The following is a 277,242-nucleotide window of genomic DNA, read 5'->3' on the forward strand; positions in this document are numbered from 1 at the left end:
TTTGTAATTTTTCTTTGTAATTCAATGGAGATGATACACTGAAGTATATGTAAGTATGGCTCTATAACTATCTTGAAATGAACATGTATGTATATTTAATTTAGTCAAATATTTCATTTTAAGAGTTATTGTACCAAAGTATATTGGCATGACAGATGAATTTATACATATTTAGGTATACTTTTCAAAAACCTGATATTATTATTTTAATTGATGCTGTGACGGTGTAAATATTCTATCATTTTAAAAGAAAATCCTCCAGAGCTTTTAAGTTAATGTTGAGGAGAAAGAGGTTTTCGTTTCATTCCTATATTGAAAGTCACTTTGTAACAATGGAATGCTTGTGATTAACCTGTATGATATCTTAAGTAATTTGTATTATATACCACACAGATGTGAAATGCAGTTTATTTTATTCTTTGGTTCTACTGTAGCTAATTTAAATTTATATTAAAAAGGTGTTATTCAATGGTGTGGCGTTCGTACAATCTTCGAGATTGCAGGTGGTAGACGCTGCTGGTGGACATCAGTCCTCGAGGTTTGGCGTAACGTGCATGTCACGTTTAAATTAATTCTAATCGTGGAACGGATCCGAGTATACAATAACGTCCTTGTAAAATCGTGAGATATGAAATTTACGAAATGTACTGAATTAAGAAGCTCGTGCACCTCCCCATTCCCGTTCTTTCGGTTACTTTTGATTTATATTTATTTTCTTTAATTAAAAAATTAAAATGGTGTTTTTCGCTTTTGATTAAAGAGTTATTTAAAAGCGAAACGAAATGTATTAATTACAAATAAGAATAGCTATTCTGTTTACGAATATTTCGCAACCTCTATGTGATATGTAATTTGACTATATGTGTATCTATTGTTTTATATAGATTAAATTAGTGCAGTAAGGAACATAACTTTATGATGTTTATTAGTATAGTTCCTGTCTTATATATCAGTAATTAACTATCAAAGCAAACTTTAACGGAAAGTACTTTAATGCATTTTTCTCTACTTTATCATCCTGCTTATTGATTTGATTAACGCTTTGTTTGATTTATATACAATTGTCTATCCTTTTGACATTGCTCATTCCTTGTGACCTGTCTTTGACAAGAAATCTTGCTATCATGCGGACACGTTTTACGGAGCTATTATCATGTAAACTGTTTACATCAAACTTACCACAAAACAACAGTGTCTTATGTCTTCTATAACATCCCTTCAACATCACATGTCATCTTTGTCAGGTAGTATTTGGCACGAGAGAATTAGTTACATTGAACCAAGCTAGCTAAGGAGGGGGATGGAGGATTTTGACTGAATCATGAGCAATGCCAAGTGTTTAACAATTGATGGATTTATATTTTATATGAAATATTATGGTCAAATTTCTTTTGCGAAAATAACAAAATTGTATTGTTATGTTATATATATCTATACATATATCATATTTAGAGTTAGTTAGGATCCTTCCTAGTTAATGCATTTTTACTACATCAACATCAGACATAAGTTATTTGATTGAATATCATATCTGCAGTGATAATATCAGATAGCTGTTTTTTTCTCATAAACGCTATTCACCTAGGTGAAGGAAATGGAAATGTATGAAGTATCGTCATTGTACATGGTTCTAGTCATCAATTCCATATAAATCCGAAATAACATTTTAGTGTGTACTATTCGGCTTAACACAAAGTGAACATTTCTAGTCTTTTCATTTGTGTATCTTTGAGATAGCAGGTGGTAGACACCGCTGGTGAAATTTTAGTCCTCGAGGTTTGTCGTACTTTGCATGTCATTTCAATTTATTCGAACAGTAGCACCGTTTAGAATATACACTTATACCTTGACGTACGTTTAATATTAACATAAACATCTCCATAAATTCATCTCCCAATATTTATTCTTACATTTTGTTTCGATAACATTTGGATTTCCTCAGTCGCTCCCAGTTAAATTCAATATTATTATTGATAAGGAATTGTGTTGACAGATGCTATTCAAATGATGTGTATTTTGTACATTGTTATAGAAAAGCTTTGCACCGAATACATTATTATAAAGTAAATACTTTGTAATACACTCTCTAGAAGTATTTGGTACAACAATTTTGTTTTTGCAAACTTGATATTAGGACTTGCGAACTCAAATAATCACGTTTTTACCATCTGGCATGACCATGGTTTTATTCCAGAGGAAGTTATATTAACTTTTTGTTCAGATTAGTAAATCCCTTGGAAGTTAAGTATATCAAATAGATATGCAGTCAATGTCAACACCTGTGTAGGAATGTTAGGAGAGAGAAAAAGAATAGGAGGGTGAGGGTTTAGGCATAGAAAACCTCTACCAGAATAACAAATGTTTACACATGACGCAATTATTAATGCATGTGACTTACAAAGTTTAAAACTTTATGATATTTTTCAAAGAATAGGTTCAATACGAATTAATTACGAAAGACTTGAAAGATTAAGTCAGGTGCATGTACCACTTTTATCTACATGTTCAAATACCTCTCTCGCAAGCATTGCGTTGATATCCGAAAACTTTCTATGCTGGCATCAGCTCAAAAGGAATAATATTGTGGTCAATTAATTATATTTTGTATTTATTTTTTAGGAGTTCACAATATCAATTCTACGGACGAATTCAGAGTGCCTCTGCTTGAGTCTTAATAGCGCTATTAGATATTTCAGCTTAATAAGCGATCAAGAGTTCAGGACAGCTCTACATCTTTTTAAAGTTCTTGTAGATAAATATTAACACATTATCAATATTGATTTTCAAAAGTAGAGATTTAGCTGACGTTTTCGGTGTCTTTTGAAGCAAAACATTTTAACAACAAATATTAGTTTATAGTAAGAAAACATTCCTAAAATTTATTAATTTGCATTCAAGGAAGTTCTATACTACATTGGTCTTACATTTTCATTAAGAATGGATTTGATATTTGTTTTGGTGCATATTCGAAAACACATTCATATGTGATACAACGTATACTGAATAGGTCATCGTCATTTTTATGAAATGTTACAAACCTATTTTTTCTTTAAATAAATGAAACAACAGAATGATTATCGCCTAAGCATTTCCCTGTAGATAAATCTAGAAATTGGTGATTGCTTAATCAATAATGAAGGAATTCACGCCAAAGCGATCCAATGTAGTTTTGTGTTCGTTGTATGATATGTACGCTAGCGTTTTACCTGTACATTAATTGTCTTCCTTTTCACTCAATGTATAAGAACTATGGATATATAAGGATTAATATTTTCCCTTGCTGGGGATATATTTCCTATCTGGAGGTTAATTGGATAGTCAAAGGTACGTAATGAATTATTGATATACATTTATCTTCCAACTGTACTCTGCAGTAGATTATGGTGTAACAAATCCGTGCATCGTTCTATAAATCTTTTGGATTGGCATAAACATATCCTTAACAAAGTTAAGTATCGTTGCAAATCTGTGAAAAACTCAAAATTATTTATGAAAATATAAGTCTAATTAATCTACACAAAGGCAAGTTTTAATGTAAACATTGCATACATGAATTATGTAAACATACTACAAAGACATGCATATGTCCTTCAGATGATAGACAAACAAAGAAAAAGTGACAGGAATGAACAATATTCGTTTGGTAAGCATTGCAATACATCGCAAAGATCAGGTATAGAATTAGAATATTAATCTATTTCGATAAAATATAAGCATACATTTTTATTTTCTTATTCAGTAAACGTATAAATGTTTAAAAAAACTGCTAGTTGATTAATATACATTTATGTAAGTTCAAATATGATTTTATCAGTTTCCACTGAGGAAATAGCATTAAACCTATACTTATGATATGCATCTCCTCAAATGAAATTATATTAAATGATATCTTATTAACACAATACTCCTTAAATTTTCAATTTTTGCATGGAATATGCATAACATCAAACTAGTATAATTAAAAAACGATTTATCTATAAAGCTGATGTCTCGAAAAGAAGGAAGCAAAATATTCGGTAGGTACGTAAGGATCTGCTAAAAAAACAAACATATAGGTAGAGAAATCGGTAACGATGTCAGATAATTATCTATGTTTTCGACACCCATTATTACGAATGATATTAATTGTAGTACTTGTGATGTTATCAATCGTAATGCGTCTTACATCCACTGCAGCAGTCTACCTTAAACACATAAATGCGTGTTGTGGTATTAGCATATATTGTAGATTAAAATTTCTCATTCGGTAAAATCAGATGTTATCTATCAATCTTTTCCTGACGAGGAGGACAATTATAACATGTAGTCGTTTTCGGACAATACAAGCGTAAATCAAAGCCCAAAAAGTTTGAATATTAACACCCTAAAGAAACAGAAGCAAATATGATAAATTTTATAGTTCATGAATCAGAAACGAATTTCTTTAATGCCGAGCAGTCGTTATATATTATATAACCAGAACAATATCTGTAATGTAGCAGTTTCATACACAACGTACCTGTAAGTATATTTACAATCACTTTCATGGTATTATGTCATTATGGTAATTCTATCCAGATTTAGGTTTAAAGTAAATCCATGTTCATCTATTCACCTTACAGAAAAAAAATTGATAGTGTATTACCATATATGGTGTCATAATAGTAGTCTATATCTATGATTTCGGTTCCAGTTTTTAGTAAATCAATTTGCTTCTGATATATTGTATTAAAGTACCAAAGTTAGTTGACGGTCAGGTAAAATTCGGAGATGCTAGCAGTTAAACTGTTGTATTATGAAATAAAAAAAAAACCAGATGTTATTTTACAGGTGAATTCCCTATTCGTTTACGTAAGATATGACACGGCTAATTAGAGTTAAAATGAATAACATTATATGTTTCATTACTTAGTTTTTTACGTTGATCAACCCCGATGAGTAATATTACAATAATAACTTATTATCCAAAGTTCTGAATTCCTCTAATCAACATAAAAGTTATCACATAGTGTATATACTATTTTACAATGCCCTTGTTTTCTTCATCAAATTTATTCACTTGAATATGATGATCTACATTTTGTATCGTTAATGATATATTTCTAAATGATGACACATTGTATCTCTGTTCAGATGCAAATATTATCTGATACATATCCTATGAAAAAAGTTGATATACATCTTTAATTGTATGGAAACAAAATATCTTCCGGAATCTGTCAACAGATGTTTCCTAATCTATACGTCAATTGTTTTTATTAGCATTAACGAAGTTGTTCTACATAACCAACTCGTGTCATTAATGCGAATTTAAATCAATAATATAACATACTGCTACATCTGTCATAGATAATTGACTAAATCAAAAGTATATCGGTCCTTTTAAAACGAGAACATATCTGATGGTGCATAGTGTAAAATCAATATGAAAAGGAAGTCCTGACCAAATGAAATGTCCTGAGAGAATGGGAAAAGTCAATTCTACTTACTATTCAAGAATTTTCAACAATACATACATGCAAACAAAACAATTTCCTGATGATGGTAATTTGGTATTTGTGTTGTGGAATATTTGAATAATATCTAACCACAAACACGTTTCATCTGTAAAAAGTAAGTAATCAAAACTTAAACAATATTTTGTTCGTAAACGTAATCAGTATAAGATCCTTTTCAGAGTCGAAAGAATCAAAACAAGTTATTTCTAGAAAAGATTTCGTTTTCAAAATAGTGTTAGGTGTAAAACACACTTTATATCATCATATTAGTCTGAAATTGTTTATGAAACATCGGATATGATCTCACAGGGTACGAAAACGTCCGTCATTTTGACTCCTCGAGAAAACACAGGCCTTCTAGTTGTGAAGTTTCTGCCATTTCTTTGACAGGGCTGTGGTATATGAGTTGATCAAAAAACACAGCTGGTAAATTTCATATTAGGTTAAGGTTGTCGCTTGATATTCATATTCGTTGAAACTCATAGTAGTCTAAGCGTGTTTTTTCATCTAGTGATACGTAAGTTTTAACGTTTATAAGTTTCCTACAGCGAATCACGAACACTGTAATAAATTGTGGGTATGAAATTCTACCCCATTTTATCATGCTTAGATATAACTTATTTGAATGGAATAGATTGTATATCGTAAATAACTGAATGGTAAAAACATTGCAATTATATAAATGCATGTTTATATTTTAATAACAAATCATAATCTCGTAAATGTGGATTAACAAGAAGTCTACACATAGTTTGGTAACAATTATATTTGTAGTAACAAAAATCAGTATAAAGAATGAAAATTTGAATTAGTTTATTCCTTAAGATACGCATTTAAATAGCTCAGCATGGGTTTACTACATCCTTTCCTAATTTCAATTCATCGTTTGACTCCAAATAAAATTTGTAATCCCGTTTTTTGAAAAATGATACAAAGAAGTAAACAGAAATGAAATCCGGTTAAGTAATTAATACAACACAGATACAGTATTTCGTAGTGTCTTGATGAAAAGTATATTTGTTTTTTTACATTACTCAATTATGTTCGAACTGTTTTTCTTTTGTACCTATAATTACCTGACTAACTGAAAAAAGATGGATATTAAAAGACCTGTCTTCTCTATTTCATGTACCTTCTTGCATTAACGCTTAATAAGAGTTAAAGGAAAGGCAAGAAATGTGCTAGAAACTTAATACTGATTTTTGTATTTAAATGTGAATCTGTTCCATTTTTGAAACAGACCAATTATGAAAGACTAGGTTCCTCGCTGATGTATTATAAAAAATAACCAGTGATATTTTCGTTGCCACCAAGCGGTTTAAGTTTTACTTTGGACGTAGTCTGAAACCGGTCAACATTTATATATTGACTGTGAGAGTCAATAACACGTTTGTATCCACATTCCATGGCAAGGTACTGTATGGTATCAATCGAGTGTACAATGAATGGGTCCTAAATTATATATCATTATCCATACATCCTTGCAAAACTGAAAAGAGGGTTCATGATTTACGGAATAATAAGTATTGATCTTGTTTGTTATATATAATATTTATCATCAGATAAACTGAATTAACATGAATAATAAAATCTCTCCACGGAAAATATGTATTATAGAAAATGGAAAAATGCTAATGTTAAATAGTATATGTATTTTTATCATCATTATTTCAGAACCGAAGTACATTATTTTTACAAAATATTTGCTTTGATTAATTGCACATGCCTAATGCCTATATATATATATGATATAATGAATACACTTACATACAAATAAAAAAAAAAAAAAAAAAAAAAAAAAACAGAAAAACTCCAACAATTTAAAAAAAACACTACGTGTCAAATAACATATACCTAGTATTGGTTTAATTCATCAGTAAAACTTAGGTCATTGAAATATCATTTTTGTATTATGTATATTGGAGATATCAAAATAAAGTTAATTCCAGATGAAACGGTCTAATATTTTTATTCCCTGAAAAAAATAAAAACATTCGGGCACTGTAACATTAATTCACCTATATTGACATTTATCTCATGGAAATCATACACACGTTCAATACATAAAGGCCATTCTATAAACAAGTATAGAACAATCATAATGTTAGAGATGAAATCAAATATACATAGAACATTTTGTCTCCATTGGAATATATTTTTGAGTCTTTGATAAACAGAAGAAACATTTCGATGAATTGGTATTTATCTTTTGTTTTTCTTTGTTGTGCTTGTTATATTGATTTTGAGTTTGGATTAGAACTATGCTGACATATTGGTATTTTTTTTAAGGTTTCACGTCATGAATTACGTTTTAGTGATTTCAGTATCAGACATGATGTCATTCAATGATAGTCCTATATTAGAAATTTACAAAATTTCTTCTTCAACTTATTTTTAAAGACAAAATTTAAACGTCATATATGAAATTATGGAATCAGTGAGTTGATTTGTTTCATGTTGAAGATTACATCATTGTCTTTGTTTCTCGAATCTCCTTTCTTACGGACATTTTTGTTGTACCGGAGACAGTAGCAGTTGTAGATGCGTCTTGTCTAACTTCTTATCTCTTGTTTTTTAACAACATAGTATTCGTTACATTAACAACCAGCCATATCGCCAATCTCTTTAGCCGAAAGTGTTAAAAAACAGATTATAAATTTATCTTGGTATAAATAAGCATATGTTCGAAACTCCCTTTAACAGCTGACAAGGCAGTATTTGGTTTATTATCTACCGCTAATTGTGTAATATATCACTTTTTTAAAGTTCTTACTTCAATTTACTTTCAATGTACAAAACGGGCGTTATACATTGGGTTAGGTGCGACATCATAAGTCAAAGTTGGTTATCTGTTCTATCTGTCTATCCATTCAGTTCTCTTTCCACGGTGGTCTCAGATTTAACATTAGAGAAAAACCATCACACTTTTCAGAATGATTTACTCGGAATTCACTGTTATCCTGGACTAGAGAGGAGATTTATTCCCTCGGTTATTACACAGCAATTCTCATGTGATTTCTTCTGAGGGATCGTTGACTTTGTTGTGTAACTCGGAACCATGGTACAATTACGTTTTGTATATATATCTTGTGCTTAGTATATCTAAAATAAGGTGACAACATAAACAACACATTTACCATATATGTTTTATTACATATTTCTTGTGTTTAAAAACATTCCATAAATTTTCTTAGCGAACAACTTTAGCAATGTCATTAAATGATTTCTCCACTTTTGATTTAACGAAGATAAGGAGAAAACATGATCATTACAACATTTGTCGTGTGATTAGTTTTCTCCAAATTAAGCTTAGGTAACAAATATTAATTGATAGTGGTTCATTAATTAAATATCATATCATCTCAGGCACAGATATCTCGTGAATATTGACGGTAAAAAGCGATAAATCTCAACCACGACACCGATATAAATCTACAGATATTATATTAACACAATAGAAACTAAAGGTTTCACCGTATCATAAGATAGGATGTGAATGTTTCCTCAATAAAATCAATTTAATATATCAAAACGTGTAAAATATACATTTTACTCATTTAATATTCTAAAATTTGACATTAATCTGAGTCCGAGTATGAATGGAAAATCAAACAAAAAAGTACATATAATACGTATGATGATAAAAACATGACACATAAATATCATTTTACTTTAACACGGGTTAATGATTTCTGACAATGACATGAAAAATCCAAAAATAAGTATTCAAATGTACCTGTGTATAAATTCGTGTATGCAGATAATCTTTTGCTGACAGGCACTTGGTCAAACAAGTTTGTAATTTTTCATCTTGTGTTGTGGTACTCCTTTGTGATACACACGGAAAATGATATACCTCCTCAGACGCAAATCCATAATAACGGTTCCTTTCTTGCACAGTTTAAATTCGAGACAATTTGATGTGGTAAAGGTGTAGATGATTATATACAACGGTCACATTTCCCCTTTGTCACGCTAGTCCTCACAAAGAGTCACTCTGGCTAATTCTCAAAGAGCGAAGAGAAACTTTCATTATTGCTACATTTGTTGTCCCCTGTTTTGTGGATATCACGCAGACTTTTTATAATCACACGCGATGACATATGTAATAAAATTGAAATAAAATCGTCCTTTAATGCCTGAGCTTCTCTTGAACAAGAAAAATATTAAATTAACCAATGTTAATTTCCACGAAAGCTATGATACTATTTATTATTTTTATATATTCAATCATTGAAAATCTGCACTATGCCTTCCTGCGGACTTGTTAATGAATGGATTGAGAAATATCCGTACTCTACGCAAAGAAACAAAATGGGTATGTGCGATTATTAAGAATGAACACTAGTTATACCAGTTCCCCACATAAACATGAATTGGACGTTAAACCATGGTTGCTTCGACGCCCAGAAAGGTACAAGGATGCGCCCTATGGAAATTTTATTTCAAATTACTGTTGTTTTATGTCTTAATCTTACAACATCTCCGTTGACTTAATTGACCGTACAAAATATGTTGTTTACAAATGACTGCTAACCCTGATGTAGTGTCGTAACCTTTATTGGGTGATAGTAGGTATTTGAAATTTTATCTATTATTTGTCTCTACCAACTTTAAGCGTAGCCTGAGGGAAAGAGGTATTCGACTTTCTTATTAGTGTAATTTTACAGGAAAATTATGTGAATTTTACAACGGGCTGCACCGTAAAAGTCTTCCTACCGGTCCGGGTATGACGAGTAAACGCGGTATGATAAACCGATATTACATATTCTTCATGTGGCTATCAATGTCAGTATTTGCAATAAAAGACAGATTTTGGATGGTTTGTAAAATGAAAATAAAATGCCATATTACAAAGCACCTCAGCCCATCATGCATCGTTTTCATTATAATACTGAGGTATAAACTCTCTCATCTGACATTTTGAAGGATTAAATGTTTTCCTTACAGTGAAAACAAAAGTATGCTTTAGGAGCAAACGGACCCAAGTGTTACCGATACTTTTATTGAGAAATATCTATGTCTCTGTCAGCACCTCTAGTTTATTTTATATCATTTTGGATTTATGTACAGTATATAATAGTAAAAAATAAATATTTCGATATAATGGCCCGTCAGGATAGATATGCTACACCAAAACTGTAGGGAATATCTATCCCAGTGGGTGAAGATTAAAATTTACCATAAAACGTTAATCTGTATGTTCTTATTTACCGCTTTTAAACAGGAGAGAATTAAGACCGTTGTGATACCAGTTGGTGCTCTTCATCGGTCCCGGCTCAGTGACGAAACAGAATTGGATCAACAACGAGAGGGAGGTACGACCTGCGCAGTGATACACTACTGCTGAAGCGAAATAGCATAAGTGACCAATTTTCTCCTTTCTTAAAATTCTGCATACGCGGAGTGTAATTAATATGAAAATAATGTAATTCCTGGTATATTCATATGGTATGACACGATCGCTTATTATTGGGTTTTAATATTCATAAATGGGTGATAAAATCATAAATAGAAAGAGGAGCACAAGGTCGATACATATCATCGATAGTATTTGAAATTGTTGTTTATACGGTAACTAAGAGAAAGTTCCCATTGCAATTAACTCCCTACCAGGCCATAAATCTATGTTAGAAAGGACAAGCCCAAAGAAAGGCCGTCACTGAGGATACTTCCCGTTTCTTCCTTTGGGTAATACAGATTCAGCTCTGAGAAATTTCATTTTGAAGGTTGTCAATTGACTTCCATTCACCTTGTATCATCCACCTTGCGCTGAATATCACTTCTCTAGGAAAGCATACAGAGAACTCTAGCAGCGTCTGGAACATCATCTACTCTCATATCGACGGTCCCATCGTCATCACTGAGCAAGGTAAGAGTCTGCGATAGAACGCTCTATTAAGTTTATATGATTATTCTCTTATATATACACTATATTGTCTTGATGTATGATATTTGGCAGGTATCGCTATTCCTGTAGCTAAGCATGACATACTTTTCCAGGTTTTATGGTGACTTTTATTTCTTTGACTGTTTTTTTGTATCAGCAAATAACATTCATTTGACTACAACTTTGCAATCAAAATTTGATGTCGGCCATAAGACATAGGAAAGACTCTGTTTATACATCGTCTCAACTTAACCAAGTTATGTGTAAGAAAGCCAGCATTCGGGGTACTCAAGTCCATATAAAATTGTCATTAAAATGGAGTCCCCGCATTTAACTGGAGGGGAGCTTACAAGGGACAAGCATTAGCTCAAGCTGCTCCCTATGGGACGGGCTTTATGGTAAGGGACTATTACTGTAGGGGCAGGGCTAAAACTATACAAACACCTAAAGTGAAACAACTATCAATTTTCAAGACATTACCGAGGTTAAGGCCCAGAATCTTATGTACACTTAACGATTATTTTATATGCTTTCATTTAAAAATAGAAATATAAAATGGTAAAACCAACAATTTATTTTCAGTAACTTTTATCAAGACTCACAGAGGAAATGATTGGCATGTGTGGTAAAAAAGCTGTAAAATGAAGGGGAGACCGTTTTCCTAATATTACCTCTGAACACACGGTGTTGGTGAAAATGCACTAAAACTTCTTTGCGGGATTCCACATATTTTTGGTAGACGAAAAAAACACTTATGAATAATAAGAGAAGGCTCCTATAGGTTACCACGCAGTAAATTAGTCTTAATGCATATGGCTTTAAACCGTCAATCAGACTGAAATTGAGAGCGAACGGATGTTGAAATGATATATATATAGTGCATTCATATAGATTCAATGGTCGTTTTTCCCTAATCATAGTATAAAACTATTGTTTTTACCACGATGAAATCCGTTTAAAATAGTATCATAAAATTATAAATCAGAGCATATGATGTGTTTAAATAATTTATTTGTGGTATGACGCAAAGGAAGGTATATGAGAAGAATTTTGGAGTTTTATAACATAACCCTATTGTAATGTTTGTTATGCTATATAGTCTAAAGTTATACTGAAGATCAACTATATAAATTGTTATATTAATGTCGGATAAGCCATATTAGAAAAAATGCAAGTTGAAATTATAGTTGTATGATATATTATTAGCTTACATAGTATTTATGTTTTGTGTGCTGCATTGTAGACACACACACACAAAAACACACAAATATATTCATATTTGAAATGTGTACATTGCATATATTCCCTCGTATGTTATATTAAAACAAAACGAGTAGTTTATATTTAATGCATATATAAAAAATACATAATTTGCAACAATTGTGAAATAATCATTACAAAGTAGGTCATGTTCTTAGTTTCATAAAATATTCCCCAGCTATACTGAATAAATTCTTAAAATGCATTTTTTTTTTATTTCAGTAGAGTTATGTAAAATATGTCTTATATCAAGTAATGCAAAATGATTTAATGGAATAAATAAAACAATTTCATCATAGTTGATTTTGTACTGAATATCTTTTAAGTTATTTGTTATTCAGATTTATCATCACTTTCTCTGAATAACGGTGTATTGGAAAATATTTATTCATTTGTAAATAACTGTATAAAATATCTTAGATTCGATAAATATTCTCAATTGAATGTGACTTGAATGTAATTATTATATAGTGTTGAAATTCGATAATATCGTATAAGTACATATATTTATTTTAGACGCACTGAGTACATTTGATTCTCTATTAATAATAACTCTTTCATAAATACATGGATGCCATTGAATTTATGGGTCCATGTCCGTTTACATGTTGCATCAATAGATTACTTGTTTCACGTTTCTATGCTAACATAACCAAAACAAAACATTATACATTCTGCGAAGTTAAATCTGTTACAGTCTCTGTTGAAAAGAATAATTACACCTAAAAATAATGAGAAGGAAGCCACAGTTAGAATTTCACATTTTATGTATTTAACATTATAGATAATATGAAGTAAACGGAATGTATTGTCATTTATAGTTTCTTTTGACGTTTCAATACCAGGGCGATATGTTGGTACTGGTATACAATATATTGCTGTCTTAAATGGAATAGAAAAATAGAAAAACCAACATGTGTTAAACATCATACATATGTCTGATACACTAATATACTGATATACTAATAAAGATATGAATATGTTTTACTTATTATGTATGATATTCAAGAAAATGGTGCACATGATTTCACTCAGACATTGTATGTAAATATACATAAACATTACAATTGCATGATTATGTACATATGATAACATATAATTACATAAAACGTTGATACCATCTAATTGAAATTGAAATTAAACACTGAAATTGATTTATTATTGCTAACAAACCGAGCATCACATCAAGCACAATTACGTCGGAGTAGAACAAACAAACTCAGTATAATGGTATTCCCGTTTTCCTTTCAAGTCAATCTTATCATAATGAATAAGACTATACACACTTCATGGAAACATTTTGATGACACGATAATTTAAACAGAATTTCTGTTATTAGTTGAGATTACAGCAAAATGTCATATGCACCATTTGCCTTTCCAGTGAAATTGATTTTTTAATGTTGAATTCTAATTTTCATTCGTGCTTTCTTACTTGAAAGGCATAACGGGTAATATCAGTCCTCATCTTGGAAGATGTTATACAATCATTGTTAACTTAAACATTATGTTTAAAAACATAACGCGTATTCTAATCTTAACACCGTTTCCTTTCCTATATATATACATATATATATATATATATATGAATGAACCGATTTAATATCGGTCGAGTGTTTGTTTTTCGCCATTATACTTCAGTTTAAGTCAAGTTAAAATAGGAGATAATGTGCAAACAAAATTATCAGCTGAAACAACGTTAAGTTAAAAAACATAAAATCCTATTATTAGATCTAGAAGCACGTAAGTGATTCAGTTATCTACCTTACTTTACAAGTAAATACAAACAAACTAGATACGACTTTAATCTGATAATCCTCCTGTTTATAGTTCAGCTTTCAATGAATGTACTTAAAATAAGAGACCGACAGCGCATCGTCTACTAAGAACAAAATGAGATATAAGTAGGAGACTTGTGAGATGCTGAACATGTTTTGTATACATTTGGGACAAGAAACAGTCATTTCAGAGAGTACATATCTAAAGAAATTACATTAGATATTGTTTTTTGAAAGAAAAACACATAGTGTAATACGAAGGTAAAAGGGTAGTATATAAGTTCTGAGATACTATGCATTTTAGGACGAACATTTATAAGTAATACCATATATGGATACCATAATGAAAACCATTTAGTTAGATAACACGTTCTCGATATATCACAAGGTACTATTCATATTCGTAACTGTTAAAACATAATTGATATCAGAATGGTAATGATTTTCTTTGCACTGAAGTTTATGTATCAAGCTGTTCAATATTTCACGTTTAAATCAATCCTGTTGATTTGTTACTTCTCAATTATACTGTATCAGTAGCATACTTATACTATGTGTTTTATGATTAATTGCGTCTGTTCTAATGAAATCGCAGTCAGGCAACTATTTTCAGTACAATACGTTTCATAAAAGCATATATATCTTGCCACATTTTGCCACTGTGTAGCTCCAAAAGGATTTCTCCTGTCTGGGACTAGGTTTAAAATGTGTGTGGCTCTCTCTTGTCTTCAATCTTCCTGTGCGAGTTTTTCCTTACAAATGATTTAGGGGCCTTTTACACACCATTTTCGAGAGATAGAACCTATTACGACTGTTCCGCGTTTGTATATGGATGTTCGACGTTATAGGTAAAGCCTAATGGGTAGAAATGTAATAATTGCTTTTCAGATCGTAAACAACGACACACTTCCACTGGCTAGCATCTGCGACGCTGATTATCAGTGATAACATTCTGGCAGAAGAATTAAATGTACGATAGCATAGTGAAATTAAATTGAAACAAGCCTTCAAAGAATACAGTCCAACTTAACTGTTTTTCACACACATGCCTACTCTGCACGTGTACTATATATCTGACCTCTGTTAATCGTTATAAAAATGTTTCCTTTGGAGTCATGAATATTCATATAGAATGAAAGGGAATTATGGATAGTATTTGTCAACACCTGTGTCCGAATAAATCTTTTATTAATATGTCCGTTTAACATAACGATGGTGGCGACAAAGCGCAGATCATATCAAGCGAGAAATGGTGATGATAACATTGTACATGAAAAGTTGTTGATGGTGTTCAAGTATCGATAGATAGAACAAATACACAAATATAGGTTTATGAAATGAATTTTAATAAACTCATGCCGAATCCGTTATGTCCCCTAACCAGTATTGATGTGTTGATAAACAGATAATTCTGACTAATATATATATATAAATACGGTGGCGTTGTTTAAAAGGGTTTTCTATCGTTTGATAAAACTTGGCATTCTGTTTAAAGTAAAAAAACAATAGAACAATGCTCTAGATTCATTCATTAAAAACAATATTGAAATGACGGAGTATATCAATTTATCACATTTTTCACAATGAAACATAAGATACAACGGGGGAAATATATGTGGTATCTATATAGTACTTGTTGCAGTAAATTCTGTGAGTATAACATGTTTTGTTCTCATTTTGGTAGCCGTTAGAAAGGATAACTTTGGTAGAGCTTGTGAACATATACCTTGTAAAATGGAAAGAGACATCGACGTAGTGTATTGCTCCTATATAGCCTAAATTAAAGCGTAGCATGTTTGTTTCAGTTTCTTTATTGATATATTTTATCTCGTTGGGTTGAATCTCTGATAGTTTTCACCAGAGTGCAGCACGGGTGCAAAATAGCAAAGTCTGTTCCCCATGGAGTGCGCAAACATCTCAAAGATTCAAAGATTCCACTCTAAGCGATGAAATATAACTGTTTATTCACCAAGAAACGAAAAGCATTCCTCTATATTACCAGGACACTTATCAGATAAAAAAATCAAATCTTTAATGAATATATAAGTTTTACCTGGCATCCTGGGTCCGTTATCAGGACAAAATAGAATGTGGAGCAGAGTCGGATAGCAAACCTTTTAGATGATCTGCTGACCTACACATTTCTATTGTCAGTCAATAGCACTCTTTGTCAAATACCCAATGGGACATGAACAAAAATGTTTATATTTTACTCTAAAAATTTCGAAATAACCGCGTCAAAACTGAAATCGAGCTTGAAATGTCTTCGTCTGTCATTAGCTTCTTCTTTATATGATGTGATTAGGAACCTTTTAGAATCTGTACTTTCAATTATACCATGTGACCGTTCTTGGTCAGTGATTAAACTGCATTTCCGACTATAAATGATCAGAAAGATATCATCGAATCCCATTCTATTAACCACAACAGCCGTCGCATCTCAAAACTGCATTTGTATTAAAGTGCACGTTATATTGCGCAATAATAATCACCTTAGATGTCAAAAATGCATATTATCACCTGAGAACACGTGGAAACAGTATTGCGCAGACACATATATTTATGCATTACGATAATACAGCAAAGTCAAATGAATACAGGGCAAAAGCGCCCGGTTAATGATGCATCAATAGATATTTTATTCAGAATTTCATTTTCGCATGTGTCAGATTGGAGTCGATGTCGCCATACTAAAGGTTTATTAATCGCCTAGTTATGCAGTTGGTGCAAGATGTCTGTAGGTACAATAAAACAGTCACCCAAGCTTTCCATCAGTGCTAATTATACTTTTACATTTCTAACAAATTATGTATTTGTTTTCCCATTTTTTGTATGAATAATGCCAGGCTGAATTTCTCGAGTGTCATCATTATGTCTATGTATTAATGTGTTTGTAAAATACATCAAATGTCACCATACGGTGACCATATTCATTCACGTCATTCGTTTGGTTGTTTAAGTGACAAGATGGAGGATGCATAAAAATTCTTAAATTTTACAAGCTGTTCATATGAAGTGTTTCTATCGCACGTTCCGTTGTTGCAGTATATCTTTCCAGGCATTCCAATTTTCTTAAATAATTTTTGATTTTCTTTCACTCGACCTGAAAACACTGTAAACGATGACATCCTGATACTGTTATTGCTGTGATTTTTGTATATCGTAAATAAAAACGTTAAAACACGTTGCAATGCAAACGTGAATTGTGTCTCCAACATCAAATTGTAAAGTTTAAAATGTTTTGGGAGACAGAATATGCTACATCTATAGAAATGATTTCTTTCTTTATTCATCGTTGGATACAAAGTACCTGACATCTTGTTCCGGTAAACTGTATAACGCGTCCTCATCAGTTCTCGGATACACGGTCGTAATCTAACGATATGAGGGGCCGTCAACGGTCAGTAATACGTGATGTGATTACAATTCATACAAAAACACAAAACCAAACAATTTCTAAAGTTGATGCCATTTTATCATGATCACTTTTCTTAAATAGCTGCTAGTGTTTATGAATATGGCATATGTATGACTTATGTTGACTAACTAATGGTGTTTCGTTTTACCAATAAACTATAGAACTCTGATACCATCTAGTAAAAAGTGCATGCCCTGACAGTATTTTTGAATGAACCTGTATTCACAATAAAACTTAGTAGTCAGGAAGCATGCTTATTGATATTCCAAAATTTTGCCGTATCGAATGTACTTGATCATTCCCCCTTTAAGGTTTCAATGTCAAACATATCTTTTTATTATATGATGTTTTCAAACTGTATATCAATATAATAATGGAGAAACATAAGCTTTTCCTTGATTGTGTTGTAAATAAACCGTGATGATTTTAATTCCTTACTTCTTAGAACAAAAGGTGAAATATTTCCCTTTTTTAAGTTTACTTTCACTATGCTATGATCGCGGATGGTTGCGTGATTGGTCGTTAAAAAACTGTGTTGACATGTCGGTAATTTCTCGTTTTTGTGTTTTGAAATTACTATGATATTATTAAATGAATGTCGGGTTTTGTCCTAGTATTCTACACCAAACGATTGATCGCGATGTGCATAGCGGATGTCGTCCATGCAGCAGAAAGGTAAACCCTCAGTGGTCTATTTTCTCTATGTAGCTTGATCTTCGTTTAAATCGTCCCTTTACTCATTTTTGAGGGTTTTTTCATCGAGTTTGAGTTTGAATCAAAAAGCTGGTTCTTCAAGTGGAGCATGTCCTTTTCCAGCTTTGATGAGTTATGGTGATTTCAATGAACAATTTGAACTATTGCTATGACTTGTATGTACTGTGTTCTTATTGTCTGCTATCAAGATACAGCTTGATTGCAATGAATATAAAAGTACCATGACGAGATAAGTATGCACATTTAAAATGACAGGAATAAATATATAATAACACGGAAATGTAAGATAAAATGACGATATCGGTCTACAATTGGGAGGAAATACATAACATTTCTGTGAGGAATTTAAGAAACAGGTGACATTAACAAAATATAGAGAAAAATCAAATAGAAAGGGAGATAATTCTCTTTCGTTTTAAGAAATGCACTTGATATTAGATATTGATTTAACAAATTAGGCACTTAACATCACTGGCGTTCCTTAGAAGGACAAAAATGATGTATGATAAAATTTGATTTATGTTTTGGCTATACTGTAAATTCAACCATAACATGCTAGGAATACCATATTCACTTAAGTGAATTTGTGCAGTCAATTGAAAAAGATGCATCAGGGAAAATGAAAACTTAAATCCTCTTTTGTTAGTTACTGATTTGGTCAAATAAAATTCCGAGAATTTCCAAGTTACTGCTAGTTACTGATGTGGTCATATATGTTTCCGAGTACTTTCCAAGTCACCGCACTAGTAGACCTCTTACAGCTTACAAGCAAGAAAAAAAGTTTGATATCTGATTACAATTTCCTATAATGATAGATTTAAAGACAAAAATGTGGATAGATAAATATTGTATCATAAAACAAAATGAAGAACGCATGCTTTGTGCGCAACAAAGAAATTGCATTAGTGAGCCTTTCAATTCCCTTTTTCGCAAAGGGACTGTTCAAACTACACATACTATAGAATTACAGCGATGAGGAGACATTTTGACAAAACAAAAATGCAACATACAACTACCAATATAAGCATTATCTTATAATAGAATCTTACAGAACACAGTACGAGTGCTTAACAACAAGCAAAATTATCAATATGCTGAGCGAACGATAATATGACATCTCCTTAACTTCGACCAGCAATATGAAATGAATTAAAACCAAATAAAAACTTTTGATCTGTCATGATATATGTTTATCGCTTCTCGTATTTGTTGTTCATGCTTATATACACGTGGTTCCGAATGTGTATTGAAGTAATTTTTATTTTGGATTTTTTTTTTCTATCTGAAACATAAACACCAACATCTTGAAACAATAATGTTATCTTGAAATAAGCATTTACTTTGAGTGAAATTTATGACAATTTATTAATATAGTTTAGTTCTACTTGTTTCAAACCGCAATAAAGTCACATTCTGGAAAATTTTGACGAAACTTTTAAATGTTTTCAAAATCTTTTAATGCATCGTCTTTTTAATAATGCTTACTTTCAATCAGTTATTTATTTACTTTTTCCAAATGTTTTTACTCCGAATTGTCTGAAACATGTTTAGTATCCGTCGTTCTGCATTTGACTTCGTAGATTATGTGACCAAGTTGCAAATACAATCAAAGAAAAACAGAAGAAGGCTTATATGTAATATCCAATTCCATGTGTGTTTGGTTAGCGACCGTAGGAACTCCTGTTCGCAAAAAGGTTTTATGACGCAAATACGGTGGTCTCGAAACTAAGGGAGGTAACTCGGCTTATCTCACACTTCAGATTTCGCCTTTGAGAAGCAAAGGATTGGGTCTTAATTTTATGATCATCCTTGCAATAAAAAAGTCATCCTAACTCCGAGTTCATTAAAGTTGCCTGGAAACGTAATTATACCGGTTTGATCGCCAAAACTAGGAAGGAAACTTGATGAAAAAAATCCTAGTCTATTCCATTTCTTCTGTCTTGAATTACATACGAAACGGAGAGAAAAATCTTTCATTAAGCAAATGAAGATGGTAAATAAAATGAAATTATCAGTAATTACACGAAATTAAATACACCAAACTACATTTATGATTATTAGTATAACGGTAGACAAAGGGTAAAGAAGATATAAAACAATAGTTTTACTAATTACAAGATAATGCTATTGCAAAATAGCTATCCAAATAGGTTGTTAAACGGAAATGACGTAACATTTTATCGACAGTTTAATTGAATTTAAACTGACCTAAATATTCTGAAATAGTCCTTGGTTAGTATGAGAACTGAAATTACTTAATTCCAATTAGGAAAAAAGTAGTAAAAAGTTCCATAAAACAGACTTGAATCTATTATTATCATGTCATTAATGGGATGTACGACGTAAGCTTTGGGTCTCTATAGTGACAGTATGGGACTTAATTACATATTCTTCTCCGCGCCTTTTCAAATGTTTGTAATTTGTAATAACAAAGGACTGATATATCAACCATTTTAGTAAAAGATATCGTTCAATCAAATATGTCTTCGTGCATCTTAGATCTTAAGCCTTAAGTGGTACCGTAAGTTTTTTTGTGTCCCGCATTCACAATGTTATTCAGGAATTCAAATCTAGTTTTAACAAATATAAGGCTTACCCGTATTATTATCCTTCTTTTTTATTTGATAGAGAAGTTTCATGACACACAATGAGGAGACAGCGAGTCAAGATCAAAGTTGTCTTAATCAATAGAATATATCTGTCGTTTGAGGGTGCCGTTTCTTCATCTATAATGCATATATATTTATATCAAACTGGGTTATATTTATGAAATATTCAAATAAACAGCTATATGGCCAACATGAAGTTAATCTGCTTGGCTATATGTCATAAAATGATATCAATATATCCGAAAAATGGGGAGTTTATCTATTATCATGAGATATCTTGGTTTTTACAAGGACAAAATCTACAGATAAAAAGAAATGTAAATCCAATCCTATTTGATATACAAGGAATATATCTAACTTTAAATATTATCCAAATACTTATTTATATCATGTTTCGAATGCTTAACTTACATCATGGACTATCTTATAAGGTTTCACTACGGATAATTTTATATAGTTTGCAGTTCAAAGTGAATACAGAATAAAGTGATATGTTTTGTACAGCATGAATCGTTCTATCAGGTCGCCATGGTTTTTATGTACCAAGACCTTGTTTTTATTAGGCTGGATTTCGCTGGACCGGATATCACACTACTAACGGTTTCCATTGAACATCTTGTAACTTAAAGATATATGTGACGGAAGGCAAACCATGTCTGAGTAATGCAGAATATTTAGGGAAAGATGAAAGGGGATCACAAGCGTTTCGTTAGGCAAGGGGTCTACGTTATAGAAACTCTTGTGTAATTTATCGTTACGCTTTGCAAAAAATTCAGTCTTGCATGGCAATTTCTTAATCCGAACGCGCACGCGCTCTTATTCTTTCTCCTTGTTTGCAGCATGCGCATTCATTTGATGCGGCTAGGTCTTTGATATACTAGCTACCACATGCAGCATGTAACACACGTGATGATTACGTGCAGACCACCATATCATCAGAGTTTGAGGATCAGGAGGGAACCTCTTTGATACCACTGTTGATTCATAAACAAATAGCAAGAAAACAAAGCGTTTGTTTTCCGTCGATTGACAACTATTAATATAAAAAAGATAATGATAATAGCTTATATTTATAAAACAAACAAATATCATAGCAGTATTATCCTTATATACCACAATACCTGGTCAGGATTGTGTGAAAACGCAACAATTATTATATTGTACTTACTGAATTTAGTTAAACGGGAAGATAATGCCAACTATGATGCTATAAAATAAGACAAATTTATCATTCTTATTAAAGCAAGCATGGTTTTTTAACGTCACCTCGCTTTCCCGTTAATGCAAAGTCTTTCCCATAGCCACTGGAATATAGATTTTTGATCATTGTCACTTCAACGTTTGATATACTATTTGTTGTCTATAATTTTAGTTCTTGACTTTGTGAAAAATGACGCTAAGATGTGGTGCTACACGTTTAACATAAAAAGGGATTCGTACTGTGATTACTTTTAAAAGTATATTAGAAATAAATAAACAAAATGCAATAATAATGTATTTTATTTTCATTAAAAAGTACATAAAAATGTAATAGTCTAATTTGACATAGAGTACACCAGCATTGATATGTACTTTTCACTTAAAATGGTTCAAAAGTCAGTATTTTGCGTAAGTGTATCCATCATTATATAATTATGTGCATGCTGTGATTTTTTAAAAATATCATTTTACACATTTAAATTTAAAAAAAAAGATTTGTTCATATGTTTCCGACTATCAACGTGTAAAAGGTCGCATCTAGTATGGCTAATGGTAGCTAGGGTCTAGGCGAGTTCTTTGTCTGAAAACATACGACTCCCCAGTGTAAAGTGTACCTCTGTGGTGGATTTCCATTTTATAGGTATAAAATTACACAGAGAAGTATATATCTATTTTCTAGCTTTGATTTATGCGAGTTGTGATTTGTATCTTGACTATGTCATAGCGGTACTGTACCACCCGGATATCAGTTAAAAATCCGACAAATAACAAAAATTTGAAAAAAAAATGTACTTGGTCGATGTACTGAAATCACCACAAAGGATCGCCTGTAGTTCTTTGTCACCTATTTTGAAAATAAAATCGGATATCAGAGAAATTTTCATGTTCGTACTTTTTGTTAAATGTAACATTTATCATCGATAGTTTTATCGGTATTTATGTCAATTGTTTACGAAGAGAAGAAAAATTACTTTGCGTAAAAACGATAAACGATCGTAACATTTTCAAACAATGACTTTACTTTTGTCATATCCATACACAACGAGTCCAGAAAGTTGTGTTAACGGGTAACACTTACAAAAATTTATGGTTTATTATGTCAATTTTATAATCACTGCTTCTTATATTTTGTTGACAGATTCAGACCTCGGAAAGAGCCATTGAATGCAAACAAGAAAAAGGTAATTGGTATTTCTTATCGTAGTTTGTTTTAATTTGTAGATTTTATATTTTGGTGTATGTAATCTCTATTAACCTGTGTTGCTTGTTTGTGATTCTGTATAAACATATCAAAGAATCACTGTCACGATATGTATGTAAGATAGCGTTACAGGGATCTTAACGTGCAATACCATTGTTTTCAGAGGGAATATATGAATCCATATCACTTCTAGCCTCATCCCCAACCCAACCACCCGCTTCACCTGCTGTCAAAATATGTAACAGCCAAACGGCTCGATACAGAAAATAACTAGTTTTATTTTTCAAAATTACAATTATCAAGTGAAAAATCGGATTCGTAGCACTAACGTGATGTCAATTCCAATTCCTGCTCCGTGAATGCAAATCTAAACTTCGGTCTTATTCAATCTTTTTATTAAAACAACTAGTGTTGTTTAAATAATCTTAGCATACTGAGTGAATAAGATTAGTATTCCTTTGAAGATATAAATATAGATGTAATATATACCTACAACGACACATAATTACATACAATCATCGTATGATACTTACGATATAAACAGTATGACGTAAGTGGTATACAACTAAGGCGTGGTAGTAATAGTAATAGTATTAAGACCAACTTTGAAATGTTATAAACATTTGTTCCCATTAAAAAGTTCTGTATAAATAAGCGAATATATAGACCAATACAGTACACGTAAGATATTGTTGACTGGATGAAGGTATTTTTTTATTCTCACACAGCATTCTCAGATCATGCTACTGCAGTACTGTATTCAAGTGCAATATCCGGTATAGGCTTTGAAATTGTTTTGAACTTAGATCCCGTTGTTTAAAAGTCCTGTAAACGGAGCATCGGATCAGAAACGATAAGTAAACGTTAATTGTTATGATGTCCACCATACATATACTACAATCTTACTCTGTTGAATCTATGTTTGAAATTTCAAAATGGTCAAAAAGCAATATATGTAATTTTTCGGAGATATATTCAAGGCATCTTTTGTAGATGAACAGGTTGTCTAGCATGTGTGGCATCATCTATTTAGGTTATAACTTTTTTGAATTTCATTCAAATCGAAGCCAATAACAAGACTTGCATAAAAAAATACCGACATGTTGACAGAGCATTTATTTATACAAACAACATGGAATCTCTGAAAAGTCAAACAGCCCGGAAGGGTAAGCGTTTTCTGCTTCACGTTAAACAAACATGCTGTTATTTTACGATTATACATACAATAGTTCACTTGATGTAATAACTAGATGCCAAGGCATGTGTTAATTCGCACAAGGGTGTGATAAACTTCCATATTTATCAGTGAATACACCATATCCTAGTCTTTTTAATTCATGTAGTATGACAACGTTATAAGATTAAAATGAACTGACGTCAGTAGTTTTCAGATCATATCTTACTGTCATTATAAAAGTCTCAAATTGAAGAAATAATTTGAAATAAACCTGTATTCCACAGCATTTTTTGAATAGATATGAGCATTTGATATAAAAAAAACTGAATTTTTATCTGATACTGCATTTATAAAACGCGACGAAGAAGATCGTTAACTCATCAAACTTTTTTCATTCTAAATACGAAAATAAAGTAAATCTGATTTGTTAGCTGACAATGATTTACATACACAGAAACCTACCTGAGTAAGCAAAATTTGTGTGCTGTCATGGATATTGTAATTGTACTCTTCTTAAATTAAATCGTTTCAATCGGTACCACATTCCGTCCAAAGTTATTGAAGTACTTGGACAACAGAAAAAATAACCCGAAGAATCTTGAACAACTGCGGATTGCAAAGTTGCTTATATATCTGCATGTCTTACTGAAATCGACTCTAATACTTTATAAAGAATTTAATGATAAAACACATGTTATTTCTGATAGATTTGCGTAATTTTCTTAATTCAGCAATCTGTCTAAACATGCGTGATATAGTCAATCCTCCACCTCCCCCCTCCTCCTTATGCGGAATTGTAAGGCCTTGATATATAAAATAATTGCACGCGAATATATCTGACAAATGCAGAAAGTGTACAAAAATTGTGCATACGTCCGTACGGCATTGTTTTCTTTGCGCTTAATTTATTGTTAACTGAATGTATCGGCTTTTTGTAACAACTTCTACATGTTGTACTGTCATCTTTCCTGAACAGAATACAAAATGCATTCCAATCATGCAGTTGCATGCATTCCTGGTTATGCTCAAATACATAAGCGGCCAGACCGCCCAATTCATAATGATATAATCGACCTTGCTTTTCTAAATATAGAGACTGGGTGTTTAACAAACACTTCTTCTCTGTTTGCCTAGATGGAAAGTGTGTGTTGCTAAGTGGATATGAATTCGACCGACTTTAAAACAGATTGCCTTTCCTTTCAGCCACACATTTTCACGGCCTTCATACATATTACACTGATCCAGGCTTTAATCATCAAAGAAGCCAATTGCACATCCTTGTTTTCAAACGAAAGACTGAGTCATTGACTAATGATACTGTAAAAGTACACAATAGTGGAAGGCTGGAAGAATTTATTAGATGAATTTTATTTGTTTGCACGGAAACATTTCAGATTTGTCAGCAAGCAGAGATACACGTTGTCAAAACTTCCTATATATGCATTAAATGCAATTGTAACGTTCGAGGAAAAAAAAACTTTAAACTAGTTTGATAATACTAAATTGCATATATGATATGAAAAACATCAAGAAAATATCAACAAGACAAAATAATAATAAAAAATATTGAATATTAGACGACAATACATTTGTATTTTACATAAGTTAGTAAATATCTTGCATACAAGTATATAATTATTCATTCCAAGACAAAGGCATGCATCATTACACTCCTTGAATAACACTTTTTGATTATTATGAATGTCAGTTATTAACAGCTAAATTGTTATAAGCGATGTCTACCATCCGATAAAGAAGAAACCCCGTAGACCGAATGATAATCAGACACGCTGATGTCATTTGGCGGTATGATGAAGGAGATTTCTTTCACATAAATATGTAATATATTGGTAAGCCTAAAGATACCGCTATAACGGGGGTATATCTACATAAATGTTACTACATTGTCACGAGGCGGTATGACGGAAGAGTTGTTGGCCGTGTAAATGATGTATGACATTGCTTCCCGCGGAATATTGTCTGAACAGACATTGTTGATTAGTAACAAGCCAGTGATATCCGTCAGGGGACGAGACTCTTTATCTCATTAGTGACCGGTTCCTGTAGCCGACCATCTCAGATGACCATGGTCACGATATAAACACGACCAGACCAATGCTACAGACAGAATTCGTGTGCATCTGCGATTTGGCCACTTAGCCTACTTTTGTATCAATGCGCGATTTATCACTGTTTTGGGAACCAATGATATCGTATCACTTTAACGAAAACTGAAGTCAGCAAATTATTTCTGATAGGTGATAATAGAATTATATATGGCTGAATGTAGAATTGAAGGATGAAGTTTACCAGCCCCTGTTTTTTCTCAAAGAACTGTTCAAGAGCACTTTCGATACACTCCTGAACCGCTTCCTATTTCACTATTTATACTACACCTTGTCATTGATTTGGAAGGTCTGATACCATCCCTCGTGCTTCATGGGAACTGTCCACTTCAGATGTCCCTGGCAGTAAACAAGCCATATACGCTTTCGAGAATATCGATTTCTTGTCTTCGTATCATTGAATGTCCAGCGCTATTGAGTTTACTGTGTTGTATCTGCCTTGTGAAGCAGTGTGCATTTCACAGTAGTTCCCATACATGTTTGATAACAACTTCGTTAGATTATCGTTTATCGTGTGTTGTATAAAGGACAATGATCGTGTAGATGAATCCACAAGAAAACTTTTGACAAAGTTACGAAGGTCAGATGAAACTGATGTTATTTGTGTAATACAATATGTGATAAAAGTACAGAGATAGAAAAATACAATTTGTGAATTATTGAATGCAGAGTGATATTTAGGACTGCGAGCAATTGAAAGGGGAGATAACTAAAATCAAAAGAATAACCTGTGATATAAAGGGAGGGAAGTAAAACTAGGATAGTTTTGATAATGCTGAGAAACATGCTAGCTATTTGACAACTGCACCACAATCGGTAAAATATCTTATTTGATAACAGTTGTGAACATTAAGTGTCAAAATTAAGTATATATCAATTATTTAAATCTAAGACAGGCGGCGTTTTGTGATGAATCATGTCTTATCTACATAATGGAACACAGGTTCGAAGGACATGGTGGTCTGTCATTACATAACAGGTATTAGATGGACACCAGAATCAGATTAAGAGTTATGATATTGTAAGTAAGAATATAAAGACGCACTCAAAGTGTGATATATTAAATTTTACAGGTATACGGTGCCTTAGTAATCCATAGAAACATACCAGAGAAAATCAGGATTATCTCTACAAAAACATTTTCGACAAAACGAGATGTTATAAAAGTAAAAAAAAAAGTTTAGCGAATGTTCTGTCTTTTCATCAATGTTTTAACTTAAGATACTGTTTTGAGGAAACACAAACGAAAATACGTTAACTGTCTGACATCTGACATCGATTTTTCTCCTAAAGAAACGGTTGCTCTCTATTGCTGCTCTTTCAGTTGAGAAAAAATATAAGTATTTGAAATAATAGTAGACTGCTTACTACATTTCTATATTAATTAACAGATCAAGGATGTATGTGATTCCCCCCTCCCTCCCCACTCCCGCCCCTCCTTTCTTTTAAATCCAACCGTTACGGAAATGATTAAAGCCATAGTTAGAGAAACTGTAATGTATATATGTATGTGTAGCTTTCAGATTCACTTCAATATTTCAATATTAAAAGTAACGCACATAATACTATAAGAATGAAGCATCCACTAGTCAACGCACTTTTAATAGCTGAAACAAAGCCAATGATACACATAAGTGTCGTTTTGTTGGTGGAAAATTACACACCTTTTCCGGTACTAACGATGGAATCTGTCAATAATTACATTATATCACCTCAGATATTCCACCCCTGTGAGTAGTCAACATTCCTTGTAATCAGTGAATTGAAATCTCTTATAAATTAAAATTATTAGCACTATAATTGAAATGTCAATTAGTCCAGTTACATCAATGAGTACACTTAAAAGTACAATATAAGGGGGGAAAGATGGAATTCTTAATCTAATAGCTAGTTAATAGGTGTAGTATAATACAAATGTCTTTCATAAAGAAAAAACCAAACAAAATAAAAAAAAAAAAAAAAAAACTACCAAAATACAGTAAATAAATATCAGCATTTGTTTGGAAACAAAAATGTAATCAGTTATAGATTTTGATACGTTAATCACAGCTAACATCCATATATTTATCTAAAACTTGAATAACTTGATTGGATTTTCACTTTGGTCTCTTACTAGACGATAAAACGGCAAATGACTTTGTGGTAAATTAAGATACCACTTCCATATTAAGGTTTTCTGACAACATGGTAGACAATAAATAGGCCAATGACTTTGTGGTAGATTGACATACCACTTCCATATTAAGGTTTTCTGACAACATGGTAGACAATACATAGGCCAATGACTTTGTGGTAGATTTATTATGGTTGGGTGAAATTGTTCCATACCGATGTAACATCTGTAGAATTGACATATTTCATATGACACAATTATTTCGACTCCCCCTCCTGTCTGTAATAAATTAGACCTTACCATATCCCATCAATCTTTCACTACCTGTCTGTTGATTCTGTAAAAATATTTTCACAATTAAACCTTAGAGGTACACCTAGTATTTTTTATTGTATCAGGAGCCACGCGCATCGAAGAGAACAAGAAAATGATTTTTATTGTATTTTTTAAAATTCTAAATATTTCCAATCAAATAACAACGATGGCCGACAAAATCAGATTCATTCCCATCATTATAAAAAGTAAGAAAAAGTGACAATTTTTGCAGGAATGATAATGACAAACATGTATAACAAAGTGTCATGTGATTGTGTTTATCGCAGTAGTAGTGTAAGCGACAATGTAAATTAGCAATTTACTTTTTCTTTAGAAATGATTTTATTTAGTGTAATCATACTATATTTATGTAGTAATATTTACCAGCACAGTCTTTAATTTACTGAAAAAGCACAGCAAAACTGCTACTAAAGCATTTAAAAATTGTACAAAAGAAAAGCGAGTGAACATCACATTTAAAAACTTATGTTGAATAAACAAAATAAAACAATTTTGAAACCTAGGAGATGACTGAAGAAAATAAAAACTGATCGAAGAAAATAACAAAATGTCTGCCGTTGTAATTGATTAAACAAAATACAAAGGAGTATGGGTATTTATAAATGACATATATATACTATGGTGAGTTGAATGAAATGCTTAATTGTATAGCTGATATTAAATGAGATAAACTAACTGAATAAAGAAATATCGTTGATATCAAATTTCCGTTTATCAGTGTAGGGTTTGTGTTACCCATTAAGAAACGTACAGAATTAGTGGATGCTGATCAATGGGAAAGATTGAGGATTTATTTCACTAGCTGAATATTAAATCGAAATACATACTAGATCATTTCGATAAAATGATTCGATCACTGACGTAATTAGTATTATCACAACCACCGCGATCCATTCAATTCCTAAATCATAGTTGAAATGACAAAAACGTAAAAATGCCTATATCGAAATGAGCTTTATGTATAATTTTATTTGCGTTACAGGGTGTAAATCAAGAAAAACACGAGTTTTAAAATCTATTTTGATTTCATTTTGACATGAAATGTGTTATTTATACTTTAAAATTTGATTCATATCAAATATTGTCATCGCATTGTTGTTATCGCAATTAATATCATAGCAGGAAGATCTATCGTTCAACCAAAATATTTTTTTTTTTTACTCAAAAACTATTATTCACAATTAGGTAATGTCTGCCTGCTAATATTGAGCAACGAATGTAATTATTCTACAAATATAGTGTTCAGTAAGTACCATCACACCTCAAACATATCTAATAACCTAAAGTGTATTAGATATGATTACATACTTTACTCTAACTGTTTATCAGATTTACTACAGATCTACTGTGTGTGACCTCTGTCATAACTCTAGATTTTTACACACAGAAAACGCTGAAGGCCTAAGGACTTACGGTTTACGATCCAACTACTATTAAGTGGACCAGACCTACATATTTCGATAATGCTAATCTTACGAGACTTGGAGATGCCACCGAGTTATAAGCTATAAACTTTGACCTCGGGGTAAAAAGATATGTAGTTCCTAGATTGTGCAAAAGCATGGACGACTGTACGCGAAGTCATCGGAAATACCGTCTACCGAAGGCCCCATATATCACTCGTTCTCGTACATATCTACCTTTAAAGAACTAATGGGTGGTCGAATGTTATAATCCTGCCTACTAAATCGACACAACTCCCGACAAAACTGCTACAACAGATATACATCGAAATACATTGTGTGTTATGAACTCAGGCTAGGAATGGTCTGATCTATATATGCACTGATAAACATACATGCAGACAGTGGAAAAAATAGTGCGCCCAGTATACGAGCTTTTTACCAATCAAATCCCTAATTTCACATTTTTGAACATAATAAATGCGCCCGACCCCCCTATTTAATATTACATGTCTGTTTATGCGATACTGGGAAAATTAAGGCATAATAGTAAACACGCTCTTCCCATTTAATCCTGGTTTCGTCAACTGATGTATTTCAAACAATAGGCCTTTGCTGTTTACTACATGGAGTCGGAGGCAGCTTAAGGGGACGGAAGACAAAGACTAGGCGTATCTCAAACGCACAACACATACTTACATAAAACGTTCCATTGTTCGGACTTATGCAAAAAACGCTACCTATGGATAACCATATATACCAGAAGAGGTAAGTTAATTTATCAATTACTGAAATTGCATCATTAGAGATAATATCATTAAATTATGTATAGATATCCATAAATTTGAATCAACATTACGTTAGGGTCAGATTCCTTCAGTGATAGCAGCACATCAACGTAAGGAGAATTACCGTTAAATTAGCATATAATTAAAAAGGATACATCCGAAAATTGAATTAATAGTATGAAAAAGGTGTTGCAGAACTGACTGCATTATCCATAAAATGACAGATAATCAAAATTAAACTAATTAAATTTTTATTATTAGATAAAATAAAATAGGATTAATACATGTAAATAACGGATATTGACAATGACATATGAAATTATACAAAATATTAATTTTCCCTGCAATAGTTGTTTACAATAAACAACTAGTATACTAGATAAATTATTTGGCAGATAAACCATATTTCCTTTCATGTGTTGCTTTATGTGACATGGAATACGATAGATATACTAGATTTATTAAAGAATAAAAGTAATTCAAATGTCAGATATTTATACACAAATGTCTGTTGTGTATAAGTCATTTATTTGGGAATAACAAGTCTAACCGAAGGGCGAACTAATCAAAACACTTAGAGTTATATTCACCTATCATGTCTTACGTACAGCAGAGAATAAATATTACATTTCAAGACTGTATATATTAGAACGACACATTTATACGTTTTCACATTAAAAAGATGTTGTATTGTATCAGCTACGTTTTGGCAAAGTAATGATCTCACACTGGTATAAACCATTATTTATATTCTCCACGTGAACATAGCCTTGCCTTACAGGTTTACTCGTATGGTTTGATATATTTTGGAGAGAAACCTTCGACAATCAGCCTTAAAGGTTAAGTTTAAAATAAAAAACAATTGAGATACTAATCATAAAATCAAGTAATTCACACGGAATTATAATGGACAGCTGGTTTTAATTATTTTAAACACTATGGATGGAAGCATGTGTATCAGTGTTAAAAATGTCTCTGATACGGTGGATAAATTTGTTGTAAATTCACTGTATATTTTCAAAAAAGAAAAAAGCACGAAAACAAATGTAAAATTGTGTTTTCGACTAAGAATTAAGGAAATCATTTCTAGCACATTAGTGATTAATGCATTAATTTCTAGAAAGACAAAATAAAAATATTGAAAAGAAATGCTTTTAAATACAATGATATAGGGTGAGATAAAGTGTCAAAAAGGAAAAGAAATAAAGATAAATGGACAAAAATTTAAGATAAAGATAGATTTCTTCTATTTGACACCGCATATCTAAAAAGCAATGTCTATATGCTCATACAGTAAATAACACGTGGGTAGGTTTTCTTCAATAATTTGATTTCATTAGATGTTTGAAGCTGTTGGAAATGTGCACGTAAAAGGAAAGATATGTTAGTGTACATTCTACCACTTATCACGACACATGTAACACATATACACACGTTTGAATCGGCCAATTACCAATCATTGCCATCTAATTGTGACCACCATCAATGTTGTGAATGTTTTTATAGAATTTAACTTCGCTTTCGTGGAGAGTTTAAAAATCTTGTTACATTAGTACTTAATAAAGATATTGTTAAGGAAGGTAATATATGAAATTTTTGTCCCCCTTTTTTATAAGATTATTTTATTTAAGTAACGGAGGATTAGTTTTCGGATTTTTATTCTCTGTTCGTTTTGTTCTTAGTAACCTTCATGTTTGATGGGGTCCGCTGGACGTTTGTCTGTACCTGTTTTACCTCATCAGTCTTAGTGAAAGACATAAATGTCAATTTATATCCAGCTTGACGTAAGGAAGGGTACGGCTGATTGTCACCTTGAATTCTGTACGCTGAAATCATACTCCTCCAAATTGCTAGATAATTACCCAAGGATCTGTTTTATCCGATACCTTCCAAAGCCAAAACCATTTACCAAACAGCTAAGGGTAGGTTACATTACATATAACCCCCCAAAAACCACACCAATACATCTTAAAAGTGTGAAGGGAAAATTGGTCATTTTGTTATCCAGAGGGGAAAAAAAGAGGAAATTTCCTAGGAAATTTCGAAGAAATATATGTCAGAATGATAACTAATGTTACTATCAGTTTCACTTTTACAGTAGACGTATTCATTACATTGTAATTAATGTCTTAAAGGTACTTCTCAGGTATTTCTTACCAGTTTGGCTTTTACATTTCAAGAATTTATATTTTTGTATTTCATTGTTTACATTTCAACATATCAGTGAAAAATTGATATATAGATGAAATGAAATTATTTAATAGATAAACAATTCAACAAAGCATACAAAACATTTTACTCTTTATTAAAAGATCAAATATTTGAAATTGAAACAAAATTGGTTCATTTTTTCATATCTTTTAAATAAAACAATATGTTTGATATGAATTTCTGATATGATGAAAATTCAGTTTCCTTGATGTTAAATTTGTAAAATTTAGGTTTACTCTCACTCATAAACATAAAAACTAAAGATACTAACGAACTTCCATTATAGCAAATACCAAACAAATGAACAGGATATCACAATATGATAGAATTTCAAATGCACAAATATTTACAGTTTAAAGGTTGTATAAGGTATATGACAAGTTTTGATTGCTGCCTTCACGGGACAAAATTTTAAACAAATGTAACTTTTCAGACGAGAAACTGGAATGAATTTATAGACAAGAAACATAGAACATTAGCAAGACACGTGGAACCTGTCTGTTATGATATTCGTGTATATTTTGACAGAATTACGCTTTAAGTTCCAAAAATACACATCATTCGACACTTAGTGTGTGTCACAGAATGAACTATCCTATGGCAGGTTTTAAAATAACAAAATAACAATCATTTAAGTGCAATTCGATGCGATCAAGCAACATAAATATCGATTAACAATTGTGCAAATTTTATCTAACTCGTGATACACTAAGCAGGAAGAATTACTTAAATATATTTACTTTCAAAAATTCATAAATTAAATGTCAGTTATATACGTCGGCAAAATCACTGTTTGTACAACAAATCACATCTTCAGAAATCATCATTGTTAATGGTTGGTGTTCTTCAGCCCTATCTTCAAGTCAGCGATCAAAAGGCTAGGGGAGACAACTGGTATTCATATGGTTAAGTAAACGCTTGCATTTGTCACTGAAAGTGCGTCCTTGTGATAGGAAGTGTATATACGTCTGTTACATCCCAAATGGATAAAACAGTATGATGCCATATTCACCAGAAAATGTGAGTGTTTCGTATTATCCAAATACGTTGAGAATATTTTAATATTGTTACAATATATTGTAACAATTCACGCCTTAGATGTGTTTTCATAGATGTAACATCGAAATGGAAATATCAGGTTCGTGTTCAGCGGTAATATTTTATAAATTGAAATAATGTAAATAGTTTCTTTTCGTCAAAATTAATTTATTATGGATGAATTTATGATAAAACTTTTCCCATGGATTTATCAGCGAAGATGAAAATTTACAAACACACACTTCACTGTGTTTGACTTATAGTATGATTATTTTGTGATTGTTCAAAATATTGAGGTAGACGTCCAATTTGTCCACTTTCACCAAGTTAAACTGCCCACTTACGTCGCTTTACTGATAATGGTGTCGCTTTCATCCTCCCATTCCGGTGAAATTTGTTCTGATTACGGAAAGCATTAAACAACACTTGAGTCCAATTGAGGTTTTATTATCTCGCCTACTTGACTGGACAATTGTCGGACATCGATGACCACCTGAGTGCGAGTTTGTAGCCCTGTAAGCTTAAGTCAACTTGACTCTGAATATAGTCACAGAATTGAGTACATAAAATAATGATGTACGATAGGGTGTTTGTCTGTCACATTTTCGTGGCATTCCATAAAAAAATAAAAAGCATTTGTTGAGAATGCATATGACAAATGATGGTGAATGTTGTTACGATTTCAAATATTAACAATACTCCTGTATGCTGAAACCGTCACCTAGTGTCAATTTCATCGTAATGTCTAGTACTGTTGACCACAGTTTGTGTTATTATACGAGTATGCTACCAGCTCTATTTGAAATATAGTTTATAAATAGTATGGAAGCTTTGAAAGCGTTATAAAACTGGAACAAAGATGTTGTATGTTATTGAAACCAGTCTTCAATACAATCACTAGCATGTGTACTCTACTTAAACATTTTATAAATACTATAATTTTCATACCATATTTTGCATATATTATCTACTCTTTCAACTGAATATAAGTGACATGTATGTACAAAAAACTGTAATAATAATCTCCATTTCAATTGTCTTATATCACAATGTTATAATAAAAGCTGTCGATATATCTATCTAACATGAATTAAAGAGATTCGTCTGAAAAAAAATACTTGGAAGACTTTGAGATTCATTCATGTTGGACTCGGACTAAATCAATCTATTATATATAAATCATGAATCCCATTAATTAGATTAATGAACTTTCATATCGTATTTACAAATTAAATGATCAATAATATTGATGAAGAAATTATAATTTACTATTATCAAATCTATAGCATCTCATTTTACATGTTTGTTATATGCGTTGGAATATGTTATTCATTATATATATTAGTTCAAGGCTACTGCTTAATTAAACGGTAATATTTTACCAGCAATATATACTTACCATAATACTCATGAAATCAGAAAAAAACTAAAATGTCGGGGATATCCAGAAGTCAAGTGTTACATAATCGCCTTAATTCCTCCAAACTGTATTTTATTTCATGATCTTAAAGTAATTTAATGATGTACAATCCCAGGTCAGACAAAAAATTACACATCTCTGTTGGTTTATTGTTCCCAGCGTATTTGTCGGTGTTGTTTTACAACTGTACACTATAAAACATGATATAATGTATTATTTTCTCTCTTGGTAATTTTATGAGTTTCCCCCCTCTAGCGGCGTCTTTCAAGCCCCATTCCTTTAGACCTTCAACAGAGTTTCAACACCAAAACCCTATACTTACTCTTTATAGAAAATAGATGCTAGTTGTTAACTAATTTGTACAAAGACTGTATTTGACTCGAAAACATATTTTTTCTTGTGTAATATATGAGGCTTGATTGTCTTAAATCCCCCAAATACTGGCGAACAAGACCACACATTACGATCAGAAATCTTGGTTGGATAGGCACCATTATAAATATCCTACTTTAACACTAGTATTGAGACGGCCGTGTTTCTGATTTACGACGTTGTACTACCTGGGCTTGCTGAAAAACGTTAGCTCACAAAGCTGTGACCACAATGATTTAGTTTATTTGTAAGTTCACAGGTGTCAGACCTACCTGTAAAGTCCTAAATCAGAAACATGAAATAGGTTAAAACAATCCTTTCTTCTCGTGACAATCGAGATAAATTAGCCGGATATTTCCTTCGTTTGTCGATTTGAATTTCATTAAAACATATTATTTTACAAGGAATTTCCATTCAATAATAGCATGCAAATATCGGGGTGGTGAATACGAAAAAGATAATTCACTAATGATAGAAATAACATCAATAAATACACTGTAAATCCCAACATGACATCGAACCAATGATGGAAAATACAAAACAAACAGAAATATATGGGCGTATTTGCTTAACCAGTTTCACCACTCCCTGTAATTAATTGAGCTGTTTTCATTCTGTTCGAAGTTTATATATATATATCTAATTTCTATCAATTCATTTACTTATTTCAAAAAAGAGGTTTTGTGTTGCTTACATTCCTATCACAATGCGATATCAGTTTAGTAAAGTCTAAATGAAAAAGTGTAGGCAGCGGATTAACAGAGTACATGAAATAAAACACAATAATTGGAGTAGTCAACATAAATTTCTATTAAACCGATATATCACTCATTATTAAGACCTCCAGATTTCATTATTTTATGATATATACACAGGCTGAATTACCTTTAACAGAATAATTTACAATAAAGTAAGCAAAATATTTTAAAACTGTAACCATTTTTGGTTAGGCACATTCAAAACGTACATATTACACAACTGATATGAATTAATTCCATTATAGCTACTCTGTTTTGCAGATGGACATCTTTATATTTGCGTAAAATATAGTTTCTAAGTCTGTATGAAAGACAGTCGAAAGTTTGTTTTGTTTCATTTTTAACAGTTTTAATCACGATATCTTCTCTGTGTGTTTGTTTCCTTCGTATTTTTTGGGTTCCTCTAGTTTAGTTCTTTTGTAGTTTTCATGTCCTGCAGATGAGGATTACATTATTTCCTTTTTGTGGCATACCTTGCCACATAGCTTTGTATTTATTTCCCGTAATCTGAATAAATAACAACCATATTTCATTTTAACGAATTTTCTAATTTATTGTTTATCATGTGCTTGGAACTATTACACGGGATCTAAGACTCAGTGTTTAGATTGATTAAATGACATAAAATGTTGTTTGTACAAAACATAAACAATAAATACAAAACTATAACACTTTAACTCTAAATAAAAACATATGAAAATGCAGCCAAGGATTAAAAAAAACAAGGCGACAACATATATTGTCTGAAATTGGAAGAGAAAAATATAGCAAGAAATATTCATAGCAAACAAAGTCGAAATGATTTAGACTTAACTGAGAGAATGTATGCTTTCCTGGTCGAAAAGGATAGCAAGAAATATTGTCATTTGACAAAATCCCAGTGTTTCCCACAGACCAAAAAAGCCGAACACTGTTGGGTTAGCTGACTCCACATCCAATAGGGGAAAGAAGCTGTCTCTGGTTGGCGTCCTGGATTCACCAACATCTATTTCATCGGTCATAAAATATGAGATGCATGTCATAGTATGCTTAATATAATCTAATCTCGCCTCAATCTCAAACCTTTGCTCTCCGGGCAGGCCCGACTGTGCTAGATTTGTTCATGTCCCATATCCGTATATCAGAGGGGTATATCGACACAAGACAAGACTTTGGCCACGATACGTTACGCGTACAGTCATAAACCTGTTTGTTGAGTCCAACTGATACCTTTTTTCTAGATTTAAATATATATTATTGTGACAACCGTATTGATTTGATGAATAAAGATAATTTTCTGTAGAGATGAAGTATTTATTTTTGTAAAATAGTATTATATTGAAGTTTTATACACAGAGAATGAGAATTTCAAACAAATATCTCAAAATTTGTTCATTATCTTTTCATATTATAAATTCGTCATCGACAACGCAAAATGCTAGTGATGTTCCTCAAACTATTAATTCACAATCCTAAACAAATACCATTTTCCGCCTTGTAGAGTTTTGGAACAAGCTATCTTACTACTTTGGTTTGTTGGGTAGTTTAATACTATACGTAAAATTAAACTAAAATCAGGCAAAGCAATTTGGGAAGGAGAACGAAAACTAATTTGCGTTCATTGGCCCCATCAAAACATTGTGTTCATAATTAAGAAGGGTGCTTGCGTCCACAGACATATTGTTGAAAAAGAGGAAACAGGGTTCAAAGCAGATCCCATATTAATACAAGCATGTCTGGGCTCTATTCCAAGGCCATCATGGGTTTCCAAAGACCTCAAAACCAGACCAAGACGCCATTATGCTCCAGGCTTCAAACGAAATAGGCTGCAGCATGCATAAGAAGTGAAATAATTACATGTTTAAATACAAGCACAGACAACATAAAAAGGGTACATGTGCAACTCGGGTAGAGTAGGTGTAGCTTTAAATTTTAAACGCAGTTTAATGTCCAACACTGGGGAATTAGTGCAGCGTGTATATTTCATATAAGATATAAATAGGTTAAAAAACACTTACACCGAAGGAACAATTACTTATTTGCAACCTCATTATGATCAAGTACTATTTTCAGAATATTTGTTAAATTTTCTAGCTGGTTTTGCTGGCTAAAATGCTTTGCCTTCAATGATAAAGTTCTTCGTTGATATATATGCATGCCTTATAAAAAGAGGTGACATACCAATAATCATTCATTTGATACAAGTTCCCACGTTTCCGGATCTTATTGTTGAGGTTTATTGCATACATGAAAGCGAATGCGCCATAAAACAATTATTGTCCAACTTTATTGCTGCACATCCCTATCGATCCGCGCCTGCGCAGTTATACATTACGAGATTGTCATGAAGCTCCCTGAATTAGGAAATTGTGTGGATCTTTGTAGGTCGTCTGTCGGGAAGTATCAACCAATTGACGGCAACGTGAGCTAGATTGATAAGTTGTGAATTATTGATGTTAAGATTTTACAATAGAAGTTAAATTACGAGAAACCTGACACTCGTAGATTTGTAGATACAAGGATGGATGTATTTGAATATATCGCAATCGGCCCTAGGATATTCGTTTTGCTATTTCTTTGATTTTTACAGTATAAATAAAATATGCAAATATCTCATTTTTACACTGACATTGGGAATCAACCAATTGAAATGCTGATGTACTTGAAAATCATAGGTAGTTGATACCGTCATAATCATATCCGTACACGAGAGGATGCTTGCGTGATTTACAGCCGACGATGACAGCTCCTTTCACACAAGTTTGAAATTTATATGCAGTGATAAATAACTATAAATATTTATAGAAGTAGGGTGCACTTTTCGCTGTTACTTTGATCTAAATACGACAAAAGTGAAGGAAAATAGCTATTGAAATTGCTAAGTTAGGTGTCAATACTTCACCGCAATTTGTGTCCAAGGGTTTTCCCGCCTCTTCCCGAGCTTAAATACACATGTTTTTTGTACAACATGAAGGAACAACCGGTTTTGAAATTAAGTCGTTTTGTTCCACCACTCATTTTATTTACCCGGACTGGTAAAAGCAAATAAAATTACACAGTGGCAACACCTTTGATTTTTGATTAAATCACTGTTACTTGTAACCTTACTTGCTGATATGTATCTAAATATCTGAATGTTGATATTGATGGTGAACATGACTAATTTTTCCATTCTTTCTTAAGCTTACTTTATAGTTAGGGGATTAAACTTTTGTAAGCGTTGTATGAAGGAAATGATGTGTTGATTTTATGTAATGTAAAAGTTTGATGATGTTTACTGTATAAATAACATTGCAATATCAAACACATAACACAAGTACATCAAACATAAAGTCCATGCTGGAAGACTGAAAGACATTATCCATCAAATCTAATATACACCAAAGCTAAAAAAATCTGCAAATTTCCAATTGCTGTGGTACAACATTATTCTGAACTAAATCATACTTGAAGCATTTCGCTGCACTTGAGCAACAAGATAAAACGACGTATTTGCTAGAGATAGTATTATGTCCAACCATCTGTGACCGTCATGTCGTAATATAACATATTTAGTCTTTGTTTATTAAAATCCGATTAACATTCTATCAAAATTCAAATCTGGTCCAGAATAATTATTTTCTGAGGTAATGTTATGTCGTCTACAATACATTAAATGCTATTTTGTGTCAAGGACAATGTAACCTTTATATTTGCAATCTAAAACTCAAGCAAAGCCTTTTGAAGGAGAATAATGGGAATTTCGCATGCATGCTTAAAAAGGCATGTTTACTTTTCTATGCAGATGCTATTTATGTTTTGAAAATCACACAGGGGATATTTTCAACCTCTCAGAACTATCTATGCAACAAATAAAGGCATGACTAACGTAAAGCTAAAACAGTGAAATATCGACTTTTCAACTGAAGGTTAAGTACAAATTTTGGAATCATTAAAATCAATCACGATTATTTTCTAATGGATGGATGACGCTACGTAGATTAAACCACGATATGGAAAATGTGTTGAACTAATCAGACGGATGATGAGAATTCCGGTTATTGGGACACGGTAGGCTTGTTTAATCAAGACACTGTACATCATTCCTTGTTAAATCTGTTTAGATTGCAAAAGATTTTAGGTCGGTCCGGATGGGAAATCCCTTAAAACTCGTAGTAGGCAATGCGGGACAAAAAGTTGACACAAAACCAACCATAATTTGGTAATTAAGAAAACGACAAAAATGCAGTCTGATGTCTTTTCCATTGTTATTCAACCTTGACATTACTCACATCTCATGGATAACCTTGTTAAGGAATTAGGCCAAATTGACTTATATGGCTGTGGTGATGACTTTTAAGTCGCACGCTTGACACTGTCGAGTTAGAAATGTTGACAGATTAACTGCTGGTCAGTGCTGACATCTGCTACCCTGACCATCACCAGAATTTGGAGAAGCCCTCCGTCTGGTAATCCTGTCAGGATTTATAGACAGTCAGGATGAAAATTTCATGGGTAAGTGAAGAAGATAGACCCTCTAATCTGTATCCCAGGCCCAAGGTCCATTAATTAAGGGTTGCATTCTTGCACCCATATCAGCGCCACCTGATTCAAAGCATCAACCTGACGTGGTTTATATCCCGTTTACTCTAAGCTTATCTCCTCAAATTGCAAAACGTAAAGGGGATAGGAGATACAATTCGATGTAGGCGTTGCCTTGCTTAATCCAACAACAAAACAATTTTCCAAAACCGGTTCTAGGAAAAAACAAAGAGAGAGATAATTTTCAGAGGCCGTGCTGTGTTAATACTTTGGACAATTCTTGCATGTTGATATGTAATGTTCATTCATATCAAATGCATCTGTTGCATATTTCAACACATCATAGCAAATTGCATCTGATGTATGGTATTGGGCTAAAAATACCACTTCTACCTTAGCAGTGATACAGTTGTATTTGATTAAATAACAGAGAACGAAGAATTCTAACCAATTTTACAAGCTTTTAAAACCGACTTATTGATGAAAAATTATAAACCATCTACAGAAATAAAAACTGAATGATAACATTTTCTCAATCATAAATAGAGTAAGCTTATTTCTTCGATTATCAAGGAGACCAATTCCTTTTTTCTATAGTTCTGAAACATGGCACATGATAACACATGGTTACCTCGCGTGACATGGTCAAGACACGTGATAATGTTTGTAATATCGCGTGATTTAGCGTGATTGGTTACAGATAGTGATGTTGCAAACGAAAATCGTAAGGAGCATTCCTGTCTGTCGTATTTCCAATCAAGGAATATGTATCTTTCTTTGTTTTGTGCTGATGTTTTATCTGAAGTGGAAAATAAATATTGAATGGGCTAATGAACAAAATATTTTTATATTGACCATGATCACATGAATGAAGTAGAATGTCCTATCTTCTTTTGTTTCGACATCTTAATTTTAATATCAAAACTGAATAGCAAACCATGGAATCAATAGCATAATAGAATTGATTTCTTACTTATCCCAAAAAAATGGACAACCTGTATTTTTATGCCTGGCAATATTTAGTTGTACATTTTCCACAAGAATGACACAAGAAGTGACGACTTTGTCAAATACAATATAAGTTCACTGAATTTTTATTTTCATTTTATTTATGTGTATTTTAAAATTTTTGCCTACCTTAAACCTAATATAATGTTGATGAATTAAACTAATTTCTTCTATCAAAGAAATGATTGATATCGTTATTATCTGATCTTCATATTTTTGATAATAATCTTATCTGTAAGGACAACTGTGTTTTAATATCCACGTCTATGTTAAATATTAATATATAAAGATGCGATCAATAATTGGTAATTAAAAACCGATTAAATATGTTTTTCCCTTTAGAACAATGTTAGTTTAAATCTGATACGAAAAACGGCACGCCTTCCAGTAGCATTGATGCATTGCTAAAGAAACAGTGTTTATAACATTTTAATGCTACTTTTGTATATAGGAACATTATTGGCTTCGCAGTTGGGCGGAAACTAACACATATATTGACAAAACGCCGTCCCTCCCAAGTATCTAGGCCTGGTGGCAGTTGAAAACTCTACCGAATTCCAAGCGTTAAAGGAACATATGGTGATGGGAATCAAAAACTGTGTAACGGTATAAAGTTTACCGAGAGTTTTTTGTCAAAGGAAATAGACCCTTGACTGGTATCCTATCTACCCCCTCTATCCCCTTACCTCCATAGTAGACATGTGTTACGTGAGGGAAGCTTCCTATGTGTGTTTAAAGACCAGTCGACTTGTATTTGTGTAAAGTCCAAACAAACAATTCAGATCAACGAATAAATTATTTCATGAATAAAATTTTTTTGGTTAAGTATATATAAGGTGGTCATATCAATATTCTAACATAGAAATCTTCGTTCTCCGTTATTGTTTTATTTAGGTAATATTTTTGAAAATAGCTTGATACCTAATATATTCTAACCCTTACTACATAATACACAGAAATCCAATGAAGTTTACTAATGACGGTTTTCATATCCTTCGAGTTAAACTGAAACAAAAAAAGGTTGGGTAATACGACGTTTGGAATAGCCAAATATACAACAATTGTTTATACACTTTTGAGATATGTAACTATAAAACGAAATACAGTACCAAGCATTATTTCCTCTAACTATATCATGCAGATTGCTGACTTGAAAAAACGTAGTTAACTGGAATAAAATCTTACTTATTATCAGCAAAAGTTATTTCATATCGTAATAACGCTATCGCTCGGATTTCCAACCTACATAGTAATATAATCCATTGTGACGTCATAAGGAACAAAACAATGACGTCACAAATTAACCTCAAAGCGAATATCAGCGGCGCACTACTTTGACTTTGCTGTCCAAATAGTTTATAAATCATACATTTCTATTTGCGTGTTGATGATAAGTAAAGAACCACGGAATCCGATGATATCAAATGCATTCTTACATCATCGGAGTAGAATGTGATTGGAATTTATATAATGTAAACGGGATATAAAACATCACACAGAAAGACATGGAAGTTGACAGAGCATTTAGACTCATACTAGACATGCTATATTTATTGCCAAGGACGTTGCTAATAGCTTTCTTTGTGTTTATGTGAATTCGGGATTGGGTGAATTGGTATTAATTTGCTGCACTTCATTCATGAAATAAAGAAATGGACTAATTTGATACTACTACCATGCAATCGCAAAGAATATTACGAAACGGAACATGCTTCAAGTGAGATATACGTCCTTTGAAATGTTAATTACATCTTGAGTCACATAAGGCATGTGTGTGTAATGTGGAGGCAGAACGGTCTTGCCTAGGAATAAATATTTCAAGGATTTATATCATATAATGATATTTCTTCATATTAAAAAAAGCAGACCGTCATGATAAAGAAAATTTAACATGAAACATTTTAACTATATTGAATTTGCAAGATGTTTTCTTCAAAGTCATTGTATTCTTCCCTTCATCGTACCTCCCTATTGCGCAACTGTGTAGACCTACATGGACGTTAGGGGTTGTAGATCAAGCATATACACAGAGAGTTATGGAGATGAAGGTCGCGTTAATTAGGGAGATTCTACTAGACATTGCTAGTAACAACTGGATACACTTAAGATAAACATCGGGACAAACGAACTGATTCCGTTTACCAGGGAACGGATGAACATGCGATAGCCACGATAACGATAATGAGGAATAAAAACCAAAATCTATTCAGGAAATTAATGAGATATCCGATACAGTGAAAATCGTCAGAGAAATGAATGTAGAATGTGGCATTTAGTACAAACACTGACGAGTTGAACGTGACATGGTGCTACATAATGTGTTAAAGGATTAGGATATTTGATAAATATGCATGAATATTGATTTATGAAGTGTGAGAAATATGTTGATTCTATTATTCTGAATGCAATAGTGAATTATAGCTTTGCTATCATGATAAAGTTTATGGTTACGTTTGGGTTCATAAAGCGATACCTGATATGGTATGGGCTGCTGTGTAAATACGGAGCTTTTCAAAACATAATTAATAAAATCCAATACTTATTGTATTTTGTCCTTAACGTTAGATTTTTGTTACAACAGAGTGTCCTGCAGTAGATCACAGGTTAGAGTGATATTTTGCAAAATAAAATAAACGTGTCATCTATTGAATACATCAGTTGTGCACATCTAGTTTAGACTTAGTTTAGACAAGTTACACTAACCTACACATATTCTTAGTATAAAATAATGCTAAAAGTCGTTTTTAACATATTTATGTAGCAGTATTCAAATGTTAATATACAGCAGGTTTCTAACAGTATTTGATATTTATATTATAGCAAATTGTCCGAAATGTAACATCACCACGTAGTTAAAAAATAACGACGTCTTGGCCCTGTGATGTCACGGTTGAAACATTGACAACCTATTAAGTTGGGCATTGATATCCCAGTTATTGTTATAGACATAATGATATAGTGTTCATGTAATAGATCATCACACCGTGATTCTTTACAAACGTGCTGGGATACTTACCAACATCGTTTTGTTATGCATTCATATCGCCCCTAATTCATAAACGTCTTGTTATATAAGACAATCTATCTTATGCCATGTCTAAAACCATGTACTACAACTCTCTATACGCCGCATCGCTGCCATTTTAAACATATTCACGATACCTTTTTTTCTGAGTATGAATAGATATAGTTATTTATTTATAGGTACTATACTATGCAATAATTCTTAATGTTTTGCACTAAGTTGAACAAATAGAACACTGGTGTTGAAGAAACACTTATCGGCAATGCATCCAAGTAGGTAATCTGCGTTTATTATTGCTCCAATCTAACCTTGCTCTGAGGAATTGGGAACATATGTCTCCAAGGGTAACAGTTGGTACTATGCCTTGATGATTGAGAGATACCTAATCATACTCAGGTCTGTATAGATGTGCGTGTTAGTATCTTCTATATATATATGTGTGTGTATTATCTATATCAGTGATTAGCTGTTTACTGGTATATAACGGTCAGGTCAACCAGCCAAGATTATCACTGAGCTATAAAAATATGTTATTGTAAAGATACTAAAGCATCTGTTTTCTTACAACGGTTTTTAATGACAGGTCGTGGGAAGACACTGGATATATTAAGCCTATATGTGCTTGAGGCATTACATAACAGCGAAAAAATGTCTTAATCTAACGGAGGAAATATTACCGGAAACATTTTCATGCATTCATCGACGTCATAAAACGTGTACTTGTTAATTAGTGCAGCAGTGTATATACATATAGTTAAATGATACACATAACCATTTAAAACCTTTGTGGTGGGAAAATATTATCAGTTATACATTAAGTTATTTCAGAAGAAACTTTGATATCTTGAACTGTTTATGCACAAATGAAAGAAGAGGGTTACAGCATAACAATATACGTGCAGTCTCTTATCAATAATTGCTTAATGATAATTCACTTTGTTGATATCTATTCAAAGCTATATGAATTTTGCAAAAATAGAAAAGTTCCCATAGAATAGTGTGTGTAATGGGGATATAGACGAAACCTACATGTCGGCGACTCATTCAACATTGTCTGCGTGTACAATAACATAAAACAACACATGACGGAATCGTGTATCTTTTGAGATAAAGATCACAAGATTGAGAGAAGTTGCTTTGCTGACAATCCCTTGAGGAACTTATCTGTAGTATAGGAATGATTCTTGTTCATACGATCGCAATAGCTGCATTTAAATAACACACCATTTTTATAAAGAAAACCAGAAAACAATGAAAATCATATAATCCAATTTATCACCATGCGATGCACCATATAGGTAGACGGACTGGTTATTTCATTAGATAAGAACACAAATACACATATAGATCTAGGTTAAAAAAACTGCACGGTAAGCTATATGTGGCAAAAACCATTGGCTAAAATGGAATCAATTTGGACAGTTGATGATCTTGACATCTTAATTATCAAAAACATGTCTTTTAACTTGTAATAAATTATCTTGGGAAATGTAATATGACACTGAAATAAGTAACTGTGTTGTTATCTTAATACTATTTGCGTTGAAAAGTGACAAATAATGAAAATCAATAATAATGGTTGTATGCGTTTGGGACACTAAATCAATGTGGCACCATCTTTATACTTAGAATTACGACGGAAATCCCAATTTTCTATTTAAATTGCTGACGTCATAAGAACAGTGACGGAAATATTCCCTGACAACCAAAACTATGATACTATCTTTACCTTCTGATTGTCATTCCTGTATTGCCGTTTGCATTTCTTGGTATCTTTTGTAAGTACATAACAAATTTGGAATCGGAAAAAAAATCAATGATTGAAATTCCATACAATGACACTCCTCCGTGCATTAAGCAGATGTCGACATTTCGTTGGCAGTAATAATCCGTACTTTAATTGTTGGATAACTGAAGGTTAGCCTTTCAACAAGGAATCAGCCATAATTGTCAAAAATTAAAAACATTACAAACCATGAAATATATCTGAACACTATACAAATTATGTTCTGTATTAATTCAATGCGTTCCTGCCAGGTTTGCTATTTTGGATTACTTGGTGAATGGGTGTTTTTAATGCATGTATGGAATGTTAAATTTAGCATTTCATATTTGATATAAGAAAGACGTACCAGGAATACTGTTGCAACAAACATTTCAAATAGAAAATATGAACTCAACCATTACACATTGCAAAGATACTGGGCCTCCATATATTCAAACTATTCTTTAATGTATAAAGAAAAAGACTGTCCAATGACTTGTAATTGTAAAAGCAATTAGAAGAAAATTGTATTATTATACAATACAAGGCTATTATATGCACACACACTATTACTGAGTCTGAAGGAATGTTTCTATTTCCGAATATTATATTAGGATGCACGAACAGCTTGTATTTATGTCATTGCATATCATATTTGTGTTGTGATGGTGATAATTACCTAACGCCTGCCCGTTTTAAACAGACGCTGACAGAGGGTGTGCCGCTCATTCATGAACAGACAAATATAGTCATACATCGACTTATTTTATAGTTGGGAATGTCTAGAATCGCCAGAAATGAAACCGACCGAGGAAATGTAAAGAAATGATATTGAAAGCAGTCAACTAACTTATTTGGTTGTTGAGTGTGAATCTAGAACTGCAAGGAGAACGGTGTTTTTATTTGTTTTTTTGGTTGATTTAATACAAAGTATTTTGCACAATTTCACTGAAAGATAATATTTTATTGATTACATCGAAACACTAACTTCAAAGCGATTCGAAATATATTTAGTAAAAATGTGGTATTTATCGCTATTTTTCATATAGGCATACTTTATTGAAATATTATTTGTAATAAACTAGAACCACTTTGCGTCCATAGAGCCATGCACTAATATAAAAAACCAACATGTCAACACCCAAACTCAAATTCGATACAACATGGGCAAAACATAAACAAAAGAAAGATTAACTCAGATACTCCTGATAAAGGACGAGACCAAGTGTTCCGTAAATGGTTCTGCTTCGTCGATGACATCAGCTATGTAAATCTTGGATTTTGTGACATAAATACAAACACACATACATAATGCAGAGAAACTTAATCTGTTGTGATGTTCATATACGAAACATGATGATGATAACCATGACTGTGTCTTTGTTGATTAATGTGTCTTATAAGAGCTTTTGTTTGCGGCCTTGGATTTCTAGGCCATGTTTTTTTTATTTGATTTTATGATACCCTCTTATACGGAGATGTCGGTGCTAGCCATGTTTACTGTTTAAAGGTATTTCAATTGACTAAGTACATATATATTTGTGTCACATGAGAGAGTAAGGACCTTTCTTTTATTGAATATCTACTTCTATGCGGGTTCATGACGTTTTCTCCTGTTTTGGTGTCCATTTGCTCGTGTTGGATAGGACTGTAACAACATTTACCTCAAATGTCTCCCTCAGTATCAGTGTTGAAGACGTTGCCTTCTTTCCGATTACTGTTCTCTGGAGTATCGTCGGCATACTCATTGTCCTTGGTCCTTGTAGGAACTCCTTTTGCATACTTAATTTCATTTTGAATGGCTGATCAACAAAGATTTACGTATGCCATGTTGGAGATTATAGTTAAGCCGAAGACGAGAAGAAAGTGTTATATTAGCCACCACGATCTATTTGGTCAGCAGAAAGACATAAGTAAATAGAATATTCCAATGGAAACTCCAAACATGGAAGAAAAATAGGTAGAACACATTGACCTAATTACTCTTTCTAGGACTCATCAATAATGCTGATGGCCTAAAGTGTTGATACCTAAGAGGCGACTGAGGAAACACTCGAAAGATCTGAAGAAATATAAGTTCTTTTCTCTTTTGCGATACAAAGTCAAATGATGGTATTTGAAAACACGGCACTTCTTCAATTCCATTATTTGGATCGACCAAATTTTCGATGACATGGAATAACGACGCCGACCCTAACGAACCGAACCTCTTTGTCGCATCCTTGTACATTTTCCTTACACAGAATCTGAGTTTTTACCAAAAAAGTTTGTTTTCATGTCAATATATTATCTTTTTTTGACAAAGTCGTTGTTGGACAACATAAGAAGTAATGAATAATTTTCCCCATACAGTCTCCATATATAGTATTAGACATAGGCATTACGTCAACATTATTTCCGAATTCAAGTATATTCAAGAGAAATCTTGAAATTCTTCAGAAAATACATTTTAACACAACACAAACTACGGCAAACAATTAATATACCATTTTCATTCAATAGATGTTATTGTAATCGATGAAATTATATTTCAGGTACACTCAGCAATCATATCTAACACGTAAAATATGACTTTTCAAAACAAGACAATAAATACTAATGAATATGCGATCGTCACAGAAACACAAAATAGTTTAACCCTACATAGGTCCAACCGTTGAGTGGTTGATTAAAATATTGCCTTGTCTATTTCATAACGGATTTTGCTCAAGTTTAATTAACTTCATATCATATCGGCACGAGGATAAGATTCTACTTATCATAACACCACTGTATTTCAGAAAAATAACTGAAAACCCTCAATGTTATTTCCCTATAAGACAGACTCATTTGGTTGCGGATGGTACATTTTATCACTACAGAGAAAATCATATCATCTCATCAAGACTTGACTTATTTATTATGTCACAGTATCATCATTTCATATATATCGTACGATATGTATGACGTGCCCGTATGGCAAGAAACAACAGGCCAACAATGTGATAAAGTGACGTTAAACATAGGGCAAAGAGTCAAATGGACATACAGTTCCTTGTACAGGATGACCACTGATGAATATAAAACTATTAACTTACAAGTGAAAACGTCATGTTTCTGAAGAGAAAACGCTGCATTACATCCTGTAATAAAATTACAAAAACCAAGAGTTTCAGAAAGGTAAACGGTTCTTTTCTATTTTCGCCACAATATTCTAGGGATTTACGTTAGAGTATGTTTTGAATCATGGTAAACACATTTATCCGTAGCAGACCATAAAACCATGATGGCAACAGAATTTCTTCAATATCAAGCGCTGTAAACACACGTGTTTTCGGAACTTATACGATATCGTGTTTAAAATCAAACCGAAAATAAGTAAAACGCTCGCATCCTTCTATTCGTTTATTAAAATGATTTCAATTACTCCATTGAAGAATTCACACTAAGTTTCGATTTTTTTCCCCCAACACACTTGCGTATAATAACTTGTGAAATTCCCCGGCCTGAATTGTATGTGACTTTTTTTCCGACCCTGGGATTGATATTTCTTGCATGGACTTTCAAATTCCCCAGACCTATTAACGCAGCATGAAACGTAAATGTACCCGACTAAGTTTCACTCGAATCCGGACCCGTTTATCGAAGGATATGCGAGAGCAATATGTGTCTAACTCTGCACATCTGGTCTCTATTGCAAGAAGCATGGTTAGTGTACCACCTTGTTTGAAAATACCTGTGAGGTCTGCAATGGGTGTTCCGGAACACTGTTTGCCAATGTGCATGCTCTTTTGTAAAATATAAAGTAAACAATAGTTAAATACATGTAATAGGCATATAATTTTTAAATGGTGTTTAAGAGATCTAGAAATTAGTGATGTTATTATGATGAAATGCTAACCAAGGCCTAGAATAAGACCTATTAATTGCCAATAGTTGGTTATGCGAAGAAAGACAGTGGATTCAAGCCAAGAGTTTTGATTGATATGCACTTTACAGTGGTATAACATATACAAGCGAAAACGCTAAAGGAATTTCGTTAAAGGTTTAGAGACATATCACAATTCAGCGCATTAGGTATGAATCTCTTTGATGTAATATAAACTGAAGATAACGCTACATTTCAGATTGTTTTCAGGAAAATGATGTATGGTGAAAACTAAAACTTCCGTGATACATCATTCCTTTCAATAAATATCAAAATATTCATAACATCTGTTACTGAAAGTGAGATTTTCTTGACTTTGTAGAGAAACATTTCTTACGTGTCATTCAATGCATTCACGTGGAAAGATTTACCACGTTTTGAAAATATTATCTAACATTTGGGCGCAAATTAAAGAAGTGTGTTCAGTTTTGCTGTTTCCTTTGATATTTGATTTATATATATATAAACAAAAAGCATACATGGTAAATATCTTATCACGTGAAATCATTATTGAGAAACATTCAGTAAACTTTTATCTGTTGACTTGAAATATTCTTAAAAAGGAAAACTGTGTCGATTCTATGGTTGGTTTTACTCGTGTAGAGGACTTCGTCAGTGGTGTCAAACCCCTAGGGGAATAACGATTACATCGTTGCTATAGGTACTGGTCAATTTTTACGATTGCTGAGACCTTTGAGGGATTAAGCCATTAAACTTGGTATTTACGTGCCGCCTGTATATGTAGAAATAGTTATTGATTGAAATGATAAATTATGTATCTGGTCATCCCGCCCTTCATATTAAACATTCATAATTAGAACCATTTAAGGGGTCGAATGTACTCTCGTATTGAACATTTTAATAATATGTGTCTAGTGCTGAAACGTATATAATAGGAAATTCATCACATAAATGTCAATACAACAATTTCTATACAACATGAATTTGTTTAGTTTTCTTGTGGTAGAAAGCACAGATGTCAACTATAATGAATATTGGAAATACTAGTGAATATATTATATAAATACTGCGATTGTTGTTTGATGTGAATAATATAACCACGTTAAATATTCCATAGTTCTATTAACTGTGCGTTATGACACTGGGTTTTGTGCTGTTTGAAGTTATGTTTGTTCAATGCGCAATAGTATGCGTGTTGGTTTAGTTACTACATACCTGGTTCCATATTGAGAACGTGACATTACGTACTTCAATTAGCCAAGTTCACATTTGAGCATCATCTACAACACAGAAGACACTCACACTTTCCGTGAATCTGATCTTAGTCTCCTTGTATTTTTCCGTGAGCTGTCTGAAAATATTTCTTTTCTATATGCATTGCTTAAATTGTATTAATTTTGAATATGGATAAAGGCTTGATTACTTTTTTTCATGTACCCATGTTCAATATTCATGTTGGTTCAAAGTACCAGCGATGTAAACATTCAACGTGACAAACCCTGACTTCTTAACGACATCAAATGTAGCTAAATATGGAATGGTTTGTGACCGATATATTTTTTTTCAAGTTCAACTTTGGTGGAAACTGAAATATTTTCTATATCTATAACGTCATCATTGCATATCAATACCATTATACCCATTAGAAATACGTCACCAGCAGCTTTTCATATTCTTTGAATAATATCAAATATTAAACAAAATTCGTGTGACTACTGACTTATCAACCCTTGCTTGCAATAGAAACAGTCAGGATGACACCGCTTGTTTGAAGCTATCTAAAACAGTTTCTGATGATTGAGCATCTTCCCTTCATCTTAACTTGTTCCTGTTAAATGTATTTATTTGATGATTGTTGTTTTAGCCTGTGAATGTTAAATACAAAGATAAAAAGAACCCCCATGTGTGTTAGATTTGAACATATTCAAACAATCAATCCTTCAGCTAGCTGCCAAAGAACCTCTAATCTGTGTTACCAAATGTAATTCAGATTAATAATGAAACATACGATACAGATACTAAAAACGGATTCATCAATTCTTTAGACATGCTACATCTCACCAACCAAATTCCATTCCATAAGCTTATATCTATTAAGCAATTTTAATGTTCTACTGAATTGAAGTTACTGCATTTGCAATTTTGACTGACCAAACGAGTTATTTTCTAACGACTTGGCTAGCTATTCTTTTGAAATGTGACTACTGTAGTTTTAAGAGACCATATCTTTTTTTTCTGTCTCTTATTCTTTGCTTTCATCTTCCAGATTTTGGAATAAAACCGTGCAGAGCTCGGAAGTTATATGTAAGTACTATTAATGTTTTTTTTTTTTTTTTTTTTGTCAACGAATCTAATCGAGTACACAATTAAATATTCAGTGTATCGCGTTCCACTTCTACATACTATATGTAATGTATAGGTACATAAACTGTATATAACCCAAAACTACATAGGAAATTCACCATTGCTCTTTGCTTGACGTGTTTATGTTATGACATTCCAGTGTGATAACACTATAAACTTGTCCAATTATTCTTGGACTTGCCCCACGTATAGCCGTTGTCAATACAGGAAATAAAGCATTAAACATGCATGACTGATATATTGATCTTAGAAAATAAATTATGATCAAAGTTAAAATTTCTTTGTTATACTCTATGTAGTTCTAGCATTAGCAATAGCAATAGTTATGTCTTTATCAAAATAGACATAGTCACCAACGTTTCTTTTCAAAAATAAACATTTCACAGAAACATTGAATTCTGTAACTGATCCGTTCATTTGATTCAATTATATATCATCAGGGCAATCTGTGTTTATTGAAATACCACATGGGTGTACATCACATAAATATGTTTCTAATTGACATTTCTGTAAGCAATGAACTATTGCAATCAATTCGTTTTTTTTATTGCAATATATACAAAATCAGACAGGAATCAGGTCTTAAGGAGCTCCGTCTTCCCTATATTCCAGTGTCACAGTCATATTTGTTAGAAATCCACCGAGAAAAGTTCTGGGAGTTCGTATAAGGGATTTAGTGTGCAAAACTAGCACACGGTCAACAGCAATCTCAATACGTTGGCAGCAATGTTTCAGATAAAAACGCAGAAATAAAAAAAATCAGAAACGGTGAATTAATCATAATTTATCATGATGATTAAATAAGAGCTTTTATTCTTCAAGAATTATGTTTTATACTATAGTGTTTAAAATGAATGTCACATATGCGCTGTATGATGAAATACCAAAGGACATTATGAACATCTGACTGTGTTTCATTCATGAGCATTGACGATTATCAGAGATGACGTGTATCCCGTCGTATGTGTAGGGTGTAATATTAGAGACCTCATCATATATTAACTACAATGCTTTGTACAACCTATAACCATGACTGCCAAATTGTTTCTCGAGCTACAGCAACGTAATCCCCATAAGCCAAGGGTTCTAGGGGAATGAAAGCTCGACTACATCCATAAAATGTGTCGCAGCTTGCTATGTTGCCTGACGACTCCAAATTACGTTAGTGTAGCAGAATGCTTAACAGTTAAGGAAAATATTTTAATAAACCTGCGTTCTATACGGTACCACATGTCAAAGAACTAAGATCTGTTTGAAGATTTGAAAACATTCATGTGTTTGAGAAAGTAAGATGTGTTTATGGATCACCCTTTTTGATTTGTCGATCAAAACGTGTTGGACTTTTAATTAAAACATTAATGGTGTTAGGTGGTACTCACAAACTCGTTAAAACCGTCATACTTTTAGATAGCGGTCTATCCGCCAGGTTAAGGCTATGCTTCTTATGTTTCGGTCCTTTGTGATTTGGGATAACAGATTATGATAGAGGAAAACTAGTACACGTTGTGATTTGTCAACTAACCCATTATCATGTGTATACATACGATGTTCTATTAGCATCTACCAGGATTTGGCGGACACAAGAATGTTGTGTTATTTCACATATCTATGTTATATATAGTTATGTGAGTAGTGTGTTCACGCCATCGTAAGAACTCTTTATGTTAAACACCACCCCGGGCACACAATCCGTACCACACACGAATCAGTGACGTCATCAACTAACCCTTAGATACAGAGGCACACCAATTCTAAAAGATTATCCTTAGTAACACACTTCTTATACTTGTCTTTGATTCTGAGATGTTCTGGAGAGGAATGTCTTTGACTGTTGAATATTTTGAAGAACTTTGTTTATTATGGTAAACAAACTATACTTATGATTGGGGCTTAAATCCTCACAGGCGATTTTCGCAATGTGTGATCTGGCTGGATCGCCCAAAACCAAAAGCAATTTTGAGTATCATATCGCCTAATAGAAATGCGTTATCATTTTCATAAATGGGTCCTCTCGGTCGCAAGTGAGTGGGTTTTTGACAGTGAGGGGTGAGTTACGAGAGTTTGGGGTGGGCTGCTATGCTGGAATAACCCGAAGCAGACATAGATTGTACTATAGCGCCGTAAGTTTGTAATGGAAAAGGTACGTTGTATGGCGGTAATAAAGAAGTACGAGCTACACACTGCTCTGTCGTGGAGTGCTCCAGCATGACTCCCTGGTTACCGAACCCTGGACCCAGTCGTTTGGGGGTCTGTCTCGGTTCATATTCAATGCTAATTCTACTTCTATAACGTATACAGTGTAATGAATACAAACTAATGTATTCACACGAATATTACAAATCATTCATGTGATCTGAACAAATATTTCAGAAGTCAAACATAATGAAATGAGTCATTTTAAGTAAAACTCCCTTTTAGACAGTATAATGATACATGCCACTGAAACGTTCACTTTGACGAATGTACATGACATCGGAATCATGTTCTGGCATTAGTAGATTGCATGATCGTGCCTTGATGCATTGCTCTTATTCATTCGGTGGAATGTCATTGTTACCTTTCAGAGTGGTGTTTGTCTAATACCTCTTGAAACTTGCAAAATAAACGAAATATTTTTCTGTGGTCCTACAAATCTTAATCTTTCTTAAATATTGCTATAATGGTAAGTTAAAGATTAAAGTAACGAATCGTTCCATAGATATGTATTCCATCGAGTTATTTATGAACTAGATAACCAATAATATATAATATTTTGTATATAGGACACTGCACGCTGTAACTCTCCAAAGAGATGAGACTTGTCTAGAAACGTCTATCGTCAAAAGTCGTGATGTTACAACATACGATATGAACGCACGCCTTACATTTTGTGTGCTATATAAATCAAGGTCGAGATACATCAGTTTATTTCGGTTTAATTCTGTAGGTTGTAGTTGTAACTGATGCATCTGATAAAGTAGTAGTTTTAAAGACTTCCACTAGTTCACCCACTTCTGTCAGAGTAACCCGGTACGAGGTATCGCCTATTGAATCAGTGATTTACTTTTCAACAATACAATTATCACAAGCTACATTTTGAATCTGATCCTGTCTATACATATACTGGCATGAATGCAGTCTTGTCGTCATACTTTTCCTTTTTGTCTGAAACAATTGGCTCTGCTTTATAAATATAAGGGGTACTGTTTTGCGCCAACATAGCGGGGAGATATATAGATGTGTTTATTGCCGGGCATTATTTTAAGACAACACTTATCAAGTCATCACTAAGCGATATAAGAAAGGAAAGTTTGTCTCTCCACAATCCCATGGATCCGTCTGTGAGACAGGAACCGTCTTCTTGCACAAGGCACTCATTGCACTGCATAAATATGTGTACTGATCTGATGCAAGTTTGGCGGGAAACATTTGTTCTTGCATTTTCGCTTTTCGTTACGTCGCCAGTTCTGACTTCTAAAACATTTCATATCGAATTTCAAAGAGTGAAAAAATGGAAATGATCCTTTTAAAAACAAAAAGGTCAGGCTTTATTCAGACTTCTTAAACAAGCCTACATCCAAAACTATGTTTGACGGATAATCAGATATTTGGACGCCTAGCCAGTGTTACGTCAGAGCAGACATAGTTTATACCTATTACCTATAAATGTACCAGGCATTAGGCACCATATATCCCTTGATATATTTATATGTTAACATGGTACACGGAGATGTATCTATGTTCACGGTACCGCCAATCTGCACCCGAAATATGGATCTCGTTATTACAAGGTAAGTAATAACACTGGCGTGCTAGGTGCATAGAGTCAAAATAATTTATTGCTAAATGAAATAATCTTCAGCATACAATGTCTAAAGGAGCCATAATATTAACTTATATTGAGGTAAATACCGTAATGGTTTATCTAGGATTTATGTATCCAAGACGACTTGACTCTATATGCATTTAGTACATGAAGAAATATGCTGATTGCATCATTATTTCCAATAATACTGCTGATGCTGTATTTACATAGTTAGTGACTATCACTTCACTGTTATTGAACTTTTTTGAACAGACGATACTGAAACATAATCCACACGAAACATCGCGGTCTATATCAAATAGCAATTTTTCCGTATGCGAGGTACTGGCGACTGATCATGTAGCTAGATCTTGTCTCACGTGGTTTTCTGCCTATCTGGTCCATGTGGTCACAAAGTTCACAATTAAAATACTCCAACATCGAAAACAATGTTTTAGATAAATTACGCAGGAAGTGAAAAAAATTGTTTTTAAAATGTATTTTATATTCAAGATTAGCCATTAGTTCACTATTTGTTATGTGAAGGTTATGTGAGTTTATTTATTCACCAGTGATACAAATCCTTGTAAACGTTAAGCGTGATGTCAGAGACGTCATGTAGCGTAAACTATAGTTAGTTATGTTAACATAATGAGCAGTTACTTATGTTAAGTTATTGTCGCTGAGTAGTTTTATTGTTCTATAATGTATAATTAGCAAAACTGTAAATGCATTTAACATTCAAACTTTGAACAACCTCATGTTGTTGTTACCAGAGATTAAGCAATGCTTATATAAAAGGGTGCTGTAAAAACAGACAATTAAACAATATTCATTGCTAAGTACTGAGGCAAACATTAAAACACATCTCTTGAAAGAGAATAACAATACTATTCAGTATTGAGATTTTTGGTAGGTATCATGCAGTGCATTGCTGGACATATCTATTGATTATTCATACATTTTAAGCCAAATGAAAAGCTGCGTGTGAGTTTATCATCAACAGTATGTAAACAAGTTGTTTCTGTTCTTTTTCCTAAGCACACGTTTTTATGTGTTGTGTAGATGAAGCAATAGAAACATTTCAATAGAAAGGCAATGCAAAGCGGTGCCAAAGTGGGAAGCAGAAACCGTTCCGTTTATTGGATAACAAATTAAATATGTCATTAGCATTCACACGCATATTGATGTTGTCTTAATTAAAGAACTTGAAATGAAATTAGAATTAGATATATCTACAGAAATATTTTCCCGTGCCAAACACTAGTATTCTTTAAACCGAGCAAAGTGTTCAGCTTTACATAGCAAGGGCCTATAGCTCAAAGTATTTTGATAAAATGCTATATTTCAGTTAAAAAATATGCATGTATTTACAAATGAATTCAGGGCAAAGGACATATCTTCCTTTCTTTCAAATTATTTTCGCAATGAATTTTAACATAAAATCCCAGTGGAGAGTAATCCCCTCTCATGTGTCCATTCTACACCCTCACAATATGTCCGTAATTAGTGATTATTGTCCGTCGGATGGTCACTTCAAAACCTGTCGGACACTTGCCGGTTTAGCGGTCAGCGATGTCCACTGTTTGTGCAAGCCATAATAACACTTTTATGACCTTTTCAATCCACAAGTATGAGCAGCTTTGATCAGCGATCGACAGGTTTGGAACTTGGCCGTAGTAATGAAGTCTTTGTCCGTGATTTTTATGGCGTTTCATGCTTATTATCTTTACTACTTCGACGACATAGGAATAGGTTATTTGAACTGCAAACGACTCCGATTTAGTACGGTTTTACAGTTATTTTAGTATTTCAGAATTAATAAATCTGTGCAGAAGGGAATCTAAGATTTCCAAATCTTACTTTTCCAGATAGCATGCGTGTGAAGCGATCTGAAACAGAGAGTTAGCACAAATACGAAAAAGGGCATGGACATCGTGCCGGAATCAACAGTATCATAAAATGAATATAAAGTTCTCGAGATGTACAAATTGGATTTCATTAAAGCTTTCAATACCCTCTAATTTGAATTTTTCGAACAGTGAGAAGAAAATTAATGATAATTCGGATTTCGCGCTTCATGGTCTATTCGGGTGTAGAGAGGTTTGGTTTTGCATGCTAAAGTGAGCGGTGTGAACAAAGTTGAGGAACAGAGGAGGTGATACAAAAGGGCATCAGTATGGTCTCTTTATCCCTAAACCGTGATATTAATTTGTATTTAAAGTTTGTCCTTCTTTTTTGTAATGAATAGAATACAATAGGTGATGCATATTAATAAATAAAAATATTTCCTCGAGCAAAAGCAAGATCAAATACTTTAATTCGGTAAATGATATGTAAGATGGAAAAACAAATACATTGTTTCTTTTTTACAATATTAATGTATTGAAATATTTATAGTTAAAATAGAAAGGAGGCTGCAGTTTGAAATGGCTAGAAACTTAATGTACTTGCTATGCGTGTAAAAAACGAACAATAATAATAATAATAAAAAAGATTGGAATGTCTTATTATAAGAAAAATCCTTTGTGATCTAAACATGCATTCATATATTAAATTGCAAAAGTTGTAAAAAAGGACTTTTTAGACATTGATACAATCATAGTTGTTCGGAAAATTGCATAGATAAGTGTTTGTAAAGCGTTCGGCTACGTTCTTGTCAGTAATGGAATAAAAAAATACCTTTAATCATGTGAATCGTGAAAGATCCGGACATATTTATGGGCATGTACTCTTAGGTGTTTGTCATCAAAGTTTTGAATATTATTGCATCGAGTAATTTTTCTCTGAGCAACAACGATATTGCAAAACATCAACTCCACGACAATAACGGCCATGCTAAGAAGATTGCATACTAACCTTAAAAGAGTTATTATGATAAAACTATCATCACAGTATGCTGTTGGAGGGATGACACAGATTTAATATTTAGAATACACCACTCCTTCTTGATTAGTGTTTATTGATTTACGGAGAATAGAAGTACTACATATTGATAGTGATATTTAATTTATATATAAGACGTTCAAATACTAATAAAGAAATTTAAATTGATTCAAAAAAAAAAAAAAAAAAAAAATCGATCAGTGTATTTGACGAACAATGAATAAGTGGGCATGTTACGTCCATAAAATTTTATCAATAAGCATGTCACTTCTAAATATATATCTGGTATTTTCTTAAGTAATGATATTATTATTTCGTCGCTAAAATTAAAAAAAAATATATATATATTTACATCCATGTCGTAAATTGGTCATGTCTGATAAAATCAACATACTAAATCAAATCCACACATGCAATAAACATCTTAATGACACACGGAAAATGAGATGTGATCAATAATATTTGTTATTTCATATAGCTTACGATCAATTTATCATTATTTACATAATTTATTTTTTCATGGACATTGTTTGTGAGTGCCTATTAACTGAAAGATGTAATAGTTATTAATGATATATCATTTGTAGAAGACGTAAAAACGAAATATATCCGCATTCAATCAAAATCCAATTAAGTGGACGACGTACTGAAGTGTTCAGCTCATTTTCATATCTGCTCCGATGAACTAAAAATAATATTACAATATTCACATAAGAATCCAAATGAAAGACATTCTTTCTTACCTCTCATACGCTCACAAATTATTTATATGATATTCTATGAAATTATTCCAAACATGTAAATATATAATAAAAACAATATCAAAACGTTCCAAAAAACTAAATGTCATGTCAATATGACATTTATTGTGATAGAGAATATTTTTTCGATACCAGAGTTAAAAGTAAAAAAAAAAAAAAAAAAAGGGTATAAATCGTAGCTACTAATACATATATGTACGTTATCTTGGGGAAAGTTTGCGAAGTTTGTTATGTATATTGTGAGACACTGGACCTGGTTCACATGGAAAATTTTAATATATTATTGATCAGCTTGAGCAATAACTATGTCCTGGTGGTTTACATAATACAATAAAACTCGCACCAATGGTATAAAATTGTATATTCAACTGAAAGAGCTAATGGTCCTGATAATGTATATATTTAACATGATATATTATGATGGACTTAATGTGAAATAAAATTATGCTTAGACATGCTATTAAAGCATATCAATGCTAATTTAGCTTACAACAATATTAATGCGCTGGCTGTACTTCACGGTTTTAAAACGTAATTCTCTCTGTATGATGACAAGTAATAGTCGTTATTTCACACCTTTCGTGATGTTTATACATTTTATGATCGATCTTACTCATAATTGTCCCGCTATAGTGGTACATCAGTCAATCATTCGATAGTTTCTTCTATGAAATAATAAAACTCCTGCTGATTTTATATGAAGTTGAATAAAATGCTTTCAGATGGAATTCCTATATTCGCTCTAATATTTCAAATTTACATATTACAACAACACACACATATATATAATTTCCCATTTCGACAGGTGGATCAGAATGAATATAATTTAAGATTTAATAGGTTAGTCAATAATAGCATTTGTTTAGTATTGGTATCCGCTATGTTTTGTTTAATTAAAATGTCCTTGTCCATGTTTACATTTCTTAGTATCGTTCTTCGTGCAATACAAACTAATATATCTGTTTCAATTGAAATCTCATTAATTACATTTCTATTAAGGTGTACATGTGGACTTGCACAGTGTTATGCTAACTGTTGACTTTTGCTAATGAGATAAGGAAGATTTTCTGGCGATAAAAGGACTTGGAATACGTGTTTATATGCCTCCGTTTATGGTTCATTTAAAACCGGGATACCTTATGGTCAGTGCAAGAGTCTGGCATGGGGAGTTCACGGAGTTTGAGAAGGTGGAACCCGAGTAAACACATGAAACATGTTTGTTCTCCTCATCAACACTATCAGCTTACACTGTTTGGTATGCTAACTACTAATCCGATCTAGACGAAAAGACAGTGTTCGTAGAAAACAACCACCGAATAAAAAAAACAAAACGAAAAAAACATAAATTTCATAATACAATCAAGCTCAAACGAATCTGTGATGTGGTCATATGTTTTATAATAGGTAACTGCGTCATCGCTGCTTTTTAATATTATATATATATATGTATACATATATGTCTTTGAAATGCGTGACTTTAAAAAAAGGAAAAATTCAATTTTTGTTTTTGTTTGGGATTTTTTTAATCACGATTATTATTATTTCTTATTTTCTAATGCTCGTAAAACGGCATGTCGGCGGCTTGCTATATATACTGAAGTATAGTATTTATAATATATATGAAAGTGATTTTAGTTTTCGGGCGTGTAGTGTGATCTATTACAGTGTTAATAACCTCACTTGTAAAGACCTGTGCTGGTTTCTTTACTGTTTTAGTACCATATGTAATAACTTGCATTAATGATATCGTAAAAACGTGGAATGAAAGATTTTACAATGGTGCCTTGCATTTCTAAAAATGTTTTGTTTATAAAACTTATCCAGTTTTAACGTTCCTGTAATATCACGGTAGTGTGTTGAGTTTTCATTAAAATATGTTATCTTGGAGTTGGCATATAGCCTATGTTACACAAAATATATCATCTTTCTATGATACACTCGGCACAGATTTCCTTCAACTCCTATCACCACTTATATAATAAGCTTGAGGTCAGAGTTGAGCGACGGTAACATGGTTTTGAGATCACAAACGTCAACATAAGAAGACAATTTGTGATAGTTTCTCAGCACACTTGAAATAAATATCATAAATAGAATTAAATCTACATGTAGCTGAAAGGAGTATCAAAAAGACGTGCGATGAATTTATTTGCAATAATGTAATGCTCTAATTTAAATATTTATAGAACGACAACTCATACAGGGAAAAATATAAAAACAATTACTCACATTAATCATCAATAAAATATAGATATGTGTTTGATGAGGAAAATCTTCAAAGATAGAAATGAAATTTGAATGGATATGATAGATTCTGATGTACGCTATGACAAAAATATTATTTCCGTGAAAGCGCAGACATATTTTTTTTTTCTTGTTTCAACGGGTTAAGGAAACGGATACAATCTTATATAGCTTGATGATGAGAAAAAGGATTGGACATCAATTTTCATCAATAATCAAATTAAATATATCTATAAATTTTGCAGTTTTATCTTATATTTTTGCAATTAATAAATTCCTCCTTCTAATACAAAAATACCTTGTTATATTCATAGTAGGCAGTATTATGTTCACCATGCTTACAATGGTTGCTATTTATCTAAGGTTAAATTGTGAAAGGTTTGATTTATTGATCAATAGGAATTTATTGGAAAATCAACTATTTTATGCAAGGTATAAACAGTGTGGTATAAGGTTATAAATATGTTTTTTTCATTTTCATATATGAAGTCAGTTTACATATTCTGAAAATTACGAACAATATAACATTGGGATTTATTTGCTTTTTGAAATGTTTCTATTAAAAATTAGTTGGGTTTCTTTTTACGTTTTTTGTAAACATGGTGAAATTCATATGAAAATAAATTCTAGTATAAGTATTGCCAGAGGGAGATTGAATTTATATAACAATAGAATCGTTTGCCACGGAACGTTTATACAAACTCAAAGAAAGCACAAGCAGGTACAAAATGACTTACGACCTGGTTAAGCGTGATAAATTTGCCTCCAAATGACACTTGTATAACCACACTTTACTATATAGATTCCGAACTATCCATGTTATCACATTTAATTGTAGTTGTTTTTAAAAATGAAGTTTGTTGGTAACAACATATTTGCTAAAAACATTATCAGTATAAATCTAGTGTAATTATTAAAAAAAAATTCACCAGGTTTAAAATGAAATAAATGTGCTGTTTTAGTACTATGAACGAAATATTACAACATAATACAAAATGGTATTTATAAGATATAATTAGATATTAACAATGACAACAGATACTATAGATTAATCTGACAAAGTTCTTCAGCAAAGTAATTTTGGTTCGGAAATCCCTATAAATAACCTACCTTCTTTTTCCCACCATGGTGAAACATTTTTATTTCTCATTTAACCCGATAATGATAGCCCTCCTCCTGGTTTTGTGTGCTTTAACGACATAACATCGGACCATTGCTACGGTAAAGAAATGACAAAAGTGGTAACAGGTTTAAGTTCAAATATACTCATTGTTCAAACCTCAACCTAGTGATTTCGTCCTGAAAAAAAGCTTAAATAGAAAATTATACACTATAGACCAAGTATTAAAATGTTTCGGTACTGCAGAGGATTAAACGGCGGTATGTAACCCATCTGGGGCTTCAGGATGCAGGTGCAGTGAGAGATGAGCAAAACGGGTATGTTTCCTCCCTATATCAACTAAATAGCACGAGTGATCAACCCTCGCATGAATACATTAGCTGCATCAAGGGATCTATTTCTTGAGGCGGATGGTGAGGTTTTTTCACTCACTCATCCTCTTCCTGTCGATATACCGTTTCCCTACGATACAATACAGCGATATGCGTAAAAATATCATTTACTCTCACATATTTCCTTTATGTCTGGTTTATCTAAGTAGACAAAATGTATGGATATAAATGGAAAAAGGGTATACTAATATGGCACCGATTTGTAAAAGTTCTCGATCACAAATAAATAACATTAAAATTCAAAGGGGAGGTAGAGCCGTGAGCAGACACACACAGGCCGACTGTTCCTCGTAAATCACATCTGCAATCCTTGCTATATCGGAGGAAACGTTCCGAGGATGTCAGTTAACACACAGACATAGTGATGACCGATACACAGGATTTAAAGATTGGCCACTCCATGCACTGACCTAATCCAGGTATGTTTTCTAATCACTGAATTTGTAATTAATTATAAAACATGATACGCCGTACTAATAGCAGCTTAGAATATGTATCCCGTCTTTCTTGCCATCGGTTTTTCGAGAACACATAGTTGATATATAAAGTTCCTGGAACTTCGTTTGGAATTGTGGCCACGTCTCGTGTGTAGAGGAGAGAAAATGAGATTGAACAATGCATTAAAAAGCAGTAGTTTACGGTAGAGACATTTTATGTATTTTGTACCCTTCAAAATTACTGTAGGCCCATTAAAGAAGAGAGGGCGGGCTTAGGTTTACGACGCAAGATGGAGCGTAGTTATAAAATGTTAAAACGACCCCAGGTCACCAGGCAGTACAGATTTAAAACAATTTGACATGTATCATCTGATTTTTCGTTTATGGGACTAGATATGACCATTTAATGTTCGATATTATCCAAGCCAGACATCACATCAAATCGGTCGCCATTACACCGACTATAAGCAAATTGCATGTGTGTGTGTTGTGCACGAGTTCATTGTTTATATTCACCTGTATCCAGTTTAAAAATCATCTTTTAATTATTTTTCTTCTTCTTTTGTTGTATTTTTTTCATTTTCAACTAAAGATGTGGATATTAAAGTATCTGTAATTTTATTGAAATGTATTCATGGCAATTTTGATTTCTGTTTTGTTGAAATGTGTTGACTTGGGTTAGATTTCATTTTGAAAAATTCCAATTGGTATTAAACCAGACAAAATAAATATTAGATAAATATATATTTTAAGTCTACGATAATCTATTGATTTCTATAAATAGTTTTTAATTCGATTTTAATTTGAAAAGTAAAATTAGCTATCTATATTTTCCAACATTTAAAAATTTATGTATTAAATTACGTTATTCCAAAAGCCTCATAACAGTAAATTAATTTTAATTTTCAAGAAAAACAAGCAAGTTTAATTTAAGAAAAAGACGATAAAGCAAATGTCCAACGGTTCTCTGAAAACTCAACAGATGCAATTAGACTAGAATCGAAATTATTCCATATTCATAAAATTCTAAATTAAAATTTCTACCATAGATTTTGAACGGTAATGAACATTAAATCCCTAACATTGATGCTGAAATAAATAGAATATCATGTTCTTCAATTTCTAAACAATGCGTTTGTTGTTTTGAATGTTTGTATGTGTGTATTTTGTGAGACCTACAACAGGTGACGACTTCCATAGCACCATTACTATTCAGTATCTCTGCCTAGGGCAACACAAGTGTAAATGTCTTTTCTAATGGAATTTACGAGCACCATAGGTGGCAAAAGAACCGGCGGGCTGGAAAGAAAGTCAACGAATCAAAGAAAATAAATTCAACTGAAGACTGAAAACTGAAAAACACTACCTCCCAACTATTTACATACATTCATTACAATACGTGTGGTCACGGCTCTGATTTTAAATCACCTGATGTTAATATAAACACATGAAATTGTAAATATTCTTTAAGAATTGAATCGCAATCCAAAATTAGATTAATCAAACAACTATTTTAAGACATTTAAGAACTTAGAAAAAGAAAAGAAAACAGGAAAAATGAAAAAAATACACAAATCCATAACATATTCTAAAGTATATATAAAATAAAATACAGAAGGTACTAAAATGATAATATCATCGGAAATTTTCGATTCTAATAACAATTATAAAAGCAGTTAAAACATTTATTTAAAAGCAGTTTTAATTTTATCAAAATCTTTTAAAACGTGATTTATGAATTAACAGAAATATGTTCAGAGCTGATCAGGGAATTTAATATATCAGCAGCAGATATAATTTCAAGTAACAATGCATTTTAAAGAATCATATATTCTTTGTTCACATAAAATCAAAATATAGATAAAAACGAAAATATTCGTGATAACAAAAGTTAAATTAAATTCATGTAAACAGGTAAACATATTAACAGAAGGAATTCTACATTATGATACATATTTTGTTTTTCTTATTTCGTTTATGAATTACAGGCGGGCAAGTATTTCCAGTCCAATATCGATTTATCACAAATTGATACATAAAGGGTATGTCCCAATAAATTGTTCTGTGATATCCGAGAACTTCTTGGTATCCAGCTTGCAGAGAACTTTAAAGTCAGAGTACTATCAATGGAGAACATCTAAGAAAAACATGATGGCATTGCTACTTAATGGTGATGTTGAGGATTATCATGGAAGCTCTATATAGTACATATCAATTTTATAAATTTCTTTAAAGAAGATCAAAAATGAAAATTACCAATAATTTATTATATGTTTTTTGCTTTTTTAATGACAAATAAATTCATCTGTTTTTTCATGTTTGATAATTATCCGCTGTTTCATATAATATCAACATTTCAGCAAAATATGATAACATGAAGTATACAAGCAAAGCAAAACATCATTTGATAATTTAAGGAGGAATTTCATTAAAGCCACGACATTAACAACATAAAATCATATTAACAGTTTCTGAAAGACACAAACAGTCTACTAAAGCCAGATATTTTACTGGAAATCAAAAGATTTTCAGACCTCGAGATATCTGGTTCTCTTTGTAAATCACAGCATATCACTCATGCGCAGTGGAGTGAAACGTAAACATCGATGGAGAATTCAAATGTACTATATATAGATTAAAATACATTCTAAAGTTAGAAGAAGGGTAAGGGTTATGAAGTATGCATGCATGAAAGCTAAGATAGTACTTTCGATATCACGTCTTCTTTTTACACAAGCCTAAAACACATGTTATAGATTTTGCTATTCTCACAATACGAAATAAAATCAAGCATGCTTTCAAAATACACAGATAAACATTTTTGTTAATTCAAATAGGACCGTTACCTCGTAATGTTATTTAAGATAATTCATACTAATCAATTATGTCATTCTGAATTATTTTGATATTCATGGATGGTCTGTTATACAAGTATATCTACGTGTGAATCTTTTTTTAAACCGAAGATTGACATACCACGGTAAAAACGAAATACATAGAAAGATAATTTGAAGTTTGTTTACATACAGAGAAAAAAAGAAATCAAACAACCCTGACATATTTGCGATGTAAATTTAGAAAGGTATCAAAAAGATTGACAAATTATACCATGACATTTGATTCCGAATTATAACATGTATTAGTCATTCTAGCACCTACTTAATCACAGCAAACCGTGTATCAAACACATGCATAGTGCATCTTATTAAACTCTATAATATCAGAATGTATCATTTTAAAATCTAAAGAAGATTTTATTTTACTTTCTTTCTTTTTATAAAAACACGAACAAATAATAGCAAATATGTAAAGTGGTTAGGCGTTTTCCTATTTTCTTGTTTATTTTTCTGTCGATAAGATATTCATGAAACAATTCAGCTGTTAAAAGATGATAGTCTCTCTCTCTCTCTCTCCCTCTCCCCCCTCTCTCTCTCTTATTTACAAATATGTATCCCAAGCTAGTATTTATTACTCTACATTTAAAACTAAAGATGAAACGTTGTTTTCGTATTGAACAATATGATAATTGAACAAGGTTTTATATCGAATACTCTTCTGATTCTAAAGGCAATAAAAAACAGTACATCTTAATGTGTTTGGCTATACTACCGCCATCGGTATGGAAGTAAATCAATAAACGCTCATAAATATGAAAGGTACATATATATTGCGTTTTCTTACTTTATAGGAAAACGCATAGGAAATATGAAAACAATCACTGGTCAAACCCTTCTCATACATCTATATTTTTGTATCATTTTTTGTTAAAAAACGTTTTGTAAATAATGAAGTTGAAGCTTTCATTTTACATAACGCAATGCAACAGCTTGAATCATTTTCTAAAATGGCATGAGTAATGCTGTTTTAGTTAAGTATTACATTCGGAATTTGGTTGAATTCGTAGTATGTTAACAAGTAAAGCATTTTCTGAAAATAAATAAGAACTATGATAATCATATGTATATGTTCTTCATGTTCTGTAGACTTCAGGTGAGCCAATTCTTCTAATGCAACATCATGGAAACCACCATTTTATAACTGTACTATTTGAAGTAATTAAAAATAATCAAACACAAACAAATAATCTCAAATTACAAAAAGATACCATCTTGAAGAATTATTTCAAATAAAGACGCGATGCTAGTAATTCTGCATAATTTCTAATGGTTTGCACAATAATAATGAACCAAATAACATTTGCCACAAAATTTGATCATCCAAGTGCCCATATACTAAGAGTTGTTTGTTTACAAAAATGCCCACACGCTGTGCAATACCACTCACCAGCATAGAGACATTCATCTCTTTTAATGATATGTTACTGTAGCATTTAACGCTTGTGCCGTATTGATCTTGGTAATGTGATAACTGCAAAGGTCAGAAGCATGCTGTTTATTTAATTAAGGCAAATTTCCATAACACTTTCAAACACAAAAGTAAACACATAATACTTAATACGTCTTTTAAAAGGAACAGTAGAATGGTATTCTTGAGTTAAAGTTCCAACTATTGTTCAGTATAGAGAACCACATTGATTCGATGATTCTAAGCACTGTGCTATTGATATCATAACGACATTGGAATTTACCGTTAAATCACATCTCAGGTCTGCTCTGTGTATTGTCAAAATAAATGTGATTTTTTTGTTGTTTTTTTTTAATTTTTGTTTTTGCTTTTTTATTGTCTCTATTCATACTCAAACTCCCATCAATCTTTATATTGCCTCATGTCTAATATTTATTTGTGTTATATAAAATATATAGACAAATGTCCATTTAGTACCACAAAAAAACCCCATCTTTATGATCATAATGCATAAATATTTACATTATGATACATAGCATATATCTAAGTCAAAATTTTTCGATGTATTTTGGGTGTAAAAATGTTCACTTTTGTCATCGGTAAACGAGTTTCGCACAATAATGTCATATTCTGGATTTATTCATGGCATATCTCCAAAATCACAAAAAGAAAATTATTAAAAAAAAACCCAGACGGTTGAAGATAACATTTTTTTTTATAAAAATCATTGTTCTTTGCGTCCGTTTGCTCTGGACTGGACTAAGTATTTACATTTACCATATTCATAATTTTGAAAAAAGTACATGTACAACCCAAATAATACAAATATTAAAAAGGCACTACTCTACATATTTTGATATAAAAAAGGATTATTTAACCATTACTACTGTGATAACCATAAGGTATGAAAATCTTTATTTATACAATTGGGTTGTCAAGCACATATATAGGATATATGTACAAGAAGTCACACAACTCTACATACCTGAATAAACACTAGATAATGGTTCACGTCGTGTATTATATATAATAAAGATAAGTTTTCCCACAATTTGACATTACGATTGATAGCTTTTACATTGTATTTTCACAAAAAGCAAACAAAAATGAATAGATTATGCAAATGATTGTTTTGTGCATTAGAAGGAATATATCATTGGTGCTGTATGGGAAACAAAAGATTAACTAATATCAAGGTCACATGAATATTTGTGCAACACTCACATGTCACTTTTTTATATTCATTACAACTTTAATCAACCTGAATTTGTTTCTTTTAATTGCAATGAAGTATATTTAATTCCTTTAATTAAAATCTCAATGGCAATTTATTACTAATGATGATCTAAAGGGAAAAAATAGAAAAAAAAAAATATATATATATATATATATATATGTGTGTGTGTGTGTAGTTAAAATTGTCGCGCATTCTTCATTGGTTTTTGTTAGAAGTATATCTGCTGTGAATTTCAGAAATCTATGAAAACAAGTAATAAACGAAAATAAATGGTAAATTGTAATAAAAGCACAACACAATCAGCTTGGGTAGTCCTCTAGCTATACCCACAAAGAATGGTTCATTTTGTGTATAAGGAGATTGGAAAGCATTACCTGAATCATACACTTGATAGCATAAATCATTTCTTTGTGTCAATGATGCAGGGTGGTTGGAGCCTCACCTGTGTTAAAATGGGATTATTTTGATTGCAAGTTTCTTTTTTTTCAGCTGTAAAACTTAGTCTGCCGTTATGTGATTCCTCGTTATTGATTCTTTACACATTTTATCAACCTTGCATAGAGCGTTTAAGCGATTTATCACAGCGTGAGCTTTCCGTAGGAAGTCATTGTTTCTTTATATTGTATATATAAGCAGATATGGTAGCTAGGTTAGTTCTAAAAATCGATTTTATTTTTGAATATTCGAGGAAGAAACTGTTTGTAGAAAAATTAAACACACCGTCAACTTACATTACAATTGGTATTTCAAATATGCGTATGTTACATTTATATCATGTTATTATTTAAACGTTGTTCGCCCTTTAAAACAACGCCTCTCTTTAAATATAGTTACCACGTTTCTGCAATAATTAAAGGATTCAAAATAACTTAAAAGTTTAGAGATGTTGGGGACAAATTTTAACAGCATTGTCCTAGTGAAAAAAACGAAACATACACCTGAACTCAGTACTTATACGAGACACCTTTCAGTATGTAACTGTGAATATAAATGTACCTGTGCTCTGACAAAGGACCCCACATGGGGGTATGGAAGTACAATGTCATAAACAACACTGTCTCTTGGCGGTCTGATACAATCATTCCAAATAGTGAAAGGTAGCTTCTCGATGGCGGGACTGTTCTAAAAAACACAGCTATACACAGTAAACGAAAATAATAATAATCAACTAGAAATCGATTTGCATCAATACACATTCAGAATAAATGGATTGATTATCATTAATCAAAACAATCATGGTTATAAGTCTTTCAATTCCTGTACTTATTTGTGAAAAAAACGACTTTTGTGAGAATGTGAATTTGAAATTGCCGCCTTGATTGTTCGTTAGATTTCATTTCTGTATTACTAAAGTGGTATTAGCCTTCCATCAGTTAACTAACAATCAATTGCAAAAATAACCGGAGCTGTGTAATTTAGTTCATCTAACGTCTCCAGGGATATGGAATAAAAAACTAAATATATTGGATATGTGTCTTTAGATAGGGGGATCAGATTCCAGGACATATCGAGTAGCGGTGTAGTATCAAACAGATTTCCAGTCCAATATAATCTCTTATCACAAACTTCGATCCAATTTGCCTATATATGAAACGCTAAGTTATACATTGAATGTATGAAGGAAAATATCGCGTTATATTCAACCTTTGATACACACAGTCGCATTTTGTATGAATAATCAGATATCATTTTTGTCATTTAAATTATATCTCTGGCTATATTGATTCGAGGTGGAATAGAGAGAAAAAACGCGATTTGTTCTCTTAGCCTATAGTATTGCCCAGTGTACCACTACTGACTCATGGTATAATCGATAGTCCTACCGAGGCACTGGTGCATGACGAGTTTTTCATCTAATAAAATCAAAGTGGAGTTCACAGTAACGTTGACAGGGCTCCAAACGTTCAAATCCACCATAAGGAGATTCTCCCTATAGGCTTGTGGGGTAAATTTTACCACGTGGGTGGGTCAATTGACAGAATGTATTTGTAGTTATATGAAACCTCTCAGAAAGCCCTGTCCATGGCTTTGGTCACTATATCTTTGACCAAACAATGAAATCAAGTCCCCAAGGACTATCGGCTTTGAGAGGATATATGAATTGTGATACCACTATAGTAATTATTTTGCCAATATCATCTAATTTTGATCAGCAAAAGCCTATAAACAATAATGAAAATCAAGAATCTGCTATTGATTTTTTTCTTTTAATTGACTGTAATGGCAATCGGTCAACTAGCATTTATAAATTGATATATATATATATATTCTTGCGCGTTATCTTGTGATTAAAAATCACGGATAAAAATGTCATTTGCAGCTTGGTATCTACGGAAGATTATGTAGTCTGTCAACACAATTCTTTATCGAAGCCAACGACATTTAACAACATTATCCAATCATGTGTAAACGATTTGCACGCTACGCTAACCCAAACATGGTTTAAATGTTTGACGCATATGCTATTTTCTACGCTTGATTAGTTGAATAAAACTGGAACGAAACTCTATATCGTTTAACATATTCGGTATTTTCTTAACTATCACCTTAGGATGAACCTAAGATTTATTATGTTCAATACCGTGGTATTATGAATGTACAAACACAATAGCACATCGTACACAACCACAGTTTTGACGGAGGTTAAATGAGAGATGCTATCGGGTACATATGGTGTTCGTTTTATTTTACCGACCTGTAATTTATACTAACCCATACAAAAAGGTGTAGCAACACAAATTGTGGAGTGCTACAAGGCAAGGAAATATGCCTAGCATTTTTCTGGAACTGGGATAGGGAGGGAAGAACACTCCATCAATTTGAAGTCAGACGATACTCTTATGGTGGGGTCGACAGGCAGAAAAGGATACACAAAATTCATAGTCGTGATAGGCCTGAAGTGGCGACCCCCTTTCTATACCCATATGGTTATCGTTAGAAGCAAAATGATATATTTCACTTCTTAAAATGTGTTTTCGTTTCAAATCGGCATCAACTTCCCTTGTGGTTTTTTGTGTTCATTTTTTCAACCAAAACGTCATGTAACAAAACTCAAGACATTTATTTAAAGCGTGATAAATCATACATATTTAAATGAAGGAAGGTCAATTTGTGAGTCCGTACACCCAAGAGCCTATAACACTTAGTGGGACATTAGTCAAAGTAGTTATAATGACAAATTGTGATTTAATTGTTTGCCTTTACTATGACTGAATCCAAATACAGCGGTATAAGTACAGCAGAATATGTTACAAGGAGACAGTATCACCCACTCAATACAATAACTAATATCAGTTTAAGAAATAAAGAAATAATTTATAGCATTATCAAGTTTGCAATCATTAAGTATTTTCACTTCAAAAAAAAAATCAAAACAAACACAACCCCCAAAATAAAAACAAATACAAAAAAAAAAAAAAAAAAAAAAAAAACAGAAAAAAAAAAAAAAAAAAACAAACAAACAAACAAAACAAAAACAAAAAAATCACATACATTTCAGAAAAAAAATTGCAGCTAAATATAGAAACAAAAGACAAAACTACACAAAATTATTTTTCTGACATGAACTAGAAGACGCTTACCCCTTCGGAACACATGATCTTATTTTTCTTGCACAAGGCGTCGTCATGTAAATCCTTTAAATCTCTTTTTCATATTTTGTCCTATTTCCATCGAATTGGAGATTTTGTTGACATGTTGGTATTTTCTTTGTTGTATTGTTCTAATTCCAAATACATTCAAAATAGTTTATGGTTCAAATTATGTTGACATCACCAAAAAAAATGTGTCATTAAATCATATTGCAGTGTTCAGATTAACTGGAACCGTCATAGGGAATACGTTACATTTATTAAGGTCATAGGATCACCAAAATAGTGTGTAATCAGTTTTTCATTATGACAGTATATCTATACATCACTCTCTCAATACTATCCAGTTTCCTCCAAACCTTTGTGATACTGAGGATACAAACCACTTCGGCAGAACAATCGGAGTAAGTATCTCTCAACTGTATGACAAATAAAACAACACTGTAACAGATATGTCTTATATCATAATATGCGTGTAGTGATAGGGTGACAAGGCCAAAGTAAAGAACACAAATTATAATGGGATTTCTTTTCTTATTCAAATTTTGTTCCCTGATGCCAAAAATTTGACCTTCATAATTTTCACAAATATCCTTTAAATAATATTCATGAACGATAACTCTTTCTTATCACTGTTTTAGAATCAACAGTAGTGTTTTGGTCGTGATAAATTATCTTAATATCAAATTACAAAATTAAGTCCACTGTTGAAAAAGGGACGGCCCTGTGTAAGCAAGACAGAGCAGCATGCCACTAATGTTACACGTAATTATTGGCCGCCTCGCCATTCTATCCCCGACTTCACACGTTCGCTGAATGAACTAATGCCTTACTCGAGCTGAGTAAAAGATGGCCACCCAGATAAGAGCTGTTCGCAGTGTCGTAAATATCGAGTATTGCAAAGCGTTTGTGCGAGAAACAAAATGACAGAAACGGATGTAGGACAGGTATGCTGATGTATGTGTCAATTAACCAAGACTTCCGTTGGTTTGTGTTTACACATTTTCTAATGCACGTTTGTGACGTGAACGTGGCTGACACGCGCCTAGAAGTCATGCCAAACTAATAAGTTGAGTACTGAATTGTTGGAAATTAACCCTAATGATTATCACTATTTATTTCTTCATTATTGGTATGCTCTATCCCACTTCAATGAGAAGGAGGTCTTCACTTTGATTACATATTACAGATTTATACATATATAACTGATCCCAGCATGATTCACGCGATCTTATTCACTGACCTTTTGCAGATGACATTCTCTATTTTCAGCATGATCATAGATATAAGATTAATGTAATCTTGGTTATCGCTTATCATGTCTTCAGTATAACGTTAATTCCGTAGCAACAAAATAAAAACCCGCTTAATTAAGGTAAATTATAACATCATTGATTTAATCATCATTAAGATTTCTTTTTTGTAGAATACACATATTTTTAGATACTGAACAGTTTCAGATGACACTCTCACATGAAACAGATCAACTCTTCATGAAGGATAAGCGAGCTGAGCTTCGATAAAATGTAACTAGAAGTGGGTTCTCGTATTGGGTACGACCATTAACTGAATCTCCGTTACTGCGTTTCACGAGTATGGCAACGTATTTATTGTTGCTTGTTATAGACCATAGGGTCAGCATCAATATAAACAATAAGCTGAATCCATTTTTGTTGGAAATATGAATTTTCTAAATATCAAAGTTAGTGATAAATGCGACATTCGTTTTACCTCCTCTGTTAATATAGACATTTGTAATACGGATTAGTATCCAACAAATGCTCCCGTAAAAGACTAAACATGGACACGGCCAGTCGGTCAGCAAGTCAGTGTGTTTCTCATAGCCTGACCTCATATAATCTCCCATCAATATAGCATGGAATAGAAAAGTGGCGTATACTCAAAATAGATAAAAAAAAACATAAATAAATACATTAAAAATCATTAAAAAATGTATAGTAGTATTCTGCGTTGCATCATTCACCACTTATACTCCACATACCTTGCCACACAATCTTGTTATCCCCCACATACAGAGTTAGGTCCCCTCGTTCATGTTATATCAGTATATAGATGTAATCCAGAATGTGACGTAATATCAATTGTGAACAATATATTGCGTTGTTTGGATAAGAAAGTCTATTAGAATATTTCAGTTATCAACATGAAATTACCAATCATCATAAAAGATATCACGTTATCGAAAGCAATAACTTCTGCAAAGATAAAATGTGTTCGAAACATGTGAAAGTTTTCGTTCTATCAGTCTTCTATCGAGCGCTCTCTCCCCGTTCCCAACACCGGTAGGAACTGAAATAAGATAAAAAGTAAGTTGTACCTTAGTAGAAAACCTACCAATAGAAAGAACAAATATCTGGTCAGTTTTTAAACCTGCCGGGGTAAATAATTTACTTGATGATATTGCTATGGGCAAAATCTTTGTATTTTCTTTGCTCTTCTGAATCAGCAATTTCTGTTTCAACAACCAGACAAACATCACAACACAATGAACGCATGCGATGTGGAGAAAACCAAATAAATGTTACATTTAAGTTATTATTCGAGTGGAACCGGGTATTATCACCATTCCTTTCTCTGGGAGTCGATTTTTACCTAATGAATGACAGGTAGAGCGTACCCGAGTGGCTTTATCTGACTATAGCACGGCACAGGTGGGTCTTCCCAAGCTTATCCTATCTATGCTGTGGAATGTCACAACGTTCTCAGCGACCTTGTACAGTAACTGTAAAAAAATGTAAGCAGATACAATCAAATTAAATTTGAATATCTCAATAATTATTGATGAAATCAAGAATTAGAATGCAATGAAGCTTGTGAAATAAACCTCAGGTGTTAAATAAACCAGTTGTAATACAAACAAGGAGAGTCAGTGCTGATAACTGTAAGACAGAACCAAATCTCCTGATACCAGTGATGTAGTGTATATGGATGTATGTCCCGTTTTCAAAGACTTGTCAGGCAGAGGAAATAAACACTTTGTAAAGAACTTCCGCATGTTAATATTTTTAAAGTTGTTTCACAGAAAAGTTTTCAGAACTTAACATCAGACACCCTTTAATTCCTATACATTTAGTTCTTACAAAATTTTCCAACGGTGTCGATGTAATTTGGCCCCTAATTTTGTGCACGTTTAGATTTTACCTAACATACTTTGCAACAGAGTATGAATCCCTTTACAAATCATTGATACAGTGACCACGCTGTTGTGTATTCCTGTAACATGCTGCAATGAATGAATGCAATACTGTTCTTAAGAATGTGGTTGATAAGGTATTCTCTCAAGGCCTATTTTGAGACTGTTTATTATAAAGAACCATTGCGGAAATAAGTAATGATCTTACTTATCACAAAGGTATTACATGCAGAATTGGACTTGCTATGAAAAAGATATTCAGATCGTTTTAAACAATTGACAAATATGTCTTCACGTTCGATTTTACTCCATTGTAAAGTACACTTTGATAGTCACTTTACATTCTGCCAACATTTCATCATTGACGATATAACCATTTACTTGTACACTATTTTTTTCAATTTTCTTTTTCTACCCTCTTCATAATTGAAGGCGGCAAAACAGGTGTGTCTAGAATAACGTCTCGAAGAGACTTTCCTCGTAAATGTCATGGCACCAGTAACCTGAAACCCGACAATGTGACCTAGCTTAGCCCTAAAAGCTATACTCATCCGATTTTAAAATTATTTTGGCCGAGATAGACTGCAAATGACGTGTAATCTTTCCTCCATAGCCTTGTGTTACATCGTCGAGTCAGACGATCGCTTTTATCTCTAGCTTCGTCCTCCTCGCCCCGACGATGCCGGGTGTGATTAATTGTACATATATATTTTTTTCTTTTTCTCTCTTTGAAACCTTGTCCATGTATACCCAAAACATTTTTATATCATAGTAAATTGTATTTCGTTTTATTTTCTTATAATTCAATCACCTAATTTAGCAGAACGTAAAGGAATATTTTATAAATGATGATATATGGTATGTATAATATAGGAATGAACTAACAATACTTGGAATCTAGCATTCTGATGTAAAACTGTTAATATTTACCCTGCCAACTGGCATTTACAACTTCACTCAAAACATGGCCGACAGCATTCCATATTTTGACGTTTTCGTTGAATTATGTATTTTGAATATCAAGCGGTGTTTTATTCGACTTTTACATGACATAGCGATTTGTTGTGTTCGAAACAATGCCATAAACCTTATTTAATTATTTATTGTTTCAAATAAATCAAAACAGCGCCGTAGTTTAACGTCGGGCTGTTTTGCGATACAGCCTGTACAATATTTACGACCGTATTGAGTATATGCACTTTAAAATACATTTTCAGCTGTATGTTGGATAAGCCAGTTTATGCGTTATCAATCTGCAACCAAAATGGATATAAAGATGATAATATTTTGTATGTATTCATTAAATTATACACTGTCAATTATATCATTTAAATTGTCTTTCCCCCGGCACCGCTATCGCGCACGCGTGTCGTTTCTGTGCGTGTGTAAAAGATCCTCGTGTGCGCTGTATGTAAGTGAAGCTAAATGCGTATTGCATTACGCAACAGACAATGGGAAGATAAAATGAAAGTAGAAAGGCTGAAGCAGTTGTTTCCCCTTAGTCGTAATTTGCCATGGTAACATATTCTGTGTACACAGGATATTATCAAATTTACTGAGCGTGGATATAGACCCAAGCTTTTTTTCTGCTACCTGAGATATAAAAACGAATAAATATATAAAAAATAAAAATAACAAACAAACAAAATTGATAATTTATAAGTGTCTTTTGAAATATTGATATACTTGTATTTGGTGTTAGAATATATATTCTCCTATGATCAATGTTGTTATATCTTAAAAGTGAAATAAGAATCTATTTTATATACAATAACTGCGAAAAAAAATGTTGAAAGACGTATGTTTGTTATTCTTAAGTGTCTACAGCATCATTTTCTTCTAGATGAAGAAATGTAAAGTTGTGATCAATTGGTAGGAAACATGAATGTTTAACGTAGCCATTATTAATCTCATCTTAATCAATGTGATCTGTTTTAAGAAATGGAATTCGGCAACCTGATATCGTTTGCTTCCTCGTTGGACAATCTTACGTTACATTTCCGCCATCATCGAAAATCAAAAACCGTTCCTTCCCAGAAATCAAAGTAAGCAGGCTCCGAGACGTGTTTTTTTTTCTTTGTACATTTTTATTGCATTGCCATCTTAACAATAATCGAGATCGTGTACACGGCGAAAAAAAAAATTCTTATAATTTGTATAATCAATGACATTACATGAAGCCCACTGAGGCGGGGCTACCGGTTTAGTGTGACAGAATAACGCTGGCAATCTTTGTCAGAGTTACAAAAACAGGAAGGCTTATAAAGGGCAGTTTCCAGCTGATTACTTCCCTTGATTAATGCGGACCAGAGAAGTTCATGTGTTAATCATTCCAGTCCTCCTTCTGTCAACGACGGATCATTACACGAAACTGGCTCGTTCTGGGAAGCAATACTGTTACAATAATACCAAAAATATCCTCTGTCTCTCATATCTAATTCATTATCATTGTACTGCGATATTTGTGTTTGGTTTACTCAAACAGATCGATGAGAAAGAGCAACGTCATTTTCCATAATATTTTCCATAATTGTTCAAAGAACGATTGAATGATTAAATCTGAAATGTATCAAAATCTCTCGTAAGCTTCCTGTGCTCCAAACAATCAGTTCTCTAAATTCAATGTGCATTGTCCTTCGTGAACATTTACAGAAACCAAAAGTTTTATAGTTATATTCTTAATACTTTATTCAAATGACTGCAGGAGACTGTAATTACAGATCAGAGCGAATATGTATATGAAAAAAGGAGCTATTTCATCGGATTACTAGACTCTCGATTCTAACCAAAACGTGACGATAAAACGGACTTTTTGTATTATGCACAGCCGTAAAAGCTTTATCTAGCGATGACAGTTCGATAACAAGGTTTAAACCCATTTATTATTCGTGAACGATAAAGGCTGTAAAAAAGCTTAATTTTAGACGTAATAATGCCAATTTATAAGTTCCAAAAGTGCACGAAATAGCATCAACGAAACCGCATCCTCGTCGCTGAATCATTTGATTATTTGAGAGAGAATACCAGCTCACAATACGGTATCGTTCGTATTTCCCTACTTCAAAACAGAGTTTGCTGCCGTGTAATATTTTTTAAATAAACACTATAAAATCTGTGCGTACTTAGCGGATATATTTACCAATGAAACATATCATTCATCAGAATATATCAATATATCTAGAGCATATCTATCTATCCATATTGATAGCGAAAAGCATCTTCCCCCCCCCCCCCCCCCCTTTTTCTTGTTAATTAACACAGCTCAAGCAAAACTATACATATCAGGCTGGTATACATGTATAAGTAGTATCACTAACACAGTATCCTTACATCAGTAACATTACTTCATGATAAAATACATTATTTCACAACAATTTTTCTCCTTGAATCTTGATAAGGCCTAATTGAATTTCTCTGCGATAAATACATATGATAACATATTTTCATTTTATTGTCGTTTGAAACAAGGTCCAAGATATAGCCTTACCTTCATCGGTGATTTTCTATAACAAAGATCTATGAGATTTTTTTTACACTAGCTGAACAAAATATCCATTCAAATCAGATTTGTCTTTCGTAGAAATTCGAACTGCTTTGCAGAAAACATTTGTTTACTTATTTTTTCTCTAAACAAATGTACGGCGGATGTGTATTTCTCCATTCATTATCAATACAACTGGAAAATACAACTGCGAGACTTATAAATTATCTGCCATTCTATGGGTGTAAGGGATATCGTGCACTAGAGTCAAACCTTGAAGCATGTGAATCAGTTTGACATTGTAAATACATTAACATTTACTTTGTTTTGTGTAATTTTTTCACTCCACAAAGATCAATACATGAGGTTTGCGCCTAGGTGAATGTAAGGATTATAATTATTTTGCTTGATATAGGTTTGAAACTAGGCATGAATGTAGAAGATTACAACCATCAATCCTAATACATTTATTTTAAATAAAAGTGTACCAGTTATAATTGTAATATAATTATGATATAATTTTGGGCGCTTTCGGTGTTATTTATAATAGCAAAGAAAAGCATATTTATAATCCATTTTTCTGGTTATTACCAATGTGATGACAGGAATCCATACCAAGCCAATACCCGGAGGAATTCATACACAATATGAACGCTAATCTTATAATTAGTAACATAAAATTATCTTAATTTACAGCTATTCGAGATGGTATATATGGTAAAACTGTTGTATAAATGTGCTTGTTTTATGTCGATACGATGTTTAGAATGTAGAACATTATAACAGATATATTCCTCTAGAGTCTCAGACACAACCTTGTGTGTTTATTTTAAAATGAGAAAGATAAGAAATTCTTCCATTGACTGTGTTTGCTGTTTTGGAGAAAACAATGATATGGACGAAATCCTGTAAAGTAAATCATTATATTATATCCAGTTATGATCATTTATCAACATTTTGACTTCATGCCTACACACATGAATATCACGGAAAGAGGTCAGTGAAGAGAAATGTGTACAATTCGAGCTAGGAGTGTTTAGTTTGAAGTCATACAGTGCATAGACACCCGTGGGTAAAATACTTTGATCTCTCCCGACCTATGGAGATGTTCAGCTCATAAAAATATGCAGGTGACCAGTCCGTAGTTAGACTGACCTCTGCTGACCGACTGACTGTTTGTATCGAGATTCAGTATAGGGACCACCTTATAGTTAGATAAATAGTCTTGATAATTGTATTTCAAATGAAACGAAAATTACCATTTTATTACTGGCAGTACGAATGAAGTAACACCAGCGGGGCACCTCAGGGTAAATTGTACACATGGCTCTAGCAGATGGTTTCAGACATTTACAGCGTTTTATATAGTGTAACTTCTTTCTTATTTATATTTCTGCAGTAAATACGTTAGAGTTTGACCATGGAATATTCTACAGTGTAAATTGATATACTAACCAAGGTAAATTTCTCATTACCAATTACATCCCACCTTATTATTACCAATCATATCGATATGTTGAAATTTAATTTAAACCGTATGTTTATATTCCATTTACTTTGTAACTAAAACAAATAGCACTCTTATATTCGATTTTCAAGATAATTTAAACAATGTATTCATATTATAATTGTCAATACACCAATAGAATGTAAATGAATCTCTCCATATAAAATTCTATATCTGACTCAATTCAATCTTTATTGTCATAACGTTATATAATACTAATGATTATTGAATGATGGTAGAGAATTAGTATTTTGTATAAAATGGTTACTAACAAATAGAAGTTTCCCTAATCAGCTTGCTACATTGCTGACGTAACTAAATCAGATCCTGGTTGTCCTAAATGCATAAGCATCATATCATTACCTTGCAGGTAAACCAACCAATGACAAAATTGTTTAATAAATTTAAGACTTTTCTTCCTTCTCTCCTTTCTTCCCTCCTTTGTTCCTTCCTTCCCTTCTTTATTTCTTTACTTTCTTTCTTTCGTTCCGTGATCAAATCAAATGATTCTGATAATATTGGATTCGATTTTTAATTTTGATATTTTTTTTTTTTTTTTCATTTTTAAAATTTTGTTTTTATTTTATACTCCAGAACCTAAAAATATATTCATTCAAATGTAGCAACATATATATGTAAACCTAGAGCGCCATTGCATGTATTCCATAGATACCTGCATTCATCATAATCGATTTTTGGAAATAGGTAACGTATCTGTATAAATGGCAGAACTAAAAACAGTAGTGAAATTTGATAGGGAAAAAAAGAAAATATATTGATGTGATGCCAAACGGTACAAAAACAGTATATGAAGTTTAAACAGAATCCATTTGTCTTAGAGCTTCTGCCTTGGTAATTTTAGGCAATAAATTTTCAATTGTTTCCTGCCACGAGATTTTTTCTACGAGAAAAATGCATTGCTGGAATCTGTTCAGTAATGCATGCACTGCCATTCATCAAATTGATGATATCGAAATAATTTTGAAATGTTATGGAAATTAATATTTTGCACAATATATAGATATGCAGTTTTGATCACTAAAAATGTGCATTTTATTTTCTCTACTATCTTGTGGCTGATAATGCCATGCCATAACTCTGTACTAATTAATATTTTGAAATAATTAATTGAATATTCATCCAGAAACAGTGCTGATAAGTCATTCATAAAAAATGCCATAAATAATATTGACGCTTAAGAAAACAAAACAAAACGATCTGAATTATTGGAAAAAAGAAGACTGCAAAGTAAGCGAGAGATAAGTGTACGGCTACAGAGGTAAGAGATATGACCAGAGAATTACACGTTCTGACAATGGCAAGTTGGTCTAGTGAAATTCTACAGATAACAGTAATTGTTCTTCTTATTTGCATGTCGAAAAATACTTCTTAAAAAATCTAACTTAATTTAGATTTAAAACATTTATATTCCCGAAGTTAAGAGGAGAAGTAGACACATGTTATATCAACATAATTTGTTATTGTAGTTATTGTTGTTGTTTTTGATGATGATGATGATGATGATGATGATGATGATGATGATGATGATGATGATGATGATGATGATGATGATGATGGTAGTGGTGATGATGATGATGATGATGATGATGATGATGATGGTAGTGGTGATGATGATAATGATGATGTGAAGTGATCTATCAATTTCTCTGTTGCATTTATTTCAATATCTGTTACAAATGACTGAGTATTGTTTGATACGACACACGTGTTCCTACAAGCTGAAAAAATAACTAGTCGAATTACAGATAATTACATATTTATAAACACCCACCCCACACATTAAGGGGAAGCCTTGTCTATTTCGATATTGTTTCTGCCAACAGTAGTATCGGCGTAGTGATCTACATGTGTACAATGCTACTAAATATTGAATTATTCCGCGATAACGGTACGCAATCATGGCAACAATACAAATGAATATCAAATGACAGTTCATTCAATAACTAAAGCATGAATCCCCATATCTTCACAGTTAGCTAATTATACATTAATTACTATGAAACAACGCCAATTACTTAGCCATATAGCCAAGGGATGATTATACATGTAACTTAATACTTTGGTTTACTTTTTTCTTACTCGTTCTTGTAATAACATGTTAATTAAAATAAATTATGGTTAAGACATCGCAATATGTTTCGTTTGCTTCGTTTAAAACGCTCGATAGTAAGAAAGGTACAGTAGGTTGTCTAGCTCATGCCCTACTTTAAGATATGTTTACAACATATCATTGAACCAAAACCCAATATTCTGCTCCAAATATAGAAATAGTGTAGTCCCTTTAAAAACAATGAATTTGCATATTTACCAGTTGAGTAAATACCCAAGAAATGAAAACATGAGGAGCTACAACTGTAAGAAAAGCCCGGCTTGGTTTGATATTTGATGTTGATACCAATAAGATATTGCAGGCTCCTATACCATGCATTACTTAAAGACATGATTTTACCAAATCGTGAAACAAATACTGCTCAAAAATAGGATAAGCATAACAAGTTTGAAGAAAAGAATGTGTATATAGAAGCTTTTGAAGTAATACTTAAGAAATGAAAAAGGCAGCAACATATGTTTGAAAAATTCCGGTTGTTTTGATGTTTTGCTCGTTGCATTAACTGCATGCACGGAGACCAACAACAATGCATGATGCACATGGTATCTTAACATTGTGCACTAGTTGAACTTTCAAATGGATGTACGGTTTCAAAGCAGCTAATGAGTGCAGTGGGAAAGTTTCCTGTTTACGACCAAATGTGTCAAGAGTTTTCGTCTTTAAGGCCAGCACCTGGCCACGAAACCGCACACGAAAACTCGCACAGGCAACCATACTATTATCTAACATGTTGACTCCTACATTCAGAACCGAAAATCTTAAAATAGGTACGATAGGAAAGATAAGTTTCAGAAATATATCTTGTACTGCAAAAGTATGCAGTCTCCCTATTTTTCAGTTTTGTAAACCTATCCAATATATGCTAGAGTTTTTTGTCCCGAAATTATGTTGAAATTTTATCATAAAAGAGTCACATTGGTCTTGTTTTTAAACACTCTTCACTTACTTTCTGTTCTGTTTATGTTATTTCAAAAGAACATCCAGGAACACTTGCATTTGTTGTTCATTTACCATTAAAAGAAACAGGAGATGCGGAATCAAATTGTCTTTATTTCATAACAGAATTCTCCTCGTAACATTATATTTTTGTCAAGCTTGAACTTTATTTCAACAATTTTTGCCATTTAGGACATTATTTAGTTTAAACAGCCGCAGTATATACCTCAGGAGTTTCCATGATTGACAGTTGTGGGGACATGATATAAGGGTCAAACAAGAAATATGTGGGGTCTATCTCTCCATTGGGATTCCTCAAATTAGCAAGCACTGTGATACATTAATCAATTTATCTGCGGAAAACGAGGTTTACTTGACATAAGAACATATTCGGTGATGTCTGGCAGGTTCTCTGCTGTAATTACATATATCAGTATTCTGTGGTGTAACACGAGTAATTATGACGTATTAAAGGTGTCTAGTGTGACCCACCGGTCCGTCCGCCCCAGGGGAAGAGGAGAATTAGTACCCGCTTGTAGTCTCCAGTGATACCATCTTGTCCGAACTGCTGATTATTCAAGCTTTTGTGGCATAGGCATTGTATATCAACGTTTTCAAAAAGCCGTCGACAGTTTGCTTGGAGGCGCATGTAGCTCTTCTAATCGGCCATACTGTTTCCGGTGATTTGTGTCTTGCGCAGTGATACATTTTACCTGTTTAAAGTTTTATTGTCCCTCTGTAGCTTTGATCTTCGCAACTGTTACATTTTTATGATATTTGAAATTGCTCCTGTGTCCATTGTTTTGTATGAGTTAAAAGGTTATCCACACAATACGTGGGTCAATCACAAGCGCTGGCCATAAAAACACGCAAAGAAAAGAAAGGTTTAGTCACTTTCAACTAAATCCGGGTATATGCCATAATATATACCACTAGTGTCTATAAAACGTAGGAAAGGTACTAAAGGAAAGATTTGTCGGCTTTTCAAAGTTTTTCGTGAACTTTTATGAGCATTTGGTTTCATTTCTTTTGTTTGAACAATATAAACACAGCACCAGAAGACAGTACAGCCGTAAATTACAATAAAACGTCCAGACGTATTGCATCATAAACACATACTAGTTCAAATATGAATGAATCTTGTTTGGTTGTATCAGTCATGTAGGGATCTTAAGAAACAGTCCTTGTGAGACAAAACGTCAAACTGCTTTGATTTGAATTTTCTACCATTGTCTTAATTTACATTCTGACTGAAAATAGCTATATATTGTTAATATACATATACATATATATATATATATAATTCATTTTTAACCGATATGAATTTTATTACTTAGATAAGTGGGAGGTCGTTTGCATGGTGGGCATTAAGCGTTTATTTTATGGAGGACTAAGCTCGTTCCCAACTGTATTTGCCCGTGGAAGTTTATGCCCCGACATAGTTTACGTATAAATAAATACCAAAGATCTACCCCTAACTTTGTGATTGAAGTAACATATCTGTGTTAAACTTTAAAGCTTCATAATAATCTACAAAAAATGCATTACGAAATGAAGTATACTTATTTGATATTTTTGACTTCATCTTATATATCTGTAAAAGAGAGCGTACAAACACAATTAACAGTAAATACCACACTACGGCATTTTAGTACCTAATCACTTTTGCGACCTCACCTATCTAGTAATTTTCTTGATTTGTTAAAGCCTGAAGAAAAACTCAAAAGAGCACGGGAATAAACTTCAATTAAAATGAACTAAATACATTACATTTTCATATCGAAATGGAAAAGTAACCTTTATATTTTTTTCTGACTATTGAGACGCCATCACTATCAGACGATTTTTTTTCATCTTAAAGTACATACTGATTTTTATTTTGAATTGCTATAAACAGTATTGGAATTGAAGGATCAGAGGTATTTATCAGCTCATCTGACTAAAAATAGATAACATAGCATTCATTCCTTTTTGGTGTTAGGTCTGTGGTTGAGGGTAGTCTTGACTGTCACAACTAGTAATGATACACTGAAAGCAACGCTATGTAGTAAATGCAACTATCGTGATAGTAATAAAGTAGAGCAGGTAAATGCTTCAAGGTTTTGTGACAAAATAATATCGAATAATCTGGAAAGGGGATACGACAGTTCTGTAGAAAACGTCTAAAAGCATTAATGTAGTGATTCACGACAATTTCTATCAATTTATTTCAGAAGACCGCTCTGTCATACCGCAAAAACGTAGCAATTTCACCTTTGGACAGAAATAACAAGTAAATATCTTCGGTCCATTTCTTGTGACAATTTCGTAAGATCATTGCTTCTTATTGCTTTATAATAGTCCTTGGGAAATGTTTCTAGGGGAAACCCACACTGGCATGTCTCGTAGGTATGCTGTGCGGAGGGGTCAATCACAGCGCCCTCTACAGACGGGGAATAACCCTGTTGCTTCTGAACTCCGAGTTACTCTCACGGCACGAGATGGCGCGCTTCGCCTGCAGCCGTATCAGGTTGTCACGTGACCAGTATCATTTATGACGTTTTATGAAGCGATTGGGTCATATAAGAACAATAAACCGCGTTTTTATGTCTAGTTTTACAAGAAAATGTTCAATAGTGGCTATTTATTAGCCATTTATTCACAATTTCAGCAAGTTGTCTTGTTAAACTTGGCATGTTGCTCTTCCCCCTATGTCCGTCCTTCGTCGTAAAAAAGCAAGTCTGAGCAAACCTCTGTAACAGGCACTTAGCGGTATTACATACTTACCGGGCACCGAGAGATGGTAACGCTGTCATACAAAACTCGTGTCAAACGGCCTGTGAACCTACCTGATAGAAGGCTTTCGTTGTAACCACGGATTTACTGCAGCCCAGAGAGGGTTACAGCGTGGTCCATTGTGAAACAAATGGAAGCCGTTCAACTTTCTGTACAAGAAACGTCGTAACAATACCATTGCATGACTCGGCAATAGCTTTTTTTCTCGAAAGTGTTTGGAAGAATATTCGGTTATTCTTGAGAATAACAATCATTTTTACGAAAACATCATCATGATTAAATTGTTCTCTAAGTGTCCTGGATTCGAACGCTGTCATTCAGTGTACATCAACAAAGTGTACGTAATATGTTTATCAAACGCTTTGGCAAATTGTTTCCGCTGTCTTGTTATTTACTTATTTTGGAATGGTTTGTGGTATTCAGCGATACATCTTTCAAATGTTGTGTGGTGTTTCTTGGAGTGGAATGGTTCTACATTTTACATTTTCTATAATCATCTTAGGTGAATTTTTGAAAAAGTATTTTGCTGTATTCATTACAAGTTGCAGCATGTTGTTCAATTGATCTTTAATAATTTATGACGTATTATTTGCAATATTCTGTTTTGATTTTCTGAATATTCTTTTATTTTTGATCTGTTGTATCCTTTGACTTAGTAGAGTTTGGATTGTCATCTTAAGGAACGCATGCAAATTGGCTTGGTATGCATAATATCATAACATACGGTAATTCTGAGCGGAATTTGTGAAGTTGATGTCACTTAGCATCAACACAGTAAATTTGTCAAATCCCATTACAGATTACAAAATGCTTCACATATTTCTTGCAATTAGTGACATATTTGCGGTTGATCTGCCATGCATATATGTGTGTTTGTTTTTAGTAACCATACATTATCAATCTTAACAAATATCCTCAAACAATGTGTCTTCGTAAGATATTCAGTTGTAAGAAATGAAATCGAAATTACACAGTACCAATTTGACAATTTGACAAAACGATGGTCAAAATGACGGTGAATATAGTCATCTCTGTTTCAACAAACAACAACTAATTATAAAATAAATATAATTGTTTTATTTTGAACGAAATATAGAATTATTTCATTGTGATTTTATGAACACTGGAAGTGTGTTTGGTTTTGAGATTGCATTAAGGATTTGTTCCTATATAATTTTTGTTTTTATTTTCAGTTTTTTGTTTTTGTTTGTTTGGTTTTTTTTCTTTATAAAAGTATAAAAAAAAACACACACACATTTTGTAGTGTTATTAGAAAGTTGTCCCATTTGCCTTTGAAAGATAACTTTGACTTTTTAAGTACCTCGTCTCAGACGTCTCAGAGTGACTCTTTCCGTCTTTTTCTATTCCTGAGAAGCGATGTATGGAAGACAAAATTATGTCATGTTATACTGATATAAAGTGTGTTTACCATATCGAAATGTAGAAAATAATCACAGCATAGAAATTCCTAGCAATGAAGTTATTATCGTGAGAAAGCCAGTTTACATCATCTGGTTGATATAGCGCCTCTGTAAATGTTTAATTTCAGATCAAGTATTGTTATATATGAAGACTCTTATTTCAGTTGGAATCTAATTAATCATTAAATTCATTCAAATAAATTAATATTTTCGAGAGAACAAAAATAATGCGTCAGTTTTTTTTATCTTTTATAACGGCGCTCTAAATTTACAGGATATGTGCGTGATGTATATAACGATCATAATATATATCTACATACCTAGGTTTTCAGTTCGTCCCAATGACAAAATGACAGTCTTGAATTGATGCACTTTATTTCAAGGTTAATCCAGATCCTCATGAAAGACATTTGGAATATATACGGTTCATTATGTAGACTATCGTTTGAACTCATTTCTGTCACGTAAATTCACGTTATATAAATATGTATTCCATCGCACAAGTCACACACTGATCACGCAAATTTATCTACAATTCAATCAACTATCTGGGTTAGAAATTAGCTAGTAAATATATTAAAAGTTTACTGAACCATGAAAAGAACCTTTGATTTGATGATATTTCAACGCAGCAACTGCATTGCTAATCACCAAATATCAATTTATGTTGATAGATATTATGTCGATAAATACAAAGGAATGCTACGTATCTTCGGGTGATTTATATATTAAATAGCGAGGCTAATGTGTCATAGACTGCATATAAATATAAAATGGGTTTTCTGACCACAATCCTAAACATTTGATTTTTGTTTCTTTTTTCTTTTTTTTTTCATTTCCATTTTTTTAAAGAAATTGATTTTACATATGTACATCCGAACTCAAATCTAAAATGAGTTATTAATTTATGAGTTTTAAGATCGATTTTTGAGGAAAATGCTCCATGTAATTAAATGTATAATTTGAATCATTGATGAATTTGCTGTTCATGTTTCTGTGTTGACATTTCACTCAGATCATTAGGATATTTTTTTCTTAATGAATAAAACAAAACAAAGCGTGTTAGTACTAAAATTTATTGAAGCAAAACATGCTATACAATTTAATATGAATGAGAAAGGAGTACATCTTAATTAAACCACGTTGTGTTATTGTTCTTAAATTGAAAAATAAACAATTTACATGTAATGCAGCAAATTAACTAGGAAGGGACAGAGTTGACAATAATTAACGCACTTTGTTCATCGGGAAAAAGATATTACTTTTACACAATTAGAAACAACTATTTTTTTTTCGAAACTGAAAATAAATTATATATATATATATATATATATATATATATATATATATAAAACGTTATTGAAAATATTCAGTTATATGATCAGTGCGTTAACCCTTTCATTAGTCAAATGGTTAGCAGTGTCCCAAATCTTATGTCTAGTCTTTGGTTATTAATGTTCAGCTTTCTGCATTTTCTCCTCGACTATAAATGTTAACAATCCTAATGTTTTAGAATTTCGAATATTTTCCTAATCCCATACTTTCTGTAACTGACAATGTCTATTTCTAGATTCTGTCCACTCAGCTGGCGAGTGTAGAATTTTAGAAAACTCTCAAGTATTGAAATAAAACTGCGGATACTGTGGAGACATCGCAGTAATTATAAGCGTTATATGAACCATGGAGAATTTTCCCAGCTTGTCTGGTCAGGAGTGACCTGTTCCGCCATGAGTGACCAGTAATATCTCTATCAATCCCATTGTCCAGACCTAAGCCTCTTCTTCACATACTCTGTTATCCAACAAAGTCAAACGATTAGTACTTTGTAATTTGGATAAAGAAACATTTCCTTGTCAATGACCAGTACGTTAACGGCCATGGAGAGATAATGATGACTTGTTCGGCCACCACGAGTGGTCAACAGGCACTGGACACGCGGGCGATCAAAGAAATTGATACCTTTCTGATTTAGTACGGAATTGGTCGGTTGTCTTTTTAATTGAAGGATAATAACGGTTTTAGTGTCTTAATGGTCACATTTCGTCCCCGTTGGTCAGTTTATAATGGACAATATGTGTCTGTGATGGCCAGTTGGAGGGTCTGAGATCCAAGGATGACCGCGCGAGACACACGGATGTCCGAAATACCTGTGAAAGTAGTCAACGATTTGGTAAAGTCTTATAAATACCGAAATAAAACCCGCCTTGTTCCTTGGAAATTGTATTCTTTTAAGGTCTGGAAATAAAATCGAGCTCTAAGATGTCTTGTTATTTATTCACGATGATTACACAGAGAACAAATTCTGACGAAGAAGTTTGATCAAGGAACTTGTAAAGTAGCTTTGATAATTTCTTGTACTGGTGTGAAATTTTCGTTAAAATCTTGACCATGTGGATGGGGGAGTTCCGTAATTTCATGACTATATAAATACCCCCAAACTAATAGTGTCCGTACACATTGCGTCCTGGGTCTACAACTGTTTAATTCTCAATTCGCCTGGGAACTATCATACCGAATTTATTAGCTATAAAAGGTAAGTTTTATCAAGTTATTGCCAGCAATATATTTTTTCATGAAAAACAAATACTTCTTAATCAAATGGGGATTTTAAAACTATTACGCCTTTGACACTTCAAGTAATGGATTTCATAACATATTTCATTATTTAAAATAAAATAAATATTTATTAAATTTGTATAGTTGTCCTATAGCTTTAACAAATTACGTGATATTCAATTTATAGTGTTTTATCACTTAATGTGATCTAATTGAGAAAGTGATGAATATGCCAATAGCGTTTTGCATGATTGTTATCTTTTGGTTAATATTTAATTCAAAGATAATAGAGAAACGGAGATGATAAGCCAAAAAAATATATGTAAATCAGATATTGGCGAATGAATGTGTATTTTAAAGGTACTGCGCACTTTATCACAATTAAATGATAAATACATATTTTTTACTTCATTATGGGTGTGATAAACGTTTCGCTAAAACATGTATCATAATATAAATACTATTCTGATTAGGTCAAAAGGGCATTCTGCCAAAGGGTCTCTGGAATATCTCGTATGCAAATGTATATGTCTTTTGTTTTCTGTCGTGTGTATTCAATGAAAATCAAGCAGGAGTATGGCATTTGTGTGCTTATCTACCTATAAGCAAAGCTTTTATCTATATCGGTACGCCGGTTCAGCATAGACAAGGAGAAACACTTAGAGTGACGTCACGCTTGGAGATCACAGCCACCGCCGTCCAGCTTTAATTGGTACTAGCGCAAATTTATCCATTAGCCACTGAATCATAATGAACAGATCCAACTTCCCGTTCAGTTCGATAAACCTAATTTATTGATAATAGTATCGTGCTTCTCTCAAGATATTTCCAATATACTTTATTGTACCGCGTCAGGCTAGGGGAAATTTATATAGTATATACGGAGGGAAAACCGACCATTGTGTCCTTATTTTCTGTATGTGTTGAATTATAAAGCGAAACATTTGTCTATCGTTATAATTAAACAGGTATATTTTCAAGATATATTTTATTCAGGTATAGTAATATTGATTTTCCCTCTTTTGTTGTTCTGATACACTTAATATGTTGGTGATATACTCAAAAAGAAAAACATCTTTAAAAATATTTGGAATTTGTATTTCTAAAAATAATTAACAGGTTTTTATTATCAATGAAAAAGTAACAGTATTTGATGTCTTTGTAGGAAGTGATAATGACAGGTATACAACGCGGCGACATACAAAGACATCTTGTTGTCAACAATTATTGTTTATCTGAGTCAAAGTCGTAAATAAAACACATGTTTTACAATACCGTACACAGGTAAAAAAAGATGTCTATCTAAATATATCAGTTGATAGCATAATCATCATAAATATAAGACCCCTTTCAATAAATACATCTGTTTGGTTTATATTGAAAGAGATCATAGGATCGAGGATTAGGGATCTGTCAACAATCTCGGTGTTGTACCTTTGTCTGTCCGCGGTAAACATTTATTGGACCTCCTAATCACAACACTTTACTTGCACACGTCCCTCTCGGCGCTTAAAGAACGTTGTAAACGCACACATGAAGAATTTACATGCTGCAGGCAGTCACTTTTCTCAAGGCAGTTTATTGGGAAACTCGGTCATTGTAAAATAAAGAAACAACTATTTTAAAAAAAAGTGTAAGAATAAGAAAAAATGATGACCGACTTTGGTGAATGGTGTGAAGCCAGTAATTAGTGGTTAAGCACGAGGTATCGTAGGGTGTGATGGTGTTAATCAGCGTACAAGAGGCGTTCTGTAATCTTTATACCGCTGCTTGATGGATGCATCATAATATCCGCTATGTTTTACTTAATAAATAACTAAAATTAGTGATGATTGATTCGAACAAATAACCTCAGATGTCGTTTTTGCATTAAAGTTGTTTACAGTTTGTTCTTCCGTGTGTGAAAAAAGAAAACTTCGCGATGCCGATTTTCATCTTAGCGTCGCAAACATTGCTCTCCCTCTAAGCCTATATTAAACCTGATTTTGTGTTGTCAGCATGCTCATGTGTAATAGATGCACTAACCTATTTTATGTGCCGTGAAAATAATTATTTCATAGATGTACCTACCGCATATGTCTATAAATACATGTTTACATAAACAAGGTAATTCGATGACATGTTCGGTAACAAGTGTACGTGTATTTAGCAGTGAACACGTACTTGCACACTGAACGAATTAAGGACATATACGAGTGCTTTATTCGTCGTTCAATGATTATTCCGTGATGGCCGTTTCAGTGAGATCAACTGGCGGGCATTAGTAAGGCTAGTGACAATTTGTTTTATTGCTCCGGAAACGTGAAATTAAAGAAATTGGCAGTCACAATGAGATGGTGCGAGCCTCGGGAAGATTTTCTCGTGGTCTCAAGTGTATTGTAGTATTCAGAATCGGATCCCCATGTATGATCCGGAGACATGCAAACGTCATAAGACACCGGTATCTATTATCGAAAATTTGTAAAATGGCGATCTCTTGAGGAGTCGGTATTTCATTAGTCGGATCGACGGGTACTCGAAGAAAACCATTCATACATTGTAGCTCTTTGAGTAATGAAAAAAATCCTAGCAAATATCCGCGGTCAACAGACAAAGCTCGCGTCAAACGTTTAAAGGAAATGGGACTTGGGCTATAAATGGTATGAAAATTCTAGGTTTGATGGGAAGAGTTGAAAAAGGAAGATCCGAAACGAACATATTTCAGTGTAAATCAAAGAATATTGCTAGCTGAAATCGTTACAGCGCAATTTAATCAATTCATTAAATTAACTTAGAAGAATAGCCTGACTACATTTTCGTTATTGATGTCTACGATACCGAATTACAATTATAAATGCCGTTATTTTTAAATAGGTGTATCGGTAGCCAAATTTGAATATAACGATCAGTTTCAATTGACATGAATTGGAACATTTGAAGATTCTTTCATCCTTGAAATTAACCATTACAACAAGTATTCCTGTTTAACGAGCGGCCTGTGTTTCCACTATCATCGAACTCTTGGGCGCGCTTCATTATTGTAACGAATAACAGTTAATCAATTTTGCGGATTATTTACGAGGGTTTGTTTTTTGTGCGGAAAGCACTTGCTGATACATGTCTTTGAACTGGAGTGTGAAACACCGACCAATATTACTTTAAATCTTGTTAAACAAGCTATCCCATCTTGATAAGGTTGTTGTGCTCAATGCAAATTGTATAAAGAATTAAGTAAATCACTAGAAACAGGTACAACGAATGTCGTAAATCTGCAGAGATAGAATTTTCCGTGGAGTGCACGCGTGCACGTAATTATAACTTCACACCCTGGAACACACGTGCACTTTCTTATGTCAATGATAACCCTCGACATTCCGTGGATATATTTCTAGTGACGTAATCCATCCTGTATTCACATTCACATCCTAAATACCTCTATTTTGCTACGAGACATTGTCTTCATTTTTGCCATTTACAAATTCAAATTTGCACCGAAGTTCTACCTTGATAATAATAGAATTGATTAATTAAAAACTAATATATAATTAATTTATTAAGTTTCAATAATTACAAACAGAGTCTAAATATTTATAGAATAGAATATTTAATGAGTAATACGAAAACGATTGAAACAATATCAATTTATATATTGGAAAATACAATGTTAGCTGCCTACAAAGAGAAATAAAAACGATGGTATTTATTAATATTCTAAGCAATCCTCTATGATTAAACGCTATTATTCCGAGAAAGTCTAAATCAATGTACACAAATGAAAAGTGTTGTACTCAGTATTTCATCATTTGTGAAGCTAAATGCCCTCCGTAATAGGCAAAGATTTAGCGGTAATTGAACCACAAGTATTCAAAGATCAAAGATAAATTAGTCACAATAATGTGGAACGGTGTTTAGGATTACGTTTTATTGACATATTTTGTTTATTTTGTGTTACAATCGTTGTTTGTTACAACAATTGAAGTTCCTATCCGTAACAACGCTGGCTATGTGACTAATTATATGATGTTTATTATTACATGGTAATAATTATTACATAAAACAAACGTAACGATGTTGTTGAAAAGCACAAAGGCAAGATGTGTATGATGGATGGAAGTGTCTAGCGCCCTGATGACTGACGAGAGAGCTTACCTGTACACAGGTAACAAGAGTCAGCATATTTCAATAAAAAGGCAAGTTCCGAAATAAGGATATGCCCACCAGGACTGTCCATGCTAATTGAGAAATGTCTGTAAATTAAGTCGGATTTCCTTCTCTAAATAATAGACTCATTTACGTCTTAAAATTAAATGAAATACACACTTTTGATTAATTAAGGAATTATTTTGATTTCTGACGGTTTTATAGAAAAATAATCAAGCTTATGACAAGTAGACATGAGAAGAAATTAAACGGGTGTATACTTGTATTCTGTCACATAATGTAAATATTGATATATATATGTGTGTGTGTGTATATTTCATAGTGTACTAATGCTAAAAATACGCGCGGATATTAGTTATTTTGACAATTTTGAAAATTATTCATACGTTGAATTATTAAACATAAAAGTATATCAAGCTTGACTTAAAACTTGTAAAATAAAAGTGAATTAACTATTAAGTAATTAATTTCATATGTACTTCAAAAATTAAAAGGACAATAAATATAACTATCAAGTGAGACCAACGTAGTTAATATAAACAACTGATATTAACATGTATATTATATATATATATAAACAAAATAGACATTTAGGTAAGGTGAGAATCCAAATGACACGTGTCTGTATCCGTGATTGTGACAAGACACGTTCTTCTTATATGTACATTTCACATACTCGTGCAATGTAGATTCGGCTGGGGTACATCATCGCCCTGTCCCACATCGGCAATACGATACATATAATTAAGGAATACTGCTAAAATTTTCTTCTGTAATTTGCAAGTCTTCCGCACAAATTCGAATTTTAATCCTAAGGAGGAAATAAAGCGATCACTGCTAGAGAAATTAAAGAGTAGGACAGGAGAAACATGTTTCAAACAATGACATCAAATGGCTGTTTTCGCTTTCAATGGTTAGCTCAATGTCCTGTGCCGTAGGCCCCTCTAATAAATCTAGACCTCCACAACGAAGTTTAAGTTTATATGACGAGACCCAACAGCCGCAGTTCTCCCCCCCAGCTTACCTGTACGATTTTAGTCACTCCTGAAACTTAGAATGATAAAATATCCTGTTCTGTACGTATACAAATGAAACCTCTCGCCAAACAGACAAACCTTACACTATAAAGTCGCAGCAATTTGCCAGCGCAGTGATAATTACCTCGATTTCTATTAAACACACATAAACTTTGCTATCAAATGGCTGATGTGTGCTGATTACTGATTGGCCAAACCCTGTTTTTATGAATATTCATAGCCACAGTCCTCACTGAGATTTACCAGCTATAAAGCAGAGATGTAACCCCCAATAGTATCATAAACAGAGGATTTCGATTAATTCAAGAAAGAGAAAATCTTTTGTGGTAAATATTTAATACATTTTTATCTCACGGCGAAGATTTCGTTAAATTCGTCTTGATTCACAAGGTAGCCGTATCTTTCCGACTGACTGGATTTTCTGAATTACTCGGCGCCGATTGGCTGAAGTCTATCACGTGGTTGCAGGCTATATCCCTTATTTTTATTAGCTCTCTGTGTGTGATATGCGAGGTCATAGGTTGTTGTGTATCGTACAGTGAGGCAGGCTCGCTCAGCCCGTATACGACACATTACTAGTGTTTATATTGTTTTGGAGAGAGCATGGTTTTGATAGCCTGGCCAGTGGCGTTAAGGACCAAACGTACATAGTAGTTATTTTACAGTAAAACTCAAAGATCGAATGGAATATGAGAATACATATGTAGCAAGGTACGTATAGACTACAGCGCGGAAGTATCTATACTTGGATATTTCCGTACCATCTCAAGTCCAAACATAGCTAAATTTAATTGATAATTTTATGTGTGTTTTTATATGCGTTTGATGTTTAGTTTTATTCTCATTTATATGGATCCTAATCAACTGGAACCGGTGACCCGGAATGTAGTGATACAGTTTATACCCGGGGGAGGGGGAGATAGAGTGATAACACAGATGCACTGAGACACTGTCTTAAACATTTCAATACACACGTTTATTTCTAATATACGAAACACTGAATGATTCCAATCGTATAGGACTGTGGTAGTGTTATATTTATTGGCAATCCTACTGTTAATTCATTTGCATATCACGGCTTATATTCTCTTAGATATCATTTTAAGGATAGATTTTTTCACTCCTTTTATCATTTTGATACATTGATCCATTACTGATCATGATTCAATATCTTTCATTTTAAATCTGTAATATTTTTGTATCAACATCTCCCAAACATTAATCCAAACGCTCTGTCATATTAAGTCCAAGTTTATTACAATTTATGATGATTTTATAAGTACTGTTAAAGTTTAGCGGTGTATATGTATCATAAAGCACCTTGTTAGATTTACGAGGGTCCTAATGACTTTCATCTCATTCACAGTGTCTCACCTAACAGGGTCTGTATATATATATGTATACATATATATGTGTAGGGTTGTAAGTGTGTAAGTACTTTTTAAATCGCATTCAAAATCATTTGTCCTCCGCTTCCTTTTTTAATGTGTCTGTGTATGAATAATATATTTGCCACGTTAATGTCTATGATGCATGTCCCGAAGACTACATTTTCAGTTTTGACGAATTACATTCGTATTGAAATTTGCAAATTGAGATTGCGTTGGGTCAGATAAAATCTTGGAATACTCATCCTCGGTGAAACGTTAGCTAGCTAATTACATGTGGCACCCGGCACTCTCGCCTAATGGGTTTATTATACTGGGTACATACCAGCTTCTTACAATGCAACAATACAGGATTAATAGGTAAATGTCCAAAGACCTCCGAAATTTCACAAAGCTTTCGTCTACCATATCTTCTATCAGGTTTTAGCCTCATTAACGCATCTGCGAAAAAAAACCCATAATGTTCGAGATCATGAATGAAAAAATCATTGACTACACACATTGTGAATGAGCAGGTGTTCAACTATGTAAAATTGGTTTCATTCTTACAGACTGTTCACCTATGCTGTCAATACGACAATTTATAACTCAACTTTTTAACACACTATAAAAAGTAGATAAACCCATTTATATGTACGTATTTTTGTTCATTAAACACAAACAAAATGGTGCTTAGTTTTTTTCCTTATAATTTAACAAATGAAAATTACACATATCAGATATTGTATGCAAAATAAAATGCGTTATCTAAAACAGAAAACATAAAACAGCATAGATGAATGATCTTTATGGGATTAAATTCATTGATGTGTCTTAAAACGTATGTAGTTAATGTTTTGTCAGAAATCTTGTAACTAAAGCTTTGAATTAAAATTGCATGCATTTTCCCACACCTGCATTCTTATTGCCATTTCGCTAATTAGAAATAGGCCTTAAACTATGAATAATAATAATTTAAGAAATGGCCCGAATATCCTACCATAATATCTATTCTTCTCTGCTAGTGAAAGCATGATTACAATAGAGTTAACTCTAAAATGTTCTGGTATATGCAATGAATTTTTAAAATGATTTCATTGTATGCTAGCTCAAAGAAAAACATATTCTTTATCTTTCAAATAAATGCTTTGCAATATTTTTTTATTTATATTTTTTACTGTACATACATACATTATCAGTTTACTCATTTTCTTTACGTGTCAGATGAGATGCATGGATTTTAAATTTCCATAATATTGTTGTTATGTAAATATTTATAAAAACCTAAGGTATCATATTGCAGTTTGTGTAGTTTGTCGTAATGTAGTCTCACAAAAGATTCATGTAAAATTAATGCAATCCTTCATATGTAGTCGTTCTTGCGTAAACATTCTCTTATACATTTTGACATACTCGATGAATGTTTCTCGAAGTATTTCAAAAACCAACAGGATTTCTTGACCAACGAATTTTTCCATCGTTTTTTTTTTTAATCAAACTACTGCAAATGAATTTTGGATGAGATGTTGTTTATACCGAGTTTTTCTCGTGGGGAAATTCTATGAAATTCATATTTAATCAGTTCTTGTTCAAAAGAAAAAGAAGAAATAAAACACCAGCTTGAAGAAGGTTTATTTCTTTACAAAACTCATTTGAAATGATGAATAATATTTCTAATTCGTTATTCTATTAAACAGGTGCCCGTTTATAACCACCATTAAAAAACTCAGAAAATACCCGATAGTTTAAAAAAGCGTCTAGTGCAGAACGAGTTTTCCACAACATTTAACACAGCACATATTAAATATTTATGAAACTCTTCTAACGAAACAGCTATCCACCGAACAGCTTTGCCAATCAATTTCTCTAGATTGATATGATGTTTAACCAAGGTTAAACTATATGCCATCAATAGCAAGAATGATATTTGTTAAAGTGCTAGCCAGAAAAGATGTAAAACATCAATGATGATATGTCAAAAAAAAATATGTATCTTACATCATGTAAATTGTTTTTCTGTTTCTGTATTTGATGAAAAATCCGTTTAAAAGATTGTTGACGTTTCTTTTGTGATTGCTGTGATACTTCGAATTAAATCTTTGTTATGTCTATGGTAACACATACAGTAATATTAATATGGTTAGGTCACTCGAAGACAGCTACTGTATATAAGTCATCTTTTCAGGATCAAGTTATTTCTGAGATAATTTCATAACCGTCTTATTCGGAAACTCCTGTATATCTAATATTACACGGATGTTGACAGTATTTATACTTATTATCTTAATACGGATGCGTGTTTATACTAAATATCTTAATACGGATGCGTGTTTATACTAAATATCTTAATATGGATGCGTGCATACGGTCATAGATATTGTAACCAAGGATATAGCTTGTTAAACGGACCAGGAAAAGACATTTTATAAACAGGAGTATACAAATGCATATTATACCTACATTGGTGGATTAGATGTTATATAAAAAACTAAGTTATTTCTAATAGGAAGCTGTCTGTACATAGCTGTTTGGAGTTCCGGAACTATCATATTTAGACGGAAACGATAATAGTAACTATTATAATTGTATTGTGAATATTTAGAAACATTATACTATCATATTGTTGTTGTCTATATTTTGCAGGTGTAATGTTGAGCAATGGAGACAGCCAATAATCTGTTAGCGCATTCAAGCCTGCCGTTCTATCCAAACGGATTGACAACAACAGTGTCCAGCATCCTCAGCTCAAGTCCCGGGGGTCAAGATTCGGCCATCGGGCGATCCGGACAGAACGGCTGGTCAAACTATACAAGCGACGCAGGGAGTATCACAGGTCATAATTCGTGTTCCAGTATGTCTTCCTATAGCAACCTCCAACTCGGAGCCTCCTTTTCCGCCATGAACTCCAAATCTCCCTACAACTCATTTACGAGTGCTGGGGCTGACTATATAAATTGTAGACAGATGCAGCTTAATCACATGAATCCTTTAAACATGCCAGCCATGAGGAATTATCCCTTGTATGGAGATATGTATCAAGCTGCCCATCCCCCGGGCTACACGAATGGAAGTTTTTATCCCGACATGCCCCCTGGTATTCCCCCTCTCCCGGGCAGGGACATCGACTGTAGGAGCGCCAACTCGGATTCCCCAAACCAAGGTTTGTATCTACATATTTATCTTTCGGTGTGTGGTTATTAAGGTGGGGTAGAGATGGATGGACAAACCATAGACATATTGTAGTGGTCATTCAGAGAAGAGAGGGATTTTGTCAAAATTAGGTTGGGTAATTATGCTGGATTTTCAAAAAAATAAAGACCTGCTATGAGTATGTATAATTCTTGTCCTGAAATCGAGTTTAATCCAAAAGTGACAGACTGTATTCATTTTTTTAAACAGCTCCTCAATTACGTCTTGAATATTAAAAAGATAAGTATAATAAAATCACAAGCCATGTGTAATGAACATAGATATATACCAGTAATAACCCGTAAGACATCACATACATATTTCCATTACAGTATAATGATGCATAACCATTATATTCAATTCACGCCTAGAGTTGTCCAAGTCTTTTAAGTATTCCCTGTAAGCATGAAAAATGGCATTCCAAAAAACACAATAATACCACCATGCAGCTATGGAATGCCAGATTACCCTACAACCAGTCTTTTTTTTTTATTTTTTTTGGTCAATTTCAGATTGAAAGGGAAATAACTCTGGTTTGATTTTACTGTTTCCTGTGAGTGATTCATTGATTTCACATATTCTGCTAACCGAAAACGTGTTATAAAAAAAAGGAAAAATAAAAAAATCTGCATCAACATACCAATAAATGAATAACGGATTTGAAGTTTAGGTATATAACCACATAACTTTCACAAACTCAGCTCTTCAATGAAATGAAATTAATTGAGATATCGGTTACCTATAAATATCAAATTTTAAAAATTGACATGGTACCTATATCATCCGTCAAGGTACTAATTATTTTTATGATTTAAGAGAATAAAATTAAACGAAGGACTTTAAGATTTATTATTAAGAAAAAATCCCAGATAGACAAATGAAATGAAATATAATTTTTGAAAATGATGTTTTCCTGTATGTTGTAAAATTTTAAAACACTATACTACTGATTTATCGTTCCAACGACTATCGAAACCGTTTGAAATTGAGGAAGAAGTAACCTGAAGCTTAATATCTGGTAATATTATGTTGGTCTATAGATATAGTTGAAATGAATATATCTTTGAACTGGCAATATGCATCTCAAGTTTCCTTGAATAACAGTATACAGACCAATGTTGATTTTCAACTATTAGGAGTTCGGTGTTTGCATAGTTGTTCACAGATGGTGCCCCCTAAACCCAGCATTTTACGACGTGCTTCCCTATCATTACCTTAAGGGAGAGATTCCGTCCCTTTCCCTCCCACATAACCCTGTACTTTCAATATTAAACGGCCCTCAAGCATAGTTCTGAAACCGTATACTTTTCCATAGTGTAAAATGGATGAAGTCAACTTGGCCTATAGCTTTGAATATGCTGTAAATGTACGCTTTATTTCACTATAATTACACAGCTTTGGGGATATTGTCTGTAACCTGATGCTATATAATGTCTCAGTGTGAACAAAAATGACAAACTACGACTTTTGAGAACATTTTGTACAGCCAACAAAAGTCTTCGGGGAACGAGATATATATACTATTCTTAAGTTACCATCTGGTTTCATAATACAACAATTTTGCATCATGTAAAAATTGTCGCGCGTATGTAGGACCTTTTACATGTACCTATGACCCTATAGACTTAATATTATTCTTGACATCAAGATTGAAATGCGAAATTTCTGGTTTTAATGAAATAAAATACGTTAATGACATCCAGAAAGGCAGGAAAGGCGTCAAAATAAGATATAGCATATATTCAAAAGGATATGAACATAAATAAAATAAGACACATTTTATTAAATATCTCAAATAAATTTCGTGGTATGAATTATAGGCTTTAATAATCAAGACCTAATTAGAAGGAATTGTCGAAAGCCTTGTCATTATGTAAGTAAAAAAAATTAAATGATCAAAGCATTTCATTAGTCTGAAACAATTTTAACACTAACATCTACGTAATAAAATACATAAAAGTAGGAAAAAATTCTTCTTTTGTTCGTGATTAAGAGAAATGAAATGTAAACAGATGAATTTTGTTTGTAACTTGTATTATCTTCTACGTGGTCAAAGTAAATACAATATCCAACACTTCGCCTGCAGCTATTAGAAGTGATAAATGACAACCAGGGAAAAGATTAATATGACTACAGGTATAGAGCTTGTTATATACAACCTGACAGATCCCACAGAACACCTAATTCTTATATAGAATTATTCTGCATACATATAAAGGAAGCCTACTGTGTTATTATATCTAAACCAGTTGATTAATTCATCTGTTTAACACATCTTAATCTGTTTACTTTTTTTTTTGTTATTTTTTTTTAATTATTTCCCAAATCTCCTGCTATTTCCAGGAAACTTACAAAACAAATCAAGTAGTGTTTATTTAAAGAAATGAGTTACAATATATGTAAATATATATATGAATATTAAAAAATATCTGTAAGATAAATTCAAGAAAATGTTCACTAACATAAATGTAATTTCGAACGTAAATTATCACATAACTTTTTCACATAAAACTTAGAAAATGCTGTCCAAATGTTAATATGCTATAACCAATATTTCCTATACACTCAACCAGTAGGTCAATGTTTTGTTTGTTGTCTACCAAAATTGTGAAAAAAAATATAAAAATGGTAAAAAATACTATACACGAGATATATAGAAGCAATTTACCTTATCAAATAGGTACAACATATTTTATCTATTGACAAGAACATATTCCTGTAAACTTGAAACTTCCAATCACTTTTTATAGTTTTATAGTATATATTAAATTGGCAATGCTTGTGCGAACACTTACATTATTCATATCCAAAACATTCTATAAATCAAATTGACAGGGCAAAATCTATTATCGGTAAATTCAAGGAATAGTTTTATATCTTTTTAACCAAGAAATATTTTTGCTAGGCTCTATTTTCCCCCCTGAACTTTGTAACAGTATTTTTACGTCTAGGTACAATGTACTCTTCCTGGGTCCACTAATAAGGAGGGAGTTATAAACCTGACACCATGTCAAACTTAAGATGGTATTTTATGGATTTCCAAACTCTTTACTATGTCAATGAAACATCCTAGTTATCTTTAAACAATAGCCGGTTGTAAATCTGACAATGTCTAATTGTGTTTTTCTCACCTGTCAGGTAAACTTGACGTGGGCTACATCGTACTTTGTCAATCCTTACTCATATATATAGCTATACTTCGATCTTCGTAGGTAAAAACAAATATCTGTCTGCTGTTCAACTGTATCTTTATGTTAACACCCACAAATAAATATCTTGTTTAACGTCTGAACTTTTTCAAGAATACTGAGACACTTCTTTGATTAATATATTAATATATATATATATTTCCAAATCTTTAAGGTAACTATTAACTTACCCTTACTGAGCAAATTTTCCTCCGGCATATGTATTATGTTATCTTTAAAAGTTTCAATTTGAAGCCTGATATTATTTGTTTGGGTGTCAGGTTTCATGTCTTTATTTGACAATAGAAATAGACAAAACTATGTATTATATGATACAGTAGAATAAAATCGCTTTAGTGTTTATTCTTAACCTATATATTTGGTTAGGGTGTACTTATAAATGATTATAAAAGAAACAAAATGACCAAATTTCTTATTTCTTGTGTAGATATATGATTATATTTTCATTTTTAGAAAATATATGGTATTTTAGCGCACATAGTGAAAATGGTACAGAATAATTCATTCACAACAATGGGGGATAGTATAACTATCTGCAAACACATTTCACATTGTTAAAACACTGCATAGAATTTTGAACATACTTATTCGAAACTCATTGAAAAATATACATCTTGTTTGTAGATATGATATTTATAAATAACACAATGATTAATGACATAACAATTTGCTGTGCCATGTGTGTAATAGACAAGTTTGGATCAAAGATGAATGGATATTTGACTTATCAATGCTCTCAGTAAATTGCATAAAATACAAATGATAAATGTGGTTAATGCTAGGTGGTTCGTAGATATAATATCAAGTTGGCCATATGTACATGGAAGTTTAAAGGAGAAAAATTGAAAAAAAGGATGATAGAGAAACTAGTTATAATTTGATTTGGCAAATACTATTGTACCGTGTGACAAAAAAGTCTTAACATGTCATAAACTCCACATAACACCATGCAATAATTCATACCGAATACCGATCTGTATTTTTGATAATTGAAGTTATTCGATATATCTTCTGTTCTCAAAGCTTATATTTTTGTCTCTGTGGATAGGAGAAGAAAGACCAGATTCAGGTTATACTCAAGAACAAATGAATATTCACAGATATGGATATCTTGGTATAACAGCAGGTGTCTGTTCATCGTATCTCTTCATAAACGCTATAATGACAATATGAGGTATTTTGTTGTTGTGCGTTGTCCAACTTTTTGATAGATCGATCAGGCCTATTGGACAAAGTCAATATGACCACAACAGAGGCAATTTGTAGGAGCTGTCAAATGAATTTGATGCATTACTTTCCATCAGACAAACATCTACTCGCCAGAAGAAAAATGAGAGCCCGTTATGTTAACCTTGTAACCATCCAAAGCCGTGTCAACAATTACATCATTGTTGTAAAGAGGTGATTTTTCACCTGTCACTTTGTACCGGATCTGCTGAGATTCGTCAATGACTATCAAGCAGTTGTTGAAAATGAAATAATGCGGGCAAACGTTCCTAATAAGATGATATTGAACAGGTAGTGAATTAAAACTCTCTTTTTGTGGTTACTGTAGTATTTAAGCTGAGGAGAATGCAACCCGTGGATCTCACATCAAGATAGACCCAGGCATTTCCTGGGATTGTTATTTATCACTGCCCCTCTCCCCTCACACTTCACTCCTAATTCTTAGTCTATAGTTAGTATATGTAGCTGAAAGCAGGATCAAGTGTTTATCTAATATCTCTATATTTCGTAGTTTGTAATCATGTTTGCATGGTACGATACCCTGCAGTGTAACAAATGACACTACTCGAAATCAATGTTAAAAAATAGAACTCAGATGAGGAAATAAGACACCGTTGTATAAAGAACTGCACAATACAGTTAAATACCTTATTCAATAAACTCTGAATATATAACTACACTGTATTCAAAAGGGCCTATTTATATATACGTCTTGGGAGTACAATCCTTTGGTCACAAAATCATTAAAATATTGTCATTGACACTTTAGATGATAGGGATAAAGTTAAATCAATATTCAGGTAAAATCGATATAAAGTGAGATCTTTGGTAAATGATTTTAGACGTCAGGAAATCGTGTTTCGTGTGATTTTGAGTATTGATCCAGTCCTTACGAGTCTGTATTGATATACATGAACAAGAGTAAGTCCTGAGCTATCAATGGAGTATCGAACTCGTGTGACTGATGAAGTCAGTCGTAAATACATTATTTTGGAGACCTTGATCCACATTCCCACTAGAAGCAATCCATGGCGATATCGTTATGACCACTCATGGGCAACCGAGAGTACAGGCTCACTCATAAACACCGTCACGGCGACCTGTTATAGGTATAAATATTTCACAGACAAACCTGATACTTTTGTTTTAATTGATAATATAAGATGCCTATTTATGAAGATACACTGTTGTTGGTAAAATGTATGTATGAATTGCTATTTTGTCATCTTATTTCGGAACAATTTTGAGTTTTTCTACATTTCAACTTTACTCTGTTTTTTAGCGTTAAATACACTATATATGATTGTAAGCTACAGTAGGGTCAATACCTTTCAATTAATCATTAATTCTGCGCCACTAGATGTAAGCGTTGTGCTCAATTTAACCTAGCGGTAAGACCAGATACCGTCAACTAATGGAAACCTGATGTTCTTAGCGTTTTGGAATTGACTTTTCATTATATCAAGTGCGACATGGTGTCTAACCCCCCTCTGACACGGTACACGTATAGCTTCAAATGATAAATATATTTTGAAAGTTAGAAATCTGCTGCTTTCCGACCAAGACAGCCTACATCTTGTTACAAATCTCGATGTGCAAAATATACAATGGTGTGTGTAACATATTTAACAATACATTGTTAAATTGACTGAGCCAACCAATAATACAGTGGCTAGACATAATGGGTGGATCCGTTTGTCTCCAACATGACACACGTATATAAAATTAACCGAGCAGTCCTTTTTATATACTAAAATGTCGTCGCTAAGGGGTGTAAATACTCACGGTCTATTCATTTATGCAATTTTAATTGACCGTAATTTGGTATCGAGTTGTAGTTTTGTACTTGATGATCACAAACATTAGAAACAATTTTCATTTTTATAACTAGCTGATGTTTGTCATCGGAGCCGCTAAGATTTAAACTAACCCGGATAACAAACGTACCAACGATAATGCCGATTATTTTTGATCTTCGTTTATTTCTTAAAGTAAAGTTTTAAACTCCGTATATCACAGTGTTATGCAATAATATCGATTATACAATGATATTTTAGTATGTAAGCGTCACACCGGTCAATTCATGGTCATCCATGGCGGATGGATACATATATCGACGCGAGTGGCGACACAACGTCTTACAGTTCCTGTCCACTTCAACATTCCTAGTGTCCACTCGGGATTTTGTCACATTAATCTGTCCGAATGATTGTCCAGGCCAGAGACCGCCTTAACATCGCACCCTAACTGACAGCTTGTCCCCTTAATGTACATAACTCATTAATTACAAACACGCAAAAGATATTGATTCATTACATCGACGTAGTTCTAACGTTTGAAGTTGGTGTCCCTTTGAGACGGGTTATTAGTATTGTTGAAATTCAGTAGTTGGCGTTTTTTCTCTTCTCAAGCGTTTATTAATAAAAATGATAAATATGTTTATTATTCAAAAGATAGGTTGTGCTGATATGTCATCGAGCCACGCAATTATGCAACGGGAACATCAACCATTAGCCAACACAGCCGTATGTGGTGTCACACTGACATCGCCATCCGCCATGTTTGATAAAAATTGAAAAATCAGAATCGTTAGAAAATAACATTACTGTATTTCATAATAAACTTTGATACGTCATGCATACCAAGCGTGTTGCAAATGTGAAATAACACAGTGTCCAGAAAAAAGGTTGTGTTGTCCTCATGGTATGGGTAAAATACCGAGGGGACTCAAAGGCCAAAGTCGATCAACCTTAAAACCAATAATCGTTAGAAAAAAAAAAAAAAAACGAGTTCGTATATCGAAAAACAATTATATGCGATTTTTTTACTGATGGGAATTGTGCAAACACTTTAGTCATGTGTTTGCAGGTGCCTGGTTACAGAACAGTTTTATTTTTTAGGTTTTGAATTCCCTTAAGGAACCTCTTAGAGATATAATTCTGTCGACAGTATCAGTGAAGAAAGAATCATATGACTGTTGCGAGAAATAATAAAGGGTTACACTATTTCAATATTCTCAACTGGTTCTACAGTGTCATTGTGTCGCTAATGGTGTAGCAATGTACAATAGTTGACCAAAATAGGACACATGCCGTTTTACCGACACAATGGTCACAGTTTGGGTTTTCTTTCCTGATACGATCGCCTAATTACCGGTTCAAATCGATATCAATTAACAAAACAGCTTCATTAGGAGGATGCTCCATATTACAGGAAGCTAATTTTGCATGATATAAGACCAACGCTATACACGTACAGGAATATCAGATTGTCTAAAAGTTGTGATCGAGAAAACATTTCAATAGATTATTAATTGGATTTTAGGAAGGTTGTTTTCCGAAAGAAAAAGAACGATGTGGGGAAATCGATATATTTCAATTGTGGGACAGTTTGTATGGAAATTTTCACCATCAATTCATTCCTCTAGATTTATCGTCCTTTCATCGTTTATAATCATATGAAGAAGAATATCGAGGAAGACAATTCTCACAAAGAGCGAAACGATGAAAAAAGCTTAATTTGAAATAGCAAACGGGATATATTTGGACAGCATATAAATTCTAGTCTTGCTAATAGGTATTAAGCAGACAAATATATTTCTGTGTAGGGATTCGTATGACACCTGCAATTTGTACATTGGTTTTTCCAACAACATTTATATAGCAAGCAGTTTTAGAGATTTGCTAGATGTAGCATGATGAATGCAAAGATGGACAGTTGTCTTGGGTTTTAGATGGAATGTTATTTGGGTTTTTATTTTTTTTAAAGTGACAGTAGTTGTTTTAACTCGTATACAGTTTGACCGACTCGAGCATGTCACATAAACGCCTCGGTTAATCTAGTCCTTCACCTTGGATCGCATGACCAAGGTTAGGATGAACGCTTCCAAATTTGGTGGACATTCTTTGAGCAGTTTTCCCACGGACATAAAAAAACTATTTTCTCACAAAAGTTTCTCTACCAAAACATCATGCTACCTGTGTTCTGACTGTCATTTCTACGTGGTCTCTGTCGATCATCTCAGTGCTCTACTGTCATGGCGGACATGGACATGACAGACTAGTAGGTCTATATACATGTCCACTACAGTGACATCAGAAACAACTGACATCCGACGTGTGTGGACAAATATAAACGTGCAGCAATCAGTTGTGTCATAAACGAGCCCTATCATGATCGTGCCATGACTTTGACAGATATGCAGCTAAAATGAAGATGCAAAATGTCATCTCTGTTCTGTTCTCGATTGTTAAATTTGCATTTAATAACGCATTCATTTTATCTGTTTTTTTTAAAACAAATGACATGATTACCGGGAAATCACATTTTCACCTTGGCATATCCTCTTCAATGACAACTTGGTAACGAAAAAAAATTAACTTGCCAGATCGATTTGATTGGTATGGACCTCTGCTGAGGTCATGTCTATTATCCACTGACCCCCCTATATATAGTGACAATAACACGTCTATCACCGATGTCAACACGTTATTTAAGTATTTTAAAAGTTCGTGTGGTCACACTGTAGATCATGTTAATAAGACATATATACTGTTAACGACGCACTAATTAGCACACAATGGAACTCTTAATTACAACTTATACATAATCGTATAATAAATCTATTAATTAAGTGTTTTTATTAAATGATATAATACAACTATTAATTACAAATTAGACACACGTGCGAATTATATATGTATTAATTACAATTTAAATAGATATTTCACCTGTACATATATCGGTAATGATATGATTTGGATGTTGTTTATGTGACTATTGCTCAATGGTCTTAGGTTGAGGACTCGTTAATCAAGATAAACCAATTAATAAGACTGACATAATATATTTGGGGGATGTCAAAACCTAGGAAAGGAGGCGGAAGTAGCGACAGTAGCATGTCTCTAGACTTAACATAACTCTTCTCATTACACTTTCTATGGTTCCACCGACGGCATGGTCATCAAACATCTAACTGTACTTTTCTGTATTCTCTCCGAATGTTTTTAGCCATCCGATTCCTCCATGATACTTGACAAGATACTTCTTCGTTAGCGAATTCTGGCTTATAAACATAGCAAAACAATTACTTATTAGTAATACAGATTACAAGGACAATGCAAGGCCGCTATAGAATTCTCATTAACCAACATCTTCAGAGGTAATGATGGAAAAAGCTCAATTAACTGCATGTGGTGTTACGATTACACATGATTAGAAACACATGCATATTGTCACTCAGTTGTTGCTTGGTATCCATGGGAAAATGATATATCAACGTGGTCTTTCGATATTTGGTAAACAGTAAAACCTACATATCTATTGTGTGATAATGTTTTGTGTGATAGTAATTAAAGCAATTTTGAGCCTCTACGTTGGTATTTTAATTCAAATTATTTCTCCACCATTTAGGCTTACCTCTTTTCTTTTCGAACTAAATCGCTCTCTATTCTCGATTAGCTAAGATTCTCGTATTTTCCTGTATTTGTGTGTAAAAAGCCTGACAATTGTCCATTGAGTGTCATCGCAGAAGTTGCTAGGTTCTTCTAACGCCAATACGCGGAAGGTCTTTAAACATCTTTGGTTAGGTTGGGTTCATCTGAGGACAAACAGATAACGCATAGGGTGATGAGTAGAAAGAGTAAGTGTTTAAACCTAGTCAGTATGGCGTTAGGAAAAAGTCGTGAAGGGTAATCGTTTCAGCATTACCAAATCTCCACAATACTCTCTTCACTACATAGTTCGATCGACAGACAAAGGATGAAAACGAAAGGCCTCCAAATGTGTCCAGTTTAACAGAATATCATATCATTGCACTGACATCATAGCTCATAGTTACCTCGTTAGGGCCGACTCATGGCGTCCCAATGGTGTTCTTACGTTGTTCAGTGCATTACTCTTAACAAATGTTTGAAAACGAGCGGAGTTTAATAGAATACTGATCCCCAAAATACTAGAAGCCTTAACACAAGTTTCTAGTCGTTCTATCCACGATTTACGACATTAGAACGGAAATAAAGAAAAGCAGACCAATACGATTCAATATGGATGGTTCATTTATTTGTGATTAACTCCGGTATTACCGGGAGACTGAGGACGTCCCCACCCATTGATCAGGGCGCGGAACAGCCGTCCATCAACGCTCGACGGCGCTTGGTCGCTGAGACATCCAAGCCCACATTTACAACTTGTTAGCTCAATTGGCGATTACAAATTGATACGCACACTTCCAGATCTCTTCAAATGCGATTTTCAATGATTTTCGCAATGCTGAAAGTGCTTATTGAACATTTCTGGACATTTAAATGCCAATCTTATAGCTTTTCGTTTCTTTTCCAAGATATCATATATTGTGTTCAAAGAGGTTAAGGGTAATCATTGAATTGATAACAATAAGAGGAGCTATGATGATAAAACAAATGGAATGATTACATGTTAGAGAATTGTTATAGATACGACGGATGTAAAACCAGCAACACGCTATTCTCTAACATCATTTTCAAACATCTTTACACGAGTAATCATCCCATTAAAAATAGTCATGTTTGTAGTGCGATAGTCATCTTTAAAATTCTTTTTATTATTTCCTAGATTTCCTTATTTTATCGTGTTTTCAAAATAATTCTTGTGTTTGAATTCATATTTAAAAAAAAAATCTGCCATAATTCGTATATGGCGTTTATTGCAAAAGGAGACACTTAAAGTTATTACAAATTCCAATATTTCAAAGAATGATGAATACCATTATTGATGTGATATCGTCCAGTATCGATAAAGCATCTTAACTTTGACAAAAACGGTATGTCTTCTTTGTGAGCCATTTTTAAATATAATTAAATTATATAATTTCCTTGTTGTTTCAATAGGATTTTGAAGTTTTCGAATGCTTCATTTACGACAATTATTCGCGCGTGTATCACGTTTAGCGTAGGAGGTAAAGATCAATTATTGTGTTATTATGGTTTAATGATGAAAGATCCCACAAAAATTAAGGTGTTATGCAATTAAAAATACGTATAGTGCTTTTTAGTATACTGTTTTAACTATTTAAGTTTTCACAGTTGATAGAAATGTCGGATTTCTGAGCGTTTTATTTGGTAACGATGAGATGTTGGCATCGCTATCACGTGCCAAGTTTGGGACCCATCAGTTATATCTTGGTCGCTCGGCAGCTTTATAGACAATCGATTTTTGTATGCGATACAAGCATCCTCGGGACCTATGGAGAATTGAAAACTCTCCCTAACTTGACAGAAGCTATACATAAAGTTTATCTACGTAAACAGACACACAGTGTAACGTGGAAGGAAACACGTTAATGAAATCTTTTGTAGTCAAACCCATCAATAACATAGCTCAGATATTCAAATGCACGACACCGATCGAAAAATAGTGTGATGTAGTTACATGGTAAAGCACCATTCCCGTTCAGTCGCTTTGCCCAAGAGCGAAACGCTCAAGAGATTAATTGTGAAATAACGCTAAACAATAAATGTATAATTTTATTCATTTATCCGTACAGAAATCCATCATATGCTGTTTTGTTTATGCATATCTAACAGGTAACCGATGTAAATGTCGGCTGTAGTTAGAATGATGCATGTGTCTATCGTTTTATTTGTGACCCCCGTAACAGGGTTATATATTCAAATGACAATTATTTATTATTAGTTGACACTTATCCGCTTCCGTATGCATGTAATTAAAGCAATTAAACGTGGAATGTCAAATATCTTAAGTTTTTTTTATTGTATACCTTGTTTGATCTGAAATTAATACATAAATAAATAATAAATATTGCCATATCTATATCATGTAAACACGCGCAGACGTTTGTTTACTTTAGCTACACAAATGTTTTAGTCCAAATAACAATGTCATATACTACCTGTAACCGTTGCTTTCACTGATAATATTCGAATCCCTTTTACATGTTGTGCCGCCTGGGATAACGGTTCTAAATATTAGCAGAACATTATAAATCGACAATTAAGATGACATATTTTGAACATGCTTAGCTACCGCTTGTGGCATCGCGCCGTCATCCCATACTTTCATGGCTGCATCCTATCTTTTCATCAATGGTTTTGACCTAATTCCTCGATAGTAAACTTTAACTTCTTTCCCAATTTCTTATAGATTGTATATAAAAAGTCACAAATACCGTCTAGAATTTGTAAATAGAATACCAACTCTAGTTATAGCTGTTTTTATTTTATGTTCCGAGGGCAAACGCACTATTTCGTTTTAGCACTATTGAGATGAGTGAAGAGCGCTCCTGGACATCCTTGTACTGCTCGTGATACTTTGGTTCAATGGCATCGTTATTGGGACAGCGGAGTGTCAAAACGTCTGTAAATCAAACCCATACGACAAAAAGCAATATGTAATGACACTTATTGAGCAAATTGTGATTCACTGAATTAATGACAACGATATCTGTATTTTTCTACATAGATCTGGCTATTAAGAACCAATTGCAATCAAGCCAGTGATGTATTTCTGCTATAAAGATAACATTGTGATTGTAATATGAATCCACCATTAACTTGTAGCTTTATGAGAATATAAGTAGTAGTCTGAAATAAAACATGTACTTTTTACCATAGTGCATAACATTAGTGAATATATATGCATTAAAGGTTATGTATTTGTTTCAAAACTTATCTTGAAGACATGCGTATTTTGGCATTGCTTGCAGTTTATAAGACAGGCATTGGTAACCCAAAACCAAAAACGAAAAGAAGAAGAAAAAATCAGGAAAAAAATAGGCAAAGTTTACTAACATATGAGGTCTATAAATACTCCGGACGTACAAAGCAGGAACGATATGGGATCGACTGCTATATATATATCGTTCTGGCAAATATATTGGATGTATAAATCTAACTTAAGGCCCCTTACGATACTGAAAACCGTCGCTTAAGATTTTGTCAAATTGACAATAAAGATTAAGTTATCAAACATACACACCTACTGTAGGAGGTGATTTATTATTTACTCCCCCGATAAACATTCATTCTGTGCTTACAACAAGCAGTGATTATGACACGTGTAACACTATTTGTTTTGAATTTATTCCAATTCATTTCAATTATCTCCTTCACCCAACTGAGAAGTATGAAAAAGTGATTTTGTTTATAGACGAGGGACAATTAGGAAAAGGAAATTCTAGATATATGGGTGAAGTTTCAGCGATGCCAACATGTCGTATGGAGTTTTCGTGGTAACGTTTCTATTGTACTTCCTGTTTGGGTCAAGCGCGCTATGATACAGACAGTGTTATGGCGATAGACATCGGTATATGCTATATAACGGTATTACCAAACCTATAAAACACCCAGATTGTCATCAGCGTGGCAGGTACACACACACGTGTTAGAAAATCATTGGAAATGGCTTCATGTAATTTCTACTACAGATGTAAATACGGAGAAAAAGAACTTATTTAATCAAATATATTGAACGTAAGAAATACGATACTACGTTTGTAAGATACTGGGTAAGACATTGTGAAAAAGATCACGATCTAACTGATCGATATACGAACTACATAGTGTACTACATCTTATCTCCACGTCTTCGGATATATATACAGAAAACAAATTGTCGTAGACATCCTACAGCCCAACACACAGACTGTCTGATACTTATACTGAAAACAACTAGGAGGCTATCATTGAAAACAGCACATCGACAGTTTGAGAAAAAAGGTCTGAGTGCAGTGATTTATAAGGATCCCTGACAATGCCTGTACACTGTATATGTATTTCTATTTTTTAGAATACTTTTCCCATGACACTGAAACCGTCGACTTATTTTTAATTAAAATTGGAATCACATGAATCGTAATATGATCTTGTTTAATCAAAAATATGAAAACTTGTAAACGGAATAATTTTCCCGGGAGTTGTTTTAGAGCCCAATGGACAGCAGAATTCCATTACATAATGATATCCTATACCAACATACAAGTTCGGTAGTATATGTGTACGCTAGATATTTTCACTTGATGAAATCAAATCAAGCGAGAGGAACACTATAGCATTAATAATGTGCTATCACGTCATCGATTTGTGCTATCGTACGTCACAATGTCTATTTGTTGGAATCCATTAAACACAATCATATTTACATTGATGTAGAATTTTGGGGAAAAAATAATACAGGACTTTATGCAGATTTAATATGGAATTTTCTGATGATTTATTTTCGTTTTCATGAGGCGATATGAATGCTTGTGTCATGTCTGTTATTAACACCGCCGGGCAAGTGATGACATACATAAATATTACAGTTCTACTTTTATGCAGCCGAATTTCTTAGATTGCTATAAGATAGCCGTTCCATTTTCGTTAGATACTTATTCTTGTAGTATTCTCAGGTTAATGGACCCCACTTTTGATAGGCTTTATATATATATAATCGTAAACCAGGCTTCCCCAGTGCATACCACTCAAATCCTTCGCTGTGTCCCACTAACTGTGATACAATTGCTTTGATAGTTTGTTTCGACGGGTAGGGATTCTTTAGGGACTATTTCTTTGCAACTAACCCACCCAGACTGTTTTAGCCACCCACCTGGTTCCGGATGAAAGGCCTAGAGAGACATTACCGCCATTGCGGTCGTTCGTTATGCCTCTGGAGTTATTTATGTGTTGTAACATCCTCCCGACTTCATACAGATACAGTCACCCATAGGGAAGACATCCTCAATGCTATGAGATATGGCCGCTAACGTTTATTTATCGCACAACCGTCGACGTAGGCATCGGGATCCCGTCGTGCTTGAAAAGGGTTCTGGTTTTGTAAATATTGTGAAGCGTCTGCGGAACTCGGCTTTGTGGTAGATCTAGTGAGCATGAGTTATGGCGGGCGTAGGGATACAAGAACGTTTAGCAAATGTTAAGAGTAATGGGGCGTACGTTACACATTGTGGAAACAAATTCTATTGATAACATCTGAGACTTGCTTCAGCCGTAAACAGAAAATCTGGCGCGATGATTTAAGAAGGCATCTTTGAATTAAACACGTCAGCGGAATATATCTAGATCTGCGCACTATATACTTGTACTAGAAAACATAGAAATGACCAGGGACCACAATGGCGAATTGCATATCGATACTTATGAAACGATTACAAACCTCATAAAAGTGATCTACTCATGCTACATTTACATTCGTAAAGCTTATTACGATGGTACAAGTCCGAATCTCTAATGCCTTTGTATTGATAATTAAATGCGTTTAAAGAATGATGGCGTGGTACGAAAGCAGTTACGCATAAGCTGTGTACTTTTAACATGCTTTTAACAAGCGAAAAAGAAGTCGGATATTTAATATTGGGAACAAGGATGTTTAGATTAAGCGTATCATATTGTGTGTTAGTATAGTCGATAATATCCACTTTCACAATTAGCTTACATTTCAAGTTAAAATTATTCGTGTACAAGCACATATGTTCTGTAACGTTAGGAATTGCGCTGACTTAGATTATATGTGGGAGTTTACTTAATTTCAGTAACTTGCTTTTTTATGTATGTATATCTGCAACAAACACCAGCTGAACTAGGTCGTAATAAGTTTATGTATAAAAACTGTAAGACGAACTAGTTATTGATTTATGATCTTAACTCTTGCTTTTAGAAACCCTATCAATTCACAATGAAATATAATTTAAAATTAATATATCAAGATTCATTTCGGATGTAGCTGTTTTCTGTAAGAAATTATTTGAAATTAATATCTCAAATTCATCTCCGATTTCTAAATTTATTGTCATTTTTTTATTTAATTAGTTCCCTTGAAACACAGAAGCATCTGCAGTAAGGTAGAACGAATGATGTCACGTCACGTAAGATACACCGGTACAGATTGATTATCTAAGAAAACAAATTACTCAAAATAATTCAACCTTAATGCAATCCCTCCTCCTCCTCGGTTCCCTTACTTCCCAACCATTGTCTGCGCTAAATTAACCGGAAGTGTCTTCTGCGAGGTACGAGTGATCACAAGGCTCGACTCTCTAGTGTTTTGAGGTCTGAAAGGTGCAATTACGATGATGATGCTGTTGATGTATCACGCCTGATTGGTTTGTGTACTGGGGTGAAGAATTACAATAAAAACAATAGCAGTGATACCACATACACACAACTGGCTGTAGCACCGATACACAAGCCTCTCTCCGCATCCCCGATAATTACTAGTGGTGATGTGCATCGCGGCACCGTTAGACAGAGCGCCTGTCCATCATTACCACGAAACATGCAAACACGTTGCCACTATGGTAGCTTGTAGCAGCTCGGATTCACAATATGTATTACAGTGACAACAGCAGTACGCATAACATGCTGATAATCAGAATCATGCTCGATAAGTTTAGGTTGCTAATTTTTTGCTGTTTCAATTCAACTGGTCATGCAGAAGCGGGAGTGGGTAACGATGGAATGGGGGTTTTAAGGATATACTTATGTACTTTCCTTGTTCGTGTTTTACATGAACGCGATACCCTTGTATGTTTCTCTTATTGGATTAGAAATCAATACCTCTCTGTCGTTTGCTATTTCGTCCTGTCTACTGTCTACTGTCATACACTAATGCAAACCATACACGTTCTTTCTCGTAAACACTACCAACACCTGTGTGAACTGTGTCGGGGCTGTAATGGTGTTGCTCCTTTGATCACCAGACTGTGTGAGAGAGGGTATGTGTGTACACACGGATATACAGGTTCTCGTGAAGTCAAGCATAGTTCACCACATTTATTACAAAAATATCAATAAATCACGAAAGTTTTATTATTTGTTTTATTTAACCTTAATAAGAATGTATCTCGGTCCAATTTACATTCATGTCATTGTGATAGATCACAGCAGTACGCTATATATCCGATATTTATATATAATATATATGTATTAAACTCGGGTACAATTACGACAGGTATTTAAAATCTGGAACTTTCAGATCAACAACATTACTGTATTTGATGTACTGTGTTAATTTATTGATATTTAAGATATTGTAACATAATTAACGAAGAAAGACAATTTTTGACTCGTGCTCTGTCCGGGCCTCGAACTCATGATCTACGGCACCAAATGAATTCCAGACTGCATATATATACATACACATGACAATTCATCGTGTATGTTTTACAGTTGAGGTTACGCGAAATATTCGTGAAAAGTTTTGAAAATATTGATTGGGTTCGAGGCGAATAATTTTCGTTATTTTATAAAAATGTTCATTGAGTCTAAAATGTTTTGTTTTGTGTTTTTCAGAAGCAAAAGGTAGAAAGAAGAGAAAGCCATACACCCGTTACCAGTCAATGGTGTTGGAAAATGAATTTTTGAACAGTTCTTATATTACAAGACAGAAACGATGGGAAATATCGTGTAAATTACAACTAACAGAAAGACAAGTGAAAGTTTGGTTTCAAAATAGACGAATGAAGAGGAAAAAGTTGAACGAACGCGCCAAAGCGAGACTGAGAGATGACCAAGAACCTAAAGACCATCATCATGCAGCACCCGGTCAAGGTCACCATTCAGTACAAGCGTGACAATGACTGTGATCATTTAGATCTCATTTAAGATATTTCTTCATCTTGTTGTCTCTCATCGTGCTCATTGGAACTCTTGAAATTGAGTCGGGTATTCCAACCCGGAACCGCTTGAGCACCATATGACTGTAGAGTGAGAGATATTACTCGTGTGACGTCACTGGGTATTGTGCTATTTTGGCGGTGAGGTGTACTTATGTGCTACCAAGTGCTGTTCGAATGATTGTAATCGTCAACACAGACGGACATATTTGAACACCTTACACCTACATATTGAGGAAGACAGCGTAAGAGAGACATAGGAAAACGAAAATTACCATACCGGTAAAATAATTCATGTAAACTTGTTACTGGATATATACAAGCCGGAAATAGAGAAACGGGTTACGTCATTTCTGTGTATGCGTGTTGAAAGAGGAATGTCATTTCATAGTTGTATGAACAACAACTAGGAAAAGGCGTGTTATATATTAGTCAAATTTTGCAGTTTGGCAAGACATCGGTCTAGCATGCCCGTAGAAGTATCACCGAGTCCAACAATTGAGTCTGTTTTGTCAGTCAATGTAACTCTAGAAATGACTCATCGAATTTTATGCCAGGGATTTTAGTTTTAGACATATGTTGATATATGTTCTTGCCATATATATATTAGATATCGGTACAGAATAATTCTTATGTAAATATACAAAATACGTGATATTTAATTTGTGAAAACAGTGTTGTTCGTAGGATCAGTGTAATATCTTGTTCATATCATGTCAAAATGGTGGCGCTGCTGATTTAATTGATATCACGTGACGACCAAAGAAACCTTATGTCCCAGTTCATTCATACATGTAAATCACACATTTGCATTCATATCATGATTATACATTTTAATATTTTTCAGTAACATGTACAAACTATTATTAGTTTCAAGCGTTTGATCGATTCAGATTTCATCGAAATCTGCAGCGCCATCTATGTATTAACGTTCTGTCTTTTCGTTGTCTTTGAGATTGCTTATTTTAAATACAATCTTGTGCTAAACATAGGTTTCCTTTCTCTCTATATCTGACTGAGCGTTTGCAAAGTAATGGTACATTATATAAATATATATATCGAAGTGCGCGGGAATACTTGACGTAAATGAATATGAATGTTAATGAATGGTGTGAATGTATTTTCATTTTTTAAAGAAAAAAAGATAGTATTCTGTTTATTCCGTGTTAAAATTAGCTGACTCATCAAATTGATATACTATAACTTTAAATACTGCTACTGATAACTACCTATATTAAAGCAGACACTTTCATTATTTAATTTATAATTTCTTCGTTACATACTATTTTCATAAGTGAAACAAAAAAAAATATTTTACAAAATTAAATACGATGCGTTTTGTATAAATTAACATCGTTTTGATATTGTTTAATAAGAAAACATTACGTTTATAAACACAGAAAATTGACAATTGTAGTCTTTCCTAAAACGAATAATTTTCTTTATTGGACACGTCTAAGGCTACGTTTATATAGGTCTGATTAATTTTCGATTTTTTCCCCGTTTAAAAGTAAAAATAATAATAAGCATTAGGTGTTGTGACACGCTTTTATAGGAATAATATAAATATTTACAAATCAGTTGATTTGAATTTATTTTAAACTTACCGACTTAATTAATTCACAAGTTTTAATAATAAGTAGACAAAACACGTAACATAGAATTAATGGAGGCTGTTGTGTTATGTTTGCAAATTAATTGGAAAAGTTAAAATTTAGCCATATTTATTTATTTCCTTTTAAATGCCAAAACATACAGAGAAAAGCATAACAGGAAGAAATGTTATTTTAAAAACGTCTGAGTCGTACTGTGGTATTGATTTCGGTACCACAATTTCTTCCAGAATTTTGATATAGAAGACTCTCAGTGAAATCAGCTAAAGGAATGTAATATCTAACACGTTTCAAATACAGGAGAATGTCTACATTTCTGTTTCAAAATATATTAAGAGAAGTCAATCTTGATGTATAGGAAATTTGAAATAAAAAAGTACATATTCCAAATTATATAGAACTAGTTATGAAATGAAACGCTAATACTTACATGCAACATGACAATTGAACTCTATCTTAACTATAATGACCTTTTACATACCCTTCTTGTCTTTGACCTCTTTGTTTTATCTATCTGCACGTGTATGCTAATTGATCTCTCTAATTTCTATAGATGTCAAAAATTTCCAGCCATTGAAATATGTCCCGAAGGGGAGCGGCCTTTCATAGCAAAACAGACCTTTCTCTTTATCAGTTCTGCTAAGGAAGGACGTTCCCTGTACAAAGTTTCATGGAATAAAATATGTTAAAATGAAAACTGATGTCTTATTAATTCTTTACAAGTTAACAAAAATGTCGAAATTTGATGTCGAATGTATTGCCATAACAATATTGTAGTTGTTTCCAGATGGAATCAGATGTTCGGATTCATTGCAAATATCTGAACAGCATTGCACATTCAATTTCGTAGTGAAATAACTTGTCAGGTCACAAAACCACAACAAATACAGGATTGCAAACATTACGAATGTAAATCGGATATATTGCAAAAGTGGAAGCGGAGTAAAAATACCAGATATTACATTTGTTTTTACGAAATTTTCCCTGGTAATAAGTCTATAACGATGCTTTTTAGACCGGCGTTATAATATACATCGATGAAGTGTCATTTCAATTTGATTTTGTTGAAAACATCATGTAACCCGAGGTTCCAGATCTTTTGTGAACTTAAGTATATATGTAGTGTATCATATAGATGATTGGTATACTGTGTTCTGATAAAGGCTAATCGTAAGACAAGTATAATCGAAACATTTCGTACTTTCATTCTGTTGGTTTTGTTGGTCATTTGATACTGTAAGTACGTTAAAGATTAACGTTATTGAAAGTGTTTGTTCTTTTCCTTCCTTCCAATGACCATACAATGTCAGTTCCCAGAGCTACACGGCCTTTGCTTTTTACATCATTCGATCCGGTTGGAAAAGGCAGAACTTCCGTTCTCGGGCGCACAGTGTTGGATGAAATATCTTGATTTAGATCTATGGTAGACATCTATTAGACTAACATATAAAATCTGGTGATATTATGCTTTGCGCAATTAATATTGCCCACGTTATAATTCGTATGACATCTGCATTTAGATGCTCCTAACATCACCGACGAGGCATACGTTATCTTACAAGATAAATTGCGATTGTACATCAAATGACTAACGCATTGCTATATACGTATGCTTATATCTTAGCTCAATGCGTTGATCCGAAATGAAGTATCTTAACAGCATTCTTTGATAAAACAACATTTGTTTCATCATCTTTTTATTTTTAAGTCGGCACAATAAATTTTGTTTTGTATCAAATTACTTGTAATTTATGTGAAATGATAAATGATAAATATTAAGAGATAGTTGAGGTGTTTTTAGATTGGTAATGCTAGACAAATAATGCTTATGATCTCATCTTGCGCCAGCGAAACATAATATGCATCGAATAAAAATCCATGCAATATAAATATATATACCATACACTTTACAATTTTCACACCAACATACAATGAACCTTCTTTTCACAAATCCTCTTAAAACGAATGTAAAACTTCAGCAAAAGACGGATTTGCAAGACGACACTGGAAACGAACAAGGTAAAAAACATCAAACGCTTCAGAAGGATAAGATCAGTGACTTGAAGATCAGTCAAAGTAGTGGCGAACAAATAGCTGTTGATCGAAATATGTTTGGTAACTAAAATCCTACAACGCTATAAAACTGTACCAATTCAATCACGCGTTTAAGACTCTACAGGCTGATGATAGGTTTACAATAGAAAATTCAAAATATCGTAGTGCCACTTTCAAACGTTGGACCGAATTCAGCAACAGCTTGTTAACTCCGAAGAGATGCCGGATAAGTGGCATAGAAAGCATGTTAATGATCCTTCAAGGATAATGTGGTTAGGCATATTTGCATTCAAATATTGAATGTAATTTTCTGTGTGCTTTTTACGTGTAGATCACCGCAGGCTCGTTCATGGAAATGTATACGCAGAACGCTTTTGGGTAATTATGCCCGTGTCTGGTACATGCTGACAGGCATGTTAAAATTAATTATCGTATATCGGATATTAAATGGGAAGAATATGTTTTTCTTTATGTTAAATTACGACTGCTTTCACAATGTATATGTGTGCGGATTACTAATGTTCTCCAAAATATTCGTCAACCTTTGCTTTGTAACAAAATATTTAGTAAACACAAAAATAAGATAAAACATCATTGAATCTCTCTGAACCACTACACCAAAATAACAAGGGTCTCTAGTATGTTTATAATCTCAACATTTTGATTGAAATAAAATCAATGATTTTAATATGTATGCATTCTAATCTATTATCAGATGTTTGCGTGTTTCGGTGAATATAAACATGTGACCTTTTGCATGTCACATGATCTCTTCAGATTTTGAAAATGATAATGAAATGACGTCGCATATTCACCATGGCATCATAGCTTTATGAATTTAAGACAGCGAAGATGACGTCAATAATTATCCTGAAAACTACGTAATATATCACGCTATAAAACGGAAGTTAAATTCTTCCTCAGATCAAACTCGAGCACACTTATGACAGGTAATTCAAATCAAAGATTACAAAATAGAACAACACCCAATATAAATTTAGATTGACAGGGTTTAATGATGAAGTAAGTTGCATCATCATTAGTGATATCAAGGCCATAAAGGTTGAAATCAAGGAAACTACTGAAGAAAGTTGGTTTCCTTGACGTCGTTGTATACATGATTTGAACAGGTACTGTAGGGTTGTGTAGGTACTCGAAAATCATTCCAAATGGTACGTACCTCCTATGCTGGCTCAAGTATTTAATGATTATTGTGGCATGGAAAAGATAAGATTGCCTCGTCTCTTACAACTCTCGTAAACATTTCCTACTTACATGGTATATTTACTAGATAAATATTACACTTTAGCACATCCATCAACATGTAAAGCATAAGCGAATTCACGTGTCACAATTATGCAAATTTTATAATTTTCCATTCAGAGACGGAAGTGCTGTATTATTTGATGCACAACTTCCTTGTCCATTTTGGTGACACTTTTCATTCTGTGTACCAATGACAAAAGGAGGAATGCTTTCAGCAAAATCTAATTAAGATTAAGCACTAACTGAGAAACTCATTAATTGTTTAATTTGACGTTGATTAGTTTTATCTTAATAGTATATATCGGAGTATTTCGACATTTTTATATTTGTGATAAATAAAGCAGTTGGTTTTCATGACAGAATAAAATTATTCCTGATGCCAATTTACTCTCTTGAATGCAACAAACGACATGCAACATAATTACTGCATTAGGTCTGATGGGTCGTGATAACATACTCATTTAATTGCTTTGTTTTGTTTTTTATAAAGATAGTTTAACGATTTTCAATTTCTTTTTAACCATATAATTCCGGTACAATATAAAGTCATTCCTAACTTTTCAATACGAGTTAGTTTGACACTATTGAACCTATTTACTGCCGTGAACTAAAATATATTTTTATTACTTCAGTAAGGTTCCCATCATATTTTGGAAACGTCCCCGCCATCTCTAATGATAGATCGTCACTTGTCCCAGATTTCCACGGATTTGTAATGTATATAGCTATCACACTTGTTTTTTGTTGACTCAAATATGTATTTCACTTTAACGTCGCTTTAAAGACGAAAGAGGAAATTACATGAACGTGCTTTCATAAACACTTTATCAAAGTGTTAATTTAGATGTATGAGTGTTATAACAGGACCCAAATACAGTGTCTAGGTCAACAATAGCATTCAGAGCATGACTAACTTATTCATCATATGTTGTACAGATGCATTTTGCAGTATTTGTTTATTTTTTTTCAACATTTATTAAGTATTTTCATTACACATCTCTATACTACTGAAACAACAAAACGAAAACATAGACAGTGAACAAAATCTTTATTCAAACTGAAATGAGAGAGAGAGAGAGAGAAGAGAGAGAGAGAGAAATACCAACATGTCTACACAATGCAAACGCAATAAAACTAAGGCAAGAGAGAGAGAGAGAGAGAGAGCGAGAGAAAGAGAGGGGGAGAGAGAGAGAGAGAGAGAGAGAGAGAGAGAGAGAGAGAGAGAGAGAGAGAGAGAGAGAGAGAGAGAGAGAGAGAGAGAGAGAGAGAGAGAGATACCACAATGCAAACGCAATAAAACTAAGGCAAAACATAATCAAAAAAAAAGATTTACAAGGAGATGCCTGAATAAGTACCAGGAAAATGTTTATTCCAGAAGACGACATCAGCTTTGTCAATATTGGTAAATTCAAGTAAGTAATGTCACGTTCGCAAATGAGAACAGGGTAAACAACAAAGGCGCCAAAGGACAAACTAACGAGCAGCAGTGCCATATCTTTCAAAGAAATATAACATTTTTCAATGAGATCTCTTCCCCATAATTTTCATCAATCTACATAGTTTAAACTATGTGTTTTAATTTCGTCCTTCAGTTGACGACTTTTTTCACGAAAATCGTGATAATGGGAACAGGTCCTTGAATATCGAATCAACTGCGACATCTAAATATGTCCATATATACACATAGAAAAGACTAACGCGAAGAAGGACATGGAAAGACCACCTGTTTCGGAAGGGTAAGCGTGTTCTAGTTCATTGAAGACAGTCGCCATGTAAATCTTGGTCAATCCAAGTGAGTATTGAGAACAAGGTTAACAACCACGAAACCAACCAACAGGCATGCTATTGAGGAACAAACACGTAAAAGGTTCTTTCTGTCAGTGGCAACATTTAAATCTGTTCACAGCATACTAGTTACTAAGAATTGTGCAAAAAGCATTCAATCGAACTGCACCTTGCGATAAAAAATTTTGAATAAGGTAGAATAGAGCCAAATGATAACTAATCTGTGAGTACATGGGACCCAATTATTATTCCACTATACTATATGCATTTCTTTACCTCTATTGGTTTGAAAGAGGACATGTTCAAATAGTTCGGACTGTCGAGATTTCTTTTGCGTAAAAGCTTGGAAAATGACCATCTAGGTAGTAACTGTTTAACGAAAGGCCGTATTGGAGGCGTTTGACATTTTCATCTTTAGGTAATGATACTTTCATTGAATGGATATCATTATACTGATTATATTATTAGAATGTAAGTCATGATGCCTGGTCTCCAGACAAAATGAATGGATTAATGACTTAGATTCTACACTTGTTCGATGCTCGTTAGTATGCCTTAAAATTCGGATGAAATTGATCACATTGTTCCAATTTGAGAACGTGACATTATTTCTTGTTCTGACCAAATTTATATGACGCTAGTTGTAGACGAAGCAGAAAATACTTAAAATTACTTTTACTGCACATCGTGTGAATCTTTCGTCCGTACATAACTTTCGCGCCATTCATTTATATAGTTTTAATTAAAATCTTCTTAATAAGTCTGTATTTTCTTTTTCTTTGTATTTTAGACCATTTAAACCAATTCTAAAATAGTTAAACGCTCAGTTTGATAGTGTGAACGAAATGAGTATTTCTATACTTTAGCTACATAATTATTTTGTGATACATTCCACGTTAGCAGTTTACATACATTATACACTTCCTGCAGCGTGCAGTTGTCAGTTGACACTAGTTTTGGATATGATTGGGACATACATTATATATCTTTATAAACCTTATAAATCATAATTCAGAAATGATTAAGGATAAGAAGTATTATTAAAAGACAATGTGCAAAGTCAAAAAGACAGATATAACATGGCTATCAAAATCAAACCATCATCGTATAGAATCATTTCAATAATTTGATTAATTCTTTTAAATATTGAAGATTTCAGAAAGTTTCAACATTCAAGGTTTCAGAAAGTTTCAACATTCAAGATTTCAGAAAAGTAGATTATAAGACGTATTCTTCATTTTATCACAAACATATTATCAACGTCAGTGTAATTCATTCAGTTTTGTGCACTGATTTGCTTTGATAATTAAACAAAAATCTTGAAATTTGAAAGCAACGTGTCTTGTTGTTCTGGATGCCATGTTTCTGACAGACGTGCTACAGGAGAAGGATGTTGGACACGAGTTTTCCATGTTTGTAACGGCGTGTCATCAGTTACGTTGTATACCTACAGACCACTCACACAATTACATCAAACGGATTACCATGTCGTAGAGACGTGCAGACGGTTCTTGTACCTAGTCACTTCCCCTGACTTGAGGGACCTTTGTAACAATCCTGTTCCACACATGTCGAAGGAATCATACTCATGTTCAACATAATGCACATGTTAAACATATGTCGGGGAATTTTTCTATGGTTTACAATTTTATAAACGAGGAGTAGGCTCGTTTGATGCACATTGTGAAGGTAAATGAAACAGTTTGAAATCACATAGGTTCAACTAAAGCCTGACGCTCTCCTGATATTTACGTTCCATACAAACATGATCAAGACCAAAGAGGATACTGTTTCCTGAACATTTATGGAACAAGAAAAAAGAACCGATACTAATTTTGAATTTTTAAGATTGCTATCGAATCTATTGATAAGTTACCGGATACGTCTGCAGAAAAAAACCCAAAATATCATCGTTTCATCACACAATCATCATTAGCCATTATAGAAAGACAAATCATTATGTAAACTGAAGCTGTCGGCAACGCAGATCAAAAGAAAATCTTCCTGCGTGCGTCGAGTTCCATGTTTATTGAATACTCGATCATTTGAAACATTTTTTTTTAAAATATGTTTCACAGATTGTCTCTCTTCCAGCTCGATTATTACAGGTGGACAATCATGGCAGCGTTATTGCGTCCTATACGAAGCATAGAAATCAATTATTTTCTTGAATTTGTCATTTACTTACAAATATAATTGCGATAATGATTCTAAAAACGAGAACACAATGTCGATTGGTGACACGTATTTATTGGAAACTGTAAGCAATGCTTTAAAGAACCAAATGGCTGAGTCTAATCATGTCACTTACTACGGTGATGACGAAATGGATAGACAATGTAACGAAAATAGATGTCTGTTTCTCGGTATCATTACAAGAATGTAATTGAATTACTGATTGATGATTTCCTCGACGGTTGGAAAGTCTTCCAACAGACTATTTACAAACTCTTAGTACAGGGTACTAAGTATTTTGTTCTCTTGGAAGACTTTTTCCCCATACCTGTTCGAATTCATCGAAGAACGTTTCTAAACTGATAAAAAAGAAAATTTCGTGTATATTGATTTAATGTTATACTATAAGTGGTGTGTTCAAATAAAAATAAATTTCTTTTAACTCGTCGAAACAGAATTAAGGGCAAATGGAGATTTTTATTTTTCGAAATTCAATTATTTGTTCCCATGATAACGGGTTGGTCAACTGATAATTGATTTTTTTACTTAGTAGGACAACTACTCATGACTGTAGTAAATATTACAGTAAAACAGTATGATAAAACTTCAAAATTACATCTCATCATAGGTTTTTAGTTTCTAGTTGTTACGTATACGGACTATTCTCATATAACATTTGTTCTTTGTCACTTTCAGGGTTCATTAACATAACATAACTGATTTTTCCAACTTGAACAAACCATTTTTACATTCCAATCCCCTTGTTAGATAGATTTTGAGCTGGCGAAATATATGTACCGTGTTGGAGCGTTTTTCATGTGTACCTATATAAATGATTGTAAAATGAAAATATTCTATACCCGTTTTTAAGTTATATATTGATAACCGTTAGCACTTTTATTAGATGAGTAATTTAGGAACATTTTTCAGTGACGACAAATCACCTCACGTATGACTTCGGAATCAAATTGTGATATTTTCATACGGGACCAACTGTAAAGAACAATTTTTCCCATAAAGAGATAAGACGACACGACATGAAAATTCAACTTAGTTATCTAATTACTATGAAGCATCGATGCTAAGTGAGCACTGGCCGTGACTGTGTGGTATCCTGTACTCGGCCATTTGGTATGTGTCTATTTCATGATAGCGGGCGATATTGTCAAACTTAACTCGGACACCGAGATAGGGACCTCGGGGACGGCCTGAATTCCAATCACTCTCACAGACTTGTGGAAATACATATGTCTTCATTTTAAAAGTAAACGTAATCATTGGAGGAACTTAGTCTGGAGGCCGTTGATCATTGAAGCATCTGTTCGTCTCCGCCTGCACGATGTTACGGATGCGTAAAGCACAAGCCTTTCAAATGAAATCAACATAATAACAAAACCTATATTCTTCACTTTACCCATTCAAAAACAACGCATAATATCAAAAGATGCCATACATGCAGATTTTGTTTGAACCAATCATCATAATATGTGGTAAAGCATTAATGCCACGTTACATAAATGAGGGATTTGTTACACATATTTTGATGAGACAAATCTTGTATTCTATTTAAATGACAGTTTCATTCAATAATAGCATAGGAGTCTTATCTGTGAAGAAGTAGCTTAATCAGGTGGACCTGTTAAAACAATAAAAATATCTAATTTACTTTACTTAACAATAAAAGGCAGAAGCAAAACCAAAGATAAATTTTAATGTTCTCATGGTGATGTTGAAGACTTCTTGGTCTAAAGATAGCTACCTTCTATTTGTAGATAAAATGTCCTTGCTGTAATGATTCCTATGAATCATGTAATGTTCAAACGCGTAAAACTTTCTGCATTAGGTCAACGAATATGACAATATTTACATATTATTTAGACAAATATTTCGTGTAAACGATTACGACTGTATTTGGTGAATATATTCAAAGATATGACAACAGACTTAGATATGAGAATGCAGATATTGCCTGCAGGTATACAGGAAAGGTGAGTTATATCACGTGACCTAACTCGGTTCCTGAACCAAGGAGTACAAAATTAACGTATGTGTTGGGTAAAAATAAAAACAAAAACGTCGTACTGTACATTGAAACAAAGAATATGAGCCTTGTGGTCGGGATGGACATCTGGTTTTTCGGACCTGTACACATCGGTCATCTTGTCAAGAATTACTGATATTTCAATCAGGTCCAAGACGGAAGTGATCGATGCCCCCTTTGTTTCCTGGTAATGGATTTATTGGTTATTGTCAATGGAGAGAATGCACTGATCAATTCGTCATTGGAAGCGTACTGACGGTAAACAAGTCGATGCCCTTTGATCTCGCCGACATGTTCGATACCTGACCTTGGCATACGATGTGTGGTGACCTTTTGCTATAATATAAGTACACATATCTAATAAATATTCGAATGTGGTCCAACCGAATTTCATAGTTTGATCACTACGTCATTTATATATACTTTGCGATAAATAACACACGTATGTCTTTAACATACAAAGCATGGTGTTGTTATAGCAAGCTCTTCCAAATATAGCAACCCAATATGTAACACCACACATCGCCACGTCTCGTATGGATGGCATCAGGCCATTTTTGCATGATGGATATGGAATGCAATGTAATTTGAATTATTTATGTACATTAAACATCATAAGTTCTTTAACCACATAATCAAAAGAATTACTTCGGATCAAAGGCATGATAGATATGAATTTCATGCTATTTATTCAACAGATGAGAATGTTTTTTCTAACATTTAAACACATAATGTTTCTTTCAGGTACCTCGAATATCACCTATATATTGTAATTGGCAAGACCATGGAACGATTTTCATATATTTCTCTCGAAAACTCGTTTTGAAGCAACCAATTCGTAAAGAAATTCTCTATGCATTACATTTCACACAAGAAAACATGTGCTGAGAAGCTACCATGTACACGTGTAATGTCATGATGCATATCAGATTAGTAGCTGTATTCTTGCACGGGTAAACATAACAAACCATACTAATGCTTGGAAGAAAATCTGTGTTTCTCATTTGATGTCTTTGAAGAGTTTGTGTTATAATCCTATAAGAAGTAACAGTATTGCGGAGAACACAAAATATAACCGCTATTCTGTACGAGTTGAAAAATGACTCAGTGAAAATTTGTCTTGCTTACGTTGGTACACACCTGTCTGTGTCTCAGGTTCCCGAGAATTACAAACAGCAACGGGTAGGGGGCGTGGAACATAGTTCAACGCTCAAACTGACTGAACTACTCGGGAAATACTCTACTACTTAAGTCGTATTGAAATATCCTCTCCAAATCTCCGTAGAATCTGTTGATATCGATGACATGACAAATGGCTTTACAAAACTAGCTATGCGGGGGTTGCATGCACTATGTGTCTTAATATATTTCGAATTCGCATCAACATAGAGAGGCGAAGGCCAAATCCTTATGTATGCATAAATGTTATCAGTGTTTTACTTATCATAATATTGTTTCGTTTGCCTCTACATAATTATAAAATTATATCGTTTTGATATGTTAATACAATGAAATCTATACCATATGATAATCTAACTGTCTGATTTTAAATATCAATAATAATAGCAAATGCTTGTTTACTTAGTTCTTACATACTTGTAACTTTGATAAATTCATTTATTTGATGTAAGAGAGTTAATGGCGGCGTAAGTCATTTTCAAGGTCATGTGATCAGTTCTTAGATATGTCATATCATGGGATTTATGAGTTCTTTGATACATATATAATATGGATTTGTTTCCCATGTACTGGAATTTCGCATCTAGTGGTATCCTTGTCCAAGTCATTCATGTGAATGATACAGTTTCAAATTTCTCCTTTGAAGGAGAAAGCGGTGACGTCACGCGATCGTTTTCCCAATTGTCTCAGGTACCAAGGGCATAGCGTGCACCAGCGTCGTAACCAGCAAATGTCGTGTGAAGTTGATTCGAACTATTTAGCGCAACCAATTTACTTGAATAAAATATTAACGAGTTGATGATAGTAATAAGCATAGGTGCGTTACTCTCTCGTTTACACCGTGTTTTCTAACTAGTCAGCTTATTGTCGTATGATCTTTGTATGGTTTAGCAACTATCACGAACAATTGAATCCTACGATCTTATCGCTTCGATTGTACTCCTATTTATTGCACAATTGAGATAGACTTCTTTGTTAGTTATAAGAGATTCACTGATAAGAATACCAACAAGAATAATCAGACATATGTTTTTAGGTAGTTGCAACAAAATCCAAACAAAGCAACGTTGGGATGTTCAGATAAGAAAACTGTCAGATATAAGACAACTAGAGAAGGAGCAATCGATATGGTATTTACCTCCATGACAAATGAAATAACATTACAACAATTTATGGACAATCCCGCGAGATGATATTTCATGCTATTTGTATTTTATGAGAGTTCATCTCTTTCAAAATGCTGTCCTTTTCTGTCATTTATTCTGAGTTTTTGAGTTATTACTGTGTGATGTGAAATAGTATACCTCTTATAGAATATCCCAACTCAATCCGCATATCCAATTACATGGCTAGTTAGATTGGGCGATAATGACGGACATTTTATTTTTTAATGTTTGTTTTTGTATATGTTTTGTTGAGCACTGGCATCCAAGCTTGATAATTCGTATTGCTTTTTACATGACAAATACGCAACGATTGTTGAAATCAAAACCGAATTGACATAATTGAAAAATCAGTTTTAAAAACAAAATGAGACGCTCTTTAAGAACGCAGGACATTCCGTGTATGTATTAGGTTACAATATTATCAGTTTGATATCTATATGGAAAAGTCGTGTAATATTTCATTTCATATTTCATTGATACCACCCTGCCAAGTGAAACATATGAATCGACAGACGTTTTATCAAATTGTGTTTTTGAACCATTATAAATTGCATGAAATCAGGAAATTATTCACCAATCGATGCCAATAAAAAATGTCAACCCGAAATAATGTACCTGTGCATTACCGATAAGGACATTTTATTTCAATAGTTGGTAAAATGCATATTCTACATATATGTTAGCTTAATTATACAACTTATCTAGGAAGTAAAGTGACGACAAATAATTGTTAATGAGATTTTCAATCAAGCACGATTCAGACACTCTCATTGGATTTTTGTATTTCCCCATTTAGATATAGCTAATGAAAACAAGATATGGATTTCACGCGAGTGACATTGTCGTTTAATCCTGATACTAATAATTCTCCTGATATGGCCGGCCATTTAAGGACATAATAATATCCTAATGATCTATATTACTCGTTCATGATGATTAATATCATCACTGAGAATATTTCTGGAAGGGATAGTTGAAATTTTAAAAAATAATGTCGCTTTTTGGAACAGTATGCAGCGCAGGTTGTAAGCCAACTCGGATCCGAATATAGTTGTGGAGGATTAACTTGAGACTATACATGTTTATGTATACTATACACGTTATCTAGTTAAATATTAACATTAAAAAGACATGTCTATTTTGATATAACCGTTATTTTTCATAATTAATACAAATAAGGTTAAAATTATTATCTACTCATATGAAGATAATGTAAAAATATGTCAAATCACTCAGCAATATATACTTAATTCAAACAGATTTTGATCTTTATCTCTCTATCTACCTCCCTCTATCTCCTTCCGTGATAAATGTAAAAATATTTGGTCACTCCTTGCTCCGACACAAGTGGTGACGTTTTTTTCTTTTTTTTTATGAAGGACCCGGATGCCAGGAGAAAGCGATATTCGCACGGGATGTGATGAACTGTAGAAAAGTTTGAAAGTTATGAAAAGCGTTTTGTATTTTTACTTGTGTTGTTTGTATCAGGAGAGACCGCTCTACATGAAGTTATTTAAACTCTCCCTGTCTCTCTCACTCTCTCTCTCTCTCTCTCTCTCTCTCTCTCTCTCTCTCTCTCTCTCTCTCTCTCTCTCTCTCTCTCTCTCTCTCTCTCTCTCTCTCTCTCTCTCGTTTTTTTTTTCGTATATTATAATTGTATTTAAACATGTCGTCTTGTCTTGCTAATATGTATTATGTAAAATTTTATAGGAAAGGGCTTTATATAAGTTAGAAAACTTGTGCCCAATCCTACTTGTATACTTTGTACAAATAAAATATGTTTAAATCAAGGTTAAAATTTATATCAATTTCCAGTTTTTTACCTTGTCAAGAACAATTACTCAGTTACAGAAAAGTATCTTAATATTTAAAGCATACTAATTTTCGTTTTAACGACGACCAAACAAAATACCAAACTTTTACATCATTTTATGGTTTGGGTTAGGGATGGACAGTCCAACTATATTTCTGTATTCTCAGTGTCATTATTCCTACCTGCTTCATATTTAAATTATCTAGCGCTATGCAGGCAGTAAATATAGACAATATCCTTAATGATTTTAGGTATTAAAACTTTTAAAATACAATTTCTTTATTGTCGAAATCATCAAGACAATGGGTTGAACTTCTTGTTTCTCAAGGCAGAAATGTGAAACGACTTCATAAATAGAAATACATAGACATGGATATCTTAAAGTGATGTATGCTGGTAGGAAATAAGTTGACATTCATCTCCTCATAACTAGTGAAGTTATGAGATGAATACAATAGTACATTGGGCTAGTGTACATACCTTTAACCCTGCTTCACATCTATTCATGAAAACCAGTTTTCAAATAAAATATAAAGGAATTTTGTATAAGATGTATCTTTCCTTTATATTTCGCTCGTCGTTCATTCTAATATGTAAATTTTAGTAATACGGTGTGCCGGGAAATTTTCGCCTCGTTAAATTTTCGCCTTTTTCGTCCATGAACAGGCAGCGGGAATTGAAGACGGGGCGAAAATTTATAATACTTATATAACCCTTTTATGTAATCATCAGAAGGTAAAACGAACATGAGGCGAAATCGTGTATAAATATTCTACAAATCGTGAAAATATCCATGTATAGTATGCAATTTCTGTTTTTGCTCACCTACATGTTGTGCTTACATAGAAACATATATCTATATAGTCCTTATAAGACATATCTACTAATAACAGCAAGAGTACAGACTTAATCTCTTATAAGTATGGTATAGGAAATTCCCTTTAACTGAACAATGTAGTTAGGAATACCGACCACATCTATCGGTGGATAAATATCCCACATGTCTGGGTATCTACTTTGTTAAAGACACTAAATGGATAGATTTCGTTATTTTTTTCCCATGTATTTGATTTCGAGCAAGCATTGTAATACTTAAAATTAGACTCTTCACAAAATTATAACATTCTCTGAGAGAAATTGATAAAGATACCAGCTTCAAACTAACGCTAGTCGACATTACCACCGATTGCCGTTTTGATCGGAGATAGCCGAGTTCATCACGTGACCTTTCGGAGACTCGTTTTAAGCGGCCGTTTTGATATTGTTTCTTACGATGTATGATAATTATAATCATAATTAGCCAAAACGTAATTTACTAGCCATGTTTCAATTCTTACTTTGTAAAATGACATCTTGTTTCACGTAATTCGCATGACAGAGTGAAATGAATGAATTCGAATTAATCTTAATCTAAAATTGCATGCCAAAGAAATTGTTTACACTCCCTGAACGATAATGGTATGAATAAGTGTTGGGTCTCTCCTATTTGATTTTTTTATGTTGTTAATAAAACGGTTTGGCAAACTTTAAAATATCATAATTATCAGAAAGTATACAATTTTAAACAGATGTTTAAATGTCATATTTTATTAGTTATGAAAATAATGTCTAACCATTTAGTCCCGTTAAACACCAACATTTTGGAATGGTGGTTTGATTTTCAAAATATCTCGCAATATTGACAATTATTTATAAACGACGGTTCGAAAAAATGACAAATATAATTCTTTTTTAAATATAAAGGAAAATAAATGAAAACATTATTTTCACTGAATTCATTAAAGGAACAATTACAAATCATATTCATGCTGTAAAATAGTTTGAAGATTATCAACTGCTTTCTTGTTGATGTAATTTATTCATTTATTCCTATATCAACATATTTTTGTTGTTAAATATGTAAAAGAGTAAAAAATACTAAACAGAAATCTTCATTAATTTTTTTCTATTTCATTTCTTAAAAGGAAACCCGATTTTAAAAAAATAATGCCTGGACTTGTATTCTATGTTATGTTGATAACTATAGATGTTAAGTTGATAACTATATATGTTAAGCTGATATCTATATGTTAAGTTGATAACTATATATGTTAAGCTGATAACTATTTATGTTAAGCTGATATCTATATGTTAAGTTGATATCTATATGTTAAGCTGATAACTATATATGTTAAGTTGATAACCATGTATGTTAATTTGATATCTATATGTTAAGCTGATAACTATATATGTTAAGTTGATAACTATATATGTTAATTTGATATCTATATGTTAAGCTGATAACTATATATGTTAAGTTGATAACTATATATGTTAATTTGATATCTATATGTTAAGCTGATAGCTATATATGTTAAGCTGATAACTATATATGTTAAGTTGATATCTATATATGTTAAGTTGATATCTATATGTTAAGCTGATAACTATATATGTTAAGTTGATAACTATACATATGTATATGTTAATTTGATAGCTATACATAGTACTTTTTGTTGAATAAAACCTCTTGTTTTATTAAGATTTTAATTTATCAATACTAAATTTCAGAATATAAATACATTAACGTCTTATTATGGAACGTACTGTTATTGGAATTTGAACACATATTTGGCATCTCTAAAACCAAGACTTTTAAATATAACTTTTGTTCAGTTAATTTTAGTCATACAGTTGGTACCCGAGTCTTATAATTTATTTATCATTTTCGACAAAGTAAAATGAAGCTTTCAGTCTTTTCTTTTCGTCAAACCTGCCTCCTGTACGATGTACAATATGATAATTTATACAGTTGCTGACGTGGTTTCATTTCCATGGTTATTTTTGCCAGACCAATGAAGCTACAGTAAACACGAACGAACTGATATTATCAAAGGTTAAAGGTTATATTCATATTACCCAAAATGATAAATAACTTCGACATTATTTAAGCAAAAAAAATTCACTCTTTCTATGATTTACATATATTGTTAGTGTTATTTAACAGCTGACTTACAAAATAATCATCAATGATCTTTAATATTACTTTTGCAATGCCCATTATTTGAGATATAATGCTACCTCCCTTTGGTAGTGTGGATATAAATTACATGTAAGAAAATTCAATTATAAAATCATTTTGATACACCAGAGGGAATCCTAAACATACATAATACTCTATATATATACATATAAATTCAGGGTTTATATTTTACAGTCAATAAAATTACAATTATTTTTACGCTATTTTTTAGTTTGATTTACTGACACGATAATAATTTTCACATGTGTAGCACCAAAGGTGACACTTAATTCGTCGATAATTGTGTTAAATTCCTAAAACGTGCATTACAAAACAAAATATGTACTTGAAAAAAGGAATCGCGCCAAACACCGAGCCAAGGATTACTATATACAATCTATCAGGGAGTTAACGTGAATCATTTAAGACTTGTATAGATCAAGCGAATGCATCTGAGAATTTTCAGGATGGTGTGGTAATAGCATACTAAAATGACACTGGCTACACAATCTAACTGTGGAAGAAAAAAACAGTCTATGAGGGAGCCATACTGATGTATGATGTAGGGTGCTTGGAAGGATTTTAAGTGATCTGAGAGAGACGATTTGAATGTGTTAACGTCCATTGTAAAACAAAAACATAAATAACTTTCTGAGCACTGGACACAATACGGTCTAAATGGGAGTAATATTAACAGTACTAAGACGTTATTGGTGTGTGTTAAAAGGACAGCCACGTTCTTTTTATAGACACCGCATCAAAACAACCTAACGGTCAGTGTTTTTGTACTAACCAATGGGGTTGCTTGATATTACTAACTGCAGTTGATTTGCAAATATATCTGTAAATGTACTTGATACTTGAAAAAAAATTATCTAATCATTTAGCCATTGGTTAGGTCTCGCTCTATCTTTCAACTTGTACTTTCCTGTTTAAATACGTTTTGCATCAAACAAAATAAAATTTAAATGTTTGAGGGAACGGCACAGTTGCATCGACAAATTTGATTTCTTGGCGCATTTTATTTTTACCGAATTGAAGTTCAAAGACGGTAGTTATTCGTAAGTAAATTCCTCATTGCGATTTCGACAAGATAGGCAAACCCGCAATCTCTGTATCAAAATGTAATAACCTCTATTTAAATGGGCATACAAAAAATGTGTCTATTCAGAATAACATGGATATTTCATGGAAGTTTAAGTCTGATGTGTCGAATCCGCCATTACTGTTTTTTGAATGTATTGAAATAGGAATAAGAGGACGATGACATATCCCATTTAGCGCATTAAAATATGTGGATAATGGGAACATTGAATGATAGATACATATTTACATTGTGCCAGAGTCGATCGAATCATTTATTCCTGAACCAGACCGATTTGACACAGAAAAATGGCAAAATGATGTTTCGATATGTTGGTATATTACGTAATATCAACACACTGTCTTGTATACGACAGACGTCGGGAGGACTCAATGTCCAGTTTCATCACAGCAACACATAGCCGACAATGGTCTGACTTTATACGACCCGAGGACCCGTGGTCAAGCCCGGTTAGTTTATTTTTACATACTAAACATTCGTTTATTTGTACTTAAGCATCAATTTGGATTCCATATTAAATCTGTAATAAAATATGTATAGTAAAAGGAAACTTGATGACTTGTTGGGAACGATGAACAAAGAAATGAAAAAAAAAGTTAAGGGAAATTCGACAATTTGCTAATGTTGTTATGTTTTGAGCGCGGTAAGAAAGCAAATCAGGCTGGTTACAAACGGACCCGGGCTGATCTGCCCAACTTTCACGGAATCGATACCACACGCTGCAGTTGCGCAAGCACCGATCGGTAGTCGATGCTATCAAACCCAAAATTGACATTGTCTGCCCCATGCAATGCTCATAATGGGAAAAATCATGAGATGTGAAAAATGACTATTTCATTTTAGCTTGACTTCTTTTGAAAAATGTATCGCAATGTATTTCATCATCAGGCATTTTCTCGGAGAAAAAATGTCGCAGCTTTTATCTCTAAGTCTCGTGTGCGTTTTGTCCCTCATGATACTACGTTCGTATTCCCAGACGCATGCGCAATCGATATGGATTGCAGGGAAACCCCGAGTCGAGTAGAGAAGTCATAGTACGATTTTGTATTCGTCCTTTATCATCCCTATGAGACACTGAAGCTGGCGATACCGCTATTTACAGAGGAATAACGACAAGACAGTACAGATCCCCCGGGACTCCCGTTTATAGTCAGAGTTATTGTCTTATGCATGGTATGGCCAGTTACGTTCGTAGACTACCAAGTACTTTCATATGTGCCTAATAACTTAAATCTACATTTCATCGACAAGACTCCTCTCACTGATACAGACGACATCGTCCACTGGGGAGCTATTAAAGCCAGACCTCTGAATTCTTTTTACGGATGCATTCTGATGCCATAAACCATTTTTGTTTTTATAAAACACGCGTTGAATGGGATTCGGGAAATAAATTTTGGTATTATTTTCATTAATATTTACAGACGTCAAACGCTAGTATTTTGTTTCCAAACCGCACGCTTGAGTGATACGGATGTCAAGTGTAAACAATGCAAAAGAGGTTTTGAATAGCGACAATTGCAGCGCGGGTGACGGGTGGGCGCTGGTGGCCGGCCTTATCATACTTCAAACACGATCCATATTGACAGATTTGCATCATAATAGAGTGTTACGTTACGACCAGTGTATCGTTGGCGGCCATTTCCCTGTAATGCAGCGGTATTTACACATGAACTGTCTACACAGACAATTATTTATGCAGGGTCATCTGACACTATTGTACAATTCCGGGTAGTTTTTGTCACATGTCCGGACGCCAACACCAGTTCGGTGTGTGGGGGACATACCTTCACACTTGCCATATATTCTAAATGTGCTGTGTGATATGTAATGTTTAATACCATTGTATAGAAATTGACAACCAGATACGCCTGATTGACTTTTGTTATTGGGTGTTCAATTGTTTACAACGCTATTCTATTTCATGGCAACCCTATTTCTAGGACAGGTCCAGAAAAGTGTTTAATGAAATGTATGACATATATACCGTAGTGATGTTAATATGAATTCTGGATGTCTTTTTAAGCTTGTGCGTCCCTTTTATGATAGATAATGTACTACCTTTAACACGCGAAACATATGTCTACTCCATTCTATTTAGTCAGTTCTGGTAATGTGTATATGCATTCCGCATGACTTTGGTTCAGACATCCTTTCTATGTTGTGTTCTATATGATAAATGCAAAAATGTCCATACAACGTAATATTGATGTATCAATAACATGAGTTATTGGGCATAACCGTGAATTTGAATTATACATGCATGGCCTTTTATTGTGAACCTCAGCATTCTTTGTTTTATCATTGTCTTATTTCTTTCTCTGCGAGCATGATTTGGTGACACAGATTTTTTTCTGTAAAACATAAATGATAGAAAAAAAAATCAATATCAGGTGGGAAAATGAAACGTATTCACGAAACAGTTTCAAATACATTGCATTTGCAATATCGCATAGATGCACAGATAGGTGAGTACTTTTGATATACAGTGTGATCATTTGTGAAGAAAAAAATCTTGACTCAATATCGATATTCATTATACATATATTTGTATAGTATATCATTGTTCGTTATTTTTGAAGTCAAACAGTAAATTTTATTGTTAATTTCTTATCAATTTTAATGCTTCAGTTTGTAAAGAACAAAGAAGTGATTAATAATCTCACACATGCATTATATTGTATTGCTCACAGAGAAATAACTAAGAGCTAGTTTCAAGCCTAGTTTAAGTTTTTATAATCATCGAAATAAACTTATAAATATTTGCTTGATATTGTCAAACGAATACTGGTATGATACGTTAATGCGGTCTACTTTTATTAGCTTTATTTCTAAGACAAATACGTCTTATTTACACAGGTAAAGAGAGCACAATCTTTGTATGATTATTTTGAAGTTGAAAATGTAATTAGGAAATATACAAAGAATAGTAAGAATAACTGTGCGAGAAAATCATTTTCAAATATGATGCCCATAGCAAATCCTAGTAGGACAAAACAGTTGTACGATGCAGCTTAATTATTTGGTACTGCTCTATCTGATTATAAACTTTATTCAAATGTACCTGTGTGGTTCACTGCAATCTTCGATATAGCAGGTGGTAGATACTGTTGGTGAACGTTAGGTCTCGTGGGTATCCCATAAACCACATACTATGAATGAATTCATCCAATTTATGACATGGTTAAGAATATCCACATGTATTTGATACTACCATGAAATTATCATGTAATTGTGTTAGTATATAATCATATGACTAGTGCACTTTCCCATCTAGATTTTGACATTTTTCTGTCTCTTTTAATTTTTTTCAGTCGGCTCCTAGGCTTCAAATTTATGCCGTTGCCATCATTGACGAGTCCTGCCAGGCCGAAATAGCTGTCTGATGTGATGTAGTTTGATTCAGTATTAGGTACTCTTGTATATAATCTTATTTTTTACAAAGGTGTTGTTCACTTGTGTCTCTTTTGTGTAATATTGTTTATAAATAACGTTATTGTATATGCGATATTCTAAAGTGAGACCCCATGAGTGACATCCATTTGTAGTCGTGATAGCTACCACATTGTGAATACATGTCAACTCCCGTGTGATAACTTTAATATCTCCTTTGTGTTCCACTCAATATCATATTTCTCTTTCAATTATTCAGAGGCCGCGAAAGCCTTTTTGTGAATCATCCTCCAATGGCCAAAACCGTGTGGCTTGACTTAATTGTTCATAAAGATACAGACACAGTCATCAAAGTCAGATGGACATCGCAGGTTTTTGTGAACATGACCAAAGGTCCTGTTATCAAACCATTATTGAATTGTCGCCCCTGATTATATATGACGCCCAGCATGGACATTTTATGATTACGACATATTGTACAAATGTAAGTAACCATGGTAATCGAATATATTTAATGATCGATTGAACATCTAAATGAAATACATGGTGATAAGTGTATGTCCATTAAGTGGTGATATTGTGTCAGTGTTTCCAAATCACTGCCGACAGTGCGAAGCGATTCAAAAAGTTGGCATTGATCAATATGATAGTTTAGTTTAAAATTCATAGACATTTGCATGTATATTGTGAAGAGCATGCAAATATATATATTTTTATATACTTTGTTTCATAATCAATGACAAAATGATAAAAAAACGATATTTCAAAACACGTATACATGTTAAGTAACGTTGAACTGATGTCGACATTATATGCATATCTTTATTCACAAATTTTTTAAATTTAAAACGTAACAACCAATCAGCATTCCAGGTAATGTACGTTAATTTGATCTTATCATGGAAATCTATCATTATCGTATTGTATAGACATGTGTATCTTTGGACTTTTGATATCAGATAATGGATAATTCGAATTAATGTTTCTTTTGCAAACTAATTCGCTAGAAGCGATACGAAGAAATACTACCGATCTATTTGCCGTCGGTACTACGTATTGTACTCCTGCCTTCAACACCTGCACTGTACTAATTCGATTTCATTGTAAACTCTTGTATCTCGATTGATCGATTGTCCGGACTGAAACATCTATCATACACATCAACGACTGACAAATTGTACAAATTTGTTCACACATGGCCGGAGGGGATGACCAATGTCTTGCCCTGTCCGTAATCAGCACACCTGTCAGGTAAGTGTCTCGTACTTTTTCACAAAACACAACCTACCAATATATGCACGGTGATTGTGCAGTGGAACCTTGATCCTGGCACTTTCTCATGAACTCAGGCTATAGTAATACCTGACCGTCCTACCTGTGATTAATTAGTCCGTGTCTAGCTCGCCTTTGTTCCTTAACTCGGTCTTTGGCAGGTCGTCATAGTGTCTCGATTTGAGTGACAGGAGTAGTGCGTAGATGATAGGCTGAAAGACAGGTCCCTAGCTATGTTGGATGGATGACTTTATAGGTGGTTACTGGTCATCAACTTTTGGTTAACATACCATATATGTCAAACAATGATGTCCATCGTAGTGTATAGCTGACCTCTAACTCGCAGTATAACTTGTTTGATTGTGTTTGCTTTATTATTTATTGAATACATATTTACAGCTATTTAATACTGACCAATCACATGTTTATTACAGAGGTAACGATAACATTATGGACTTATCAATACGACTGAAATACACATGTACTTCAAGAGGGAAACACACACAAGAAATTCCGAAGATGGTTTTTTTTGTATTTTCTCATATATAGCCAATTAGTACAAGAAAAATATAGGGCTTACTCTTAAGTATCTTATCAGAATATACAATATAACAAACCTTATTGCACACCGATATCTCGTGTAATAGGCAAACGAAGTAATTTTATAACAGTTTAGTAATATCTACGGCAATTTGAATTTAAGACTTAAGTAAGGGCAGGTGCCTAATGAATTAAATCTGTTTTATTTTAATTCACATTCTAATATTTTATTCATTAATATAATATTCAAATATCATGCATAAGGTATTTCTTCAATTAAAGGGGCTGCTTTAAAATGACTTCTTGATGTTGACAGCGCGGACTTTTGATGCACGCGTATATCGGTAGATATATACACAATAGCCATTTTAAAACATAACATTTCCAATGTCCATACATTACTTCTACTCGTATAACTTCCCATCGCTTAGCATACTTTGGAAAAAATAAGAGTCGTAGGGAAAATATGATCTTTTTATGATATATGTATATAATTTATCATAGATAAAACGACGAAAATATTGAGACTAATATTTCAGAATGTCTATTTAATGGTCAAACCCCAGTCAGGGCACGATCAATAACAACAATGTACAAGATTCTATTTCATGAGCAACATTTGGATCAATGAGTTTGGCCATTCACAACTTTATATCTACCACTACTGATAGTAGCGTTGACATCGATGTTTTGATATTAATTTGTTACTATGGTTTCGCGTGTCAGGCATATCGGCATCCTTCTTGTTTTTGTCTAATTATATCTGATCATATTAATGACGTAAAACCACACGTTGAATATCAGTAGAAATGATATAGCATGGTCGGGTCTGCACATGTGTTTTGTAGTTTACCTAATAAATAGACAATGTATAATATTTTTTTATTTTCAATTAAGTAACATTATAATTTACTAGTTTGACAAAATTTGTCCTAAAATTGCGCATGTAAAAGATTGTACTTATGAATAATATGTGAAAGACAATACATATTTAAAAAAAAATAACTACGACAATTCATGAACACGGGAAATGCCGGAGGATTCCTGTTCAAAATTTATAATTTATTTCTGATACATGCGAATATTTTTTAATCAAAGGTTTGGTCTCCATATTTGAATTTGTTTGACTAAGATATCTGTTCTTTTGTATGATACTGTGAACGTTTTTAATTTAGGTTATCTTATCTTAGTGCGTTTCGCACTAAATGTATTGTACTACAAACGAACAAAATATTTTAGACTATTAAATTCAATTAATCATTGCTCTCATTAGTTCAAATTTGAGCATGAGTTGAATACACACACACAAAAAAAACGTTAACAGTATGAGTATATATATATATATTCCACAGTAAAAATATACAAACAGTAATAGACAATACATTTCTATTTGTATTTCTACTTTATCAGTGGGTAACATTCAGGGGTTTGTTTTTAGATATTCAAGTAAATGATGAGAGTCTTTTAATGAAAAGAAATGAAAAAAAACCCCAAAAAAAACCAAACAAACAAACAAAAAACTGGAAAATGGAGGTTTTGTAAAAAAACAGAGCAAAACCACTTTACAAGAAGAAATTTGAAGATATTCATAGTGTTACCATGCAGTGCAAGACCAAAAGCACTAACCATTTTGTGTCAGAAATATGTGTTGAATTAACGCAGAGAAAAGTCAATCTGCATCATGGTAATGTATATAATTACTTAGAATTAAAAGCCTGATAAGAAGTGATCCCAGAGCGTTGTTCGCGAGGAGTTTGTCTAGCCTGGACTGCTGTAGGATGTATATATGTGGATAGCGTGCTTAAGGACACCAGGGAATTCTAGTCCGGAATCGGACAACCAATACCACACCTTTCCCCGCATCGTCAATTAAGAAATGCTTTCTTTAGGAATGAAACACCTGTTTTAATGGATACAGCCGTCACAAGGGACGGTACTATCCCCAGAAGTACCTGGATGTCTTTGTTTTGATATAGAGATATGCACATAATGAGTTAATCTTGTACTTACAAAATGAATTGTAGTGAAAACTAGATGCGTTTCTGCACAGTCTGATCGACGATTTGTAAATGACTTCAAGTATAAGGTGTGTTTATCATGTGTAATACATAACCATATCGAAACCTGTTTATATTATGTTACATGCTACAGGCTAATAACTGACCCATTATTGTCTAGTCGTTTTTGTTGCCTAGTGAAGAGTTATGTTTTAAAGTGTGCCTTAGAAATAGTGCTTGAATAAAAATATCAACAAAATATCGATTATGAATAATAAAGTCACTATGGCTGAGCCTTTTTTTCACCATGACTTTATTTATGATGTGTAACAGTTAAGGTATTATACATCTGTGTCATGCTGTAAATGAGGCGACCACTCTATTTGTTGTGTGACATTTTACCGTTACTGGTTTAAACGATATAAAATAATTCAAGGTAACATCGATATCATTTGAATGTGTTCACAATAATGTTATCAGTATGTCTATTCCTTTGTCATTGTTCATAATCTTGGTCAGATGTCCATCATATCGAAAGTATCTGAGCTGAGAATATTGTCGTTAGGTTCGTGACATCGTGGTCAATATGTCAATGTCTTCACCTTGTCGTTGATATAATATCCTGGTGTTGATTCAGTTTTGAACGTCATTTTTCTGTTAAGGTCGTTAACGTCACGTTAATGTGACATATTTGTATCATAACCACGATAATGTCAGAGGAACAAAAACATAATGCAAATGTGAGTCAGTAAAACTACGTTTAATGTTGGAAATGTTGGATGGCCATCCAGTTTTACTAACTCTCCTGTCCGCTTGTTGTAATAGATCATAATATTTCTATTGAAAAAGCTATTACATTTATTACAAAGTAGATAAAGATTTACATAATACTTCAAAACGTAAATTTCAATAACTGAATTTGAAAGTCAGTTCCCTTGTCAACGCGTAACCTAGCAACCTAGTTTATTTGCAAATACAAAATCGAAAGCATGACAGTTCATGCATATATTTCAAATTAATTATACTTATTAACGATATATCGTATGAATGTAAGATAATATAATAGTATGTTTATGAACAAATGATTTATTTCAAGGTAAAGGAATGATATCTCCATACCTATGTCTACACACGACAAGGGGAGCTGCCGTTCGAGTACATTTTTGATATTGGTTTACTTTTGACGTGTAGCGAACACTTCAGAAAAAATATGTTAATGCATCAACGGCTCGTTTTTACTTTGCATTTTTGAATCCATTAATATTTTTGTTGAAAACAAAACTAAAAGTAAAATAAAAAAATGAATAAAAATACCAGTGCGACAAAGGGAAATTTCATGGTGTCTTGATTTGTCGTATTATTCTCTACTAAACATTCCTGTTTTCCCGGGTGATACTTGGTTACGAATAAAAAGATTGTTATGATGCTATAGTGTATAACTAATATTGCAATAGTTCAACATTTTCTGCTCTCAGACAAATGTCCAATTACAAAACGGTACATGATATATCATATAACTTGATGATATAAAACCAGTACGTTTTTATTTATTTCTAATTCAAGTGTTTTTATAAAGATGATTTGTTATATTCACGTCTAATTCTACAACATTTTTCTGAAATATTTTATGCGATATTTACACATACATATATAATATGTTTCACGATTTGATAATGAAATAAACTGGCTAAAATAGTAATAAACTATTTCATATTACCTTCCACATGTAATTCGTATATGTATGTCAATGGTAGGCATGTTTTGTAAACAAAAACATTACATACACACATCTTAACGTTACTTTATTTAAAAAAGCACAAAGTGCTGAAACGAGCGGAAGGTAACATAGATATAAAGATTAAAACAATATATTGCTAATAGACCTATGTGTTCATATGCAAACATTATAGGATGAGTGCATAGGCATGTTGCTATCGAAAACTGGTAATTCACAATAGGGAATCAGAGTAACTAAGATAATGCTATAGGTTAGTGCTGCAGAAGATTAAGCTCTGTCCTTAATTTCCAATATTAGCGCGTATGTACGGTAGTTAATCATCTATAGATTCTGTCTCAGCATAAACAATATAGCCAACAGAGGGCCGCAGTTTGTTCCCAAAGGTATAGCAGTAGTCTGCAGGAAGGTCGTAATATGAAATTGAAGAAGAAATCGTCACCCAGAAAGTCGACCGTTTTTATGAGTTCGTCCTTCGATCTCATTCAGAGAACTCAGTTCAAAGAAACAATACTGTTTTTGTTCTCATTAAGTTAGCATACACATCAAAAGAAATAACCTATTGTTATGCTGTCTTTAGCCTAGTCATACAGTGTAACACTGTCTTTTGTGGTATCAATGTCAGCTACGACATCGACCGAGCCATACTCATTAGGGTAGGCGTGACACGACATTCATGTTGCGTGAATACTTTAACAATAAAAATCATCTTATGGTATACAGACTGGAGGATCTCATTTCAGAGGTTGACATCATTGCAAGCTTAGTCCCTCTTATTTGCTATCTGAAGTAAATGCCAAAAGAGACATATATACAAAACCTTTCCTTACTGGATAACAAAAGATAATACAGTTTTATATACGCATGTAATCGGTGAAAATTTAATAATTCTCTTTTCTTTACACAATTGACATAGTCTTAAGGTTATGCCATTGCTTTGTTGAGTTACACTATTCAGTAGTAAGGTTATCATAAATATAAGCTGAGCGTTTGTTTGCCTGTTGGTTCCGTTGTTTAATACCCAGTTATCATTTGAGAGCATGTCATGACGTGTTTGGGTTGGCGAAGATTTACATGGCTGAAAAAGACGCTTACTTTTTCGGAACATCTGGTCTTATTCCCCTTTTCTGGAGATTTTGTTCATATACTCCGATAGGTTTATTGAATTTGTGTTTGGATCATAATAATATTGACGTATTTGTGCAAACCTTCTTAAAGTTTATGTGAGGATTTTCTTTTTCATATATAGCAATATTCAAAATGAATGTTTGGACATCGCATTCAGTAGATACTGGAACTTTAATTTTAAACGAGGTCATGATTTGCTGCATCGTTTGACGACATTAATTGAAAGTGTGCCCATTACATTAGATATATTTTCACGAGTTTTGAAAAAAAAAAATCACAATTTGTACGTATTTTCAATTCGATACGATTTGCGAATGTGACACATAATTCACCAGTCCAATCATACACATGACAGCCATACAAATAAGAGTGTAACGCGTTTCAGAATTTAGAAAGAAATGTGTATCTCATATCAACATATTTTCTTTTAATTTTTAGGCGTACAAAGTCTAAATTGGCGAAACTATCGCTTTTTCTTGCGTCATATTTCATATGACGCCATATATTGAAAGATAATATTCAACCGATCATATGTGATATTACATTTTGTACATTTGTCTTCATAATATAATTTGATATGGGTGTTATTACACCGATAAATGTAGCCCGTATCATTTCCCTCTATTAATATGATCCTTATTTCATTTTAAATGCCAACCTTCTGACCTTTTTTAAAAGCTTAATGAGAATTTTTATAGATGATATCTTGTTCTTCATTTTACACAAACCAGTTGAACAACGGCAACTAAAATGCCTTACTCCATTGAATGTCGAAGCAAATGTTCTCCGATTTTTCCCATTCTTAACTGATGATTGCATACAAAAGACATACACTGGAATAACAACTTTGCACGCAGACAGACCCTTCTGTGTCGTCATTCTTTCCAGAGTATGGACCTCCGTTTCGTTTAAGTTAAAGCGCTATCTACAATGTAATCCGGTTCTGGTGTTGACCATGCACCTTGGTGTTTTGGAGTCTTTTCACTTGTCACAAAATAATGACTAGGAATAAGGAATGGACATTTTAAAATGAAGTAGATTTAATGAGATCGGTATAATGAATAAGGGTAGAAAAACGCCTTGGTCGCTTAGTAGAGGTACATACATGGATATCGCTTTTTATCAGGTCGCTTAGTAGAGATATATACACGGATATCGCTTTTTATCAACTTCATGCCGCTTTCTGTACAATCATGGTTATCAGTGCTTATGCAAAATGTAAACACTCATCATTGAAAAAAAGGAGAGCAACGTTTGCATTTTTTGCAGTAACGTATTTATTCTAGATAGAACTTTTAAAACGGATCTAAGTATTGCTGACAAAACGTTGAAAAGAGCTGGCCTGAGATTAGTCCGTGCTTGTACTTTTTGAAGTGAAAATAGTGTGTGCTGTTGAAAAACCGAGTGGTGTAAATGAGTGATAAGTCATTAAGATATTACAATACTGTTAGACAGATGCACGAACAGGTAGACACGTCCTTTTTTCTCTGGAGTCACAATATAACTGAGTGGTGAACATTGGTAATTGAGAGGTAAGAGGCCTTCCGATTGTAGCTACTTGGAATCCTCGGAACTGCACTTAAACTACAATGTCAACCAACAGTATAATTGATCATAATTAAAAACAAAAATATGTGTTGCGAGATATGGCTTTTCTTTCGTTTATTTTAAAGTGTTAGTGTCAAAATCTTAATAGAAATTGAAACAATGGATAATTATCCAATAAAAATAAAATAAAGGAAAAAAAACAACAACAACAAAAAAAAAAAAAAAAAAAAAAACAAAAAACAACAAGGGTTTTGAAGAGAATTTAGCTGTTAAAAAGACTAGATTTGATAGCAAAATCGACAACTATTTTTTTCAATTATGGAAACATGTAAATTTGTTTCGGACAGTTGTGACTTTTATGCATTGCACTAATATTTATGTGATTTCTATATATTTAATATCTTTTATAAATGAATAAACCGGACGAAATGTTTAATTCCTTAACATTGTCAATAATCTGGAGCACTAGTTCATAAGCATATAACTATATGTGACCCTAGTATTAAAATTGAAATGTTGACGTGTTTATTATGTTGTAAGTAAATTTATCATTAAAATAAAAGTCATTTAGTCGAGTTTTACCACAGAAAATCTGAAGGGATGGACTGCCTTAATGCGAATTTAGATTTAGATACAGTAGGGCCATACAAATGAACAAACTGTATACTATGGACCTAAATGTTGAAACCTAGGAAGCAATGAGGAAAACCAAAACTGACTAAATAAATGCTGTTATATAGATGTAGAGGTGTGCTGGCCCCATTATTCAATAAATTTCGTTATTTTCACACATCTTTTGATTTCAAAAGAATATCCAGTCCATGCTGTTTAACCGTCACATTATTCAAATTAATTAAAACGTGATATGCAGATTACGGTAAATTTCGATTACGGAAATGTTAAGCACCTGTAAATTCGAAGTATTAAAAAATTGGTTCATCTATAAAATATTGTTATTGAAGTTGTGTATGGGTTATGCATTCCTATGAAATAGTCTGTGGCAGATTCTCTTTCCAAGGATTGCCGTGACATTTTCTCCTGAAAGTGGCACGGTCTATACACATGTACCAGAACCAGGTACACATGTACCTGACGTCTTCTTGGAATAATTTGATATCGTCAACTGTTGCTTTTCGTTTTGGCTAAAACAGCGATGCTATATCTGAATTATATAATAACTTAATCAGTTTGGTAATTTACATATGTCTGATATTGTCAGAACATTTCCAAGTATATGCGTTGTTCTGAAAAGCATGAGTCAATGGCACATAAATAAAATCCATGCAAATCATCTTAAGACATCTTAGCCCGCTTTATTTATTTTCATGGTTTTGCGAATAGCAATATCAGATATATTCCATTTTACATATACCTATTGTCGCATTGTTTGGCAGTTTTTACTATAACATCAGTGTTACCTAATGAATCAATGCGAAACTAAAAATGAAGACAACGACTTCTACGGTTCAGTTCAATAATTACCATTTAATTATGAATAAATTAGATTGACATTAAATAGCAGACATAATAACTATTTTTAATTATCAGGTAGGTTGACGAATAAAGTATTTGGTATAGCAATGATTTGACAAAGAGACCAATTAATATACACTTTTTGACACGAATAACATTAATTCAGCATTTATCCGGAAACAATGGTTGAGACGTGCATTGCATTCTATTATACAGCACAAACATATACATAGGAAAACGGGTTAGGTTATCAGAAAAGTATCTCCAACGATTTTCTATTCATAAAAGATTTGTTAGGGCAGTTAGTTTTTGTTTTGTTGCATCGAGTCTCTGACGACTCTGAACTTCATGAGTTATGTTTTGGAAATCTTATATGAAATGGGAAGGAGTGTAAGTTTCTAAAGATGTATTTTTCAACATTCCTGAGAATAGCATTACATTACAGTAGTAGAGGATTTAAATTAGCGACATTCTTAATATCTCTTCTTTCCTTGTCTTAATCACATTACATATGACGCTATTGCTTTATGACGTGTGGATGGAAACAACGTGAACCTTCAACCATTCACAGCTCAGCTTTTATATCAAATGTTTGTCATTAAAACGTATTCAGTAGTGTGTGTTATTGACAGATCACGTGGTAGTTACATGATAAAGGATATCACAGTCTATAATACGTATTGATGCTGGTTTTGTTGCCATACTTACACATAAGGTTGAACAGAAGACACCTTTTGACAAAATTAGGAATAAGATAAAATAGTGCGAAACAAGAAGTTAAAATGCGTTATACAGCTGGTTAGTACAGCCAGGAAGCATCAATTATGCTAAGGTCGTAGTTCTTAATACCTTAGAAGCAACCGAGAAAAATGCAGCAAGAAAAAAAAGTCAAAATCTATATGGGGAGGTGCACTAGCCCCATTATTCATTTAAGTAATATTTAAATGTATGATACTTACAAAAGAAATTCAAGTACATGTGTTTATTTTATACCATGCCACTATTTTACATAAATTATATAACGTCTTAAAAAAAACATTGATGTGTGTTACTTGAGTTGGTTTTGGCTGGATGTTGATATTTGAGGAAGGCGTTCTTGTTCGACATACATGATATTGATGAAGCAGTTATTACGTACCCTTTCTCAAACATTGGTCATTGGTACCCGAAAAAAATCCTGAGTCCAATTCATATCATTGTTTGCTAATTTGCAATAGCCGATAGATGTCATTGATGATGAAATTAGGTAAAACAGGGGTAGGTAAATCATGTTTTGCGATTAGTAAGGTGTAGGTCTTGTGTCATCTTGATTTTCATATGTTCGTATATCAAATAGAACTTAAGACATAACGATGACAGCTTGACTTGTTAATGTGATGGTCCTGTGAGAGTAATGTATGAAGAACAATCATTTCGACCAACATAAATTAAACGAAAGGTGATGTTCGATCGTAATTTCATAAAAGGTATGCAAGTCGTCTAGACTTATCTGTGCAGTAAGGTCAATATGTTGCATGCTTTGTATCATAATAACGTAGGAAATTGCGTGAATAACATTTTGATCAAATTAATTATTTGTTCAACATGTACCATAAGAAATTAACCTGTAAATCATTTTGTTTGAAGAGATAGTAAGTCTATTTGCATATCTTTACAAAGGATAGGGTTTTTTGAATATCTAATATGTATATACATTAATGTGTATATCAATGTGTGACAGCTTCAACACATGGCAATGTTCGTGTTTGTTTTTTTATATTGCTTTTTAATTTGAGCAGTATCGAATAAAAAAACAATATATATAGTTACAAGATATAAAAATCAATCATCTGTTAAAATATTAATAGTGTCAAATTTAAACATTGACAACTACTTAATCAGTGATCACAGTTAGTAGATGTTCGGTATTTAGTCAGTAATCTTGGAAGACACCGAAAGAAGGATAAGCCAGGGACTGGTTGATAAAAAAAAAAAAAAACCAAAGGTATAAATTTGTAGTGGATGCTAAACTTATATGCTCATTCGATAAGCTTAATAGATATTTGGTGTATTGATAAATACATCCCTAATTTTTATCATAAACAATGACAAGGAAAACAAAATATAACAAAAAGCAAAAAAGATGAGGAAGTATACGTTGTGATATTATGAATTCATAATTACAAGCACGCCAAAGCATAATATTTTCTAATAATTAACTTAAATGATATATTTATTATATACATTAGCAATTAATCATTCTTCGTCATGATATAAATACCGGCTATTGTTTTAAATATTTATGTAAAATCTTGTCCATTCCGTGTTGCATTATCACCAGTGTACTTAACATATCCGGGTGGTATATGTCTATTATCTTTCTGACACGATCATAGACTATTATATGTCAACACATTTACACTTTATTGTTTACAATAATCTTTGGTTACCTCAATCTGACCCTTAACATCATTAACGGGTCGTAGAAGGACTAAACACCTGTATGATGCAGTTTAATGCTTTGTTAGGTTCTATTATTAATAACTCTATACAATTGTATCAAAAGGTGCTTTTCAATTTATCGGCTTTTGAATAATCTTTGATTTACTAGAATTGTACTGTTAAATACATGGACATTATTATATTTAACTTTTCATTATACCAGTGCACTTAAAATCAACAGCCTACGGTTCATTTTCCTCGTCCCCAGTACAGTTTACATCATCACATATTCACAGCACATTTGGTAAGTAAAATATCGTAGTTTTATAGAATAATTCACCTGAAATATCTTTTATTAACGGCTGTTCACTTATATCATAAGTCCACTTGAAGTTACACATTTTACGCTCTTTACGTTCTTGTCCAGTTAACATATGCATGATATTATAACAGGTTTTTTTTTTCATAATTCATTCGAATTTTTATCTCGTCTATAAAGCTTTCCGCTGTAACCAACTCACGTTATACAAGAGTCAGCAATAGATCACATTCCATTATATGGAACTTCAACCATGTTACAGAACATAATTTTGAGTTCATATTGTGTTAATATTGATGATGTCAATGAAATGGAGTGTCAAGTAAAAATTATCAAATGATTCCAAGAAGGCGTCAGGTACATGTGTACCTGCTGTTAACTACAGAGTATTTAACCCTACGTCTTTTTATATGTAATGTTGCTTTAGATTTAACATAGTAAAGATCGTCTACCACAACATAAATTCTTACAGAAGACTTGTCACAGATTTTTACCCAAAGCGTTTTTCTTTACAAATTTGATATATGTATCAAGACATTATATGCATATGCAGATGAAAGTCTATCTAATTACAGCAAATTTATTAGTTATTTGTTATTATATATCATGTTACATGTTCATTGGATTATTCCAAAGTTGAAAACTCGTAAATATATCATATTTATGTAAACCCAAAGTAGGTATTGAAACCTGATCGTGAGTTCCTTGTGTTGAATCCATTTTGCATTTTGAAAATAAATGAATAAATAAAATAGTTAGATGAAAATAACGTATACAAATACCAGATATATCATAATGTGAACACATTTATCATACGGAAGCATTCATGACAAGGAAGTGAAATCACAGATCATTTAAAATGTACAACAACTCTACAATACAAGTCTAATAGGATCTGTTCTTATGTGAAGTATTGAATATTCTATAACTAATATACATTTTAATTTATTGAAGGAGACAGTTGTTGACGCGGCCTTTATTACATGATGCAAGTGTTCACTTTTCCTTGCTTGATCAGTATGCACAATGGCACGGCAGATTTCGATGTTAACGAACATGTGCAATTTAAGCAATCTCAAGATTTCAAAATGTCTTACGAGTTGCCCAAAACCCATTCAACCACGTGCGGCCAACGACTCTATCTATATTTTCTCAATAAAATTTTACGTTTCTTCTTAAATTGCACCCCTGAGTTCTTTTGGAAACTTTTTAATACCTTAAGCGAAAATGTGAGAGCCATTTGACAGTTAGCATATAACCGTATTAGTGCTATACTGCTTGTGGTTTAGAGCTCCCGACTGGACATATTTGATCATTTTACGAGTTCTGACAGATAAGATTTTCTCTCGGCTACTGATCATAAAAGTAACTCTTACTACTCTTTTTGGTTTATTGTCGTCAATTGGTTTCAAGCAAGATTTATCCATGGGAACAAGTTGAATATCCTTGGTAAAATTATGATAAATATATGCAATTTACCTTCGTATTGATTGTTTCGAGAATTTCTGTGTGAAAAGAAAGAAATTAACATTTACTGAAGAAAGGGCATTTTAAGACACGATTTCATTAATTGTTCGATATTTCGGATGAAAAAGAATCGAAAAAGGTATTCAAATAAACAGAAACAATATTTGTATGCCATTAGCGACGACAATCTAAGATGACTATTAACCAGTTTAGACTTGTGACCATGACTTGGAACTAGTCCGTGACCTAACAATTAGCATACCATAACAGTTAAGAATCACCAATGATATTGAAGAAAGACAATTTGTTATAAGTGTTCCTTACATTGTAATGATCAAGAAATATATCTCGATAAAATGAAACTAAAGATGAAAATCTTATTACATTTTGTACACAAATAACTCGAAGTCATTAGATCAGTAGAGAGTGGGGTTACATCCAGTGCAATCAAACACTCTATATATTTTTTGTTTTTGTTTTTTGTGTTGTGTTTGTTTTGTAAAACCGTTATGTATATTTGTATGTTTATTGGCATCAAGTTACACATGTAATTAGAAATGTGTAATACATATTTTGGTATTTTATAGACTGCATATGTAAGTAAATTGTTGTAATCAATGTAGGTCATAAATTAGGAAATATCAATAATATACAAAATAGATACATACGCACTGTCATTGTAGAACAACTATTCCCTAGAATTATATGAATATATATTAGGTATCCATGTATGAAATTTAAACTTAAAATACTGATGAGTAGAGATGAGTAACGTTTCATTTAAATAGCATCAACGTTGATATCACCCAACTATAAATATTTCATACTTAACAAAACAATTATGTTGCACATTTTCTTGTTCCCAATGGTATCGCCACGGTACATTCGTCCATATCATCACGGTTATGACTATTTATCCTTGACATGAATGATGATTTTAAAAAGACACACGTGTGAATCGCACCTTTTTATACTTTAGAGCTAGAAAATTAGAACCAAACAACGAACTATAGAGCATAACACATCTGTTTCGACGTTCACATCTCGTTGAAGCATAGAAAGTGATTGAGGAAAGTTCAAAGTGATCGACAGAAGAATCAAAACCAAGATGGAAAGGTGCACTGACCAATAATTCAATTAATTCCGTTTTTTTTTCATCAATCTGATATTCAAGAACAACTTCAGTTACTTGCGTTTATTATTTTATAAACAACTTATCGAACTTATCAATAGCAAAACAATCAAAAGGATCAAGTATTAAAACTGTCATTCTCTGTTATTTTATTACGGATATATAAATCTGTGACTACAGAGAACACCTTGGAAAAGATCAGTGTTGCTTGAAATAACTGCGAAAGAATATTTAGATATGGTTATCCGCACAATTCTGTCCCATGTAAAAAGGTAGAAGCACGAGTAACATGCATGATGCTAAATTACTCCTGAATTACCTGAGGTGTAAGTAAACGATCCTTGCATATATATTATGTTGTTGTCCAGAAACTAGTTCACCTGATAAAGCTGTAAGCAGATGAAGTTTTTGTCAGACATGTAATATTGATGGAAGAATCGATTTCGAGATACAAAATCAACAGAAAATAGTTGAATAATGTTGAATTCGATACAGATGCATTAAACATTAATTAACTTAAAACATTAATATGTTGTTAACATATGATGACATTTATGAGCATATACGTGATTCCAATTTCTTGTGATTATCATCTCATCTTTGTAAATATCAAAATGTTTCTAATAAGAAAATGATAAATCTAGATGAAAATGATGGTACTTTTTATTTGCTATTTGTTGCAAGGTTTTGTGTGCTTGCACATATAAGGACAGTATAATAGTTTTGACGGTACAGTTATGTTGAACCTCATCAAAACATATTACATATATATGAAGATAAAGACTGAACATTGACACTTTTATCTAATTGCTCGTAGGGTTAATAACAAGTCAGAGGAAAACCACAAGAACAGCATTAATTGTTAATATCTATGAATTAATTACACACCTTCGTCTTTATTTAAAAAAACGATCCTTTAATTTCAAACATGAATATTTAATACGCATTCGTTATCTTAAACGTTATGCAATTTAATGCATGTAAATGGCATAACTATCGCAAAGATTGAATTCAGAAAATTAAATGACATTAATAAAACAGTTTATCACTTGAGCCTTTAAATGTGAAAGCAATGACATTTTCTAACAAAATAATTAGCAATAATGTAACTTACGTAAAAATAGTTTTCGGAAGTCCCATATTGTTTGCTACAGTTGCATGCCTTTAACTCCAGCATCCTTTACTATATCTGCTCGTTTAAATGTGTATCAAACCAAGATTGAAAAAAGAGATATGTTTATTCCCATGTTTTTTAGGCACTAGCGAATCCAAAGAATCATTTTGACAGCGGAAACGAAAGAAGAAACATTATGAATGAAAACAACAACGAAATAAACAAAACCAAAAGTGTGGCAAAACCACTGATATGTACGGCGAACCATTACGGCTATGTAATGGAGTTTATTTCATCATTCGTCATCTACTCTATCGCACATTAAAGGATGCTATCACATTAAATGTTATTCTTTTTTATACAAACAAATGAATACAAACAGGATACGATGACTATAGTTTATCAGAGAAAGGAAACAGCGATAATAAACATAAATTCCTAAGTAATGAAATGACATTTACATTGCTATATTGAATTCTCCATCGACACACTCATGCATTCTATGATAAAAATCAACTACTCAGCACTTATCTAATGCATAATGTTTAGTAGCTGCATCGGTGTTGGGGTCGTTGTTCACTCACTTTGATCAATGTGACATATTTAACAAGGGGCCACAAACATACAACTATCCAAAATAAAATTTAAAATTAATTATCATTAACATATGAAGAAAAAAAAGACTTTCGAGATCTGTCATTCTTCTTTTATTCAGAAAAACTCATCATTTGATAAAGATGTCCAAACTGACAGATTGATATGACTAAAATGATGTACAGTCATACTGTTATTCACTTAAGAAATGTCTACTGTACTAAAATCTGCAAATGTGAATAGTATGTTATTGTTCGATAATAATTGGACCGTGTGTCCGGTTCCCACACCAGATAGAGCATTACTGACTGACCACCCATACCTTATACCTCGCACAGGTAAACATCAAAGAAACCCGCACTGGATTTTACATGCTCGTGTCTTTGATATCAAACATTAATGACAGCTTCTTGTCATTATCCACTGTAAATACAGTAAAAAAAACTCAGTACGATTTTCTTGTAAATCATCACGTGGATGCCACGACTGTCAGCTGACCATGAGAATCTGGACACTTCATGCTGACTGACCAACACCGAGAACTGTGATTCCTGCCCATTGTGAAGAAGGTTGATCATAATTAATCATACGAAGCGATGCGTTTTCTATAAAGATCTTTTGATAGGATGACCGGCACATACGATTTACATTTCACTATCACGATTTATTTCCGGACGAGTGATATTGACCATGATCCATTTGTGTTTTAATGTTGGAACTGAACTGTATATGCTTGTTTAAAAATCATCGCCACGAGATGCCCGTGCATGAACATGGAAGATTATAACAAGACATTACCGTAACGACTAGCACGTGCTCCTGTAAGACCTTATAACGATACATTTAAGCTGATAAATGATAGCAGTTTGAGAAATTACCAAATTCACAATACAGTTTCTAATAAAAGTTTTTTTTTTCAAAACCGACGTTATCTATTGTTGTTTAGTTTCAATTGTGCGTGTTCATGCTAAACCATGTGAGAGCATGTACTCGAAAATAACGGCCTCTATAGGCACAGCTGTTGAAGGAAAAAATGATTGAAAGAATAGTATATTTTACGTCTTACTTCAGTACATAAATTAGAGGTGCAATTATTTTCTTCCCTTTTTTATTTTTTTTTATTTCAAGAATAAAATTTTAACATGCATTGAACACGCAGAAGTGAAAAAAAACTATTGTGTAAAAATGAATCTCATTTTAAGATCGGTGCTTACGGAAATCTATAAAGGTTTTTGATCAGAAGTGGCTATTAAGTTGAATTCGATAAGTCTGGAATTTCACGTTGCGGACAGGCAATGCAATGAAAAGCCAACATTTTTTAATATATATATATTTTAATTGTACGTGATATATGATGCAGATAAATTCAGCTTGCTAAGCAAAGAAATAACAATTAAACATTTTCAACAGAACGGGACAATATTCTCCGCAATCAGCATATGTCATCGATTTGTCTGATTTTGTTAAATAAGCAAAAGTTGTAACTTAGTTTTCCATAACATTACGCAATTTTAACAATTTAAGCATAAATCAATCACGTTATTTTGACAATTTTGGACAAAAGCCAATGCCTCTACAACTCACCTTTTTAAAAATAGAATCATAACCATTGCTATTTCATTTGAGAGTATCTCTGAAACTACAATAGAGTCAAGGCAAAATAAATTGTTAACATGACGCAAGCTGTTGTAGAAGATGATACTGTCAATAATTCCAATACCTTCATACATTCGACACCACTGTAATCTGAACGCTGTCAGTACCTTAGTTGCTATAGTAACTAGAGAAATCTAAACGCTTTCAAACATTAGTTGCTATAGTAACTAGAAAAATCTGAACGCTGTCAGTACCTTAGTTGCTATAGTAACTAGACAAATATAAACGCTGTCAGTACCTTAGTTGCTATAGTAACTAGACAAATATAAACGCTGTCATTACATTAGTTGCTATAGTAACTAGAGCGTTCTGAGCGCTGTCAAAACCTTAATTGCTATAGTAACTATAATAACATGAGCGCTGTCAATAACTTAGTTGCTATAGTAACTATAGTTACCCGCGCGCTGTCAATACTTTAGTCGCTATAGTAACTATAGTTACCTGAGCGCTGTCAATATTTTAGTCACTATGGTTACTATAGTAACCTGAGCGCTGTCAATACCTTAGTTGCTATAGTAACTATAGTAACCTGAGCACTGTCAATACCTTAGTCAGTATAGTAACTATAGTAACCCGAGCGCTGTTAATACCTTAGTTGCTATAGTAACTATAGTAACCCGAGCGCGGTCAATAACTTAGTTGCTATAGTAACTATAGTAACCCGAGCGCGGTCAATACCTTAGTTGCTATAGTAATCTGATCACTCTTCATGCCTTAGACACTTTCCAATGTCAATTCATTAGATCCTATGTTATAGGACTTGAATAGGTATATGCAGTGATAATATAAACATTAAAATGTAAAACATCCATTAAGTCCATAAAACCTTCGAATAACCGTTGAGCCATAAATATTTCCAGGTATGGAGATGAGTTATTTTAGTTTTGCAAATTAACATATTCTTTAAATTTTGCTAAAATCTCTGTAATTCATATCTGATATCAATACTTAATAAGTACAAACATATTATTAACACATAAGTACTATTAACTCACATAATATCATATATTTATATAATATTTTCATGCTATATAAAACTATTAGTATACTAATACATGTTAATGCCATTACTACGACAAGCATGTGAATTAATTTCTCCGGTGTGTATGTACAGCAACGGACAAGTATTTAATGGGATCGTAGTGACTTATACATCATCGAGGGCTGTAATTGTTCACTTTAACAGACGCTAAATTAATAAAACCGCCGTAACTCATAATGTCATGCAAATAAAATCTTGACCTTCTCGGGAACTCTGTCAGTCTGATATGACGTGGAAAAATGGCCCTTCTCCTGTATGTAATGATCCACGGGTCTTTAGTATCACTACTGTCACGGAAACGTCTTCAATTCTCTTAATTTAAACATAAATAATATCGTATATATCATTATGCTGATTATAATCTTAACCTGAATAATGCGTAGTGTGCATTAACATTGTTTGTACTACCCATTCATTGCATTAAATTCAGAGGAAGCGAGCAATAATACGAGGTGCGTGAATTATATTTAGGTTTTATTATTGAAATATGCTTAATGTTAGGTATCTATTCGTTACAGTATCGAGAGGACTGGGGTAGTGTGTACTTTAAAAATAACATACTTTTACATTATACTAATTACATTGATAATAAGTGTCCTTTCTAAACATAAATTCAGATTATTCAGTCACTCTCCCATGAAATGTTCATTAAAGATGGTTCTACTTAAATAACAGTACAGAGGTGATATAATTGGCGACATTTAATAGCCACCACTTCATGTATATCAAACTTGGGTACATTAACAACAGGTGATGACAAAGAAAGACGGTTTTTGACTAGTGCTCTGTCAGGGTCTCCGAACTCACGATCTTCAGCACCAAATCGCAGAGTCAGTAAGATAGCACTATAATGTGAGTTTCAGTATTAATCTATCACAAAGAGGCTTACATGGACAAATCGCAGCTCCCAAAATCCACATGCATGCAACACATACACTCACCTCCGATACTTCAGGATCCCGTCTTTAAATTTCTTAAGCTGTTGATATCAAGTTTAACTAAAACAATTTAGTGATCGTTATCTAATGTTGAGATTATGTTTACTAAATCATTATAGACGACCATGTTAGTTCAATCGGTAGAGCGCTGGACTTTCCAATTTCGGGTTGATATACGAGGGTGTGCTTTAAGGCCTTTACTTACGATTGTTTCAAAGGTGGGAAACTTGATAAACGGCCCATTTAGTAGTGTATTGGTTGTGACCTTTCTCTGGCAAGACATTTTATCACTCCACCTTCCTGCTTTGGGTGATCATTCAATGGTATAAAATGACATACCGTAGAAATAGTATTTTTTCCTACTGGAGCAATATTTGCGTTATTTTTGGGAGAACGCAATTATGCATAAATCGACATCTTGTACATGACATCAATTAATTGTTGTATGACCTCCATCATAAGAAATACATTCATCTTGTACCAAACTTTTGGAAGACATATAGATATTGAACCAGATACAATAATTTCAAATCATATTAAGTTTATAGTGAATATACGTTGGGGACCTAGTGAATATAGCAAGTTTAGACAGTATTCTGTTTGACAAAATCGTTGCAATTGCTTACGGATATTTCTACGCCACATTTAAAATATTTAATATATTATTTTATATGATAATTAAACCATTGGTGTAGTCAAAGTTAAATCAATATTCTTTCTATTATATTGTATAGATACTGCTAGTCGAAGATGACTTTTGAGTTAAGAGAGAGTAATTTAACCGATAATATTAAGACACAAGAAACGATAATACTATTGTAGTTGTGAATACTAATGTTTTCAAACACAGGAGTAAGTATGGAATGGAGAACACACCAAAGAAACTATTCTTAGTTTCATGCTGGCCTATCTCAATGGTACTTCAAATGACTTGCATCAAATAACAATGACGGCACGTCATAATGTCTTTAATAGGTCGACATTTAATGTGACTGCATCATGTCTGATTTAAACAAAAATGTTATTTACAATGGGTTCTATTGTTTTGCTTTTCCCGATCATACACGATGTAAAATCATCACGAGATCATGAAAGCAAAATTTATCAGGAAGACCTACTACCATTCTCATAATGTAAATGTTAACAAATGTTAACAAGCAGGAAGAAAACATTGCATTAGCTTATGGTATGTTTAAATGACGCAGGGGCAACAAGGAAAACAAACAAACAAAAAACAAAGACAAGACAAACGGAGAAGAACGAAATCCCCATGGAATCAAATATTTTGAACAAGTGCCTAGATAAGTCTCTATCACACCACATTATGTGTTCATTACAATCGCCAAATATGCATGAGTCTTTCAGTAGAGTGGTAAAGGGTGTCCGAGGAAAATACTGATGATAGGGCATTTAATACATGTATGCTAAGCATCTAAGAGAAAGCATACGGTGTAGGCCATTCTACTGATAAAGTGATTGTTCTATATAGCAACGACGGACAAAGAAGTGAATATCAACTGATTAAAAACAACATTCTCTTGAACTTGCAACGTTTCCAAAGATAATTTTATGATGAAGATCTATCACAAAGTAAGGAAAACAGGTACAATTTATACTATCTGAAGATACGTAACACGAACTGGTTATGAAAAAAAGATAGAGATTTGTGTTCAGGGCAAGACATGAAGTTACAGAAGTGCTGCTTATACAGGTATTCAACTGTGTAATACAAGAACAGGGAAAGTAAATTACCTGAAATCAATACTACTATGGAAAGATGCTTACCAGGAGTAACTCTACAATAAAACAAAACGCTGCTTCATAATTCTGTGAGAGAAAAATGAGCCCACTAATGCTAAATGTAAATCTTATGATTCAACAGTAACCAATAGTTACCATCCGGCGTTTACATCTTCCGTCTGGAAAATGCTTTTTTTTTCTTCTAGATTTCCATTTATACTTTTTCAGTAAAAGGTTTATGTATCGAATGAAAACAATTGCTGAATTTGAAATGCTTGTTTTTCGTTCTTTCTATTTCTATGATTTTCAGTTATTAGCCCATTAGGTATGGAAAACAATATTATATTATCTTTAAAATATCAGGAAGGTGTATTATCAACAACGAAGAATGGTTATAAACTACTCGACAAAATATTTTCTTCAGAATATTGCTATTATTCAATTGAATTTAAAAAATCAAATGAATAGATATATAATAAAAGGAAAAAGAAAAATGAAAAAGGTCAAATCGAAGATAAGTTTTCGACTCTTAATAATTTGGCGGTTATGGCATGTTAACACTGAAATCACTAATGCTTACATACAAAATTTTTACGTGGACTCGTTAAGCTGGTAATCTGTTGCACGATGTTTACCGAATCAGTGGGCATGTATTTGAAAACAAGACAATGGAAATGACAATTCTTTGAAGTTATTGAAATCTAACTGTTATGATCTTTAGTATGTTGTTGTAACGTTCTGTTTAAAAAAAATATCGGTCTGTCCACATGCCATCTAACATCAGATTGAATATTGAAGAACATGGCTCTATCAATAATGCAACAGGTGTCAGTTTGTCCTCTCATCTATCGATGATGTATCTTTTTTCTGGTCTTAGTCCAACCCTGTTCGAGACTGAAGCCTTCGCTGTTGTTTTCCTACAAAGAAGGAACCGTAACGTAAGTAAGAGATTTAATTAATAAATGTAGATTTAGAGCGTTTGATCGGCTATCCAACTAATGACGTTTACGGTGGTGAGCTATGCCTAGCCCGCGGGATATGTAAACGTCATTCCTTCATTAATTTTAATCTTTGTTTAATAAATTGAGACTTTACTTGACATTCGGCTTATCAAAGGAAGTCACAACGCGACAATTTAATTACAACGGTAATAGAAAGGTGTAAGGTTTGTCTATATATTCGTATTTACGTTTATGTGGTGAGAAATTGATCCTTGTCCGAGCCGTTCGTACATCCATATGTGTGACAGATGACGCCGTAAAACACAGTTTTATTTCCTCTTTATACTGGCAGGGACACTGAATGATGTCGTATTTGTACAGAATCTTGGGAAGGAACTAGTTATACAGACATAAGAGTGCATAGCTGTAGTTTTGGAAATCATAGGATAAAAGATTTCCGAAACATTATTTAACAACATACTCCGTCCAGTAAAATCAAAATACTTCTCATGGACAATGTACTTGCAGATCATAGTTTATTAGTTCAACAGTTCACAATCTAATTGTGTATTAAGGCAAAATTAACTCGCTAATACAATGTTACCTTTACTACATTTTGGTATACTTAAAATAATTCACTGACAATGTTAATTTGCTATTGCAGGAAAGATATATATGTTGCAAGTAAGTGAGGCCAGTTACGATCGTCTGCAGTTTAGTAATAGTAATATTAATGATCTTTTGGCTATTATACAATCTAAAGAAAAACAACGGAGTGAATTGTATTTGTTAATCAACCAGCAAGTCTTTCACAATGAAAAAAACACCAATAACCGCGTTTCAGTAACAAATTCCTAACTTATACCTGAGGATACCAGGATAAGAAATAAACAAAAGAAATATCTGCAAAGAGACCATTGAATGAGATAACTGAGAATACGACCAAATATTTAGGTAGGGAGAGCATCTTCTGATTCATCGAATTCACCTGAAACGCAAATCTTCGAAAAATCTAGGAAAGGCAAGTCACATTCTAAAATGAAACAAGATAACAGAAAACGGAACATCAAAATTTGTTTTAAAACATCTAGTGTAATATCGGACACGAATAAGGAAGTTATTCTAAATGAGATGAGCGTCGACCATCCAAACCTTACCCATAGTCTTCATCAATTCACTGGGAACTTTGAAAATGAAAAATAAATTTAGTAATGCCCCAACGTACATATATACTATGTATATTGTATATGGCAACGTGTTAGGTAAAAGGAGGATATTATGTACTTTATAACATTGGCGTAGGAATAATGTAAGCTTTTATGCTTAAACATACGCTCGAAACAATGATTATTTTTTACAAAAATTATTACTGTATTTTGGCATTTTTGTTGAATAAGATATGTTGGTGTAAAAAGAAAATATATTTCTGGTTAGCAATTACCCAACAGCTTCAGGGAGGCCCTAAAACATATATTAAGCCACTCTATACATTTATGTACATCTTATAAAACATGGAAATCTTCTTCGTTTTCTTCTGCCACTCAATGGAACTTACCTTTAGATACTTTGTTCCCAATGGTAAGGTATAGTGAAAGAGTACTTCCCATGTAATTATATCATTGTATTATTTTATTTCAGAAGCAGCAAAGAGAAGAATATGAAACGTAGAGTAAATAATTTTGATATATTGTTACTGAGGTATGGACACATAAAATCGTGACAATAAAGCTTCTTTGATTAACAGACAGTCAGTTACATATACAGTTACAGGTATCATGTATCATATGTAAAAGATACATTTGTAAAAAGAAGACTAATAGAAAATGAACAATCCGACGAAGTTTGTAATTGTAATGTCTCGAGTAAATAAAAATTAAAGTGGTTTTTCAGGAACCTATTGTGATGTCATATCTAAGTCCAAGACAAAATGTGAATATTTCGATTATGGTTATGTTTTATACTGATTAATAATGGTTAGGTCTGTACAAACTCAAGTGTATTATCATACAGAATAAAACAGCTGGGTATAGTTATTACCCAAGGGGAATGTGATAGTCAAACACCGCAAAGTCAGAACTTAACGATAACAGTTGGGCCCAAAAAAAGGCTACATCATGTAATTAGCTAAAAACGAACATGTTTTCCAATAACGGTGCCTTTAGAGCAAATGGTAGCGTGGCTTGGACAGTACTCTCGCAGAAAAAATGCTAATGGCAGTTAAACTAATTTTATTTTGTAAGAATTACAGCAAATATCATTGAATGCTGCATGTATTAAAATGTTATATTACGTCTCTAATTGGAATAAAATAATATGTATCAAGTCATATCTCATGAATCATGCGCATTCTGATTGGCTTTTGTAAAATATATGTACGTAGGGTATGTGTTCGTTAAGTTTGTGTGTACTTTTCAAAGGAAACATGGCCATGGTTACAATAAAATTATATTTCTTGATGAAACTGATATACCTTGAAATTACTGAAAGCCACAGGATATGCGGAGATGTAATTTACAATAGATATCTTACACCATCAAACGCAATATCGAGATATTACATTTCTATCGGAATGAACTATAAGAAAAAAACATATCTGAAGTAAATCATAATAGTGATGTTAAACGTGCGTTTTACCATTATCTTATTACATTAGGATAAACAAAAGTACAAATGTTACAGTTCTCGTGCCACCTTGCAGCATTTTTGTAATACATTTGTTTACAGTTAAACATTAACTGTTTTATAGAGTGTTGTATATCAGTTCCTCGTTTTGTTTTTGTTCGAATGTTCTTCCCAGATCAGCAAATATTGGTATAACTTGGTAATAAGGATTATGTTTATGAAATATATATACTGGTAAATGATACTATTTCTAGGACTGTTGGACAATGCGTACATAACCCTTTATGCTCCAAAGCAACCTAAAATGAACAAGAACAAATCATTTGAAAATGGACACATGGGATCATATCATGTTAAGTTACAAAATATTTATTCCGTCTTAAGTATTTATCTGCATGCCCATTGTCCAATTGCATCTTTATAAATTATACCATTTGCTCAGAACGTTACAATTCTACCATGGGCTCTATCACAAATATTTCGCTTCAACAAGTCACAGGAACGGAAAATATATGTTCAGATTTTCAATATGACCGAGGAGTCGAGAGGATATTCCAGTACAACATTAAAATGTTAAGAAAGGGTAATAGTTGCATGAAAAAGATTCTTTTTTATTCCTTTCATGGTACCCAAAACAGAAACATTTAGATCGCCAACAATCTCTTTAAAACTGGAAATGCATTCACTCTTTGCTGATCGTGCTCTCATTCCACTTCATACTTACAAACTATATCCCCATGATTTCAAATGCTGAAAAACCAGAATGTAAATAAAGTTATGAGTTCGATTTCTCAATATGAAGTTTCTAAATAGTAATATTCCTGTCCCACGATATACGACGTTTACATATCTCATTGAATCAGCCCATGTGAATATAATGAAAAAAAGTATACACAAATAGTAGACATACCGATATATGTAAATGGTTTAGTGGTATCTAATACTTAACATACATAGAAAGAGAAACAAAGAGTGCTTGGAAGACAATTACAAAAAAATCATAACTGAATGTTAATTTGCAGCGTTAATCTTTGTTGCCGTTCAGGTTATGTGGCTTTATCTAGAATTTTTTTTAAAAATCACATATACAAATATACTAATTGGCTTATTATTTATCTTAGTCTGTCTTGTTTGTTATATATAACCATTTCATATAAAATTTTAATTTAACCATCTGACACAGGAAACCACCTTGTATAAGAAACTTCTTTCATGATGGATCAGCCACTTAACTTGGTTAACATCCACTACAAAATGCGCAGTGTATATATCATGATATATACATCGAAAGATATATATTTTGTTGTCATCTAAACCTTATTCTTATGTTATCAAATAGATACACATGACACTTAATGCGTATTTTATTCAGTTCATTTTTCTCAATCGTTTCATCAACGTGTTCTTTTGATACACATACTGGCATTGACGTATATGTTTTTGATGCAGAAGAAGGGACTTAGACCGAAATAAATTTCAAACTCTTCGTGTCTGTATTTTTCCTGATCATTGAAGATAGACTTGTGTTCCCAACCAGACTGTATTACGACCAGGTGTGTAAGCAAGTATAATGCATTGTAAACTCATTATTTTAATTTTTCATTTCTGTCATTTAAAAAAAATACATCATGAAATTAAGCATGCAGATAAAAAGACAGGACCTGTTATGTGTTTTTTAGGGAAAAGGTAATGATTTCTTTTCATCAATTTTAATATGCAAGTTACGCAAAAAATACATTTATCAGAGTAAATGCAGCTCTTGGTTATTCTTTATAGTAAAAGGTCTTATCAAAGAGCGTCGTCACACTATTTACTTTCGGCTTCGTACTTTACCATGATAAAATTCCTTGCTTATTAGCATAATATGTTTTATATAATACGCCAGCCAATTACAATAAAATATCGATTTCTCATAACAAGCTAGGCGTTCTTTGTTGTGACGTTGTGCAATTTATATCTCTGAACGAACTACCGTCTGCTTACAACTGATCTATATTTAGAAGGAACATTAGTCTGGACTTCATATATACATTTGCTTTATAAATGTGAACAAGGCAAAGTCTACAACTTCGTTTTATATAAAAGAAATACATTATATTATTGATATTCGTTGACATGAAAACGTTCTGGTGTTTAACAGTGAATTCAGAAAATAACTATTATCAAACAATTAAATCACAATCATTTGGAGCATGTCAATTTCAATATTCATATGTCCATAACTCAAAATATTATCGGAAAAATATTCTGAAAATAAAAATTCATCAAAATTTGTCCGATAAATGAAACCAGCATCTTACAGAACTTCAATAAAATCCACTAGACCTTAAACTAATTTAGGAGTAGATAAATATATTACAGAAAATTGTCGTAAATCGTATAAATCATTGGCTATAAATTACGATAATGATGAAATGTACTTTAAAGTCAATAATTTGAGAGCAATATGGTCGAAAGTTTTCTCGGATTTCACACGTTCTCTTTAATCTTGGGAAGGTATATCGATTTGAAATGCATCTTATGAATCAGTAAATGAATAAAAAAATCTTCAAATGCTAAAATGATGTAAGATTAGAGTTTTGTCATTAGAATTCTATACCATAATACTGTGTACGGATTAAATATTACTATAGCTTTGTGTGAAGACATGTTTAATATCTCGGTCTTTGTTGAAAATATTCCATGATAATAAATGTCACATACTTCGTAGATTCTGTAATAATATTGCAGTTTAAAATAAAAGTTAGTTCCAATATACTCAGATGTGTCGAGAGGATCGACGACTCACGAATACAAAAGTATAAATACGTGTATATGATGCATGCGGTGTCAATACGAACATTGAAATGACATAAGACACGATTCATTATTATAAAGTTATATAACGCTAGCAATGTATATATATATGTGTGTGTATACATAAAGGAATAATGTACAGTGTATCGTTTGCATTTCTGTAAAGACTCACCATAGATACTGTGTATAACATAACTTACAGAAATAACATATTTGGAAAAGAGGCACAAAGTTCTATAACGTGTTTAATTATATTAAGATACTGTTGCATGTGAGAGATTCCACAGACAAGAGTTTACGTTGACTATTATATAATTTCAGATCTGTATATAAGTAAATATATGTTGATTTTGTTGTTGGTCTTCTGTTGGTTTTGTTACTACTATCGGTGTTGTTGTTGTTCTTCTTCTTCTGAGTCCATTTATCCAGGTGTAGAAAAATAATATTTCATTATATTGATTTCAATCATCATACTTCATAACAAACTGTTGGCCTATTTTAGCGGTCAATCCAGAGACAATGTGCATATTCATTCCTCGTGTATTAAATATCGTAAGATACGATTTCAAAGTTCAAATTGCTTTATCTCTCAGACATAAATATGTACTACAAGAGATCGTCTTAAATCCTGGGTGAAATTTACGGTACTCAAGAAGTCGAATTAATGGTTTGTTGATTTCTAAGACCTCCAAAGATCATTTAACCAATCGCCTATAAAAACATTTCATTTTCGCCACTCTGGACAACGTTATATTCCATTCTAAACCGACGGATCGTCTTTGGTCTCCTGTTACGAGATATTCGTCAAAGAAAAGTCACAGCCGGTACAAACATATGGTTATAAGTATTTCGTAAAATAAGTCTATAGCAAAGATTACGGAGGATGAAAAAAAAAAAAAAAAAAAATTTGGCACTATCTCCGCCGGGTTGGATAGTTATATCTGCCAACAGACTATATCTTGGCATACTTCAGGGAACATTTTCATAATAGGCTAAATTTATCGAAGAGCTTATCGACACAGGTCACAAAATTCATGCAATGTCCTTCAATGATTGTACTAAAGACACATAAGTCATTATCACCTTTCAAAACAAATTTAGAATTAGATACATTAGAGCCAAATAATGAACTAAACTGCAAGCTACGGCTATTTCGTCCTTTTAGGACTTGTCACTAATGTTAAGGGCTAAAAATTTTGAAATCAGCAACCAAAAAGACTCAGCATCAGCATACATCAGCCGTATATGTTTTCGAAAAATGAAACCAACAAGTTTTCCACCAAGATTTGTGATAAGCGTGATGATTTAAACTTGTCTATTGCGAATTCCTCATTTCTGGATAGCAGAATGCCTGCATTTCCAATCTAGGGAATTCGCATATCACAGTTGATTCGATATTAAATGTCTTGTTCCCAATACTATTATTTTGAGCAAGACGTCTGCATCTAAAAGTCAAACAATATACACAGATGCAGGCTGATGAAGAATATAAGGTCTTACGCTCCTCATAATTATCTCATTGGGAAATATTCTATCCTCTTTTGCGAAATAAAGGCGGACATATTTGATAATAGTATTCCTGATAGTTGTGTTTCAGAACTCGATATGACTTATTTTGACCGACCAGTGTTTACATGGCGAGTTTCGTAAATGAACCAGAAGACACGTATCCTTCCGGAACACCTGGTCTTATTATCCCTATTAACTGAGTTTGAATTCAGATTCTGTATTATAGTGTAGATAATCGAAGTCTAAGTAGCAGTTGTGCAAATTGTATGTAGGAATAATTTGTGCAAAACATTAAAACAAACGGAAAGCTAGCGAATACATTTGTACGTAAAGATGAGGAAGCTGAATTCAAATGCCTCCGTGATGTTGCGAATCACTCAGATTCAACAGTTGTGTACAGGAGGAAAGACAGTGATAGTTAGTAACATGTACGCTGGACTGGCATATATGCATTATACCGTGAACCATGACACACATACCTTAACAGCTCTAATCACAACGGTGGACAAAGGCGCTACCACATCAAAGATATACGCTGATACATAGGTCAAGCGTACCACTATGAAATATTAATATTTAAATGACTAAGGATCATTATAATCGTCACAGCAGGCCTAGGTATCCGGAAATGGTTTTATGTTTGTATGAATATTTAAAATGTTTCAATACAATTCTAGAGGCCTTTATATAAACATTCGTGTTAATAAAAAGAAACGTACTTTAACCTATATAATACACAGATATCATCAAAGACACTGTTACCAAGATGACAGTGCAAGTAAGGATACGGCCATACCTGCACAAGTTCAATACGAAGACCTTCTCTAGGACCGCTGATTATAAAGGGCAGTAGTTAAGACGTCACCTTACGATTTATCTATATCTGACAGGCGGATGAATGGAAGAAGAGATCACAAATTGGCGACAGTCAAATGTTAAGAAAATCTACGCTACATAGACACAGGATGTACCTTACACATGTTATACACGTACGTCAAATAGATTTCTTCTTTAATGATCCTCCCACTACTGTTTAAAACACGGATAGCAGTTCAGATACATCGCGGTGTAGTACATCTCAATCATCGAGACGGTCCTGTGGCGTACAAACGGAGGACGAATCTCATTCATGAAACGTTGATATACTATACCATTAAACCGTTATCTAAAAATAATCATTTCATATGGTAGGTAAAATTACTTTTGTTTATTATCGCAAATCAAAGTACTTTGAAAGTCTCTATTACATTCATAGATATAGGCTGACAGAAAATAAGATATCTTGCGTAGCATGTTTTTTTTTTTTTTTTAAGTCACACTAGACTTTGCTCCATTGAAGCAGAAAACTGTTCAGTATCAGATGTCAATAAAACTATATTCATTAGTTTCGTCCTACGTAGATCCTTATGTTGTTTTATTTGCTGGTTTCATTGTTCCGCATACAACGAGGGTCAGTTAGTAGCTGGTGGCCCATCAATGATTAACATACTGGTGACTTGAGCATGTCATCCATAGAACTTTAGGTAAAGTATATAACAATGATCTTTTCTGAATGTCAAGGTTCTACAGACTTGGTTACCATATCTCCTCTTGTTAGATGGCTACCGAAATAAAATTAAAACAATATAGCATTGCCTAATACATGTATGTTAGTAAAGAGTGTAATATTAATGTGCCATTCAATTTAAAAAAGATGGTTTCATTTTTACCCCTGAATACTAATGTTGTGAAATTATGATATATGCAAATTACGAAAAAACATGTCGTTGTGGGGCTTGTGTACCTCCCCATATAGATTTCGTCTTTTCTTCTTTTCTTTTGATCACTTTGCATATTCCTCAGTCTCCTACAATGCTTCACAATTTAGGTCCTTAGTACCACTGACGAGTCCTAGAAAGACCAAACAACTGTATAATGCAATTTTATTTATTGCTAAGCTTAACTGTATCTAACTCAGACTTTGTATTAAAGGGCACTATTCACTTTTGTGTCTTATGTAAATCTAGAAATCATTAAATTCAGATGTGTATCAATCTTATATTGAGGTCTATTAGTTGCGGAATCTATAAATGATTCCTGTTATTGTCTACCTGTAAAAAATAATTGCACCCTTTTCCGCCTGATGTAAGATGTGGCAAAGACAATGCTCGAGTTGAATTCTTAGCACGAAAAGTCACCTGTTGTCCAAAATACAACAAGCGTATTTTGATACGAAATTCTAGGTTTTTCACCGTCTTATGTTAATGGCGCCTTACGTGAAACCACACCCTTCAAATGCGATGCTTTGTCTTTCAAGTCTTAGCTGTCAACAGCCGACGTGTATTAATGAAAATTTCTCTTGATCATCAAAGAGTCAAGAACACCTCTGTGACGTTGATGTGTGCCGAGCGTCCAACAGCTTAACACAGAGGTTCTACTGAAGAGAAACTAATTGATTAATAGCTAACTATTTAAATTTATAGTCTTCACTACCTACATACTATTATACTTTATGATATATACAAATAAATTTTACACAGATGGATAGCTATGTGACAAATTTTTCATTATTCCTCTTTAGATCCTCGAGGTGTAGTTTCCTGACTGTCGCGTGGCTACATGGGCCGTGAAAAGTGGTCTGTCTCCAAGTGCAAAGTCGTAAATTAACCTCACAGACCGTCGACATGACTCTTTGTGGAAGACCGCCCCTGTTTATATGAACCAGTGATCCCCCCATATACCTTCTAATTAAAGGACTTTAGAACTTTCTTTTCCATGTGAGTACCCCTGTGAAACGTGTGGTATGGGAAGGTAAACAGTAAACAAAACGTTACGCGTCATACAGGGATATCTTTATATTCCCAAAGCTTAATAAGGAAATTACAAGGAATTGCTTCCCTGTACAACAGAATAACACCATTTACTTTATACCTCTAACTATAAAACACACATCTGATGATAGTGAGAACTTCTTGATTAAGTAAACAATAGTTGTTTTTATATTCATTATATGCTTGGTTGATGATATTATAATATATGATGTCAAGTCTTCCCCATTTACTTCTAGGTTGAGCTGAAGCTACCGAAAACGTTTTCGGTGAAGGTCAGCCTCGATTTGGAAAGGAGTTGATGATTCAGAAGTGGAACTGGTGCATCTGATGTTAATTCTTTTAGAATCATACAGGTGATCTTGGGTTCATGGGAAAATGAGTTCAGTGTTGCATGGTAGACCGTCATAAAGAACCGCTATTATACTCAAAATACTTTGTAACAGATCATAAGTGGTTGTGACGTATTGGCAAGGTTATGATATTAGATATACCACACAAAGGTCATGTAGAGAAATGATTAATTTGATTTGTCATTGTGTTTTTGTGTTAATTAAAGTTACACGAGCACTGGTGTTGCATTAATTACCAAAAATTGACTTTTCTTTCTATCACTTTAGACTTTTTCAGTCACCTCATAGGCTTCAAAGTTTAGGCCCTTAGCATCACTGACGAGTTATAGAAGGACAAAATCTGTAGGATGCAATTTAATTCATTGTTTGACTCTGCTGTATATAACTCTAAATTTGTGTTAAAATGTGTTACTCGCGTATGTGTCGTTTTCACAATCGTAAGAGGGAAATGTCTCTTATTGATCAATTAAATGACAAACTCAAGTTGACAACTGCATTTATGAAGGATAGTGGATTGCTGTAATGCTTTATGTGATGAATTACATCCAAGTAAAATAAAGGTATATGTTTTTCGTAATACTGTGTACAAACCAAATGCTGTTCCGAACTACAACTGTTTATCTAAGCGGTATGCGAAGCATTATTAATCATGGTATTCGTCATAAAAGTTTACACAGCATCTTTATGTTTAGTATATAATTAGTATATAATTCGATACATTATAAGACACAGAGACGAAGAGAATATAAGAGTTATGAGATGTACTGGTTTATAATATACATTACACTAATGGAGACAAGGATGTAGAAGTGTATACCGCCCCACAACACAATCATACAGAAACCCACGAGGAAGATTTTATTTTGATAATGATGTATCTAATCAACATCTTTCTACGTTATAGCATTCTAAATAGCATGAGAATAACGATTAATAAAAAAGGTATTAATATATATGTGTATTTTTTAGTTTTCTTTCTCATTGCACATTGTCTTATTTTTTGGTGATACCAATATGAAGATGATGTCATTAATTTATTAAACTAGTGGCACCATGACCCAATCACAGCTTCAATAGGTGTTATTACATGTGTGGAAATCACAACATGATTCTTGGTATTACACTCGTATAAAGGAAGTTATGTGACGAATTTACATATTATACTTATCTAAAATTAAGGAACTTTGTTTCGAAGAATAATATATATTCGTATTTTTGTTTTATGATACATCTGATATTGAACAATATCGATATGAGAAACGATAGTTATCAAACATAGTGTATATGTATCCTACGGTACAGGAATTAATATTTGTTTCAATGTTATATTCACATATGTGTGTAAAATATTCACCAAACACAAACTCTCGTTTATTATTGGGGCAGAGTAAATCAAGATTTGTATAGTGCAATTGTAAATCATGGTATTTGAAAAAGTTAACTAAAGCTCATACAGACACTGAATGGTCAACCGCTTGAAAAATGATTATTTCCTTAGAACATGTGTGACTATGAGTGTCACTCATTGAACAGTGTGTCCGTATGTATGTTAATGATACTCGATATAATCAATATATATATTCATGTCCATTATTGATTAAATTGAACAAACTGGTTTTCATTAAGATATTATTGGGTTATTTATACAGAAAACATCGACGAACTGACACACAAGTAAGCACTAATTTGTTCTGGGGTTCATTAACTATTTTACTCTTGAATATAACTCTTCATTTTCGACCAGTGGCAAAACTACCAAAGCACAGAATCAACCAAGAAAATGTGTCAACCCTTGTTCTTCCTTTTCCTTTCACCCTATTGACAAACAGGTTGAAATTGATTGGCGAAACGATTGAAAATTAAACAGTGGAGGAAGTTATCTTGTATTAAGTATACACGCGTGGAAATCTATTAATATGTTAATGTGCCTAAGTTTACATATAAATGCGAAGGAGGATAGTATTTATTTCGAAACATGCAACACTACTGCAAAAAATGCAAAAGAATATATGAAAGACATGAATAACAAAATTCACAAGAATATATGCCTTAAATCAAACCTAGTAGTAACAACTACACATACAAAACAGATAGTGTTTGCCTGTGTCAAACTCATATCATGTCCGCTTCACAAAATATATGTCGTAAAAGGTTTGTGCCACATAATTTGCATATTGATTTTGTGTTATTATGTAAATATAGCCTCGGTTGACCCCACATTGGTCGGTAAGCTGGACCCACAAGACATATTAAAAACAAAGTCAACTAGCCACTCATACGATGAAGACCCTTTCTAAGTCATCGAAATAGCACTTAAAGGTCCATTCACCATTTACGACAATTTTATGACCAAATGTCTCATAAACATTCATAATAAAATCTTTTAGATCTTCAGAGCAAGAACAAAAGATTATAAGATTTCAAAGAAGCATATAATTCCTTGTTCGTCTTCTAAACAATACCGTGAAACAACCTAACTGATCAATCAAAGTTGGGTGAATGGATAATTTTAACTATTTTTGGTGTTTGGCCAGTTGAAAGGAAAAGAAAGTCGAGAGGTGAAGTAATGCACATGAAGGTAGAAAATGTCCGATTGTCAGAATTTTACGATCTGATGATAAAATCATAAAGATGACATAAAAACCCCTCCTTAGGTTTCGTTCCATCTGGGATGAAATCCTACTAACAGGATTAGCTTAACACTTCACTGGCAGAAGACGAACCACCAAATTATTCGAGGGGACTTACGGACTAACTAACATATGTAAAATGTGTCCACTGTTTCTTTTTCAAAATTGCCCAATTTTATTTATGTTTGCAGATGTCATTCAGATATCGCACTTTCTAAGACTTTTACGTTATATTTGTCAAGCTTGCTCGTATTTGCCGAACTGGAGACAATGGTGCAGAAGACGAAATTCCTTCTAATGGGGTTTGTCTAATTACTGGTGCATCTCTCTAAGAAACTCAGAATCTGCCAAGGATACCGAATCCAGGAATTTGTTCATCAGGGAAATTACGAACTAATCCTCGTTTCCATTTATCAGAAAATGTAAAATTAAAGTAACATAATATTTCGATTTATTTCAGTTTTATTACCAGCGCTATAAAATAAAATATTAATGGCCTCCGCATACCTGGAAAACTGCATTGCATCGACAATGCTATCCTAAATTCACGCTAAATAGAAACTGTTCATCTTCGATTATAACCCCTTTATATCCATATACATTACAAACTGTCCATAACATTTCCCATTAAATTTGGATTGAATGACACACAAAACCCAATACACGGTGAATCCGTAACATAAGCTTGCTGATTGGATGGCGTGACAAGTTTTTGACTTAGGGCTAGTGAATACTAGGACAACTCTATACAAATATAATTAACAAAAGAACTAAATTATATCTTACTGATGTCTTATACAATTTGTAAAATGTTGAAATACTAGTCATATCGATATGTACTGAATCATGATTTTGATGAAATCTAATGATATTTTCACAATGTTTTCGAATTAGATATTACATTGTGTTGCAGTAATATTTGGACAGGGGCTTTTACACCGTCACCACAAATATCGATTGTCCATGACGTCATGATATAAACAAACTGCAGTACTAAAAATACTGCTGTGCATATTATATTATATTATATTATATTATATTATATTATATTATATTATGACCTCAACCTCAAAGAACAGTAGAATTGGCTCACGTATTCTGGATTATATTTCTCTTAATTATTGCATTTTGATGTTTAATGTCATTGAATGAGCATGAACGAAATGTGAAGGAATGCACCTTAAGAAACAAATATTTGCATTTACACTTGTAGTATTTCCGTATTTAAAAATACATTATGTTAGTTTTATTCATATCTTATCCGAAAAAAAATGTAATAAATGTAACATTTGCAATGTAAATCAGAGTATGCTTACCAGGAAGTGGTATATACTTTTGTAGTATTTAATCTGTGTCTTTCTAACATAACCACTGTTTCCTCAGCAGTATTTGATGTATTCACTGTTATTTTTTTTTGTGTTCGTGAACATATATGTATATGTAGGATAAAAATGACTTTTGTAACAAGCTGAAAACCATAATATATTTAGATATTTATAATGTAGCACCGCATTTTAAGCGAATAAATTCAATATTTTGTTAAACTTAGTTAATAACCATGGGAACGAGTACTTTGGATTGTAGTATACGAAGCTGGTTTAACAGTTATGTTAACGATATGTAATATTTCCCAAAATATTTGTATTAAAACTTAAGATTTATCATATCGTTCGGGCAAAACTTGTGATTGGGTTTGGATCATTATGAATTCTTTAATACACTATCTAATGAAATAGTTCATAATCATTAAAAGATCAACTTTACGTATTTTATGATAAAGACATCTTCTGGCTTTGATATATAACGGCTACTTTGGATGTGCAAGATATTTTAGTATTCGAATGGAATACTTGTGACCACCAACCGAATCTTAATCAGAACACACAATGCTAATTTCCACAGTTAAAAATGTCATGTACAAAATAAAAATACAAAATTTGTTTCCGTGGATGAAATATTCGAAAATAGTTTGTGTATTTACTTGTATCTAATTTATATGCGAATTATCAGTAACAAGCTGATGTACATTCTTCAATTTTGCTTCATACAATCACGATTATTAACGTGAAACGTGTTTAATACGAATATTGTACTGGACAATGCTATTTAACATACAAAAGTGTTGCATAAGGAAATTATTTATATAAGAAATGGTTTGGTTTATACAATAGTGTTTAGGGCTATGCGTGCGTACAGATATGAAGATGTTTTAACAAATTTAACTGATAATGTAATTTGTGATAATGCACAGAAACAAGTATTACATATTCATCAGAATTTATTTTTTAATATACCTTTACATAATGCCATTCGACACAATGTCTCATTTGATGTTATATACTAGCAGTAACTACAGCAAGTATTTTTATTTTTTTGACAAATATAAATGATTTGTCAAGCAATTCATATCATTACGCGCTAAAAGAATGAATTGAAGTATGCAACACCTATCCTTTGGTGATGCAAATAAGACAATTTAGACAAAAATGACACAAATATATGTCTACATATATGTAAATGACTTAGAGAAAAAAGCAAGATAATTCATTTTAAAGTGATGTAAATTATTCAGGAATTTCTGTCTTTGTTAGCTAACATATTGATGATTTCATATCATACATATTAAAGCGATTAAGCTGTTTCTTGAATTGCAAGATTTTCGCTGTAAGAAATGTTTTAAAATAATTCCTCATCACCTTATGTATAGTTTAACGATATATATGCTAAACGCCCCGTGGACAGTGTTAGATATATACCGACTCGAAAGAAAAAAGTTATAAACACCTATATCCAGAATGATTTGCCTTGCGTATCATTTTGTTATAGTATTTGTTGAATATATTCACGTTCATATTAAGACTGATTCGGAATTTACAATGCCGTATGTTAATCACTCAATGTGATTAAACGTTTTACATGTTTACACATATTATAAATACAGACAAAATATCTTAATTAGTTACCTACAAATTCTAATAAGGAAGTATCTATTTATAAGTATGGCATGCATATTCTTTTGTCATTTATCAGTATAGAAGGCCGTTTGTGACAGCTAGATCTATGCATGCTTGTTGGGTTTTAGCAAAGAAGATGGATACATCTGTCAAGCTGGTATCCTTGATACGGCATTTCACGTGTCACTTAAATGCAACTGTCAGAGATCGACGTTAACACTATCATCAGCGTTTTACAATTATGCTTAAATATTTCAAATACTGCTATAGATGAAAATAACTGTGTGACAGTATATGTCATCGTTGATCGTCTATTGTATTCTAAATAACAATTAAAATATACATTTATATCTAAAGAAATTAATCGTCCGTCATCGACGATAACACGTTCAGATCAGTAAGTCAAATAAATAAGCTTTATCCGTGTTAAATCTTATAGCAAAGGTTATCTATAGCCTTTATAAGATGTCATACACTAGATCATTTATAAATGTTTGTAATTGCAAATGTTATCTACTCATAATTCAAAACAAAACCCTACATTTTTCGTATCTAATTATAATCAATTATCAAAAAATTACATATATCGAAATAATGATTGTAAATTGTAAATAAAGTGATGGAATATTATTATTATTGCTTTTGCAATTATTCGCCAACATACAAATTTCAGTATATCGGTTGTCTTTTCGAGTTTTCTGTATTGGATTTAAACAGTGCTTAATTATAATCATCTACAGACGGTACGCTCGTTATATGTTATCTCTTATAACACCGTCTTAACAAATCCGACACCCTCAACCTCACCCGTCACAGATATATCCGTAATATACATACACAGATTTACATTAATTCTTTCCGTTGTTATACCTGTAAGTCGCAGAATTAAAACCTTGTTACAAAATACTTTGATATGAAAAAAAAAACCAATAAATGTATACCTGAAGAAAAAATCTACCCACCTCTACACGTAACGCCAAGAATTGTGTGCGTTCCTCACCTAACTCTTATAAATAATGAATTTAGGAAGGAACTTTAGTATGCAGGCTCACATCTATTATCGTGTTTATGTCTGTCGGAGTAGTCTCCCTTCCTTGAGAACTCGGGTCTGTAAAAAAGAAATATAGTTTCAGGTGCTTTGTCATAAAACAAGATAAAAACTGTTTCATAATAAGTCTAATTAGCAAGCTATTGTGTAAAATTCATTGTGTTCGTACTATTTCGCACTAGACTAAAAAACATCCAACGAAAGTGATACTTAATAATTAATAAAGTGTTCCAATTGGTACTAATACATGTAATAAATCCATGTCACTGTGATCATAACGATGTTTATGTGCATTAGTGTGTATTCACAAAGGTGTTGGGAGTGGGCAAGTAAAAGGTGCATTTAATCTTCGTAGGGTAGTTGTTTGTAGTAATCATAACACGTCACTTGGTCACGTGATAAAATTCACCCTCATTCAAAGATTGGTAAAACGACTGTAGGACTCAAAGCTCATGGATCGAATCATTGTCTGACCTTGAAGTTTTGATACATATCTAAACCCCACGATTTCTGTTCCAAGTCTCTTTTATATTGTCCCCTTCCATGTTGCATTTGACCCAATTACCTGTTGTTTTAACACAAACCTACAGTCCGTGTGAGTGCTAGTTATCACTTGAAAAAAAATCAATAAATCAAGAGTTTTCTGAAATGCATTAACTGAATTATTTACAAACAAAATCTTCTAACTGCCATGACAGATCACACAAGTTTTAAATACGAATTTTCTTAAATAGTCTTGTCAGCAATTTGATTTTAAACCTTCCTACACACTATCTCCTATGTGTTGGTATATCTACTTTTGTGCTATTCGCTCGGGTGTCTAAAACAACCCCGAAAAACACCAATATATTGAATGTGGTGATTGACATAACAATCAGAAAACGGTAATCTTTTTGTTATGGTAATGATGATGGATCTAAACAATTAAATATCATTAAAATATAACATTATTCAACTTTTAAAAAGTGTAAAAAAACACTTCATTGCCTTAAAAAACTGTGTTTAACTAAGTCAGATATATCTGTGTATAATTATTTATCTCACTGTTTGATTTTGCACCAGAAGCTGTATCTCCCCTCTTTAATGATTTCAACGACATAATTTGCATTAGATATGTTTTCATTACCGACTTTTCTGCCGTGATAAGGCGTAGATAGACGGAGAGATAGATAGAAAATGATTCCAACATGTAATCTGGACGTTATTAGGTTGTTAGGTTACGTGAAATGGAATATCCCTGTTGGTCAATATTCTCAGAATTGACAGAAAGTAAAGATCAACGGTGCTCGATGCAAAATGTCCTTGATTTCACGATAATTAACATGCATGTATTTGGAGGTTGTTAGGTCAAGTTATCGATGATGTATTTCAATCCACCTATTTTTATTAATAGAGGAAAACGTGTTGAAAATTCATCACAAAAACAAACAAATATAGGATTTTTATGGTTGATAATTTCAACGTTTTAATCAACCATTATACGGTTGGAAAACAGTCCTGAGACAAAGTTTTATTCAAGGGGACAATACAACAGAGATATGACTTACTTTTAATTCGTAGTAATTGGTAGATAAATTAGTATAACGATGAAATTCCATATAAGGATTAGAATTCATTATGTTTGCTAATCATTGTATGTTGATATATCTGGGCATTATCAAAAAACGAATATAAATATTAGCAACATATAATCTGCGTTATTGATATACACAGTATGGCGATAATCTTATGGATAGCATTTAGCATAACCTTACCATTTCTTTAACATACAAATTCTGAAATGAAATACGTATTTCATAAATATAGAAATACATTTTACTGTGGTCAATATGAAATGTTTCGACACAATAGGATGGGTACTTTATCAATTGACAATTGTAATAGGAAGTGTTTGAAGTTGAAGTGGTGGATTATGCTCGCAGTGTAAGTGACTCGGACCTGTCTATAGACTAAATAGCCCCAAAGTCGACTGTCGACAACCCAGGCACTGTAATGTACATTTAGGAAATCAGGCGCACGGCCAGGGCGACCCGTATTGTTAGCGCCATTGTCGTCATGACTGAAAACCCCATACCTGAAATATGTTTGATCCTATTGAAGGCGATTTAGACATTTTAAACGGAAAATTAGTTTTATATTCTACCGTTTTGTTATTCAATGCTATAAAATGTTAAATCCACTTTGAATTAATCCTTGTGGCTGTTTGACTTTTAGTGAAGTGGAAGATATAACATATTACACATAATGTCAGACCACAACTAACAAAACTGTCTCCCACATCTTTCGATATGCGCAGTTTGGCCTCAGATAGAAGATACTGGACTATTCACGAGGACAATGTCAGTTTACCGTTTGAAACAGAGATGATAATGTCGAATCTGTTGAACTTTCCCACAATTCAACACCTATTAGGTCACTCAGCCTTAAACACATTATTTCATAAAAGAAACGACCTATATATTACTACGGATTCGAACATTGGTAGTAATCCGCTTAGATTTTGAAATTCTTTAGCATTTGATAAGCCCGTTTTGCAGAAGCACTGTGATTTATTTCTGGTTAAAGTTGATGCAAAACGTGTGATATTAATTGTTAATCGTGTTTCGTTTTGTATACAGTCTTATATTGTACATTTTCTCAAGACTATACGAACGATACACAAGTGAAGCAAATCAAAAGAAACTTTCCTGACTAAAAGTTCAGCATTAGTCTCTGCATTCTTTTCTCTCAACTACTGTGCAAAAGACACACACGTGAATAACATTCTTCACTGCAAATTTAGAGTAACAGTTGTAGACACAGTCGTGCCACATGTTGAACTAATCTGCAATATACAGCTGTTTCGTCCTTCTAGGTGATGCCACATTAAAATATTGAAACTTAAGAAACGGATGATGAAAATCAAAATTGATCGCAAGCGATGTCCAATACAATTCACATTATGTACTTTGATCTCATGTGTTCTTCTCGTTTCTTCAGAAATGCTTTAGTTTATTGTTTATTGTCTCATCTGTCTGTGCCATGGTTCCTTTCCTGATTTATTTGTTTTCAAAGACGGTCACTCTTCCATGTTTAGACGATCTTTTTCATGTTTCAGTGACTTGGTAAATATTTTGAACTAATCTAAATACTTATATATGATAGTCCCGCGTCATTACAAAGCTGTCAATACAAGGAATGATCACATGAAATTGACAACACAAAATTGTTAATCATCCTTTTTCCTTTATTCCATTATTCAAAAGACGAAAAAGAGTTCCATAATAACAAGCGTTTTCTGCTTCAACGACGACATCAGCTATGGAAAGTCTCGGTCAATATAAACAAACATAACTGATATATCAACATGTATATTCGCGATAAAATTATTATTGTAAACATGAAACTTCCCCAGTTCATCTTTAACCTTCATCCCACAATATATTGTGCTGTGATTTCATCTGTATTAAGTTGACAGCTATAATGGACATTGTGATTTTCGGAGCGAGTTCTAAAATATGCAATACCCTATGACATGTAATCAGGGAATATTGGGGAAAGGTAAGTTACTATCCACAATTATAAATCTAACATAGTAAAATCGCAACGTCGCGTTTGTCGTAGGGATAGATGGTACACTCTCCTTGTTAGCTATATCTTTACTTGTTATTGTAAATATGGTCGATTAATACCTTGTCGTTGGTATCGACGATATTTAAAAATAAATTTGAGGGACTTTTTCTGATCTCTTTGTAATGTATTTCGATATTTTACAAACACATTCAGCCAGGTATTAACATGTTGTTTCAACTTGCTTTTGTTTGATATGTATCATATTATCCGTTATGTTGACATTTGAACTACGTATTGAGCATGTATTTCGAAAAACAACTTTGATAGTAGCATGAATGTTTCTTTTACCGCCGATAACTATATATATATCACTCTTGAAAATGTACAAAAGAGAAGTGAATGGAATCTTTGAACACAAACTTAAAGTCAGCTACACTTGAGCTAAACCATAAATCAAACTGAAGCAAACAGCTGTTTCCGTTTCCTTGGACTAATCAGTAACTCTAAGAGCTTACGTTTTAAGGACAAATCAGTGACGCTAAGAGTTTACGTTTTAAGGACAAATCAGTGACGCTAAGAACTTACGGTTGAAGAACTAATTAGTGACGCTAAGAGCTTACGGTTGAAGAACTAATTAGTGACGCTAAGAGCTTACGTTTTAAGGACTTATCAGTGACGCTAAGAGCTTACGTTTTAAGGACTAATCAGTGACGATAAGAGTTTACGTTTTAAGGACTAGTCAGTGACGCTAAGAGCTTTCGGTTGAAGGACTAATCAGTGACGCTAAGAGCTTTCGGTTGAAGGACTAATCAGTGACGCTAAGAGCTTTCGGTTTAAGGACTAATCAGTGACACTAAGATTTTACGTTTTAAGGACTAGTCAGTGACGCTAAGAGCTTTCGGTTGAAGGACTAATCAGTGACGCTAAGAGCTTTCGGTTGAAGGACTAATCAGTGACGCTAAGAGCTTACGTGTTAAGGACTTATCAGTGACGCTAAGAGCTTACGGTTGAAGGACTAATCAGTGACGCTAAGAGTTTACGTTTTAAGGACTAATCAGTGACGCTAAGAGCTTACGGTTGAAGGACTAATCAGTGACGCTTAGAGCTAATTGAAATATATCTGACATTTTTAGAACAAAATTATGTTCAGGTATATTAAGATTCATAGTGACAGTATGCCTGATATTGCTAGATACACCGAGATAAATGTCACATCAGATTGTTCAAATAACAAGTGAATAACCTTTTCCAAGCGTATCAATACAAAATAAGAATTGGTCACAATATGTAAAATGATGAACCAAACGGCAGCACTCATCTGTTTCGCCCTCAGTTATTATTTTGAAGACAAAAAGTGTAGCAATGGAGAGTGGAAACGTTTATATCTAGAGCACATTCAACAGTGTCTTTGTTTTATTTTTTGTTTGTTTGGTTTTTTCCATCATTATATACTCTGATTATATATAGCACGATTTTCTTAGTAAAAGAACTGATGCACCGTTTCTGTCACATAAAAAACGCACTGGTTAAAGCACCATAACACGGCGTTGATAGCCACTTAAAGTTGTATTTCTCATCACATTGGCGTTTTACATTGTGATAGCAATGTTAGAAGAAATACCGTAGGAGATAACTGTTTGAAAATGAAAAGAAGATGAAATGTTTCCTTTAAAAAGGAGAAGCTAATTTCATTCTGGAATGAGAGACCGGTAACATACATGTTAAACACACCGTTTTAACTAACGGCGAGATGAAAGGGAAAGGTCCCAAGGAAATACGGCAGATTAGAGAAAAAACATAATAAAAAATAAAACGAAAAGGTCGTCCTATTTTGAACATCTGATGATGGAAACAATTGTTAGCACTATCGTAACGTAGAATCGTATACATCACCGATTAAATAGCTTTCTCTATAGCTATGTAGGAACAAATTACGTGAAAGTAAGTTCAAAGTCAGGAACAAAGAAAGAAAATTCAGGTTAATGAACAGAATGGGAAGGTGTTATGTTTTTAGCTCTGGTTTTATTGGGAATTATTCTATTTTCTCATGAGATATGATGTTAGATGTGTTTAAAACCCTATAACATACATGATAGTTAGGTTTTTTACCATTTCTACTCTTGAGAACATGACAGCACTTACATAGAGAGGCCAATATTTACTTCCGTGATGCAGTTGAAGCCTTCCAGAACGTCCCGTCTTCTTCTCGTTGGGTTTTCCATGGGTGTCCGAGTTAATCATTGTATTGTTCATACGGAAACTATGGTCGCAGTTTTGTTTCTACTGATACATTGGTATATGCTGGTTTATTCATGATATGCTTTATATATCACTCTGCCTTAAAGACATCGGAGGTTAATGTTGATAATTAGTGTCTTAGTTTATTTTATGTTATTGATATCAGTTTTGACTCAAAAATAAATCACGCCGACCGCCTTTTATTTTTTTTTTACTTAGTAGCTGCCCCATCTAAGCTTAAAGTGAGTTTAATGTATCTTTATCTTCATTTCATCTTCCCTCAGTATCAACTCAATGCTCTCACGAAACTGGAAAAGAAAGTGCTTCGTGCAAAGTGTTTATCTTATATCCTGACACTTATCCCTATGTAAAGCACACCTTCCTGGTTCAATAATCGATATAACAGGGGTTCCAATTAGGGAAGTATCATCGTGCTCTAAAAGAATTCATTACATTTTTGCGATGAAACATACCAATTTGATAAAAGATTATATACTACAGAAATACTTTATAACCTGTTCCTAGGGAATTGTCCATAACGTTTCCATTGATGATAAAATATTCATAATTTCGGCCAACAACAGCGTTGCTTTCAAGTCCCTGCATTTGAATTCGCTGATTTTCCTATTCAGACACAAACGAAGCTTTGGCTCAGTCAGTTGATTTCCAGCAAATAATTCCTGTCTACATATCTGCATTTCTTTAACGTGGTATTTAAAAAATGTAACGTATTCTTACCAAATAACAGCATATAATGTTAGAATGAACTACTCGAAGTCACAGAGCACGCTAATATTTTCGAACAGTCTAAATAATGAAATGTCCTCCATTTAGGATTTTAATTATGACCTATTTTGTTGTGTATGAAGTGCCTCTTACACGGATCAGCATATGTTTTGCTTTTATTGTTTTTGTTTTGTTTTGTTTAACAAAACAAGATATACTATTTTACGCTGGCAGCTTACCTCAATCTTTACCTAAATCGAAATTAACACGAAGAGTTAGTTTCCGTTCATATTCTATGACAAGCTTGATATTTTTAATTTCTTTATTTTGAATTTTCCATCTTTGGATAGCAACAACCCAAAATGCCTGTCATCGTTCATTCGCTATTCAAGGGCTTGAAATCTTTCTATAATGGGCTTACGGACCTCTCCATCTAGATTTCGATGTTTCTTTCGAGCACTTTGGATTTTCCTCAGTTGCCTCTTAGGCTTCAAAATACAGACCCGTAGCATCTCCGACAAGTCCTAGAAGGACGACACATCTGATGATGCACTTAAACGCATTGTTTTGCCCTACTTAAGCTATCTGTAGTATTCGGTTTTGTGTCTTATGTACAATCCCTCAGTATTACATCTATTATGTTTGCAAGTGACACCAAAATTCTAAAGTTTCAAGAGTTGCTGGTTGATGAAAAATATCGCAAAGTTTAACGGCCATCATCATGAGTTCACTTGGATTATTCTATTGTCTTGTCGCAGGAAGTGTTTGATGCTCGCTGGTGTGCCTGGTGGTTCCGTTGGCATTTACCCTGTTCGCGGATTTCGTCGATGAAGCTAGTGACGCTTTCTTTTCTGGAACACTTTGTCCTATTTCTCCTTGCACGCTTTTAGAACGTTTCTTTCTATTTTGTCCATCGAGTTGGAGTTAGAATTATGATGCTATTGACATTTATTTTCTTGTATTCGTTGGTCATATCGACAAATTCGTATGGTCTTTCACAGCATTTCAACATGATTTGTAGCTTCGCCGAATTTTTGCTATGTTCAAGGGATGGAAGATAATTGCGAAAATGATACATTGAAAAATTAAACAAATGAAACAAATTTAAGAACTTTTAGGGATTTCATGAAAACTGTATCAAGCGTTTTGGATATTGTATAGTGTGTGTGTCTGTCCAACTGTATTTCAAATCTAATGCGACCCACCTCGATTTTCCGTAGTTGCCTCCAGTGTTTAAGCACTATAGGCCACAGGAATCGCTGAGACCCTGAAGGAATAAATAGTGATATGGTGCAGCTAATTCTTCAATCTGTGTTGTTCATACGGTGTTATTCATGTTGGTTTAACCTTTTGTCCATCTATCCACAGTTGCCTTATTCTTTGCCTGTCCTACAGCATTTCTTGACAATGTAGCATACTTCATACTTGATTGACATACTTTCGCCTTGTTTTGACGTTTTAGTACTTTGGTTATGCGAGTTCACTTTGGGCCACATCATGATAGTTTTGAGTTTTCGATGTAGAAAACATATTTTTGTAGATTTTGTATTTGTTTTGCCCCTAGTGCTTAATGCTTTGCTGATTACGTTTCTCTGGATATCTGAAAAGGTAATATTTACTTTGTCTTTTGTACAATCTCTGGATATCTGAAATGTTGGTATGTAAGGGCGTATGAACTGAGATGTCATAGTATCAGAATTTTAAAAAATCCGTAAACTCCGTTATATTTGGTTCTAGCATTTCAAAGGTTGAAATATATCATTGACATAGTTCTCTAGCAATATACTGCTGTCATGTCAAATATGAGGTTATTTATCATTTTTAACCAAATTATCACAGATAGTTAAACATGAACGTACTGTGTGTTTAAACTCAATTAATTCTAACAAAGTCTTTTCTAAATTGAATATAGAGCAATTAAACAAAATATTATTGACACGTCAATTTCGTTTTTCATTTCCCCATATATTATGTTGCAATATAGATAATTGAAGACTTAAGACTTATGAGAAAACTGGGCCAACCTGTGGGTTCATCAGCGAACCATACTCGTGGAAGAACACTGTGTCTACATCAATTTGAATACGGAATGCAGTGACCAATGTATACCTGTACCATTGTTTGTGAATGTGATATGGCTGCGTAAGCATGACGCACGTTAATGTTTGACTCTTTTCCTGTAATGGTTAACAAAATCTCTCGGTAATTACTGTGCTATGGTTTCTAGTAGTTTGTACGTTCCTAACTCGTGCCCTCTTGCGACAGCTTGATGTGGCGACTGTGTCCTTAATGTCTATTTGATGTGTTTATAAGCAGGCTTTACACGGAGTTTAGTCTCCCTTTAGTTACTGTGTACGTCTCTTTCTGAGGTGTATATGAGTTTGTAATTGAAAAGGAAACTTCCCTAGTGTGATAAAGATATATTTTAAAGAAATAAAAGAGAAATAAGATACCTGCATAAAAATTGAAGTTTTCACTTGAAGCCCTATAAAAGAATGAGATAGCTTCGTCGGTGAGTCTGCTGTGTCAGAGGAGTTATATCGTCTCCTGGATGCACAATTATCCGATCATAATATAGCTATTTTGTCATTTTTATCTTAGCTCGTCTTAGCGTTAATGTGTGCAAACCCTTGCCCGCCACTCTTTGTTTCGTTTATGCCTATTTTATAGTGATAGTGAAATTAACTGTAAGCTTCGAGTAATGCAGCTATCGGTAGAGGGGATATAACTCGAACGGTCATAACCATGTCATACCATTAGTTATCTCCCTTTAAAAAGGAAAAAGGAGGAAAAAAAGCACTTTGTTCAATATATGTACATACCAATGCATCTATGTCAACCTATAAAAAAAGATGTGCATGTTCAGTTTTTTATCATTAGAAAGCATAAGGTACCTCATTCCATTGTTAGTCCCATGTAATATAACAGAATCACATAGAGCTTTATTTATGTAGTCATTCGTTAATTCATTTTTCAGTCACACAAGACAACAACTCCATCTCATATCTATTCTATGCTGATGTATAGTTATACCATTGTCAAATATTGAACGAATTAATTCTTTTCAAATATATCAAAATAAAAGACCTGTTATGTGTTATTAGCCGAAATGATACCATTCATATACATAGGTATATTTCACTTAGACATGTGTTGAGATGTAATTTTCTTTGTGTGTGTTTCGATGATGATTTTTTGTCAGCTAATAATGTCACGGTATATCAATACAATGTACAACTCACCAACTTAATACGAACACAAACAATGCATTATAAAACCGTAAACGGAAACTGCTCGGTGAATGAGATGTTTGTATACATGCATTATATATGGATTCGAAATTTTTTTTTATAAAACTTAACATTGTTATGTCTCTTAGCTGAAGAAAACTATGGACTTGATGGACGATTTTTTTTTAAATTCTATATTACAACAATTCTTTCTGTTTTTTATTTAATTAATATATCTTTCTTTGTCTTCTAGACCTAAATCCTGTGGGGGCTGAATCCTTTCTTTAATTTTCTCCGTATCTGGTTGCATACGAGCTAAGTTAACACACGTAACGCAAGTTTGGTCGTAAACCAAATTTTATCCCCGGCTTGAGGATTGCAAGTCAGCATCAACGCGGAGTAATCTCTCATTTACTGTGGTGAGGTCGTCATTTTCACTACTACGTTACTTGTCGTATTACGCAACTTCTCGAAAAGTAGGACAACATCTCTATATCCCTTGGGTGGAATTTGTTACAACGTCCCCAAATAATGAATTTTTATTACCTTCATATTATCGTTAGCTTTAATTAGTGTTCCTGTAGGAGTAAACTCCATTTGGAAAGTCACATGTCTCTGAGAATTTCTTTCTGTAAACTCATTATAGTTTCCTTAGAAATAGCGAGTCTCAGCCTAGTACTGTCAATAAATACCCCAGGATAGATGGAAATGGAGAATAAACTTTAAAATTAGTCGAGAGAGTATTAATGAGGTTTAGAATAATACTTTTACACAAAAACATTTGGGTGAAATTACTTTGCAATATGTAGTAAATAAACAGGACCTTGATATGTTCAACATCTACAATACATTCATTCTTTCATGAATTTAATTCTTACGTAGAAATTTTAGAGAAAAGTAAGAAGACATTGATGAGATGCTGTATTTCTTACATTAACTTTAGTCATGTAAGTAGGATATCTGTTTGAATCTGATAATTACATTTTTTTTCTCTTGACATTCAATGATACATTGGTGCATTCTTTACATTTTTATTTTTATTGTGATTCTTTCGAAAATTAGTTAATGTTGTTTCATACAAATGGATTACAATTCACTAAAGAGAAATAGACACTGGGATGAAATCTGAAATAAAAAATCAAGAAGATTACTCATCTAATGAAATGAAAGTATTCAACGAAAAACCTCTATATCGCCATTACGTATGTACTATCTTCCAAATGTATATGCGTTGTGACGTTTGAAGTCCATGACAATGATGATTCAAAGGCATAAAAAATCCAAAACAAAACACGAAAAAAAAATAATAATAAAATAAATAATAAATAGAAATACAAAAAAACGGAAAAAAAAACAAAAAACAAAAAACAAAAAAAAAAAAAAAAAAACAAGGATATCAAAGTTGAATATTTTCTTGAATGTCTCTACATCAGTCTTTGTCATGTTTTAAGACAACCTTACACTAAAAATAATCATAAATATATGATAGAAAACGTTTATCATTGATGATGTAGGAATTGAAGTTTTTTTAACATCCCGTTGAAATTTATTGAAAGTTATTTATATTTATTTACCCTTGTTTGTCAGAAGGCTTCAAGTACACAAAATGATACGTTATATTTGCTGATTAATACTTATTCATACATAAAAACAAATACTAAGTGTAAAAAGATGAAATACCAATTACGAAAAAAAACCACACACACACAATATTGTGACTAAATTAAATACTAAATATATTGGTTTTGAGCAGACTCTCTTAGTATTATCCATTGTTATTTTATTAAAAAGTACAGACCAGTTTGATTTATATATTCAGATAAAATTTTGATTCCATATCCAGTATTCTATCAGTATGTTTACTAGATGGAAATTCTGTGATACTTTTGGTCAGAAGCCAAAATCGCTTTTAAATTCAATTTGAAGCAATAGTGTGATATCCCTACAGACAACGTAAGTAAATAGATGTTTTGTTCAATGATATACCTTAACACACAGCAGGAGAGACAAAGAGCGGTTGAGTTATTACCCGGGTCTTTAGAGATCAATTTTGAGCGTTAGATTTTTTTCCTGAATTATTTAAGAGAGTATCGATAATGCCCCACACTTCTGACCCGTTCTGTAATCGATTTCCTATCAGCACACATCACCTACTCGCCAACACGGCGCGCGCTATGCAGTACTAATTTCATTTTTTGAAGCCGGAGACACATGCATGAGCCAGCGAGAAACTGAACGTGCAAAAAGGTATTAGTGAATTAGGGGGAGCGTCCCTCCGCCTGGCTAGAGAGGAATGGATCTCAGGCTGAGGGTCGTGATACACGCGATATTCTCTCACGACATTTAAAGGGTTTAGGGGCTGTAGGACCGCCATGCACGAGAGTTTTTTTTATGTAGAGCATCGTTGTTGAGTGACCCTTCAATGTCAGCTTAAGGCATGATGAGAGAGACACACACAGTTCCTGGAACATAGAAAGGACAATGATTTTGAGATATAATGTATGATGCTATTATCAATGCAAGCAGATTGCATGTAAAATTGTGGGTAAAATTGATATTGCATTGAAAACCTTTGAACCGCAATTCATAATAAAACAAAATACGATAATACCGTAGTGTTCATTATATCCAATATCAAGATTTCTTTCTTTCTTTATATTTATTTATTTATGTATTTTTCCTATGTATTTTTTATTGACTACTGTTGCATGTCAGTTGATGATTTTGATACGTTTATATAACAAAAAAATCAGTTTAAATTACTGAAATATGCCGCAGCTGATGAGGTATTCAATATCACGTAACGATTATGATGATGCGTTGCAAATGATTTTCATCTTAATGTAGAAAATTCGTTTGCAAACAAATACTTTTTTATTCGTCTAAAATTAAACAATTAAACAACTGTTCACATATGCGACTGACAATGAGAAATTATGATATTTCAATTAAATTCCATCTCTAAGGATATTTAGTAAAATAGATTGGTTTAAGAGCACATGGGCATCACTTCACCAACAGATATGACAAGGATGAAGACTTTGAAATGAGTGTTTTTTTTCCACCAGTATCATTGCAGATGATTTACATGTGATGATAAACGTCAATGATATTGCCGATATGACGTTATTTCATATACTCTATGAAAGGTCCCTAAATCTGTTTCAATTGAACTAATATTATTTTATCACTCATCGGCACTTCCGAGCTCCTCCTCGCGATAATAAACCGCTCAGTATTCCCGATACTGTTATTGCAGGGAGGATAGAAACATCCAAATTTATTGTCTAACAAATTGATGCAGAAACACGAAATTGTATATCCATTGTATTGCTTTGCAAAACTGAAAAAGTCACATAACTGAAATAGAATATAGCAAACATTTCAAAAGGTTGGGGAGAAGTCGTACATAAACAATAATGTAGATAAAAAAGTAATTAAATTTGTAATATAAATCAGTATTTATACTATGTTATCAGGCTTTACCTATATATGCTAAAATGAAAACTAAATCCTTTGATATAGTAACATTGTAACATAAATGTTCTAGTATCGCTTTCAGCTTAAAAGAGGTTGAAAACATTCTTCAGAACTGGCTGTCCACACCCTTGCGATTTATGGGTATGGGGCGTGAAAGAAAGAAGTTTAATTTAGGAGCCTGTCAGTGACTCTGACGTGGGAGCGGGTTCTCACCCGACTGGTTTGGAAGAGAGACATAGTAGTCTCGCCGCATTTTACAGTTTCTTTCGCTACAGACGCGAAGGTGAATTGTATTAAAAATAATGAATAACAATTGTTTATACGCTATGATCAAAGCATTGACAACGTTTTATTACTTCATTTGAAGATTAAATTGACTACAAATATACAGGTTTATTTATTCAACATGCAGATTTATAAGTACGCTTTCCGGCTGATGCTATGTTGAATAATAAAACTAGGTTATGTACAATAGAAATGAGTGTTGGTGTTTCGTTATTTATACCAAACAAGACTACGTTAAATATGTATAGTTACAGACAAGTGAGTTCATGCACTAAAGCAATACTACAGTCCTGCTGTCATTTTTTTTTTTTACAAATAAAGATATTACAATAACATATTCAAAGACAAGTATATAAGTTCTTACTGATATCTAACCCAAAAACTATTTCAATACAAATTCAGTGTTAGATACATCAGAGTCAAATAACGAATTGAACGGCCGTGTCCTCCTCCGAGGACTTTTGTAGCCTGGGTTTACAAATATCTTGTTCCTATTTTTAGAAATAATTTTGAGTTCATAATTAATTTTAATAACATTTAACTTTGATATATCCTTATCAATGCATATTTTTAAGATATATAATATTATTATGTATATTTGCATATGTCCTTTGTGAATTCATAAATGGAGATTATTTCCAAATTTACAGGAAATCCAGTGTAATTTGCGAGTCACACATTAAGCCGTATCCATAAACAAGGGTAAATTGTCGTTCTGCAATATTGACACACTATTCTTATGGATTCTGCTTTGATGTATGTGATACAGTCACACATAAACATTACTCATGTATATTGTAGAATTAATCACAAAGCAATCCAACAACCGTATATCTAAATGTATCGCTGCAAAGGTATACGTTTTAAGATAACAAAACACCCTTCGGAATTTGTTTACATCAAATAATAGTAGCACACAGCTATCACTGCAAGAAACGAAATATTGTGAATATAATATATATAATATGATTGTACTGTTTATCACTTATCTCTAAAAGAAATAAAGATGAAGATGAAAAAAAAATTACATAGTAACGAAGTATGTTTATATCTGTGTCAAATACAAAGTTTGATATCTGTTTAAGGAAGCGGTATCAAAATTTTGCAATAAGTAAAATACAAATACGTAAATTGAATTTTAAAAAGTATAGTGATGTTTAATATAAGTAAATTAAAAACCGAAATGTTGTCAAAATGTAATTTTGTTTTTATGAAAACCTAAATGAATCACAACTCCCACAAACCAGGTATCACGGGAGTTATTCATACAAGTATATTTTCGTCATACATATAACTAACTGAATCTAGAATTTATCTATCTTACAATTTTATGATTGATTCTAAGTACCACAAGTTTTAATCAATTCGTATCTTTATGAATTATAAGTTTTGTGTGCAAGCTACACTTTATAACTAAATGTAATATATCTATATATCTTCGAGTGAAATAACATAATTAACGACAAGGTAATTTTCAATCGTGTCCAAAATTATTTATTTATTTTTCAATTTGTAATAAGTGTAAATTATGGAATAATTTTAAACATATGCCTAGCTATTATTGTATGTATTTCACTATATTAAGTCATCGACGCCGGGACGCATGAATCGCTTAAATAGTATGACTGAATTAAATGTGTTTTATTCCGGCTTAAAACATCCCGAGGTGTCTCGTATTTGAACGAGGGTGTTGTGACGGCTATAAAATTTGGAAGTGAATTCTAAAACTGAACACACACATTGAGGAGTGCGTTTCAAATCTTTTTGAAAGCATTGTTCACTGCATTTACCGGTTAATAAAAAAAAATAAATATAAGGATTGAAAGTAAATGCAAATGACTAAATGCATTCAACTAAAATATTTTTTCTGTCATGTATGAATTATAATCATAATGTTTAATTAAAATAGACAATAAATTGTGGCACGCTAATATGATTAAGAACTTTAACATACATAAAGTAACAGTAAATTAATTTATTCAATATTAGTTATTTTAACTATGATTTTTATATGGATATTTCCACCTATAATCTACATAGTATATTTACAATGAACGACCGATTTAAACAAAGCTGTACATTAAAAATATTGTATTCAGAACTAGTATGATATTTTTCTACTAAAGTGTTACAGATCATCAAGCAGATGAAAAACTACTTTAATAAACTATTTTAGTAGAAAATATACATATATTATTCCTGATCTGTTATTTTAAATAGGTTGTATTTAACACAGCGAATGGGTGATTTATGGGAATAAACTTTCCTACCGCAGAGAATTATATTGCAGTATAGTTTAGTTTAATTAAATTGAATTAGATAAATAATTTCATTTATTTCATTTTTTTTCATGATTATACTTCTTATACTGTCCTGTATTTTATTAATTACGGAAATGAATCAGTTGTCAGCCTAATTTTCTGTAATATGCTCAATTGCTGGCCTTCAAAATCCTCGGTGTCTTTTCATATCAATATTTACTCTAGTATGCTCATTCACCATGATAATTGAAGAAACATGTAGAACACATAAGGGATACTTAAAATATTATGAAATTAAATTTTACATATAAGTTATCATCAGATACATTCATGTTTTTTAATATATTCAAATTGAGAATATATCTGTTGAGTATTTCCTATTTATGTTTTGATTAATATCTCTATCGTTTAGAGGAATTCTAGTTCAAGTACACATTTTTTTCTGAAGATAAGTGGTTAAAATATGCTTAGTATGTCAAAGTGGTGTAGGATGTTTCCTTATCGAATCACTTGACGTCGTTTTAATGTTTAAGCTTTAGTGTTGTGAGACATCAATCTATTCCTAGTATTACTTCACCAAAATAATATATGTCGGTACTTAATATCAAGTATACCTATAAGTTCTGTTTCCTCTGGAATAACATAGCGTTATATCGGTAGCAGATTTAGAAAAGTTTCGATATGTTGTCAATATATATTGCGTAAATAATTATTTATCAGTAACATTGTACAGATTAGGCAATTTGATTTTTAATAGATTTGGTGTCTCAAAATTAAAGCAGAAAAAGATTAATAAATAAATATTTACAAATTTATTTTCTTACCTCAAATCCAGTAAAATATAGGCTAATTTGGAACAAATGAGTCGATTGAATCCATAACTATATATCCACATGAGGATATCAGCCGAAATCGAAATCATGTTAAAATTATCAAACCCAAATACAACATTCAATGACTCTGATAGAACAAATAATTACTTCGAAAATTATTTCAATATAATAAGAATGTCATTATATCGCGCTCATTATTAGTTTGTTGTTGAACTACATATAGATATACAATATACTGGGAGTAAATCATTTCTCAAGAATACAATACTGTTATGATAGTGAAAAAGTACAACCATTAATGGATACCATCTCTTCGAATAAAACAAATATTTACCTTCATTCAAGAATTCTACTGCTGCATATACCTTCGTGTAACTCGGTACTGTTCTTTAACTAGTTATGAATGTCCGGGGAATTTGAATTGCCAGCTGTTACCTCTATATCAATGTTTTGAGATAAGTAATTTTAACAGGAATATCATTTTATCATTAAAAAAACATAGCCATAAGCATCTGTCAATACTGCGATGAAAAACATGAGGTATATATTTATATGTCTGTGTGGTATAACATTTATGATTAATTAAAGGTATTGTGGCAATAGAAAGCAGCATGACGGCAAAGAAAGCAACATATTAGTCGTTTACAAATGGCTAACTCTTAAAGACAGAGAGAAAAAAGAAAGAACTGAAGCCATTTTTATATTTAAAGGAAAACCACAGAGAAAAACACTGAGGTGTTCTATCCATGAACATCATGTGAGGTTAAGACGGTCCTCACATTAAAAGGAATATTCAGTTAACATGAATACCCCCCTAAGGGTGGCGAGTCCAAGGTACTCCGTCCGTAGACCATGTATCGATCAGCCCATACACATATTTCATCTTAATGTTCGTTGTTACGGGCGGTCTATGGCTACCACAGCTTTGAAGTGTAATTTACGACTAGAAATGTTTTCCGTATCTTAAATAAAAAAGTGTATAGTGATGAGAACGTTAACTGGGGCTTACAGAAATATTCACAGTCGGTATTCTGATCCATTCAATGACAACGACTCACACAAGGGCTCTTAGTACATTTCTGTTCCTGGATTTTAAGAAAAGCTTTGAAGGACTTTAGAAACCCTCCAAAATCACTTCAACAAATATACTCCATATAACAACAAAAACATAATCGCCGGTTTAGAGGTTTTTTCAAAGCTCGTGCCTGTTCACGCCAACAGATATATTCTTGTTTCTTTCACAAAGGACCGATTAGAGATATTGTATTGAAGGTTCGTGTGTGCGCAAAGCTCTCCACGGGAACAGCCGCGCTCTTTATTGTCCACAAGGGGGGCTAGCAAGTGGGTGCTGAATAGATCGTCCTGGAGGATTATGTAAAATTTACTGAATCTAAAGGATTATCAGTTTGATAAATGTTACCAACATCACATCGAATTTGAAGGGCGTTCGAAGGATCTCTCTGATAACAACTACAAGAAGTGAAAATCCCTGGTTAGCGGATTAGAAAATCACACGAGAAAACGTTGTAGCACAAATATAAGGCGTAAAGAATATCCCCTAAAATTTCAAATCAGAAGTAGTGAATTCTTGTGAAATATGCATTGACAAACCGAAATTTTGTATAATGATATTCAATGAGAAAGGGAAAAAACACGAATTCATGATCATTGTTTTGATGATAAAAGTAGAATAAAAATCTGTCATATCAATCATGTTCTAATTATACAGAAAAAATATGATCAAATCAAATATACAGAACAGTCATTTGACTTCCCATTGTTATCATTTTATGATCGTCCACAACTTCAACCATCACTTACATTCTGGGTTTTTGCATTATCTAAAATATATGACAATTTTTACCAAAGACCAGAAAAAGAATATATGTCTGACTTGTTTTAATGTCGTATCATAGACATGACAAATAACACGTATATGATATATCAAATAAATCACTTACAACTCATCAGCTATTTTTGATATCGCAATGTATTCAGAGATTCAATTTATACCACAAAACAAACAATGATGGTTAATTTTCCTAACAGTCAAACGTTTCTAGTTATATTTATTTAGTAAAATAAAATGACGATAGGTTAAGAAAAGTTAGCGTACTGCAAATGATTTACAATGTATAACCACATGCGAAATAACAGCTAAATATATGTCTATTCCTGGATATTCATTTTTCTTTATATTTCATAACAGATTATAATGTCGAGATGAAAATGTATATAATGATATCACTACCTTGAATTGAACAGATCAAATATTAAATATACGAGTAGAAAGCTTATAACTGCAATAATCTACCCATACACAAACGAACCTTTATTCACATGTTAACAAAAATCATCTATGCACATTTCGTGATGTATCAATTCACATTTACATTTCTATTAATGGTGCAAGTTATTGTTATGCTGTTGCTAGGTAACTTGTAGGTGAACAGGTGCAAGTAAGTAAGTTAGTGGCATACCTACCTCATTTACGAAGTACACATAGTCTACATTAATTATTTTACAATACCTGTAGCTTTCTAAATAAATAAACATGGCTAGACATAGACGAACAGTTGTAATTCACGAAATGTTTTGACGGGGTTGATATCTTGCTGTTTTTTATGTGGTATCTACCAAAACGTACTTTACGACATATTGCGAATAATTAAATGCAAAATCAAACAAACGAAGTCCGAGAAAAAATCAACCAATGAACATGCAACGCGTCCTGCTGACATTAAGACATTGATAAAAATTACTAAGCAACGCCCACTGACGTCAATCCAATGATTTATGAACGTGGGGATATTTTTTCTCAAGGTCGGAGCGCCAAAGGCGGTGCTTTTCCCAAATGTTGATCAATCATTTTATCGACATCAAGGAAGGTCAATGATTGCTTTCAAGAAGTATTGCGTTAAAAAAGAACAAGTTTGGAAAGAAAAATTAATTAGAAAGTACCAAAAACTTTGCTATCAACTTACGCGATATTGCTGGATGATGTGCAAGCGTGTAATATTACGTACACGTGTTGATAAAAGTACACATATGGTATTCGCTTGTGCAATATTAACAGGAATTCTTATGAATACGTTTATATTAAATAAATTCATATTTGAATTTCAAGGTTTCAAGGTATATTGATGTAAAATAAATTGTATATTCCTGTTTTATTTACATCAAAAGCGATATGTCTAATGAGTTACGTTTTAACAGAAAAGGCTGCGATTATTACCTACAGTGTCATTCTTGTTCAGTAACATCGGTGGTTTTGTTCTTTATAAGTGAGACCTTTCATGCCAAGTCCAATGTTATTTTGAAATTATTATCTTCATTAAGGCCGTGCAAAAATGAAAGCAGTGAGAATAGCGAATAATTTATATTGTAAATTATTTGATGATTTCTTAATTCTTATTGCAAATCGTATATTTAGCAGTATTCCTGTTAGGCTCCATAGTATCTTACGCTACATTTTTATCAGAATGAGTTTTAACGTTTTAATTCATGAGAATAGTGGAACATATCAGAATATACACATGTTCTAAAAACTATCTGATACATGAAAATTACGAAATTGATTAAATGAAGATCTTTGGATATTCCTTAATCATCCTAGGCATCGAAATGCAGGCTCTAAGCACCACTGGCCATTATTCAATATTACAATTTCTGTAGAGCTGACATATATACCTAACGATTGTTTGTACTTTCAACAACTTGTATGGTCGTCCTGATGTTATCGTGGGTTATTAATACTTATTCTTGTGCGCTAGGAAGTTCTTTTAGTTTCGTTTCCACGAACTGTTTTCTCATTTCAGAACATGACATATCGCACATGAAGTGAACAATACATTTACAGCGAGTGTCGTCGATAAAAACAAGGCCGTTTATCCTTTTGGAACATCTGGTCTCATTCTCCTTACGTTTTCTTAAATTGTTGTGTTGTTCATTTATTCAATTTGCATTTGAATTGTGATGATGACATGTCAATATTATCGGACCGTTTAAGCATGATCTGTTATAATCTATTCCACAAATCTTTTCGTTTAATATAGATCCCAATACTTGTATGTGCATATGTAGTTAATCAGTTTCCCGTAAAAAGACTGAAGTGAAAATTGTCTACAGATAAAATGCTAGTAAGTATTAGAAGTTTAAAATAAAACGTTGCTTTGAATTTAACTACCTTGTTGCACATGTTTGTGTTAATGGAACTATGATCTTAACTGATGTTTTAGGTACACGAAGTTGAGACGTAATTAAAATGTAGTTTAACACGAAGATTTGAGTTCATTATGGATGTTGTCAGTGACAAAATCTTCTATGTTACTAACATGTGTGCGGATTAGAAATTATCGATAACATATCTGTTACAGCTATGCGTTATGTCATAAACATATTCCCATTAAACTTTATAACTCTGAATTGAAATAGGTCTTCATGGTGTTTAATATATATCAATATACAGATAAATTCATAGGAATTCACACTTTTCATGGGAAAAGCTTATCTCAGTTTAACTTTCAGTTTGTTGTCATCAGTATCAATGCTTATTTTAACACATATCTTGACCCTGCAATGCAATTTATTTGAACACAATAATCATTACTATGTCAAACTTCTTTGTTGGAAGGACAAAGCCCACACCGGTTGTACTTACTAATAAAGGTTGCTTTAGGTACACATATAAAAGGAAACATTATATTATCAAGATAAATGAATAAGTCAACAAAATACTACTTTTGTATACACATTCATCGTTAAGTAAATTTAGTAGTTATATTTTATGCAGTGAATTCGCGAAACACATATTTTCATGTGGTGACAGGTTAATTGGAATAGGTGTTATCTTTATCAAAACGTAATTAGTTCATTGGAACCACGCATGTGATTCATTACCGGAAATGAAAAATCCGAAGACGTATTAGTGATCTAAAGTAGCAAATGACTGTTCGTTAAATTGATACCGATTTCCTTTAAAGACAGCGAATCTCACACGGTACATAGCATATGGTCTGTGGAGACCTAATATGTACAAGCTTTCACGTACAGACGTAGAAATTTGCCCCAAGCCTACCCGTAACAGGTTACAATAAAAGGTAGACAGACGTTAACATATATACAGCACAGACAATGAATCCCGAGTGTGTGACCGTCCTTGGGAAGAATTCCAGGAGCGACATGACAAATTTTAGAGATAGTTAATAACGTCTGACTGTTGCATGATAACTGTTCTTAAGATAATTTGGACATGTTATGACACAAGTAGACCTTTGGTATTACACCATGTTTGTTTAGATAGAACTTTTGGTCTGTAATCTCTATAGACAATCAATGCGTATATTTATTTGAATATTTTGAAATGTTGGAATGGGACGTAAATCTTGTAAGAACACATATGTACACGAAATATTGCTGCTTAGAGAATTAATATTTCACCAATATTGTAATGATATCCCCGCCTTTTTTTACAGTGCCAATTACGTAGGTGATATGCATTTTTGAGATGCTGACGTAATCATACGTAATGTATAATATTCAGTCATTAACGATTTTTTATTTCCTTTACGCTGCTGATCACAAGTAAAATCGGAAGTATCCCTGCATTAATCCTAAAGATGTGCTATCTTTTCGAAACCAATTACACAAGGCTGTTGTAACTGTATTTTACAGCTCCCGACAGCGATGAGAATGGCGATTTTCCTCAATTGCTGTCCGCTCCACCGCCTAGACGCCATAGCTATTGAGCAGAATGTGTTCTATTTCTACTGGAAACGAACGGACAAATAATCGTGACTTAATTGGAAAATGACAAGATTACCTCATTTGGAGGCTGTTTGTATCTCCATTGATGATAACTGATAACTCAACTAGAAATTGGGTGGTCTGTCTCTTTATCTGAAATGTTCGATCTGGTCAAAAAATGTCAATATGTAGACTTAAAAGGAATCTCTAATCATCTTTTGCCAATCCGAAATTATCTATCTGACGTTGTATATAAAACTGTTATCAGACCCCACAACGAAAGAGATGAAGTCTTTGACAAACCATATATCAATTATTGTATTGTTATCAGATTTCCCCTATCAATCATGATCAATTGTAGCTGTAAGTTCCGATGTTGATCTTGTTACAATTACGACATCACATAGATGCAACAATAGTTAATCTAATACCCGTGTAAAGGACTAATCGTGGCATAACACGATCGGTAGTAAAATTAGATATCATAAATTGTATCAAATCATTGATTTGCGTACCACTACACTGGGAACACTTTGTTCTTGTGCTGTATACGTTAACACCATCATGTTAAGATACAGAAGGAAATTGCTTTTTGTGAATTTTACATTTTATGTCATATAAACGTGGTTCATATTTGATGGGGGCGTAAGATATGAAATATAACCACTGACCCAATTTTCCGTTTGTTTACCCATAGTTTGATGTATTATTCTGATGGTTCAATGTCAGGCTGTTTACAATATCACTGTTTACCTTTACTCTTTTATCATGCATAGCTCTTTTTAAAAAGTTGTGTTGAGTTCAATTCTGGTTTTTAACATTTAAGACCTTCAAATATAAACGTCTAAGTTTCGTTATATAACTTCGCCTCCTCACCATTTTGATTAAGTCAACGTCGTCACATATGCAAAAGCTATTCGCTCTATCATTATCATTAATTATACTTTAACATTGAAATAAGGTTACATGCAACACAGGAACTAGACAAAAAGCATACCCAATTTTGTGTAACCTTGCTTTTTATTTGTTCTGATCGTCATCAACACAATTAGCGAGAAGCTGTAGTTCAAATATAGAACAGAAATAGTGGAGAATTTGGAAACAATTTACTAATTACACACCAATAAGTTTGATCTGGTCCATGCAATACTTTTGATCTTTTTTACGAAAGCAAGATTTAATCAATGAACAAGAGCAGGATGGCGACAGTTGATTGGATAAGGTATAACTTACCACTAGTTCCCCATAGTGGTACAATTGGTTTATACAGAAGGCCTGTTCAAGGTCGGACCAAACACTCTGAAGAACATATGCAATATGCTTTGGCTAGTTGATTATTTTTACAATATTCAGTTTCATGACTGTATTTTGTCGACTTAATGATATGATGGTGATACATGTGTGGTTTATAAACTTAACAACAAAACATTGAATTGTGTATAAAAAAAAACTGATGAGAACAATGCCAGGTACTTTCATTAAGCTGAAGGCATATCATTGATATTATCTGTGTTGCATTTGACCTACTTGGAGTCGAATGATTCAGATGTAACCTTGTTTCATCATGTAATATATCATCAAGTCATTAAGAACATGTTTACCAATGAACCTTTATTCGATTGAATTGTGGTTTTTAATGTAATATATGGTAAACATATTTATGTGCACGATTCAAAATTATTTCTTCTATAAAATATATAGTTCATTTGCTAGACATCTCTTGCCACAATGATACAATTGGACAATATGGGACCTATTACTCAGTAACCCTTACCAGTAAAACGGCTATGAATATAACCTTCACAGAGAAGTTTCGTATACCCTTCAGTCGTAAAGATAAATATGCTATACCGATTTTGTTATTAGGCCTACAGTTATACTTTTAATGATGTTTTGAAATTTTGTAGTTGTTGTTATTAATTTTGTAAAAATGAAATTGACCTGTTATGATGAAATCAGGAATTTTATTTTCTTTGTGCGTCTGTTTATGTTAAGATGTCATGCCAGGTTTCTACAAGGTTAAATGCAGATTTTCATTTTTATAATTATTGTTTTTGTCATAAATGACAATCAGGTTATTAAGAAATTGATAATATAGCGTACGTGTCTCTTTCATGCACAATATGCATAGGTTTTACTGACAATGTTATATCAAAATTAAGATTACTGACATGTAACTATATAACTTTATATTCCAGAAATCGCTTTGAATTTAGTATGTTAAGGATATCGCCTGAAAAGGTCTGTTTTAACGTCAAATCTGTTTTTGTTTTGTTGTAGATGAAGAAGTACTCACCCTCACCACATTAATCACGAAAAAGAAACTAATTATATATTTCATATCAAACGTTAAATGATTTATTGTGATTTTTGAAAATATTGATTTTCCATGGAAACATGTTATGAAGTATCTGAATATATACTTGTTAAACTGTGAATGTCGTGCGCACTATAATCAACAAGTTCTCAATTAAATGATCACTCTTCATTCAAAAAAGGTAAGTTCCCTGACCCACACTATATCATTCTATCTGGTGTAAAAGTTCGTCAGATACAATATCAAAACTAGTTTTGGTATAGAAGTATTTGTATTTCTGATGTTTAAATATAAAATATTAGAATGAGATAATCATACAGAATACAAAGAAACGCCATGACTGATCCCTCACGGTGCTAGCGTTTTAAGATCAGTCTGTAGCGCGGTCGATCAGTAACTTCTGCCAGCTAAAGTGCGGTTTATGTGAGAGTAAAGTCTTTTTATATGGAGTGAAATTAATACTTGATAGTATCTTTATGACAATATGTAGTCCCACACCGAGTATCGTAAAAGTTTATTTTCTTTGCTGATGGGCATAAGCGTCCGGGTGATGGTTATGTCGGTTTCATGTGAGAACATACTCAAGTCCAAATACTTAATACATTATTAAAGTGATGTAATCATCAAGTTGTTCTAAACATGTTGTAAAATATATATAAACGTCACATCTATGACAAATGTATGTACTATTTATTGATGGATCCGAGCTTACAATGTACTATAAGCTTCACCTTCGAACACAATAGTCAAAAATGAATATAACATCATACTGTGATTTTTACCATTAGCATTGAATCAGGGTTGCATACTCAATATACAGCTGTTTCTTTAAGTACAAATACAGAAAGAAATATTAATTCGAAATAATGAAAATCACAATAAACTTATATCTTTAAAAGGGTGAGTGTAAGAATATAGGAAATTGATCTTTAAACATGAAATATACCCCTTTTATATATTGAAATACGCTATAAAAATAAATAATTGAGGCTAATATATAATGGTAAAATTATAGACAATTTTATAGTGATTTACCTAATACTATGCCGGAACTACATCTATCAATGAGTGTGTTTCAAAGGATTTTTTTTCTTATAGATAAATACAATCCCTAAAAAGGTTGAATTACGCGAGATAGGTATACTTGAAATACAGGTGGTGATTAAATACATTTCAAGCTAAAGCCTTTTTTTCATCTTAGCATAACTTGTGCTATAGATATATCTTAGTTATTCACATTTTTATAGTTTCAAACAGGAAAACAGGACCGTAATTTATCCACAGTATATGCAAATATAAGCAGATACAATCTTTATATTGTAAGTAAACACATGTTTATATCATCTTTATCTAATGCCAAAACAGCAGATCTCTATAAACGTCACACTTTCGTTTTCAATATATTCTCTCTTTATACTATTGCAGCATGTTCGGATAAACTATTATACTTTGAATAATGTTGGTGTTTGTTTTTTAATTCGGTTTTCTTGTTTAGTTCATGTTTCTTTGGTATTTATTTTTTTTAAATGCAGTTGATGGCAAAACCAATTCATGTGAAGTAATTTTGTATTTATTACGAATACGTTTACCAAACAGCAATATTTATAATGAGTATATGTAAAAAAAAAAAAAAATACAATGTTTGTATGGGTTTATGTAACATGTACAATAGTTTTAATTAGTATATACAACAAATACAAATTTTAAATGAGTATATATGACAAGTACATAATTTTAATGAACTTTTGTAATAAGTACAATATTTTAATGAGTATATATAACAAGTACAATATTTTCAGCGAGTTTATGTAACAAGTGCAATATTTTAATGAGTTTATGTAACAAGTGCAATATTTTAGTGAGTTTATGTAACAGGTACAATATTTTGATAAGTTTATGTAACAAGTACAATATTTTAATGAGTATATATAACAAGTGCAATATTTTCAGTGAGTTTATGTAACAAGTACAATATTTTAATGTGTTTATGTCACAAGTACAATATTTTTAGTTAGTTTATGTAACAGGTACAATATTTTGATAAGTTTATGTAACAAGTATAATATTTTAATAAGTTTATGTAACGATTACAATATTTTAATGAGTATATATAACAAATGCAATATTTTCAGTGAGTTTATGTCACAAGAACAATATTTTTAGTGAGTTTATGTAACAGGTACAATATGTTGATAAGCTTATGTAACAAGTACAATATTTTAATGGGTTTATGTAACAAGTACAATATTTTGATGAATATATATAAAAAGAACAATATTTTTAGTGAGTTTATGTAACAGATACAATATTTTGATAAGTTAATGTAACGATTACAATATTTTAATGAGTTTATGTAACAGGTAGAATATTTTAATGAGTTAATGCAATAGGTACAATATTTTAATGAGTTTATGTAACAAGTACATATTTTAATAAGTATATGTAGCAGGTACAATATTATGATGAGTATATATAACAAGTGCAATATTTTCAGTGCGTTTATATAACAAGTACAATATTTTTAGCGAGTTTATGTAACAAGTATAATATTTTAATGAGTTTATGTAACAGGTACAATATAATAATGAGTATATATAACAAGTGCAATATTTTCAGTGAGTTTATGTAACAGGTACAATATTCTTAGTGAGTTTATGTAACAAGTACGATATTTTGATAAGTTCATGTAACAGATACAATATTCTGATAAGTTTATGTAACAAGTACAATATTTTAATGAGTATATATAACAAGTACAAAATTTTCAGTGAGTTTATGTAACAGGTACAATATTTTTAGTGAGTTTATGTAACAGGTACAGTATTTTGATAAGTTTATGTAACAAGTACAATATTTTAATGAGTGCATGTAACAAGTGCACTATTTTAATGAGTATATATAACAAGTGCAATATTTTTTTGATAAGTTTATGTAACAAGTACAATATTTTAATGAGTATATATAACAAGTGCAATATTTTCAGTGAGTTTATGTAACAAGAACAATATTCTTAGTGAGTTTATGTAACAAGTACGATATTTTGATAAGTTCATGTAACAGATACAATATTCTGATAAGTTTATGTACCAAGTACAATATTTTATTGAGTATATATAACAAGTAGAAAATTTTCAGTGAGTTTATGTAACAGGTACAATATTTTTAGTGAGTTTATGTAACAGGTACAGTATTTTGATAAGTTTATGTAACAAGTACAATATTTTAATGAGTGCATGTAACAAGTGCAATATTTTAATGAGTATATATAACAAGTACAAAATTTTCAGTGAGTTTATGTAACAAGAACAATATTTTAATGAGTATATATAACAAGCGCAATATTTTCAGTGAGTTTATGTAACAAGAACAATACTTTTAGTGAGTTTATGTAACAGGTACAATATTTTGATAAGTTTATGTAATAAGTACAATATTTTAATGAGTTTATGTAACAAGTGCAATATTTTCAGTGAGTTTATGTAACAAAAACAACATTTTAATGAGTATATATAACAAGTGCAATATATTCAGTGAGTTTTTGTAACAAGAACAATATTTTTAGTGAGTTTATGTAACTGGTACAATATTTTGAAAAGTTTATGTAACAAGAACAATATTTTCATGAGTATATATAACAAGTACAATATTTTAATAAGTTTATGTAACAAGTACAATATTTTAATGAGTATATATAACAAGTGCAATATTTTCAGTTAGGTTATGTAACAGGTACAATATTTTGATAAGTTTATGTAACAAGTACAATATTTTCAGTGAGTTTATGTAACAGGTACAATATTTTGATAAGTTTATGTAACAAGTACAATATTTTCATGAGTATATGTAACAAGTGCAATATTTTCAGTGAGTTTATGTAACAAAAACAACATTTTAATGAGTATATATAACAGGTACAATATTTTGATAAGTTTATGTAATAAGTACAATATTTTAATGAGTTTATGTAACAAGTGCAATATTTTCAGTGAGTTTATGTAACAAAAACAACATTTTAATGAGTATATATAACAAGTGCAATATATTCAGTGAGTTTTTGTAACAAGAACAATATTTTTAGTGAGTTTATGTAACTGGTACAATATTTTGAAAAGTTTATGTAACAAGAACAATATTTTCATGAGTATATATAACAAGTACAATATTTTAATAAGTTTATGTAACAAGTACAATATTTTAATGAGTATATATAACAAGTGCAATATTTTCAGTTAGGTTATGTAACATGTACAATATTTTGATAAGTTTATGTAACAAGTACACTATTTTCAGTGAGTTTATGTAACAGGTACAATAAGTTTATGTAACAAGTACAATATTTTCATGAGTATATGTAACAAGTACAATATTTTAATAAGTTTATGTAACAAGTACAATATTTTTAGTGAGTTTATGTAACTGGTACAATATTTTGAAAAGTTTATGTAACAAGAACAATATTTTCATGAGTATATATAACAAGTACAATATTTTAATAAGTTTATGTAACAAGTACAATATTTTAATGAGTATATATAACAAGTGCAATATTTTCAGTTAGTTTATGTAACAGGTACAATATTTTGATAAGTTTATGTAACAAGTACAATATTTTCAGTGAGTTTATGTAACAGGTACAATATTTTGATAAGTTTATGTAACAAGTACAATTTTTTCATGAGTATATGTAACAAGTACAATATTTTAATGAGTTTATGTAACAAGTACAATGTTTTAATGAGTTTATGTAACAAGTGCAATATTTTTAGTGAGTTTATGTAACAGGTACAATATTTTGATAAGTTTATGTAATAAGTACAATATTTTAATGAGTTTATGTAACAAGTGCAATATTTTCAGTGCGTTTATGTAACAAGAACAACATTTTAATGAGTATATATAACAAATGCAATATATTCAGTGAGTTTTTGTAACAAGAACAATATTTTTAGTGAGTTTATGTAACTGGTACAATATTTTGAAAAGTTTATGTAACAAGAACAATATTTTCATGAGTATATATAACAAGTACAATATTTTAATAAGTTTATGTAACAAGTACAATATTTTAATGAGTATATATAACAAGTGCAATATTTTCAGTTAGTTTATGTAACAGGTACAATATTTTGATAAGTTTATGTAACAAGTACAATATTTTCAGTGAGTTTATGTAACAGGTACAATATTTTGATAAGTTTATGTAACAAGTACAATTTTTTCATGAGTATATGTAACAAGTACAATATTTTAATGAGTTTATGTAACAAGTACAATGTTTTAATGAGTTTATGTAACAAGTGCAATATTTTTAGTGAGTTTATGTAACAGGTACAATATTTTGATAAGTTTATGTAATAAGTACAATATTTTAATGAGTTAATGTAATAGGTACAATATTTTAATGAGTTTATGTAACAAGTACAATATTTTTAGTGAGTTTATGTAACAGGTACAATATTTTGAGAAGTTTATGTAACAAGTACAATATTTTAATGAGTTTATGTAACAAGTATAATATTTTGATAAGTATATGTAACAGGTACAACATTTTAATGAATTTATGTAACAAGTACATAATTTTTAATGAGTAGTTAAAAGAATTGCGATATATCGAAAATGAAAAATCACGGCTACATTTTACTTCGTTTGATAACCTTTTTCTTCACTGGAACTATATTGTAAATATCTACTATTCTTGTAATTATTGATAAACTTACATATGTTTTAGAATGGAAAAATATATGTCCGTCAGTCATCAAATTCTTAGGCTTTCACGATAAACAGATAATATGAATTTGAAATAAAGGTTATATAAATACAAACAAGAAACAGTTATAAACAAATAAATGTCTTGACATTTTCACACGCCTATGTTGATTGGCATTGCACACCACAAATGTACGTAAAAATAATAAAAAAGGTTATTTTTTTATCAAAGTTAACTTGAATGTCAGTATTCATTGTTAGTATTTGAATCGTTATAACATTTCATTTTGTTATTTGGTTGTTTTTTTTTTCTTCAAATTTTGGTTGACGGAGATATTGTCCAGTAAAGCAATTACATTATGGTATTAGTTAAAACAATCAACATGTTATTTAGTCTAATATCTTAGTTTTACAAAATCGTATATAAACGTATAGCATATCTACACATTTCGCTTTATATGGGTCATGTGGCATGCGATTATCTATTTTAACCTTCATACAAAATACCTTTTGTATCTATCCATATCTCATAATTATAAATTATAAGTCTTTTGTTACAATTATCAATATTTTTTCCCGGTCACATGGTGTCAGGACAATGCTTTTAAGACTGATCATTTTGCGTTATGTACACTGCAACTGAAGGAAACCTTCTCAATATATTTCCTCCTTCAACTCACAATTTTTGCCTAAGGATATTCACCCCACTTCTTTCATTCATGCCCTAACTCTTATTCATTAACATTGAATGATATATTGAGATAAGATATCATCTTATTTTTGATATATTTGAATTATAAAATGTTGTTGGGGTCTAAATTCATATAAGTTGGACATTTTGTGTTGAAAATTTCATTGTTTTTATTTTATATAATAACATCCATCCTAAGCAAACAGAACCCACAATACTCGCTCCCTGACTCAAAGGAAACATACATGTAAATCAGTTGTGCAGTATTTGGCAGTTGTTTCCCAGAGATGCAAACAACAAATTATTGTTGATGTTACATTTCAGTGTTGTTTACTTATTCTAGAAATCATAAAACAAATACTCAGATAAAAGCGTTCGTGTTTCAGTTATTGAAAAAAGACTTTATTTCGGAACACTTGCATTGTTTTTATCTATTTCAACTATTCAACAATTTTAATTGTGTAGACAGAAATACAAGGTGACATTTTAAGTTATTGTGCAGAAAAAACGCCGATGTAATTTTTGGTGTATATTAACTATTAGAAATAAAAAGTTGTACCTGAGAGATATATAATTCTCTTTAAAACGTTTTTCTGTTTTAAACTAAACATAAAACCCAATAATAAATATCTTATTACATTCTATGTGCTTTTAAGGTAATTATATATTAATTAAATAGTTAGCTATGTTATTACCATAAATATTCCATTTGTCTACATCATTCTTAAAATCCATTACCTGTTCCTCTTCCACACAGTATCAAATGGATGAAAGAAAACTCAATTTTTTATCTGGAATTCTTAATTCCCCTGACCTCATCATTTGTTCTAAATTCAAGATATATAAGTACTTACTTGTATATAACCGGACTAATCCATTATGTATAGTACGATCACTTTCACAATCGTTTGATAAAAATGTGTACATTTCCATATTGTTTAATATCCCATGTTAAAATTCTGCAGTCGATCAAATAGCCAACATGGAAGCCCACCTAGATCGAATTAATAAAACCTGTCGTCATTAAAATTAATGTTCCCACTAATTTTAAGGATTTTTCGCGTCGATCGCAGGTAGATATGCACAGTTTTATCGACAAATGCACATCACAGTACCATTGATGCAGGAGACTCGTTGGGGGGCAAGAGGAGATAACTCTGATAAACAGATGGAGAAATTGTACAGCAATTGTAATGATGTCATAAAATTGGACAAGCTGATATGGATTAGTGTGGTGTAGCAGTACGATTGAAGTATCGATAAGAGTAATACTTTATTCCTGTCTCTTGTTGAAACGTATTGAAATTTATCCAGGTGTACATTTCATATCCCAGTCGTAATATCGCTTTGCATGACGTGATGCGAACACCTTTGATAGTTCAATGTCTGAATAATGGAAAAACATCTCAATTATCTATAATTAAGATGTAACTTCATAATTTCAACAATTTTGATTTAAATGTCTGCGAAAATGTTATGTTGGGATGTAAGGAATATTAATAAACCTATTTCTGTTAAGAACATATTGACCTAAATACCCAGTAAAATGAATGTAGGCGTGTCAAATTGACAGGGATGTTACTCGACAGCCCCAATCTCACGGTAATGGCGTCACATTATCCTCATGCATAACAATCAAAGGAAACGCGTATATCTGATAACGAGACCGAAACACTTACGTTTTAAAACAAGTTCTATGTATCGAATGACAAAATTTGTTTTATCATCACTTCCATCGAAATAATCATTCGATCGCACCACGTCAACAACTTTACGTTATATTCAATAAAGGTAGCATTGTGAGGGCTCTAATGTATGATGTCCATTCATCATTCACGGTAGTGAGTTTTAAAACAAAAAATTCTAATCTCTGTATGACACAACGTATATCTGATTAAACACTGATTAAAGTCAATCGACGTGTCAATGAACGCAGGCTGATTTCAATAAATATTCTTGTGAAACGAAAAATACATTAGTTATAACTCATACATCCAGTTAGTATTCTATGTGCAAACTGTCTAGTCTGTATCAGTCAGCCATTACTTATTCCTGGTGACAATGTTAATAGCGAAGTGTACAACATAGATGCATAGAAGATTACGAAACAAGCACGTGGAGTACGTGATGTTATTACAATGTGGATATTATACTTTTTCGTTGATGACATTGTGTGTTCCCCGCTTTCTAACATATATTTTATTTTTAATTTTTAATCAGGTTATCTTCAGCAAGACAATACCAAGAAATGAAATCAGATGAGTTAACCGGAACGAATGATGGGACAACTAACAAGTTAAGCCTGGATTCTTTATACACGATTATATGCATGTCAGTGAATAGATCTAAACTTTATAACAAAATAACGTTGATCGCTAATCTTATATTGAAATGTAATTGAAGGAAAACAATAATTTCACTAAATTAATGAAAGAACAGTACCTTCTTATGTACATTTTGCCGGGAGTATTTATCCTGTTTAAGATTGATGCATCTGCGTTGTGATATTGACAGAACGGATGTAGGTGGGCGTTGAGGGGGTAGAAAGAAAGACGGAGAAATAAAGTGAGAAAAGAGTGAGAAAAGAATTCTAATAGCTAAGAATATAAAATCATGATTTTGAAACGTTTCGCAGTATTTAACAAAACAATATTATCAGAACAAACGATAACGGCGATTAATTTTGGTTATCAAACTTGTCCGATCTATGGTGGTAATGAACCTCTCTGTGAAGTTTTAGTATATCCCTTCGGAACTACTTGATACACACGCGGGCCATGTTTAAATTATTGAAATAAGGGGATATCACTGTCTGTGATTTACAGGCCGAAATTTGCAGTTATCCAACACATTTCTAACTATTATGGACACGAATGTCCTTGTGAAGTTTGAAGTTGATCCTATGAAGTGTATTCGAGATATCGAGCAGACGTTGTTGTGATAATTGAATAAAGAGCCGTAATTCTGGACATTTCGGTTAAAAAACTACGGTCATCAAACTTGTCCCAGCTATCAGGATGTTGATCCGTTGAAAACGACTTGTTTATCGAGCAAACACTGTTTCGGTAATTGAATAAGGGGCCATAACTCCATGAATAACTTTCTGAATATAACAGTTGTCGAACATGTCCGACCTATTATTGTAACATCGTTTGAACATTGATCCGTTGAAAACTATTCAAACTATTGCATGTGCCCGCCCACCCGCTCGCTCGTATTATCATATGATAGGACCTATCATTCGACGGCCACATACAACAATGTCTTCCAGAAGTGTAGGCTTCTTCTTCTTTCTCTTCATCGGCGATACCAGTCACACAAATCCTTGACAATCTACTTAAGTAATGTCAGGTTCTCATATGAGAACAATGTCAACGGAACAACCAAACATATAGACTAGCATCGAACACATCTAATTTACTATTGTGAAATAGAATGTATATTTCCCTAATGAGATCATGTTTACGACCATTAAATTTCCCCAAAATTTTCATCAACTTGTATTTCCAAACACTCTGTCACCAGAGTTTATCTGCCACTTATCGGTATTATATATAAGATATTTTACGCGTCTCGAGAATACTCCTTTGACCTAGTTAGGAAAAGTAATTCACTATTTTTTTAATGAAGAAAATGAAATAGATTTTAAGGCGCAGCCGGTGAATAAAATCAGAAAAAGACAAAATGTAAACTACTATATGTTTGTTGTAAAATGTACTTAAACAATTTGAGATAATTATTAAACGTATATCTTGTCTATGCGTTATTTCCATAAAAATGAATGAACAAAACTATTGCTTATTAGACATTCTGTATGAGTCACATTCATGGAGAATTTTGCACGGCGTGTCCATAGAAGGATTGCCGATTCCAATTGATAATATGCGGATGACATATGAAATATGAACAGAAATATTTACTTTGAGACACCTGACAGAGTTCAAGAAGTCCTCTGGTTGTTCGCCGACAACCAATCAATGTTAGTAATGTCACGTTCCTAAATGAGAACAAGGTAAACAACTGAACCGCCAGGCAAAATAAGCGTAATTAAAGACTTCCAATTTCATATCGCGCAGAGAAATACAATGATTTCCAATGATATCGTTATGAGGCCAACAAAACTTCCCCATAATCTCCATCATCGTGTATCTCTCGAAATCCTGTGTTATGTGCACATCTGTCAGTTCCCGACTTTTTTCAATAAAAAATGGTATAATAAATCTTGGTGGAAAACCGTTACTGTTTCGAAGTAATGCAGAAGAGTCAGTCGTGTCCTAGTTTCCGATTTTAAGGAATACACGATGAACAGGATGGAAAAAGGCACTTATCATTTAAAGACGTCATCAATATATCTGAAAGTGAAAATGAAGGGCTTTGTAATCAGCTTTCCGAAGCTCTTTAATACTTTTAGCCTGGTATAACAAAACACGAATTAGCCGATAGAGTAGCGTATGTTGTGCTCATAGATATGGAAGGTCTTACCACTTAACTCGACATATTATGGCCATTTTTTCATGATTTGATAACAAGAGAACTAAATCATTCCTTCAATTTAGTATAGGGTATCGTAATGTTCCCACAGAAGAAAAAAAATTAGAACATGGTGTTGAAGTCTAGCCAAAGCTCTTTGGTTTGGGGTTCTTTAAACACCACATACTTAGAGCAATTCGTAGTCGAATCAACTACAATTAATTGTTACTTTGCTGTGTACTTTTTCTTGCAGCTTTTTATCATTTCGTCACACTATTTTCTACCATAGTGTACGCATAATTACAACAGTAAATTTCTTACCACCTTGTACACTTCGTACGTCAGTTTAAATAAACTTCACACCGGTCGTTTGTCCGATGACGTTGACCGCGTAATCATCAAAACGTCATACTTCAATCTGTTACTGGTGGAGTTGTAAGAACTTCTATTGTAATTCCGCTCTAATTACGTTTAGGCATAAATAAGAACAAAAGAATAATTTACATGCAGACTCCTGAAAAAATACAAAGAGAATAAGACCAGGTGTTCCTGATGAGTAAGCGTCTTCTGCTTCATCGACGACAACCCTCATGTAAACCTTGGTTAATCGAAGTAGATTGTGTCACCTTTTCAAAAGAGACAACAACGGAATACCGAGGCAAACGTACGACCAACAAATACTTCCACCTTGTCCGTCAGTTGATGGCTACTTGCATGGCAATTGTGATAGTGGGATCAGGTCCTTGAATATTTGATACAACGCAACATGTGAATACAAAAGTTGGTGACGCAGGAATGTTGATTTCCAGAAATGGAAAATTCTCAATGGAGAAATTGAAATCATCACGAGTATCGTACAACATAGTGGAAAGCTGTTCATATTGGTTTCAGTGTAAGAAAAGATCGATATAAGCAGCCAATATAAGGGACTGTATATTTCAGTATTGTTTGGGCAGTTTCCTTGTATCATTTTCTGTTGTTCATATTTGCCGTAGTTCACCGAGTCTGAATTTGAATCAAGGTATTCTTGACATGTCAGTATTTATTTACTTATTTATTTCAGTGCAAATCAGAAACAATATTTCTATGATGAACTAAGAGATTGCGGATTTCGAAGAACTCACAAAAGAGTGTTTGCTTAACATTAAGCCTCTTCCCCTGAATATTTCTCTCCTTCTTCTTCTTCAAAGAACGATGAACTTCGGTACAAATATTTGATCGTAAACAATATTAAATTTTAAACGAATGAAATTGTAATTGACATACCATTGTATACTTTGTTGCTAAGATCCGTTACATGCAGTTGGCCATGGGTCGATGTGTCTCTTTTTTAAATAAGGCTCAAGGCTGTAATTACTGAAGATCTTGTAACAAGAAACACACAGTTAACAATAAGGGTCATTTTCACTTTTAGATATATCAATGGTGGCTTGCTGTTGAATGATAAGGGGTAAACAACGACGAAAATACCAACATGACAACAAAATCATCATTCAAACTCCAAGTTGGCAAATCAAGAGCAAAATATGAGCAAATGACAGATTAAACCAAGCGTTCCGGAAGGGTGAGCTTCGACGACGCATACCCTAAAAATCTCAGTCAACCTAAATACGTAATGTCGCATTCTCAGAGGCGAATGAGGTAAACAAAAGCAGGAATCATCAGTCATACTAACGAAAGAGGAAACATTACATTTCCCATTCAAATCATAGAACTTCTTAATCAGGTCATCAACATGTACCTTTCGAAATCCTGTGTGGTGAATTTATTTATCTGTTGTCATCTTGCATGAAAAGCATGATGTCTGAAACAGGTCCATCAATGTAAATAACCACCAAAATTTGAACAGAAACTTCTGCATCAGCAACGTTCTCGATCGTTAACCATAAAGCTATCAAAACTGGACAGATGGACCAAACTCTATAGTTCTCCACAATCTGGTCGATAAGGAAAAAAATCAAACCACATATTGTAAATGCTTTGTACATCCAACAAGTTTCCATCCCTTCATACCAAATAAATGTTGTCAGATATTCAAGGTGATTTCCTAGATTCCATATTCAACATTCCAAAACCCTCATGACACAAACTTCTATCTATGATACAGTGTGGTTAGTATGTTTGATATTCTGACTTTGTGATAAGAACAACTTTTGTAAACAAAAATTGACTTTAATAATCAAATCGTATATATAACCCATATCACACTGAGCATGATTTAATAATAGGAAAATACACTTAATGTATAAATTACCGTATCCTTCCTTTCAAAGTGGTTATATTTAAGTTAGTTAGATAAAAAATGCTTTCAGTTTTTTGTTCGTGTTTTCCTTTGATAGGGACTGTGGTAAAATATAATGGCATCAATATGGCTTATAAAGTCATCTTTATCATTATGTGGCTATGTTTTATCGTTTCGTTGTCATGTCGGTTTCAAAGGGAACATACATTAAATGTTGTGATGTTTTAATAAGAGGGAATTACTGGAATATTTATATAAATGTTTATGTTGCAGATTAACTTGAAATTCGATGCATCTTATGTATTGGCTTTAAAAGTTACCAATAGTTGTTCATCAAATTAGTACGATCAGAGTTGTCGCTCTTGGAATGCACCGAAAATTTAACCCGCTGACTGAATGGTAAAAATGCTGTAATGTACTACAGTATTACTTTGATAAAAGCTACTGTTAGGTCTGATTATTTATAGCAATTTTGCAGAAATATAATATGCATGTGATTGAGAGCATAAGCTTGCAGCTTAAAGATACAATTTTTTACATCGGAACAAACAAACAGAAAAAAAGAAAAATAAATACTTCACAAAAAAGTGAAATAAACAGAGAATTTCACAAGTTAAATCAATCAGTGTATTCTTACAACTAAGCTTATTGAAAATTTAAGTTCGTTATAGCTATGAATAAAAAAGATATGAAGAAACGTAGGATATGTCCTGCAAAAATGTGCAATCACTAAATAGAGAGAGGAAATAAATAATAAAAAAAGTGTTCGGCGTTTGTCTTATTTTTGATCTTCAAATATCCACATTTAATACATTATCGTGTACTTTTGAATCATGTCGGGCCCTCGAGCTGGACACAGCACCATCTGACAAGTCCCACCTTCTATCCCGTGGTCATAGCGGCGGGAGAGGGTACGGTTCCGCTTACTTAAAAGGCCTTCCAAAAGTCGTAAAATCCTGTCTACGCATGGGGGAGAGTTCTACTTTTTCCAAAGGTCAAAACAAAGGTCACTGAAAACACGTTTTATTGCCTCGTGAACACGCTCTGAATAGACTTAAGTGTTAAAGATGACCTACTTTCAAAACTGGTGTTATCAAAGAGATGAAATGATTCTATTTTCATGAGCCATGATTTTACCAATGACTAAATGATAATAATAATTAAGACAATTAAATGCATTTACAAATCCGTCGTAAATATATATCTGATAAGTATATGTATCTTTTTATTTGTTTTTTTTTTTTTTATTTATTACTTTATATATTTTTCTTTCTTTTTTTTTACCTTCTCATTTATCAATATTCATCTCTTGTTGCGGGAAAAGCCACAAATGAAAGTCCAAACAAATATTGAAATATATCCTTGCAGTTTTTGCCTATTGGCTGATGTGTTTTGTTTGTTTTTGTTTTTTATTTGTGTTTTAAATGTTTTTTCAAAGCCTTTTCTCGTGTAATGTACTCAAAACAATAGTTAAGGAGTATCGTAAGTGTTAGAATTACTGTAATTTTGACAAACATCAAAACACATCAATATCAGTATCGAAATCTCTAGATAGTAATAGCGAAAATATAAGACGTTGTATATTGCTAAAGAAAACTCGTGAGAAACCAACCTACAGTCGTTAAAAAATTGACAATCGATCGCAAGCCATCTTACTTAAGAAATACAACTGTTTTAAAAATCAATTTTTGTTGTACTGAAGGGTCATTTTGGTCAAGTAAATAAGATACATAGGGTACATTTAAGTCACATAGGCATAATTAACTCTTCGTTATGAATGGTAACGACACATACTTCTAAATGGCACTCAGTTCGTTTTTCATGTATAAACATCAATACACGTTTATTGTCTACGTTAACAACATTTTATGACGGGTTGGAATATAAGCATGTGTTTTAACAAACATTTAGTGACAGAGATACGTTACTTAGGGGAACACTTGTCCAATATAAAGCTGAAATCTTAATTTCCTCAACAATAGTTAGCTTTAACCGCTGGACTAAATTTGATTGCATTACAGGCAACTTCGTAACCAACTCAACGAAAATAAAACAGAAATGAAATGAGAACAAAGAAAGCAAAACAAAAACACGTCGTTCAATACAGAATAATTAAATGGGAAATGAGAGAGAAAGAAAAAGGATTGTTTTGTGTTCTTTACGTTTTTTTTGTTTTTTTTTCTTTCTTTTTTCCCCTTTTTTAATTCTTTCTTGCTGTACTCTCTTTCTTTCTTTCGACTTCGACCGCGGATTAATCTCACAGAATTTATTGTTGAATTCAGCCCTGGTTTAATTCTGAAGTAAGTCCTGAGATGCAAGGATTCCGTATTTAAATCATCCAATAAGCGTAAACATGACAAGTTTATGTCAGTCCTCTCGACCTGGACCTGCCTCCGGATCTAATATTAATCGCTCCATTACCAAGGAGATTATGCAATCCCAAGCACTGATGCACAGATGTAACGACCCACGGCATTGGACAAAGTCTGTGAGAGTGATTCTATGTATCAAGGGAGATTACTCTCAGTCGTAATTCTGTCAAATTGGACATGAGGACCAAAGACCCAGTGATGTATACGTGTCGGTGACGATTGACCTCTCCGAGATATGACTGGTAATATTGTAATTAGGGATTGGAACATTCCTATCAAGAACGGCATTTAACTTAGTTCATATAGAATTTCGATAACAGCCTTGTGTTGAGGGTTTTGACGAGCCCAAGGTTGAGAGTTCGTTCGGTACTGAATCAATACATTTATGGAAAGGTCTCAAAACCAATTTATTGTCTCTGTAATTCAAGACATATGACCATTCAATGGGGCCATTAAAAAGCTGTTAAATGAAATGAACCAATACTGAGATTCCCTACATTTTGATACATATACCTGTAACATCAATACCTTCAGGACACCCTCTCCAAATCAAAACGATATTTTGCAAAACCAGTAAGTATTAGTTTATAGATACTAAGCATTATTAAAGAATCGTTCTGTTTATGTATAACGAAATCGATACCGCTTTATACTAGCAATTTATTAGGACTACACCCGATGCGTCTGATGCTTTCGTAATATTGCTTTGTACTGGTGTTTAAGTCGCGTGTTTCTTACTTGATATATCATAATTCTGATATATAATAGATTATTATTTCTATCGATGTTTCATATACTCTCAATACCGACTGTTTGGTAAAACACATATTTATTTTCTTTTTTTTCAAATTGTAGTAAGAATCACAACAACAAAATGCCCACTTCTGTTAATGTTTTACTCATGGTTAGAACCTGATTCGTGCAACTGTCGGAGAGCTGTTTTAGTTACTCTGTAACATCAGTACCACTAGACGATATTTCAACCGGACAAAGAATTCGGTAAAGTGTTCAAATCTCCATGATGCCTCTTTGAAGATATTTCTTTTTTTGAAAAACTTCCAATAGCGCTATGTGTATTCATCTTCTGGGCCAGCCCGCGATGTGCATATGTGCTAATTGAAGAAGGTCGTGAGCACTTTCTATCAGGTTTTCTGGGTAAAATGTGGTCCACTTTTGATTATCTTGCGAAAGAAGCAGTGAATTGTAGCGCCCGGGTCTGGTAACAGTACTTATGCAGCTGCTGAAGTGTGCTCCCCCTTGTTGCCGCTAGTACGTCTTATGTAAGCTACCGATATAGAGTGTGCCCATCTCTCTCAGTATTCTGACAAGAAAAGAAAACATTTTTTGGTAAAGTGTTTAAGTGGATAATCTTGTGGTTTTTTTCTCCTCTGCTGTTGCATTCAACTGAAACGATACAAAAGTAACACTGGCTCTTATATTTAAACATAAATTTATTTCCAAATATACATTTCAAAAGATAATAACCTTGTCAGTTCAAAGGTAACACAAATACATATGTCTAAATGTGATTGATGTCCAAACTTTGTGTGGCCGGCCTGGCGGCCTGACGGCCTGATTTTATGCTAACATTTGTTGAACGTTTATCATATTCTTTAACATTGCATCATCGTGATAAATCCACACTTTTCAATTTAGCCCAAGATCACTTGGTAAAAACGAGCATTATAATAAAACAAAAGCACAAATCTTCAGTCTAGTTAAAAGTATGTTTTCATATGAAAACGTAATTTTTCATTGTAAAAATCATTGGTTCGTTGTACACCGATTCATCGTACATTGAAAAAATCAATTAAGATTATGATTATCATTTCAAATATCTAAAAAAAATTAAAAAATAAAAATATCAACTCACACCAAAACAAATGTACACTGTATTCCTAATATTACCAGAAGTACGGAAGTTATCCAACAAATAACCATTACACAAACACAGTTTGTAGCAGGAATATCGTGTTAGGTTGTTGAGCTGTTTGTCTCTATCTTGTCTTACTCTAGATTTGTACTGTAAGGTGCTAGTTCTTTTATAAAATCTTCAATCTTGTAGGCAGTATGCTGTAGAAACTATATCGTCAAAATGGAATGTAAACAGCACTACTGTCAGCCATGTTAATATTAAATGTACATCACGATATTTTTAAAGGTATAGATCAATCATAGCCGTTGTTACGTGTTTGACTTCAGACCATATTCATTTGTATATATATAACCTTTGCTGTTAATTACAACAGTTTTTGTCATAACATCCTAGAATATTAAATGGGAGATGATGTGATACTCAAATTTACTACTATAATTACTCATTAGTGTGAAAGTTAAGATTCATTCTATCACATAAATAAAGGTTTCTGTAACCTTCTGTTGGAGTCTCGTGAAATAGAATGCGTAGTTATAATGTAAGCATATTGAGGAAATAACACCCATTTCTTGTATTTTTCAATATCTTATTGTGAAATTACATACACATATATATAAGTATTATACTATTATATAAATACAAAGAAGGTTTATTTGTAAATAGATGTAAACTGTTAATTATGCTAGCTAAGGTAATATATTCAAAACGAATTTTATAAAAGAAATTGACAAAATTATGCCAGGGATATGCTAACAAAAAGAAGTAGAAAAAATATTCATTTTTAGTAAAATCACAAAAAAGTTAGAACACAGAAAAAAAAGTTTCTCTAAATATTATTTGTATTCGCAAACAATATATTACATGTTAGATAGCAATATATTTCGCTTATCGAATCAATGCTTCATTGGTAAAGTATCATTTGCTATAATTTAATGTTTTCAATATTAAATGTTATAAGTTTTGTTTAAAAATAAAGTTATCTGTTGAAGAATAGTTAAATCATTATCTGTTTTATAACGCAGATTTGCATCCGATATTTGTTACTAAACGGTATCTAATGTCATTTCATTTCTACTAAATTCACACTTTTAAATATTATCCGATTGTTTTCCTATTTCGTATATTCACTGCAATCGAAATTATTAAGTCGAATTCAAGTTGTTTATGAACCTTGAGTCTATTGACGTTTCGGTACCGACAAAAACAGTATCAGTTTAACAATATTTACTATATACTGATACATGTACATGATCAATAATATCACAACACGCTAGATACGTAAAATAATAAACATACCCGGAGAGAGCAACATATCCGATTATTTAGTATCTCAAATCATTAGCTGCTTTTATGTATTTTGCCAATTTTGTTTTATTTCTTTTGTTTTCTTAACATTTGATAATTCTATGAATTTGAACATGCTCGGGTTTTTTAAATAATAATTTCTCATCTCTTCAAATAATTTAAGGAGGTAGCAAAACAAGAAGAAGAACAACAACAACAACAAAAAAAAAAAAAAAAAAACGCAAAAAATGATAATCTTTCTATGAAAAAATAATGTTCACCAGAGAAGAAAGACAATGTTAAATTATTTCGATAAGAAAAGCTTATTTCAATGAACGTAGAAAAAATATATTCTTAATGGTAGAATCTAAAGTGGATAGCACTGAATATTAGCTACAGCATAATCATTTAAAATCATGATATCAGGAAAGATTAAATATGAAAGTGACAGAAGATTAGAAGGTAACGAGGAAAAAAATACTCTGTGGCCAGGCTAGGAAGACATGGGTAGCACTGGGTAATTTTTATACCATATAACAGACATTATACACTCTATCGCTCTGTCAGTTAATAGGTTCTAAGTCAATGATAGCCAAAACACTGCCCCAAAACATATCGCGAAATAATAAAAACAGTCATCCTGTAACACCTATTTGATACTTTCGCCTGCATGAAAACGCCTCATATTACCCAAGCAAGCAGCTACACCGCTGCTGCACGTGGTTTGCATCTGTATAAAGAAAATAATAAAACTGCACGAGCGCAAATGTATTGCATACAGTAAATAGTGACTGATTTCTACGTTAAGACTGGTCAATTTAACAACCTTGTGTATTTGTATAAGTTGACGTATCTTATCACTGAAATAAGGTGTCAAATTAAGTGCTCTATGATTACTGCAGTATTATGCAAATTACTTAATCACGTATGTTACAGTTGAATGGTAAGTGATATTATGGCGTTATAAATGCAATTTACGGTTAACCATGCCACGTCCATAGACGGCTAGGGCTGCTTCTGTTTTATGGGTCTGATACAAATTGTAGGAGTATAAGGTTGACGATTTGATGCTCAAATAAATAACAGTAATAGGAGATGCTCGGTCGACACTGGTATAGCAATATGTACATGTATTTAACACTCAATGTTGCACAATCACAGCGTACAAACCGGCTGTTGCGTGAGTTAAATATTCAATGATGACGTTTGACAATGACTGACTATGTGAATGAATTAATTAATGACTGATCTGTAAGTTGTTGGACGGATAAAGAATATCATAACTCAAATGTGCATGTGATGGTCTTTCTTATGCTTTATTTATAATAAAATGTTCAACTTCAGTTCACGAAATTATAACTTTGACATTTTTAGAAATTCTAATAATCTTACATAAATAAATTCTAAAATGTTCGGAATATTTTTAATGATGTTGAATATTTCAAACATACCAAATTGCGAGGAGAAAATTTGAACTTAAGATCATACATTTGGGAATTTGACTTAACATCCGTTAATCGAGATTTTTCTTTGTAAAATAATATAGTCAGACCCTAAAAAAATCGTAAAGTGGCTCGAGATTTTCGTCTGCGCCTGTGTTACAAAAAAGTCACGTATGATTTCTAGCAGTATTTTGTAAGACATTTTTAATCAGAAGATGGCTCCGATACACACCGTTAGAGTGCGCGTGATAGGAATGCACGTGTATCTATCGGCTGTTTGAGTTGTAGAAATGTAAGTTTCCGGCTTCTTTGGTTCCTCTCAGGTCCACGTATCGGTGCCTGATGTTAGTAGGCGTCAAAGGGAGGCCTGATTAGAATTCATTCTGAAAGTTTTATGACTACGATAACTTTTTTCTCCTTCTCAGAGTCGCGACATTGATAAAAGATTAACTTAATGTTAAAACGAAACCACTTCGATTCCAACAAAAATTGAAATTAGACAGAAGCATGGTCGTGGTGAAGAGAAAGCGGAGAGGGTGTTGTATACAAAAGTCACCGTGGGATTAAATCAGAAAAAACATTAACTCTGTAATTAGCTCCATAACACTACACGACACGTGCGTCGACTTCTTGAGGGGCCCAGGTGCCCTCTTCCATACTTACAGATTTCGCCAAAGAGATTTCGAGTCTAGAAAGTTCTATTGTCTCAAGCAAGATGGAGTCTATTGCGCGGTATTGTATTAAAGTAAGAAAAATCCCCACAGATATAACCATAAAAAATCAAACTGGAATCATATTGAAATTCTCTGAAACTGCTTCCTTTTGATCATGTTACATAAAATTGATATCTATAACAGAAAAACAAGACGGATGTAACGACGTGCTAGATATCATCGTGCAGTGTGTGGTTGCCTACAAAAAGTTCAATAAATTAATGATGAATAATTGACAAAGTAATTTACCAAGCCTTTAGGTGATTTGCAAGTATAGGGACATAGGGTCACTTCAACTCGGTCTTTGTGAATAGGTTCAGACAGACTGCAGCATGGATACTCTCTATTTAACTGTTTCTCATGTTCGTAAATATTTACATAATAGTGAAGGTTATCGTTTTTAGTATCTAAGGATAAATTTCAACCATATTTACGTTATTGAGTGATGACACAAAATGTTGCCAAGAAGCCTACTTTTTTCAAGAGAGTACACTCGAACTGTTTTGTTTATGAGTGTGATGACGTCATGACACAAAATCATCGGGCATTAAATCATGTTTGAAACAAGAATTCTGATTGGCTAGACACGATATTAGCCCATGACATAAACAAGAGGCGCGGTTGTTTTTAACGGTAAAACTCTGGAGTCGAATAAAGGAAGATTAGGTTATAGGTAAAAACGTTTTAAATTAATGAAAATTTGTAAGTAAAAAATGCATAACAATACAAATCTAGACTTCTAGTTCAATTTATTTTAAACATAACATACTGTTTTTGCCGGGAAATGGATACACACCTGCAATGCAATTAAATTCAACGACTCGTCAGCGCTTAGATTTGGATAATAACAACGATGAAAATATCATTAAGTCAACAAAAACAATTATTTTCCAGAATCTATGAATCTTGGACAAATACATGAAAGACTTACGAGGAGGCAATTGAAAAAGAAAACCAATCCGGGAAAATATTACCTGTCATTCAGGAAAGATAAGCTTCTATTTCATCAGTGACATCTGTCATTTAAAGTTTGGTCAGTCCAACTTAACAGTAGACAATAACAGAACCATCTGGCATACCAATTAGCATTAAACACGTCCAACTTCTTATCGCTCAAGGAAGTAAAAAAAAATCAAAATTATACCAATATAATCACCGAAACATTTATAATCATTATTAGCATGAACCTCGAGAATCCTTTGTTATGAGTTTGTTACCGAAAGTCTTGCCTGAAAATCGTGATTTTAGGAGCAAACCATTGGATACCGAATCAACCATGACATGGGGACATCAAAGCAGAAGTGTTCATTCATTTTCTGATATCTGTTTTACTGAAATGGGATACTGGATATTCTTAATAATAAATAATATTTTATATCTATTTTTAAGACAACAAAATCATTCAATAAAGTGACGGTGTACGTTTACATATGTGAACTTGAAACACGGGGAATGAAGCAAGGACAACGATGTACTACTTACAGACACTCAAGCTTTTCTGTTTTAGTGAATTTACTGTATATACATCGATGTACTGGACGAATGGAAATTCTAACATTTTCAGAGATAAGCACATGAATAACTTTGCGAGAGCAATTTGCACGGTCAAAACATGCATATGTGCAGTGCATTCTTTGTTCAGAATGAAAAAAAAAACCAAACAAACAAACAAAACAAAAAAAAAAAAAAAAAAAGGTGAAAACCGAGTTTTAGGACATGCCTGATGTAATAGTATTATCATTATGTCTTTTTATATAAATGGAAATGTGACAGTTTCAAATACTATAGATATGAGATCGCATGTCAATAGCACGATGCGAGGACATTCGAAATGCAAGGTGATGTTAGCGTTACCAATGACTGTCTATGATAGATTCTAAAATCAATGCTAACATAAACCTGGGAAACACTTTGAATGGATGTAAACATTGTAGATATGTAACACAATGGTATTATTATGTCACAAACCGACAATACATAGATAGTCCAGTCATCTAATACTAATGTCTATCTGGAGAGGAACTTAGTAAGTGTATTCAATTAGAAACGCAAGAGATCGTCAGTTCAAGTTCTGAACGTAACACGAGTTTAAGATTCTCTTTCTTAACCAATCACGTTATGCTGAAACAATTACAGTTAATGGATATTGTAAGTCTGATCACGTCTAGATTATCAACCTGTTCTTCTCTTAGACATAGCTTGGGGATGACCATATATAGATGTGGTCAAGCAATTTGTAAATGGTTTTGGGTACCTAAGATATCTTAATGTGACATGTCGATGTATAGCTATAAATCAGCCCAGTCTTTCTGGGTATTGTTTTCTATAGAATGCTAAATATTGAACTATGTCAATTAATTTCCGTGTTGATTGTACTAGAGTATATCTGATTTAGGATACTCTAGCAATCTAACATTACTTCTTTTTTATTCTATGTAGTGATAGTAGCATTTATTGAATTGTTCCCATCAAATTAACCCAGGAACTTCATTTTAATACCCAACTTGCTGTTTTTATCTCCTTTAGTCTTGAACGAGTTTCTTAGCAGAAACATTGGGGTTGTGCCTGGATAAAACCGACAACTATTTTAGGCGGATAGTGGCTTATATTAGTTCCTGGTGTTACGCGGTACTTAAAATGCAGCACGCGCAATAAAAATGACACTTCCGTTTTGCAAATGAATACATTCAGCCTACCATATGCTTTCATCTTTAGCGTTTTATTTGCCGCTAGTTTTATTGCACTCTTGCCTTTGACAAAAACTACATAGTTTGCAGGAAGCATTACCAACCTTGAGGATTTGTTAAAGACAGAAAAGACACACAAACACATTGCAAATCTAAATCCGAATAGTCAGCATCCTATGATCATTTTGTTTGTAGTGAATTTAAGTGCATGCACGAAGCTTTATGTTTCTTTGGAAAAGTACTTTGGGGCGCAAGAATGAATATTTAAAGCACAAGGTAGTGCAGTGTTATAAGTACTTGACACCTAGAAAACCAAATTGATATTGGGTGAATAAATAATGCGTGATTTGTTTGTTTTTTGTTTTTGTTTTGTTGTTGTCACCGAAGATACTAAGAAAAAACAAATAACAAACAATTAAGCAGCATAATCAAATAAATGTTATGATTATCATCATTATCGATAATTTGCTTCACATGACAAAATTTGCAGTTTTATCAATGAAATTAATTATATTTTATGAAGCACTATAGTGAGGCTGATACAGATGACATACCGGTGTAAAAGGTGACGATCCAATTATGACTGTTTTTTAATATGTGTAAACCTGTTTGTTGCAACTTTTTGATATACATGTTTACGTTTTCAATTCTTTCAGAAATTATAGTGTGAAATGAAAATACATCATGTTATAGAAACCTATGTTGAACAAGATGACGATGATCCATTTTTAGTTTAAAACATAAACATACTGATTTCTCACATTTATAATCCATAATCCTGTCTTAAGAGATATTTTCTTTAAGAAATCTCTGTTAAAGACTTGTATTAATACAAGAAAACGTGATGCTTCCAGGGAGTTATTATAATTAGCCGTGGATATTGTTTGTCAATAACCAGACGAAATGTTTAGTGCAATGAAAGAACGGTATTTCACTTTATGTAAAATGTTTATACAAGTAAGATAATTATGTCTAATAGAGTTGATACCGAACACCACGGCACTGCAAACAGCACTATTAACTTTGAAGAAAATGTAAAAAGAATATGTTTGATCAGATAGCAATATCTTATTTGCAATGCATCTCTTACTGTAAAATTCGATTTTATATTATTTCGCATCTTTCCCTTGTTTCGATTGGTTTTTTCATGGATTCTCACTATATATATATTGATGTTGAGCGATTAATCATGATTAAAGATAATTTAGATACCATCCATTTCATTTCATAATATTATTGCTTTTTCTCTTGTCTATTCCGGTTAATCAGCATTTGCTTATTTATTCTTTGGAATAGGTAAATGAAACACCAAAATGGGAAATTCATGGTCGCTTTTTGATTGCATTTCACAGCAGACAGTATTACTCATTTCACTTGTTTGATTACTTTTCCTTAAATTGAAGCATGTTGTAATGTCAAACTCAAAAACTGAAGATCAATTTTTAGTATTGGTTGCGACGTTCAACAAAGATATGTTGTTTACATCCATAGATTACTGTGCTGTTATTGCCTTAATGCAATTGTCGTTTAATTCTCAAAACAATAAACGACCTGTAAACTAATAACACATTTCGAGCCTCGAAAGTGAAGAGTGCATTAAAGGACGTTAATTACCTAACACACAGTGGTATTGAGAGGCCATAAAGTTGATCACCTCTGTGTGTTTTTTTAGTGTAATAAATCTTGGCTTTGTGATTAGGTTTCAACAAAATGTGATACCTAATGTATCAAAGGTTTTGCCAATAAAGTCATGTTGTAACAACAAGTCACAATTACGTGGATGCGTGGGTCACAAGGGTAGTTTTCACCAAGTCAACGTGCATTTGACCTTTTGATACCTTTCCTGACTTTTAGCTTCTGTTGCTATTAGATACGTCATTTATCTTGCCGTCCAGCTGTAGTCGATTATGTATTTTTCACACAATCAATGAACACAAATTCCGTTGGCGATAATCCCCATACGATCCCTGTCATAGACTGGGTGGTTTAACATTACATCGTTAGAATACAATTTGTATCGGGTTCAAGCACATTCACAACGTGACATCCGTACCTGCTGTGGTATTTCTATAATAACGTATCTATCACAAATGGCATTCATTTCATCTATACAGCATTTAGGAACACGTATTTGTTATGAAGCTGTCACGGAATATTGAATGTTTTTATACTTATATTAAGAGCTCATATTTACAATAAGACATTAACAAATAACATCCTTTCATCATCACTTAGTACTGCTCTGTAGAACACATAGAATTTGCAGCAATTTTCATCCATCAAAGCAAATGTTAGAAGTATGCTATATTACACTGAGTAAAATCAACCGAACAAACTTAGTGCAAGCGTACACACTGCAGTGCTAATGCTATATTAGTGGTTTCCGCACAAAAGAAAAGAAAAGAAAAGAAAAAAAGTTTTTTGTTGATATCCTATTCATTGTGAATATGCGATGTTTTTCTTTAGTAAGCTTATTTGAGAAAAAATTGATCGACCTTTAAAATTTCATTGCGTCACAATTACTTTCATTTTACAGCGTAATTGTCCAAGCCACATCAATTCGTTCCAGGATATATCGCCAATAAGAAATTTTCAAAGCAATCTTGTGTTTCAAAGAGAAAACAAACGTGTTCACCAGTAGACATTGTGTATTTTCATTAGAACAATAATGCAGTAACGGCACCCGCAATAATACTGAAACATGAAAATAAAACCAATATCGCCGTAGTTGTCATATAAGATATAGCCGATCGATATAACATGATTTACCATTGTTTGATTTTGACCGATATTATTTTAGTCTTAAGAATCTTTGATAATATATCGACTTTACAAAGTAATGCTATTCATGCTTTCAAGAGTAAAAATGACGTATCTAGGTATATTTCACAACTCATACTTTACAACGGATACACTTGTACGCTCCTAAAGGTATCTGTTATTACATTCAAGTTATTTGCGACAGAATCCGTGATTACCCCTATATCTGTGCTCCTATACTAGGCGGGTAATTCCGTATATCTCCTGCCAATAATTACAGCTTACACCTCTTTTCTCACACATACGTGGTTAAGTTTATCTTTCATCATGGATTGCAACGATCATATATAAAGTGACACAAAAAAGAGAACATACACAATCTTAATTAAAGATGACATTGTATAAGTAAGTATGACATTGTATAAGTAAGTATGACATGAAGTAAGGATGGCATTGTATAAGTAAGGATGACATTGTATAAGTAAGGATGATATTAAGTAAGGATGGCATTGTATAAGTAAGGATGACATTGTATAAGTAAGGATGACATTGTATAAGTAAGGGTGACATTGTATAAGTAAGGATGACATTGTATAAGTAAGGATGACATTGTATAAGTAAGAATGACATTGTATAAGTAAGGGTGACATTGTATAAGTATGATAGTGTATAAGTAAGTATGACATTGTATAAGTAAGTATAACATTGTATAAGTAAGGATGACATTGTATAAGTAAGTATGACATTGTATAAGTAAGGGTGACATTGTATAAGTAAGGATGACATTGTATAAGTAAGGATGACATTGTATAAGTAAAGATGACATTGTATGAGTAAGGAATACATTGTATGAGTAAGGATGACATTATATAATCAAGGATGTCATTGTTTCAGTAAGAATGATATTGTAATGGTTATGATGTCATTGTACGAGTAAGGATGTCATTGTATTAGTAAGGATGACATTGTATAGTTAAGGAAGACATTGTAGCAGTAAATATGACATAGTATGAGTAAAGATGACATTGTATCAGTAAGTATGACATTGTATAAGTAAAGTTGACACTGTATAAGTAAGTATGATATTGTATAAGTAAGGATGACATTGTATAAGTAAGGATGATATTAAGTAAGGATGGCATTGTATAAGTAAGGATGACATTGTATAAGTAAGGATGACATTGTATAAGTAAGGGTGACATTGTATAAGTAAGGATGACATTGTATAAGTAAGTATGACATTGTATAAGTATGACATTGTATAAGTAAGGATGACATTGTATAACTAAAGATGACATTGTATAAGTAAATATGACATTGTATAAGTAGGAATGACATTGTATAAGTAAGTATGACATTGTATAAGTATGACATTGTATAAGTATGACATTGTATAAGTAAGGATGACATTGTATAAGTAAAGATGACATTGAATAAGTAAGTATGACATTGTATAGGTAAGTATGACATTGTATAAGTAAGTATGACATTTTATAAGTTAGTATGACATGCTTTAAGTAAGGATGACATTGTATAAGTAAGGATGACATTGTATAAGTAAGTATAACATCGTATAAGTAAAGATGACATTGTATAAATATATCATTGTATAAGTAAGTATAGCATCGTATAAGTAAATATGACATTGTATAAGTATGACATTGTATAAGTAAGGATGACATTGTATAAGTAAAGATGACATTGAATAAGTAAGTATGACATTGTATAGGTAAGTATGACATTGTATAAGTAAGTATGACATTTTATAAGTTAGTATGACATGCTTTAAGTAAGGATGACATTGTATAAGTAAGGATGACATTGTATAAGTAAGTATAACATCGTATAAGTAAAGATGACATTGTATAAATATATCATTGTATAAGTAAGTATAGCATCGTATAAGTAAATATGACATTGTATAAGTAGGAATGACATTGTATAAGTAAGTATGACATTGTATAAGTATGACATTGTATAAGTAAGGATGACATTGTATAAGTAAAGATGACATTGTATAAGTAAATATGACATTGTATAAGTAGGAATGACATTGTATAAGTAAGTATGACATTGTATAAGTATGACATTGTATAAGTAAGGATGACATTGTATAAGTAAAGATGACATTGTATAAGTAAAGATGACATTGTATAAGAACGGATGACAATGTATACGTAAAATGAACAGAGTTTATTCATTTGATATGAGATATTGTCGTCTACTTCGTTTTTATCTGAAATCTTTGATATATTTATTTCTACCACCCTTTTAAATATCATGAAGCCGTCAAAGCACATTGCATTCTAAGTGCAGAGCTAACTTCATGATCTAGAGTTTTTTGTTTTTCTTTTTAATTCATTTCAACTCCATAATATGACTTTCATTTCACATAACAGTGACCAATACTTCTCTGCATTTTGTATGTGGCATGTTCTTTCGAACACCAATTCTCAATTTCCAACTTAACAGGGTAACAAAGACATCATGTGAACTTTAGAATTCTCAGGGTGGATTCATAATCCTATGTATTATGTTATCTGAAAGAAACATGCGGGAAAGTTGCCGTAAGTCAAACCAACATGATTGCTTAATTACGAAGAGGAGAATATATTTGTTTAGAAATTGTTAATTGCAATAAAAAATTAAGACGGTAATGAATTACAGAAGAGGCCACGGTGTGAAAAACTAATTACCCTTCTCATCTTATGAGGTGTGTAGTACCTAGGACCTTTGTTAAACCAGCATTTTAAAAGTTATATATGATCTATTTCACACATTTATATTTCCAATTACGAATTCCCGTAATTCAATTTAGAACAGAAAGCGCTCATTCTCGAAGCCAACACTGTCATAATTATCATTAAGCTAGTTAAACCCGTTTACTTGAAGGTGATAATTGACAAATAAGATTTTTCTTTTAATTCTCAAAACGCAATGCTTTCTATGTCTGTTTTTCGTCTTTTTTCCCAAAATATGTGTTTTTGATAGCTGTTGAAGTCACTCAATAGACGCACTACATTTCAAACGGCCTATTTATTATATAAGTTCACACATTATGTCATGTCTCATTTCCGGTGTAATATTTGTAAACATTACTTTTCATTAAGATCAACACTCACGTTTGTTATAAACATCATCAATCCATTTTCTGATAAAAAAACAAAGAGTTGCTGACTTCGGAAAATTTGGATTGCAGTAAATCCATAATTCAATAGATTTTTCTAATTTCGATATTTTATTATTTGAACAATGTACAAATCGTAAAGTACATGACTGGTGTATATTATGATAGATGAATATACTTAGATTAAGCAATCGCACATTGTAAATATTCTCTCAAATAATTCTCTTTTTGTAATTATTTGTAAGGTGTATGAATTGGATACACAAGTAAAACAAACCACACGACCAATCCTCTATATACACTGCTTATTACTCAGACAAATACAGAACGACAAACTGTATACAAATTCCAACATCTGTTAACCCGAACTTAAACATATATACTTCAACCACAAAACAGGATAGGTATCATGAGTGCACTGTTTGAACTTGCCGAACACCAATCGGGGTCACTCTGAAGCGTTAACACATGGGGTCACGTAGATGTTTTGGCAGATATCAATATTGAGTTTTATGACCGTTTTTAACGGGCAGGAAAAAAAGAAAGGTAAGATAGAGGCAAAAATAAAGTAGGTCTACACCAGCTTATCAGCCAAGATACTTTTTATCGGGCGCTAATTCGCGCTAGTATTTCACTACCGATAGTTGACACCATAACAACTGTGACTAGGTTTCACTCTCTCAGGTTTTTCAGCCTTCCTGAAGCTATGAGTGATTTATGTATCGCTCCAACCCAGGTCCAAAGGTTTATCGTTACTTATAATTTATATGAAACTAGCAGGTGCTTTTATGACTTTTTTATTTCTTTCATTTAAAGTGTTGCTATTTATAACCCATTCGGATAGGTTTGATATAACATGTACAGTAGAATATTCAGAAATTTATCTGAAATGATGCTGCAGAGGTTTTATATGTACTATTCACATCTTCGTAATTTTCAAAACCATTATACATTAAATGATGTTACACAAAAACACATTACCGTATTTGACAAGTTATTGACCTGAAACTGGAAAGTAGGCCACAGGACAAGCTGCATGCTATGCGGATAATTCGCCAATTTACCAATACATATTATCCTTATATGTCAATTTTGCAATTGGTTACTAAAAACAAGACATTGTGCCAACAGTGTGCAGATAATGTCTAGGCTGAATAGGACATAGGATGCAACGTTGAGATAATTGCTCATCACTTGACTATTTCAAATGAAAGAGAATATTAGGATATAGAATAAAAGGTACATATCTTATTATTTCCTTGTGAATGCTTGGATGTTGTAATACAGCGAATATTTGTTTTAATCTACTTTGTAACGTTGCTATTTATTCCAATAGAAACACGTTTCAGATTAAAAAACAACAGAGATATTATCGAGATGTTGTGGCAATTAAGAGTTATAAATATATACTTTACAGGAAAGGTGCAAGGATATTAAGACCACGTGTTCCAGAAGGACAAGAGTCTAATACTTCATAGACGACACCCACCATTCAAATCTTTGTATGTTATAGTAAGTAATATCGCGTTCTCAATAAGATATTAACGGAACCGCCCGGTATACTGATGATCATCAAAATTTTCCAGTTTCATATTGTACAAAGAAAAAAATGTCCATGATATATTATGACGACCGTAATAGTTCCTCATAATTTTCATCATTTGCATTATTCGAAACACTTTACTGTGAAAATTTTTGTCAGTTATCAACATCTTGTACGAAAATCGTGATATTGGTAACAGGCTGTAGAATACAGAAACAACAATGACATGTATGCACCTTAGGATAGGGATACAGAAATGGTTTCATTTTAAGGAAATATCGACTTAAGCGGCTGGCGTAGGAAAAACCTATAGATATGTCTTGTTATTTAAAGAAGAGACGTCTTTAATATAGCTAAAAGTGAGATCAAATGACTTCGTAAGGTCTTTTGACCTGATTTGATATCTCTTCAAAATATTCCTATGTACTTGACGTTCGTCTGAAAATATCAGATGTATAAAAAGTATGGAATTATGGGTCCAGTGCACCTTGTCAGCTATACTGAGTTTGCCCCAACCACCACAACGTTTCAAAAGGCCTTTGGCATCGCTGAGGAGTCTGCGAAGAACAAAACATGTATTGTGCAGTTGATTTCATCACTAACCAATGGTGTTTTCATGTCGCAGCCAGTTCTCAATATCACAATGTTGTCAACTGACAGACAGACTTAGAACACCGGGTTTTAAAGGGAGAAGGTTGATGAAAATTATTGGGAGGTTTTACGATTTTCAAAATGATCGCATTACGTATAATTCTATTTATCTATGCGATTTGAAGCTGCACGTGTTTGATGGTCCTTACCTTGCCTATCGGTATTGTTGTTGTATACGTTATTCTCATTTTCATATGGAAACGTATTATTTTTTTATTGACCAATATGAACTTTATCGTAAGTATCTGTGTGAATATTACTTGTGTTAATATTTTACCCTAGTTATATTGTATTTTGAGTTTGGATTATTGTTATGTTCGCACGTTGCTATCTTGCAGTAAAAGGTATTAATCACATACGTATCTTTTGTACAACCTGCGGGAAAAGTGTGCTACATGCGTTCGAATTAATTCCTCATTGGTCTGTATGATAATAGAAGTACACTGATACTAGTTAGTATACCTGGCGATTCCGATGAAATGGCATCACTTACCTGTACCGACGAAATCGGTGTTGGTGTAGCAGTTGACGTTTATCCATTCGGACACTCGGAACACTTTGCGTTCCTATAGCCGTACTCTTCCGGAGATCTGGAGTTTTAACTTTGCTTTGTTTTCTATTTTTTATGTATATTTTGTAATTGATCCATCAAATCGTAATTTAAACTAATGTGTTGTTGATATGCTGGTAATGTCATAACGATTTATTACATATGTCGTTCATCTTACATAACATGTAATTTTAATTAGATTTATCAGAAATGTGATTGGTGGTTGACTTTTAACGCAATATACTCCTGACGTCAATGCAATTATAACTAAAACTTCTAACAATTAGAATCACCTCTATGTATGGAGAACATTGAGTTCAAAGAAATATGTGCTATTTTAATTATACATTAATGGAATGTTTACTTGAAATTCAAAACCAAGTAGTCCTGTTACATGTGTGTCATAATTAAGTATATACAAACATTTATATATATAAATCAATTCTTAATTTTAAAATCTTTGTGAAGTGAAATAAATTCAAGAAATTAGGTTCATGTCAACATATTCATAATCCAAAATCAAATTCAAGAAAACTAGGGCTAAAATATAATACAAAGAAATATTTACGAGGCGACTTCTGCAAAAAAATACATGGAGAATGAGACCAAGTATATATATATATTATATACATATATATTGTTTGCTTCATCGACTACACTCGTGATGTAAACCTCAGTCAAAGCAAGTAAGTAATGTCACATTCTCAAATGAGAATAAAATATTCAACAACGGAACCAACAGGGAAACTAACGAGGATATAGATTATGTGGAACATTTCTGAATGAAATCACTATGACGACCATAAAACTTCTTGAAAGTTTAACCAACATATATGCATATTTCATATTTCTTAGAAGCTTTAACCCTAAGAACTACATCTCTGTATAGGGTTGATATAAAGTTCAAAGAACTCGTGGACTTTGGATGATAAATTAATGGCACATTCCACATTCCAATTAAGAATTATCCAGCCTGAATTCACGTCCGTAATAATTAGATATATAAAGATATTTTAATTTTTAATTAGAAAGTGACATAGAATCATGCGTCACAACTCTATACCATATTCGTCCGAAACCTGATAGTGACAGAACACACGTTATGCAAAACAAAGAATTTATTATGAAGACAGTTAATAATACTTGGAAAACTCAAAAAAAAATTCAAAAATAAATACTGGCATTTCATTTAAAGCAAAACATATCGAAAAGGAAATATTTCGCAATGATGTGGAGAAAACAACATTAGCGATGGCAAAACAAAACATATTGAAGTTGTCTGCAAATCGTTTCTGAGTTTTGACTATACTTTGAAGTACAGAAGTTTTGAGTGACCTGTAGCTACTGCACCTGAACATAATGAATATGGTTTCTTTGGTGTGTCATCTTCTTCCATTTCTGTGTAGTTACATGCTGCCACCTTCTCTTGTGGATTCCACATACCACGAGGAATCCCAAATCCACTCTGCTGTCTCCATTCTTGTCAATCAATGTGCAATCTGTGTATTGGGTTAAAGCATTTGCTGTGATAAATGGCACCATAGTGCCATCAATTGCAGGTAACGTGTTCAATTTCTTCATGTTGAAGAAGTATTTAATGTTTGAAGTTTTCTCTATCTCTGAGATATCATGATTAAATGTTTAGATGGTTTTTTTGTTGATCTTTAAAAAGGAAGTAAGGTTTTATGATTTTTGCATTGGTTCCCGGTAAAGTCGTTTATTTTCTATTGTATTCTTCGAATTAATAAATTCACTTGATTTTGTTGTCTATATCAATTATCAAATGTTGGGACTTCGTTCCTAAAACATCACAAATGTTTTATTCTTTACGTACGTGTATTAAGTATAAAATTCACGGAATGGATGCATGTCAAATTCACTGTTTAGTGTAATTGTCATATGTTGCTAAATTCAGACAACTTGAATTACGATAAGTAGAGGTTATACAACGTGTGGCTGTTTGAATGATTTTCTTTCAATCGAGTTATTTTTTTTCAAAAGTAATAAATAAAACTAGCTTTTGCGAGCGGTTTCTTTCATGTTTGGAAAATAGTTATAGAATGTGAAGGAAATACCATACATAACAGCTAAAAGTTTTTGTAGGATGTTTCTACCGCATCCAAAATTATTCTGAGTTGAATTAACATGTTCTGTACCCACGCATGTTTTGTTTACATCGTTAGTTGAGGCTTAATAATGCACTTTTAGTGACATACTGTCAATTAATATACATTTTCAAATTAAAAATAGACGGAAATTTAAATTAGCAAGTTTTCTTAAAAGCAATAAAATGACAGAGATCCAAATGAAAAGAAAATTATTCTAAAATATTAATTGGCTACTTACTAATTTCCGTGAGAGCGCCCTCTTGGTCATAGGTCATCTTATCAGACAATCAAAATATCATAAATTGTTATACCCGATATAGTAAAACCTATTTTTTTTAAACAACAGTTTAGATGATTACTTGATGTCTTGGGAATTGAGTAACATCCACCAAATGTGGAGCACACATATTCCTTTGCTGATTTAATTTTCCAATAACATAAGTATTCTCAAAAACCAATTAACCAGTAAATTATCAACACTCAACAGCAACGTGAAGTATTGATGATTGTTATTTTCTCAGCAATCGGCTGCGTAAAATTGTCTGGATTTTGTCTTGTTCCAAAAGGAAGGACTCTGCTTTTTTCAGGTTGTCAATCAAAGAAATGATATGCGATGCACTATAAAATAAGTCGGGTATGTATTCTCGCTTCTATACATTTAAAAGAAAGATAATTCCCGCTAAAACCAGCCTAATCATCTTTAAAATCAATGTTTTTTCTCGATGTCTTTTGTTTAGAGATCAAGGATGGATGACAGGTAGATAGAGTTGGACGTACCTGATTGGAAGATATTAAAGAGGGGGTCTTACCGTTGCCCCAAAACAATAACACAAACATACATCTAGAATCGAATGTTATTTTTTTATGTTTCCTTCATGGGAAATTATAATGCTATCAAAAGCGATTTGCTAAACGTACGAACACACTCGATATATTATCCGTCTTTCTTTGCACTGCCGTACTAGCATAAACAGACATTTGTGAAGATATGAATAACAAATAAGCAACATCGTTTATATGTTTGAGTGTTCATGGTAATTTCTGTATGCAACATTATAGATGAATACATATTGTGTCTGTTGCTTTAGGTGTATACTTTGTCTCATTTGAGAATGTTTACAAGATATGCATGGTAGTTGATATCGATAAAGCAGAAGACGCTTACTCTTCCGGGACATAAGGTCGTATTCTGGTAGAGGGCAGATTCTCCGTGTTTTCTGTTTTTGTATTTTTACATTTTGCCCCAGTTTTATTGAATTTTAAGTTCGGATTATGATTATGTTTTTCGTTGATTTTATAAGATAAAACAACAATAGTGCTAAAATATTCACTTTACATTTTCTCGTGTGTTTTAGGGTGCAGAAATTCGGTCAAGCGTACTTTAGCATATAAAAGTCTAACTTTCGTATAAGATATTCCTAAATCCTGCAACATGGTTGAAGGAGGCGACCGATGTCATTTCCCGTCTTGCTATGCCATAGTCGATATCGTGCCTTGTTCTCTCTTCGTGTCCGTTTTAGAGCAACTACGTGCAGTTCTGTCGCATGGAATTGCATGCCTATCAAAGAATGCAACTGATCTACTTGTTCTTTATCGGCATTACAGATATTTGTCCCGATGCAACACATGTTATGTCTACCTTGATACCAGATCTTACTAATTCACATTTTTTCTTGACTGCGGTGTCAGTTTGCGTCCCCAGTGGTGAGTATGGCTGTTAATGTTGTCTCGTGGTTACGACATACTTAAGTCTTAAAAGTGGCAATTGTTATACTCTTCATGACAAAAGCAAAGTAAATCGGTCCTTGACTCGTCCAATATTTGGCCGGATAAGATATGATAGTTTTGATAGTTACCCGATTTTGGGTTTTGGTGAATGAACTCTATACACAACTATATCTTTGCCATACCTGTAATTTCGTAATAATTCTTAGTGGATTCCTTATATTACTTTCACAAAATAAAAATGAAGGAAACGTTTGATTGTTTTTCATGTGCATATTGCAGGGAAATCGATACATGTCAGATTTTATTGAACTGCTTTTGTACCGTTTATGTCTCATGGCTTTCATTAATTCAAACCATGACAACTCCATTTCAACCTTAGGTAGTATTGATTGCTATATATTGACATTGTTGTTTCGATATCGCAAAAAGGGGTCATTGGACAAGTTTCACATGCAAAGATCATATACAAATGCTAATTGTTCATCGTTTTAAAAACAAAACATCCGATGTCACCTAGATTTAAGATTTTTCCCTATTTCATAGTAGGTAAAAATATTTTCAGATTAATTCAATTACGAATACCACGTATTTACTAAGATAGCAATATGTCAATATCCCTAATATGTCATGGATATGTTTTTTGTATTTGTTGAAACAGACTAGCTTCCTTTATCTCGATATCTGAGTTTGTATGTACCAGTTCGAAATTTCATATTCATTTTAAGTGTTGAATCATTCAAGTGATACAACTGCAATCTGTTTTCGCTCTATAAGTAAAGAAACTGGTGATTGTCAACCACTTTTATTTGTATTCTTTTTTTCAGTGTCAATAAGATTCATATTGTTTGATATAAAATTATCAGGTAACAATGATGAATACCTTGCCTTGCAAATTAAGTATCTGCAGACTAAGCTTTATCTAATTCTGTAATAATACATATATCATGAAGAATTCTTTTTGTCGACTTAAATCGTTTTGGTCTGCATTACTTCAATCTTATCGAAAAATGTCAGATGCGCAAATTAATAACATACATTAAGCACGTGTACGAAGAGTGATGGGATAAAAAAAATAATTTCGAAAATACCAAAACAACAATACATTGATTATCTTTTATATCGAGGTCGATGAGCGATGTTTTCAATTACATAGATATTATAAGTATGAATCAGTATGAATAATTACGTCCTTATCTACACAGAAAAAATAAATTCAGTGGTATGACGAAACTGCTATAATGGAAATTGAACCGAGTCAACATAATAAAACCTTACCACAAAACATCCAATATGTACGTAAGCTATTTAAAAAAGGTGGGGAGCATTTAATAGAGTCCATGTTCCGAATATTAAAAAAAAATAAATAGCCCACATTATAGTTACCCTATACCACCAGACAGGGATGTAATATTGATTAAAGTTTATTGTAAATGCCGTAACCAACAAAAGTACCATATTGGAAACTGACAGAAGATGGACTACAGAAGGATGTTTGGGAAATAGGGATGATCCTTCTCCAATATATCTTTATTCTTTATGTTATTACATATTTTGTTTCAAAACAAAAATAAATTTACAGTGTTTAGTATTTAAAGTTGTCATTTACAGTTGTTATCCACCAAACGAATGAAAAGGTTGTCACAAAAAAGGGGTTGTTCCTTCTTTAAAAGATTTTTTTATATATATTCAAGTATGATATAAGTAGAAACAGTTATAAAATGCTGCAATGTTCAGTATCAAAATGTTTATATCAGATTTGTTTTGTAAGGAACACATTGGCCAAATATAAAGTTGTTGATAACTTGCTAGTGGAAGTGTTGATAATGTTTTCATAATATTTTGTATACACTAAGTAAGCAAATCCGATATGACTTCTTATCGGTTGTTGGTAGCGATGACATATTTCAGCTTGTTTCCCGAAGTCAAGACACTTATACAGAAACTGTATGACAATGCGATATTATTTTTTCTTGGCAATGTGTAGCCAAAACGATATTGATAAACACATGAAAAAAGTAAATGTTTTGATTTGGTTTAGATATGTCGTCTTGATACATTTTCAAAAAGTGAGGGTGACAACATTGTGTCCATGATACATTAAAGATTCCGTCATTCCTCGTCTTAGCAGTAAAGCGTAGGACGGAAAACCAATCTCGTCTTATATGTAAACATTTAAAAAAAAAAAAAAAAAAAAAACGTTAGAAAGTCAAAGTCGAAATATTATATATGAATTCCCTACCAAAATCAACGCACCCCACTTCAAAATAAAACATTAAGATAGAAAATAAAGACAAATTGATAAATAAAACAAAAAAGAAGCTATGCTGACATAAACACATATATGATATATCAAATGTGAAGATCATGATATCGAAATACTAATTATTTCTGTTTATCCTTTTAAAACTAATTACTTGATAAAATCCTATTTCGAATACCCCATCATTAGTAATTGTAATCGTTTGTTCAACCAATCGCATGAATTCCACGTGACAAAAACTTTTCTTTTTTTTTTCTTTTCCGTTTTAATAATTGAAAAACGAAAGTATTTGAAAACCTAATATACAAATTCCATTTTTATATTTACATTCAAAAAGATTGAAACATGTTAAATTAATATCCTATGTATTTTTACATTGTTGTGTTTTCGTCATAAAACTTTGAAAACTTTTTATAGGACTCCACGATTTTTGAACCCTTTTAAAATTAACATGACTTGACATGAATACCAGTTAAATATAACCCAAACAATCACATTATTTTATAGTCTCGATTTCCGTGTTACTAGTCAGAAACATGATATCAAACATTAGTCAGATAATTTAATTCCCAATAAACTCTCTAAAAAAGGAAAGCATTATTTTCAAACACGACTTCGGTGTTTTTAACATATTAGCACATGGTGAATTCATCTGAACAGTTTCTAATCAGAGATAAACAAACTTGTTTTGGATCCTTCTTGTACGCGATTACATGCTGACAGGTTTGTTCTCTCTGTAACATCGGATCTAGTCAGTGTTCATCATTTTAATGGATGAGGTTTTCTTAAAATATGTAATACTATAATGTATAATCTTATCCAAATCTTTTGAACTAACTTTGGCATTAATATCATTCATGAATCAACAAACCCAAAAGACATTAAAAATTATCTAGATAGAAAATGAAATGATAATAACAAAATTGAAGAACCACCACTGATGATACATAGGACTTCACTTTTGCTGATCGTTTTTTAATTTCATCTTTTGTATTATTTATTCATTTTAGTATAAATTATTTGTTTTTAAAGATTCTATTTAATCAATGATGCTAACGTCAATGTTTAAAATAGAGACAAGCATACTTATGCACGTCTAATAGAGTATTGTGTTAATTTCTTTTCACCAGCAACGCTAATAATGATAATACTGGATTTATTGAATAATTGAAATCTAATCTGTTTCAAATAAAGCCAAGCATACTTATACAGGTCTATCGGAGTATTGCATTATTTTCGTTTTGCCAGCAACACTGATAATGATAATATTGATTTTATCAAATAATAGAAATTTAATTTGTTTGGAATAGAGACAAACATATTACACTGAACCTTATTACAGGTTTAATGGAGTACTGCTTTTTTTCTTCTCTTTTTTGTATACAGCGATAAAGATAGTTTTAAAGTATTCGAATTTTACTTTATATATATATCATAAAAATGTAGTAAATAGTTGATGTTATTGTTGTGAATTTCATACCAATAATTATTGTCGTGTTATAAGTATCATACACATTGTAACATGTCGAGAGGTTATGATGATTACTGATCATATTACTTTACATGTAATCATTAACAATTACAATGATAATGGATTGACACAATTAGCGTTTAAGTATCACTACTGCATAATGTCCTCAAATATATGTCATGGTAAATGTGTGTTTGATTCTAGTAGTGTTATCCTTCGTTTTACGTGCTATAATCACTGCTTATTCAGCATTAGAAAACGTTAATGCTATACAAGACTTTTGTTATGAGTTCAATGTAATACTTAACAACATTGAACGGGTCATTTATATAATGCTATACTCTTATAGTATAGATTGAGACAGCCATTATGACAACAGCTAATGTCCACTTATGACAGATGCAGCAGTAGTAAGTAAGTTACCACCTCTATTTCAAAGTGCCAATAACATCGCATTCTATGACATTCAGAGTTATTTTCTACTTTTAGAGTCGGTATCTCTTCTTTTTTGTATCATCAAAATGATTACATGAATCTATTAAGCACCATATACCATTCTTAGAACTGGGGTTAACTTAACATAACGCAGTCATATTGCCCATATTATCTTGCAAACTTTTAATATAATTTCATATCGATTCACTGACAGACCTAGTAGAAGGATCTGGGTAAGTATAAAGGTATTACTATTACAATGTCGTAGATATATTGAATTGCATTCGATATAACTTTATCTATATACAAAATTATATGATCCGATTGATGTGTTAAAGCTTATCATTAAGTTGTATAAGCAATACAAATATATTTGGTAAATAATTTTGTAAATTCTGAAGAAATTGTGTTGCCTTGATATGCAAAAACCTTGTCCTTCAACCAGTTAGATTGCAATATATCAGCGGTCCGGTGCTTTGCTTTTACCTTTTGTGTATCTTTCATCTTTTTCCTCCTTAAAAATACTTTATGAAAAACTTTGATTAGAGAATTACAATTATAGCATAATCTAAAGTGAACTGTATGGATTAATGAATATAGCTCAAACAAAATTATAATCTTCGTATGACTAGGAGTTATCTCCCTTGCAATAACTTGCGTGGTTTGGCCTGGAATGTAGGCATCAGTTTAAAAGCATGTACATTACCGATATAGATCTAGTTTATGATGATGTACACATTTCAGGATTCTTATTTTTTGAAAATTGTGTGAATTTTATTACAAAGTTATACAATTTTAATTCGATACAAGCTTTGAAGTCATATTATACATGCGTATAGTAACCATAAAAGAAAAGAAATCGCGTGTGCTTATAATATATCTATAATTACCTACATCGATAACAGTTATATCGTGAATAATGATAAATATGTTTTTAAATACAATTTCATAAAAAGGACATAGCGAATTATTCACTGCGTGCTCTTCATAACATTAGGCTGTGATATAAATGAAAAAGAAAACTTTATCAAACACACAGACAGCTGAAGTTAAGTCAGTCTTGATAAATTTAACAGATGTGCGTTTTGATAATGAAAGAGGGCCTTAGCCATATATTGACTCATTTTTACAGTCTAATTTTATCCTACAAAGGGCTCATTGATATAATTTAGAGATTTTCATCAGAAAAAATATTCATTTGTTATATTTTGTATTTTGAAATGTATATTAATGTTGTTTTCTAGACTTAAGTGCCTGTATTGCTATCAACCTTTCTAAGAAGGTCGATTGTCTTTGGATTTTCATTGTTATTACAATGGTATTAATAATTCGTTTCAAAGATATGTAATTCTAATCTGTGCACTTGATTAGATATGGACGTATCCCATTTGGATAAAAAAAAATAACAAAGCGCTTGATATTTTATAAGATTTGAATACATTCACTTGAATGATTTTACAATAGACATACAATTGAATAGCACCATTTGTAATAAATGGAAAAGTTACCATAGAGCCAAACAATGAACTAAACTACATCGTACAGCTGTTTCCTCCTAGTAGTGATAATTAGATGATGTATATGTATTAAACTAGCCATAAAAAGTTAAGTATTAAGCAGATTTGTATTTACTTCCTCGTCAATTCATGTTTATAGTTGCACTGCAAATATCGAAGTAATCTCACCATTGATCGGATGAACATGACAAAAATGTACTAACATTCCATATTTACAATTGCAGTGACTCTTCTCACAAAGACAATAACCACATTCAATAAAATGAAATTATACAAAAATTACAATGATTGAATTTCATTTACTGTAAGCATTGTTATTGTCGAGAGATATTTTTATTTTTCGAGGACGGTTAATATAATGAAAATCAAATGTCGTAAATACAACATTAATCCGGAAACATTTAGCAAAACTGTGTAAACCTTAGCAATGGAATTACTAAAGTAAGCAGAATTTAGTTAAACATTCCATGCACCTATGGAGCATTTAGATAAAACTACTTTATCCTTTTAATCATCACCAACTGATGGAATACAGCATGGCTGAATGGCATTTTATCGACTTTTTAATGTTACCTTTAGATATCTCTATTCAAATGTAATTTATTTCAGCTAAAACATGTATTTTAATGATGCGATTTGGTTGACCTTAATGGCTTAAATCGTCAATATGTCATGAAATAGCAATAAATTGTACAAAGCTTAACAATTAAGAATGTGGATATGGTGAATATCCAAACAATATTAGTAAGTTAATAAGTTTTATTCTGTATTAAGCATTAATTGATAAATGGACGACATGGTCTGGTGTCAATACACCTTTATTTTAATTATACACTGATACAATTTCATTTCATTCAATTTGTTATTAGATGATACATACATACTCTTTGTAGATCAGAACAAATCTACTTGTAACTTTCAAATTTCGTATCAACTAAAATGTTTTATATATCATGGGCTCAATTTTACGACAAAAATAAAAAAGAAATCATCAGTATAATGATATGATAAATGCGTGTATATCTAATTGAACTAATGGCACTATAATACAATATTTGTTAATAAACAAAAAGTAATTTTTAACTTAGATGGAATTGTTTTACGTTCTGTAATCAGAACAGATATATGTTGATGTAGGTAACATTCTCAATTGCCTATCATAACCTGCCAAACACGGTATATAAGATATATGCCATTACAGTAAGATCAAATGAAGTGGAACATTGCAGTGACCAATTGCATATTTTAATTATTCGTGTTATCAAATCTGTCTGTTCTATGATAATTTTTGTTTCAGATATGTATTCACATTTAGGAACATGGATCATACAAAGGTAATGAAAACAAATGCATTTATTGGCAGTTCACTTTTAATAATACGTCATATCGACTTCAAATACCTACATACGCTAAAATCTATTAATTGTTATTCCCGGCCACTTCGTTAAGTTATTTCGACGAGTCTCCCGTTCTTCTTTGTCCTTTTTCATCTGTTGTTAACCTGTAAAATACAAAATTACAAAGTGTTCGAGATTTATCTGAGCAGTTTCATGTTTTGTCAATATATACATGTAGTTTCGGTTCAGATACCTGGAGTAAGATGTTATGCTGACATACACATGCATCAAAACCACCATAACGTTGAAGATATATATATACTGATAATTTATCCTGATGGCGTAATACCACAGAATGAAAAAAAGTGGTTTCTTTGAAGATGATTTGCTATCTGCGGCGGCTGTGATAGGTTAATTTATTTCACGTAAGACAAATAAGGGTCACGTACACTACATGTTCATGCATTCTGTATAACAAAAGTAATGGTCACCCAAACCATAGTTTGATTTATGCCATGTTACTCAAATTATGTTCTCTTAAACTATAGTTTAATTGATGCTATGTAACAAAATAATAGTCACTAAACTTATACCGAACATGTAGACTTTTGTTCACGTAATTAAACAAATGGAGACAATGTGATTAGTTTGTCGACATGTTTACTCCAAGTAAAATAATATGATATTGGAGATTCATATACAAAATATTCAAGGATATTTAATACATACATCCACCAGTTTCGCTTATACTCGCAAATGCTTTTTTTTTTATTTATTTTTTTTAAATTTCTATTATACATATTAAACGACATAGTAATTTTTATTTGTAATAGTTTTAAGCCAGTGCAAGTTATGTTATCCTATTCCATTATACTGAAATCATCAATACTGAAAAAGACATAGTCCTTCTGGCTTCAACATAAAACGTTTTCAGACAGAGTCAGAGAACTGTAATGCTCCAAATTTATTGATTAATACCATACTTAATTAACAATGCTGTACGCAAAAAAAAAACGAATAATACTTCTTGTGTTGATCAAATTTCTTCTGAAGTTACATATGCATTGATTGTTGCTTGCTTGTTCCTCTTTAATGTATTTGAAACCCCACAATGAAGGAAGTAGACGTCTATATGTGTTAGTTGAGCATCCCTGTAGTCACCTTGTCATGGATCGGGACCAGTCGTAATGTGTGGATCTCTTACTCCAAACTACTCGTAAAACCGTTCTGTAAATCAACTTAAACCTAACACAGGGGCTACATTACCCAAACAACGATAAAACGAGATTTTGAATACAGTTTTATTTTCTACGAACAAATAACAGACAATTTCAATGCAATTACCATCCTATAACTCGTTGTTTTGTCTCTATCACTATTGTAATAAAACGTCAAAGGTCAGGCGGTTAGCGATCGGTCGACCCCTATTCTCTCCGTCACACTACTAGATAAGGAGCATTTATTGTCAGCCTAAGCAACCCCTCTTTTCCAGAGGGAGACGCAACAACCAAAACACAGCTACCTTATTACTATGCTTACCTACCACACCCGCATATGCGAGGTTTAAAAGAAAGGTTGAGCCTGTTAATTACACTCTCTGGGATTTATTATCGATACCCCCCTCTCAACCAGTCCGATATTCGGTTGTGACCTACATTTGATATGACGATTACATTTCTCCAAAGAGAGCGCGGATACCAGATGATGTTCATCATGCCAGAACACGTTCAATCGGAGCTGACATGTGCTCAAGATGCATGCAACATTTATAGGGTTGTCAAAATCGTTTTGCAGTTTACAGTGACTGTGGGCTTAAGCGGATATGTCTTTGTAAGCATCAATCAGCAAGACTGCACTCACGCACAGAATAAAATGTTTTCACTACCATAATAACGCTTCCAGTGTCACGTGGCTTCCACCCGACGAAAACTAGTCACGTGATGACAGGTTCAATTTAAGTTGACGACAAACAATTATTTTGGGGCGCAAGCTAATTCGATTTGACATTTTTATCTGAGTTTTATTTTTGTGACCGTTTCTATCGGTTCATATCGGAACAGGTTATTTCTTTATAGTTATTGGTGATGTGACAGTTTAATGTCTATAGGAGAAAGAAACATTTTAAGTAATGTTGCCATTTGCCATACCGACATATTTATTTACCAAGATCTGATTGTAACGATGCTTTAATTTCTTTGACAGAAGTGGAACGTTTCCGTGAAAGCAAAAGAAATAATTTGTACACCAACATAATATGACACTCCCTAGTTGACACGATGTCCATGCATTAATTTATTTTTGGGTCTGAAATGTGGAATCTTTCGACACTTTCTTTGTTATAACATTATGAGTTGTGTAGTGCACATATTTTCAGTAATTTCATTGTAATTTGTTTCCCAGTTTCACTGAATTTGAGCTAGATTATGATATAAATTGAGTTGTGAATGCATATTTAATTGATATCCATGTACTTTTTTCATTTGTTAATATTTTGCCCCAGTGGTCCTGGATTTGATTTTGTATTATGTTTGCATGTTGGCATCTGCTTTCTTTTTAAACATTGTATAAAACATCTTTGACCAACGGTTATACCTTAATCATAGCCCAATATTCAGTTTAAACGAAATTTATTTTATAATGCAATATTAATTCATTAGTATTTTAGGGAGTTTTAGAAATTATTAAGTGTATTTTTCTTGTATTGTAATGATAATGATATGGTGTCATTTGTCAGAAAAAAAGTGCAATAAAGAAAGTAGTTTACCACCCAACAAATACGTCATTGATCATTTTAGTAATTATAAGCAATACATTTCACCATTATTTGTCTGTTCTTTGCATGGTATAGTCAAATCAATTGTATATGCGTCTGAATGCGATGATTAGTTCCAACTCTTTTCAAAATAGTCTCTCATTCTTTCCTTAAATTAATATATCTTTAGGGTTTTTTTAATGTCGTCATGCAAGTACAACTAAACTTCGCAATATCTTATGACACCAAGCTTACGTCCAATAGTCAAATCATCTTCAGCCAAAATAGGAAGACAATGCCATGCGAGTCCGAGGGAATGCCAGTTGTCAAAAAAGAATGCATTACGTCTCATTTGTAGTCTTATTTCTTATTGGTGATTGGTAGGTCGTTAATCCGGTATTCATTTGCAACAGCACATACAGTGTTTAGGATCTCGATCATTATCTCTCAACATTACATTCAACAATATCAGTGTGTTTACACCAAAACCAATGCAAGGTAATCCAAATATTCTAGTATATTATTCATGTAACACATGAGCGTAAATTTTCTAATATATACGTCATCCAAATAGAAAATGTAACACTACACGTTTCAATATCTCTTCCAAAAGGCTCATAAATCATTTCTGTGAAAGTCATGTTTGGTTGAATACCAAAATAGTCAACATACTTTTGAACAAGTATTACATCTAGTAGTCTAATTATTCAAATGAATGTTTAGTAGAACAGAACAAAACAAAAGATGAAAAGAATACGTGTCAATAGCTTTTGTACTAGTATAAAAAACACATCCCTCACCATCTTATGTTCTAGCCTAAGCTGCAACATGGACAATATTTTGACAATGTCTTTTATGTTTCTCCCGCTTCATCGTTTAACTTGAACATTGTTGAAGACATAGACACACTGGCACAAAGACGGAGATGTTGAACAAGATTGATCTGCGTCATATTACCCGCGCTTTTTTTTTCTCCGCAAAGATTGCATAGCACGTTTCGTTAACACATACTTAATTATTATCATCTGTTCAGATTGAAGAGGGGAAAGAGCAAGGAAATGAATGTAGGTACCTCTTACCGTCTTTTTCTTAGCTCGATGAATCAAACATCGGTCACCTAAGTGAAGGATGAGTACGTTACCAATGTAACACATCACCAACAAACTACTAATGTATTTTTACTTCTTCTGAACATAATTGTGATAATTGTTCTAACATTTAAACATTTTGATTGTCTATCAAGAGGTGTCTTACAGGAATGTGTATAAATATATTATGTATAATGTAGGGTGTTATTAAGAGCGTATGGGACGAAAGACAGAATAAGTAAGAACGCATGAGGCAATCACGTGTGTTTCTCAACATGGCTAATGCTCATTTTTTCCCATATCGTATGTTATCTCGAAAGAAGTTCAAATATATTCCCTTCATTTACGCAAAAATGTATTAAAAATAATCCGAAATGTACTTGGCGCTGTTTTCCATTACTTTATAACGAGAGATTGAAGTGTAATCTGGATTGATTTTGCTAAGAAAGCGGTTTCTTGAACTCACTTCACTATAAAGCTCATTTCCTCGGCTGATCAAATGAAACAGATTGGTGAAAAGCTAAATGCGTGCTAGGGGTCTTAATGGGAATGCCGTAAGAAGCAGTGGGTTGCAAGAACTAAGAAAACATATTTACTACATCTAGAATGATCTTTTAAGGGAAACCTATATTTGGACAGGAAAGGCTATCATTTTAGGCAAATATGACAAATCATTGGTAAGGATTCATAATTTCAAAACATATTCTTCGTAGATACCTCTGTGGGAGATAAAATAAATAAAATAATATGGACACATCTATTGCTAGTAGAAATGTGTTCAATCGCCATTGAATATAGGCTTATGATGATATTGCCTCTGTAAGCTCTGAACTGTCATCAGATAACAGATATGCAGGACAAAAATCCATAATGCGCTGTGCCGAGGATTCTTTGTGACCTCTGACGTTCTGGTATATTACGTCATATAAAAAATTCATACAAATTTGCAGGGGACCCCATGTAGCCCCCCTGACGTACGGGATGATGTCACAGTGACAGCCGCCATATCAAAGCCAATCGTGAGACAGCGACGTTTCCAGCGCCCTAAGACGCTAGTTTGAGTTATAGCATAACCAGGAAACGCGAGCCGACAAAACAAGAATTTTCTATTGATTTAGCTACCCTGAGCCTCGGTGTATGCCACATAAATATCCCTCCGCGTCTAATAACTCATCGACGTACGGATTCATCCACTAAAAGTCCTTGTTTGTAAGTGATAAAATATAGCACCTCCACAGAAGCGCGAAATTGTCGTACGAAGGTAATTTGTGGAAATTGTTGGAGTCGCGATGCTTTGAAGTTGCTAACAAAATTAAACGTGGTATCAAAATACTGGTAAAATGCATTTTCTCTCGTCCCTGCTCTACAGACAGGCGATTGTATTTTAACGGGGATGGTTATTAGACTAGCACAGAGCAGCGACAGGACGTGATTATATTCATCGCTGAATGATTTATTTTCCCAGTAAATCAAAAGTCTTACAATAATTGAATATTCATTATCGTGTTTCTATTACAGGTCTATAAAAGGGTGGGAGAGTTAGCCGTCCCCTAGCTATAATGAATATAATGAAATACCTTATCATGTATCCAAGACTAGGTCAGACTCGGCCGATGAAAATCAGGTAGGCGACTATGGACTTGCTTACTTTAATACAAGGAAGGTCCTCCACATGGCTCGACGTTACGTCAATTGGTAGGGCGATGCTATCGCTCATAATAAGCCTATTTCTTGTTTTTTTCACGGATATTTCTTTTTTCGATTGATTTCACAATAGGCTATCAATGCTTCTATTGAAATAGTTCCTTTCTCAGAATCTAATGTAAAAGTGCATTTTCTGTGGTATAAGTGCGTGTTTTGAAATAAGCACAATTCACATGTCGAATATTGGACATGACATAATCGATTTCCAACTGCTATTTGAATATTGATTTCATCACTGTATTCAATAGTCATTTTGTACCGCAGCAAACGAATGACATTCTGATATGCATTTAAATAATTTTTGTGACATATTTTGAAATGTGATAACATCATCAGAATGCTCTATTCAAGGTCGATTGGAGTAACAATATAGTATTACATGATTTGGATGAAACACTCAGATTTACACAAAAATCGTCTACCACACCAGTATAACCCTTACCATGTATATCGTTGTCATTTTACTCATCGTACACGCAACTCTGGCTGAATTTTTTTCCCAATTTTAGAAGAGGAGTATGCATAGCAATTGTAAATGACTGACTTAGCTAGGCTTATGTTCCGTCTGGCGAAAAATTCAAATAAAGAAAATCTGTGAAGTATGTAACATACAGGGGATGTCTGTTGATGGGGAAACGTTGTAAGCATTACAAGGATGACAATGGTGTACAGATATTTCCTTACTAAGATTCTTATATAACAGATTTTACCAGTGTGTGTGTGTGGTCAAGTTTGGGTATGACAGTATTGTAATTCACGGTTCTGACCTGACAAACCATCTTCATCTCATCATAACATTGCTCGACAGTGAAATTTCAAGTTAATCCCCATTGCAGTGGTGTGGTGAGATCAAAGGAATACGAAACAGTTCATGATCATGGCCAAATGAAAAATAATTTTGACCCAGCAAGATATCAAAACACAAGATTACAGACAGATATAGCAAATAAGATGTTTGATGAATAGAACGCATAGGAATATTACATTTATATGAGAATAAACATTGAAATATGATCACATTTGTATTTGAATGTTCAGTGTGATGAATGCATGTGAAAATGGATTTTCTATTGTTTTATTTCTTAACGAAATGGAGAACTAAGATATAAATGAATAAATAAATAAAACATTTACGTAATTGTCGGTTACATTAAAACAATTTTTTTTCGAGCAAAATCAAAATCCGCCACAGTGAATGAAATGTGTTTTGTTTTCATTTAGTACCATCATAAACGACGCTACATAAGACTGGAGTTTTCAAATTGTGCTAATCAATTTAATACTAGGTTTATTCTACCTTCGGGGACCTAAGCCCATCAACGACGACTGCATTATAACAATGTTATTGCGGGGAAAATGCATACGAACAACTGTAGGTGAAGTCATTAGTTAATTACTACTTGCTATTAGTATACCGTTGCCAGCCATAAAGATCAGCATATCAGTATTTCGCATCATGGTTTCTCTGTATATGTACATCGCTGCTTCGAATTGAAAACCGGAAATGGAAATAGTCACGTATGCCAATTACGCTATTTATCTGTGAGATGTTCCGGTATCATGAATGATTTATGGCTCTGAGAAAAGTCTTTGATACATACCTGTTTTACTATGAATAATGGTTGCAAATATTCAGTATTTCAAAGTAGTACGTATGTGGTGCTAACTAAGATCTTATTTTTTTCTCTATGTAAATATGTATTAACTCTTAACAAGATAAAACAGTATTAACGAGAAAAGACATCGCTAATGATTAAGTTTTAATTGTTGGAGTTAGCTTGTATATATACACAACCGTGATATGAATTCAAGGGAGATAATTAAGCTTATTCCTTTTTAAGCCCCCGCAATCAGTCTAGTTTTATCTTATATGTAGGATTAATCAAAGAATTATAGGATGGAAGATCAATAGGCAAATTGCATGAACAAGCCATGTCAATTTCATTTTGTTCGTTTCCACGTCAACTTATCCAGCCATGTTGTGTTAAATAACATTACGTGTCGCTACGATCGATTAAAATAAGATTCGTATCCCCTTGTAATTTATTGATATAAGAAGAGGTGTTATGAACTGGTGGACCAACTTTCAAAATTCTCTGCTTCATTAATGTGACGAAAAGGAGAGGAAAACTTGTCATCATCATCAAAGCCTCATTGCATGTAAGACCGCAATAAATTTAAGCCCAAAGCTGTGATGGCAAGTTGTCACGCGAATCGTAGTCACGTGACAGATCATGGCATAGTGATCGCTGTTTGGTATCGTGCTGTGGAATGTACACGTCAGATGAAGATGCACCATAGAATACTACAGATCATATCAGAATCAGAAACACAGGAAAGCATTAGAGACTGAATTAATCATCAGAATATAAGCATCCGCACTAGACTTTTCGTTATATGTGCTATATCAATATTTTCTGAAACTATGTATCATAGTATTACTGTTAAAATACGATACATATTTAACCTGTCTACCTATTTATGGTAAATATGGCTCATTGCATCTTTACCGATTAGTGACGAAGAATCATAATATGGTTGATTTTGTTATCCATAATTAACTAAAGCAGTAACTGATGAAATTCCGTTTGAAGCTATAGTTGACTTAATTATCGAATTGCTGTTTTTATGCTGAAGTTTTTTCACCAATTATACAAGCGATCTATATATTGGAAAAAGACAACAATTTTCACATGATTGAAGGATGAAATAAAACTGCGGACGATGTACATTGAAAACCAGATTGATAAAGAGATTCTTGACTTCAGTGAAAAATATATCCTTCTGTGGTAAGTTTCAAGTGAAATCGCGAACCATCGAAAGAAAAAAAAAAAAAAAAAAAATAGGGAATACGACTCAACCGGAATTTGCAGTTCTACACTGTTCCGGAAGACCTCTTCTATTGTCAAAAAAGAAAGTGAACTGTTTTTTAACACAGAAAATATAGCATCGGTCTCCAACGCCATAATATTATAACATACTAAGTGTAAATGAATAAGCAGCAATGCTCCTTACCAAGAGGGAAACCTATTGTAATTATTATAACACACTACTAGCATTTGAACGTATGATTTAAAATCAAATTCAAATTACAAAGGGAATGTGTCAGCATAAGACGAAACGAGTTGCTGAATATAGGTTTCACCATCTTAAAAGCAGCATCTCTCTGTTGTAGCGTAACGCATATTGCAGCGGGTTTAAATTGATTTTGCCTCTTTGTCGGAAGTGAGAACCTGGCAGTGAAGAATGTACATATAGCGTTAACTAGGGGTTGTGTTTCACCTTCATCGGCCAACTGGTATGTAGATTTAGAAACATCATTTAGATATCGTTGTTTTTTGTATTCATATTAACCATAACCAACCGTTATCGTTCGATTGCTTTGAAATTCGAATCAAGTCTGCAAGGGCGTTTGCAACACAACCTCTTGCCTCGAAATCCTTCGATCAAAACTAGAAGAGGCGTCATGCTGGGCATTCTGTACCCGCAAAAGGTAGGATGTAATACCAAATATATTGATTGCATTCCAACATCAGACATCTAACAACTAAAACGTTATCTCTCATTAATCGTGAATTTGCGATGAATTGCTATTGGTACCCATCAGTATTTGTTTTATATACAGGATGTGAAAGTTAAAGGTTTTTGCAATATTTCCCTACTACAAAAGAATAACATTTTCAAATAACAACTGATGGTACAGATAAACGTTTATATTATGTCCAGTGTTTCACAAAAAACTCACCAGGCACAAAAACAGCTTAATAAACCAAACACTATAAATAAACAACAAATAGTATTTTTAAAGGAGTTAATAAAAGTAAACAAGTTGACGAAAGTAATTGAGCTTTGGAAATTTATCAAGTTGAATTTTCGTAATATGTAGCGACTTTTTTCTCTAGTTTCTTTTTTTCTTTTTTCTTCACAGGGGGAAATCTCTTCATCGGCGTTCTAGGATATGCGCGTCGGTGGTCTTTTCTGCCAACTATGTTCAGTGATGTACAAATTTGAATAATGTCCTTCCTGCCATGTTATTCTTTAAAGCTTACTCTTTGTGATCTTTAGCCTCAGTGCATTGCATATATTCCGAGATTAGGCAATATGATGACGTCGTCATCGATCACGTGTTTTCTTAGACAGCTTCGTGGGCAGGAGGTTTGAACTTTGACCTTAACCATGTTTCAGGCATTTTATCATGTGTCACTTTCGGCTGGCTTCCTCTGTAACCTTGGTTTGTTGAAATAGTGTCTTGAACAAATATCATATATTATAATGCCGAAGGCGTTATTTCTCTCGTGGTAACTAATAGAGGTACAAAAGGAGGTATTGCCATGATGAAGATGTGTAAGTGATGTCTATTATATGTATCAAATATATATTAAAAAAAGCCGTATGGAAGTGTCACTATTGTAATAAACTGAATAAATTGAAAACCAAATGATTACACTTTGAACCCAAAAACAGCAATGAATGTGAATTTAATCTTTGCATTCTGGAAATGTGGTAACATGACAAGCGATATCAAAATTACATACTAAAATGCAATGTAGTATGTAAATATATCACAATGAAAGATGCGGAAAACACGAAGTAATATCATGAAAAATCGGTAGTAAGACGACGTGTAAGTTAAGACTAGATTTGAATGAATGCTATGATTCAAATAATCTTCCTACCACTGACAAACATATTGGTAATACATATATACCATGATTTAAATACAGACAAAAAGGTATATATTAGTTTAAAGCACTATCTGAGGTTGCTATCCAGAAACCCCTTTTCGATAAATTGACTTTATCCCTGCCTTTGCTCCCCATGAATTATTCTCTTTCCTATGTCACCATCATAACTTTCTGACAAGAAAAGGGATTCGGACAATTGGCGACGATTTTTACTATCATAAATCTTTCTCTCTTTTCACCAATCACGAAAGCAGACAATATCTTAGTAGAAGGTAAAATGATTTGTCGGGTGTTATTCGTTATCGATACCAACTCCATGAGTTGATGCCAATATTCAACAAATTAATATGTCGTATGAGAGAAGTTCAGACTAACCTGTTCATTAAGCAAAACACGAGATCGTTATATATACAGTTTTCGACTATTACTGCCGGACACAAACAAAAAAATGATAAATTCTTAACCCCATGCCTCAGGTTGACTGATTCTTTCAACACGACCGTTCTCTTGTGATGACACTGAAAGCACTCTCGATTCAACGCCGTAGTAAGGCGCCGGTCGTCATCAAGGGGAAGGAAAACGTAAAATTGCACCCTTAAGAACGGAATCCTTCTCCATATAGTCAAAGAAAGCGCCTTACCGAAGATGCGTTAAACCCTTTGCATTCGCCTGACAACGATTCCCATCGGTCCACGGTGGTCTTTGGCGTTACATGTCGTTTGCATGTATTTGAAAAAACAAAGTGGAAAATTTAGAAGGGCTTGTGGAGATACAGCCTGGTGATTATTTCATGAAAATATCAAGGTCATCTTCATTATGTCATTAAGAAATATTCTTTTTCGATATGACGTTTAATGTTTTCGAATTTAGTTAGTATGTATGATTGTTTCGTTGTAATCGCGTAGGTTGACCCGTATTACCATTATTGTTGAAGAAGTAGAAGACGTTCTCTTTCCTTGTACTACTTTCAGATATACTACTTTCGGTATATATATTTCATTTGTCCATGCTCTACAGTCAGAGTTAGATGTGTGAATTCATTGACATGTTTATATTCTCCTGTTGATGTAAACAAACCGCATATAACATTCTAACACTTTTAAAATTTTGTGAATCTAATATATATTCTGTTTGCATATGCAACCATGCCATTGCATCGTCTTTCTAGTTTAGCGATTGGTTCAGAGAATGAGACATATTCGCCTACGTTTTGCCTTATTCTATGCAGACATTACCGAATCTGCCAGGACGTTGGCAAAGAGGGTTGTTTTATATTTACGACTATTAACTGCTTAGCTGGAACCAACTCCGCCACGGCATGGGCACTGAATAAAGGAATATATTCTGCGTACAATTTATTTGAACTTGATACAGTGGATGTGCAGATCATGACACTGTACAAAATAATTGCGAGAGTGAAGAACAGAAAACGGTAACGCAATACCTATCAGTTTCCCTTCTCCCTACTCTTAACCAAACTTATTCAGGTTCCTTTAATGTCAAGTCTGTATCCTAAATAAGGCGAATGATACCCGACTGCATATAATTATAATCCAAACTATCTGCTGTATATCTACATGTAACTTCTGAAAGTTATGTTTGTTTAAGAAAAACATTATTTCATATCAAATTGTCGTGTAACAAAGCAATCACACGAAACAACACAGACACATACTAAAACATGACAGGTAGGGGAAAAAAACTTCTTTTCTAGAACGGTTCATTGGAATGTTAGTATAACGTGATACTAGCAATTTCTTAATGTATCGCAATCTGCTTAACTTTGCCTGCCAATTTGCAATTGTTGCAAAGTATGGTAGCACTCATCGGTTGCGTCTTTAGGTTCGATGATGTAGAGTTATAACAAACAAATTTCCTAAATCCAATGAATAATAATCAACAAGGAAGTAATCTAGATTTGTTGACAATCGTCCTCCTGAGAATTATGTGCTATCGTAATCATGGATATTTGCAAAATCAACCAGTTTGTATGCCGATTGGCCTACACAGACTCATGTAATCAGTGATATGTATGCCGTTTTGTGCGGTCCCCGACGACTCATAGATAGCTCTGATTAGGGATGTCCTTCCGAACATGACTCTATCAATCAACCTTTCTCAACCCTGATCAACATCGCCATTACTAAGCATCAATGCATTTCCGGAGACAAGAACTAGACCACTTTGCCTTGTTCAATATTAATAATTTAAGTAACAAATTCTAATTGCAAAAGTGGAAGTATCTTAATTGACACAAGCATATATAATTTGTATCGCTTTGAATTCTCCTCATTTGTTAGATATATATGTTTGACCCAGGTTTTTATTTATTTTACTCACGGATATTTTAATGTTTATCATTCTTTCCAAAATGTGTGTAACACTTATGTGCGGTTTTGTATTGCTATCAATTATTACCTATTTTCGAGCATAATTAATGTACATTTGCTCTACTAAAACATTTTCGCTGTAGATATATGACTTGTATTTTTTTCATAGGCTTCATTTACAGGTGATAAAATCAACTGATCGACAGTAAGTAATGGTACTGACGTCATCTGTATGATGTAATATCATGTGCAGGACATTCGGTCTTATTCTCATCCTACTTTGCCAGTTGTTTCCGTGTAACATTTTCTTTTGTTCATACCATGCCCTAGTTTTATTGAATTTTGAGTTTAGATTGTAATTATGTTGACATGTTGGTACTTTCTTGTTGTTTATTGACATTGCAATTAAGAAATGGGCAAAACATATGGATTTGTTTAAAATCTGTACATGATATTTGAATGAAACAGATACGAAATTGGAACTTTTTTTTTATTATTATTGTCTTCTTTTATCTTCAGTTCATCAAATTAGATAAGAATAAATCAATACGAGAAAAAACTGTGGGTCATGGACGTGTTGCTTGTATTTCTCTTGGATGCTGATTTCGCAGTAAATAGGCCTACTTTGAATTCAAAAGAATGTTTGCTGTTGTCCATGCAGCAATATTGTTTCTTAGAATTTCAAACTAATGAAATCCATTCAAAATTATTGTCTTATACAATGCTATTTTGCGAAGAAATTAATAGTCATCGCAAACTGTAACGGATTATGTTCTGTGTGCAACATTCTGCATAATTACAGAAGAACAACTCTAGTATGTGTTTGTGATAACAAAAGCATTCACTCACACATAAAGGATCCAAACGAAGTGAACTGTGTGCATATTAGCCTCTAACCGATCGAAAGTTAATTCTTTTAAAAAACGGATGAAATTGAGCATGTCCTTCCACTTGGACAAGTCTGATATATGAAAGGCGACCCTACCTCTACCAAATATTTCCTCTGATCTCTGTGGCCAGCGTGGCGGAACCCCTGCACCACAAAGACTTGCTACATGACCTAGCTTTGTGAAATGTGGATGTTAAAGGGGGAGATTCAGTATTGGGGAATCGATGAGATCAGCTTTTGTTTCAAACAACTTCTCCTTTTTCATAAAATATCGTTAAAACCCTTTTTTATTATACCAGTAAATTAATGAATAAAGTAGTACATAAATAATGTAAACCACCAACAGAGACAACGCCAACAGCGTTATGTGGTTTAAGGTCAAGTGGTTATTTTGGGAAAGCAAAACGATGAAGAAGCTATCTGATGCAGACATGGACCAATCAAACGATCGATATACTTTTATCCATCTTTTATTGAAGTGATACATTTTCCAAAATTGTTCTAAATACCCTTCCATACCCCCAGAAATTTGGTTAAATTAGGGTAAACGTGTGTATCGGCCCTGGATATTGAATATGTCCAACCTACCTCACAGCACGCAAACCTTCCGACCTAAGTTTCGCGAGCCGCCTTTGTAGTGTTGGGTCGGTGATCTTAAGTTCCTTTGATCTGTGGACTTTAACACTGATCACGGTTCCGTATTGTAGGACGTCTGTATTGGTCCCCCTCCGTACTAGGTGTCAGACCCCAGTCCCCCATCTGATACTCACGCTATCGTTGCTTAGACCTGATGGTATCAAGCCGGGCCATGTTGAAGAATTCGTTACCAGGACGATAACATATCTACATCAATGAAATGTTTGAAACTTAACAAGCGCCGTGAAGATGATTCTTGAGATCATGTTTGTCATATGTTGAAGTGTAAAATTCATTTGTCAGGATTCGGTATCTGTGTTTTCTTTTTTTCAGATTTGGCATTTTGTCAGAGCTCTGAGGATTTTGGAAAATAATAATAATATATCCAATCGAATCAAGTGTATATTCGACATCTTGATGCTTTTGGAATACAACATATCAAAGGACAAGTTGTAAGTTTATGTTTAGTAGTCAAGGTCCCTCAATCATTTATATCTAGGTATATTTTTTCTTGGTAATTCACGACTATCAGAAGGGAAGGAACATATTTTGTGAGTTAAGTCTAACATGAATAATTTTGACAACTTTCATTGTGAATTTGCTGATGTTTTGCTATATTTGTATTAATTCTAGAAGTACTCGAGAAATAACGGTTTATGTATACCTGGCGTATCAGATAATCCTGTTAAAATATAGTTTTACTTATCGAGTTTGGGAACTCTTCTTAAAAGAAGGTAATTGTGAACCTTTTGGTAAGTCTGTAATTAAAAAGATATAAAAAAGCAAATATTCAAATATGATAATGCTGATTGTTAGTTATCAACTGTCTCAACATTATCATATATCCGCTATAAATATTATATTTTGGCAGAAAAGGTTTCCTTAAAGGTAGAATGCAATCGATTGTCCTTCATTGTTGAATTACACAGCATACTTAATCAAATGTATCATTTGCTTCACTCTCACTCCGTGTATCCCAAAAATACAACTAACACTGCTATACAATGTTCACTGAATGTATTGACGAAAATAGTTTCAACTCTTGAATACGAGAGACAAAGAAGGGAAATAACTCCTCCGTAAATGCTTAAAAAAATAAAGGCAGTGATATTTTAGCAGTAAGTGGTATTTGAAAATGATAATTTTGTTCCGAGATCTAGAACCACTTGTAGAAGTCAGTAATAAAAAGGATGCCAACGTCAATACATTTAAACAAACATACTATATGGCGTTCTAATGAAAGGGAAATATCACGTGACAGTGACGTCAGTCAGCTTAATAACACCTTGAAAATATACATATGTGAAATTGCTGAAAAGCATAGCAAATTTTGTGATGTCTTGTGAAGTTTTGTGAAGTTTTGCTACAAAAATTTACTATAAACAAATGAAAACCATAATTGAATTGATCATTATACATGACAGATTGGCATGAGATGAAGGGGGAATGGGGAGTGGGGTTTGCGATTCCTAGGAAGATGAGAAACGAACCTGTCTGTGCTGTCATGGTTGTATCCTTGAGCAATACACTTTATCTTTACCCAATTTATTACAGATGGTATGCAATGGGCCTCCCGTATGTTGTACTTTGAGGAACCACTTTATCTTTACCCAATTTATTACAGATGGTATGCAATGGGCCTCCCGTATGTTGTACTTTGAGGAACCCACCAAGGATCCCTGTCTCAAACTGATCCTATTTTTTCACCTGGTGTTATCATTTTACAGTTCATGAATAAGTAATATTTTAGCAGATCAATGCCTTTCCATTCAGTTTAAGCTTTAATCAACACATTATGTCCAGCGTCATCATCAGGAAATAATATCACATCTGATGTCTTGGCACATAATGTGCACTGAGCTTAGATGTGTTACAATTTGATAGTCCCTAAATCCACTTTATCACACACTTCCATCAGATTATCATCAAAATCACATTTACATATGGTATCCGATTGTTTGTATAGAGTCAAAAAATAATCAGTGATTTAAAACTTATGAAAACATATTTAATAAATATTTGTATTTTAATGAATTTTGCTACTGAAAATGAAATAAATGTATAAATAGTTAGTTTGAGCTGTCTCCTTAACACTAAGCTGAATACTAATCCAATTTGTCTATGTTTTCTCTTTGTTATGGTTTGATTATTCAGTATAATCTTATCGTGTCCTTGTTATTTGTATTAGTGATACTTATGTAGTAAAAATGTAATGTTTTCCAATAACTATTTATATTGAAATAACATGTTAAATATAATATGACGAGTAAGCTATAAACCAATAGTAACTTACGTAACAGATTGACATTGGTGAAACTTAGTTAGCAAAGCAAAGCACAACCCTGAGCATGATTTACATATCTTTTTTAACGAAATTTAATAAAAAGAATAAGTGCTTGTCATTCCAACAACTCTATGAACTATATTTATGTTTGCTAATATGAATATAAATAATTTGTGTTAACTTATGTGATATAAATATGAACTTACTTTATTGATGGTTATTTATTTGTATGTAAATGTGATGAAGATTGCTGTTCATGTTTACAGTATGAATGGTAGGTATAACACTTATCTCCACATCATCTAAATTACGTGTTTCCGATACCTAAGTAGCACCGAATGCCTTGTTTAAACGTGCATTAACTAGTAAACATTCGTTATACATAACTGTTTGCTGTTGTGCTAAATTGACACCAACACATACCATGTCTTGTTTTAACCATACGATGTATGTATCTTTTTACAAACTGGACAAAAAAAACGCTCTTAATGAACATTCACTTTTGAGAATTAAGAAAGATGGTATATGAAACAACGTTGTTTCTTTTAAAACAAAAATACGTCCTTCGTGAAGGAAAAGTTTTCAAACAAAAGCATGTAATTCGGAGAGTACTTAAGTCTAATCGTAGATAATGAAGTTTTGTATTGTTATAAATATTTAGGGCATTGTTAACAGCACAACAGTTTTATTTTCTTGGCATCCACAAGCTGAGATTCATGATCGAATGTTAATTTGAACCAAAATCTTTATAATGACTTACAATTTCGTGTTGCGTCTTGGCCACATTATAGTTTGTCCATTAAATGTCATATGCCTAGTCAGTGCTGGAATCAGCAAAACGCACTAAATCAACAATATATCAATAATATACACCAATTGATTAATTTCAAATGTAAAACGGGAATAAGACAGGGTGTTATGGAATGGTACCCTCTTTTGTTTCATCAAGAACACTCTCAATGAATTGGGCTACCAAAACTTACATAGATAACATTCTTTTTCAACTAGGAATACCTCAATGAATAATTAACCTGTTATGCAAATTAGAAAATTTTAACTTCCATTTCCTTAATAGCGACCGACTTTTCCACTGAAAACATCTTCTTAAAAGCTGCTATTTGTTTAGATGTCTTCCTCAATTACAGTATTTAATTAACCAAAAATAATTGGCTTCTATACTATTTTGTTTAATATTCGAAATCCATGTCCTACCCAAACTAGGTGATTCATTGGTATCATGAGAGGTTAAATATCCAGATGTAAAATAGTTTTTACGAACTTCTTAAAAAAATGAGACAAAATCCTAACCTATCTTAAGTATGCATTGGCAACAATATTGAAATGGTGAACTAATAATATCATTGATACAAGACAAGAACTACAACTGTATATATCCAGGCAAAATCAACATAGTCTGGTGTTTCCGAATCCTAAGCTCTGCCACTCTTTTGTCCCATTCAAACTGCATATTTGAGTGTGTTCACTCTCACTTAAATATGGTCAGTTAATTGATATTTCTAAATCTTGTCGATAACGCTGCAACACTAAAAATGAAATTATTAACGTGTTCCTAGCAGAAAATAGGAGAGAATGAGACACCAGAGAAAACATTGGTGAAAACAAATATGTTTTACTTAAATCATCAATGTCAGAGTGTAAATCGAAATAAATCATAGTTTTCTGGTTTATTGGGAAAGACATCCAAATAAAAAATAGACTTGTGCTGTTTTAAACAGGTCCAAAGCACTTAAGTAAAGTAACAAAATTACAATTTAAAATGCATTGCCATATTATTATATTGATCAACTCATAATAATTAAATAAATGTTAACATAAATACAAACATAAATATTATTCATATCATTTTCGCACGTCGTAACGTAGCGACTATTTTCTCAAATAGCAAATCAATGCGAATGAACCAAGACACAAACAGCTGCCTATCGTCTGATATGGCGTAAACAATAACATGTAAAAGCGCTTAAGAATATGAAACTGATCTTGCTGCAACGCAACATTCCTATGCACTAGCATAACAAAAGGCAGAGAAGTAGGGTGTATGACAACAAGGATACAGCCGAAAGGAAAAGGCAAATATAGATCACAACCAAAGAAGTAAAGAAAAATGAAAACAGAGAAGCCACGACACATAAAGGTCAACAATATAACCCGGACATCATCAAAACAGATGAAAACACAGATCTGAGGAAAAACAACAAAAAGGGAAATCAGAAAATAGACCCAGGAAACACCCAATTCAGAGGACAAATGGAAAGGAAGTATGTAGAAAGGTTGGTTATTGCTTTGCGAAACTTCATCTGCCGAGTCAAAATACAGCAAAAACCATCTTTAAAAGTTATGTTGGAAATAGTTACGTGTCAGGAATAAAGCCAAAATATGAACATCCAAAAGGTGATGAAGCTAACGACAGAATGATTCTATTTTATGTTTGCAGAAGATATATATATATAAGTTTTTTTTTCTTTTTAGTTATATTTGTATACATATCTTGCCTTCCGAACTGATTGGATATATACATAATGCTCTGTTTCATAGACGCATGGCATTTCTGCGCAACGAATACGTACTTCAATGATACTACAGTCAGAAATGAGTATGTACTTGTTTATTACATATGTAACCCTAACGGTTTAAAAATTCAAAATGCATTGAAATAACTTTAATAGTTCAAGTAATTAATATGTAAGGGAGATAACTGCATTGTGCTAGAGTTTTCTTAAGAATGCATGCACAGATACTGTTTGGACTGTATTGATTCTAGCGACCGAAAGTTCCGTGTCGCAATCCTAAGTGTAGTATGCTTTATAATACTAATATCAAATGAAACTTAATGTCTACTGATTTTTGTTATTTTTACTTAAGTATGATTCTGTCTAATATAACGCGATGTCGTATGTCCTGATTTTATTTATTTATATTTTGTTTTTGTTTCTTTATCGTTGTTTTATTAATGAATTATTGACTAGTCTGACTATTAATTTCAGATAATATTTGGAATTTCGTAGGAAAACACTTACTGTTATAATTATATTTTGTCCCTCGAGCTTTACTCTAAAATGAGTGATGTTTTCAATAATTTGAAGTTCTTTCATTACACTAGCTTTGTTTTCACCAGCTGAATGAAAACAACTTGAACTGGGACAAGGAAATGCAAAATTAAACATTGACGTTAGATAACTTAAATGAGTTTGTTTCTGAAGATGCTGTGTATTTCTGCTGAAAATTCAAATGAAAGTGTGATGATTATTTTTGTTCATTTATCATATGTACCATGTTTGTAAAGTGGATAATTTTAATTTGTGATATTATGCAAAAATAATGCTATATCTAATATAACATATACATACATATATTTATCAGTCTATTCTTGTACAGGATAAGGCACGTCTATTTATTGTTTTCGATTCGATTCAGAATTCATCTCAAAATAAATTTCAAGCAGTATTTAAAGAGGAGTGACGATGAATGATGAACGATTTATATATTTTCACAAATTTTGATACTTAAAATAAGTGTTGTTTTCATCCAGATAAACACGTAACTAAGAGACATACAACAGAATATTATATTTCTAGTTCGAATTATATGTATTTGTGTTTTTCTGTTGATGTTTTTAACCATTTGTATCATGCATTTGGATTTTATATAATATAAACTTTAGAATAATTACACTTGCTACTCTAATATTTCCCGGTAAAAATAGAAAATAATTTATATAAACATTTTACTTAAAAAAAAAAACACAGACGGACACTCCTTGCATAGGACATCCGTGAAAGAAACACCAACAAAGTGGGTAGAAAAAGCTATCGGTAACTACTAAGACAGGTGGCAATTTAGACCCAGGAAAAATATGTTTCGGTTAGGTCGCCAAAGTATTTTGCTTTCGGTTGGGACACAAACGATGTATCACTTTAAACGAATAGTACAAATACAAAAGGAATAACATAGGGAAATAAATTACCGAGGGCTTGTTGAGACGCTAGCCACACACAAACTCGGACACACACGAGCTAAAACATACACAGAACGTCACTGATGCGACTCTTTGTTTTATAAATGACTTAAATAGAAGTTGTTGATATTATGTAGGTCACATGACAAGAAATTGACACGTTAACTGTAAGATGTGTTACGCCCTCATTACACATAGTTGCTGCTTAACCATTGTTGACATTCATCTGATTACTATTTTATCTGAATGGTATAAAATATTGCAAATATTGATAATCATAAGCACCAATAATCCAACCTCATAACTCTGCCCCGGAAATAATTTTGATAATTAGTTGTATACTTACTGATATATTCATCGTAGGTGTCCATTTGGGAGTAATTTCCAACTCCTTTTTATTTCTAATATTAATCGCATTTGCAGATTTCCCTTTTCACCAATTTATGCAAATAGTTTTTGCTTTTGATCGAATTATTACCTTCAAATATAAAACGTATATATAAAAAATATATTTATGGTATCGTGACATGTCGTTGACAAATATTTCAAACTTAATTATAATATTATACCAGAGCACGTAAAACTACATGTACAATACTATATAATGCAATAAGTATTGTGCTATTATGATCCATATCTAAGCTTTATTTCATACATGTCCTTATTCATATTCAACGATTTTAAACATCTCCTTTATTAAAACGTTATTTATCTATTTATTCGTTTATTTATTTGATAGGTCGGAATATATCTAAAGAAACAAACAAAAACAAGAAACAAAAATAAAACAAAAAACTACTTCACGCCATCAAACGCTTTGTTTGTGTTATAAATCATGTGGTAAATGGAACCAGAAAAATGATTTCGAGTTACGATTTTCATCATATGTTTTTTTGGTAACCATAACTGTTTTATTAGATCTAATATTGAAATTTGTAAATTCTTATATTTGGGTTAAACTTATGAACATAACAGACTCTGTGTGAATTGACATAAACGTTTAATTAATTATATATACATATAAATATATGTATGTACGTGAGGGTGCATGTGTGTGTATTTACAAAGATACAGAGTATCACGATATTAAGGTATAATCGATTCTGAGTGTATTCCTTTATTTCAATTCATATCTATTTCAACATACATAGAAAATTATTTTTCCAATAAAGAAATACATATATAGGAAACAGTCTTATAAATTAGTTTCTATCGTAAAATTGATAACAAAATTTAAAAAAAATACAATTTATTAAGCGTTTCCTACATAGTACGCTATTCGCTGTATGAAAAATAGTTTACATGACTATTTTAATTCAAATTTAAATATATAGACTATTAATTTTCCTGGGATCGAGACGGTGTGTTTATTTAATTATATACCTAGCTAACGTATTTTGTTACAATTATTTGCAGCGAAAATAAACATGAAAAATGATACCGCTGTTGTGTATAAATATTGAGTAAAGTGGAAAAGAAAAAACAGACGGGTTACTGTATTTGTTCATTCTGCCGAACTGTGTATCATGGTACGATGTGTGAAAATGAGATTTTGCCTAACTGTAGTTGCCTGTATGGGTGTTCCGTCTATATTGAAGGGGACGACTTGAGCGGTAGAGGGACGCGTTTTTAATGAAGGCTGACCTGGCGAGCCCGTTGAAATAGCCGTTACCTCTCTCTCCCCAATGATATTCAAATGTGAATTAGATACGGCTTATCGAAAAACCAACGTGAACCGAAAACTAATTCTCAACAAACAAGTCGACAATGTAATTGTAAAGAAGATATGGCGAAAGAGGCACCCATAACCGGTCGAAAGGATTTAACTAATTTCACAGACGTCTCGTGGGGGTTTATGACTGTGCGTTTGTTATGAATTATATATATTCTATTTCAAAGAAAATAAAAACAATGTTTACGCCTTGTTTACTCTTCTAATGATTTAGAAATAAATATCAACATCGTTTGTTCACTATCAGTTACACAATATTATCATGGATAAATGTTTATTTAGATTTATAAATATTATTGATAGGAATTGGGTTCACGTGATAGGCTTGATCCGTGACTGTATTGCTAACTTAATAACTAAATAAAAAATTAATGAAAAAATTATATTTTTTTTATTATTTCAATACAAAAATTAATAGGCAAGTGATATAAAAAATAGGAATTATGAAGAAAGAAGTTTTATTTACTAACAACAGTGGCTTATTTTTCAATCAGAAATTGGGGACTTATTGGAAAAAATCATTAATAACAGTTTACATTAATATGGCGATTAGATTAGAAACCAAAACCTAATCATAAAATATTTGCATTTGTATAAAGCAACTATTGAACAAAGACATTACTTTAGTCCATCCATAAAACTTCAATATACATCGAAATCTAAATAAATTCAGCATGGCCGATCATAGAACGAAGTCGTGACGTTATGTATATTTGTGGTGGAGGAGAACTTGTTGCCAGTTCACCTTGTGAACTCGTTTATTGTACACCTATTGCACGTATCACCAATTTTGAATTAGGCTTTGTCTCCCCAGCGCGTTCGGATGTGTGCTGTTGTAGGGTGGCTACATAGGTTTACACACAGCCCTATGTATGTGATGTATGTGTTTTTAAGTGGCTTCCTTAGAGTTGACTGTATTAACATGTTGGCGAAGAATTGTTAGATTATCTTCAATCGAGGAATCAACACTTAGATTTAAAACCCATTACTCACTTTTAGGCTATTCCAGCGTAAATTTAGTCAGTCTTTCCGCTGGTATATTAACGTACAATTAATAGCATTTTACTATGTTAAATTGCAATTAAACTTAATTAAACTTTGAGAAGAAATACAAGTTATGATAATTTTATCGTCTGTGACTCAGATCTTATATACGGAAATAAGGAAAAATTATATCAAATGTTAACAAATAAGATGAATTTCTAATTATGAATTTCATTATAATTCTATAACTATTTATGGGATGAACAGATCGATTTTCATCACTCAAAATATACAGAAATTCATCAATTATTTAACATACAACATTATATAAGATATTCATAAGTCTTTCAAGTATAAAAAAATCGATGTTAAATCGACATAAAAACACATCATTAAAGAACAAATACAAATATTTTTGAGTGTACAAAAATAAAATAATTAATATTTTTCCTTTCATTTTCAAAACATAATTGATTACAATTCGTGATTATATTCATGCAGATTTACAAAGTCGACGATGAAATAGTAAATATATTTTTTTATGTGTTATTTGCTGTGTGTGTACCTTCCATTGTTTTCTGTTATCTTAATCGTTATTATCATTAAAGCTAAATGCTAATGTTCTGGTATAAGTTGTAACGCTAATAGCAATGGTCAAAACAGAAAAAAAAAACTGTTTCCATTGTAGTTTTATCCAAGCTCGGGGTGTATATATTTTTTACTCACCGAGAGTTCACCCAGGGTAGATTGGGCTAAAATGTAAACAAACTCCACCCTAAAGCTGATACTACATATGTCATGTATTTTCTTTTTTTTTTTTTTTTTGTTTTTTGTACTTAACTTACCTCTGTAGGTAGAAAATGCACTCCCTGTTTACGAAAACAACTGTTATTCACGGTAGACACAATGAAAGCAATAATCCACATCGAAATATTTTTCTTAAACAAAATAGTTTAGTTCATCCCGTATTGTGAGAACAAGTGTTCGGCCATGTTTTGCTTGTGCGTCTGAGCTTTCGGGCTAAAATGCAGGTGTGGGCTGGGAGATTAAACCTTATATATCTACTTCAGAGTACAAATTTTATGGCCTTTTCATTTTCTCTCTAGTCTGACCTGCTAAAACGAAAGACATAAACTTCTCTTCTGTTCGCTCATAATTATGGAAATATTACACTACTTCTATTTAGAATCCCTGATTGAAACAACACAAGTAACGAGATCATCCTGTCGTTCTCCCAAACTTACGACCCACTTAAAGCAAAAAATGGCCGCCGGGGCGTTTTGGTTTTATTTTTTATTATATTTTTTTCTTCCTACTTCGATTTTATGACTCTGTGTGGCCATTTTGCCCTGGCTTGTATACGTAGTAAAATCAAGTGACATGTGCATTGGGGGTCGGCAATAGCGGCCAGCCCTGACAAAAGGAGTCGCCATTACACCAGACTAACTGTGAGGCAGTTTTCTCGCGAACATGGCCGGATTTTATGTCCAAACGTCACTGTAAATCACAGTGGTGAAACGTTCGAGGCAATTTGGTTATTCGTCGGTAGACTTAGAAACTTCATTAGGTGATGGAAGGAAAGACTGAAATGGCACTTTGTTCGGGGAGTTGAGAGAGAAAAACAAGTGAAAACTGTCCATATTTAGCTACGAAACAGACTGATTTCCTTAACTGACAAATTGATGTAGGTGCCGTCCATGATAACGTGTATTTGTAAGATATCTTAGTTTTCTGGATACTTCCCACAAAGACCATGATCACTTCCTCGTTTTTTCTATTAATTGTTTGCTAAAACCATTATGGACGAAATTGAGTAACATGAAAACTTTCATTTTCCGGTGTGAAAGCAATATATTCAGTGTAATGGCACAAACCCTACTAGTATTATCTTGATCAATATCTGAGTCATTCTGTGGGATGATATTAGTTTATCATACATTATCCTATAAATGTTTAATTAAAAATATACTTTACCATGGCAACGGTGGAGTATAAGTGTTTGAATCTAAATCTCGTATATTTAACCCTTTTCCTTTGCCTCTATTATATTTTCCTTTTTTTCATATATCATTACAATGTGCAAACAACCATAATTGCAAATCGTTTAGTTTGTTGTTATTTTTTCTTTCAATTCTAGCATTTGATATTATTTCCTACATTCTGAAAACATAAACATCAATCAAACATACAAAAACAATAACACAAAAATGGCTTAAAGGCATGCAAAGATTTTTTTTCAATATTTTTTTTCCGATTTTTTTTTTCACACGGAAATGCCTGAAATACTTTCGGGGTTTTATTTTGCATCTTGTTACATAAAAATATGCTTTCTTTCAATAACAGTATATTTTCTATCATCCGCCATAGAACAAAGTGTGGTGTGGCAGGGTGACTCCACTGGTTTGCTTTGTGTATGTGATAATATTGTTGGTTTTCCCATAACAGTGACATCTTTTCATATTCCTTCCTTGTGGCTTTAATAAATTATTTTAGAATTTGTTTCACATTCATGCTAATCGGATAATATCGTCATGAATGCAAAGATGACAGCTTTATAATATGTATTCTATTCATATTTTCTTAACGGCTATAGATATAATTTTTTAACCAAATATCTTTTCATGTACCTTGCATTTTGTGTTATGTAAGGTCTATCATTCAGTGCTGAATATTCCTGTGTTATGTTAGAAACGGAACAGAAAAAAAGTTTTTAACATTTATTTTTGTATTATAAATCTATAAAAATAAAGAACTATTAGTTAGAAAAAAAGGATAGATAAGCAGTGAAAATTTATAAACAGCTATCTATTTTAATATATATTTATACAAGTATTAACCTATAAGAAGTAGTCTAGTTGTTGAAGTTGTGTTCAATATATTTACCAAACCATACATCCATCATGATTTAAATCCTTAACGATTTTGTATATGTAAACTTTCCCTAGAAAAACATGGAGGAAAAACATAAAATAAAATGTACACGTAAAAACCAACCCCAGGTGTTCCGGATAAATTATTTCAGTCTAAATCAGAAAATAAATCCTGTATAGTTTGAGGATTTTCTTAATTATAGACAAATCTAGAGGTCATTTTTTATGGCCTCAACCTGATAACACGTCTCTGTCTAACGTTCTGTGTGGATGAGATCTAAATCTGGAGATCCTGTCACTTTCAAAAAGTGTTTTGGGCGTGTTAATAACAAGGGTATAGGGGCCTGAATTATGGTATAATTGATACTGGGGTGGTTGACATTTGAGCTGGGTTCTCCAAACATACAACACAATGGAGACTCGAATTTTCATTTCTTTACATGGCTACGTGTTTTCTTTCACAGACAAATTTATAATATCAACCTTAAATTAAGTGTAATCAATAGTTTAGCCCAATCTGTTTACTAGACTCAAGCACATGAAAGGAACGTGTAACCTTCCAAAAACTCATTAGTATTACTTCCCAAGTATTGTAGAAATAATGTCAAATATTTTCATAAAACAAATATCAGTTTATCTTTATTATACTTTTAAATATTTTTTCCTGAATAATTGTTTTATAATGATTTTCAGCAATATTCCTATCGAATTTAATCATTACAAAGTTGATGAAAATGAATTTATTAAAACAAACCACAAACACATGAATAAATGTATAAAGATATTTATATCATTAAAGAAAATATGTTGATAACTAAGCACAAATCTAATGCAGAACCCATAAAACACAAAATATTTTGATAACGCGAAGTATTCTATAAATGTATTCAACTCATCTTCAATCGGAAGGTACATAAACAATGCCTCCTGACCTATATTCTTATCTAAATGATTTTCTTATAAACTAAGGTATCCTGATTGTATATCCAAATAAAGAGTT

General features: G+C 32.6%; 1 protein-coding gene across 1 annotated transcript; it reads left to right on the plus strand.

Annotated features, from left to right (window-relative positions):
* The first annotated feature begins 10,760 nt into the window (after window positions 1-10,760).
* On the plus strand, window positions 10,761-120,265 carry LOC132557353 (homeobox protein php-3-like). Its single transcript, XM_060221845.1, has 6 exons — window positions 10,761-10,795; window positions 11,207-11,349; window positions 23,484-23,526; window positions 53,721-53,758; window positions 101,723-102,239; window positions 119,985-120,265. Exons 5-6 carry the CDS (start codon window positions 101,738-101,740, stop codon window positions 120,263-120,265), a joined length of 783 nt encoding a protein of 260 aa, XP_060077828.1. The 5' UTR covers window positions 10,761-10,795; window positions 11,207-11,349; window positions 23,484-23,526; window positions 53,721-53,758; window positions 101,723-101,737.
* The last annotated feature ends 156,977 nt before the right edge of the window (window positions 120,266-277,242 follow it).

This window comes from Ylistrum balloti, unplaced genomic scaffold, assembly GCF_031769215.1.
Source record: "Ylistrum balloti isolate Yb309-2 unplaced genomic scaffold, AGI_CSIRO_Ybal_v1 Utg370662, whole genome shotgun sequence".
In the NCBI taxonomy this organism is placed as follows: domain Eukaryota; kingdom Metazoa; phylum Mollusca; class Bivalvia; order Pectinida; family Pectinidae; genus Ylistrum; species Ylistrum balloti.

Excerpts from the sequence above, each read along its gene's own strand:
- LOC132557353 (XM_060221845.1), top strand. The coding sequence starts at position 101,738 with ATGGAGACAGCCAATAATCTGTTAGCGCATTCAAGCCTGCCGTTCTAT. Across the intron at positions 102,240-119,984 it reads CTCGGATTCCCCAAACCAAG|AAGCAAAAGGTAGAAAGAAG; the intron begins GTTTGTATCTAC and ends TGTGTTTTTCAG.